General features: G+C 43.8%; 11 protein-coding genes, 2 long non-coding RNA genes and 4 other non-coding genes across 40 annotated transcripts in view; 6 read left to right on the top strand and 11 right to left on the bottom strand.

Annotated features, from left to right (window-relative positions):
• Positions 1-9959: 9959 nt before the first annotated feature.
• LOC118365582 (fas-binding factor 1 homolog) lies at positions 9960-21992 on the top strand. 9 transcript variants are annotated; one of them, XM_035747913.2, is made up of 32 exons: positions 9999-10039; positions 10502-10534; positions 11165-11189; positions 11287-11328; positions 11444-11522; positions 11654-11714; positions 11806-11856; positions 11958-12180; positions 12300-12344; positions 12502-12639; positions 12727-12871; positions 13005-13165; positions 13253-13346; positions 13541-13966; positions 14115-14177; positions 14305-14393; positions 14950-15183; positions 15345-15394; positions 15506-15553; positions 15713-15841; positions 15933-16033; positions 16129-16335; positions 16707-16814; positions 16978-17117; positions 17251-17369; positions 19971-20093; positions 20298-20483; positions 20674-20850; positions 20982-21119; positions 21310-21409; positions 21493-21626; positions 21830-21992. In XM_035747913.2, exons 2-32 carry the CDS (start codon positions 10532-10534, stop codon positions 21911-21913), a joined length of 3723 nt encoding a protein of 1240 aa, XP_035603806.1. In that variant the 5' UTR covers positions 9999-10039; positions 10502-10531; the 3' UTR covers positions 21914-21992. The 9 variants fall into 9 exon arrangements, 8 of the variants coding, with proteins under 8 accessions (XP_035603802.1, XP_035603806.1, XP_035603803.1 ...); XM_035747909.2 differs by lacking the exon at positions 10502-10534 and having other exon boundaries at positions 9960-10039; XM_035747910.2 differs by lacking the exon at positions 10502-10534 and having other exon boundaries at positions 10003-10039; positions 13008-13165.
• Positions 21780-23998, bottom strand: LOC118365583 (uncharacterized). Its single transcript, XR_004821786.2, has 7 exons — positions 23829-23998; positions 23418-23473; positions 23060-23095; positions 22834-22895; positions 22582-22610; positions 22324-22381; positions 21780-22082 (listed from the first exon to the last, which is right to left on the bottom strand). It is a non-coding gene; the product is annotated as an uncharacterized LOC118365583 (long non-coding RNA).
• Positions 22454-22526, bottom strand: LOC118365810 (small nucleolar RNA SNORD49). The gene has a single exon (XR_004821808.1). It is a non-coding gene; the product is annotated as a small nucleolar RNA SNORD49 (small nucleolar RNA).
• LOC118365809 (small nucleolar RNA R38) lies at positions 23250-23321 on the bottom strand. Its single transcript, XR_004821807.1, has one exon. It is a non-coding gene; the product is annotated as a small nucleolar RNA R38 (small nucleolar RNA).
• A 681-nt stretch (positions 23999-24679) lies between the features above and the next one.
• Positions 24680-42858, top strand: LOC118364761 (sphingosine kinase 1-like). The gene is made up of 5 exons (XM_052491306.1): positions 24680-25353; positions 35222-35371; positions 37486-37580; positions 37743-37858; positions 40156-42858. The coding sequence occupies exons 1-5, from the start codon at positions 24927-24929 to the stop codon at positions 41024-41026; spliced, it is 1659 nt and encodes a 552-aa protein (XP_052347266.1). The 5' UTR covers positions 24680-24926; the 3' UTR covers positions 41027-42858.
• Positions 42859-44524: 1666 nt separating this feature from the next.
• On the top strand, positions 44525-47158 carry LOC118364760 (serotonin N-acetyltransferase). Its single transcript, XM_035746463.1, has 4 exons — positions 44525-44635; positions 45053-45339; positions 45644-45798; positions 45983-47158. The coding sequence occupies exons 2-4, from the start codon at positions 45189-45191 to the stop codon at positions 46436-46438; spliced, it is 762 nt and encodes a 253-aa protein (XP_035602356.1). The 5' UTR covers positions 44525-44635; positions 45053-45188; the 3' UTR covers positions 46439-47158.
• A 6237-nt stretch (positions 47159-53395) lies between these two features.
• LOC118365581 (envoplakin-like) lies at positions 53396-65712 on the bottom strand. Its single transcript, XM_052491305.1, has 21 exons — positions 65533-65712; positions 63386-63485; positions 63074-63228; positions 62726-62849; positions 62289-62420; positions 62144-62185; positions 61682-61951; positions 61445-61540; positions 61240-61350; positions 60991-61137; positions 60716-60870; positions 60525-60622; positions 60201-60373; positions 59913-60091; positions 59634-59772; positions 59291-59484; positions 57966-58116; positions 57767-57850; positions 57543-57650; positions 57330-57422; positions 53396-57214 (listed from the first exon to the last, which is right to left on the bottom strand). Exons 1-21 carry the CDS (start codon positions 65574-65576, stop codon positions 53717-53719), a joined length of 6093 nt encoding a protein of 2030 aa, XP_052347265.1. The 5' UTR covers positions 65577-65712; the 3' UTR covers positions 53396-53716.
• A 5291-nt stretch (positions 65713-71003) lies between these two features.
• LOC118365579 (probable ATP-dependent RNA helicase DDX5) lies at positions 71004-76504 on the bottom strand. Of its 2 annotated transcripts, none has more exons than XM_035747907.2 (13): positions 76337-76504; positions 75369-75543; positions 75092-75188; positions 74863-74996; positions 74688-74753; positions 74464-74605; positions 74227-74387; positions 73955-74127; positions 73728-73838; positions 73584-73645; positions 73447-73506; positions 71974-72205; positions 71004-71760 (listed from the first exon to the last, which is right to left on the bottom strand). In XM_035747907.2, the coding sequence occupies exons 1-13, from the start codon at positions 76375-76377 to the stop codon at positions 71733-71735; spliced, it is 1482 nt and encodes a 493-aa protein (XP_035603800.1). In that variant the 5' UTR covers positions 76378-76504; the 3' UTR covers positions 71004-71732. The 2 variants fall into 2 exon arrangements, with proteins under 2 accessions (XP_035603800.1, XP_035603799.1); XM_035747906.2 differs by having other exon boundaries at positions 71987-72205.
• Positions 76505-81787: 5283 nt separating this feature from the next.
• LOC118365578 (E3 ubiquitin-protein ligase SMURF2) lies at positions 81788-138157 on the bottom strand. The gene is made up of 20 exons (XM_035747905.2): positions 137774-138157; positions 115465-115503; positions 113712-113820; positions 108065-108198; positions 104802-104867; positions 103901-103985; positions 103322-103405; positions 102183-102397; positions 100919-101003; positions 96054-96212; positions 95850-95903; positions 90778-90979; positions 89078-89181; positions 87456-87570; positions 86633-86811; positions 85964-86101; positions 85563-85683; positions 85199-85400; positions 84490-84565; positions 81788-84288 (listed from the first exon to the last, which is right to left on the bottom strand). The coding sequence occupies exons 1-20, from the start codon at positions 137823-137825 to the stop codon at positions 84189-84191; spliced, it is 2319 nt and encodes a 772-aa protein (XP_035603798.2). The 5' UTR covers positions 137826-138157; the 3' UTR covers positions 81788-84188.
• Positions 87579-89054, top strand: LOC127914513 (uncharacterized). 6 transcript variants are annotated; one of them, XR_008088689.1, is made up of 4 exons: positions 87579-87949; positions 87999-88194; positions 88244-88586; positions 88685-89054. It is a non-coding gene; the product is annotated as an uncharacterized LOC127914513 (long non-coding RNA). The 6 variants fall into 6 exon arrangements; XR_008088692.1 differs by having other exon boundaries at positions 88734-88774; XR_008088688.1 differs by lacking the exon at positions 88685-89054 and having other exon boundaries at positions 88244-88619.
• A 312-nt stretch (positions 138158-138469) lies between the features above and the next one.
• On the bottom strand, positions 138470-141610 carry LOC118365577 (importin subunit alpha-1-like). Its single transcript, XM_035747904.2, has 11 exons — positions 141587-141610; positions 141257-141378; positions 141002-141142; positions 140742-140830; positions 140347-140612; positions 140147-140241; positions 139674-139937; positions 139295-139528; positions 139028-139210; positions 138765-138914; positions 138470-138680 (listed from the first exon to the last, which is right to left on the bottom strand). The coding sequence occupies exons 2-11, from the start codon at positions 141320-141322 to the stop codon at positions 138591-138593; spliced, it is 1578 nt and encodes a 525-aa protein (XP_035603797.1). The 5' UTR covers positions 141323-141378; positions 141587-141610; the 3' UTR covers positions 138470-138590.
• Positions 141611-146225: 4615 nt separating this feature from the next.
• Positions 146226-172466, bottom strand: LOC118364665 (nucleosome-remodeling factor subunit BPTF-like). 9 transcript variants are annotated; one of them, XR_008088687.1, is made up of 32 exons: positions 171738-172466; positions 169174-169996; positions 167994-168214; positions 163815-163988; positions 163476-163652; positions 161618-161818; positions 161219-161367; positions 160564-160922; positions 160285-160416; positions 159838-159967; positions 159564-159699; positions 159105-159422; positions 157071-158898; positions 156736-156860; positions 156490-156618; positions 156053-156203; positions 155748-155871; positions 155197-155416; positions 154493-154663; positions 153509-153651; positions 153196-153325; positions 152668-152909; positions 152312-152564; positions 151000-152170; positions 150554-150779; positions 150077-150357; positions 149782-149970; positions 149491-149683; positions 149123-149207; positions 148674-148860; positions 148032-148138; positions 146951-147098 (listed from the first exon to the last, which is right to left on the bottom strand). XR_008088687.1 is itself a non-coding variant. In XM_052491295.1 (31 exons), the coding sequence occupies exons 1-31, from the start codon at positions 172210-172212 to the stop codon at positions 147062-147064; spliced, it is 9180 nt and encodes a 3059-aa protein (XP_052347255.1). In that variant the 5' UTR covers positions 172213-172466; the 3' UTR covers positions 146226-147061. The 9 variants fall into 9 exon arrangements, 8 of the variants coding, with proteins under 8 accessions (XP_052347255.1, XP_052347258.1, XP_052347260.1 ...); XM_052491295.1 differs by lacking the exon at positions 148032-148138 and having other exon boundaries at positions 146226-147098; XM_052491298.1 differs by lacking the exon at positions 148032-148138 and having other exon boundaries at positions 146226-147098; positions 153211-153325.
• A 2269-nt stretch (positions 172467-174735) lies between these two features.
• trnas-aga (transfer RNA serine (anticodon AGA)) lies at positions 174736-174817 on the bottom strand. Its single transcript has one exon. It is a non-coding gene; the product is annotated as a tRNA-Ser (tRNA).
• A 178-nt stretch (positions 174818-174995) lies between these two features.
• trnas-aga (transfer RNA serine (anticodon AGA)) lies at positions 174996-175077 on the top strand. Its single transcript has one exon. It is a non-coding gene; the product is annotated as a tRNA-Ser (tRNA).
• A 2268-nt stretch (positions 175078-177345) lies between these two features.
• On the bottom strand, positions 177346-217111 carry LOC118365576 (growth factor receptor-bound protein 2). The gene is made up of 6 exons (XM_035747903.2): positions 216922-217111; positions 215452-215752; positions 189446-189543; positions 180388-180510; positions 179479-179647; positions 177346-179148 (listed from the first exon to the last, which is right to left on the bottom strand). The coding sequence occupies exons 2-6, from the start codon at positions 215527-215529 to the stop codon at positions 178963-178965; spliced, it is 654 nt and encodes a 217-aa protein (XP_035603796.1). The 5' UTR covers positions 215530-215752; positions 216922-217111; the 3' UTR covers positions 177346-178962.
• A 176-nt stretch (positions 217112-217287) lies between these two features.
• On the top strand, positions 217288-221570 carry mchr1b (melanin-concentrating hormone receptor 1b). 2 transcript variants are annotated; one of them, XM_035747902.2, is made up of 3 exons: positions 217288-217936; positions 218423-218513; positions 219044-221570. In XM_035747902.2, the coding sequence occupies exons 2-3, from the start codon at positions 218435-218437 to the stop codon at positions 220072-220074; spliced, it is 1110 nt and encodes a 369-aa protein (XP_035603795.1). In that variant the 5' UTR covers positions 217288-217936; positions 218423-218434; the 3' UTR covers positions 220075-221570. The 2 variants fall into 2 exon arrangements, with proteins under 2 accessions (XP_035603795.1, XP_035603794.1); XM_035747901.2 differs by having other exon boundaries at positions 218399-218513; positions 219044-221569.
• A 23632-nt stretch (positions 221571-245202) lies between these two features.
• The window catches only part of LOC118364664 (ubiquitin carboxyl-terminal hydrolase 43-like), a 98907-nt gene continuing 91913 nt past the window's right edge, over positions 245203-252196 (bottom strand). Inside the window, exon 16 of the mRNA XM_052490277.1 lies at positions 245203-252196. This exon is cut by the window's right edge and continues 5993 nt beyond it. The gene's annotated coding sequence lies outside the window, so the exon portion shown is untranslated.

The raw sequence follows: 252196 nt of genomic DNA, 5'->3' as shown, positions 1-252196 counted from the left end.
TCAATTAGTATTTGGTAGCATTGCCATTAAATTGTTTAACTTAGGACAAATGTTTTGGATAGCCTTCCACAAACTTCCCACAATAAATTGGGTGAATTTTGGCCCATTCCCCCTGACAGAGCTGGTGAGTCAGGTTTGTAGGCCTCCTTGCTCGCACACACTTTTTCAGTTCTGGCTAACTTTAGAAGTATGCTTGGGGTCATTGTCCATTTGGAACACCCATTTGAAACCAAGCTTAAATTTCCTGACTGATTTTTTGAGATGTTGCTTCAATATATCCACATAATTTTACTTCCTCATGATGCCATCTATTTTGTGAAGTGCACCAGTCCCTCCTGCACCAAAGCACCCCCACAACATTGATGCTGCCACCCCCGTGCTTCACGGTTGGGATGGTGTTCTTCGGCTTGCAATCCTCCCCCTTTTTCCTCCAAACATAATGATGGTCATTATTGCCAAACAGTTCTATTTTTGTTTCATCAGACCAGAGGACATTTCTCCAAAAAGTACGATCTTTGTCCCCATGTGCAGTTGCAAACTGTAGTCTGGCTTTTTTATGGCGGTTTTGGAGCATTGGCTTCTTCCTTGCTGAGCGGCCTTTCAGGTTATGTCGATATAGGACTCTACTGTGGAGATACCTTTGTACGTGTTTTCTCCAGCATCTTCACAAGGTCCTTTGCTGTTGTTCTGGGATTGATTTGCACTTTTCGCACCAAAGTACGAGACAGAACGCATCTCCTTCCTGAGCGGTATGAAGGCTGTGTGGTCCCATGGTGTTATTCTTGCGTACTACTGTTTGTACAGATGAACGTGATACCTTCAGGTGTTTGGAAATTGCTCCCAAGGATGAAGCAGACTTGTGGAGGTCTAAAACAAATTCTGAGGTCTTGGCTGATTTCTTTGGATTTTCCTAGGATGTCAAGCAAAGAGGCACTGAGTTTGAAGGTAGGCATTGAAATACATCCACAGGTGCACCTCCAATTGACTCAAATTATGTCAATTAACCTATCAGAAGCGTCTAAAGCCATGACATAATTTTATGAAATTTTCCAAGCTGTTTAAAGGCACAGTAAACTTAGTGTATGTAAACTTCTGACCCACTGGAATTGTGATACAGTGAATTATAAGTGAAATAATCTGTCTGTAAAATAATCTCTGTCTGTTGGAAAAATGACTTGTGTCATGCACAAAGTAGATGTCCTAACTGACTTGCCAATACTATAGTTTGTTAACAAGAAATTTGTGGAGTGGTTGAAAAACAAGTTTTAATGACTTCAACCTAAGTGTATGTAAACTTCCAACTTCAACTGTATGTCACCAGTAGGCCTGTACCGTTAATCTCCAGTCATTTTGTTACATTAATGCATGTATTAATTACAGTAATTTGCCATTCTCATTCCCGGAATGGAAACATTGTTTGCAAAATTCACAACCTCCTACACTTGTGAGAAAAAAGTTAACGTAGGAAAGTGCCCATTTGGCAATGTCTGATTTCTGATTGTCTTAACTCACCACGTCCACCCACAAAGAAAATGAGATTCTCTGAATTTTTTTCTTCACCTCACACAGTAAGTCAACAGTCTGTTTTTTTAACATCCATCGCGAATGATTTGAAATGTTTTTGTTGAAACATCATTCCAACACCTCCAGCCTCCATAATCACCGAACCTCGGTGTGAAAGACCATAATATCATGCATGATCTGATGATACCATATACAGTGGAATCGGAAAGTATTCAGACCCTTTGACTTTTTCCACATTTTGTTACGTTGTAGCCTTATTCTAAAATAGATTAAATTGCTTTTTTCCCTCAAGCTACACACAATACCCCATAATGACAAAGCAAAAACAACACATTTACGTAAGTGTTCAGAACCTTTACTCAGTACTTTGTTGAAGCACCTTTGGCAGCAATTACAGCCTCAAGTCTTCTTGGGTATGAGGTTACAAGCTTGGCACATCTGTATTTGGGGTGTTTCTCCCATTCTTCTCTACAAATCCTCTCAAGCTCTGCCAGGTTGGATGAAGAACATCGCTGCACAGGTATTTTCAGGTCTCTCCAGAGATGTTTGACCAGGTTCAGGTCCGGGCTCTTGTTTGGCCCCTCAAGGACATTCAGAGACTTGTCCCGAAACCACTCCTGTGTTGTCTTGGCTTTGTGCTTATGGTTGCTGTCTTGTTGGAAGGTGAACATTCACCCTGAGGTCCTGAGCGCTCTGGAGCAGGTTTTCATCAAGGATCTCTCTGTACTTTGCTCTGTTCTTTCCCTCGATCTGACTAGTCCTTCTGGAAGTTTCTCCCATCTCCACAGAGGAACTCTGTTGCTCTGTCAGAGTGACCATCGGGTTCTTGATCACCTCCCTCACCAAGGCCTTGTCCCCCAATTGCTCAGTTTGGCCGGGCGGCCAGTTTTAGGAAGAGTCTTAGTGGTTTGAAACTTCTTCCATTTAAGAATAATGAAGGCCACCGTGTTCTTCGGAACCTTCAATGCGCTAGAATTGTTTTGGTGCCCTTCACCAGATCTGTGCTTTGACACAATCCTGTCTCGGACAATTCCTTCGACCACATGACTTGGTTTTTACTCTGACATGCACTGTCAACTGTGGGACCTTATATAGAAAGGTGTGTGCCTTTCTAAATCATGTCCAATCGATTGAATTTACCACAGGTGGACTCCAATCAAAGGTTGTCGAACATCTCAAGGATGATCAATGGAAACAGGATTTCGAACTTTGAGTCTCATAGCAGAGACTGGTGTCATTATGGGGTATTGTGTGTAGAATGATGAGGATTTTTTTGTATTTAATCCATTTTAGAATAAGGCTGAAATTAAACAAAAATGTGAAAAGGTCAAGGGGTCTGAATACTTCCTGAATGCCCCGAGTCATTAAAACTGCTGTATGTCCCAAGCTCACTGGCATGTAGGAAACTGTTGCAAGTTAGCTACAGCTTCGGGCCACACCGAGTTGATGTTTTGATACAATGTGGCACTTCACTAGCAAGATAGATAGAAAGGGAGGCAGACTGTCGGAATAGAGAGAATTGTGATTGAAAGAAACAGAATTTACTGCTGTTTTTATTTTTCAGCTTTAGGCCTATGTATTTTACTTAGTTGTATTTTACTTAGTTGACATGGAAGTTATAGGCCTACTGTTGCATTGGCCTTTTGGCTATCTATGCGCTACTTTCTCTAGCCGCCAATGGACCACAGTGTATCAATTTGCCCCTATTTTAACTTTTAGATTTGTATAATTTTACTTCAGATTTTATGATTAACCACGTGAGAATGATTTTGAATAAAGAAAACGTTATTATTGAAATGAAACTGTTCAACAAAAATTAGCATATAAAAATAATCATAACTGGACATGCAGATCGGTAGAAATGGTAGGATAAATGATAAGCCTCCCCAGACATGAAACTCAGGAGCTGCCTATGGTCTTTACTATAACACCCATAAAAAAATGATGAACGGGCAAGCACGTGTACACAGAGGAGGTCCCGTGAACAAACCCACCTACGGAAATCAAAGGCCCTGTCCAACGGTTTAATTCATTCATTGTTGCCAAACTGAATCATTCTCCTGATGAAGACAATGAGGGAAGTGATATTTAAAAATAAATATTTCACCTTTATTTAACTAGGCAAGTCAGTTAAGAGCACATTCTTATTTACAATGATGTCCTAGGAACAGTGGGTTAACTGCCTTGTTCAGGGGCAGAACAACAGATTTTTACCTTGTCAGCTCGGGGATTCGCTCTAGCAACCTTTCAGTTACTGGCTCAACGCTCTAACCACTAGGCTACTCGCAATAATATATATATATATATATATATATTTTTTTTTTTACCCCCTTTTTCTCCTCAATTTCATGCTATCCAATTGTTAGTAGCTACTATCTTGAGAAAAGTATCAGAGCACATGGTGAGACCCAGATGCAGACACAGGAGGCAGATGGTTGGAGTCTTAGATGTTTATTGATCTAAAAAGGGGTAGGCAAAAAAGAATGGTCGTGGACAGGCAAAAGGTCAAAACTAGTTCAGAGTCCAGGAGGTAGAGTGGCAGGCAGGCTCGAGGTCAAGGCAGAAGGCAAGCGGGTAAAGAGTCCAGAAACAGGCAAGGGTCAAAACCGGGAGGACTAGCAAAAAGAGAATAGAGAAGGCAAGCAACCGGGAAAAACACGCTGGTTGACTTGAACATATAAGACGAACTGGCACAGAGAGACAGGAAACACAGGGATAAATACACTGGGGAAAACAAGCAACACCTGGAGGGGGTGGAGACAAACACACGGACAGGTGAAACTGATCAGGGTGTGACAAAAAAGCTGCTTTTTAACATGCATAATAAAACAATTGTAAGGAAGATTATTTCACTCATATTGTAATTAATTATAGGTCATATTTCATAGAGATCTGGAAACACTGGACAGTTACTTTAAAGGTCGACTTTGGACAAAACCACAAATATAACGGCTTTAAATTGGATAGCTGATCAATGCATCATTATATCAGGTCATTTAATGCTTAAAAACAAAAACAAAACATGGATGAGATATTTGGCTACAGAAGTGCCATTTCTTACCAAATTCTACAGTTTCTGTGCAAAAACAAATCCTGTGAAATGACCTCAACACATACTGGAGGAGTTACTGGCTAGCTAAAAGTGACCAGCTTAGCTAATCAACTTTTTTTAATAAATATTTTTATTAATATCAAATCAATACATAAAGAGGGAACACAAGCATACATAGATTACAAACAATAGACAATCGAGCTAGGGGGTACAATATCACATTACAATTACACAAGGACCTTAAGGGACATGCATATACTTACAATTCTAACAGCTTTTTTGTTACTAGAGTATATAATAATAATATAATAATATATGCCATTTAGCAGACGCTTTTATCCAAAGCGACTTACAGTCATGTGTGCATACATTCTACGTATGGGTGGTCCCGGGATTCGAACCCACTACCCTGGCGTTACAAGCGCCATGCTCTACCAACTGAGCTACAGAAGGACCACTAGAGCATTTAACCGTCTTAAAATACAGTTCAATTTCTTTTTGTATGGTATGAAAATGTGGTTTTCTGTTTGTAAATTTACATTTGTGTACATGAAATTTGGCCAAAAGAATAATGAAATGAATTACGTAAAAATGATTGCGCTCATTTCTATTGTATGTAAAGAATCCAAGCAGTACATCTCTCTACAATAGTGTAAAATCTTCATAAATGTGTTCAATTATAAACCTACTGATGTCTTGCCACAGTTTTCTTACATAAATACAATGCCAAAAAAGATGCACAACTGTTTCTGGGTGGTCATTACAAAAGGAGCAATTTGAGTTGATGTTTTCCTTCCTTCTTCATATAGTGGTTGGCAGGATAATATTTATGAATAATTTTAAAGGAAACTTCCTAAATTTTGTTAACAAGTAGGTATGTGTGTGGCAACATCCAAACTTTTTTTCCAACAGATATTATCAATAAATCCATTCCAATAAGGCATGACATAAGGTACAACATCCTGCTGAAACAAGGATCGTATCGCTCTGTTGTTGAATGGACCAAAAGAGAAACAAATCTTTCCTACTGATGAGTCAACAGGGTCAACAGAAGGTAGGCTCTGAGGGTCAGGTCTTGACATGTTCCTGAATAACATAGCAACACCTGAGGGAATGGCATCTAAAACAATTGCAAAATCTTTAGGTGTTACAGGGACCTTGTAAAGTGATAAGAATTCTTTATAACTGAGTAAAAGACCCTCTCCTCTGCATTTAGCAGTTGGCTCACCAATAGGATATTATTTCAGAACCAATATTCTAAAAACAGAGAGGTATTTTTATACAATATATATCTATATATATATATATATATATATATATATATATATATATCCCGATTATTCCATATATAATATCTGTGTGGAGAAAAATTGTGTTTATAAATTAAGGACCATGACAAGAAAACCTGCCGATGAAAAGCAGAAAGTTTCACTGGAACTTTGTCAATATTATAATTGCAAAACAACATGAAGTTAAGGCCACCAAAAGTAGAGAAGACATGATGAGGAATAAAATTCCAGATAGAAGTGGGTCTTCTTAGGAATTGTTTTATCCAATTGATCTTAAAAGTATTATTTAAAGTAGTAAAATCCAAAAAATGCAGTCCACCATTCTCATAAGTGTTCATTACAACAGTTTTCCTAATGTAATGGGTACGGTTTCTCCAAAGAAAGTTGAAAAGCATCTGATCTATCTCCTTGCTTATTTTACGGTCAAGATATAAAGATAGAGCACCATATGTTAGTCTAGAGATACCTTCAGCCTTGGTTATTAGGACTCTACCTTTTAAAGATAAGTCCCTCTGTAGCCATTGATTTAGTTTCTTCTGGGGTTTTTTAATAAGAGGGTTAAAATTTAGTAAGCCTCTAGACTTCTGATCCTTTGTAATGGTTATGCCTAAATATGTAAGTTCTTCTTTTACTGGAATACCTTAATATGAAGGTGCCACACAATCTTTGACAGCTATGAGTTCACATTTATTAATGTTAAGATAGACGCTTTGGAAAAGGATTGTATCACATTGATCGATATGGGAATTTGGTTAGCGTCTTTCAGAAAAAGTGTAGTATCGTCAGCCAGCTGGCTTATAATAATTTCTTTACCAGCTATGGAAATACCTTGTACAGGACTATTATTTAAAGAATTAGCAAGAAGTTGGGTGATTAATAAAAACAGGTACGGAGAGATAGGACAACCTTGCCTAATTCCTCTCTTTAACTCAAATCTAGGTGAGGTGCCATATTTCAATTTGATAGAGCTGTTACCATTTGCATAGAGAGTCTTAATAGCCTTACAGAAAAAATCCCCAAAGCCAAGTCTCTCAAGGGAGTAGAAGAGAAACTGATGCTCTACTGTGTCAAATGCTTTATAAAAATCTAAAAATAATATGAAGCTATCCTCAGTTATTAGGTCTGAGTAGTCAAGTACGTCTAATACTAGTCTGACATTGTTAGAAATATGTCTGTTCCTCATGAAGCCAGACTGTGTTTCATCAATGATTGCATCCAGGACTTCTTTAATTCTTTTTGCAAGTAGTGAGGCTAATATCTTATAGTCATTATTAAGAAGACAAATTGGACGCCAGTTATCGATGAGCAGCACTTCTTTTTTAGGTTTAGGTATCAGTGTTATTAACCCCTGACTCATTCTAGGAGGGAGAACATTGTTTTTAATACTCTCTAAAAAGCTAATCAATTAGCTAATCAACTAGCTACGTCGGTCTCGGAGTGCATGACCAGAATGACAAGTCGATGAACCACCAAAAGCGAGACGGAAAAGCTGCTTTTAACCTACTTAATTTTTTTAAAAGTTTTAAATTATAAATGTATGTTTGAAAATTGAGAAAGGAGGAGTTTGACTGTTTTTTGTGCCCAAAGTCAACCTTTAAAGCTAATTTCCTACATTTTACCATTGCTTATGACGTGTTCATATGCTACCTGCTGGGCCCCAACTAAAAAAATAAAAACATGTAAAATAATGATTGGCAGGGAGGGGGCAAATCGACCTGTTCTGGACATTGGAGTCGCATCATTTATTTTAACCTTTATTTAATCAGGCAAGTCAGTTAAGAACACATTCTTATTTTCAATGACGGCCTAGGAACAGTGGACTGCCTGTTCAGGGGCAGAACGACAGATTTGTACCTTGTCAGCTTGCAACCTTCCGGTTACTAGTCCAATGCTCTAACCACTAGGCTACCCTGCCACCCCATGCAGTCTTAGAAATCTCTAGCCACTTTAATAATAAAACATTGGATGTAATAAATGTATCACTAGTCACTTTAAACAATGTCACTTTATATAATGTTTACATACCCTACATTACATCTCATATGTATATTACCCTACATTACATCTCATATGTATATACTGTACTCTATACCATCTACTGCATCTTGCCTATGCCGTTCGGCCATCACTCATATGTACATATTCTTATTAATTCCTTTACACTTGTGTGTATAAGGTAGTTGTGAAATTGTTAGATTACTTGTTAGATATTACTACATGGTCAGAACTAGAAGTACAAGCATTTCGCTACACTTGCATTTACATCTGCTAACCATGTGTATGTGACCAATAACTTTTGATTTGATTTAGAATGTATTAGAAATCAAAACATACAGCTTAAGGTTTGTATCACAACTAAAGTTGCATAAATAATGAAGCATATAAGAGGACCTGTTTCAAATGATCACTTTGTTAACTGTGCTCCCTCGTTTGGAAAAATATATTTTCTATTTTATTCAGCTATATTCAATTGTATTCCTCTTACTACAAAATAATGCCATGGGAATTATAAGCAAACTTTGTCTGCTAAATGAACTAGTGTGGCCTACAGCCATATTGCATAGCCAGATCAGGACCTAACATATATGGACAACTCAGAATATGCTATTCTGTTCTTCTGAAATAGGCAACATTTTCTTCATATCATCATTTTCTTTAGACCTGCCTAAAATAAATAGATTGATTGTAATGTGTAGGCTATATTAAATGGATTTGTTAAGAGTTTTTAAAAATGTAGATGTTTCAAAGGTCTGCATCAGTGGCTTATAGGCTATGCGTGGAAGCCTATGTACGCTAAATGTGTTTATGTTAATTAACGGTTAATTACCGTGAGACTGGCAGTTATTTGCATGACAATTACCGTCTGACACAATTCCATGATCTCTACTGCCCTACTTGTTAGGAGCTCAAATAGAATTGGTTTGATCCCACCTCACAAACCTAAGTGCTCTGTGTTGTTGGTGCTAGAATGGGAAGGGGACAAGATGTTTTGCATGTAACCAATAAAGTTTTCAAGATCTATAACTTTCAGCATTATATGATGCAAAATGCATCATTCCAGCTGTATTTCGAAAGTTATATATATTGAAAACGTGATTGCTGACATGCAAAACATTTTGGGACTGAATCAACAATGGACTAAAGAAACAAATACCAAAAGATAGTTTTTGGGTGGAGTTTTCATTTAATTGATCTGTTCGTGCCACTGAGATTTTGTTGGGTGTCGTTGATACAGTCCATCACCACCATTGACTGAATGATTAGCTATGTAGACCTCTAGTGGTGTGGGGGCTGTGCTTTGGCAAAGTGGGTGGGGTTATATCCTTCCTGTTTGGCCCTGTCCGGGGGTGTCCTCGGATGGGGCCACAGTGTCTGCTGACCACTCCTGTCTCAGCCTCCAGTATTTATGCTGCAGTAGTTTATGTGTCGGGGAGCTGGGGTACTTCTCCTGTCCTATTCGGTGTCCTTTGTGAATTTAAGTGTGCTCTCTCTAATTCTCTCTTTCTTTCTTTCTCTCAGAGGACCTGAGCCCTAGAACCATGCCTCAGGACTACCTGACATGATGACTCCTTGCTGTCCCCAGTCCACCTGGCCGTGCTGCTGCTCCAGTTTCAACTGTTCTGCCTTATTATTATTCGACCATGCATTTATTAACATTTGAACATCTTGGCCATGTTGTTATAATCTCCAACCGGCACAGCCAGAAGAGGACTGGCCACCCCACATAGCCTGGTTCCTCTCTAGGTTTCTTCCTAGGTTTTGGCCTTTCTAGGGAGTTTTTCCTAGCCACCGTGATTCTACACCTGCATTGCTTGCTGTTTGGGGATTTAGGCTGGGTTTCTGTACAGCACTTTGAGATATCAGCTGATGTACGAAGAGCTATATAAATACATTTTATTTGATGTAGACCAATTATTAATGTTGTTATATAATCGGTTACTTCGCTTATGTACACCAATACTAACCTGCAATTAAACAAAAAGTATTTAGCTAGATAAAAGCAATATTTGTTATTCTATATCCTGCTATTCTGTACAATAATAACTCATATCTTGAAATGTTCTAACCTGAAACGCCACCTGGTGGTGACCAAACAGAATACCAATAATTTACCAATAATTCACTGGTAGACAGGGAGTGTACGTTGAAAATGCTACAACAGAGGAACATGCGGGTAAATACACTGATAAAAGCATATGGATTGGTATTTTATTAACTTAAATTGAGGGATGGTTAGATTTACTCTAAATATTGAAGTTAATATTCAGTCATTCAACCTGGTCAATCAGAGGGAGTACGTTTTGATTTTCTAGCTAACGTTAGCTACACAGTTAACGTTAAATGCGTTCATGATGAGACAACCGCCTTTCCATGTCATTTGAATGTAGCTAGTGCTGGTGGTAACGTTACAACACCATTACAACAGCATTATTTGTCCGTTGTTTCTAAATGCTTAAAAAGGTAGCTAGTGACCAAATATACTAGCTAAGTGTGTGAAAGAATAGCTAGACAGTAGCTTCTAGTCGTCTAGCCAAAGCAAATTTGCAGACTTCTTGGGATTTCCATTCGCTGTGGTTAGTCACCTTGACGCTTTACTTTAGCTAGCTAGCTAACATTAGCTATTACATTTGCTCAGATTTAACGCTGCTGCAGTCAGAGAAACATCATGGTAAGTATCGTATACTATCTAAATCAAGTTAAGAGTAATGTATCACAAGTATACTAATACATTATTGGTCATTATGCAAGATCAACCCTCTTAAAATGTAATAGTGCTCAGTATAGGTTGTTGAGAGCTAGCTAATTCCCCACAACAAGATAGCTTCTAGTTAAAACTAACAGCTTATTCATGTGCCAGTCGCCCCCATTGACTGCAGCGAACTTTGTTTTAAAACCTCTAACCTATAGGTGGGTATAATTTATTGAACGTTCCAACAGGAAACTGTTCCAGAAACTTCGTAAATAACAAGGTTGCCAACAAACAACGCATACAAAGTTGTATAGCGACCGAATAAGATACCCGGTAGCGAGTGGGCTATGTCATTACGTTTTTCACTCACCGCGTTTATTCTTAAAAATGTCTATCCTCACTCTGGTAGCCCATGGACAAACATTAAGAATAAGCTTTGTGATGAGTTAATGCCTATTCGACAGCCAGTTAGCAAGGTGAATTTATCGTGCTACTTTGTATGCGTTGTTTGGCAATCTTTTATTTTACTAAGTTTTTGGAACAGATTCCTGTTGGAAAGTTCCACAAATTAAACACACCTCCTATCCTATGTGTTCCTAATCGATACAGGCTAAACAGAAGAAAGGACAGAAGAGTAAGTCCCTCTGTTGTTATTTACCTATTTAAATCCTGCACAATACAACTTCAATGGTGCGCACAGATTCATTCAATATGATGTTTTTGTACTACAGGTTCAATTGATGATATGTTAGGAGACCTGTTGGGAGATGATGGTATGTGATTACATCCTTACAACAGATCTATGACCATTCAAACTGACAAATAATTAGTATAATATACTGTACGTACACACTGTGTAGTGATAAAGTTTTCCTGTTATTTATACAGATTTCCCAGTGAAGGCCAAAGCTCTGGCCCGTGAAGCAGGCAGACTAGGACCTTCTCTACCATCACACAGTGGAAAACGGTGAGTTAACTGGGACTGAAAAAAATGTACTGCCAGATCAGAGAGTAGTCTTAACTCTTTCTTTCGTGACTATTTAGATAGCGGATACTGTCACAGTCTGCTTGCTAATTCTATGCGTTTTGGTTCTCCAGCTCACTATTGGGTGACGACGACTTCTTCAGCAAACTGGCTGAGGAAGCTGAAAATGATGAGGTGAGTTGGCAGGTCATACATTAAGTATGGCAGGGAGGCAGTTGACTATGTTTTCCTTCATATACATATTTTATATTCACTTCCAATCCAGGGCTCTGATGTTTCTGAGGCTGATCCCACAGCCTTACTGGAGAGCATGAAGGTAATGGTGCCTTGTTTTAATGACAAATCCTCAGGGAGTAAGCCTCAGGCTTTATGTGTGAACGTTCATAACCCAGCTGAGTCTGTTCTATCCTTACATAGGACATAGATGATATGGACGCTGATCTCTTTGGATCAAAGAAAAAGCCCAGTTCAGCCCCAGCTCAGAGTAAAGGCTCCGGCATTGGAGGACCTACGAAAAATCCTCCTAAATCAGGAAACAAGTTAAAAGGAGGAATCTCAGATGAGCCAGACATTGAGGAGAAGAAGCCAAGTTCTGCTCCTGCATCGACAGCACGTGGCTACAAGAGGTTCAGCTTCACTAGTGAGCTGACTGTCTGGGTCTTTGGCTAGTCTGGCTACACTGGGCCACCAAATTAGTATTAATACCATGCAAATATACATAATTGTACATTATTTCTCCCCATTGCTGCATTGCTTCAGATGATGATGATGATGATGTTCTTGCCCCAACAACTGACACAAAAGGTACCAAAGCTAACAGTTGGACCCATGTATAGACCAAAAAATATCCGGTCAACTGTAAAATACATTAGTGGCCCTAAGTGTAGAGTTCTTAACACCATAAAGCATATCAATATCAAAACAGAATCCCCAGCTCTGGTATCATATCTGTTGTCTACAGACTTTGATGACCCTTTGGCTGACCTGTTAGATGATCTACCCATAGAAGACAAAAATGAGCCAAAAATCACCAAAAAAGCTCCTCCAGAGAAATCAGTGCTGCCCCCAGACTCCCCTATCATAAAGAAAACTGAAACAGGTTGGTGAATGTTTGTGTTTCATACATTGTAACATACCCAAAAGAAGAGAGCCAGAATGTATCAAATTTATATATTTCTCCTGTAAGCCTCACCAGCTCCAGTTCCAAAAAAGCGGGACGAGCTTACGTTTGATGATGACGAGGATGACCTAATGAATGCATTGGGGTTTGGGGAGAGTCCCAAAGAGAGCCCTAAGAAGAATGAGACGGTGTACATACCAAAGAATGAGAGGTAGGGTCTCAAATGCCTCAGTCAACATCATAAGTTCCAACCAAGGCTATTACAAAACCTATGGACTATGATAAACAACCAAAAGTTAATTTGAAATGTAACCTCCCTGTTCCTCTGCGCTGACTGTCTCTAGCAGCAGTGAGCTCCCTCAAAGAGCACGCACCAGGCTAGATGAGATTCTGGGGCGTGGGACTTCCCCTCGCCATCTGGAGCGCCCTCCAACAGGGGAGAGGAAGGACCCTCCACAGCAGCAGGAAAAGCAGAAGCATCATCAGGAGACCCCCACTACTAAAGGTAGCTAACAGTCCATGTTTTTGTATTTCAAGTGTGATATAGTATTCTTGAATGAATGAAATGAGAGTTGATGTTTCCCTTTGTCAGACCCCTTCCTAGAAGAAGACCTGACGTTTGGTTCCTATCAACCTACACTGGTCACTACACCGGAGGGACGCCACTCACGCAGACAGTCGGTCAGGTAAGTCAGAGCTCTAGCAAAAGCCCTCATAGTTTGTTTTGGTCAAAGCCAGGATCAATGCTTAGTTGGGTCAATAACAAGTACATCATATTTAGATAGATAAGCTTCAGGAACGCAGATTATATGTCAGCTACTGGACCAGAGTGTATGACAAAGGAAAGGGCCACCATCTAAGATTAGCCACTCCTTTTCAGATTCTCCACTGAGGACAACAGTGCCTCTTCTCCTGAGAAGAAACCCAAACCCACCACGCTCACCCCTACCTTTCCCCGACCTGCTGCAGACTGGCTGGGGCTCTCGCAGGATGATGAGGAAGAGCCCCCGCCTGTACCAGAACCCTTGAAGACCCCCTCCTCTTCGTCAGTGGGAAGCAAACCCTCCTCTTCTGGCAACCACATTCCACAGCCATCGACAGAGACTCCAAACACCTCCTTCAAATACTCCAAACCAGTAGGACCCAGTGTAGAGGTCTCTGCAAGCCAAAAGCACGAAGATGATTGGCTATCAGGGGCATTGAGCAGGAAGAAGACTCAATCATCCACACGGTCAGAGGAAAAGAGGACAACCCAGGAAGACTTTCTGGGGTTTGGAGACGAGGTGGATCTGGAGTCGTTCCTCAGGTAAGGCTATAGGACTAGGTAAGGCTAGGACTAGGGTACTCTACAGTGAAGGCTGGGTCATACTTCCACAGTTCTAGAGAAACGTCTACATTAGAAGCGACTGCTTACATCTCAGTATGTTGACATTGATTGTCTGTTACTTCCTCAGCAAACGTGGTTCTTCACCAGCTTCCAGGAGGAAAGATGCATCCACCCCCAACAAGGAACCAGGGTATGATCAACCTTAATCTAAATAGCTTTGATGTATAATATCTACCACTGCAATATTGCCCCAGTGTGCTATATGAGTTCTGGTGCTTTTGGACATTGAGGTCAGGATTATGTTCCTTCTCTTCAAGAGATTCTCCTCTGCCCAGGGAGCCCTCCCACAGACAGCCCAGCCCTACTGCTCATTCTACCCCAGTGAGAGAGGACCAGTTCCAGCCTGGTATGTTACTCACTCCCATATTAGAGGACCCAGCTAACCATGTCCCTTTTCCCTCTACATTGTGCTATTCAACTTCTACCTCATGGGAAGCATCTTTTATAACAAACATTGTTTTTTCAAGCCAAGTCTCTTTCTAGTCATTTAGCTGACCCAGAGCCTAATAGAATGTATACACCTATCCCACCTGACCCTCCTGAGCAGACACAGGAAACCAATCACAAATTCACTAGTGACCCTGCTGAGCCAATAGGGACAAAGAGTCATGCCCAGCCACGACCAGCTTATTCCACTGCTGAAGAAACTGAGCCTATCAGGCAGAATTCACACACAGACCACACCCCTCACTTACCAACACCTAAGACCCGTACTGAGCTTGTCTCACATCCACAACCCACAGTCATGTCAAAGGCACACATCAGCTCTCCCCTCCCCACAGATAAAGGTCGAGCAGTCCACTCATCTCCTCCACAATCCCCCACAATAGTCATCCAACATCCACCCACCAAACCTCAGCCTTTCCCTTCCTCTCAACTAGTCTCCCCCTTTCTATCCACAGCTGTGTCTGCTAGAGTAGGCTTCTATCCTGACCAGACCGCAGACCCCTCTCCCCTGCCAACCTCTGCTACCATTAGCTTCCCCCTGCCCCAACAGTACCATCCACCAGCCCTGCAGGATCACAGGGAGCCAGGATGGCCAAGTCAAGCAGAGCTGCCCCCTAACTACCCTGCCCAGCCATGGCAGTCTATGTCTGGCCCCATGCCCCATGCTATGATGCCTGGCTTTATGCGGTGTAGGTACTCTTAGGGAAACATAGGGATAGCTTATGGACAGTAGTCATTTTGAATAACTTTCTAACTGTATTCGTATTTCTAATAGTTATGCCTCTAGTTTCTTATCAATCACTGGCATTGATGATGGGCAGATTGACACATACTGTTCTTGGTTTCCCAGTGCCACAGCAAAGCCAGATGCAGAACACTGCACCTGTTGACCAACCACAGGTATGTAGAGGCCTTTCTATTTTTTGTTTATATGCCCTAATGTCATTATGGATTATATATGTTTGGAAACCATAAGTCACTTATTTAATTGTTTAACATTCTTTTAAACAGGTGTCTCTTTCAGCCAACAGTTTGCAACAACTCTTGCTACAACAGCAGGTGAAACCAATCTCCAATCACAATTACCTTTTCATTTGATGGAAACACTTCACATTTAATTTGTTTTACTAATTTGAACACAGATACCTTAGATTTTATCAGATGTTCCCCTTTGAGAGTCTTCGGTAACTTGACTTTGGTATCCGTCTCTGACCGTAGTTGGAGTCCCAGCTGCTGGGGTTAGGGGGAGCTGTGGATGTAGCTGGGCTGCAGAGACAGAAGAGAGACACTGAGAAGCAAAATGGACATCTAGCTTTACAGGCCCGCATCATCAAACTGGAGGGACAGGTATCTATCAACTGTCTTTTTGACAGTGCTCTTCCTCTTTCTGCCACTTCCATAAACAACATTCAGCTGACTACTGCATATTCTCTTCCAGGTGAGATCTCTACAGCAGGAGCTAGACCAGAACCAGATCTTGCTGGAGAGTGTTCAGCAGAGACACAAACAGGACACTGAGCTCATGGAGAACACACACAGGTATGACAGGAGCTCGGAGAACTATAGAGGTCCTGCCACCACCACAGACTGAATCACTACCTCTTTACCCAAAAGAGTGTGTGTGCATCCACCAGGGCTCGTGTGAAGCTGCTTGACGATTCCGCGGCACAGCGAGAAGCACGGGCACGACAGGAATGCGAGGACCTAGCAGAGCGCTTAGCCACCGTCACACGTATAGCTGAACAGGAGCGTATGGAGCTGCAGGAAAAGCACCAGCGCAGACTGGCCCAAACCCAGCAGGACAGAGACCGAGAGGTGGAGCGACTCAGAGACCTACAGAGGTAGGGGGCTGCAAGATACCACATTAGAGAACAAGAGATTGTGGCCCTGCCTGTATTTTCTCCCTAAAGCTCAGCTATTTGGGGCGGCAGGTTAGCCTAGTGGTTAGAGCGTTGGACTAGTAACCGGAAGGTTGCAAGTTCAAACCCCCGAGCTGACAAGGTACAAATCTGTCGTTCTGCCCCTGAACAGGCAGTTAACCCACTGTTCCTAGGCAGTCATTGAAAATAAGAATTTGTTCTTAACTGACTTGCCTAGTTAAAAAGGTCAAATAAAAAATATATATATTTTCACAGCTTGTGGATAAAATAATGTATCTTTATATTTCCATAATGTTCCTTAATTTTTCCTTGTCACGGTTTCCTTCCTCTAGGAAGTCTATTTTGGAGATGAAGAAAGACCACGAGGATCAGGTCCAGAGACTGAAGAGATTGAAGGATGAGGAGATTGATGCAGTGACCAGTGCCACATCACAAACCAGGTCACACATGCATTTCTACTCAATACTCATTTTTAACAATACTCTGCTTAATCTCTGACCTTTGCATAAGAATTATAGAGGACATGCTACATGTAACCAAACTTGTAACTTACTACAGGTTGACATCATATAGTCTCTCTCATTCTGTGTATTGGTGTTGTAGGTCCCTGACAGTGGTGATTGAGCAGATGGAGCATTTCTCCCACAGGCTGGGGGACCTTTCATCTCGGGTGGAGAGCACCCATGAGAACACAGCCCAGGGGCTGGAGCAGGGGGCACGGCAGAGAGACGAACAGCTCCGAGGTATGATGCCACCACTCAGTTTTATGAGAAAAAAAACAAGGATTTTCATAATACAGCAGTTTCTATTTATTTTCCCTTCAGTCAGTGAGAATGTCACAATGTTATGTGAAAGTCAGCTTGTCTACTCTTTCAGTGATGCAGGACCGTCTGGGCCAGCAGCAGAGGGCCATGGCAGAGGAGAGAACAAGGCTCAAAGAAGTAATCGCCAAGATGGACACCCAGCTGGCTGAGCAGCAGAGGCAACTAGAGAAGGTCAGAAGTCACTCAGAGGTTAAGTCTTTGTTGACTGTGCTTCTATGACAGGTCGTCATTGTATTTACTTACTTGTATAAACAAAAGGTCAAATAAAACTTGCCATGTCACCCTGAGGGAAAAAAATGGGATTGTAAAGGAAAACATGTCTTGAGTGACTTAATTTTAGGTATTGTGTGTCAACACAGGGCTCCAGACTAACGTTTTCAGTTGGTGGCATCACACCCCTAAAAATGTTGGGGGCAGCTTCACAATAGAATACATTTGAGGCACCATCTTATAAAATCATTCACAATGTTTTATTATCATATATGCAGTCACTTTAACTATACATTCATGTACATACTACCTCAACTGGGCTGACCAACCAGTGCTCCCACACATTGGCTAACCGGGGTATCTGCATTGTTTCCCGCCACCCCCTATTTTATGCTACTGCTACTCTGTTCATAGTCACTTTTACCATTTCTACATGTACATACTACCTCAATCAGCCTGACTGTATGTAGTCTCGCTACTTTTATAGCCTTTCTTTACTTAACCTATTGTTTACCTAATACATTTTTTTGCACTATTGGTTAGAGCCTGTTTTATTTACAATTACATAAAGTTGATGCAAAGAGTCAATATTTGCAGTGTTGACCCTTCTTCTTCAAGACCCCTGCAATCCGCCCTGGCATGCTGTCAATTAACTTCTGGGCCACATCCTGACTGATGGCAGGCAATTCTTGCATAATCAATGCTTGGAGTTTGTCAGAATTTGTGGGGTTTTTGTTTGTTCACCCACCTCTTGTGGATTGACAAGTTCTCAATGGAATTAAGGTCTGGGGAGTTTCTTGGCCATGGACCCAAACTATCAATGTTTTGTTCCCCAAGCCACTTAATTATCACTTTTGCCTTATGGCAAGTTGTCTGATGTTAGAAAAGGCTTTGTTCATCACCAAACTGTTCCTGGATGGTTGGGAGAAGTTGCTCTCGGAGGATATGTTGGTACCATTCTTTATTCATGGCTGTGTTGTTAGGCAAAATTGTGAGTGAGCTCACTCCCTTGGCTGAGAAGCAACCCCACACATGGTCTCAGGATGCTTTACTGATAGTAGCGCTCACCTTGTCTTCTCCAGACAAGCTTTTTTCCGGATGCCACAAACAATCGGAAAGGGGATTCAGAGAAAATAACTTTACCCCAGTCCTCAAGCAGTACAATCCCTGTACCTTTTGCAGAATATCAGTCTGTCCCTGATGTTTTTCCTGGAGAGAAGTAGCTTCTTCGCTGTCCTTCTTGACACCAGGCCATCATCCAAAAGTCTTTGCTTCACTGTGTGTGCAGATGCACTCACACCTGCCTGCTGCCATTCCCGAGCAAGCTCTGTACTGGTGGTGATTTAGGTGCAATCTTACTGGCAGCAATATCCTTTCCTGTGAAGCCCTTTTTGTACAAAGCAATGAAGGCACATGTTTCGTTGCAGGTAACCATGTTTGACAGAGGAAGAACAAAGATTCCAAGCACCACCCTCCTTTTGAAGCTTCCAGTCTGTTATTCGAACTCAATCAGCATGACAGTGATCTCCAGCCTTGTCCTCATCAACACTCACACTTGTGTTAATGAGAGAAACACTTGACATGTCAGCTGGTCCTTTTGTGGCAGGGCTGAAATGCAGTGGAATTTTTTTGGGGGGGGGCTTCAGTTAATTTAAGTCAAAAAGGGACTTTGAAATTCTGTTCACTTTTCATAACATTGCAGTATATACCAACTGAGGCAGCAGACTTTAAAAATTAATATTTGGCCATGACTATACACACCTGTTGTATTCTGCACATGTGACAAATTTGATTTGAAGTATAACAGATGTTTTTCAAATATTACATTAACATGTCCAAGCAGGAATGCATGATTCAACTTATTTGTTTATATGCAACCTAATCCAGTGATTGTCATTAATTTTTGGTTCCCAATTAGTAAAAGAAAAATAGGGCTCCAGAGGTTTCAGCATATAGACACAAATGTACCTTGATCTTTGTGCGCTATTATATAGGCCTAATTCAATTACTGCTAATTCACCACCCGAGGAACTGGAAACCATTAGCTAGATCTAAATGAACACCTATTGCTAGAAGCATGCAGTCGCCTAACAGTGAATGTAACGTCAAAAATAATTTGGCAGATGTGCAATTTCACTGCCATATCAGAACAGTGCGCTTTGAGCTCAGTAATGATCGTTAAGATGTGCAAACGGAGACCCCTCCATTTTTAACATGGATAACTAGCTTGCTTCTGAAGTTATTTGGAAATGCATGAGGCTTGCTCATTACAGCATCTGGACCCATTGAAACAGGCAGGTACAGTGGCACAGCAGACACATGAGGATAATGCACTTCACTGCTGAACAAATTCATGGTTTTATCCACCCAGAAAATTGAATGTTTTGATTGAGGTAACCAGGTAGACTGTGCAGCTCGCACCAGTGCCACCAATACGACGTACTTGCACAGCCAAGTAAAAGGGTCACTTATATTCACAAATAGAGGTTTGGTCTTAATTTGCATAAGTAGTTTGCTTTTCCTTCCATTTCCCCAGAATGTTATATTACGATTGTGTTGTAGGAGCGCTGGAGAGTGAATGCAGAGCAGGCTAAGGCCGACTCATCTCAGAGAGGCCTGGACGAGGAGAGACGCTCTCTAACTCAGCACATCAGCATGGAGAGAGAGGAGCTGGAGAGGGCAAAAGTAAGACAGATACTGAGGTAGAAGTGGTTAAAGATGTCTGCCAGATCCCTGCTCAAGTGTTTCCCAACCCTGGTCCGCGAGTAGCCCCTACAGTCCACCTGATTCAACTAATCATCAAGCCCTGAATGAGGTGTCAGGTTGGGGGTACTGGAGGAACAGGGATGGGAAATACCGACTTAGACCCCTACTCCCCTCCACGTCTAGAGTGCCCTGTTGGAGGAGCAGCAGCAGGTAATGCAGCGCTGTGCAGAGGAGAGAAGGAAGCTGGCGTCTGAGTGGACCCAGTTCCACACCCAGGAGAAGCAGAGGCAGGACCGAGCAGAGCGGGAGGCCAGCCGGGCACTGGAGAGGGATGCCCACAGAGAGGGCTCCATCATCAGCATGGCGCAGGTACTGCAGACTAGGGGCTAGAATAGGACAAGAGGCTTGTATGTCTATCATTGTCGGATGCAAACTGCCAGCATTTTAACATGTTCAGGCAATGGGGTTCACCTAACCCAATCATTACATTTCACTCACTTGATCTCAAGCCAATAAGATTTGCAGAGCTTTGAAACAGGCAGTCTTCTGAAATCACCAGGAACAGGTGGACCTGAAGCTGCGTGCTGGGGAGCTAAAGCAGCATGAGGCAGCTGTAGCACGGGAGAGGGAGGCTCTGGAGAGACAGAGGGAGGAACTGGACAGGGAAAAGGAGAGGCTGAGTGGTACAGGCCTGCAGCTGAAGACACGTGCCCAGGAGGTAGAGGCCTTCAGCAAGGTCTGGATCACAACCTCATCACTATTAGCTAGCTATTGAGTTGACAGTAATGTATATAAGTCATTGGTTGTATGCGATTGAGTGGAGGTAGCACAATGCTGTGACTGGGCGCACTGCTTCGGTATTTGCAGCTGGCATCAGAAAAATATAATGAGGGAGAGAAGGCCCTACAGGAGTCCAGACAGGTGGAGACTGAGCACCAGACCAGGCTGAGGAGCATCCACTCCCAGATGGAGAGACTGAGACAGCAGGAACAGCACCTCCATCAGGTCAATAAGTAGGGGGGTATACCAGCCAATCTTCCACCAGCCCCTGCTGGTACACATCAGGAACAGCACATTATGGTTGGAAATGGTTTCATTCCAGCCAGTCCTCCTATCGCCTTTGAATTGTGTACAAATCATATCCAGACTTACAGAAATGTTAGTGCATATCAACTAACCATTTCCCCTTCTGCAGGAGAGAATGAATATGACTGAGCAGCGTAGGGAAATGGAGGCACTCAAGCACAGCCTTCCAATCACTCCTTTCCCTCAATCTATGGCCCCTATATTCACAGGTGGGCTGAGCAGTTTACAAAACAAATATTTTTTGCTGAATTAACACAGAACAGCATATTTTACAAAATGTTAAATACTGCAGACTTCAGACCAGTGTTGGCAGTACCTCAGATGGCCTCCACCAAGGCTGTTCGCCAGCCCCCACCCCTGGTCTCTAGTCCGGATTCAACAGAGCTCCAGGCCAGATTGGCCCTGCTCAGGCACACAGCAGAGAAGGTAACTAATGCATCATTACTAACCAAATCAAGTGCAAGTTACAGTCAGTTTAAAGTTGAATAGTTTGATCCAATTTCAGAGGGCCAATGCAGTTAACAGAAGTCACCTTTGAACATTACCCTAGATGTTATAGTAAAGATGGAACAAGCAGAGTAGTTTCAAAATCTTTATTGTAGATAAATGTACTTGTTTTATCTTCTTAGGATCGTGACTTTCTGCAGGACGAGCAGTTCTTCCTGGACACACTCAAGAAAGCACCTTACAATTCAGCCTTTCACACTGATTAACTGTGGGGCTTAAAGCCCTGTGACTTTCTGGTATTAAGCACACCATTAAAACTTGACATTCTCTAATGTTTGCATTGAAGTAGTTTCTTTGTGTCAGTCACTGATCATTCATTTGGTGAATTTCAGTTCTTGAGTCCTGTCCTTCGCACAAAGTCTTTGACCCCATTACCTAAAATAAATAAAACACATCTATTAAGCCAAGGAAGGGCTCCAACAGACAACTTTTACCTTATCAAACCAGAAGTACATATGGATCTCCCATCAAGCCTCAGGGGTTTCTATAAGTCAACACTGCTGTTCAGACAGGGATAACATGTTTCATCACAGGCTTGTTACCCTCTTCGCATCTGCCATTACTCATACCATTTAATTATCAGCATAAGACTAATTCAGTTCATGTAGTTAGTTACCTGATCCCAGTGGCATTACTTGCTGTATCTTCAGGGGTTCACATCCAGGTTGGCAGACCTGTAGAGAAATTGTTAATTTGGTTCAATGCTACAATTGCCAAAAGCATGGTGACATTCAGGGCTGTGAATTTCTCAGCGCAGCTTTATCCAGCGTCAGTTATCGCATCAGACGGCACTTCCTATGCAGCATTTTCATCTCTGAAACCACAGTCCCCATTAAAAAAAATACTGTAAAGTAAAACCTAGCTAAGCACTTACCAATTAACTGTCCTCTTGACCCACCGGCACTATAAATATTTGAAATATTAATACATGTTCATCAATGGTAATACTTGAATCATTATCCCACAATATGAATCTCCCATCAAGTCTCAGGGGTTTCTATAAGTCAACACTGTTGTTCAGACAGGGATAACTTGTTTCATCACAGACTTCTTATTATACCCTCCACAGATTGAAAACCATTACTTAGCAATCTGACCATCACTTAATATCCAAAGTAGTGGTTACCTGCCCTCATCGGAGTAACTCCATTGGAACATTTTCATGGAATCACACCCAGGTTGGCAGACCTGTGAAGAAATTACCATGTTTGGCTCGCATTACCACAACGGTCAAAGGCATTCTTTCACATTCAGGGCTGTGCATTTCTCAGAGCATCTTCAGTGCAAAGTAAACTAATCAATATGTTCTCTTGTGACTCAAATGGAGACAGAGGTCCTAGCTAAGTACTTACCAAGAAACTGTCCCGTCACCCTCGGAGGCCACAACACTACAAGAAAGGGTATCAAGTAGTCCATTACAGCACAACTTATTATGATCTTGGTATGAAAGATGGCTACATATAACCTTAACTACGCCACACAATACAGTTACTTAACCGACTACTGCCAAAACGTACCCATTCATATCATACGAGTCTCCTATCAAGCCTCAGGGGTTTCAGTAAGTCAACACTGTTGTTCAGACAGGGATAACTTGTTTCATCACAGGCTTGTTAATTAAGCTAGGTAGACACTTCAGACCTGTTCAAATCTGACTGTCAAATTGCCCAATTTAAAACTGGTCAAACGTAATCATGGATATTGTTTTACCTCTTGAGTGGACACAGCCCATTGGACTTCTGAAGTCCATCCACGTTCAAACGGCTCTGAAAGGTGCAGACAAAGATCAGACGGATACATAGCTAACCACATACAAGCTACAGTGGAAACAATGTTTCCGCGCTAGTAAATTAATCATAAATCTGCCGCAAATGTTGACGCAGAGCACGTTCCCACACCTCAGACGATCTGCACCACAGTGAATAAACAAAATCCCAACACTAACTAAAACCCGTTAAGTGATAAGGAAAATCAGGTGACGTATATATTACAGAAAAACCATGGTTCTGAATTTTATTTAAACAGGCCAGGCCTAGACTTTTGGTGAGAAAGCTAGCTAGCCATGTGGCTCGCAGTTAGCGAACTAGCTCCATTTGCACATGGCTAACAGTGGTTACTTACAATTTACACTCATGGTGGCTGGTCGACACTGGAGTTCGTAGTGTCTTTGAAGCATTTTGCTATGAGTTGATACAGATAGTTATCCGCCCCACCCAAAAAAAACACACCAAAAATTCAACCGGACACATATTCCCTGCACTACATACGTTCGAAAGACTGAATTTGTGCTTATGGTAGGTATTTATACATTTCAATACGTCATACCCCCCATGTGACCAATCTTGGACCAGTAGGGAGTGGGGTTTGGATTTCCCAGAGCAGACCTCAATTGGCACACATATCAGGAAGGCTACTCACTCAGCCGTTGGGTTGGGTGACTTAATGTTTTAATCAGTGGTTGCAATTTGTCTCACTGAATGCACCTATTAATACATATTTGTGATTGCATTTACATATTTTTCTTCTTTCTTTGCTCTCTGTTGCAAGCCAGTGTCCCTTGGTGCACATGTATGCACGTGTGGCACACTGGGAGGCATAAACTCCAGGACATAGCAGGCATATATCCGACTTGTGAAATAATAATGGAAATATGTATACCGGTATTCTAGACCTAAATGAACAACATGGGATATTCTGACCATATAGCCTACAAATAGACAAATGAGAGCCTTGGTTTGAAAATACCTAATTGCATTTGGTGAGGCTATAAGAGATTAATCAATCTAAAGCATTGCATCGCGTCTTTACAAATAATATTCTAACATCAATAGATCGTATTATTTGCTGCTGGTAAAATAGGGCCTTGAAGTAGCCTAGCCAATTCATTATCCACGAGGTAAATAGCAAAGCGTTAAATAGGCCTAACTGATCAACAATGTAACCAGTAGCCTGCAGCTAAATGGGTTATGGTAATATTTGCTCAAGATGCTAAATATTTATTATATTCCATGAGAAGAGGTAGATTCCTGACATGGGGCATCCTTGTCCAACTTTCATTTCTCCGCGTGTGATTCCCCTTTTAGTCACTAGGGAGAGACCTTTCAACACGGAAAACAGCTGGTTGACTCCGGGTCCAACAGCAGTCAAACAGGCAGGGGCAGGCAGCCGCAGTCATCCTCATCAACCGCACGCTGATCTGCGGATCACATCGTCCACCGGATGAATAACGACATCGCCGAACCTGACCCATCCCGGCAGCGCAATGGTGTCGTGGAAGGGCTTTATGGAGAATTCACGGACTCGCTCAACGCAAAGGTCAGATATTCTGTGAGTTTGACTGAGAGTGCTCTCACTATTCAAAAGATCTCATCGTCACCTGGACAGGATGAGGTGGTTTTCCATTTAGCTGACTGTCTTGGCTGCCTGGCTTATAAAGTGGAGGACGAAGCGGATGTTGGAGCGTTCTTTACAGCCTATTTCTACCCGTTCAAGAGGCGATGGATAAGCACAGGCATGGCCCGGCAGAAAGTAGAGCAGTGCTTTCGGGTCGCACTGGTCCAGGACCCTCTCACTAATCTTCAAGAGGCAGAGAGATGGGCGCGTGCCATCAGAGAGGCTTCTATCCGCCAGATACCCCGACGACATGGTGAGAAGCAAGGCTGCATAGTTGAAATAAAACAGTTGTTTCTTTCTGCCATAGTTATGTTTGATGAGGGCGTAGGTTCTAATTTAATTTAGCCAAACAGCATCAAACTTTAGGCTCTTTATATGGATAACCTGAAAAGTCTGTCATCATTGCCATATACTATAATGTTTCCTCGTTTATTTAGGAGGAATTGTATACTCTGCCCAGGGAAATGGGGCTTATAAATTCAGTTCAAAATGTGAGGGTAACTTTCCATCACCTTTGTCCCATACTGCACCTAAGGTCCAGTAATTCACAACCTGCTTACTCGGTTTCTATAGAATAGGATAGGCTTAAGTGCCAACTGACTGGGCAAGCTTGGAGAAGGAAATGGAATTTTGTTCATCTCTCACACCCAAGAACCAGCATTACCTGCAGTGGGAGGATGACTGCCAGTTACCCTTCTCAGGGTGAAATCATTTGCATAGATTTGCAACTGTGACATTTCTGTATAATTTGTAAGGGGTAAATAAGTCATCCCAAAAGCAACATTGCTGAACCCAAGTACTCAAGTGATTGAACTCATCGTTTTTGAACTAATGGTGCTTATGCGGGTTGTCTTGGATCAGGAAAAACCTTATTACAACACAACTGTATTCAAATGCCTGCTTTTGAAATCTTCGGTCCATGTCATAGACTTAGGTTCATGTGCAGAGACCCGACTGACCCTACTGAATCTGTTCTGAACATGAAACAGAGTGCTGCTGATGCTAATTACCCAGTTATCACTCACTTAGGATATCATTTAGTGTGGATGAAGTTGCCACAGGGAGAGCCATATGCAAAATATTATGCTGACATTCTGTCAAAATATCACACATTATTTTGAATTGAGTTTATCCAAGTTATTGCTACAAGATGAAATGTCTCACATTAATATGTGCTTCATTAAATTGCATTATTAGATTGTTTTTATTGGTTTATTCGGATCACCATTAGCTCTTGCGAAGCAGCAGCTATTCTTCCTGGGCTCCAGACAAAAACATAGAACATGACAAGGAACAAAACACTGATACGCTGATAGACAAGAACAGTCACACAAATAAGATAGGAGTGCATGTGCCAAGGGCCTAAATAGGCAGAATGTAAGGGAATTTCCATCTGAATAAAAGGGAGAGCTGTCGAGGATTTAGTCAAATCATACATCTATTCGGTTTAAGTTGCAACAAGGAGACACCCTCCCGCATAGAAACATAAAAAATGTCTAACGGTCCTTCTCTGAGAAGGCACTTATATATTAATCAGATATTCTCTAAACATCAGCCCGAGAGCCTTGTATGAAGTCAAAATAAAAGACAGTGACTTTGTCAGCTGCTACAGAATCACACAGTGTTCATAATGTCATTGTGTGCCCAGTCCTTGTTTCCTCAGTAGCTCTGGCGTCAATCACTATCGAACGATATGAGAACAATCCATAACATTCAGTGACAGGTCTAGTGACCATCAACCCCTACACAAATGAGTATCATAAATAGAGCACTGGAAATCATGTATTACAGAAAGGGAAAACATATACTGTGTACATATGCTAAGCATTGTGTTAATTATCTTAACTGAATATCAACTTTATTCATCTTAAATATTTCCCATTACACAGAGTGAAGATAATTGTCCATAAAACAGGGGTGCCCATGCTTAGGGGCACTCTCTAGACCCCTCAGTGGCATAGTTCTAGAGGAAACAGATATTTGATTTGGCAGTGACGGATTTGGAATGTTGGTTGCCAGAAATGGAGTCAGGTGTTGGTGGAATAAGGAATGAGGTCGCCCCGTGAATTGCCCTTTAGGTGTCCAAGGCAACTGAGACAAGGGTCTTTGTGTGAGTTGCACCTTAGGCCTGGAGCCAGCAGGAGTTGGAGTTTCAGAGCTTTGCCAAGAAGACAGATGGTAACCTGACCTGAGAGGTAACTGGTAGCACTCTCTCTGGCCTGTTGGACTTCAAAAGCCAGCAAAGAACATTATTAAAATGTCAATTCACACATATTAATGAAGTGTCTATCGATAACCACTGATGATAAGCCATTGGAATGCTAACAATTGATGAACTGTGGCACGACTCAGGATTCCTGCTCTAGTACAAGAAGGCTTCTCCATCTGTAGTACAGTGCCTACTGCATAATGCAATGATATCATTAATTGATACGTTTTTTTTAGCATTTAAGATTCGGGCCAGACAATAAAACAGTATTCAACAGAATATATTATGTATTTTAAATGAGTAATGGGACGCTAATAGATGCAACAAAATATGCCACATTAATTCCTTGTTCTAGAGCAGGGGTGTCAAACTCATTCCATGGAGGGCCTAGTGTCTGCAGGTTTTTGTTTTGCCTTTCAATTAAGACCTAGACAACCAGGTGAGGGGAGTGACCTTAATGTATTAAAATCAGAGGGACAGAGGGTGTAGGAAAGTCCGAGGGACCGTCTAATCCCTGTTCTAGAAGGTGTATGAAAGTCAGAGGGACCAACTAATCCCTGTTCTAGAGGGTGTATGAAAGTCAGAGGGACTGACTAATCCCTGTCCTAGAGGGTGTATGAAAGTCAGAGGGACTGACTAATCCCTGTTCTAGAGGGTGTATGAAAGTCAGAGGGACCGACTAATCCCTGTTCTAGAGGGTGTATGAAAGTCAGAGAGGGACCGACTAATCCCTGTTCTAGAGGGTGTATGAAAGTCAGAGGGACTGACTAATCCCTGTTCTAGAGGGTGTATGAAAGTCAGAGGGACTGACTAATCCCTGTTCTAGAGGGTGTATGAAAGTCAGAGGGACTGACTAATCCCTGTTCTAGAGGGTGTATGAAAGTCAGAGGGACTGACTAATCCCTGTTCTAGAGGGTGTATGAAAGTCAGAGGGACTGACTAATCCCTGTTCTAGAGGGTGTATGAAAGTCAGAGGGACCGACTAATCCCTGTTCTAGAGGGTGTATGAAAGTCAGAGGGACTGACTAATCCCTGTTCTAGAGGGTTTATGAAAGTCAGAGAGGGACCGACTAATCCCTGTTCTAGAGGGTGTATGAAAGTCAGAGGGACTGACTAATCCCTGTTCTAGAGGGTTTATGAAAGTCAGAGAGGGACCAACCAATCCCTGTTCTAGAGGGTGTATGAAAGTCAGAGGGACCGACTAATCCCTGAAGGGATATTTATGTTAATTAATTTAATTTTATCTGGTGATGCAGCTGGATAGGTTGGATTAAGAAGGCAATTGCTTTTTTTGCTGTATGGTTAATGTTTAGGGAAAGCTATCAGACACTTTCAGTGTGTAATACCACATCATTTTGTTGAAACTGTAGATGCTAAATATTCCTTTAAAAAAAAGTATATTGTGGTTCACTCACAGCTTGACTGGGTAAGAACTGCACAGTGTGTGTTTAAGTATCTGCAGTCTAGCATTCAGTTCCTGTCACAGCCAGGTCATAACCGACTGAATGAGGCGTAAATAATGAAATCCTCAAACAATGTGATGTACCTTTGCACATCAAAGGCCATGGAAGTTAATATCCTGCTATTTGCAATGCTTAGAGGTACCATGAAATGAATGTCTGCATTTTTTACTTTTGACAGTCTTGACTTTCACAAAGGTAAAACGTTTTCAGTGTGAACTTAAACAACTAAAACCAGATATGAAGTATGTAGAAAAGATAATGGACCTATATATTTTTAAATAAGATCATCTTTGATAACTAACAATCACCAAAATAAAAACTCTGGGAGAATCTAAAATTCAAAAAATTTTATGGCCCCCATTGATTTTGTTATAATGTTTGAGTCACTCAGATAGCATAAGAACATGACATAAGCCATGGCAAAATGTATAAAATTGCAGGAAATTAGCTTTAAAACTTCAAAATGTTGTCTCTCTTTGTGTGTTCCACAGAGAGGGTATGTATCTGTCACTGTGATATCGCCCTACGGCCCAATGCTCTGCTGGCGCCACAGTGTCTCTCAGTGATGGAGACAAGAGCTGAACGGTGCCCCTGCTACATCAGTGGCCTCTCACCCCAGCCAGGATGTTCCCCCGGGGCCCTCATCTCCCTCTCTGCTCCCTCAGACAGGCCTGCCTGTGACAGGCTGTCAGGGCCCCTGGCTCTACCTCTGTGGGCTGGGTGTCTAACCCCCAACCCTAATCTTGGACTCACTCAAGCTTGTTTGCAGATATGCCAGCTATGTCTGAGTCATGAGGTAGTGTTACACCTTGGGGACACCTGAGACAGCAAGCTTTCACTTAAAGCCATTTCTACCAGCATTGTCTTTTGTTTTCCTCAGTGTTCTGGCTAGTTTTCACTTATATTGATGTGTTAAAGCAATAATGTGTGGACATAATGAGATATATTATGTTCTAAATTCATGTGTTTGGTAATACTATATTTATTGCTTTTGTAGTAGATTGATTATACACAACAAAGTTGATCAGTTAATCAGTTCCGTTAATTTGATCCCAGCCTCAGTACTTTGTTAGTACTCACACTTACTCAGCCACCCCACCTCTCTGTTTACCCTTTTCCTCAGAGAAACACACACACTAGCTTGCTTGTCAGACAGCCCTTCAGCATGAGTCAGGGTCACATCTGCCCACAGGCCCTTAACCACAGCCTCACACACACACACACACACACACACACACACACACACACACACACACACACACACACACACACACACACACACACACACACACACACACACACACACACACACACACACACACACACACACACAGGACCTAAAAGGTTGTTTCCACAGAAATGACTCTGGGCAGCATGTTACAAAATATGACTTAGGGAATGGGCATCAAAGCTTTAATTATTAAATCAAAAACAAGATTGAGCTAGCTCTTCATTTAGGGTCCTCATTGTTTCTGTAACCAACTGAAACAGAAGCCCTGTACATACCTAGTTCTAACATGCGCCTTGTGTCCTGAACTTGTCAGTATTCTGATTGTGCCCACATTTTTAGACAGGTGTAGACGATGAAAAGACACATTGTGATTTGATTGTAATCAGATCTTCCTGAGGTAGTCAGGCATGGATTGTGTCTGGATATCAGTCAAGTGTAAACAGATCTCCAATGGTCAAACTATTTAAATTATCATTATACCAGCCTCAAACATCATTGACAGATACCACCATTGATTTACGCCACCAGTAATTGTCTTAAAATAAATACATTCATGTTATTTTGAAAGAATATCTGTCAAATAATTTGCTTACAGGGAGGCACCAGCTAATCTGGTCACAATGCGGACACAGTGAACGGATAAGAGACACATTTTAATACAATGTGTAGACACGACAAACCTTGATCACATAGTTATTGGATCATATTGATCAGATCACATGTTAGCGCAAGGTGTAAACAATGCTATAATGAACCCTGTATGACTGCTACTGAAACCTTTGTAACTATCAAGCTCTGATAACCAACTTCAATTCGGATAGCTTTGCTTTCGTGCTGTATCCATGTCAAGGAGTTTTTTTTCCTGTGATAAATGAAACACAGAGCTATACAGTATTTCTAGTTGCATTCCATAGGTGCACAAACGTACACTTCTTTTAATGTCAACTCAATATGTTTTCCATACCCAAGATAGACCTAATAATGATAACCCGTCTTTGAGTGATTAGATCACCTGTGAGCACACCTCTTATTGACCCAGGAACCATGGAAATGCTTCCTCGACATATACTCTAAGGCTTCTGGGAGCTGAAGCAATGGGAGGCCCTATGTTTGAAAGTAACGTTACCAAGTTAATGAGTAGGCCAACGTCTAGTTTGCGTCTTTAGTTTTAGCCCCAAGTAACCATTAATGTACTGCTACAGGAGACTGAAGTAGTCAGGAGACAGGAAACACAACAGAATAGAGGAGAGCATGATATTGCTTACATGGAATTATCTCATGTTCTGTGGTGGTAAAGGCTGTGCTGAATTCCTACTCACAAGCTGTCAGGGGAGGATGTTAAACAGCCTCTGTATTTGAGGCACAAGGACTACAGCATTGGCTTTGACCCCTGAGGAGGCAGCGATTGTTCTGTCATCCCTGAACTGTTTTATCGAAGCCTTTATTTGGCTCGTTGTATTGAGAGCATTTTATAGAGCTCATTTGACCTCACTTGAGTGGAAAAACGGACCCTAAAAATTATGTACCAAACGGCAGCATCCACCATTGTGTCTGAAAGACATGTAGTCATAGCCTTTTGTGTATAAAAGCCACATTGTGTAATGTGAAGAAAAAAATACAATGTCAACCCTTTGTATGAATGGGGAAGAGTTAGCAAGACTGTGTTTTAATACTGTCTTAATACTGCTCTTTCTGATGGTTTCACACCTCACTTTGAGATATTTTGGTACCTCTGCTGTCCCTGCACAGGAGCCAAATGAGTAGGAGGTGCCACTCCAGGTCAGCCGGCTGGGCCTAATTGGACCCCTGGGAGCAGTGAAACAACCATCGCGCTGCCCTGTAAATTCCATCCTGTAGCCTCATGCCAACAGGACTGGCACCAGTACACCCTTACCCTGCTGTGCCACTGTCCCTCCACACAAGGCCCCTCTGTCTGGTTCATGCCCAGTGCCGTCTGGCCTCCCCTGTCCCTGCCCAGAAATCCAATTACCAGCCCCATGGGACCGGTCCCAATGCCCAGCAGAACCGGACTCACACTCACTGGTGGGTAGTTGCTACCGCATGTGGCACAGGCACGGTTCAGAGGATAATGCTCAACTGCCAACCTTTATCCGGTACTGATAATGTCTGACAGGGTTCATTTGTGTCTGAAGTACTACTCATAACCACAAACAAGTGTAATCTCTGTAAAGATGACCCCAATTAGTCGATTGGTTGATTATTTGGTCGATAGGCTGTTGCTTGACCAAGATTTCTTTAGTCGAGCAGTGGCAAATATATATATTTTTAATTATGTGGACTAATCCATTTTGAGGCCGCAGGGATGGCAGACCACAGTATCACCAATAGTACATTTACCGTTAATTACCATAATTTCTCATTTGGAATGTTTGTTTAGTTATGGTAGTTTATGTTAATACATTCAATATCTTGTCATAATTACAGGTCCTGGGTGGCACAGTGGTCAAAAAGCATTGAGGCATCACATCACAAGCACTGAGGCATTACCGAGGCATCACTACAGCCCGGGGTTCGATCCCAGGCTGTGTCACAACCGGCCGTGACCGGGAACCCCATAGGACTGCTCACAATTAGCCATCCGGGGTATGGGAAGATTTGACTGGTGTGGCTTCCCTTGGCTCATCGTGCTCTAGCAACTCCTTGTGACAGGGCCAGGCGCCTGCAAGCTGACTCCGGTCATCAGTTGAACGGGGTTTCCTCTGACACATTGGTGCAGCTGACATCCGGGTTAAGTGAGCAGTGTAACAAGAAGTAGGTGGCCAGATGGGTCATGTTTCGGAGGACCTTCGTCTCTCCAGAGCCAATTGAGGAGTTGCAGAGATGAGCCAAGGGACCTAATTTGGGGAGAAAACAGGGTAAACAAAATATGCTTGTGACCATACCACCTGTTCAGGGTCGGGCCTGGTTAGTACTGGGACAGGAGTTCGCCTGGAAATACCAGGTGCTGTAAGATAAAAACTATATTATTATTACAGTCTTACCAAACATTGTTGGCAGAGTGCACAACCTACGTTTTGGTTTATTTCATTCCATTTCCGAGCTGTCAATTTATTCACTGTCTTTTTTTGAAGTGCTCCTGTCAATCTTGAATAAGTACATGCACCTGATTACACATAGAAGTAGGCCTAGGCTAACTGGCCTGCGCGCAAATGTAGACCTATAAATGTGCCCATTTGGGGATCTGATACTATTTCTGATTATCTTAACTGACCACCACTGTGGAGCTTCTCAAAGTTATTTTTCCTTCGCCTCAAACAGCAAATAAACAAAGTCTGTTTTTACATCCATTGAGAATGACAATAGTTCCTTAATTAACGTAGCCTAATTGAAAAATTCACTCCCTTTTGATAACCACTCAGCATGAAAGGGTGAAAAAATCTCAGGCTCTGATCCAGTTGTAACATCATAAAATAGGCCTGCCTGATTACTTCTTATCCCTTGAGCAAATAGCCTACAGCTGTGTCTGTTTGGGAAACTCTGAGAGATCAGGATATTTTTACATATTGGCAATGGCAATAGAAGTAATTTTTTTATTTGAATCATTTTCATTTAGATAGAATTGTGATTAACGACATGACATCGATTTTGAGACATGAGGACTTTAATATAAATTAAATTAAACTGTTCCATGAATATGTGCATATGAAAATCATAACTGGCACGCAGATCAGGAGAAATGGTATGATAACTTGGCACTCCAAATGGAAAAGGCTGCCAACCGCTGGTGTATTCTATTACTGGCAACTTCAGGAGCATAATGGCAGAATCTGCGAAGCCCAGCAGCAGCGAGAAGAGGAGGGTCGGGTCAGGAACAGGTTAGGCTTATTGATCTCTGGCTTCCTCTTCAGTAATTTGTGTGTCTTAATTTTTAATCTCAGTGCTTAAAGCATCAGACAAGCTAAGGAGCCTGCATATAGTTGATTTTATTCAAACATAGGTTGTGTCTATAAATGGAAAAATAGATGTTTATAAATTTGGAACAATCTATTGGTCGAAAGAACAGACGACTCTCGACTAAGATTTGTTTTTGTCGGGGACAGCCCTAAATCTCTCTTATGATTTACTATGGCCTCTGAGAAGACAGTGTCCCCTGTGCAGAAAGACAAGGGCATCTATAGTAACTACAGTATCAGAGGCTAGGAGTTCATCCTGAGTTAAAAACAACTGTCTCTGAAATTATCTCTCATGGCGCTCTGCAACATCTGAACAAGTTCTGCCAGCTTTTAATTATTCCGTTGGTGTCTGGTAATAATTCTAAAGATAACCACACAGATCATAACAGAGTAGCATTATTAAAGAAATTCTCTGGTACTTTTGTATACTTTTTAGCCAGTAGTTCTGAAAGTAGCACTCATGAGCCAAAAGTGGTCCCCGAAAATTGTGTTACCTCACTTATGTGCAGACATGTGCACCACGTCATTGCTTTCTCTCTCGCTCTGCTCTGTGTGCATCTTGCTAGCTTTCACTCAAATTGCGAGGGGCTGAAGCTCATTGGCTGGAACTCAAATTGCTAAGGGGCTGGCCCACCTGTGGGAAAATGTAGGGAAAATAGCGCAGCACAGAAAAACTTGCTTTCAAACTAGGGATTTGTGGCTAATTTAGGCAAAACTGCAGATTGACACATCCAGCCCAAAGCGGGAGGTTTAAAAAATACTTAGTATTCGCTAAAGTTCCGGAGCATATCTTCAACTTCAACATTAGGGGAATGACTTGAGGTGGCATATGTTTTGTTAGACTTACATTTCTGGGGGAAAATAAGTGGGTCACAAAAACAATAACGTCAAGCACCATCTGTGAGTGAATGGTGTCACTGCCCTTGGCATCACTGTTTAATGCTATTTTGTTAACACTGTTTTTCTGCCAAGGGATCTAGAGGGTAGAGACTCCTTTCATAACCTGTTTGACATGTCTGAGATTGATGTCAGAAAAACATTTTGGAAGACAATGGAGAGTCACATGATTGATGTTTCCTTGATACTAGAAAATTAAGTGGAGCAATTCTTCCCTTGACAGCTTGAGAATACCAACTCACAAACTATTCCTTCTTCCCTCTTCTGTTTATCTACATCTCTCACTCTATTGCTCTCTTTTTTTCCTATTCTCTCTCTCTCTCTCTCTCTCTCTCTCTCTCTCTCTCTCTCTCTCTCTCTCTCTCTCTCTCTCTCTCTCTCTCTCTCTCTCTCTCTCTCTCTCTCAGATGTGAAGTATTATGAGCTACGGCGGCCCTGCAGGGTCATGGTTCTGGTGAACCCACAGAGTGGGCGGGGCCAGGCTCTCCAGCTTTTCTCTGGGCAAATCGAGCCCATGCTCACAGAGGCTTCAGTCCCCTACACATTGGTCATCACTGGTCAGTCCCATACACACACTGGTCAACACTCAGTCCCTTACACACCTACCTGCTTGAACCCTATTATCTCACTGCCCTGATTGCATACACACACACACACAGTGTTTGACTCTGCACTGCCTTGTTGGATCCCCTGCTCCCAGTATTATATACTCAACTTCTTTTCACTAACAGTAGCAATGAGTTCAAAGTCACTGAACTCTGCATAACCTTTCACTGAAAAAACGTCAGGTATCTTTGAGCAAGCAGGAACAATCCAAGGAGCCAGAAAGACTTAAAAATCACTTCAGCTACACATTAACACCACCACCTATACTTCACCATCACCCAGTATAGCTGACAAGAAACTATCTCTGCCAGCATTACAAACCATCACCAAGACACCTATGAGTTGTTCAATGCCTTCTTAATCTTTGAAACAACTGAAAAAGGATAGAACAGAGAGAGAGGAGAAAGAGTGAGTTCAGTCCCAGGGGACATGGGGAAGGTTAGCATCTGCATGGTGATGAAAAAAGGCAGGCTAAATTACCGACTTCGGCGTGACGATGCTGGGAGCTGGGGCTGGGAGAATATGTGTCACCAGAGGCTCTCTCAGCTAGAGCTCAACTAGCACTGCTTCCCCTCCACTGCCTGGGTACTGTAGCTAGCCTGTCTGAGTGGATTAACCAGCGCCACCTCGCTGCCCTGCCTGGGTACTGTAGCTAGCCTGTCTGAGTGGATTAACCAGCGCCACCTCGCTGCCCTGCCTGGGTACTGTAGCTAGCCTGTCTGAGTGGATTAACCAGCGCCACCTCGCTGCCCTGCCTGGGTACTGTAGCTAGCCTGTCTGAGTGGATTAACCAGCGCCACCTCGCTGCCCTGCCTGCTTCCACTTAGGGAATGGAGCCCTGCAGAACTATCATGTCACCTACTAGTCTATGCCAGAGGACTAAGGCACTCTGAGAGGATCGTCTTTCAGCGAGGGGTGAATCTGGGGTTTTCTGTGGTGTGTGTTCATGTGCTTGTGTGCACCTACCTGCATGTGTGTGTCTCCCTCAGAAACTGAGGGAGCTCATGTGGAAAACCGTTCAATGTTCAAGTCGCTATGTATTCAGGAACTGAGAGAAAAAAACGATATATTGGGCATGCGGTATCATCCTAACACAAAAGGGACCTTGGTTCATATCACATTAATAGAGAGTAGCTACCAAGCTATAGCTCATCAGAAGAGACGATTACGTAACATTCAGAAAGTCAAGAGATGGTGAGGTAGCTCCTGCCTATGTGTGTTTGTGTGTGGCAGTGACCCTGTGAATAAGGAGAGGGCTGGGAAGTGCAGCCTCAGCCTCCAACCAGCAGTGCTGAGTCAGCCGCAGCAGCCTCCCTCTGCTTTTGCCTGATAGCACAGGACCACATCACTCGGCTCTCAGTCTTCCCATACATACCAAACAGCATGGACTTAAAGGAAACTTAGTGGGTGAGGGAGGGCTAGGGGACAGGTATATGTTATGCTAGGAGAGGAGGAGAAGATGAGGAGGAGAGGGGGGTGGATGTAGTAATGTCTTCTGGTCATTTTTCAAACCTCAACACATACGGTAACTCAAGCAGAAAAGTTATGCCCTTGTGATGACAATGCCTCAACACACCCACAGAGACACAGGCATAGACACACACAATTGCAATAACAAACAAACACAGTACTGCCTTTAGCAGAGCTGATATGTGCTGCAGAACACAAGTCTCAGCTGGCAGAACTGTACTAGACAGTGTGCTTAGGGGGGATCCAATAAGACCCCCTGTAGCGCGACTGTCTCAAGGACATCTCCAATAAAACTCCACTAAACAAACAGAGTCGGCCCCAGTCGTCACATCAACTATCACAGCAGTGGCAGATGTTTGCACTAAGGCCTGGCTGCTTTGAAGACTGTCATCAGCCAGTTGAATAGCCACTGCACGGTCTAATGATATGTATGGACTGATAGAGGGAAATTGAATCCCTTTTCTCTCCCATCCCACTGATCCCTCCCTGGGGGCTTCTGGTGAAGGGAGGCCATCTCTCGGACCTTATTCTCGCTCTCTTTCCTCCCTCCTTCTCGCTTTCTCTCTCTCATTGCGTTTCTCTCTGTCTCCCATAGAGCACCAGAACCATGCGAGGGATCTGGTGAGAGAGACTGATCTGTCACAGTGGGACGCTCTGGTCATCCTGTCAGGAGACGGGCTGCTGTTCGAGGTGCCAAAAGTATAGACACTGCATGAACACATTTCCAGCATAGCTAACTTGTCTAAAGTTTCCCTAAGACTGTTTGAATAAGCAGTGGGGTTTGTGGGGTACAACTCTCAGTTGGAGGGTCGTGGCCTGATGCTGTTTGTGTGTGTTTACCTGTCCGGTCAGGTGTTGAATGGTCTTCTGGAGAGAGAGGACTGGGAGGAGGCCATCCAGACCCCACTGGGCATCTTACCAGGGGGCTCGGGCAACGCCCTGGCAGCCTCTGTCCACCACTACACTAAGTAAGTCCACTAATGAGACATTTAAATGGATAGAGTACAGTATAATGGAAAGCAATAGGAAAACTGGCCTGGACAAAGAAGGTGATTTATCCCTTTTCTATGGATGTAATTATCTGACCGGGCAGATTAGGCACATTTCTCGAGAGACAAGGGAGAGAGATAGTGTCTGCTTCAGCTTTACACTTCATAAAGTCCAAGGAGAGTCATTATTTGACGGTTGCTGATAGCTACTTTTAATGGAGTGATGTAATGGGTTCTAGAGCAACTGGAAATTCAGTGGACTACTACTGTGGTAGTGTCTGGACCGCTTTTATTACTGCTGTTTGTGAAATATGAGCCCCCTAAATATACAACGTCAACAGAAAAACAACACCAAAATACACAGCGAGTTGTATAACATCAGATATCTATCACAGTTGAATAAAGCTTTGCAACCTATGAACAACCCTAACCCTAACACCCCTGTTCAACCCAAACCAAGCTAACCCTAGCCACAACCATTACCCTAGCCACATCCCTTACCCTAGCCACAACCCTTACCCTAGCCATAACCCTTACACTAGCCACAACCATCACCCTAGCCACAACCCTTACCCTAGCCACAACCCTTACCCTAGCCACAACCCTTACCCTAGCCACATCCCTTACCCTAGCCACAACCCTTACCCTAGCCACAACCCTTACCCTAGCCACATCCCTTACCCCAGCCACAACCCTTACCCTAGCCACATCCCTTACCCTAGCCACAACCATTACCCTAGCCACAACCATTTCCATAGCCACAACCATTACCCTAGCCACAACCCTTACCCTAGCCACAACCCTTACCCTAGCCACAACCCTTACCCTAGCCACAACCCTTACCCTAGCCACAACCATTACCCTAGCCACAACTATTACCCTAGCCACAACCATTACCCTAGCCACATCCCTTAACCTAGCCACATCCCTTAACCTAGCCACATCCCTTACCGTACCCATAACCCTTACCCTAGCCACAACCCTTACCCTAGCCACATCCCTTACCCTAGCCACAACCCTTACCCTAGCCACAACCCTTACCCTAGCCACAACCCTTACCCTAGCCACAACCATTATCCTAGCCACAACCCTTACCCGAGCCACATCCCTTACCCTAGCCACAACCCTTACCCTAGCCACAACCCTTACCCTAGCCACAACCCTTACCCTAGCCACATCCCTTACCCTAGCCACAACCCATACCCTAGCCACAACCCTTACCCTAGCCACATCCCTTACCCTAGCCACAACCCTTACCCTAGCCACAACCCTTACCCTAGCCACATCCCTTACCCTAGCCACAACCCATACCCTAGCCACAACCCTTACCCTAGCCACATCCCTTACCTTAGCCACGACCCATACCCTAGCCACAACCCTTACCCTAGCCACATCCCTTACCCTAGCCACAACCCTTACCCTAGCCACAACCCTTACCCTAGCCACAACCATTACCCTAGCCACATCCCTTACCCTAGCCACAACCCATACCCTAGCCACAACCCTTACCCTAGCCACATCCCTTACCCTAGCCACAACCCTTACCCTAGCCACAACCCGTACCCTAGCTTCATGTCCACACCCCAGTTCAACACTAACCCCGTTATCTTACAGTCAGACAGTGAAGATGGTTATGTTTAAAGTACTGTAACTGTCCGGCGTTTCCAGATCTCTATGAAATATGACCTATAATTAATTACAATATGAGTTAAATAGTGTTCCTTCCAAAAATAATGTAATTAAGAATGTTAAAAACTGCTTTTCTGTGTTGGAATGGTGTGGGCATACCCCAATAACAGAATGGTGTGGGTGTACAGTGTACCGGTCATTAAAAATATTAATGTGAGTAAACTGCTGATTGGCCAGCTCATCCTCCTCAGGAGTATGACATCATACTCTATGAGATGGCAAGCATTTTTGAAACAGTCACTTTTGAGTTTTTCTCCTAGTTGTACTTTGGCCACAAAAACGAGTATAGGACGAATCAACAACATTATTTGGGTATGAGTTAACAGAATGTGAATTTAAAAGTGAGATTTTCACTGGACAGTTACTTTAAAACAATGGGATTAGGATTTAACCGTTTTGTGGACATGAACCTAGGGTTAGGGTTATGGCAAGGGTTAGGGTTACTGCTGTAAGTACAATGTATTACCATTCTAGAGTTAGGGTTAGGGTCATTACTTTTAAGTGAAGGAGTAGCTCTGGCTCAATTGAACCACAGACTGATACCTAACTGCCTCAGTCTATTGTGAGCTGACTGCTACTCCCTGCAGGTCTCCCCCGGCCTGGGGTAAGGAGCTGCTGCTGAGCTGTGGCTTCCTGCTGTGTAAAGGCCTGGTGACTCGGCTCGACCTGGTCTCTGTCCACCTGGCCTCCAGCCAGCGCATCTTCTCCTTCCTCTCCCTGGCCTGGGGCTTCGTGGCCGACGTCGACATCGAGAGCGAGAAGTACCGCCTCGTTGGCCCCATGCGATTCCTGGTGGGTACGCTGATGCGCCTGGCCTCCCTCAAGGTATATCAAGGTAGGCTGGCATACCTGCCTGCTCCTCCCTTCACACCCCAGAACTCCTCCCTCTGCTCCTCTCTACCCTGTGGGCCCAACAGCTCCCCCAATCAGAACTCTCGCCACAACCACATCACAAACTCCAACCACAGCACAAACTCCAACCACAACACCGCCCACAACTCCTCCAACATTGCCATCACAACCATGAGGACCAAGCCTCAACCAGTCAACCAGAAGGGGCCTCCTGACTCGCTCCTAGCAGACCTGGAGCAGCCGGTGCCTGATCATTGGACAGTAGTGAATGAGGAAGACTTTGTACTGGTATTGGCCATGTTCCAGTCCCACTTGGCTGAGGACCTGTTTGCAGCCCCTGGGGCCACAGCAGACGACGGCTTCATCCACCTGTTGTATGTGCGTGCAGGCATCTCCAGGCTAGCTCTGCTCACACTCTTCATGACCATGGAGAAGGGGGGGCACCTGGCTATTGGCTGCCCACACCTTGTGTATGAGAGGGTGAAGGCCTTTCGCCTGGAGCCTCTGTCCCCCGAGGGAGCGATCACTGTGGACGGGGAGATGGTGGAGTACGGGCCAGTACAGGCCCAGGTTCATGAAGGAATCGCCAGGCTCATCTCAGGCTGAGAATCTACTCTGAGAGTTTGTCCTCCCCACAGCTCTGACTTCTTGCTCCCTTTCTTACTCTGTCTACTGTACATACAAAGTGCCAAAGACATTATATCAGCCTTTGGAAAATCCCCCCTCTTTTTTTCTACAGATACATTCAGTATCTATCTCTGTGTCCTGTTGTTTAGAGATCCCTCCCTTTCCTCTCCATGCTTCATTCAGGGTCAATGCCATGGATGTTCTTTCAGCTGGCTGGTCTCAGCTAAGAGTGTGTGTGTATGATAGTGTTTAGTGAGCGGTGTGTTTAGTAGGGAGGGGCCCATGGCTGTGGAGTACCTTGTGTACACTTATTAGTGTGACACAAGTGAAGAGAAGCACATTCTTCTGTCCCGCGAGGAAGTGGCAGGCAACCAGCTCTACGCCCGCTATCTAGCCCCGGGGTAATCATTCTGTGGAGGATGAGACACAGTTCTGACATGAAGGCCTTCCCCCCTCAGGATATACTGTTCGAGTCATGGATGTAGGTTCTCTATGGAGAAGCACAACATTGGAGAATGCAGCATTGTAAACTTCCACCAATGATATTAGGTTACTCTTCTCCCTCTCACCAGTGAAAACCTCTCCTTTACCTCTGTGTTTAATGGATGGGGTGGAAGGGGTTAGGTGCTAGTGAGGTCGTGTTAAAGCAGCATGGAGGTTCAGGAACCTGGCCAGCTGAGGTTACCTTCTTATATATCTGGCCTGTCTCCTACCCTGCTGCTGCTGCAGCTCAAACCAACATTCCTCATGGACCACCTTCTTCCTGACACACACACACAAACACACCGGCTTGACTCTCCCTTTCAGATCTGGAGCACTCAGCAAGGAGGGGGATGGTCTCGTCTGCTACATATGACCCCTTCTGGCTGTGTTAAGGTTGTACTCCCTCCTCCTTCACAAGATGTTGGAGCCATCAGCACCTTATGTGTCCTTATTTTGAAGCTTTATGGGTGAATGAAAAATACTAGCGGATAGAACTACAAGCAGTTGAAGATACAGCACCATTGTTGATTTTTATGAACGGTTTTATTGTAGATAAAATAATATAAATATTTATGTTGTTTTCTGTCCAAGCACACACTAAGAAGGGAAACATGGTTTTGCACTACGCAGCACTGCATGGGTCAGTGGGTTCTGCACATTGATTCGATCAATAAGAGTTGGAGCGACCAGGCCAGAGTGCTGCGCTCTCTACTGGGGCCTTTTTCTTGTCGGGGTGGAGATGAGGAACATTAGTGCACTGGAGCATTAGTGCACAGGAGCATTAGTGCACAGGAGCATTAGTGCACAGGAGCATTAGTGCACAGGAGCATTAGTGCACAGGAGCATTAGTGCACAGGAGCATTAGTGCACAGGAGCATTAGTGCACAGGAGCATTAGTGCACAGGAGCATTAGTGCACTGGAGCAGAGACAAGTGCAAATGTGAGCATTATCATCAGTTCTACTCGCACCAGTTCATGCCAGGTCCGGTTCACCCCAGAGATATAACAATTACTGGTTTAACTAATCCTAGAGCACACACTTGGTTTGGTTTGACTCAAAATGTCATATGGGTGGAAGGGTTTTAATGTACTGTATAATGAATCTAAAAGGATGCTTAAAATGACTCTACCTGAAGGTATGCTGACTGCAGATGTAACAATAACTTCTCCCATTCTGATTTCAATCTTCCATGTCTGTGCCTGTACCTGACTTTGATATGCCTTTAGATAAATACAAGTTTAAGTTTCATTTGTCACATGCACAACATGCTTGACTTGAAAACCCTACCCAACAGTGCAGTATTATATACCTCAGGTACGGTAGCTCATGCTAGACTGTGTATACTGAGTATATATATATATATATATATATATATATATATAAGTATAATAAATAAAAAATAAACAAGGGGGAAAAACACAAGAAAGAAGAAAGAAGAGAGGAAGCTATATACAGTGTCAGTGCCAGTACCAAATGTACAACGTACAGAGATACTGGAGTATTGAGGTAGATAGGAAAATGTAGGCAGGGATTAAGAGAAAGTGACTGGAAGCAGGATAAATCATTTATTATAATAATATTAAACATACTGTATGGTACCTTTTACATACCTATCTACCTACCTAATCCTCATTTGTCCGGCTCTGCTGGTGGTGTTGACAAGGTCATAGACCATGCACACACAAGTTTAAGCACATATCCAAATTGAGAGATTAGCTATGCAAATTCTTTCAATGTGGCCGTTCTGGGACACCTCACTGCTCTTTATGCAGTGGGAGGGGTCCCCCTAGTGGATTTACCTTAACCAGTCATTGCAGTGCAAGTGGTGGAAGTTCTGACAAAGTACTTGCACATTTGTTTCTATGGTACAACAGTAGTACTGTATAACATTTTTATGATAGCTCACTTTCATTATTTGTATGTTTGGTTGCATTGATTCACTAGCATACTGGTATCCAGGTTATGAAAACAATTACGAGCCATTTTGAATTAAACTACAATCACTTCATAATCAATTCCTAATCATATTTCCATCTGAATATCAAAAACCTGCATTTGAATCACCTCAGGTACGATAGCTCATGCTAGACTGTGTATAGTGAGTATCATCTCTCCTCAACCGAACATCCATTGCTGACCCTGGCTGACCCTAGTGACTGTTATATAATATGTACAAAAAACAACCGGTCTCAACACATCTGAGTGGAGTAATTGCAATTGTGTTGAACTACTGTTATCTTCTCTGCCCTGTACCCTTGGCTGATAGGGTGGACTGTGGAGTGACTACATCATAGTACTGTTATTAATATTCAAATACTGCTGTAGTCTTCTCATTGCATTCATGTCATTTTTTATGTCATCATTACCGTGTAGGAGAGAGATCTATATTTTTCCAGTGTTTCATTTAGTAAGAACCACAACTAAAATACATGAATCATGCTGTATCGACTGTCTGAATGGTAATAAAATTCCCAAATTCTTCAAGAGTTCTGTCTTGTTCATCATTAGCAGCCATCTTTTCCAGAGAGCATCAACAATGTTAATTGTTTTTATATAAAGTGAAAATGATAATCCATTGTTTAATATTGTCCATTAAAGGTGTTGTGTATTTGAGGGTGTATTAAAGTTCTGCTTTTAGGACCAGACTAATCTTATCTTTATGATAGCAGTGTTCCAATGTCAGTACTGCTGACAGCTTCTCTACCTCTAACCATGGATACCCATTCTAAATATCCACCTGTTGAGAGAGTAACGACTAAATAATATCATTTGTTGGCCTATACTAAGGAGACCGGTGTAGAGAACCTGGCTGGAGCAAGAGTTGACCACAATTACTCCATGCCTACTATATCTCCCAAATATACAGGAGAATATCCACTTTGCCATGTGTCAGTCAAACTCAAGGGATGACGATAGAAGCTAATACGCCGAGTTGTGGAAACAACTTCTATAATCTGTCACGTGACATAGTAATAATCACTGGCTTTATAATGAAGAGGTGGACGTCTTTCAGGGCACGCAAGAGAGAGAGGAGGGAGGAGATAAAGAGAGGGTGAGATAAGACAATAAGGCAGGGAGAGAGTGTTCGGATGAGATTGCATCAGGTAAGTAAAGCAACGTTATTTTCAGTTACAGTGCTCTTGTCGGTTACCATATAATTTCAGAGTATCTGCATATGAGTATCTGCACATGACGACAATCAAATATCGAGGAAAAAACATATTGTAAATGCATTACATTCAGTGTGTTAATTCTCTATTCTGTGTTACATTAATTCTCTAGGCAAGTAATAAACAGGTTGTCACAACACTGCCATTTGTGCGTAAAGCAGCTGACCTCAGGTCGCTTCATTTCTGGTTCTAGTTAATTGCTCTCCACTCTCCCTCGTTCCAAATTCTAATATTTCATTCATGAGCACCGACGTCGTACTATTCATATTCTAAATTGTAAAATGACTCACATCTACATGGACCACATCCTATAAATACGGATTATACTCCCTCTTGGTCATCTGTGCACAGGCTGACCCAACAAGAGGAGGAAACTGAAGATTAACCTTCGTGTAATAGCCAAGAGAGAAGACTTGTGCAAACAAACAACAATAGAAGGAACAGAAGAATATCGAAGTAATCCAACTGGAGTTATAAAAGTTGTAAAATGTCTCTAGTGGGCGCCTTGCCTTTCCTGAAACCGCGCCTATCCCCTTCTGTTTCACCTGGGCGCCAAAGAAGACACACACTGCCAGCAAGCGAGTTCCGGCCGCTCAACACTCAAGATGCCATCAGCGTGTTCGAAATCGAGAAAGAGGGTAAGTTGTCCATAGATTCAATTATAAATGTGTGTATGTATTATGTGTTATGCATTAATGGCACGAATATACAATGTATGAGCGTTATCAGGGGTACTCAAGTCACGCGTAAAACTCGTGCCAACAGCCTCTCCTTGGGCTTTACGCACGTTGACTGGGCGCGCTAGTCTGTCTCTTCCTTTCCATAACACTTTGTATTAATCCCTTGTTATAGGTTTAATGCACTGATACGGATCCGCCTTGGCACTCTTAAATACAGTGAGTCCAAGGATGACGAAAACGTGTCTCTCTTTTCCTCCGCCAGCCTTTATCTCTGTGTCAGGAGACTGCCCGCTCCACCTTGATGAGGTGCGTCATTTCCTCATGCTGTGTCCAGAGCTGTCCATGGGCTGGTTTGAGGAGGGAAGACTAGTAGCCTTCATCATTGGGTCCCAATGGGACCAGGACAGACTCAGCCTAGTAAGACACCTTCTATGATGTTATATAATTTACTATTGATTCATAGGTCATTTACTCTATATCTTACTGTGTTTTTATTAGCTCACTGATAGTTTTTCGAAATCAGGTGCTCTGTATCACATCACTGTACATATTATTGAATGAACTCTACTTGAGCTAAATTTGCATTTTTCCTTTGCTGCAGGACGCCCTAACTCTTCACAAGCCCAAAGGTTCCACAGTTCATATCCATGTGCTGGCGGTCCACCGGACCTTCCGGCAGCAGGGCAAGGGTCCTATCCTGATGTGGCGCTACCTGCAGTACCTACGCTGCCTGCCCTATGTGCGCCGTGCTGTGCTCATGTGCGAGGACTTCCTGGTTCCCTTCTACCAGAAGTCTGGCTTCAAGGTGCAGGGCCGCTGTTCCATCACGGTGGCATCACTGACCTTCACAGAGATGCAGTACCCTGTGAGGGGCCATGCCCTGATGCGGCGCAACAGTGAAGCTATTGGTTTTCCTCAGACTGCGTTATTATTGGAGAAACAGACTCAGAGGCTTGAGTCTGTGTTATTATTGGAGGAACCGATTCAGAGGAGTGAGACTGCATTGTTATTGGAGGAACAGACTCAGAGGACTGAGCCTGAGCCTGCTGATGTGTAAATCTTTTTTTACTGAGTAAGATATTAGATTCCTGCTGTACATATCAACTATGATGTAAAATAAAGTGATGTAAACATTTACATTTATACCTAAGATGGTAGTCTAAAGTGCACATCATACATGCATGACCAATGCAGGGAGTCTTTAAGCTTTATTACAATGTTTTAATTTCAGATACCTAACGTTAGTTAATATGTGAATATTTCAATGTTAACTAGCTACATGCTAATGAATGTTAGAACAAATATTGTGTGACTTCTGTCTGTGTGAGATTATATTTTTACTGCAAATGTTCCCGTTTTATTTATTGTAAGTTTTGTCTGAAGGTTTGGGTTGCAAGCCCCCTCCTCTCTGACGGTATATGGACGGACGTCACTGACTACCAGGCTTTAGCAGCTCAACCGTGCCTCTTTATCTCTATTAGTGGGCATTAGGTATACTGTAAACGTCTGTCCAAGCACACACGAGGAAGAGGATCCTTTCATTGGACTGCCAGTAGATCTAGTGACTTAACAAACCCATTTTCACACAATGACAAAAGTAGGCTACATCCACACCAATTTGGATTAATCTGTTACTGAAACTGTTTGTCTATTAATTTCCCTTTGGGTCAAATGTGCAGAGCGTTAATCAAACCATGTAATATCTTCTCTTACTCCACCAGAACCTGTCTTACCCTTGAAACCAATCATATCTTTAATAAATATTTTTTGTACTGTTTTTGTTATTTTTATTTCACCTTTATTTAACCAGGTAGGCTAGTTGAGAACAAGTTCTCATTTGCAACTGCGACCTGAATTATTAAAAAATATAATAAAGATGATAATGTATTAACTCTCTGAGCATGTTCAATTTGGATGACTTCAGTATAACAATGATAATAATATAATTTATTCATAAGAATACACAACATCATATGCATACTTTGGCTCTGTTTACACATGCAGCCAAATTTCGGATCCTTTGCCAAATTATTGGTCCAATAAGTGGGAAAAGATCCGAATTGGGCTACCTGTGTAAACGCAACCTAACATTTGTCACGATCCAGAACTAAAGATTGCGTGAACATGGCCAGCTACTGGACAGCAAAGACTACTGGACAGCAGCTTTCAATCTATAGCTAGAGGACTCCTGATATCTCCAGGCGACTTCAACCTACTTACGTCTACCTTTGGTTCATTTCTTTCCATCTCTTTCTTTCCTCTCCTTGCCTCTTCTGACCTCACCCTTTCCCGGACCCCTCCCTCTCACAAGTCAGGCAATACGCTTTACCTAATCCTTACTAGAGGCTGTTCGCCTACTAATCTCACTGCAACCCCCCTCCAGGTCTCAGATCACTATTTTGTTTCCTTTTCTGTCTCCCTCTCCTCCTCCTCCTCCCAACCGAATCAGCCCCTTCCCAGATGGTCATGTGCCGTCGCAATCTTCGCTCTCTCTCTTCCACTACGCTATCCTCATCCATCCTATCATCTCTCCCTTCTGCTAAATCCTTCTCCCTCTTGTCTCCTGATTCTGCCTCTTCAACCCTACTTTCCTCCCTTTCCCTATCTTATGACTCGTACTGTCCCCTTTCCTCCCGGCCGGCTCAGCCCTCCCCTCCGGTTCCATTGCTGAGAAAATCATTGCGAGCATACAGAGCAGGGTGAAAATCGAGGAAAGCTAAACTTACGGAGGACCTATCATCCTTTCACTCCCTCTGTATCTGCTTTGAAAGTCACTTTCATTCACTCCAAACTTCAAGCGTCTTCCTTTAATCCTAGGAAACTCTTATCCACCTTCTCCTTCCTGCTTAATCCTCCACCCCTTCTTCATCCCTCTCTGCAGACGACTTTGTCAACAACTTTGAAAACAAGGTTGATGACATCAGCTCCTCATTCACTCAGCCGAGTGAGTCTATTGATCCCACTGACACAGAACAACTACGCTACGCCTTAACCTCTTTCTCCCCTCTCTCTCCAGATAAAATCCTGAGACTAGTGAGGTCCAGCCACCCGACAAACTGCCCGATAAACCCATCCTGATCATCTCTGTGGAGACCTTCTCCCGTTCCTCACTTCCCTCATCAACTCATCCCTGAACACTGGCTGCCTCCCCTCTGACTTAAAATTGACCACAGGTGCTCCCCTCCTCAAAAAACCCTTGACCACTCTGACATCAAAAACTATAGACTGGTATCCCTTCTTTCTTTTCTTTCCAAAACAGTTGAGCGTGCTGTCTCTGACCAACTCTCTCGCTAGTTCTCTCAGAATGTCAGTCAGGCTTCAAGACAGGTCCCTCAACTGAGACTGCTCTCCTCTGTATCAGTGAGGCTCTCCTCACTGCCAAAGCTGATTCTCTCTCCTCTGTTCCCATCCTCCTCCTAGATCTGTCCACTGCCTTTAACACAGTGAACCATCAGATCCTCCTCTCCACCCTCTCAGGGCTGGGCGTCTCAGGCTCTGCACACTCTTAGATTGCATCCTACCTGACAAGCCGCTCCTACCAGGTGACATGGAGAGGATCTGTATCTGCACCACATACTCTCACTACTGGTGTCCCCCTGGGCTCGGTTCGAGGCCCTCTCCTTTTCTCTCTATACACCAAGTCACTCGGCTCCATCATATCATCACATGGTCTCTCCTATGATTGTTATGCTGATGACACTCAACTACTTTTCTCCTTCCCCCTTCTGACACACAGGTGGCAACAGGCATCTTTGCATGCCTGGCAGATATCTCTGCTTGGATGTTGGACCACCACCTCAAGCTAAACCTTGACAAGACGAAGCTGCTCTTCCTCCCAAGGAAGGCCTGCCCACTCCAAGACATCTCCATCACATTTGACAACTCTACGGTGTCCCCCTCCCATAGTGCAAAGAACCTTGGTGTGACCCTGGACAACACCCTGTTGTTCTCTGCAAACATCAAAACAGTGACTCGATCCTGCAGGTTCATGCTCTACAACATCCATAGAGTATGACCCTACCTCACACAGGAAGTGGCAAAGGTCTTAATCCATTCACTTGTCATCTCCCGTCTGGACTACTGCAACTCACTGTTGACTGGGCTCCCCGCTTGTGCCATCAAACCCCTGCAACTTATCCAGAATGCCACAGCCTGTCTGGTGTTCAACCTTCCCAAGTTCTCCCATGTCACCCTGCTCTTCGGCAGGCTCCACTGGCTTCCAGTCAAAGCTCGTATCCACTACAAGACCACGGTACTTTCCTACAGAGCAGCAAGAGGAACTGCTTCTCCCTCCCTCGGCTATGCTCAAACCCTACACCCCAACCTGAGTGCTCCATTCTTCCACCTCTGTGGTTGTCCCACCTAGCTACTTTAAGATGAATGCACTAACTGTAAGTGACAAAAATGTAAAGTGCAGGGGCTAACTTTTGACTCAAATTGAAAGTTACAGATTGTTATAGTTCCTGACTGTCAGTTTCGGTGAGGGTGAAATAGTAATAAAGCACTGACTGCCATATATTAGTGTTGTCTTTTTACATGAAGTGTATTATTACACCTTGCTTAAATTGATAATCTCTCTCAAGGTGGTATTTATTGGAGAGAAGGCAAAGCCTTCCAGAGTACATTTTTCCCAAATAAGGCATACTGTCACGGAAGGGTAAATCTGGCTCAAGGAAATAAACTCCCCTCACTCATTTATTTAGAACCAAATCTACAAAAGTAAGCTCAATTATAACATGATCCTACTTTTTATCCTAAAATGTTATCATGACAAATTCTTTAAATCCCATCTACAAAGGGGAGACCACCACCACCATACATGTCAACAAAGCCATGTAAACACTGCTATGGTGTGTTTGAACGAATTATTGCCGCAGATCACCTAATTCCATCCTTTTGTTTAGAAATGTGTGCATTTCCCCTTGCTGCTCTGGATGTAATAGTGTTGGGATATTTTCTAGCCGTTAGTGAGGAGTGCTGCTGTACGATGTGTTTGCTGAGGTCACAGCAATGAAAGAAGGTCGACTCCCCCAGCCATCAGAGTTAGAAGCGTGAGCGGCACTAAATTGAATTAAATGAAAGACAGGTGTCAGTGATGCCTATTCATCCCAACAGTGGAAACAGAGTGGTGCAAATGCTTCCTCTTGTGTGCAGTGGATACAGGATCAGTGCCAAAGACCGTGGTATGGCATTATGGCAATAATCACACAGTAATACAAAAGGGCCTGCAATTACTATCGTCATTCATTATGTTTTGTTTACAATGACTGAAAACAACTTACTGTCACACCCTGATCTGTTGCACCTGTTTTTGTGCTTGTCTTCACCCCCTCAGATGTCGCCCATCTTTCCCATTATCCCCCGTGTATTTATACCTGTGTTCTCTGTTTGTCTGTTGCCAGTTCGTCTTGTCGAGCATACCCGCGGTTTTCCCATACTCCTGTTTTTACCATTCAGTCCCTGTTTTCCTGGTTTTTACCATTCTGCCTGCCGTTCTGTACCTTGTGACACTACCCTGGATTACTGACCTCTGCTTGCCATGAGCCTGCCTGTCACAGATCCCTCCGGAACTGTGTCATTACGCACACCTGGTCCCCATTTCCCTGATTGTAATTGTATAAATGTGCCCTTTGGTTCACACCATTGGGCTGTCGATTATTGTTCCAATGTCCGTTGGTCGTGTGAGTATCTGTGCTGTGTTTTGGCTTTTGTGTCGCTTGTATTGCACATATGATTATGGGTCTCGTCCCGGTGTATATTGGTATCATTGTGTGCGTGTATGTTACGGGTCTCGTCCCGGTGTATTTATTCAAGGTACTCCTCGCTCTTTTGTTTGGGTTTCTACCCTGTGTTTTGTATATGTGTTTGTTTGGTCTTCGTCCCTGTGCCTTTACATGGCACGCTGTAATTTGAGTAAATAAAAACCCTTATTACACATTCCAGCACCTGTCTCCCGATCCCTTTATACCGACATGACAGAATAATCAACCATCAAGGGAGACAGCGGGAATAGCCCGTTCGACGACGCTGAGACTGGTCCTTCCGGTGCTTCCGCAACAGCTGCAACCGGGCCGTCCGACATCGCCACAGCTGGTCAGTCCTACAGTGCAACTTCAGGAGCCGCAACTGGTCCGTCCCTCCGACGCAGCCGCAACTTCTGCAGCTGCATCGGTTCCTGATCGACCCACACTGCGTTCCTGTGATCATCCTCGGGGCCTGTGTCGTTGCACTGCTGGTGCAGCGCGTCAGCAGTGCAACCTGGTCCCCATTCCCACTGATTGTAATTGTTTAAATGTGCCCTTTGGTTCACACCATTGGGCTGTCGATTATTGTTACAATGTCCGTTGGTCGTGTGAGTACCTGTGCTGTGTTTAGGATTTCGTGCTGCTTGTAATTGTGCAGATTACGGGTTTCGTCCCGTGTGGTATCACTGTGTGAGTGTATGTTACGGGTCTCACCCCGGTGTATTTATTCAAGGTACTCCTCGCTCTTTTGTTTGGGTTTCAACCCTGTTTTGCATATGTGTTTGTTTGGTCTTCATCCCCATGTCTCTACATGGCATGCTGTAATTTGGGTCAATAAAACCCCTATTACGCATTCCTGCGCCTGTCTCCCGATCCCTTTATACCAACGTGACACTGCCTGCCATTCTGTACATTTTGGACTCTGCTCTGGATTACTGACCTCTGCCTGACCTGTCGTTTGCCTGCCCCGCTTTTGTTACTTCAAACTGTCTGCATCTGGGTCTTCTCCTGAGTCGTGATACTTACTGTACTTTCATTGAGGTGGACGGACGATTCCATGCCACACCACCTTCCGTACTGCTAGTGAATGAGTGAGTTGTCGTCATAATGTATACCATCATTTGTGTCGTTTCAGTCATGACAGTTATTCAGACGGCATGGACAAACCAACAAAGTGGTCCCTTAGACCTTTGACTGCTGTTTAAAAGAACAGTATTACAATGATCAATGTGCCAACCAGGGCATTCAATGTGCCAACCAGGGCATTCAATGTGCCAACCAGGGCATTCAATGTGCCAACCAGGGCATTCAAGTTGCTGCTTGATGGATTTTTCTCAATTTCGGAATTTAGGGATCATCTACATCAGCATGGAACCAAGTCATTTCACCAAACGGTGCAAAATACAATGTAACATTTGGACCTAATGGACAAATTCCCCATTGTCAAATGCATTATTCTCATAGCTAGGCTGTGTTTTGTAATCACTCTGTTTTTAATCCCTATATCATTTTAACCAGTTATGGCACCAGGTCACAAATTTTACAACCTCATTTTATGACCCCACTTATAGGAGGGGGCCACTTCCTCCCCCAGGCAGGCTCATGTCCAGTAATCCCATAAAGCCCTGTATGTAACCAACTAATCTGTTTACTAGACATCCCATCAGAGGGGACTCTCACCAGTCCCCACAACACCTTTCACCTCTCACCAGGACAAGGGGAGGGACATTTACATCTGTAGATCCTTATTTACTGGCATAACGGCCCATTCCGGTTGGACACACAGCAGCACAGAAACTCTCCAGATTAAATCCACGGTTTATTGCATTGGCATGCTACCTTGTATGGTTCTGCCATTTCATGAGAATGTCAAAACACAGACATCCTCATGTTATCATGTGGTCACAGAAGTGAAATTGACAGTGGGCAGCACACTAAACACCAGGAAAGAGGGGAGCCACTGCCATTACTGAAAAGACAATACTATTCTTTGAAAGCTAATCCCTGAGCATCCTTGAAGTCATTTTCCTGCTCAATTTTTTTTATTTATTCCATTGAGTTCAATTTTTATTTGAGTTTTTTTTACTTTTTCTATTATTGTCACATTGTTTAGAGGTGAACATGCAAGCAAGAATGTCCTTGTACTGTGTACAGTACACCACAATGTGTTCCTGTCCATGTGACAAATAAACAACTTGAACTTCAACAATTACCACCATCATATAGGGGTAATCATACACAGAGACCAACTTTTGTTTTGAAAAATGTAATGAGTGCTTATTTGAAAGTTTATTGGAAGAAATGGCTCTCACAATACTGAAAAACAAATCAAAGAAAGCTTTTCACCAAACATTAATTTAAATTATGTGTACAGCAACTCTTGAGAATCATAGCATCAATAAAGAACAGGTAAATGTGTACAGTTCAACCTAGACATTTTCTGACTTCAACAATCAGAACTATAAAAATGTTCTACCTTTACCATAAAAACATCAAAAGAACATGTGTTTGTGTTGTTGTGATGTGAATTTCTATTTAGCACCTGGAGCTGTAGCATCTCTCTAGATCTGGCATGTGTGTCAGCCACATGTCTAGACTTGGCTGTAGGAACCAGGGATTCGATAGTTGGAGTATGATGGTGCATCTTTGGAGTCACCGCTGGAGGCTGCAGGGAGCAGCAAGAGCCCTGTAGTGACATCTTTTTTGCAGCGATCCATTGCCTCCTTGTACGAGATCTTCTCCTTCGTGATGGGGTCAATCAACTCTTTGGTGTGGGCAGACTTGTCTTGGAGGTTCTTGGCTACTGTGCTGTCGATTATCTTGGTGTTAAGAGCATCTTGGACACTGATGCGACCAGCTTTATGGGGGTTCACCAGCCCCCCAGTCAGGTACTGTGCTTCCATGTACCTCATGGCACTATCCTGAGGTATCCAGCCTTTCTCAGCCGCTTGCCCTACTGCGAGACGCTCCTTTGTCACAGGATCCTCCACTCCAGTGAAGGCCTTCTGAGCATTCAGTAGCAGATGCATGTGACTTTTGTCAATGAGACCCAGCTCAACTGCTTTGTGAACAGAGAACTTGTCCTTTCTGTTGAGGTCAACGATGCCACCCGTGGCTGCCTGTGCCTCCAGGAGCTTCTGGGCTGTGGTTGGGTCAATAAGGTTTCGAGTCAGGGCACTACGTACAGACATACGGCTGTTGGTGGTGGAGTCCAGCACCCCAGAGATTGGGAAGAGCTCATCACCGCTAGAAATATTCAGGTTGCTACTGCTGCCGTATCTATTGTTTGTGAGACTTGAGTAGGAAGACCTTAGTGATGATGGCATTGTGCTCAAAGAAGATGCCACAGTGGTCTTTGTCGGTGTCCTTGGTGTTGCGATTGGACCAATGTAAGGCTTTGGTCTGGAATCCCCAGCGACCAGGAGAGCAAATTCTGAGATAGGCATTTTACCCTCCTTGTAGCGGTGCAGATCGGACTGGGTCAAGCGGCCATCCTTTAGAGCATTCTTGACAGAGAACTGCTTTCCACTCTTGCGATCCTGCAGAATCGAGGTCTCCCCATCTGGACCCATTGAGGTTATCTCCTCCCAGTCACATTCTAGCTCCTGAAAGTGGATGTACTTGTTGCGGTCAATCAGGCCCTCTAAGTAGGCATCATATGGTGACATGTCTTTGCCAGTCTCGGGGTCAAGGATGCTGATTCTAGTGGAGAGGTTGGTCTCTCTGGTGTGTGTCTCAGTGTGGTCCTCTTTCTTAAGATTGTTCTGCAGCTCCATAATGTAGGTCTCCTTTTGGTGTATCCGGTCTTTTTCATCCAGGATGTCCTTCTCTAGACGTTGTACCTCAGAATCCATCTTGAAACCCCTTTGCCTGTTTATCTGGTTTCTCTCACTCATCAGTTTGGATTGCAGCTGGAACGATATGCTTAAATCATGTTTCTCAGACTCCAAAGTCCTCAGTGTTTGGAGGAGATTTTCCTTCTCTCTCATCAGGGAATCTCTATTGAGGGTGATACTTGTTTCTTCGTGAGAGGTGCTTGACTTTGTGGTCTGGAGCCGGGTCACTTTGGTATTAAGTCTCTGGATTTCATCTTCTTGATCCCGTCTGGAACTTCTTTCCTGCAACACTAGATCTCTGAGATGGTCCCTCTCAGCCTCCACATTCTGGTCCTTCTCCACCCGAATCACCTCTTTATATACAGTCTTTTCAATGGACTTTTCCTTGCGCAGGATGTCCAACTTGATCTTCAGGTTTCGGATGTCCCTTTCCAACTGACTGATGTTGGTTTCCTCCATATCCATGTCTGTGCGTAAGCCACTGGTTAGTTTCTCAAGCTTGGGGTCTCTCTCCACTTTGAGGACTTCCTCAATAATGATCTTCTCCGCAATGGGTTGAGGGGTATTTTCAAGCTCAAGGATGCGAGATTTGATCTGTCTAAGCTCTGTTTCTACTTGAATCTTTTTTTGCCGGTCGTCCATCAGTGCCAAGTTTCTCTCTTTCTCCTCAACCAGGGCTCTCAACTGTCGAACTTCCAATTCCAGTTTTCTACGGGATTTAACCTCTTCATCCAAGTTCTTGTTCAGCTTTTCATACTCCAGGAGTTGTTTAGGATCCTTCTCAAGACGCACCACTTCCTGCATCACAATCTTCTCCTCTGGTTTCTGCCTTTCCACCATGATGTACTTGTTCTGCAGGTCAAAGACAGTTTCCTCCATATTGCGTCGTTGCTGGATTTCCTCCCTCACATTTCTCCTCAGACGGTCAGCCTCCTTCTCCAGTAGGGGGTCATTTTCATATTTGACCACCTCTTTGTTTACAAGCTTTGTCTCTAACTTAGACTTTTCAACCTTCCATTCATCCCTCTCTTTGCGCAGGCGGCTCAGCAGATTCAGGGTGCTGTCATATGAGACCCGCAGAAGTGAAACCTGGTCGTTCAACCTCTTAATTTCCCTGATGACCTCTGGGCTCTTCTCCTCTTTAATCACTTCCTGGGTCACTTCCTTGTACTCTGACTTGGGTTTCTGGGAACGCAAAGTTTTAAGATCCACCATAACTGAGTCAATTTCTTTCTCCAGATCAGTGCGGTTTCGATTAGAGTCATGCAGCTCTTTCCTTAGCCTCACCAGCTCCACCTCTGTCTCAGGGTCCACCCTGTAGATCTCATTGATGATCTCCTTGACCTCAAGCTTGGGCCGTACCTTCTCCACTTCACTGTAGCGGATCTGGAGGCTGGTGAGTTCCTTCATCAAATCACTGTTTATCTTGTTCTCCTCTTCCAGGCTGGTGTGGATAGTCTTAACCTCGTCAATGAGTTTTGGGTCCTGTTCCACCCTCTTCAGCACCTTGGTAACAATCTTAGGCTGGATTGTGGGAATTATCCTCTCAAGTGTGTTTATTTGGCTCCTAGTGCGGAATATGTCATCATTGAGGGACTTGGATCTTAACCCCTCCTCTGAGATCTCGGTCTGAAAGGTCAGAACTGCTTTCAGCATCTCCGGGTCCTTCTCCAGTCTCACCACCTCCTTTTTCACTACTCTCTCTTTGATAGTCGGTCTCTTCTGTGCCAGAACTGTGATCTCAGTCTTCATGTGGACCGTCTCTGTATCTCTCACCTGGACCTCCTGCTCGAGCTTGCGCATCTCCTCTCTCAGCTTGGTGGCCTCCTTGTCAAGCTGGGGGTCCCTCTCAAACTCAGTCAACACCTTGGTCAACAGCCTAGGTTTGACATTTGTCAGCTCAGTCTCCCGGCAGATGATATTCTCATTGACAACCTTTATCTCTGTCTGGGTGCCAGAGTGTTTTATAGTCTCATCTTGGATTCTACTCTTCAGGGACACCAGGTCACCCTCTAGTTTGGGGTCACGGTAGTACTGCACAACTTCCCTCTCCTCCATTCGTTCCACACCTCTACGGCTTTTCAGTGAAATAAACCTCTTTCTGTATGTTGCTAGTTCATTCTCAGCATGGGAGCGCCTGGTGGTCTCATCCGCCAGCTCTCTCTTTAGAACGTCTGTTTCCTCCAGGTCTTTCTGCTGGCTCTGCAGCTGCCGCTCCTGTTTCACCACCACCTGGCTCACCTTCTCTTCATTCTGTTCAGAGCAGGTAACAGTGGACAATATAGTTCAACCTATACTAGAGTGGGTTTTTTAATTAGGAATTACAGAATCCACTGTGTTGATGTTTTACAAAGTAATTGTGTCATACTTGGGCAATTATGTTCTTAGCCAATCCCATCTTGTTGAGAAGCTGATCATTCTCTGCAGACACCTCTGAGTAGAGGTTCAGTAGAGCTCTTTCCTGAAACAGAAACATACAGCCTCTAGTCAAATCATGGATATTGAATCAATGCCCAAACTTGAATGCAAATTAAGTCAACTATAGGATGAGGATTGTTGCAGTCTCTCAGGTCCACAATACCTTTTTAAGCACAGCGTCAGCCATGGCGGATGTGTGACGTCTTTTGGCATCTTCATCATCCACATCTTTCAGTGTACCACGGTACTTATCAGATTTGGCCTCATACTCCTACGAGACATGGTGAATATATATTTTCTCTTTTAAGAACAACATTGACCAAAACCCTTCAACTGATATGGACATTTTTAATGGTAGCTCTGATTAGATGTATTTTTTTAACTCACATTGAGGACATTCTGCAAGTCACGGGACTGTTTCACTGCTAGGCCCACATCATCTGATTTCCTTTTTATGTCCTCCACCACTCTCTGAAAAGAAAGCAAACACACAATAAGAACAAAATAAATGTACTGCAGAAAACTGATGATGTTCATAGCATGGACAATTATTGAGATAAAATAACACAAAAATAAACTCACAAACCTTCTGAGAGTTCTGCTTGAAGTTAATTTGAGAAAGTCCATCACTTGGATTGATCGTATTATTAGGCAGGTTGGTCAAAAATACGTTCAATGATTGGACAGAGCTCTGGAAGCCTTGATTCTTATTGGTTGCCTCTTGCAGCAGAACCGTTCTATAACAATAGATTTGTAATTAAGCATCAGTATATCATAGACCACAGAAGTAACCACAGACACAAGACATATATAACTGTGACATAAAAACTCAGCATAAAAAGAAACGTCCTCTCACAGTCAACTGCGTTTATTTTATGTGTAAATATTTGTATGAACATAACAAGATTCAACAACTGAGACATAAACTGAACAAGTTCCACAGACATGTGACTAACAGAAATTGAATAATGTGTACCTGAACAAAGTGGGGGTCAAAATCAAAAGTAACAGTCAGTATCTGGTGTGGCCACCAGCTGCAATAAGTACTGCAGTGCATCTCCTCCTCATGGACTGCACCAGTTTTTCCAGTTCCTGCTGTGAGATGTTATTCCACTCTTCCACCAAGGCATCTCAGCGACTCCTCAGTGAAGAGCACTTTTTGCCAGTCCTGTCTGGTCCAACAACGGTGGGTTTGTGCCCATAGACGACATTGTTGCCGGTGATGTCTGGTGAGGACCTGCCTTACAACAGGCCTGCCTTACAACAGGCCTACAAGCCCTCAGTCCAGCCTCTATCAGCCTATTGCGGACAGTCTGAGCACTGATGGAGAGATTGTGCATTCCTGGTGTAACTCGGGCAGTTGTTGTTGCCATCCTGTACCTGTCCCTCAGGTGTGATGTTCGGATGTACCGATCCTGTGCAGGTGTTGTTACATGTGGTCTGCCACTGCGAGGATGATCAGCAGTCTATCCTGTCTTCCTGTAGTGCTGTCTTAGGCGTCGCACAGTACAGACATTGCAATTTATTGCCCTGGCCACATCTGCAGTCCTAATGCTTCCTTGCAGCATGCCTAATGCACGTTCACGCAGATGAGCAGGGAACCTGGGCATCTTTCTTTTGGTGTTTTTCAGAGTCAGTAGAAAGGCCTCTTTAGTGTCCTAAGTTTTCATAACTGTGACCTTAATTGCCTACCGTCTGTAAGCTGTTAGTGTGTTACCGACTGTTCCACAGGTGCATGTTTATTAATTGTTTATGGTTAATTGAACAAGCATGGGAAAGTGTTTAAACCCTTTACAATGAAGATCTGTGAAGTTATTTGGATTTCTATGAATTATCTTTGAAAGACAGGGTCCTGAAAAAGGGATGCTTCTTTTTTGTTGAGTTTAGCTGTGGGACAGATGGGGTTCTCACCTCTCCTGTAGCTGACTGTTGACGTTGGCATAGCGGTTCTTCAGGTGTTTGACCTCTGTCTCCTGGCGGCGTATGTCTGGGCAGTACTCATGGAAGCCCTTCTGCAGGGAGCTGCTCAGCTGCTCTGTGGACTCCAAGTCCCTGCTCAGCTTCAGCATCTCGTCCTGCTTTAACGCTACAGCCTTGCGCATGTTCTGTTTGTAGGACAAGAGAGAAACACAGGAGACTGATCAAAGAGGATGGGTCAATCAAAGCAAAACACTCACTGCAACTTGTAAGAGTCCATCATAATGACATGATGTGTGATGAACTTTAAGTAGTCTAATGACTGAAATACTGTTACCTGAAGCTTCGCGGTCCGTGTCTGGAGGACGTTGGGAACATCAGGGATGGCAGCATCTTCAGCCAGCTGCTCCTCAAAGCCAGAGACTGAGTTGTCCACCATATTTATCTGCCTCTCCAAGAACATGGAAGCTGTGGCTCTGGTCAAGATAAAGAAATTAGTGAGTGAGAATAATCTTGAGGAATTGGATGTAAATAATAAGTAAAAAAATAAGAACATATAGCTAACGCAACCTTTACATAGTTTTGATTTATTTCACATTGTAAACTAAATTCTTACTTTTTGTTGTACAGGTCACAGAGGACGTTGGTGTCGTCAAACTTGTTGTTAAGACCACTCAGGTTGAGGGACAGGGCGGAGGTGGTGGGCCCAAGGGGCTTCTGGGCTAGCATGGGATCCATATCTCTCTGGACCGCTGCCTTCTCTGCCTCCAGGTTCCTAACAGTCAGGGTGTCCCTCTGCAGGGCAAAACACACCATGGATATCACACTACAGAAACACACTGTCCATTATAATGATGCTATGTAGCAGGCTGCAGTGGTCTGAAATAAAAAACAATCCCTTCACCTCATGCTCCTTCAGCCTGTTGGCCAGGTCACGTGTGGGGTCACTGCGATCCAGAGGGGCCCTCAGCCGGCTCAGAATGTCCTTCTCACTGTGGTCCAGGTTCTTGCTGATCTTGTCCAGCTGGCTGGCCAGCACCGTGGTCTTTGGGTCCACTGGGGCATTAGCCACTGGGGCTGAGGACGAGCAGAGGGCACAGTGAGAAATAAGGGGACAGGAGAGGGCCACACTGAGTCTAGTCCCCTGTATCTACTAGGGTCCCACTGTGAGTTCAAACTAAATGATTTCTGCTAAAGTTCTTAGCAAGTGGAGTGATGTTCCACTCACCTGCTCTCACTGAGCGCACCACCTCCACACCGGGGCTCCTCAGGGAGGCCATCAGAGTAGTTCTCTTTCTCTTCAGGTTAGAAAGCTCTCTGTCCAGACTGGACACACAAACACACATTACAGTTCGCCTGGGATGGTGGTTAAGTTTTGTGTCATTGTAATAAGGAGAGTCTTTTTTTCTCCCTCTTTACCTTTCCACTTTCTCAATGGCCTCAGTGTCTGGCGGTGGGACCAGGAAGCAGGCTCCAGGCAGGGTTTTGGTCTTCCCAGTGCTGGTCTGGACCTCCCAGTTCTCATCGTCTAAGTTGGACTTTAGCATGAGCTTCTCTGCTTGAGACACTGAGTCCTAAGGGTGACAGGAGTTTCCATCATTATATTGTGCTACAGCTGTCAATTGACAGGACATTAGCTTGCCCTTTAGCTTCTCAGAACTCTCACAATGCTATTCTATGAAGCTATTTTCTACCTCTCCATTGGTCCATTCACACAGGGACACCACAGGGGTGGGTTTGGTGGGGCGGAGACGCCGCAGCTTCAGAGGGGCAATGGTGCTGCTGAACTCCCTCAGGGCTATGAGGCGCTGTTCGTTCCTCTCTATCGCTCTCTCATCACCCTGAGGATATGAGGTACAGAAGATATTAGAGAACAGATTGAAATAATGCTGTACATCATAGAAATGACTGAACTTAGATACAAAGAATAAACCAAATCTCACCTCAAGCTGTAGCAGGATCTCTGGGTTCTTGTTGTTGTTCAGTGATTTGGGGTCCAGATTAGAGTTGAGTCTCTTCATGGACTCAGACAAGGTCTCTACATCCAGCTGGTACTGTAGGTAGGAACACACATAGGAGCAATGTTACATTGAGCCATGACAACGAGCCATAAGAAACGTCATTTCCCAGGGTTAAGAGATGACGTACCTTCCTGTAGTTGTCTATGTTGTCAAGGTGTACCTCCTGGCAGATACACAGGTTTAGGAAGCTCTGCCACTCGTTCTGCAATGCGTCGCTGTGTGCCTGAGACAAACCAAGCATATTGCCCCAGGGAAGATCAGAGTAGATGATGTGGTGAGTAACACATGTGGTGAGTAACTCAATGTCCTATACTTAAGCTATTACAATGGGAAAGGTTTACATTTTGTAACCATATAAACATACCCGTATTGTGGAGCTGGCAGGGTGCTTCATTTCAACGAGACGATCCCCATCCATCTGTAGCTGCTTGGTCTCGCTCTCATGTGTTCGCAGAGTGTTGTTTTTGAACTTCTCGTACTCCATGCGCACCCCTGGGGGGTCCAGCATGCGGTCGCTCCAGTCCTTCCTGAGGATCCTCTCCTGGTACTCGCTCAGGTAGACCAGCTCCTTACTGCAGCCCTGCATGTAGTCATACAGAGAGGCCAGGTACCTGTGTCTCCACAGGGAGACCTCCTGCACCACACAGCATGGGGAGAGACAGATCAGTCACACCCGGACTATCTTATAGTCAACGATGGAGAGATAGCACAGGCACAAAGGTTCAAATACAACCACAACAGTGTAGCATTCTGAGCCCCTTTGAGTCAGATGTCAGAGCCATACTTTAATGCACACCCAGATGTATTACATAACTTCTGGACTCACCAAGAGATCTGTGTACTGTCTCTGAAAGGTAGACAACTTTGCCTGTGGACAGAAAACAAACCATGATAATCATTGTTTCAAGTTAATCCCTAGTTTTGGTGAGATTCAGAATGAAGAAAGCAGCCGAGGGCTTTGTAGTCGTTACCGGAGAGCCAGTGCTGCTGCGGTTAATTTGGGAGCCGTAGGCCTCGATTTCCTGGTGCAGGATGTTATGAGAGGCAATTTGCTTCTCCACATCAGACAGGTTGGGCCCGTACCTCTCTGCACTTATCTGCTTCTATAACACACAACACAACACACAGGTACAGTAAATCCTCTAGAGTTCAGCTGTATGTTTACCTGGACCACATGTCTTGTTAACTTTGTTTGGCTGTTTTCCCCCTGGGGATAATAAAGTTTTGTACCACTACTACTACAATCAGAAATATATGTTACTCCAAGCAACTAGGAGCTAATACCAAAGGTTTGGTTGCACCAGCAGAAAGCGGTGGTCAACCAAAGTTGTTATATAATGGCAGGACAGTACCGTCTACTGTCATACTGGTCTTGAATAGAGTGTTACCAAGGATATGGCAGGTTCACCTGTTTCTCCTCCAGCACCTGAGACCAGTCAATCCTGGGAGTGAGCTCTACCTCCTGCACTGCCTCATACAGGGCCCGGTACATGGTACAGTCCTTAGACCAACGGTCATGGAGGTTTCTCACACTGAGGACCAGATAAAAAGGAGAAATAAGAGGCATATTGAAAGAGGGAAAGAGATAACATGTGTGTGTGTGTGTGTGTGTGTGTGTGTGTGTGTGTGTGTGTGTGTGTGTGTGTGTGTGTGTGTGTGTGTGTGTGTGTGTGTGTGTGTGTGTGTGTGTGTGTGTGTGTGTGTGTGTGTGTGTGTGTGTGTGTGTGTGTGTGTGTGTGTTCTTGCTGGAACTCACTCAATCTCTATCTCTCCAGCCTGTGGGTGTGAAAGCTTCTTGGCCCGGTCCACATCCAGGAACAGATCCTTCAGCAGCCCCTCAGCCTCAGCTAGGATCTCTGTATTCTCCTTCTGGTGCAGTAAGGGCCTGTCCTTCTTGTCATTCACTGTGTCCTGGAACAGAAACGGAAAGGCACTCCGCATCATGACACATTTGTGTTGAATTGCACATTGATAAATGATCTGTTAAACGTGTTAGGTAAAGGTGTATGTATAACTGTGTAATTACATACACAGGCAGTGTGTGGGTAGGGATGGTAGGACCTCTTACCACAGCCATCAGCTCCTCAGAGCGCAGCACATTCTTCTCTACCCGGTCTGCATTGCTCTGCATGCGCGTCACCAGCACGGCCACATCATTACCTTGGCTCCTGGAAAGAGAAAATACAAACCTCCATTCACATCAGTGTAATTGACACATTGTTGAAACCAGTAGGCCTATCTAAGAAAGATCAGTAGAGCAACCTGAATGTTCAGGAACCAGACTCCATGTTTGGTAGAATAATCTAAATGAGAACCAGACTCCAGGTTTGGTAGAATAATCAAAATGAGAACCAGACTCCATGTTTGGTAGAATAATCTAAATGAGAACCAGACTCCAGGTTTGGTAGAATAATCTAAATGAGAACCAGACTCCAGGTTTGGTAGAATAATCAAAATGAGAACCAGACTCCAGGTTTGGTAGAATAATCAAAATGAGAACCAGACTCCAGGTTTGGTAGAATAATCAAAATGAGAACCAGACTCAGGCAGAACAAAAAGTATTCCTCAGCCTCCCCCATCCAACTCCACAAAGGACTGTCAATCATCTACACTAATCTAGCAATCAACACATCTTTAAGTCTGTATGTTCTTGTACTTATTGTTCTGTCATTCCTACTCGTAGTCGCTGTTATGAAAGTCAGCTATTTATTCGTACACACCCTCACATTGATGGATTATTGAGGAGTGTCCTCAGGAATTTACAGTGAATGGGTGACATAGCACATGGAATTCTACTGATGTCACCATGAATCACTTTGATCAAAGTTAATAGCTGATGAATGCAATTCCATTCCAATGGGACAATAAAACGAATAGTGATAGTGGGGGGAGAGATTTACTGTTTCAACATTGTGGTATCCAGTATCTCATACATGCCTTGTTGAAAGTTCTGAGTCATTTAGGCAACTGCTTATCTCTGTTAGTATATGTGGTAAAATGACAAAGTCCACATAGGTTTGGCAGACATATCCTGTCATACCCTGTCACATCCTAAAGAAGGTTAAAAGGAGTTAGATAATGCATAGCTACCGTACCAAAGCAAACAGCACACACACATGTCAGGGTGAGTAGGAGTGTGACAGGCAGACACTAAAGGGAAGCCTAAAAGTCACCCTGCTGGTTTTCTATAAGATAGTGAGATGCAAAGGATCCAGACTCTACACCCTGTAGCACCAAGACACACCCCAGTGTAGGAGTGATGTGGAGGGTGTTCCTGCATGTGGTGAGGGACACAGTGTTCAGTGATGTAAAGGAACTGAAACATAATCCTCAGATTATTGATTTATCAAGGCACACTTGAAAGGAACATAGCACATATTTCACAAAAACATACTATCTATTCATCTCTACGAAACTTTGTATATACACAAATCTGATAGAACCTGTTTAAGCAACAGAACACACAGTACATACCCTCTTCTCTACATAAACATAAATCCTGAGTCTTCCAGCGATGTACCGAAACACATTCCACATCTGCTGTCTGTCACTCACTTCTGTGAGATCACACTTCTTCAAACAGTGCTTTTATGTGCTCTGGGCTCTTTGTTACCGGGCCAGGCTACTTTAGTGTAACATAGTATTATCCATCAGAGCTATTGTTGCTCTGTCTACATAATTAGTCAGAGCAGCCAACTACTGAATACTGAGAGCAATGTGGAAGACCAATGCACCTTAATGTCACACCCTATTGCTAAAGGCACACATCAGTGGTTACATACAACACAGTCCAAAAACCAGTGAGAATACTCTTTTCTCAGTAAAGTAAACAAATTGTGACAGTTACTACAGAAATGATTGTCTTGTCTCATCATCAATCGGCGGCAGATAAGATATATTTTACGCTTATGTAAGGTAGCAATGAGACGATACTAAGTGCTCATAGATCAAATCTGATACTTCATCTAAATCATCTCCTGCATTTTCCTGGAAGACTGCGGACTCTCAAAAGAACACTATCATTCCAAGTCGGACATAGAAAAGACCAGTCAACAAATGCCCACATGTGCAGTGGACTAGATTCCAGGTCGCCCAACAGGGAATACAAGCAGGCTGAGATGAAATGAAAAAGAGAAAACAGATGACAGAGAAAAGAGAAGGAAAAGAGAAGGAAACATGACACATCAAAGTTCAGGCAACGGAGGGCAAACTCACTGGGCCACTTTCACCAGGTCGTACTCCTTCTTCTTGCTGAACATCCTGGGAGGCTGTGCGTTCTGTCAGTCCCAGTGAAATGTGAACTGACCTTACTCCTCACTTCCCTCTCCTCGCTGTACCTCTCTCGCTAGCCGTGTCTCCTCTCTCTAGTTAAAGAGCAGCCACCTGTCTCAGCTCCACCCCAACGAACAGGTGTGTCATCATGAAGGCACTAGACCACAGGAACAGACTTGGTAGACCTGTTCGTCTCTCCTGTTCTACATCCCACTCTCTCTCTCTCGCTCTCTCTCTCGCTCTCTCTCACTTTCTCTCCATTCCTACACACCTGCATTCCTTTCTTTTAATATATTTACTTTGTCTTACCTGGGCAAAATCAATAAAGATAGTTTTGTTATAGACATTGTTGAATAGGCACTTCTTTTCTAAATCAAGTGAGTCAGCACTAAGAGATACACATTATTAAAACAGTGTGATTCCTCATTGGTAGAATTCCAATGGAGAAACACTGGAATGTGGCAGGGCCAGTCCCCTGTTAGATTCCGGGGTGCTATTCACTCACATTTACTGACTTCAATCAAACCAATCTAAATTCATTTCCACCTTAAAACATTGGAGATTGAATTATCTAGTAATGACATTAAACCACTGATTAGTTGTCATTACCAATAATAGATTCTAGACATATTTGGGATGAAATGCCAGAACACCAAAAGGCTATAGTGTAATGCCAAACAATGCCCAAAGTTCACACGGCATAAAAACATATCCAACAAGAATCATCCTAGTTACTACTACATACACCTTTATTGAAGGTTGGGCACACCACATTCCAACTGTGCTATCCACCCAACAAGCCACCCAAGCAAACAGAGAAGGACAATAATGTTTAGAGGGTATCAGACTAAGAGGGTGTGATCTGTGGGTAGTAAAAATATCACAAAAATATCTAAGGAAAACATAATAGCTATCTGTAGTAGTGTGATTTAAATGTTGTGTTGGCCTGACACACTAGCCCACTACAGAAAGGGTGCAGTGAAACAAGTTAAAACAAGTCTATCTTACAACAACCTAAGATAATAAACAAAATGTGACAACTTTATTTTAGGAAGTCAAAACTGTGGTCGTGCTGGTTTGCATTGTATTCTGTTTGTAGCATCAGACACTACAGTACAGTAGGCTACAGTTCCCCAGGCTTCTGAGTATCAGTGATTATTAGACACTACAGTACAGTAGGCTACAGTTCCCCAGGCTTCTGAGTATCAGTGATTATTAGACACTACAGTACAGTAGGATACAGTTCCCCAGGCTTCTGAGTATCAGTGATTATTAGACACTACAGTACAGTAGGCTACAGTTCCCCAGGCTTCTGAGTATCAGTGATTATCAGACACACACCCTGATGAATTACCCCTCTTAGTATTTATATTATTTCCCTTTATTTAACTAGGCAAGACAGTTATGAACAAATTATTATGTTCAATGATGACCTAGGAACAGTGAACAACTGCCTTGTTCAGGGGCAGAACAACAGATTTTTACCTTGTCAGCTCAGGGAATCGATCTTGCAACCTTTCGGTTACAAGTCCAACACTCTAACCACTAGGCTACCTGCCACACCTAGTATAAGGAGTCAAGGTCTCAGAGAGGAATGCAGAGTACACTTACCGCTGAGGGAAGAGCTGGGGCCTCTGCTGACGGTAGAAGGACAAACATTTCTAAGTGTATGTGCATTGTACCCTCATAATCAAAAAATCTAATCAAATCCAATTGTATTCATCACATGCTTCTAAACAACAGTGAAATACTTACAGGCCCTTTTCCCAACAACGCAGAGAGAAAGAAAATATAGAAATAATAGAAAAATAATAACACGTAATAATACAAGTTATAATAAACACCATGAGTAAAGATAACTTGGCTATACCAGTACTGAGTTGATGTGCAGGAGTACGAGGTAATTAGAGGTAGACATGTGCACATAACTAAATAAAGTGACAAGGCAACAGGATAGATAATAAACAGTAGCAGCAGCATACGCAATGAGTAAAAACACGTTTGTGCAAAAAGGGTCAATGCAGACAGTCCAGGTTAACTATTTAACTAACTATTTAGCAGTCTTATGGCTTGGGTGTAGAAGCTGTTCAGGGTCCCATTGGCTCCAGACTTGGTGCATTGGTACCTCTTGCCATGTGGTAGCAGAGAGAACAGTCTATGATTTTGGTGGCTGGAGTCTTTGACCATTTGTAGGTCCTTCCTCTGACACCGCCTGGTATATAATTACACAAGCATGTGCAATTGACAGCAATTAACATCCCATCATGCTTAGGGTCATGTATAAAAAGGCCCATTTATTATTTTGGTTACCATGGGTAGAAGAGATCTCAGTGACTTTTAAAAGAAGGGTTTCAAAGATGCATAGGGTTTAAAGGGCATGAGTGTGTCTCAGTCACCCAATTTAACACCTATGGGAGATTCCTGAGCGGCACCTGGGACAGCGTTTTCCACCACCATCAACAAAACTCTAAATAAAGGAGTTTCTCATGGAAGAATGATGTCACATTCCTCCAAAAGAGTTCCAGACACTTGTAGAACTATACCAAGGCGCATTGAACCTGGCAGCTCGTGGTGACCAAACGCCCTATTTATGCTGGTTTTCTATATTTTGGCAGTTACTTGTATGCCATACACTAAATTATCACAAGTATGTGGACACCTGTTTGTCAAACATCTCATTCCAAAATCATGGGAATTAATATGGAGTTGGTTCTTCCTTTGCTGGTCTAACAGTTTCCACTCTTCTGCGAAGGCTTTCCACTAGATTTTGTAACATTGCTGCTGGGATTTGCTTCCATTCAGCCACAAGAGCATTAGTGAGGTCGGGCAATGATGTTGCGCAATTAGGCCTGGCTCGCAGTCAGAGTTCCAATTCATCCGAAAGGTGTTTGATGGGGTTGAGGTCAGGACTTTTGTGCAGGCCAGTCAAGTTCTTCCACACTGATCTCAACAAACAATTTCTGTAAGGACCTTGGTTTGTGCACGGGGGCATTGTCATGCTGAAACAGGAAAGGGCATTCCCCAAACTGTTGCCACAAAGATGGAAGCACAGAATCGACTAGAAAGTCATTGTATGCTGTAGCATTAAGATTTCTCTTCACTGGATCTAACGACCATAATTGCTCCTCCATCAAACTTCACAGTTTGCACTATGCATCGGGGCAGGTACTGTTCTCCTGGCATCTGCCAAACCCAGATTCGTCCCTTTATCATTCATTAAAAAAAATATGTAGGCCTATCTCACTTCATAATCCCTGTTAAAAAATACTCTCTCTGAGTAAAGCAGCAGTGCTGGTGATGACAAAATCACATCTTTCAAAGTTCAGGTTTTCCTAATGTGGTCATAAGGTGTGGGTTACCGGGGCTGCATATTACTGCATTGTAAAAATCCAATCTCATTTACTGACTGAACATGTAACCCCACCACACCCCTCCCCTATCCAACTACACCACAGGGCAGAACACATACCTGGTTAAATTCCACATTATGCAAGCCTGGCTGCCATTTATCTGGGAGAGGCTCAGTCAAGAACACACAAATCATTTACAGAGAGAACACATTTCAGTCAAGGTATGTAACACTGAAGAGCAGGGCTTGAACGACAAGGCTTATGGGAACATAGCAGAAAAGGGCATTCCCTTAATCATTGAAAACATAAAAAGGGTCCCCAAGAGTATGTGTTTAATAGTTATGTTGGCCCAGGCCCATGTTTTTGGGGAAATGTCTAGTGAATATCAAATCAAACGTTATTGGTCGCGTACACATATTTAGCAGATGTCATTGCGGGTGTAAATAAATGCTTATGTTCCTAGCTCCAACAGTGGAGTAATACCTGACAGTACAAAACAATACACTCAAATCCCCAGAATAAAAATAAATAATAAATATAGAAATATTCATGGCAGAATTCGGAACGTTGAATTTCTGGTCCAAATGCTGGTTCGAGACTGCCGATCTAATATCCATAAGTTATTTTCGGATGGAGGTAATAATGTAAGAAATGTTCTGAGCAAATAATGTAAGAAATAACACACAAAAATATACTGCAAAGTTGGTTAAGAGCGAGGAACAGGGCGACCATGTCCATAGGCGCCATCTCCGCTAACGTGTAATTTCAACCCTGACAAATAGCTCTAAAGAATCGCTCTCTTTGAAACACTTAATTGCACATTTACAAATTGAGACATGAGTGGATGCAGAAGAACAGAGTACCTGTGTCTGTGATTCACTGTGTCCTGTTGCTTGGGACAGGACCTCTAAACCTGCCACTGTTTATTTCTCACTACTGGATCATGAGAAAGCACCAGTCATAGAGGCGAGGCTGCAGCAAACAATGAAATATAAATATAACCAGCTTTCGTAGGCTACTAACAAAGGAAAAAGCAGGCAGTATTTACAGTTAATGCCAAACATACACTATATATACAAAAGTATGTGGACACCCCTTAAAATTAGATTAGTGGATTCAGCTATTTCAGCCACACTTGTTGCAATCTCCATAGACATACATTGGCATTAGAATGGCCTTACTGAAGAGCTCAGTTACGTTCAAGGTGGCACCATCATAGGATGCCACCTTTCCAACAAGTCAGTTTGTCAAATTGCTGCCCTGCTAGAGCTGCTCAGTTCGACTGTAAGTGCTGTTATTGTGAAGTTGAAACCTCTAGGAGCAACGGGCAGTGGTAGATCACACAAGCGCACAGAAAGCGAGGTCCATAAATGGTTTGTCGAGATGTGTGGAATACGTAAAAAAAAATTGAACTTTTATTTGACTAAGTCAGTTTATTACAAATTCTTATTTACAAAGACGGCAAACACTGGCGAGGCTGAGCTAATTGTGCACCGCCCTATGGGACTCTCAATCACGGCCGATTGTGATGCAGCCTGGACTCGAACCAGGTTGTCTTTAGTGATGCTTCTAGAACTGAGATGCAGTGCCTTATACCTCTGCCACTCGGGAGCCCTGACCTCAACCCCATTGAAGACCTTTGGGATGAATTGGAACACCGACTGGGGAGGTTGTTTAAGCATTGATTGTGTCACTCCAGTCTCCTTTAACACTTGATTTTGACAAGGTTACCATAGCACAAGCGCGGGGGTAGTATAGTGAGTTTCTACAACAGTTAACTCCTTGACATTTGCAAAAAATGAATAGCTCTGGAGGAAGTCTTTAACACCAACTACACTATTACATAGACTTGCAGTTATGCCAAGTCACAACCCCCAGTATTAAGTGCTGCTTAGCCAAGCATAGGCAGTAACTAATTTAAGCTATTGACTATGTTCATAGATTCTGCAAGACAAAAGATTACCACTCCTGAGCATTCAGCCATTTACCCGATGTTGAAGCAAAGTGGACAGGCAAGCATTTACAGAAACTCATGTAGTGGTGTAAAAGAATAAGACAAAACGATAAGTATTTTTGGTTTTTAATCGAAAGGCCATGCAGTGCCTCCCAGTTAAGATCTTAACATATCACTTTAAATGGTACAGGTGGGACAAAACAATACATTTGCAATAACTAGTACAAAATAAGACTAAACATCACTGAGGAATGTAACAAATTAAATAAGTAAAAGAAAGCAAAACTGTGCGCCATCACTATTACTGCGCTGCAGGACCCCCCCACAAGGACTTGATAGAGGCTAAAAAAAATTCCATTGAACCCTGCGTAAAAAATTAAACAGTACAATTTGGGATAGAGTAGACTAAACAAGACAAAAAAGCAATAAGTTACCATCTTTACTTTCATGTGCATGTTTACTGTGGGAATTGAGGGGGCATTGGGTAAGGCACCATGGGCTGTGGTGCTTGTTGCTGCGTGAAGGGGAACTGTTGATGGCTCATGCCATTCTGTGCACCTCCTTGGTTGGCACTAAACTGTGGGGCCTGGAAGTTCTGCGTTGGGAACGCCCCGGCCTGGCTGGTACCATAGTTTGACTGGCCGTTGCTGCCGTAGCTGCTAAAACCATTGCCGCTTTTGTCAAAGCCACTTGCCCCATAACCTCCACTCTGTGAATTTGTGCCAAAGACTTTCTTTGGTCCACTGTCAAAACCTCTATCGTTTTCCCTGTCCCTAAAGCTACTGAAGTCACGCCTGCCCCCGGAGGAGTACCTGTCCCGACGGTCATCCCTAAATCCACTACCACCTCTGCCTCCCCTTGAATGACCTGAAAGGAAAAACCAACAACAAATTAGAGTTGTCTTTCATGCCAATTTGAGTGATATGAAATGGGTACATTGGAAAACACTGTAAGGGGGGGGGGGGTAAATGGCTAACAAAAATAAATCAAGATCCCATAGCTTTGACTGTGCCAAACCCATCCACGTCAACAAAAAGGAAAAAAAATGGCTGCAGCTGAACCACAGTTCCTGTATCTCACCAATTAGATTTACCTCCTCTGTCCGCCATCTGGAGGAGTTTAGGGTTGATGGCCTGGTTGGCCTCACGGAGCACAGCAACGAGGTCGCTGGCCTGCCTCATGTTGTTGGGGGTGAAGAAGGTGTAGGCTGTGCCAGTCTTTTGGCTCCGGGCAGTTCTGCCGATGCGGTGAATATAGTCCTCAGAGTTGTTGGGGTAGTCAAAGTTGATGACAAATTTCACATCTTCAACATCTGTAGGATGTGTTGCGGTGTGGCAAAAAAAAAACCAAAGGAGCGCACAAAGATGCACACCACAACAGCCAGACCAAAAGAGCAAAGTTAGTACAACCATTCACTGGATGTAGCTGGTTTTTCCACTAGGCTGTAAAGAATAGCATTAGACAACTCCAGAAAGACTTAATCTGTGGGGATACTACAGTGGGAAGAGAGAAACGATGCACACTCAAATGCTTCCCAATACAAATAGCCCCTACCCTAATAAAAAATAAAATAATTTAAAAAAAGGGAGCAGAAGTCCTACCATAGAGTATGCATTCACTAGTCCATTCCCATTGCAGAATACTCCCCACACAATGACAAGTGACTGCCAGTAAGTCCACTATGCGCACTGTTGCCTCCTCATGTGCCAAAACAAGGACCGTATGGTGATAACGAAGGCCCTTTATTCCCACACTCATAAGAAGCTCGCTATAAAGGCCACACAGCACAGTCTTGCCAAGACCATAAACAATTGGGAAAAGCTAAAAGACTGAGCCACTTACTCATGTGACCATAACAAAAGTACCCCCAGTCTCAAAGCAAGATTTTCCCAGAACCAGTGTTCACGTGATCAAATGTCTCTCGTTGGCAGGTCTCGACATGACTTGAAACGCAGGTGAGGGAGGAGTGCGAGCTTGGATTTTTATCCCCAGCCAACCGACATGACCCACTGACACTAAACGCCAGTAGCCACATCATTACAGAGGTGAACGTGTAATTGGACCTACAACTGCTCTCAAAACAGAAGTTTAGGAAACTGCCACATTTGTCACACATGCTTTGAGATAGCTACACCTTCCAGAACTCGATGACTTGCAATGCCCAAACTGACATGCAAGACATGGAAACAGCAGAGCCTGGTGGAGCCATGAGCTTGGGTGTGAAGCAGTCCAAACCGATGCCAGAGAACAGCTGCATTTACAGGGGTGCAGCAGCTAACTCTCATTTAGGCCCCCTTTTGGGCAGCCCAGCGTGATAGTCAGCACTCAGACCCCGCCACCTCTGTATGTGACTGGGTGATGTCCCAGTCAGGACACCTCCAAGAGTCCTCCTTCCCCCTCTGGAGACCTGGGCGTGTCATGCCAAGGCCCTGCCTCAAAAGACCGCTCCTTCAGATAGGGGAGAAACTCAGAAGGCAGAAGAGTTACAGAAAGAACCACTTTCTTTCAGGAAAAAAAGTTGGTACAAGGGACCAAGGACAGAATGAAACTAACCTAGACCCCTGGAGGCGACGTCTGTGGCAATGAGAATTGGCGCCTTTCCAAACTTGAACTCTGAAAGAAGGAAAGGAAATTGATAGCTGGCCATAAGAGTTTGTGTCATACTAAATTGTTCTTGTGATAAAACTCACCATTGAGCACCCAGTCCCTCTCCTGCTGGCTCTTGTCTCCATGGATGCCCATTGCTGGCCAACTAAAAGGAGCAAGTGTCAATTGAGTCCAGTAAAACACATGATTACCCAGAGTTTAAAGAACGAAGTATTGATGTCACTTACCCATCCCGCCTCATCCGCCTAGTGATCTCATCACATCGCCTCTTGGTCTCTGTAAAGATTATGGTCTTGTTCTCCTTCTCACTCATGATCTCCTCAAGTAGGCGGAGGAGCCTGGAAGTGGAAGGCCGGGAAGCATTCAATTAGTGACTACACAACTAGCACCTGAGTCATATTATCCATCCATTAAATATACATTACAGAAATGCCACAGGTCAAACAGGACTCACTTGTCTTCCTTCTCGCCATCATTGCAAACATCCACAATCTGCAAGATGTTGTGGTTGGCACTCAGCTGCAGAGCTCCCACATTGATCTGGACGTAGTCCTTCAGGAAGTCCTCTGCCAGCTGGCGCACCTCCTTGGGCCAGGTGGCACTCCACATCAGCGTCTGTCGGTCAGGCTGGAAAGAACAAGGAAGGAGTCAGAATATACCCTTGACGGCTATACCAAGTGAGATCAGTAGACTTTGAGCACATTAATGAATCACAACAGAACTCACTCTGATTTGGTCCACAATCTTTCGGATTTGTGGTTCGAAACCCATGTCGAGCATTCGGTCAGCCTCATCCAGGACCAGGTAAGTGCATCTGCGCATGTTAGTCTTTCCCGCCTCCAGGAAGTCAATAAGTCTGCCAGGTGTGGCAATGCAAATCTCCACACCTATAACAAACAATTTTTAGCACCAAATTCCATAGATTCAAATCAGCCAAATACATAGAGCGGTTGTGGAACTTACCTCTATCCAGGTCACGGAGCTGTGGCCCTTTGGGCGCGCCCCCATAAACGCAGACAGACTTCAGGCGAGAAGCTCTGCCATACTCTGCCGCCACCTGCTGGACCTGCTGAGCCAGTTCACGGGTAGGGGCAAGCACTAAGCACTGAAAGAAAGATTGAACGCCATAAATCCATGTTGTGTGGGTGCGAGATTAGACACAAGTCAGAATATCCATGGGTACTTACAATAGGGCCATCTCCACGTTCCAGGAAAGGCTGGTGGTTAATGTGCACGATTGCAGGCAACAAGTACTGCAGAAAAAAAAGTGACACTGCATTACAGAAAAGAACACCAGTCCTTATTTAAGAGCAAATCTAAGTTGTTGGAATAGTCAAAGGCTAGGACTCTCACAACACTTACAGAGAGAGTTTTCCCAGAGCCTGTCTGTGCAATGCCAACCATGTCCTTGCCACTCAATGCCAGTGGCCAACCCTGTGCTTGGATCGGTGTTGGTTCTGACCAGCCTGCTTTGTTAATGACATCCATCACGTATGCTGTGGAAAGAGGGGGTGGTACATGAAAACTAACCCATTGACAACAAGTCCAGATCAGAAATGCATTTTTCAATTGGATGAGTCGATGTGCATACTTGGAAAACTGGCTTCATGGAACTTCATAATTGGATTAGGGCAGTCCCTCCCCTTCACAGTAACAGCTTTAGTACTTCTGTACTGTGCAACCTCTTGCTGCAATGACAAACATGTAGCGACTCAGATCAATTGGCATGGCAATGCAAAAGAAAACGACAGCAAATGGCCATTGGTGATTGGGCAGGAAAAGGAACCTATGCAAGAACACATGCCAATGACCATTGCGTAACATTTAGAGTAAATCTGCATCTGGATTTTGAACACTAGAATACATACCGGAGATCTCCGATTAACATCCGGGTGTTCTTGGTAAAAGTTCTTTTCAAATTTAGAGAGTTCGTCAAGGTTCCAATGCTTCTTGCGCAGTCTATCACCGGGATTACCAAACTTCCCCCCACCACCTCCTCCTCCTCTTCCGCCGCCTCCAAAACGAGGTGGTCCACTACCATAACTGGGGAAATGGATGGTCTAATGTTAGTCACGCCAACCAATGTAAAAGAGATGTAGGTTACATGTGGATAAACTCGCTCGAGTAAAGACCAATCAAAGAAACGTATTTTTTAAATGTAGATTTAACAGAACACTAGCAGTAAGCGTGTAACTAATCAAACATGACATTATCCCAACTTCAATACGCTGCAGAAGCTATTGCCAGCGTTAACAAACTAGAAGAAATGCGTGGCTTATTGGACTGAGTCACGTTTAAAAAAAAACACCGCAATATTTCAATATATATCCCGCACATGAACAATGAAAAAAAAAAAAACCGGCCGGCATTTTGTATTCGCATTCAATAATGCCACATGGCGTACAAATACATTTAGTCGGCTAGTTTACTGGTTATCTGACGCTTGCTGTACGATGAGGCACAATGTTAATGTTAAGATCACATTTTCATAACGTTAATAAGGTAAATTAGACATTTACAACCGCTGACTATGTGGTTCGTGATTTTAATTAGCAGGCCTCCAGCTAAGAATTTTCGGATTCAGATCAGGCCTCTTGCTAGTTTCATGACGAAACGAGGCCTTTAAAAAACGTCGGTCCCTTCTAATTCGGAATACATTTCGATAGTTTCCATTTTTAAGTTTGAAAAACGGCAGTCTAAGTAAAAAAACAAGAATAGAAATATACCTAGCTAGATAAACGAGTACAGTATCTACGGTTATCCCGTGCGTCATGTCAGCCATTTCTGGCAAGACAACGAGGTGTTAAATTTGCCTAAATTTCATTCAAACACTTACCCTCTATCTCTACCACGATCTCTGTCGGAAAATCCAGGCATCTTGTAAACAAAGTGTATAAATAAAAACGATAAATAAACTACGCCTGAATATTCGATATCAAACCCGAACTGCCGTGATGATGCTGAAATGCCGGTGAACTAAAAGGAGATTCGGCTTTTATTGCATGAGGAAGTGTCACGCTCCGTCCGAGTTAAGTATTAATCCGCGGTGAACTGACTACACCGCAGCACATTGCGTAACGTCACATTCAAAGCTATTTGGAAGGAACACGTGCATATTTTGCGTCTATGTTCCGAAAATGGTGTGAAATGGAGGACCTAATTTTGTCGCAATATGTTTATAATGTTGAAGGCGCCGTATAGATAAAGTATCTGTATCCCATATGAAAATCTATTATATAAAAAAAGGTTTTGAAACAAAAGCTATTGCAAATTAAATATCTAATACGACAGAATGCTATTGTGTACAATTTGTGGAATGTCGCTAGGTATTAGTATTATAATCAATGTATCACATTTTATCAGGTGTATCACAATAACCACGTTTCCATCTAGTTGTATACGAGTAAATTCATACCGTATTAACAGCTGTGATATAAATGCCGACGGTGTGTCCGTAAAATTATTTATGTGAGAAATTCACGCGACGATGTGGTATGACTCGGGAAACCATTCAGTTTATTGGGCTACATATGACATCAATTGTTTTGAACTTCACAGGTTGGTAAAAGTTCACGGTGATCTTGATGCTCATTTCCAATAGATATTGAGGGTCTAATTCTGGTGACATGATGATCGATGCTTGACTGTCGTTTGACAAATAAACAAATTATCGCTCTTAGGTGTATCAGAGCGACATATTTAGACATAGCTCTCTGGGTGTTTCACTTGGGATTATTTAATCAAACATGTTGGCGAAAGCATATGTACAAAAAAAAACAGTTGTGATCCGGTTGCTTTCCTTTTACCATAAGTGACGTCAAGTCAACAAAAAAAATATGGCTAGATGGCAGTCTCAAACTAGTGCAGTCGATATGCAGTAACATCTCCCCAAAATTAGAGTTCTGCTGAATACTTTAGCGTAAAATATGGTAGACCTGAAGCCACTTAATCAGGTTATGTGTTTAATGAATACAAGACTGTAAAGGGTTTTTGGAAATAGGAAAAGCTACTCTGTAATGTGAAAATGTTGATTTACAGTAAAAGGTCCCTAACCTCGGAACTTGTTAGTGTAGTTCTGGGTCAGGTGTCTATATTTTTTTCCACTAAAATGCCTTTAATAGGCTACTGCCGTTAATTACAGTGACTCGGAAAGTATTCACCAATGATGACTTTAAAACAGTTACTGAGTTTAAATGTCTGTGATAGAAAACTGAGGATGGACCAACAACATTGTAGTTACTCCACAATACTAACCTAATTGACAGAGTGAAAATATGAAATCCTGCACATAATACAAATATTCAGAAACCTGCATCTTGTTTGCAATAAGGCACTAAAGTAAAACTGCAAAAAAAAGTGGCAAAGAAATTAACTTTTTGTCCTGAATACAAGCATTATGTTTGTGGCAAATCAAACAAATCCCATTTCTATCACAGCCAGTAAACTCTGTAACTGTTTTAAAACAAGCATTGGCCTCATGGTGAAATCTCTGAGTAGTTTCCTTCCTCTCCGGCAACTGAGGGTGCATTAATACCGCATCCAAATGTATATTCAGTGTCTGCTTTCTATATTTTCACCCATCTACTAATAGGTGCCCTTATTTGTGAGGCATTGGAAATCTCCCTGGTCTTTGTGGTTTAATCTGTGCTGAAATGCACTTCTACTCTGAGGGACCTTACATATAATTGTATGTGTAGGCTCCAGAGATGGGTTAGCCATTCAAAAGCAATGTTAACTACTATTATTTGACACAGAGTGAGTCGGTGGAATGTGTTATGTGACTTGTTAAGCACATTTTTACTCCTGAACTTATTTGGGGTTGCCATAACAGATACTTATTGGCTCCAAACATTTCAAACATTTGTAAAAATGTCTACAAACAAAATTGCACTTTGACATTATGGGTAATTATGTGTAGATCAGTAACACAAAATCTAAATTGAATCCATTTTAAATTCAGTCTGTAAAACACAACAAAATGTGGAAAAAGTCAAAGGGTGTGAATACTTTCTGAAGGCACTGTACGTGATCAAGTTTAATATGCAGTACCACTGCTTGGATCTACGAAATAACATCAATGTCAAGGTTGGCTCTAGGCTACTGTCACGTTCTGACCTTAGTTCATTTATTATGTCTTTGTTTTAGTATGGTCAGGGCGTGAGTTGGGTGGGTTGTCTATGTTCCGTTTTCTATGTTGTGTTTGCGTTTGGCCTGGTATGGTTCTCAATCAGAGGCAGGTGTCGTTAGTTGTCTCTGATTGAGAATCATACTTAGGTAGCCTTTTCCCATTTGTGTTTTGTGGGTGTTTATTTTCTGTTCTGTGTTTAATTTCACCGTTCAGGACTGTTCGTTAGTTGTTTTATTGTTTTTGTTTCAGTGTTCACTATTGATATTAAAAATCAAGATGAATACTTACCACGCTGCGTTTTGGTCCTCTCCTTCATACGACGACCTTTACAGAAACACCCACCTACCAAGGACCAAGCAGCGTGGTATCAGGCAGCAGCGAGATCTGGACTATGTCACAACTTGGGATGAAATAGACAGGTGGTCAGTCGACCGAGGGAGAGTGCCGGAGTCCGCCTGGGTTTCTCTGGAACAGGGTGAGGAGGGATACCGGCGAATGGAGTTGGAACGGCGATCAAGGAAGCCCGAGAGGCAGCCCCAAAAAATTATTGGGGGGTGGCACACAGGGAGTGTGGCTAAGTCAGGTAGGAGACCTGAGCCAACTCGCCGTGCTTACCGTGGAGAGAGAGGGGCCGGGCAAGCACCGTGTTATGCCGTGAGGTGCACGGTGTCCCTGGTGCGCAGGCATAGCCCGGTGCGATACATAGCAGCGTCTCGTATCAGCCGGGCTAGAGTGGGCATCGAGCCAGGTGCCATGAAGCCGGCTCAGCGCATCTGGTCTCCAGTGCATCTCCTCGGGCCGGGGTACATGGCACCAGCCTTATGCATGGTGTCCCCGGTTCGCCAGCACCAGCACAGCCCAGTGCGGGCCATTCCACCTCACCGCACTTGCCTGGCTACGGGGAGCATTCAACCAGGTAAGGTTGGGCAAGCTCGGTGCTCGAGAGCTCCAGTGCGCCTTCACAGTCCGGTCTATCCGGTGCCACCTCCATGCACCGCCCAGAGCTGCCAGAGTCTCCCTCCTGCCCAGCGCTGCCGGAGTCTCCCTCCTGCCCAGCGCTGCCGGAGTCTCCCTCCTGCCCTGAGCTGCCGGAGTCTCCCTCCTGCCCTGAGCTGCCGGAGTCTCCCGTCTGCCCTGAGCTGCCGGAGTCTCCCGTCTGCCCTGAGCTGCCGGAGTCTGCCCTGAGCTGCAGGTGTCTCCCGTCTGCCCTGAGCTGCCGGAGTCTCCCTTCTGTCCTGAGCTGCCAGAGTCTCCCGTCTGTCCTGAGCTGCCGGAGTCTCCCGTCTGTCCTGAGCTGCCGGAGTCTCCCGCCCGTCCGGTGCTGCCGGAATCTCCCGTCCATTCGGGACTCGTGGCTTGGGTCCCCAGTCCGAGGTCGTCGGCGAGGGTCGCCGCGTTAAAGAGGCCACGGAGGCAGGTAAAGAGGCAGAGAAGGACTATGGGGGAGTGGGGTCCACGTCCCACGCCAGAGCCGCCACCGTAGACAGACACCCACCCAGACCCTCCCCTATGGGTTTAGGTTTTGCGGCCGGAGTCCGCACCTTTGGGGCGGGGGGGTAATGTCACGTTCTGACCTTAGTTCTTTTATTATGTCTTTGTTTTATAATGGTCAGGGCGTGAGTTGGGTGGGTTGTCTATGTTCCGTTTTCTATGTTGTGTTTGCGTTTGGCCTGGTATGGTTCTCAATCAGAGGCAGGTGTCGTTAGTGGTCTCTGATTGAGAATCATACTTAGGTAGCCTTTTCCCACTTGTGTTTCGTGGGTGTTTATTTTCTGTTTTATTTCACCGTTCAGGACTGTTTGTCGTTTTATTGTTTTTGTTTCAGTGTTCACTTCATATTAAAAATCAAGATGAATACTTACCACGCTGCGCTTTGGTCCTCTCCTTCATACGACAACTGTTACAGCTACCACAGAAACAATATGTTTAGGCCTTCACAGTCCATCACACTACCAAAAATTACCTTATGTATGCCCATTCCTTTGTCTCAGCAAATAGATACTGATTCTCCAAGCCCCCTCCTATCACCATCATCATCATTGATGAAAGCACTTCAGTTCACACCTTTGCTGATCAGGACATGCCAGACTCATTCTAATTCAAATAAATGCTCAAATTAAAATGGAAAGCGTTTACAGCTCCCCCTTTGTCAAGATTTAAAAGTTGGTTAAAGGATGACATAACATAATAGTGTGCTACAATACTTAATCTATGAAACACGGCCCTAAACTGACCTGTTTATTGTATCATGGTAATCGAACTAGGTATGTCTCTATCAGCTTTGCACATCTGGATTTGGGGATTTTTCTCCCATTCTTCCTTGCAGATTTTCTCAAGTTTTGTTAAGTTAGATGCAGTGAACAGCAATCTTCAAGTTTTTCCACAGATTTCCCATGGGATTCAAGTCAGGGCTTTGGCTGGCCACTGAAGGACTTTCACATTCTTGTTTGGAAGCCATTCCAGTGTTGCTTTGGCTGTATGCTTGTGGTATTTGTCCTGTCGGAATGTAACTCATTGCCCCAGTCTAAGGTCATTTAGACTCTGAAGAAGGTACTCATCAAGGATTTGCCTGTATTTTGCTCCATTCATTGTTCGCTGACCAATGACCAATATGGCAGGTTCTCCCATCTCAGCCATGGAACTCTGTAGTTCTGTTAGTGGTCATTGGGGTTCTTGGTCACCTCCCTGACCAAGGTCCTTCTTGCCTGATTGCTCAGTTTGTTCAGAGAACCAGCTCTAGGCAGAGTCTGGGTAGTTCCATATTTTCTCAATTTCCAATGATAGAGACCATTGTGCTCTTAGAAACATTTAACACTCTAGAAATTGTTTTATACCCTTCCCCAGATATATGCCTCATCACAATTCTATCTCAGAGATATAAGGACAGTTCCTTGGACTTCAGGATATAGTTTCTGCTCTGACATGCACTGTCAACTGTGGGACCTTATATAGACAGGTGTGTTTCTTTCTAAATCATGTCCAAACAATTGAATTGGCCACAGGTGGACTCCAATCAAGTTGTAGTGACGTCAATAATGATCAAAGGACATTTAATGCACAGCTCAATTTGAGCTCCTGAATACTGCGAAATTCAGCCCAAATCCTTTGAAGCCCCCAAAACCTCTCACATACACAGACAAAAGACAAGGCACAGCCACATACAAGGTGCCTCATATTATTTGACAAAGGCAAGTTTAATTAGACCTAAATTACACACAAAAATAAAATACTCTTACAAAAATGATAATGTTAAGTACATCTAATTGCATAAGTCAGCTATAAGAGATATAGTCCTGCTTGTGGATCATGCAAAAAAATTAAGCAACAAAAAGTTGCATCTAAAATTTGACTTGTTAATAAAAAGTTCCATTCTTCAGGGAGGCAGCTATGGGGTAATGCAGAGAGATTGTGTAAGAAACAGACTGCCGAGGGATCTTTTTGTGCCACTTAAAGTAAATTATTATTTTTAGATATAAAATCAATCAGTCCATGACCTATCTGGTAAATAGATAGAAGTCACCTAGTACATACGGCGACAAATAGTTCTGTATGTGTGAATTTAAAAATAAACTTAAGTTAAATTACAGGTTGCGTGATCCACATTAATAAACAATAACCTATCACAGTACAAAGCACCATCTGAGGACACGTCACTTTGCATACACCTCTATAAAAGAAAAAGATGAGCAATTAATTTTCAATGTATGCTAACTTTAAGAACAGTCCATGGTCATAGCTTGCTAGACAGGCAGCCATTAAAAAAAATATGAAAACATTCAACAATTTGTTTGAATGAGTAGAAAATAAATATGTTCTCCCCCAAACCCATACTTATAGAGCTAGGTTCAGGTGAGTAGAATTAGGGGGTTCATCTCATTCATTCAGATTTCATTTATAGCCAATATGGAGATATAGAAACCCAACTATCACATGTCAATGTCTACTGTTGGGTTACAATACATATGACAAATGTAGACTTTATAGCCACTCAACCTAATGTACTGTATAAGACATTCAACCATTACAGAGGAAAGGGTTTTGTATCTGACCACGTCAGCTCCCAAATAATACAACAACTAATATGACATCTCCTGAGAATGTGGCTTGAGGTCAGAGTGATGTTTGTTCAATCCATTGCAACTTTTTGTATGTAGTTTGCTATGCGCCCATCTCAGCCCCAGGTATAAGACTGGTTGCCAATATTTTATTTAGCACCAGAAGACCATAACTGGAAGGTAGTAGTAGTTATTTGCCGGAATGACAAGAGTAGCACATACAAAAGATGTGTGTAATCTTCATATAACAAAATGCACCAGGGTAGCAGGGACTCTTAGCCATTATTTTGTGGGGACAGAGAAGATCCCTATGAAGAAACAATCATGAAATCATGAGAAAGGCCTATGGAACTCATCATACAAACCCCACCACAAGTACCTACTGGATGATGTCACTGGAATTTAAAGGGTCAGGTTAATATCTAAATAGTTGAAAAGATTCAGTCAAAAGTATTATGGCACTCAGAGGACTGTGTGTATTAAAGACAACCCACCCTTAAGACCACCTCTCTACTTAATGTGTAGGAAAGAGGCTATGTAAAGATTTCCCCCACAGCAATCTAAGTGTACTTCTTTCAAGCTTAAATAGTAACACTTTTAATATATATATTTTTTTCTGGAATAATGGCAAAAGCTTTCTGAAATATAACAGAAATAAATTATATATATTATATATAATTTTAGTGTTTCTTTTTTCATTTTCCCATTATATAAAAATAACACCATTCAAGCTATTTATTTAAATGTCCAAACAAGCTTAGATGTCAGACGTGTGACACTGGTTTCTGGGAATGGAGCGCTGAAAACCAGTCCGCTTTCTTTGGACAGGGTCGTTGACAATGGGGCCCTGCATGTCTTTCTCCATAAGGCCAAGTTCTGAACATGTGCTCCAAAGTCCAGCCTCTGAGTGAAGATAGATGCCCCAAGAGTCCTCAGTGGTAGAAAAGGATTCAGTCACCAGGGGGTGCTAAGGAGCCTTCATGCTCCCTTCAGTCCCTGCCTCCAAACAAACCAAGCACCATTCAGTGTTGTTGGTAACCATGGGTAACAATGTACTCCATTAAACCAGTGATACCAGTCTTGTTTATGTGGCCAATGTTTTGTTTAGTTGTGGACTTCATGGTCTGCTTGGTAAGATGGTAAGTAGCTACATGGAATATTGACTATTTTTTATAATGCTAAAACTAAACTTATTTAAAAAAAGGAAGAGCCAGCCATTTTCGCAGTTCCACAAGTTAGTAAATAGTCTGAGTTATTTAGCAGCTGAAAATGCTATATTTTAAAAGAGGGGGGTGGGGGGAAACCCCTAGACAGACGAGACTGCTCGCTCAGGTCTCCTCTGTCTCCCCCCCTCGGCCTGGCCACATGTCCCTATTGTAGGCGAGAGAGTCCTTGGGCCACTGGACCACAGACGCCCCCTTCCCCTGGGTGAACTGGATGGTGGGGTCTGACAATGTCGAGTTCCTCCACTCCTTGTTCCTGCCGACCCCTGCGTCAGCAGCGTCTCACTCCACAGCAAAGCCACACGTCTCCTCGATAGCAGTGAGCAGCTTGTCGTACAGCTTGTCATAGTTCTCGTAGGGAGGAATGTCGATCCGGTTGAAGCTGAACAAACAGAGGGCAAGAGAGACTTGAGCCTGAGCCTTTGGTATTAGGACCTCTCTATGTTCATGGTTAACAGATACATGGGTGGAAACCTAAACCTAAAGCATGATGTTGATATATCAAAGTGCCCTTCCCAGCTTGACAAAGGCAAACATTGCTCCTTAAGGGCAAGCTGCAGGGTCAGAGCAGGCAGACACTCACCAGGTGTGGGCTTTGGGCAGGTTGTTGGAGCTGGCATCAATCTGGTGGATGGTGAAGAGTCGTGGGCCTGCAGCACCTGTAACATATCAACAGTTACTGTGAAGCACAACGGCAGAGCACACTTCACTCACACACAAAAGACAGTACTGTACTGGACAGCTTTCTCAGCACTCTGCGGCGCCAAGTGTGGGCACTAAGAGCACTGGGTTTGTGTATGTTGTCATTGGCCTGCGCGGACCTTGGTATTTAGACCAGCAGCAGCGATGGTCCTGTTATGTAACATGGAAGAGCAGAGTGAAGCGGCATGTCAGACAGGAAGAGCAGTGGATCACAGTGTGTTCCGCACGCCTGGGTGCTCTCTGGGCATCCTGTCTGACAGACTGGACTCACTGAACTACTGGACTCTGCTCAGCCTGCTCTGCACAGAGGGTTCAGCTCAGGCAACAACAACAACACACTGAGGCCTGCTGAGCTGCCTCGGGGTACAGTAGAGTATAATACAAACAACCCTCACCCATCTCCCTCTGGCATAAACATTTGTTACGCTGTCATAACAAATGTTATAAGCCATCATAACAATCAATATTACATGCCTATAGGGGGTGGACAAGGGCTAGCTAGCAACTCTCCCAGTGAAGCAGTCAAACACTGAGAACCTAACTACGTAGCTGCTGTACATGTCCCAGGAGGGTGAGTGCTGTGAGGGTACCTTGGAGGGCTTTGAAGCCTTGCAGGGGGACCCTGGAGGAGCCGGTGACAAACTGCAGTAACCTGGCCCGGCGCTCCTCATCGTACGACTCCACTGCCTTCCAGAACCACTTGACGATGTTGGTGTCAGGGGTGCAGTGCTTCAGCCGCGTGTTGGACTTCCAGTCGTTGATGTCGATCTTACCCAGGCCACACACTATGAGCTGAGGTGGAGAGAGGGAGAGAATGTGAAATGAAAGTCAAAGGGAAACTGTAGGGAGGAAATGGATGGGGAAAATGCTGATGTCTGGGAGAATGCAGTCATTTGTAAAGGATGGACAGTGAAGGTAAGTACTGCTAGTCTGGGGGATGTGTCTCATTCATACCTCCAGCTCTTTCTCGTCGAAGGCCTTGAGGAGGTGCTGTGAGATGACCTCGTTGAAGCCCTTCTGCAGGGCCAGGAACTGAGCCTCGATGCCTCGCAGGAAACGCCAGTTCACATACAGCCTGTAGGGAGCGTGGGAGAGGGAAAGAGAGAGTCAGAGATCGATGATTCATACTGGAACGTGAAGGCATAGCCATGATTCTGAGCCTCTTTGAGGGGTATAGCAAAGCCCTTCACATGTACTTCACTCCCTGATCCTAGGTCAGTTAACTGTGGCTGGTCACTTGCAGCTAAGCTCATTTGAAATCCAAACAGTATCTCCTCCCTGCTGGGCTTGACTGTTGACTGCTAGACCAGCTCTCTTCCTGTGTGGTGAGGAGGAGTCGGTGGGGGAGTACTCACCTGACATACTCCTTCTTGGTGTCCTGGGTGACCTGGATGATTTTGCCGTTGGGTTTGAGTTCGTGCTGGATGATCTCCCCGTAGGCATTGTGCTCCACACAGAAGGTGTGGTCCAACACGCCTGTGATGTCATTGTCCCTGAGAAGTGAGAGAGACAGACAGGGGAGTTAGAGAGAGATGGTGCTGGGGGAGGGGGACGCCAGGACAGCGGAGTCAATCACCACCTCCCGGAGACACCTGAAACCCCACCTCTTTAAGGAATACCTAGGATAGGATAAAGTAATCCTTCTCACCCCCCCCCCCCTTAAAAGATTTAGATGCACTATTGTAAAGTGGCTGTTCCACTGGATGTCATAAGGTGAATGCACCAATTTGTAAGTCGCTCTGGATAAGAGCGTCTGCTAAATGACTTAAATGTAATGTAAATGTTAATGTATGTATGGATCAAAGTTCAGTTGACGAGCTCTCATGTGTAGCTACATGATCATGAGTGGTTATTTTAGGGACTTTAAAAGTACACCAGTCAATGTTATAGTTCACATACACCAAATTAGTACCCGATTAATTAAAATGAGCCATTACAAACTATTGTCATTAAAAACCACATTAATCTCTGTGTGCGCATCTTGGTCTGTGTGAGGATGTTGTTCCCATTTCCTTCCTACTCACAGGATCCAGACCAGGCTGTTGTGGAGGTCCGGGTCCACTGACTCCATGTCGTCCAGGGTGATGGGTTTCCCCAGCAGCTGTTTGTAGAAGGGCAGGGTGAAGCCCCCGTCTATGTAGTGGCCGTGGAACACCGCCATGCCCATAATACGACCCACAAAGTGGAAGTAGGACAGGTGCTCCTGGGGAGGGGGACAGAAACACCTTTAGTCCTCTTAAACACTTCATAGTACATCCATTTAGCATGGCATTTCCCAGTCTAAGGAGAATTACCAAGATTGAGCAACTCAAGGCAGAATCCTAACTTAACGTTTCCTTAAGTCATGCATTGATGTCGATGAGAGATTTGCGCTATAGCTCAGATTTCCTCACGCATGTCTTAAGTTAGGATTGGGCCCTTGGTAAATAATAAATACCTGCTATTCTTACAGCTGGGAATTTATTGCAGTGCATAATCCAAAGGTTAGGACTCAAAAGGTGAGCAGCAGCATCCAAACTATTTGCAGTTGTAAACTATTTCCCTTATGATGGATTTAATAACCAAATGCTATAGAGGCAGTAAAGATTCTCAAATGCTATAGAGGCAGTAAAGATTCTCAACACAGCAATTAAATAGTTGCCGAATTCATCACCAGTCTCCAGGAGATCTAGCATCTAGCATGAGAACAGCTGATAGGGAAATGGAAGGCCAAACAAATAAACAGGCAGAGGAGAGACAAGAGGCAGAAATATTGTGCAAGACTAGAGCAGATGAGTGGTCCGTGTGACCTGGTCTTTCACATCACAGTGGGGCGGGCTGGTGGCGGCGTCTGGGCCTCTGACTCACCGGGTTGACGGCTGAGTCGGGGTTAATCTGCAGGGTGTAGATGTCATCGCGGGAGTACTGGAACAGGCCGTAGTACGGATTCAGCATCTCATGGGACAGCAGATACAGCCACTCCCTGCACACACAGGAGACACAGAGAGGGACAGATAAAGAGAGACAGACGATGAGAACATCCATTGTTAAATCTCTTGATCCATTAAATATTTTTTCAAGGCAGGGAACATCAATTTCAGAAAGTGAATACTCCATGGCAATTTAAAAAGCAGAAGTATAATTCTCAGATTAGGTGCTTTAAATCCATATTACCCCTTGGGGGCCAACCATGTTTCAGCAGATGGTGGCATTCAAATCAAAATCAAATCAAGTGTTATTTGTCACATACGTCCTAAACAACAGGTGTAGACTAACAGTGAAATGCTTACTGATGGGCCCTTCCCAACAACAGGTGTAGACTAACAGTGAAATGCTTACTGATGGGCCCTTCCCAACAACAGGTGTAGACTAACAGTGAAATGTTTACTTACGGGCCCTTCCCAACAACAGGTGTAGACTAACAGTGAAATGCTTACTGATGGACCCTTCCCAACAACAGGTGTAGACTAACAGTGAAATGCTTACTGATGGGCCCTTCCCAACAACAGGTGTAGACTAACAGTGAAATGCTTACTGATGGGCCCTTCCCAACAACAGGTGTAGACTAACAGTGAAATGCTTACTGATGGGCCCTTCCCAACAACAGGTGTAGCCTGACAGTGAAATGCTTACTGATGGACCCTTCCCAACAACAGGTGTAGACTAACAGTGAAATGCTTACTGATGGGCCCTTCCCAACAACAGGTGTAGACTAACAGTGAAATGCTTACTGATGGACCCTTCCCAACAACAGGTGTAGACTAACAGTGAAATGCTTACTGATGGACCCTTCCCAACAACAGGTGTAGACTAACAGTGAAATGCTTACTGATGGGCCCTTCCCAACAACAGGTGTAGACTAACAGTGAAATGCTTACTGATGGACCCTTCCCAACAACAGGTGTAGACTAACAGTGAAATGCTTACTGATGGGCCCTTCCCAACAACAGGTGTAGACTAACAGTGAAATGCTTACTGATGGGCCCTTCCCAACAACAGGTGTAGCCTGACAGTGAAATGCTTACTGATGGACCCTTCCCAACAACAGGTGTAGACTAACAGTGAAATGCTTACTTATGGGCCCTTCCCAACAACAGGTGTAGACTAACAGTGAAATGCTTACTGATGGGCCCTTCCCAACAACAGGTGTAGACTAACAGTGAAATGCTTACTGATGGGCCCTTCCCAACAACGGAGAGAGAAGAATATAGAACAAATAATAACACGAGGAATAAATACACAATGAGATAACTTGGCTATATGCTTGAGTCAAAAGAATTGGTGCAAAGAGGGTCAATGCAGATAGTCCGGGCAGCTATTTGGTTAACTAGTTAGTAGTCTAATGTCTTGGGGTAGAAGCTGTTCAAGTCCTGTTGGTTCCACACCTGGCATTTACTTCTCTAACACACAATAGAAATCTTCTTTGTTCCAAGATGATGCATATTGAGCATAACTTAGTTTTCCCCTCATGCTTTGCTGTGGATTCCTACCTGGCCACTCCTCCGTAGTCCAGCCCCTCCTCCCCTTTAAACTTCACCATCAGTCTCTTCCACAGGTCCTTCGGCCTCATCTTCATCACCTGGCGGTAAGACTCCTGTAACACATACAGAGATACACCATTGTAACGAACGGGACTGGGATGGAGGACTTTACCCCCAAACCTACTGAGTACTTCCATCAGAGACCATCTGTGGCCAGGGGGATGCATCTATCTGCACTGTAATGTCTGTGTGTGAGTGATGCTGGCTCTGGGGACTGAGCCAAAGAATAAACATTCCTGCGCTCTGTCATTTAGGACCAGCTTGGCTGGCCCCTGCCTGCCTAGCAATGATGTACGCCCTCTCCTCCCCTGCGAAAGTAACCTGAGTGTCCATTCCCCCCTTAATCAAAGCGCATTATCAGGAGGTGGGGGTGATAAGAGGACATTCCCCAACGTGACACATTCCACCAAGCTATCCCGTGAGTCTCACCCCCCCCCCCCACCACTGTCCCAGTCTCAGTGGCTCATGGGAAATGGGGTAGGAATGCAGAGCATGAGTCTGGCCAAGCCTGGCCTGTCTGCCTGTCTTAAACATGCAAACCAATGACCAAAGACCTGTGCAATTCCAAATTGCTTCAAGCTGAAGACAAAAAAAAATGAAGAAAAGAAGGAACTGTCCAGAAACAATGATGAGAAACACCCCATGTTCCTCGCCAGAGGGGGCTTCTGTAGAACATTAGACAGCAGTGTTTTAGTAACAAACTTTCCCCCTGGTACTCAGAGACTGGGATCATTACACCCCACTCTGGGTTGGTGCGTTCACCCCACATGCCGAGAGCTGCAGACACAGGCCCACAATGTCCAGCACATTCCAAGTGTCGGGGACAGTCTCATTAAAAGTGGATTGGGAGAATAACAGTAAACAGACACAACAGAAGAGTGAAACAATAACACCGCTTTCCCCCCAGAGCTGGTCCACCGTGCCCTCCAGTTACACTGAGGATGTGTCAGCGGTGACACCAGAGAAATAAGGCCTCTTATCGTCAATAGAATGTACACACTGAGACAGCTTGACAGTCCACCAGCTGACACTTGCCCACACAGTCGTATTTCTAACAGCTCGGCGTGTCCAGAAAAGCAATGAAGTTATGTCTAGCCTTAAAATCCACCCCCATCTCCCTTTCGTGTTGAGATCAGCCAACAAAAACGTCTTCCTTCAGATTAACAGACAAAGCTGTTCCAGCACATTCCATCACATATTTTACGAGGGTCATGTAGTCTGTTGCAGGTGTTGTTGCTCTGATGAGGCTCCACACCTCCCAAACTAGAAAACCTCCCCCACTGAGGAGTGCACTTCACAAAAGCCTCTCATTTCAAATACGAGGTTTGCTTTGGATATGAACATACTCTCTTCACACATCATAGATAATAGCATGGTGGATAACGCCGTGGCAGAAACATGACGAGCAACGACCTTGAGAGGGGAGGGAGGTAGAGGATGGGAAAACCATTGCCTGAGGTTTGAAAGTGAGGTAAAATATCTGGTCTAATAAACTTTTACAAGTGTAAATAAGAGTGAGGAAAATGTCCGGAGTTGATGCTTTCCTTCAGGATCGGGATAGTCAACCTCTTCAGTAATACTAATTAAAGACTCAATAATGCTGGTTGTGTTCAAGAACTGAGGGAATAACACTAATTTGACAGGCTCACCTCAAAGATCTCCTCGCGGGACACCTCTATGCGACAGTGGCCTGCCTGGGGCTGCTGCTGGGACAGCTCCTGGCGGAGGATCTTCAGCTTCTGCACCAGGTCCCTCTTGTACTTGGGCACCGTGAGGCACTCGGCCTCCTCTGGCAGATTACCTGGAGACACTAGTACCTGCTGGGCCTGCTCCTTCAGCTGGATCTGACGGCTGGGGATGGAGAAAAAGTGAAAGAGAAGAGTTGGAGAGGGAAAGATCATTGTTGAGACTTGGGGTCGTAACAACACATACAGGTACACAAAAATAAAACACCACAAAAAAAATATATAACTAGAAACCCTAAAAACTCCAAATAAAGCCAGGCAGGAATTCTGCCTCCCTCCTTTTGCTGACTGGAGAACGAGAGGTAAACACACTGAGGTCATCTGGGAAGCACATCAAGTTAAACAAGCTGCCATGTGCCCACAGACATAGGTGGAGGTGGTATTTCTGAACAAGCACACATGAGGGGGCAGAGCCAGAGGGTGGTGTGATGTGTCCGTAGGTGCCACATTGTCTGTCTGTTTACAGGACGGAGGTGAGGTGCAGCCACCTTTCCTCCACATCCCGCCATGCTCTTCATTCAAACGGCTCTGTCATAGGCTCCTCGTGGGCAACTCCATGGGCCCCTGCCGTGCTGGGTCCTGCCAGCTCACAGGTGTGTGCCATGCCACCTCCACTTCCCACCTGGCGCTGGACCCACGGTGGTCTCACAGACAGCACAGCACAGACAGAGAGAAAATAGACAGTTCTACAGGGGGGGAAAGCAAAATGGCCCTGGCCATAGAGAGATTTTTATTCTCTATTTTGGTTAGGGTGGGCATTCTAGTTTCTTTATTTCTATGTTTCCTATTTCTTTGTGTTTGGCCGGGTGTGGTCCTCAATCAGAGGCAGCTGTCTATCGTTGTCTCTGATTGAGAATCATATGTAGGCAGCTTTTTCCCCACCTGTGTTTTGTGGGTAGTTGTTTACTGTTTTGTGTCTGTACCAGACAGAACTGTTTTGTGTCTGTACCAGACAGAACTGTTTTGTGTCTGTACCAGACAGAACTGTTTTGTGTCTGTACCAGACAGAACTGTTTTGTGTCTGTACCAGACAGAACTGTTTTGTTTTGTTCCACTTTGTTATTTTGTGTCAGTGTTCAGTTTGAATAAATGATCATGAACACGTACCACGCTGCGCTTTGGTCCTCTTCTTCAGACGAGCGTTACAGCAAGAGACATCTGCAAATAGATTGAGTGTCGGTCTCATTCTGCACTGAGCAATGAGGGTGTCCATAGACCTCATGTCTTCAGCTTAAATTGTTCAGGAAGGTTCTTTATTTGTTTATTAACAGGAGTGACATTTCAATGCAAGTTCCTTCATAAGAGGATACGTGTTGCTGACTATAGGAAACCAATAAATGAACAACCAAGTTGTGTAGGGTCCCTAACAGCTAAGATGACCACCTCAGTGGGTGGCTGTAACTGTGATAACACATCAGTGTAGAGCAGTTAACCTCCAAATCAAAAGCTATGAGTATGATCTGTGGTGGTAGTGAACGAGGTTCTTCACTTCTGCCCAAATCTCTGGCATGAGAGTGAACTTCTGAACCACGGCAGTGGTGGTGGAAGGCTCTTCTGCTCAGAAACAGAAACACGCACAGACACATAGAAAGAGAGAATCAAAAGGCCCTTTATGGAGCCAGCAATGGAGGATTATTTGCATGCTGGCCTTTTGCACTTTAGTGGGGCATAGTGGGCACACTCACCCCCTGAGCAGGGTCATAAACACCAGGCTGTACAGCCAGCAACAAAGGGTTGTGTGTGTGTGTGAGTGAGAGAGAGGGGTAGAGTGTGTAAAGACATCCGCATGCTTCCCAGAAGGAAAAGTTCAGAAGATCGTATGCATATTATATGACAGCATTTTGTGACGTTTTGGACTTCGGTTAGTTTTCTTCTTCTCTTGTTCGGGCACACAACACTTTTTCTTGCTGAAGTCTACACCCCTTTGGCTGTGATTGGTAAAAACAGCTAAATGAATGACAGATTTCTTGAGTTATCTTAGATTAATTCAAACTATTTTGAGGAAGTGGATACTGGCTACGGCGTCTCAAAACTGCTTTCAAGCGAAGGTCTTTCTATTAAAGGAGTACGCCAACACACTCGTTCGGCTCGCCTAGCCGACGACGGCTAGCCGCCAGGCCGAACTGAAGCATGCTGACGCCTTATGTGTGTGAGAGAGGAGAGTAAGTGTGAGAGAGGGTAAGCAGAGAGTCTGTGACAGGAGAATCATGGAGCAACAACCCATCCTGGCTAAATGGATTTACCTAGCCCCAAAAAGTACAGGATCATATAATATTGGATAGGCCAAAACCACTGAAATCCAGTCATTTCTAACAACTCAGCAAACCTATTTCTGCCTGGGACACCTACCAAACACCTGTCATTCACTGTACTATACAAAACCAAACAACCTTTTATTAGGTATAATGTCATAAAATATGGCAAATACATAATCCTAGCTCTCAAAAAGATTTGTTTGGAGGGTCATACACTGAGCAGGAGTAATTGACAGTCATGTAGCAGCCATCCTGATCTTTATATCCACACACCATAATACACAGTGACAGCTTATTCTAAGGACTGACTGCTCTAGACTCCCACTGTCTTTGGCCTCGTCTAGCTGAGCTGAGCTGGCCACTTCCTGCGATCCCAGAGAGCAGCAGGACCCCATAGGGCACTCCAGTCCTCCTCCTCAATCTCTTTATTTCCTGCAGACTAGACTCAGAGGGAGGGAGGGAAAGGGTGGAGGTAGGAAGGGTTGCCTCCGGACAGCACCCAAACAGAGAGGAAGACTCAGACAGGGAGAGGAGAGGTACCGAGCAACAGAGCAGCACTCCCTCCAGTTTCACTCATAAATCAAACATTCCTGCCCGTCTCTCTCTCACACACACACACACACACACACACACACACACACACACACACACACACACACACACACACACACACACACACACACACACACACACACACACACACACACACACACACACACACACACACACACACACACACACACACACACACAGCCTAGTGCGCATTCTCTCTTTTTCTAACTTGTTTTAAGAGAGTAAGATGGCGTGGTGTGTTATCTGCTGAAGCTCAGACAGTAATACAGTGAACTCAGTGTAAAGCTAGAGAACACTAGACCCCTGGGAACTGATCCTCTGAGTGTTCATGCCAGAGTTCAGAGGGCAGATCTGAGGCCCAACAAGGATTTTGTTACCTATTGTCTAGTGACCAGGCTTAGAGTCAGGAGACTGCAACATCACAGGGTGAGTCTAACCAAAAACGTATTGTGGCCCGCTGAGGCAATGTCTTTAGCAAATAAAAGGGGTAATAAACTATAACCTTGAAGGACACGTATATATCAAACATTTTTGTGGGATGACAGCATGAGGGGTGAGAATTTCTGAAATCGTTTTCCTTGATAAAAGGCAGATGTCTTGATGGAAAACCACGCCGGCCTTCTGATATCTTTTCCAGAGTATTGTCGCTGGTTGGAATGTCACTCCCACCCCTCGTCTCAGCCAGAGTCCAACTTCTCTGCTCCACAGCGGTCCGTGAGGGGACAAAATCAGAGAAGGTATTCTCAGATAGGATGATCCAGTCAGACTGGGTCAGGCCCATGAGCCCTCTGCTAACCAGCAGACTGCACACTCCAAACCTCTGAGCCACCATCCAATGTGTGTTACATTAGTGCACACCTAGAGATCCTGTCGGCTGCGTTACCACAGGAAAGCCTAATTCTGATATTTTTTTAATTCATTGATCTTTTGACCAATCAGATCAGCTCTGAAAAAGCTCTGATGTCAAATATCTGATTTGATTTTTCAAACTACCAACTAGTGGGAAAAAAATCTGAATTGGGCTGCACGTGTAAATGCAGCCTTAGGTTCTCCAAGACAAAGCCAAGGGTTTCTCCCTTAAAAGCAGATCCCAGGGAAGGTATTCTGGACCCAGGGCCCATCGTACATCATTCTAATGGCCACAAACCCGCTCTTGGCTCAGCTTAAACACCTTCCATTTCAATACAATTATTCCTCTTAAACAAAGACATCAATAACCTAGAAAACTCAAATTCCCAACTTTAAAGTGAAATAATAATCGGACCAGTGCTTTTTAAAGAGAAGAAACACTGTGCACTGCTTTTCACACATCTGGACATTATTGTGCTTAAGACAAGATTCCTGCATTACAAACATACATGGCGTGCCAGCCTGGGATTTTATATGACTTTCAGAGGACCGCAGAAAAAGAAAAAGCACCAAAGTCCCAAACAAGTTCTTTGATCTGTCAGAACAGGGGAAAATAACAGCAGATCTTTTCATCGGTGCATTCCGCCTCTCCTGGCACGGAGCAGGAATGAGGTCAGACGGAGGAGGCCCACCGAAGCCGCCCATACTCTGCTCCACCTTTACACTGCACTGTGGGTAATGCTGCAGCTATCGTTACATGGGCCGTGTTTGAACAGCTGCGAGGAAAAGTTTTGAAGCGCATGTACTGACGAACACGGCACACACACACATGCACTGACGAACACTGCACACACAGGCACGCACCAACACACACACACACCAAAACACACTATCACGCACACACACAATTCATTCATTGACTCGGGCATCAAATTCATGCTCCGTTTCCTGGACGTAAGACGCTCCTCAGCCACAGACACATCAGTCTTGGTTTCCACATTGTTATCTGATGTCGAGCCAAAACAAGCTTTGTGACGGATTGTGTGCTGGATGGGTGAGGTTGTGTGTGGGAGTGTGTGAGGGAGAGTGTGTGCACAGGAGAAAGGCTGCTCTGATAGCTGAACCCCAACAGGTGTTTAACACACCTTGGCACTGGACTCCCCTGTAAAACATCCTGTGTGGGGGAGTCAATATGTCTGTGTGTGTATCTGTGTGTGTCTGTCTGTGTGCAGTCTGTTCTGCCTCTCCAGAACCAAGTGTTAGAGAAATAGAGGTCGGCCACAGAATAGAGGGCCTCACCTGATCGGACTGTTCTGAATTTCGATGCCGCTGCGGGAACCATTGGGGCTTGGGCTGCAGAACACAAAACACCACAGTTACACAGCCACACTGCCAGCCAGTCATACAGTACAGTTCTTGCTCAACTACTTCTCATTTAATCTGGACTGTTATGAGGCTCTGGACCATGTTTAATTTGTGGCGCTGGTATAACGCGATACTCACTTAAGGACTAGATGCAGGTTGGCGGAGAGGCGCGGGTCTGTGAACTGCGTGGTGCGGTTGTTGTGGTCCACAAAGTAGACCCGGCCGGTGGCTGTGTTCCTGATCTCCCAGCCAGGGGGCAGTGGGCCCAGCTCCTCACAGTTTACATTACTCAGGTCTCTGGGAAGCACAAATCCCCAACACAGTCAGAGGTGAAGGGCAGAAAATAGAAAGAATCAAAGAAAGAATGAGACGTAAGACCAATCAAAGTCAGGGAATGAAGCAGACCTCAAGGCTGACGGTAACTGGGAAACAAAGAGGCACGAGAAAAGATTCCTAAACGACATCACTTTTATTCCATTCTTCTTCTTCCCGTCTAAATTACTTATTGCTGCCATGCAATCCTTTCAGCTGGACTCCTTTAGCTGTCTGTGGAGAGCAACTAAGAAATGACAGCAGCCCCACTTCAGCGGTAGTGAGTTATCGGACTGAGGCCCAGCCAAATGACCAAGCCTCTCAGCACTGGGAGCTTGGCAGCCCAGCATCTGCTGCACACACAACCAGGGTGTGGCGTGACCAAGAGGATAGCATCAAGTGCAAGAAAAACGGCATCTATCACACGGATTTCCACAGGGGCAAGAGAACGGCATCTATCACAAGTATTTCCACGGGGACAAGAGAACGGCATCTATCACACGTATTTCCACAGGGGCAAGAGAACGGCATCTATCACACGTATTTCCACGGGGGCAAGAGAACGGCATCTATCACACGTATTTCCACGGGGGCAAGAGAACGGCATCTATCACACGTATTTCCACGGGGGCAAGAGAACGGCATCTATCACACGTATTTCCACGGGGGCAAGAGAACGGCATCTATCACACGTATTTCCACAGGGGCAAGAAAACGGCATCTATCACACATATTTCCACGGGGGCAAGAGAACGGCATCTATCACACGTATTTCCACGGGGGCAAGAGAACGGCATCTATCACACGTATTTCCACGGGGGCAAGAGAACGGCATCTATCACACGTATTTCCACGGGGGCAAGAGAACGGCATCTATCACACGTATTTCCACGGGGGCAAGAGAACGGCATCTATCACACGTATTTCCACGGGGGCAAGAGAACGGCATCTATCACACGTATTTCCACGGGGGCAAGAGAACGGCATCTATCACACGTATTTCCACAGGGGCAAGAGAACGGCATCTATCACACGTATTTCCACAGGGGCAAGAGAACGGCATCTATCACACGTATTTCCACGGGGGCAAGAGAACGGCATCTATCACACGTATTTCCACGGGGGCAAGAGAACGGCATCTATCACACGTATTTCCACGGGGGCAAGAGAACGGCATCTATCACAAGTATTTCCACGGGGCAAGAGAACGGCATCTATCACACGTATTTCCACGGGGGCAAGAGAACGGCATCTATCACACGTATTTCCACGGGGCAAGAAAACGGCATCTATCACACGTATTTCCACGGGGGCAAGAGAACGGCATCTATCACACGTATTTCCACGGGGGCAAGAGAACGGCATCTATCACACGTATTTCCACAGGGGCAAGAGAACGGCATATATCACACGTATTTCCACGGGGCAAGAGAACGGTATCTATCACACGTATTTCCACAGGGGCAAGAGAACGGCATCTATCACACGTATTTCCACAGGAGCAAGAGAACGGCATCTATCACACGTATTTCCACAGGGGCAAGAGAACGGCATATATCACACATATTTCCACGGGGGCAAGAGAACAGCATCTATCACACGTATTTCCACGGGGGCAAGAGAACAGTATCTATCACACGTATTTCCACAGGGGCAAGAGAACGGCATCTATCACACGTATTTCCACAGGGGCAAGAGAACGGCATCTATCACACGTATTTCCACAGGGGCAAGAGAACGGCATCTATCACACGTATTTCCACAGGGGCAAGAGAACGGCATCTATCACACGTATTTCCACAGGGGCAAGAGAACGGCATCTATCACACGTATTTCCACGGGGGCAAGAGAACAGCATCTATCACACGTATTTCCACAGGGGCAAGAGAACGGCATCTATCACACGTATTTCCACAGGAGCAAGAGAACGGCATCTATCACACGTATTTCCACAGGGGCAAGAGAACGGCATCTATCACACGTATTTCCACAGGGGCAAGAGAACGGCATCTATCACACGTATTTCCACGGGGGCAAGAGAACGTCATCTATCACACGTATTTCCACGGGGGCAAGAGAACGGCATCTATCACACGTATTTCCACGGGGGCAAGAGAACGGCATCTATCACACGTATTTCCACGGGGGCAAGAGAACGGCATCTATCACACGTATTTCCACAGGGGCAAGAGAACGGCATCTATCACACGTATTTCCACGGGGGCAAGAGAACGGTATCTATCACACGTATTTCCACAGGGGCAAGAGAACGGCATCTATCACACGTATTTCCACAGGAGCAAGAGAACGGCATCTATCACACGTATTTCCACAGGGGCAAGAGAACGGCATCTATCACACGTATTTCCACGGGGCAAGAGAACGGCATCTATCACACGTATTTCCACGGGGGCAAGAGAACGGCATCTATCACATGTATTTCCACGGGGGCAAGAGAACGGCATCTATCACACGTATTTCCACGGGGGCAAGAGAACGGCATCTATCACACGTATTTCCACGGGGGCAAGAGAACGGCATCTATCACACGTATTTCCACGGGGGCAAGAGAACGGCATCTATCACACGTATTTCAAGGGGCAAGAGAACGGCATCTATCACACGTATTTCCACAGGGGCAAGAGAACGGCATATATCACACGTATTTCCACGGGGGCAAGAGAACGGTATCTATCACACGTATTTCCACAGGGGCAAGAGAACGGCATCTATCACACGTATTTCCACAGGGGCAAGAGAACGGCATCTATCACACGTATTTCCACAGGGGCAAGAGAACGGCATCTATCACACGTATTTCCACAGGGGCAAGAGAACGGCATCTATCACACGTATTTCCACGGGGGCAAGAGAACGGCATCTATCACACGTATTTCCACAGGGGCAAGAGAACGGCATCTATCACACGTATTTCCACAGGGGCAAGAGAACGGCATCTATCACACGTATTTCCACAGGGGCAAGAGAACGGCATCTATCACACGTATTTCCACAGGGGCAAGAGAACGGCATCTATCACACGTATTTCCACGGGGGCAAGAGAACGGCATCTATCACATGTATTTCCACGGGGGCAAGAGAACGGCATCTATCACACGTATTTCCACGGGGGCAAGAGAACGGCATCTATCACACGTATTTCCACGGGGGCAAGAGAACGGCATCTATCACACGTATTTCCACGGGGGCAAGAGAACGGCATCTATCACACGTATTTCCACGGGGGCAAGAGAACGGCATCTATCACACGTATTTCCACGGGGGCAAGAGAACGGCATCTATCACACGTATTTCCACAGGGGCAAGAGAACGGCATCTATCACACGTATTTCCACGGGGGCAAGAGAACGGCATCTATCACACGTATTTCCACAGGGGCAAGAGAACGGCATCTATCACACGCATTTCCACAGGGCCAAGAGAACGGCATATATCACACGTATTTCCACGGGGCAAGAGAACAGCATCTATCACACGTATTTCCACAGGGGCAAGAGAACGGTATCTATCACACGTATTTCCACAGGGGCAAGAGAACGACATCTATCACACGTATTTCCACAGGAGCAAGAGAACGGCATCTATCACACGTATTTCCACGGGGGCAAGAGAACGGCATCTATCACACGTATTTCCACAGGGGCAAGAGAACGGCATCTATCACACGTATTTCCACGGGGGCAAGAGAACGGCATCTATCACACGTATTTCCACGGGGGCAAGAGAACGGCATCTATCACACGTATTTCCACAGGGGCAAGAAAACGGCATCTATCACACCTATTTCCACGGGGGCAAGAGAACGTCATCTATCACACCTATTTCCACGGGGGCAAGAGAACGGCATCTATCACACGTATTTCCACGGGGGCAAGAGAACGGCATCTATCACACGTATTTCCACGGGGGCAAGAGAACGGCAACGTCTAGGTATTTTTCAATCACTGACTTTCTTTCTATTGACTCTATTCCCAGTAGACTGACGTGTTGATGTGTGTTCTCCTCTGGGCCTGAGGTAATCCATGAAACACACATGCCTGAGTGAGTGGCGTCTCTGAGCCACATGTACAGTAGGGCTGAAGGCTGTGTGCTGAGGGTATGGAGGCAGAGGGCATGCCAGAGGTGTCTGCTGTGAATCCTCTCAGATCCCTGTGGTTTACATTTACATGCCATTTAGTGGACTCTTTTATCCAAAGCGGCTTAAAGTCATGAGTGTATACATTTTACATACGGGTGGTCCTGGGAATCGAACCCACTATCCTGCCATTGCAAGCACCATGCTCTATCAACTGACCTACAAAGGACTGTGACACCAGCCCTCTCTCATAGCCCAAAGAGAGCTAGCCACTGATTGTGGTGGGTATACCTGGGCACTGTGTGTTCAGACAGTGGTGCTGGGTATACCTGGGCACTGTGTGTTCAGACAGTGGTGCTGGGTATACCTGGGCACTGTGTGTTCAGACAGTGGTGCTGGGTATACCTGGGCACTGTGTGTTCAGACAGTGGTGCTGGGTATACCTGGGCACTGTGTGTTCAGACAGTGGTGGTGGGTATACCTGGGCACTGTGTGTTCAGACAGTGGTGGTGGGTATACCTGGGCACTGTGTGTTCAGACAGTGGTGGTGGGTATACCTGGGCACTGTGTGTTCAGACCGTGGTGGTGGGTATACCTGGGCACTCGAGGGTCGTGCCATGTGCTGACTCCTGTCTGGGTGTGGAGGAAGTAGACCTGGCCCTGCTGCGTGGTCCTCTGCTCTGTAAGGGGGGAACAATAGCATGGCTACTCATACAGGTATAAGAGGTACAGAGCAATGGTTACAGACAAGTACACACATGTGAGAGATGAGTGAGAGAGTGGGATGAGCGAGAGATGAGTGAGAGTGAGATGAGTAAGAAAGTGAGAGGTGAGTGAGAGAGATGAGTGAGATGAGTGAGAGATGAGTGTGAGAGAGTGAGAGATGAGTGAGAGATGAGTGAGAGATGTGAGTGGATGATAAGGAAAATAAAGCTGTTAGTTATACATTTGTTCCACTGTGAGGATTGTTATTGGTGCGTCAATGTGCGTATCTTGATCCGAGTGTGTGTGGAAGAGTAACAGAGATCAGACAGAAGGAGATAAAAGCAGGGATTGAGTCAGTTTGGATCCCAGTTGCGGGGCTGACAGGGGGAGAAGATGGTTGTCTGTGTGTTGGTGAGCTCATTCATCACAGATTGACAGAGATATTTCCATGAGCTTGGAAGCTCTTCTCTGGCATTCCTTAGGACCCACCGCCCTGTCTCTCTAACATGCGTGTACATAACTTCCACCCCCCCCTCCCTCTCCCCGCTGAGCACCAATGCGCCCAACGCATTCGCCAGCCACTGGGGCTGCTGACAGCGGTTCAGAGGAGCTGGACCAAAAAGAGACAGCACCCTCCTAATCTTGTAGAGCTGGGCTGGGCTACTGTGATTTACTTCTCTGGCCAGCACTCCTGAATCCTCAGCAAGACTACACAGTGTCTGAATATCAAGCAGCCGCCTATGGGCTGCATGTGAGGAAGGAGAGAGGAGGGGGAGGAGTGAACGGCTGCCGCCAGACTTTAACTGCTAGATCGATTCAATTAGTTCTTTAAAATGGGGCCTGTCAGGCTGCTTATGCTGCGCTGCAGAGTCATGGTGGCTGTGCTGTTGGGACTGAATAGGGACACAGATTAGCAGGATGATTCAGCTGAGCGTTGGGCTGAAGAGAGGAGGAGGGAGGCAGTTAACACTGAGGCATTGCAATGACGACACCGGTCTTAAAACAGAAGGAGACACGTCTCTCATACAGGATGTTCATAATACAGTCTAGTCTGGCTGTGGGAACCGAAGTGGTCGTCCTATAGTGTGATTGTGCGTATGTTGGTGTATGTCCGGTGTGTCCATATTGTGTGTTAGAATCCTCTTTCCACTAACCGTATCCCTCGGGCAGGTCTGGGGGTGTGTGGAGGTGTGTCCTGCTCATGTAGTTCCTGTGTCTCTGGGAGCGGACGCGTCTCTCCTGGGCCCGCTGGTCGCTGGACGGGACACACGGAATGGTGGGCGTGGCCCCGTTGGTGCTCAGGATGGGCGTGTTCTCATCCACGATGCAGCTGAGAGGCCGGCCCGGGCTGGAGTACTCCGACGCAGGCCTAGGAGAGACAGGGAACAGGAGGAGATCACAGTCAGACAGGGGGTTATAATATATCCTTCATGGTAGGTTTGTTCAAATCAGGCCCGTGTCTATTCATATTTCATATCTAGCTGTGCTTGTAATACGCTTAGATGCTAGGGCTAGACATTGGCTTGCTCCTGCTTTCTTAAGCATCATGAGGTCAGTGAGGCAGAGACATAGACAACAGGCACACACACACACAGAGCAGTATTGAGTGAGGGGCCTGAGGCCAGTCGAGAGCAGAGCAGAGTAACAGGAAGGGAGCTGATAAGAGCAAAGAGACAGAGACTGTGGAGCAACAATACCGTCTGGAACATAAGAGTCTTAGGGCCCCGTTCAATAGTCTGCAGTGTTTCCTAATACAAATTCAATGCTGTCTAGGTCTTGGGGACTCATGCCTCATGCCATGGGTTTGAGGCTGGGTAGTGGGTAAGACTGTGTACTCACTCAACCTGGACTCAGGGACAGACATAACATAGTAAATGTAAACTGGTCTCCCTCCATTTAGTATATGTTACGAATTACAATTCGTATGATATGTTACAAATTGCAATTTGTACAATATGTTAAGAGTTTTCAATACGTATGATATGTTAGGAATTCCACTTTGTTGTGGCTAACATTAAGCTAGGCGGCTAATGTTAGCTTGGCTGGAGTTAAGAATTAAGGTTAGGATGAACTAATATGCTAAGTAGTTACTAATTAGCAAAAATGCTAAAGATCGGGTTGCTAGACATTCGCTATATACGCCCACCACCCATCCTACCCGACCAACCTCCCTCCTTCAGTGTTTTGGCTTCAGTAACCTTATGTCATCATACCAAACATATCATACTAATTTGAGTGTCACAGATTTACATTTACTAAGTTACATCAAGACTTTGAGGCCAGGCTGACTCACCTGGTAGGCCTCTCCCACTGTGTGGTGCGTGTGATGTGGTTCAAGTACTGGATTCGGCCAGACGCAGTCCTCCGCTCCTCCCAGCTGGATGCAGTAGATACAAACACGCACACGTACAAAGCAGTGAGTGGACATTGAGGGCAACCAAGTTCAGGTAGTACCTCCTGTTTCACTCTGTTTCAAAACATTTCCCCCCTACTAAACATGACCTAGATATTCCCTACAGAGCTTCTTGCTAGCTAATAGGACACAGTCTCCCATCTGCTCACCCAATTCCTCTGGCGCACACCAACCCCAGACTAAACTCCCTAACCCCAGCCAACATCATTGGCTCAGTGCTGAGGTCAGTCGTGCTAAGCTGGTGAAGTGTCTGAACAGCAGAGCCTCTGGCTACTTAGATTGGAGTCTGGAACACCACACCACATGCTGTCTGGAACACTTTTGGTTGTGAGGCAGTGTGGTTATGATAGGCTCAGACTGGCCCTGCTGTGAGGGTATGATGTGGTGATAGTGGGTCCACTGTCCAGTACGGACAAATGTTAAATGGAGTTGTGGTGTGTTGGTGGGTATGGTACTCACCCGTCTGGCAGGTCATTGTCAAACAGACGGCTGCAGTCCACCACTGGGCCTCCTGTGCCTATCCTGTCTCTGGACTGCAGGCTCACTTTGGACACAGAGACACATTCAGATACACATAGTAGAATGACTGGGTGGTAGAATCTCACTTTGTTCATGTCCTCTCATACCAGAGACTAAAGCGGAACTATTTTAAAACTGTGAATTGATGTAATGCAATACTGTAATGATGTTATTTAGGGCTAAATGAGGAATCAATTTTTAAGAGGATCACATGGTCTAATCCTCTTGTGGGTGACAAGATGATCGTGTCTGGAAGTAGAAGTACCAGCCGTCTGCACTCTGACAGTGGCCTGACCAGTCCCGAATCCCAGTTCTGGAAAGGACCCAAGAAGTGAGTGGAGGGCACGTATCAATGCTAGACTTTATGTCTACTGTAGCTAGCTAACCCTGTCCTCTCTGCTACCACCCAGGCTGTTCAGTGCCCATGTTGGTGGGTCAGTGGTGATGTGACTGTCTGTCACCAGGCCCTGTGTTGCAGATGGAAGTGCGGGCCGTCTGAAGTCAGAGTGAGGCGCTCATCAAGCCTGGTGTCAGAGGCACGGCACGCTCAGGGGCAGCGCTCAATGCTTTACACACCAACGAATTACTGGGAAAATAAGTCACCCAGCAGGCTCAGGTTACTGGAGGGAGCCTACATGGTGTTGGGAGGGTTTCTTGTTCTCTTTCCTAGTTCTATTTCTATTCGTGGTGGTATACTGAGGTCTTATCAGCATTATAAAAACAACTGTGGTTAGCCTGAGGTTCTAATAATGGAGTGGTAACACTTCAGGTACATAACAGTGTTACGTGAATGTACATGAGTGTGTGGTCTGTGTGGCCTGCTGGTCACCGCTGTACTTACCCACAATCTGACCCCTCACTGTGTCACTGTCATTGAGGCCCAGCTTGTTCATGTCCAATCTCTGATCTGTGGAGGAGAGGGGAAGGAGGAGAGCGGGGGGAGAGAGGGGAAGGAGGAGAGCGGGGGGAGAGAGGGGAAGGAGGAGAGAGAAGAAGAGAGGAGAGAGAGGAAAGGGGGATCGATCACTGTCTGAGAGACATGTAAACTAGCATGGTGTTGGGAGGGTTTTTGTCCCCACAGACAAGTCCCTTTGCTCTGTATCGTTTACATCACCCACAGTGAATTCCTCTCCCCCCTCCCTTGGAGGCTGGGTATGGGATATGTACTGTTCCTCTCCTCCCCTCCATTGGAGGCTGGGTATGGGATATGTACTGTTCCTCTCCTCCCCTCCATTGGAGGCTGGGTATGGGATATGTACTGTTCCTCTCCTCCCCTCCATTGGAGGCTGGGTATGGGATATGTACTGTTCCTCTCCTCCCCTCCATTGGAGGCTGGGTATGGGATATGTACTGTTCCTCTCCTCCCCTCCATTGGAGGCTGGGTATGGGATATGTACTGTTCCTCTCCCCCCTCCCTTGGAGGCTGGGTATGGGATATGTACTGTTCCTCTCCTCCCCTCCCTTGGAGGCTGGGTATGGGATATGTACTGTTCCTCTCCTCCCCTCCCTTGGAGGCTGGGTATGGGATATGTACTGTTCCTCTCCTCCCCTCCCTTGGAGGCTGGGTATGGGATATGTACTGTTCCTCTCCCCCCTCCCTTGGAGGCTGGGTATGGGATATGTACTGTTCCTCTCCTCCCCTCCATTGGAGGCTGGGTATGGGATATGTACTGTTCCTCTCCTCCCCTCCATTGGAGGCTGGGTATGGGATATGTACTGTTCCTCTCCTCCCCTCCATTGGAGGCTGGGTATGGGATATGTACTGTTCCTCTCCTCCCCTCCATTGGAGGCTGGGTATGGGATATGTACTGTTCCTCTCCTCCCCTCCATTGGAGGCTGGGTATGGGATATGTACTGTTCCTCTCCTCCCCTCCATTGGAGGCTGGGTATGGGATATGTACTGTTCCTCTCCCCCCTCCATTGGAGGCTGGGTATGGGATATGTACTGTTCCTCTCCTCCCCTCCCTTGGAGGCTGGGTATGGGATATGTACTGTTCCTCTCCTCCCCTCCATTGGAGGCTGGGTATGGGATATGTACTGTTCCTCTCCTCCCCTCCATTGGAGGCTGGGTATGGGATATGTACTGTTCCTCTCCTCCCCTCCCTTGGAGGCTGGGTATGGGATATGTACTGTTCCTCTCCTCCCCTCCCTTGGAGGCTGGGTATGGGATATGTACTGTTCCTCTCCTCCCCTCCCTTGGAGGCTGGGTATGGGATATGTACTGTTCCTCTCCTCCCCTCCCTTGGAGGCTGGGTATGGGATATGTACTGTTCCTCTCCCCCTCCCTTGGAGGCTGGGTATGGGATATGTACTGTTCCTCTCCCCCCTCCCTTGGAGGCTGGGTATGGGATATGTACTGTTCCTCTCCCCCCTCCATTGGAGGCTGGGTATGGGATATGTACTGTTCCTCTCCTCCCCTCCATTGGAGGCTGGGTATGGGATATGTACTGTTCCTCTCCTCCCCTCCATTGGAGGCTGGGTATGGGATATGTACTGTTCCTCTCCCCCCTCCATTGGAGGCTGGGTATGGGATATGTACTGGAACAGATGGTCTGTGGAGTGGCCATGGACCGTAAAAAAATCACTGAGCATCGGTACCGAGCAGCCTGTAGTTCACTACAGAGGTCAAACATTTGACAAATCTCTGCACAAAGCCGGCACTATTCCACCCAGACTGAACATGGACATGAACCCCTGCCAATGTCTGGAAACTCTTTGTCTACGTTCTCAGCCCAGGCTGAAAAACAAAACAAAAAAAAGGACCAAAGAAATGTCACGTTGCCTGCAGACATGAGAAATGCCACTATCTGTTCACTGTTGTCTGAGTGTCATGCAGATCAGCTCAGGATGTGCATCTAGACTAAACAGGGACCAAAACATAGTCTGTCAAACCATTATTAGACTGGGGCAATGAGCGTGCACACACAAACCCAAAGCCCCCTAAAACGCCTGTGGACAGGACACAGTGGAACAGCTGCAAAAAGCACAAGCGAAAGAATGACAAACATACACTTGAATAAGACCACAACCGAGGGACATAACAAATCTATGCTTACATTTAAATAGCTGTACAATTATGCATGTCTGAGTAAAATGACCGGTTGTCTAGATTTGCCGACCGAGATAAACGGAGGTTAGTCACTGTGGCGCATGCATGCTGCTAGTCTATGGGACAGACGAGGGTGGAGGGCGTGAGGAGGGGGGAATGAGAGGAAATGCAGAGGCAAACTACTCACAGCTGAGACACAGCGTTTGGGTTTTTCAGGAAAACAAGTGTCAGGGGCTTCTAGAAAAAGCACTGGGATTTTGTCCTTTTTCCGTCTACAAGACCGTAGCAGGCCTATCAGCATAGTATACATACAGTGGGAGGGGGAGGCACTTTGGTAAAGCCATCACTGGGTCCCTGCCTGGCTGCCACTGCTGCATTGGGCCAAGCCTCAATCTCATTTAGCCATTCGCTTCTGACATGACACGTTCACAGTGATTGTGGGCTGATGCTGATTGTCTTTTCCTGTTCTGGCACTGGGGCGGCAGCGTAGCCTAGTGGCTAGTGGTTAGAGCGTTGGACTAGTAACCGGAAGGTAACCGGAAGGTAACCGGAAGGTTGCGAGTTCAAACCCCCGAGCTGACAAGGTGCAAATCTGTCGTTCTGCCCCTGAACAGGCAGTACCCACTGTTCCCAGGCCGTCATTGAAAATAAGAATGTGTTCTTAACTGACTTGCCTGGTTAAATAAAGATAAAAAAATAAAATAAAAAACTGCAGAATGTGACCCCTCTCACAACCTGGTCTGTGACCTGTCAGGAATAAGGTGAGAGTGTGTGCACTTGTGAGGGTACAGCTCAATGTGTCACTGTTACAGGAGAAGGGGATTACTAGCGTGTGACTCCGCTAGCCTGCGATTCCGCTAGCCTGTGACTCTACTAGCCTGTGACTCTACTAGCCTGTGACTCCGCTAGCCTGTGATTCCGCTAGCCTGTGACTCTGCAAGCCTGTGATTCCGCTAGCCTGTGACTCCGCTAGCCTGTGACTCCGTTTGTGGGACAAACAATGCGTCACTACACAGACATTGCCTCACACACTAAATCAATCAGGTAGTCCTTACAGCCGGTGTCTTTGAGGCGGTTGATGGCGTTGGATAGAAGGCGTACACAGCCCAGGAAGCCAGCCCCCTGCTTCTTATGGATCTTCTTGTGGTTCCACACGCTGATGGTGATGGAGTCAGACTTTCCAATATATCTGAGGAGAGAAGAGAGAGACCAGTCACTTCCAATGTACTGTAGATGTTACTAAAGCCCGTGTGAATGCACTGTTCCAAAAGGCCAGTCTTTGCCTGGATGTCCCCGCTGGGGAGGCACACATCCGCTCGGGGCTGCCTGTCACCGGGGGCTGCGTCCCCACAAGAACACAGTCAGGTGTCTGAGAGGGATTTTCCGCCCGGCATCTATGAATGTGCGACTCCCGACCCCGAGTGTCTGGGTACGAGAAGGACGAACACAGACAGATCCTGTCATAAATCATCCAAAGGCAGCCCTTCGACCCAAAATCACCCAGAGAGGGAGAGAGAAATGAAAGAGACAGGGAGGAGGAGAGGCTGAAAGAGGGATAGAAATAGGATAGTGTAAGTGAGGAAAAGAAGGAGAGTGAACAGTTGAACCATAACATTACTCCCTGACTGCCTCCGTTATCACTCTTAGGTACTGTGTGTCAGTCGAGGCCTGGGTATTAAACTCACACTACGTGAACCTGACGTGGCACATCTGTTCAGCCCAGTTCTCTTCCTCAGTGTAAAACTAATCATCCATATAGTTAGCAGACTGCATCCCACTATAATTACCATGCTGCTTACAGAAACTAAAGGGATGTGAAACAATGGGGCTGTGAGTAAGATGTCTGGACATTTTGAGTAGAAGCCAAATGCCTGTCTGGGGTGCTATCTGAGAGCATTAGAATGCAGGACAGATTTGTAGGGGGGAATTATTACATCCAACACAGATCTGGATATGATTATTGTATCAAATAATAAGGGCAGAAGACTAGACATTGGATTAAGCTTTTCAAGACAAGATACAGTATGTTTACATACACTATACACAAGCCAAACATACCAAACTCTCAGATAATATGATTAAGAGTAAGATAAGAGTTAAAATGATAAGAGTTTCTCCTCTTAGGCCATCTCTATGTTATGTCTCTGGTTGGTTGAGGTACAGTATATGGCATAATGCATGGCAGTTGGTGCTAGGCAGGCCAGGCTGTCATACTTCCTCAGCAGGCAGAACAGAACCAGCTGGGCCCTGGGGACACTACCGCCACCTGTTCCCCCTGTCCCTATAGCTGCAGAGATGGGACAGAGAGGCCCTGGTCCAGGCTATGGGAACACAACATTCTGCATGTGTCTTTTCATCCCAATACTTGTATCTATGAAGGTATAGGAGATTAATTAACATCTCATCATTATACACTGCTCAAAGCAATAAAGGGAAAACTAAAATAACACATCCTAGATCTGGATGAATGAAATATTCTTATTAAATAATTTTTACTTTACATAGTTGAATGTGCTGACAACAAAATCACACAAAAATTATCAATGGAAATCAAATTTATCAACCCATGGAGGTCTGGATTTGGAGTCACACTCAAAATTAAAGTGGAAAACAACACTACAGGCTGATCCAACTTTGATGTAATGTCCTTAAAACAAGTAATGAGGCTTTGTAGTGTGTGTGGCCTCCACGTGCCTGTATGACCTCCCTACAACGCCTGGGCATGCTCCTGATGAGGTGGCGGATGGTCTCCTGAGGCATCTCCTCCCAGAACTGGACTAAAGCATCCGCCAACTCCTGGACAGTCTGTGGTGCAGCGTGGCGTTGGTGGATGGAGCGAGACATGATGTCCCAGATGTGCTCAATTGGATTCAGGTCTGGGGAACGGGCGGGCCAGTCCATAGTATCAGTGAACCTGCTTTCATCTGTGAAGAGCACAGGGCGCCCGTGGCGAATTTGCCAATCTTGGTGTTCTCTGGCAAATGCCAAACGTCCTGCACGGTGTTGGGCTGTAAGCACAACCCCCACCCGTGGACGTCGGGCCCTCATACTACCACCCTCATGGAGTCTGTTTCTGACCGTTTGAGCAGACACGTGCACATTTGTGGCCTGCTGGAGGTCATTTTGCAGGGCTCTGGCAGTGCTCCTCCTGCTCCTCCTTGCACAAAGGCGGAGGTAGCGGTCCTGCTGCTGGGTTGTTGCCCTCCTCCACGTCGCCTGATGTACTGGCCTGTCTCCTGGCAGCGCCTCCATGCTCTGGACACTACGCTGACAGACACAGCAAACCTTCTTGCCACAGCTCGCATTGAAGTGACCTCCTAGATGAGCTGCACTACCTGAGCCACTTGTGTGGGTTGTAGACTCCGTCTCATGCTACCACTAGAGTGAAAGCACCGCCAGCATTCAAAAGTGACCAAAACATCAGCCAGGAAGCATAGGAACTGAGAAGTGGTCTGTGATCAACACCTGCAGAACCACTCCTTTATTGGGGGTGTCTTGCTAATTGCCTATAATATCCACCTGTTGTCTATTCCATTTGCACAACAGCATGTGAAATGTATTGTCAAACAGTGTTGCTTCCTAAGTGGACAGTTTGATTTCACAGAAGTGTGATTGACTTGGAGTTATATTATGTTATTTAAGTGTTCCCTTTATTTTTTTGAGCAGTGTATATCCGTGACGTGCACAATACGGAAGTGGTCCAACGAAGCAGATGCTAACAGGACTGTTTTGCTAGCACAGGCTGTAATATGCTACTTGATTCATCCCCCAAAATTGAGGAGGCTGCCACATCAGTTACCGGCATCATAAATAAGTACAACATCTGCCGGTTTCAGGGAGCAGGACAGTATTCCGGACGCTTAAAAGAAAATCTGCTACAACCTCCAATGTGCCATCAAACAGGAAGTTTGTCAATACAGACTAAGATTGAATCCTACTACAACGGCTCTGACGCTCGTTGGATGCGGCAGGGCTTGCAAACTATCACGGGGTACAAAGGGAAACCCAGTCACGAGCTGCCCAGTGACGTGAGCCTTTCCAGACGAGAAAAATGCCTTCTATGCTCGCTTCGAGGCAAGCAACACTGAACCATGCATACCGTTCATTGACTACAGCTCAGCGTTCAACTCCATAGTGCCCTCCAAGTTTATCACTAAGCTAAGGACTCTGGGACTGAACACCTCCCTTGCAACTAGATCCTGGACTTCCTGACGGTCCACCCCCAGGTGGTGGGTGTAGGCAACAACACAGTTGCCAAGCTGACCTTCAACACGGGGGCCCCTCAGGGGTGCGTGCTTAGTCCCCTCCTGTACTCCCTGTTCACCCGCTACTGCATGGCATGGCCGCGCACAACTCCAACACCATCATTAAGTTTGCTGACGACACGACGGTGGTTGGCCTGATCAGCAATGACGATGAGACAGCCTATAGGGAGGAGATCCACGGGGCTGTAGTGGAGTGGTGGAATTATCATGGTCCTCACACACCAACACAGTTGTGAAGGCACAACAACACCTCTTCCCACTCAGGAGGCTGAAAAGATTTGGCATGGGCCCTCAGATCCTCAAAAGGTTATACAGCTCCACCACTGCTTGGTATCCGACTGCAATCCGACTCCATCCAGGACCTGGACGCCAGGGAACTCGGCCCCAGTGATGTACTGGGCCATTCACACTACCCCCTGTAGCACATTGCGGTCGGATGCCAAGCAGTTGCCAGTCATTGGAAGGCCTTCAAAATCGTCAAAGACTCCAGTCGCCCAAGTCATAGACTCTCTGCTACTGCACGGCAAGCGGTACAGATGAACAAAGTCTGGAACCAACATGACCCTGAACAGCTTCTACCCCCAAGACAAATAGTTCACAACAGCTACCTGGACGACCTGCATTGAGCCTTTTTGCACTTACTCTTTTGACTCATCACTTACGCTGCTGTTACTGTTCATTATCTATCCTGTTGCCTAGTCACTTTATACCTATGTACATATCTACCTCAAATACTTCGTACCCCTGCACAACGACTTGGTACTGGTACCCAATGTATATAGCCAAGTTATTGTTATGCATTGTGTATTTATTATTACGTGTTTTACTTGTCTATTATTTCTCTATTTTCTTTCTCTTTGCATTGTTGGAAAGGGGCCGTAAGTAAGCATTTCACTGTTCGTCTACACCTGTTGTTGGGAAGGGCCCGTAAGTAAACATTTCACTGTTAGCCTACACCTGTTGTTGGGAAGGGCCCGTAAGTAAGCATTTCACTGTTAGTCTACACCTGTTGTTGGGAAGGGCCCGTAAGTAAGCTTTTCACTGTTAGTCTACATCTGATGTTGGGAAGGGCCCGTAAGTAAGCATTTCACTGTTAATCTACACCTGTTGTTTTCGAAGCATGTGACAAATAAAATGTTACTTGACATATTCATTAACATATTATACTTAGTATAAATGTAGTTTAAAGCGTGCTGAACAAGAAACTGATAGGTTTGTCCCTAATAGGGCTTCAGAGCCGTATTACAGTCCAGTCTGTCTGCTCCACATACTTTAACTGGGCTGGATAGGAGTCGAGGAGAGGAAGTTTGCCAGCGAGACACAGTCTGCTATCCTTGGCATACAGGCCACTTCCGCAACAATGCTGGCTGGGTTCAGAGGTCACGGACCAGTCTGTTGGTCAGACCACTGAGGAGGCCCTGACGTGTCAATGTTGCCATGAGCACATACACTTCCTCACGCTGTGCACATACAACCAATGGAAAAAGGCTTCAGTGCCAACTAAGCAAAGGCTTTTCTGGCTCTGCTGAGCGTGAGCACCAGGTGTTTCAGACACCATTTGAATATGTGTGAGTGTGCTCAGCTACCCTCAGTCAATTAGACTCCACACACTGAGGAGAGTCCATGTGCCTTAGCATGGAGTAGTAATCCTTAACCCTGACACACAGAGGGAAGGCACCTAAAGGTCTAACATAGTCATTAACAGGAAGAAACACAGGCAGGTTCCAGGTGAACAAAAAACTGGAGAGGTGTGTGCGTGCGTGCGTGCGTTTGGCTCCGTCTTGGGAGCACACAGGTCGATGTCCTCCCATCCATCACTGTATCCAGCACTCTTTCTCCTCCACAGTGGGACTGACTGACTGAGGGCTGTGTTTCCCTCCTGTCAAACGGGACATGAACAGCTAATTAAACAGCCATGGTGGGAGAGGGTCTGGTATCCTGAGCAACCAAACAAACGGAGACATGTGCTTCCTCTTTCTGTTAGCTACGCGTGACGGCTGGATAAACACTGGGAACTTTCCCAAATACTGGAAACGTTCACTCCCCCCCCCTCTATTTCCAGGTTGTTTTCACAAGACAAGCAGTCCTTGGGAAAAGCGACATGGGTGCAACAAGACATGCACATATTTCTGTCCAAAAGGTAAAAGGCTTCTGAGATTAGTTTCCCTCCCCACGGTTCTATTTAAATGTTTTTCTTTTTCACTTTAACTACCCCAGTGGAGTTGTCATAGATATAGCATAGAGGGCACTGGTGATAGTTATAGAGAGGGGCCGCAGTTCAGCAGAATGCTGGTTCATTACTAAATCAGCAGGTTAAGGTAAGATTTCTGTTAGATACACAGTTTCACATCGAGTCACAGCTGCTTCTATATGGATGGTATGTCAAGCGCAAGCTCTGCGCTATCCATTATCTGGTTTGAGTGATGAGGGGACTCACAGGTCGTAGTGCTGGTTCCACTTGGGGTCGAGGGTGTTCTTCACGGTGTCTGTGGAGTGACATTGTCCTGAGCCGTCCACCACCACTTTGGCAAAGGGATCAGGGAGGCCTGCAGGGGAACACACACACACACACACACACACACACACACACACACACACACACACACACACACACACACACACACTCTGCCTCAGCACATTGCCCTGGCCAAGGACTGGCTGTACTAGGAGAAAATGTTACAGGCATCACTCCATCATTATTTGATGATTTCATTATGCAGATGGAAGTGAGACTATCCGGTTTCTGAAAGGGGGAAAAGAGGTCATTTGAAGAAAAATACTTTTGATGAATAACATTCTATGACAGTCTAGGAATGGCTGATGTGTGAATCTGATAGTGTGACTGAACCTGAGCCGAGTGACAGATATCTAGAGATACGGGTGGACATGACATTGACACTAATAGACAGACCTGAGGGACCTGTTGGACGACATTTACCTGCAGATAGCCTGGGTGTGGTGGACACACAGGCTCACGGACACACACACACATATGCCACGCAGGCCCACACAAACAAAACAAAACTGCACTTAGAAATACATCTCTCCGTATACATAAACACACTATCCCACAGAGACAAGCCTGCCTTGCTGCCACACAAGGCATAGTTCTCTCCACCCAGGCTCTAACTGAGTGAGTGTTTACTCAGCCCCTGAGGGTTGGAATGGGAGGAATGGGCACAAGAGAAACCACCTGAGTGAGGGACCTTAAAACACTCACTCTCCATGACAGCCTGACCCAAACACACCCAAACACTCGAGCCACTATGGACACCTAGCACACACCGAAATGCTGTGCTTTTTCACTCTTAAATGGACTAGCTTTAAATGACGGTATAAACGTTTTATTGATATCCCATACTTAACTTCTACAGAATTGCCCCAATTAGGCACATTTGGGCAGACGTAATACAACATTTTGAACAGACATGCAATGGTTCATTGGATCAGTCTAAAAATGTACACAAACACTGCTGCCATCTAGTGGCCAGAATCGAAATTGAATTTAATTGTGACCTTTCTCTTGCATTTCAAAGATTATGGAAAAAAAGAGAAAGAAAATGCATGTGTTTTTCCCTTTGTATTATCTTGTACCAGATTAAATGTGTTATATTCTCCTACATTAATATCACATTTACACAAACTTCAAACTTCAAAGTGTTTCCTTTAAGAATATGCATATCCTTGCTTCAGGTCCTGAGCGACAGGTAGTTAGATTTGGGTATGTCGTTTTAGGCAAAATTTTTAAAAGGGGTCCGATCCTTAAGAGATATTTCAGACCTGTGTGACTCAATGCATGAAATGGGAACGAAACAAAGGGAATAAAATAGTAATAGTTTTATTGGCTAATATTGATAATAAGCTACATCATTGTGACGTGGTGAGCTCATCTTTCTCCCCACAAACATATCAGTAGTAACATTACAGGCTACTATCCCTTTCCTCGTTGATGGAGTAGTGTAGTGATTGGTTAAGTGTGTTAGCATGGCGTTCTGATGGTAGGGAACTCTAGCAGCTGGCAGCAGGCCCTCTTTAATCAGCTCAAACTGACCCACATTTCACATTTCTCACGGGGGATACATATCTCACACTGCAGACATCAAAGCCCTCAAGCCCCCTGACTATGAAACTATAAAGCCATTTAACATGGAGTCGAGGATCAGAAACACAGCTTTCACTGGGTTACTTACGAAAGAAATCTTTCTTCACCAGGTTTTTGGCGCAGAGGACTGAAAGAGAAGAGGAGAATGAGGTGTTATTTTTAATCGTTGCAGATAGACACATATTACACACTGACAGGCTGTTGTGATCGTGTGGTTACATCACTGCCAAGGGAGAGGTTTGTGCAGGGCTGAAGTGATACACTGCTGCTCAGGGAATTGAATCGAAAAGCGCTCCATCTTGGATATGGATAACCCTGGCTACATTACATAGGCAGCAAGAGCATTTCTTTTATAATATGTAATGTAAGACAAGTAATGTGACTTTCAGGTGATAGAGAAAACACACGCACATATATCTTTAGCCAGACTGGATTGTGCCAGACCCTATATCTCTACATTTGAGTGTGTGTACTGATCATAAGCTGACAACCAGGTGATGGATGACTCAATGACATGAGGACCTCCAATGTTCCGCTCCAGAAAATAGACCCACATCAACATGATTTATAGCTATAGTAGTTAATTAACAGCAACTCAACCAAGAAAGTAACTTGACGATAATACATATGGGCACTTGTTGGCGACATGCTGAATCATAAGGCATTCGCACATTAATTCAATTTGAACTATTAAAAGGGAGGGGCATACTCTTCCCCACAGCAGCCAGCCTGCAGCAGCAGAGTAGTAGATTGGGCAGATCCCCAGTGAGAACCATGGAGGGGCTGCTGAGGCAATGTGGCAGAGCCACTTAAACACCCTCGACCAGGCCTGGATGAACGGCCACCTGGGTGTCTGGAGCCACCGACACACACTCAGTCACTTACTCAGCCCCGGCCCAAGCCCAGTCCCTCTGGTCCGCTTCAGTACAGACACAGCCACAGGCAATAATGGCCTTTCTATTGTACTTCAATTACCTTTGTGTATTTGGTCGAAGTATTTTTTGGGCCATCCCGGTCACATCCCACTGATCAAAATCCACCCACTATGCTCACTACCAGTGCCGTTCAATACCACCCCCATAGATGCCAGCTGCGGTGCGACAGCCGTCCATAGCTGCCATGTGAGTCGATTGCAGATCTTTGAGAGATGAAATCTGTCTCATGTCTGGCAGGCCCCGAGGCCATTTGGGTGTCTTCTCTCTACAGAGATCCGCTCACATGCAGGTGTGTCCAGACTTTACTTTGCTAACACAAATAAACAAAGGCAGGCCCATAGGGGCAGACAGCAGCCTAAGCCATTGAATCTACAAACACCGCTATTCATCTGCCCCTCCCCACCCAACCACAGCTAAACACAGGGAGAACCACAGTGCTTACACTGCATGTAAAACATAACCTGACTCCTAAATCAATTTAGGTCTGAGCTGAAACAACGTATGAGGGGGAACAGAACACCATTTAAGAGTGCCATGGACTGAATTAAACACACAAATCACAGACCGCAGTGTGAAACACAAACATCTACACATGGTGTTTACTGATACATTCAGCACACACAAAGGGTTTCTAGGTTTAATGAAAATTACACCATTAAGATTGAGAGGAGGGAGACAAATAGGTCTTAACCGAATCTAAACCCTCTTGGGGGATGGGAAGGGAGAACATGCTCGACAGACGAGGAAGAATTTCTTCCAGCAAACATCCCTGGGAATGTGTTCCGTTCCAGTGAAACCCACCTCATTACTCAAACATCTGGAATGCATCTCTCTCAGTCAGTCTCACACACACACTGTATGCCAGTCACACACACCACAGGCCCCTGAAAGGTTCCACAACACCTCGCTCTGCACACCCGCTCTAGCTCCAGTGATCTAATTAATTATTTACAGGCAGAGAGGTGTGAGAGAGAGAGAATGTCAGGGTGTGAGGTGCTGTGAGCGGGTGAGGAGTTGTAAGAATCAGGTAACAGCACTCTGATATCAGTATTCAGGTCTGGCTTCTTTTACAACCAAATACGGGCAGAACGACATACGCTGGGTCCTGACAACTAGCTCCATAGTGCGTTTCTCAAAAGTAGATGATTTAATCAAGAGAAATGGACTCTCAAAGCTGGTAATTTTCTGTATTTTCACAGCTGCAGCGGAGCAAAGCTACAGGAGATGGACATGAACAGTTCAAACGTTACAGGGAGTCCCAGTGAAAAAGGGCAATGGTGAGTCTCATGTAGCCAAATGTAAACTGGCATAGAGGAAGAGGGATGCGAGAGGAGGCCGGTGACACAATAGGCCTGTCTGACTGTGGTAGTGAAATGACACATCACGGAACACCAGAACTTGCAGTAATGTCCCTCTGACCGGGACATGAAAACCAACGGGCCTTCTGTAAGCATACATTACCCCTACACCTAGCCATCAATTCAGCAGGAAAACAACACAAAACTTATACATGTAAAATATAGAACAGGCCGAATTATAGCCGAGCACAGCGGACCCAAGACAAAACCACTGAAATTACAGAGATAACCAGACAATGGCAGCAGAGAAGCCAATGCTGAGATAGACTGCAGCACATGAATGGAGCACCAGACTGCAATCATCATCCAATGTAAGCCAACCATCAGAACATGAGAGGAGTTCTCATTACTAGGGTCCTGTAAAATCTGCGATGCGGAGAACGGCAATGGACATTAAAACAGAATTTAACCATATAAATTGTTTTATTGAACTTAGTAGGGAATCAACTAAATGTATTGAAAATGAATTCATTTGAGCAAGCTTATCATACATAAGACATGAACAGAATACATCAGTGATATGTATTTCCTGCAACTTTCTGAAGAGTTAACGAGAATTCCCCATCTGTGTATGCGCAGTGAGCGCGTCTACAACTTTGTGTAGTCGTTAGCGATGATGCTAATGAAAAGTCTTCTGGTAGATGGAAAGGCTTTCCAAAAAACCTTCTCAATAAAATGTTAACTATAAAGTAACCTATGCTTAAATGGATTATTTGCATCAATCTAGTGGGTATTTATTCCATGTGTAACTCCGTGTTGTTGTTTGTGTGGAACTGCTTTGCTTTATCTTAGCCAGGTCGCAGTTGTAAATGACAACTTGTTCTCAACTGGCCTACCTGGTTAAATAAAGGTGAAAAAATAAATACATGTTTTGCTAATTCTACCATCACATACACTACAAAAATAACACTAAATAATAGCCTCTTGCTATGTGCTACACCCCAAAATCTACAGTTATAAAAAAGGTAACAGACCTCAAGTGGTCTCCTGATGTGGTTTAAGCATTGTTGTGGACTTAGAACATCCAATTGAGTTGTTTTTCTATTTAAAAAAAAATAATATTTTGAGAGTGAAAACCTGAAAAAAAACCCAGGTGAAAACAGAAACCTTGAAAAATTAAACTGAGAATACGAAATCAGCCAAAAAAATAAAACAGAACTCAGACACCATGGGCCAACTGCTTCTTTTTCAGTCAATATATAGCCTAACCACCAATATACGTGGTAGGATAGGTAGGTCAATGTTATGCAGGTATTGAGCAGATAGACTGATCACGTAGTAAACTAGAGAGTGAAGAACGGCTGTAAACTATAATGATGTACATGTGTGTAAATCTGAATGTCAAACAGCCACGCTCTTAAATTGTTCTCCGATGATGGTTGTTTAATACTTCTCATGGTGTTACATACACTACATGACCAAGAGTATGTGGACACGTGTTGAGGTCAGGGTTCTGAGCAGGCCAGTCAAGTTCTTCCACACCGATCTCGACAAACCATTTCTGTATGGACCTCGCTTTGTTCACAGGGGCATTGTCATGCTGAAACAGGAAAAGGGCATTCCCCAAACTGTTGCCACAAAGTTGGAAGCATAGAATCGTCTAGAGTTTCATGGTATGGTGTAGCGTTAATTTCCCTACACTGGTACTAAGGGGCCTAGCACGAACCATGAAAAACAGCCTCAAACCATTATTCCTCCTCCATCAAATTTTACAGTTGGCACTATGCATTGTGGCAGGTAACTTTCTCCTGGCATTCACCAAACCCAGATTCATTCGTTGGACTCCCAGATGGTGAAATGTGATTCATCACTCCAGAGAAAGCATTTCCACTGCTCCAGAGTCCAACGGCGGCAAGCTTTTCACCACTCCAGCCAGCACTTGCCATTGTGCATGGTGATCTTAGGCTTGTGAGCGGCTGCACAGCCATAGAAACCCATTTCATGAAGCTCCAGACGAACAGTTATTGTGCTGACGTTGCTTCCAGAGGCAGTTTGGAACTATGTAGTGAGTGTTGCAACTAAGGACAGACGTTGTTGCTCCTATACGTTTCCACTTCACAATAACAGCCCTTACAGTTGACCGGGGAAGCTCTAGAAGGGCAGAAATTTGATGAACTGAAAGTCACTGAGCTCTTCAGTACGGGCCATTCTACTGCCAATGTTTGTCTATGGAGATTGCATGGCTGTGTGCTTGATTTTGTACACCTGTCAGCAACGGTGTGGCTGAAACAGCAGAATCCACTCATTTGAAGAGGTGTCCACATACTTTTGGTGAGATAGTGTATTCACAAGTAGTTTCTAAATAGAAAGAACTGATAAAGGATCTGAATGAAGAGAACTGTGGGGGGACAGTCAGAGAAACATCTTGGAGAAAAAGAATGGTTGCACATCCCATCTCACCAATACAGAATATTGCATTAAACGGTCCATAAGCCACTGAAGAAACATAGCAAACACCATATTGCTGACAGAAATATGTTAGCCATATGATCCAACCTACGGAACACCCCCATTTAATCTACTTTCTATCACAATATCTTTGTTTCATGACATACAGTTAAATGATTGTCCCCATTTCCTGCCAGCACACAGAATTCTTTAAATGTATGGGTTTCTAGGAAGTCTGTCCTGATGACAGGAGCCTTCCCTAAGAAAAGGAAACCGGCCAGCTTGCACCTACAGGGCGGCATCGTAAACCTATTTTTACTGGTCACGCCAGGCGCACTTTCTCATACTCACACACTGACAAATATATAGCTCTCTCCATCCAGGCACATAAACATGGCCACACACACAGCAATTACATCGGCTAAATATGTGTATGTGACCAATTAAATTTGATTTGACACACATATACATACAGAGAATGCAACATCATGGGCACTTGCACACACAAACACAAAACGTGCTACACTCACAATCCTGGGAAAAATATGTAGAAATGTAAAAAACATTATTTTGGTTAGTTAGAATCACATAATTTATTTCCCATGTCCACTTTTAACAAAATACTGTTCTCAAGGAGTTGTGATTTATTTGCACAACCGAGTAATGTACTTGCCAAAGTGAATAAGGTTTTGATTGGGAGGGAGCTAGCTGGAGTCAAAAATGGTACAAAAAAAGTGACAATTCTAATCAATTCCACCTTATTACCCAATTTGGAAGGGTTTTGACTAGATGGGATACAGCTTTTGTCATATTTTTCATAACAGGTTAGGAGAACTTACACAGAAGGTTAAGAGAACTTACGCAGCAGGTTAGGAGTATTACCATAGCAGGTTAGGAGAATTAGGTTAAGGTTAGAAACACTTTTCTACTTTTGGCAAAAGCAGTTTCCCTTCTAGCATGAAATATCAAAAATATCAGCCCTGTCCAAAACCCACCCCTGGTGCAAAACTAATTTTCCAAACATTTCTCACCCTGTCTGCCCCTACGAAGCACTCCGGAAAAACATCACATAACCCTCTGCATCTCGGCGCATCTAAATTCCCAGTCGCCATAGCGACGGCGGTATCGAGTCAAGACTGAGAGAAGGGTCCCTCTGTGTCAGTGTTTCTCATTCTGGTCGCGCTGCCGTCAGCTCAAAGACCCAACGACTGCAGTGTGACTGACAGGGAGGAAAGACAGCACAATTGAGCTGCTCACAACGGGAGAGGAGTAGGCTAATGAGTGTTGACATTTAAAACTATGAATACAGTAATGAAGAATACCACACACAAACAAAAACACTATAATAGAAGTGGGCTCAGAGGCATTCCTAATTGTTGTATAGCAGTGGAATGAGTTGAGTGTGGATATGACAGGGTGGACAGAGTAGACTTGTAGTGTAGTTATTCTATCGTGTCAGCCTTGTACCAGGCGCGGCGCTGCAACATCAGTCAACTAAGGTATCTGTGGGGGTGACAAAGTGAGTAATAGCTGCTGTATATCACAGCTTGAATGCTAATGATAACCACGCCGCGCGCTCCTTCCCTCCATCACCAGGCTGTCCACACAGCCTTCATAGGGAACCGGGATCACATGCAACTCTGATAAATGACAAAAGCCTTTTAGGCTAACATATTCTACATTTACTCCACATTCTTATCGAAATGGCCCACAACCAAACAGCTGGAGAGGAATTTGAAGCTGCAGCTGGACATACATTCAGAAACCCACCCACACACACTTCCCTCTTACGACCCATGAAGCCTCATCTCTTAATATCCTGTTAAAGATGTGGTATCACTTAATGTCCTCCTACAAGCCCTGAGTCATTGGCACTGACAGGAACAAACAAGTGGAACATATCTAATGACTAAACTGGAACATAACCCGGCATTCCAGCATAGAAAGCAGAGGAGTTGTGTATCCTCCTTGTGTCTGACAGTCAGTCAGTGGGTTATTAGTCACATCATAGGTTTCCAAATCACAGACCAAACTAGGTAGCTTCCCCAAAGGGGGTGGGGAGGGGGGTCAGCAAACACCACAACTTCCTGGTCTTCTCGGTCAAAATCAATGAACAGATAGGTTAGAGGCAGGCAGAGACCTTTCTTCCACCTATGGACAAAGAGAAGTGGGTGAGTCGCTGGACACAAAGAGATCCAGTGTCCGGGGACTCAATGCACCCCCACCACTCACGCCACCTGGGGAGGGAGAGGTCACATGACACACTGAATGAGCAAACAATCACTAGCCAAAACAAAATGGGGGCACTTCAGCTGGATCTCACACATCTCCCGCTCTCTCTCTCTCAAACACACACTCAAATTATAACCCAGTGGGATGGAACATGGGAAATGGATGCTGTGGGGAAAAAGGAGGATTCACAGTGCTACCCTGGTGTACAGCTCTGTGGTTAACCATCACACTGGAGTGCCTGTGGAGGAGGAGGAAGTGGGGGTGTGGGAAAAGAGAACTGCCTTATAAAAACCCACCATTACCAGCCTGTCCAAAGTCAAAATCAGGTCTGGAATTTAACAAAAGAAAAAGAGGGACATGTCAAAATCAACCTCTTTCAGTGTGAAATCATAATTGTGTGACCCAAAACAATAGTGCTGCTGCTGCTGCTAACCCCTGCACCACCCTTCCCCTCCACCTGGTTCCCCTAGTCCAGTGCCCTGGCCCAATCTACCAGACAGTCTGACATCTCCCTGGAAAGCCTGCCTGCCAGCCTGTCTCTAGCCCTGTTTTGACTCCAGGACTGAGCGCTCTCATTCGCAGCATTGTTCTTCTGTAAACAAAAGGCTTCCTTTTCCCCCAACCACTCCTCCTTTCACTGTGCCTTAAAAAAAGAGAGAAGAAAGAAGGAAGGAGAGGGAGAGAGTTCGGATCAACAAGTGTTGGAGGTGGACCAGGTCCTAATCTGTAATCACCAATCCGCTTCCTCCTGCAGCCTGATCCATCTCCTGGTTTCCCCACTCTCTCGAGGGTGAATATCCCTCTGCTTCCAGCCAGCCCATTAGGCGCTGGTGGGTTCTCAAATCCGGGCCTGTCTAGGCTCTCATTCCAAGATAATGTGAGTCTTATCTGGGCTGGGGCTTCCATTGCCTCTCCACAGAGGGAACAGTGACAGGACAGCATGACACACACACACGCACACACACACACAAAAGGGTTCAAAGAGAATCGAGACAGTACAATAAGGTCCTCATGGACATTCTATAGGGTAGTTGTAGACTAGATCATTTATATGGCCTATGTGTTGTGTGTCATGGTATGTCTGCCTGGGCTGGCTGTGCTAACATGAGCGTGCCACACGCTCCAAAAAGCCCTGCTTAGTGGGACAGTTCAGAAGGTTTGCCACTGGGCAGGACTCTCCTCTCTATGTGTGCACTCAACTCTGCTCCAGACAAAAGTGGGTTGTTTTTTAAAGACCTTGCCACACCACTTAACTGTAGACCTGAATGTAGCCTAGTTGGGCAGGATGGGGGCTAGTGGGGGAGTGCAGAGTAGAATTTCATCAAACCCAACTCTTCAGAGCGCAAGTGTAGAAATGTGGTTGGGCCAATGGACTGGTAGAAAATATAAATATCCATCTAAGGCAATTTTTACATTTTAGGAAATCCACTTATGTAAATATGCTAATCTGATAAGACTTCAGCTGGGCAAATAAATGCTGATATTAAGAGTCTAGGTAGGAGCTGAGTGATCAGGGAAGAGGCTGCTAGGAAAAACTTTAAAATTAGATGTGGGGCAAAAAACACCACCAAGATCTCATCATCTCACCTGTCACTTCAGATCATAAGGAAAACAGAGAGCAGGCTTTTAAGAAAAAAGATTTTCACTAGGCTCAAAACCATAGGAGCATTCAAAGACATGATTCATCTCCCACACTCTAGAAGTGGAGAAGTCTTCTCAACACATGGTTCTACAGTGCAATCATTTCACTCGCATATGCACTTAAATATTTTGCTGTGCAAACCATAATTGTTTTATTTAGGCGCACCAGTGCGCCTAGATAAATTAAGGGTTCTAGCTTTAATATCTCAAATATTTGTCAGTGTGCTTCTAAATTTATTGGAGCTGACATCAGGTACATCTGTCACACACAGTCAATGTAAAATGACCAGGCATGTTGGAATTACAGAGGACTCAAAATGTTCCACATACAAAAAGATTTTAAAAAACATAAACGTCAACCATCAGAGATGTGCTCCAAGAAACCTCTCAGTATCATACTTAACACACCAGTGTTGAAAAGTGACGCCAGATCTGTACATGTTCTGATGAGCTCAAACTAAGAACCTGTAGTCAGGGGACATGACGTCTGGTTGGACCGTAGAGAATGTCTACCGGAGGGAAGGTGGCATTCATTGTTGCCAAACTGAACCATTCTCCTGATGGAGACAATGAGGGAAGTGATATTTAAAAATATATATTTCACCTTTATTTAACTAGGTAAGTCAGATAAGAACAAATTCTTACTTACAATGACGGCCTACCCCGGCCAAACCCAGACGACGCTGGGCTAATTGTGCGCCGCCCTATGGGACTCTCAATCACGGCCGGATGTAATACAGCCTGGATTTGAACCAGGGACTGCACTGAGATGCAGTGCCTTAGACCGCAGTGCCACTCGGGAGAGACAAGTCACACAGAGTCGGTAAAGCAACCTTTCACTGCTAAACCTGTCTGACCATGCAAACAAAAGGGCTGACAACATTCTTGGTGTGAGAACATGTCATCCATCTTACATCACCCTTTCCTCCATGAGGCCTTGTGTAATTGCATAAGGAGTCCACATCAACTATTTTGAGAACCAAAAAGAATGAACTCATCCCCATGTTTTTTGCTTTATTTTTGGTACCCCTGCGTAAGTAGGCCTACATGTGTTTTTTCCACTGTGTGATACAATGTGCCTGAGAGGAAGTCATCCAGTCGAGTAAAGTCTTCCACAGCACTGATGCTTAGTGAGGAGTCAAAACAGTGAGCACTCAGCTTCTGCCAGCTTGCACCACTGTTGGCTGGGACTGGGCAGTTTAGAGTGGCTGCATGGTTCTCTAAAGCTCTTTGGCTCCTCTGCACTTTCTGATGTAGACTCATGGAGGAGAGGCCGGGGTAGAGCTACAGAGGAGAGAGGGATATTACTAACCTGTTTAACAGACATGGAGGCCCGCCACGGCCTGGAGCAGAGAAATACTGCTGCTCCCTTCATTTTCCTCCCTGTGAGTTTGTTTCATAAAATGATTCCACAACTCTGTTTGAGAGGAGGGTTACATCATGAGCAAGCCACGATTTGGGGCATGCCAACCATCACACTGCCTCGAGTAGACTGATTCTTCTTTTCACCTGAACAGCAACGTAATACAATGAATGTGCTCCATCCCTTAACCTTGAAAGCCTATAGGTGAAGACACAAGAGGGTAACCCAGGCCCTATGTACCGCCAATGATTTGGGCATAATTACATGTTTTCAAAGTAAAAGAGACAATGTAGTCCACACACACACAACATGTAGGCTCGTCACACATGTGTATCAACATTCTTGGGAGACCCAGTCATCCTTGATTGTCAACATTATGTAGTGAACTACAAAAGTATTGGGATAGTGACGCATTCTTTGTTGTTTTGGCTCTGTACTCCAGCACTTTGGATTTGAAATGATACAATGACTGATGTGCAGACTGTCAGCATTAATTTGAGGGTATTTTCATCCATATTGGGTGAACTGTTGAGAAATGCCGTAACTTTTTGTACACAGACCCCACATTTTAGGGGACCAAAAGTATTCATGTGTATTAAAATAGTAAAAAGATAAGTATTTGGTCCCATATTCATAACACACAATGACTACATAAAGCTTGGGACTCGGATGCATTTGTCGGATGCATTTGCGGTTTGTTTTGGTTGAGGTTCAAATTATTTTGTCGCCAATAGAGATGAATGCTAAATAATGTATTGTGTCATTTTGGAGTCAGTTGTATTGAAAATAAGAATCATGTGGATGCTACCATGACAATGGATAATCCTGAACATATCATGAATAGTGATGAGTGAGAAAGTTAGAGGCACAAATATCATACCCCTAAGTCATGTTAACCTCACACCATTACAATAACTGGGGAGGTTAGTTATTTTTGGGGGGTTTGATATTTGTGCATCTAACGTTCGCACTCATCATTACTCACGATTCATTCCGGATTATCAGTAATCATTAGGGATGCACAATATATCAGTGAGCATATCGGAATCGGGCGATATTAGCTAAAAATGCCAACATCGGCCCGATGTCTAGTTTAATGCCGATGTGCAAAACCTGACGTGCATACGTATAAACTACAGCGCTACGCAGAAGAGGGTTTACATTAAATTTTACATACACAGCTGGACAAGATGGAAACTGACACAGTGACAGTGCGTACCGAGGAAGAGAGGCCACGGACAAACAGAGATGAAACTTCACTGTATGATGAAATCCCGGTTGAGAATGAAAAGACTGAAAGAATGAACAACGAAACAACAGAGCATGTGAGTGAAAGAAATAGGTTTTGATTATGTTTTTCTGGTAATGGGGACATATGTAAATGCAAAGAAAATAACTTTTTGGTCAGTGTGGTGTGTGTAACCTTTAACTAGGCAAGTCAGTTAAGAACAAATTCTTATTTACAATGACGGCCTACCCTGGCCAAACCTGGACGACGCTGGGCCAATTGTGCGCCGCCCTATGAGACTCCCAATCACGGCTGGATGTGAAACAGCCTGGATTCGAACCAGGGACTGTAGTGACGCCTCTTGCACTGAGATGCAGTGCCTTAGACCGCTGTGTCTGTGTGTGTTAACTATACTAGAATGCTTAAAGGCCGCTAAAATGTCAAATATTGGTTATCGGTATCGGGTTTTTTGGCAAGGAAAATATTGGATATCGGTATTGGCTAAAAATATCGGCGCATCCCTAGTAATCATTGTATCATCCATATTAATGTAAGTGTTTAGAAATATTCTTATTTACAATAAAAGTGACTCCAAAATGACACAATACATTATTTACCATATATTTATCGTAGGCACAAAATAATCTGAAACACAACCAAACCAAACAGCAAATGTCTCCAACAAATCTGTAGTCATAAACTTGATGTAGTCATTGTGTGCTATGAATATGGGACCAAATACTTACGTTTTTACTACTTTAATATACATAAGTGAATTAGTCCCAATACTTTCGGTCCCTTAAAATGTACAAAAAGTGCTGTAATCTCATTGTATAATTTCAAATCCAAAGTGTTGGGAGTACAGAGCCAAAACAACAAAAAATGTCACTGTCCCAATACTTCTGGAGCGTACTGTATGTGGCGCTGACAGACCTTGAGCTCCATGATTAAAAACCATGAGTGAATGGCATAATGTGCAGGTGTCTACCATAAACAGCTTTTACTGGGTGTTTTGAAGTGTGTAACACGTGTCTACGCACCATTGTGTCATGTCTGTCCCCGCTTTAGCACCATTGTGTCATGTTTGTCCGAGCTTCAGCAATTGAGGGACGTGGGCAGAGTTGTGCCATGCTGCTATAATGAGATCATTCTAAGCCTGGGCAGCTCTGATTAGTGTGCAGGGAGACGTGGTTAATAAGGAGGCACGGCCAAAACTTTGAGAACTTATTTCTTGCTCTTGCTTAGAGAAGGGCTATGGCCACTTATATGACAGCCACGTTTAAAAGCGCCTTGAACTTTTTGGGGCGTAAGATGTAGCCTAGTGCATTACACTTTAGTCACCTGTAGCCCCTCCCCTGATGAGTCAGACCAGGGCTGTAATTACACCTCCCATCTGAATGATAATGCACATTGAAACCTTGACCTCATGCTCTAGACTTGACTGGCTGGAGTGTCTGCGGCCTATGATACAGCTAAACCACAATGAATCATCAGGCCATTGTAGCGATTGATTTAATGGAGCAATCCTGGATGGGGAAGGTACTTTCATAATGATTGTCCAACTAGCAAGCCACAACTTATTAAGCAGACAGTTACACAATAACTGGGTCAATCTCGCAAACAAGGCACCGAGTTAAAAAGCCCGAAATCTGACACTGAGAGTCCCTCTTATTTCTACAAGGATAAGGTTACAGAACTCATTCTGGAGAGTCCCAATAACTCTAGGACTATGGAATGAGTTGAAGGCTGTGCAATCATGTTGAGAGTAGTCCCTGTAATAACAGCGTTAACGGGGTCCTCTCAACGAGACCGTGTATGCAGCCATTTTAAAAGAAAGATACATAGCCGTCCTTAAGACAGTCAAACAGAAGAAAATACTTGCTGAATTAAGTGAAATTCTATTTAAAAAAGGAGATGGGGCATAATGTTGTGACTTTCTAACTAGCCAACTACCGGACATGACAGTCTTCAGAAATAGACATTTTTAGACAGTCATCCTCTTTGCTCACGTGCACAAATCATTTACAGAAAGCCTTGGCATATTTGCTCAACTTTAGTGGAAATGCATTAGAAATGTGATCTGGTGTGAATATAAACATCTCATGATCTATCTCCTCAGAGGACCAAGGGCTCAACGGCAGGCTGGGCACAGACAGATGCTTTGTGTCAGCTGTGAGCGCCTTGCGGTTTTTACACTAAGCATCCCATAACACTGGTAACTTAGAGACCCCTATCTGCTCAAGGTTAGAGAGGTATGGGTTAATCACATCAATCCAGGTTTACAGCAGAGCCCAGGAACATTCTAGGTACCCCACCACCTTTTCCTGGAAACAAGTCTGGATATCTAGTGTAGAGGTCGACCAATTTAATTAGGGACGATTTCAAGTTTTCATAAAAATCGGTAATCGGCCTTTTTGGACGCCAATTATGGCCGATTAGATTGCAATCCACGAGGAGACTGCATTGCAGGCTGACCTGACCGCCTGTTACGTGAGCAAAGCATCAAAAGTACCTTGTGGCTGTAAGGAGCCATGGTAAGTTGCTAGCTAGCATTAAACTTATCTCATAAAAAAAACTATCAATCTTCACAATCACTAGTTAACTACACATGGTTTATGATATTACTAGTTTATATGATAATACTTATTTTCCACCATAATTTGCAAATAAATTCATTAAAAATCCTACAATGTGATTTTCTGGATTTTTCTCTCTCATTTTGCCTGTCATAGTTGAAGTGTACCTATGATTAAAATTACAGGCCTCTCTCATCTTTTTAAGTGGGAGAACTTGCACAATTGGTGGCTGACTAAATACTTTTTTGCCCCACTGTATATATCTTTTATTTACCTTGTCAGCACGGGGATTCGATCTGGCAACCTTTCAGTTATAAGTCCAACGCACTAGGCTGCCTGCCGACCCATGTCTTGTGTGGATTCATAGACATGTCTGAAGTCAGGCTTTTTTCTGGATCAAAAAAAGGCTTAGGTGGTGTGAGTGGCTGCGGGCATGGCAGGGTGCGCGGTCGGCTCAGCAATTTAAAAAACAAAATAATAGAGGCCCACCCATCTTGCTGGTGTAGAGAAGATTAACATTTTTAAGCCAATTTCCTGCGATTCAAAAAACAAAAATTGCAATATAGTTGAGATACATTTTTGCAGTTTTAAAGCGAATTTGCTGCAAATCTATACATTTTGCCACGGCTAATGCTGTGCTCTTTTATTGTTTTATTATTCATTGTTTTTGGAATTTTCAATTCTCCCTGACTGTTGACTTTTTATTTTGGTGATTGTTAGTTCTCAAAGATAAATTATGAAAAAAATATATAAAAATATATTAACACATTAACCGGCTCTGCCAGATTAACACATCAGGCCTTTGAAGGCGCCCATTCAACCACTCAGGAGGATTACCATTCAAGTCGGAGAAAACTTCCACTGTTCGCACAGCACCCAGACGGCGTCTTCCTTGGGAAGCTGACAGAGGGGCTTCTTCGGAGCGGTGGTGTGAAAAGCAGATATGTCAGTGTGTAAATAGGAAACTGGAGTGGAGAATGGTCAAAATGGACAACCCTGAGGCAGAGCAGGTGCGAAGAGTGTTTCCTCTGTCAGGCAGTAAGGTGGAGGGGCGCTTGTAAATAATGTCAGCCACTGCCTGGAGAGCACTAATCATCAGAGAGGGGCTGGCTGCAGATGTTCTGTCGACTGACACTCACGCTCAGCACCTGCTTATCATTAGATGCCCTCTGGTTTCACAAAGAACATCTACAGAGGCAAGACAGAGCGGAGTATAGACAGACGGGTTGGTTGACAACGTCGAAACAATGAAGTACTCACATCTAAGAGGCAAAAGGCTGTGTTATGATTCTGAATGGTCAGATGGCAGCTTCTTGCCATTGCTGTAGCTGTGGGGAATCATAGGTAGCTGTTTCAGCAAGTTGTCTTGTTTTGACTTGTGTCACTGCTATGCCAACATAGCTCAAATTCGCTAGCTAGCTAATCAACAACTGTAACGATTAGAGGTCGACCGATTAATCAGAATGGCCGATTAATTAAGGCCGATTTCAAGTTTTGTTTTCATAACAATCGGAAATCAGTATTTTTGGACACTGATTTTGCCGCTAAAACCCCACAACCTTTATTTAATCTTTATTTAACTAGGCAAGTCAGTTAAGAACATTAAGAACACATTCTTATTTTCAATGACGGCCTAGGAACGGTGGCTTAACTGCCTTGTTCAGGGGCAGAACGATAGAGTTTCACCATGTCAGCTTGGGGGATCCAATCTTGCAACCTTACAGTTAACTAGTCCAACGCAATAACGACCTGCCTCTCTCTCGTTGCACTCCACACTGCATGTTACGCGAATGCAGTAAGCCAAGGTAAGTTGCTAGCTAGCAATAACTACATCCTAAAACGTTTTACCTGGGAATATTGAAGACTTATGTTAAAAAGGGAACCACCAGCTTTCATATGTTCTCATGTTCTGAGCAAGGAACTTAAACGTTAGCTTTCTTACATAGCACATATTGCACTTTTACTTTCTTCTCCAACACTTTATTTTTGCATTATTTAAAACAAATTGAACATGTTTCATTATTTATTTGAGGCTAAATTGATTTTATTGATGTATTATATTAAGTTAAAATAAGTGTTCATTCAGTATTGTTGTAATTGTCATTATTACAAATACATAAAAATAAAATATATATATTTTTAAAAAATCGGCCGATTAATCGGTCTTTTTTGGTCCCCCAAAAATGGGTATTGGTGTTGAAAAATCATAATCGGTCAACCTCTAGTAACGATGCATTTGAGAGACACCAGTGCTTATTGGGCAAATGTATTTATGTTCTCAATAAACATTAAGATGAAATGGTTTACATGTTGTCAATAATCCTTTGTTTGTAAGCCAACCCCATCTGTGCTGCCCCAAAGTTGTGCACACATCTGTTTGTTTGGTAAACAAACCACCTGTCTATAGGAAGGGGAATGTGAGGTGGTCTGTGCATTTAGTTTCTAAATGAGACTAGGAAACTATAATCCATTAATGCGACTTGAATGGAATGTATTGAGTCAGTGAGATAAGCGCACAAACACACACACCAACCTTTGCCAGCATTAAGTTCAATAAAGAACTCTGAATTTGGGAAAACAATCCACCACTGAAGATAATTGTAAGGGTTCTCTTCCTCCTCTTCTGAGGAGGAGTAGCGAGAAGGATCGGAGGACCAATGCGCAGCGTGGTAAGTGTCCATAATGTTTTTTAATAAAGACAATAGAACACTCGAACAAAACAACAAATGATGACGTGAATATACAAAACCGAAAACAGTACCGTGTGGACCAAACACTCACACGGAAAACAAACACCCACAACCCAAAAGTGAAACCCAGGCTACCTAAGTATGATTCTCAATCAGGGACAACAATTGACAGCTGCCTCTGATTGAGAACCATACTAGGCCGAACTCAAAAACCAACATAGACTACCCACCCAACTCATACTAAAACAAAGATATAATAACAGAACTAAGGTCAGAACATGACAATAATAAAGCTCCGTCTGATGGCCCACTCTATGCTCGGCCTAGCTGGGAGCACCACTCTCCTAAGGTCCACCACCGACTGATTGCTCAAACACATCGCACTGTAGAGAGGACAGGACTCATAATCCACCCAGCAATCTGAGCAAAACATGAGGACCAACCGAAAGTCCTGCTGTGTAATAGGACTGCAATTCTTCACTTTATTATTACTATGAACCTCAAAGGGAGTTTATCTTGTCTGCTCCCCACCTGTCAGGGGTGACATTTGGACAAGTGTTAGTCTGTAAAGAGCTTCCTCTCCGATGCTGCCCACTCCGCCTCTACATCTGGCCTCGGCTCCGTTGCTGGCAGTGGTTTGGGAGTGTGACCGCAGAAGCCTTTGTCCTTGTTGAAGAGCAGCTGAACCAACAGGAAAGCCAACCCCAGTCAATTCATTTATGGAAAAATTGTAATTATCGGAGCACCCTCGGCGGGGGAAGGAAAACATTTACAAATGACGCGCAATAATTGCTATTGTTTTGTTTTCCTTTTCTTTAAGCAAAATGTGGAACTGTTCTGCAGTTCTGTAATGGAGTAGCAAAGTCAACAGTTCCCCACATGTACCTAATCATTGTGTATTTACGATGTATCCCATCTGAACACCCAGATGACCAAAATCACTTCCATACAGGCACTCTGTAAAACGGCTGAGCCACATGAACGCACCAGGCAGACTCTGCACACATTAAGAACTCTGGATCATTAAGTCCTGTGCCTCTGTAGCACCATCTGTGCCCAGCTGCAAGTTTCCCCCCACTACCTAACATGTTAACCCAATCGGTAGACTAAGGACTACAGAGAATGGATCCTTCAATCAGATTTGTACAGCGAGAGAATGTTTAGTCTCGCAACCTATTGTCAAAGGAATTGTTTGGGGCTGCTTTGATTTAAATGAGACAAGTGCATCTGTGTTCTTTCAACAGCCCATTTTATAAGATCCCAGAGAGGTAGCTAGCAACTATAATCGACTAAATAAAATGTAGACATTTCAATAGGTAAACCTGACAAAGCTGCAGCTTTGTTCAATTAATGTCCTCAATAGTAGCGGGTTCCCAGTCAAAAGAAAGATCCAAAAGCACTGACGGAGTCAGAGAGAAACCCAGCACCACACGACAGCTTTCTCTCTCACTGAGGGTGGGGGTGACACGCGCTTAGGACTGGGAGGGGAGCAGTTTACAGTCGGAAAGAACAGGACTGAGTGACTCACAGAAAGAAAGAGGGGGATGCTTTTGTGGAGAATTATAGACAATCTCATAGAGTCAGTTCTTCCCTCTTTCCTGTGCATGGCAAAACCCAGAAGAGTAATATGCATGTTAAACAAATAGAGTTGAATCAACTAACAAAGGGTCAGACAATAAAACTAAGAACAGTTAGCCCTTACATATATTTTTTTAGAACCTATTACTAAGCGTTTCATTTTACTGATGCTATGGAGATCTCTTAATCAATGTCTGTGCTGTTCAAATCTGTTGGCGTGTGAGGCGAATTCAGCTCTCGGCTACAAACAGCTGGGGATCAGAAGCCTCAGTGTTAAAATGGAGGGATCACTTCTCCCTTCCACAGCTTCTTTGTTCAAATTACTTTATGGGAGACAGATAAGTTAGCATGTGCTGTGTCCTGACAAATTTATGGCTGTTTGGAATGGATACCATTTGGTCATGAACCATGTTTGAGTAATACAATTTAGAGCTGATCAGATAAGGTGCTCCGCATTGAGACATATTTTAACACTGTAATTTATTACTTACCAGATCATGTATTGTGCCATTAACCATGTTTGTGTGACATAATTTAAGAATGATCAGCTGTAGAGCATAATGGAAACCTGTCTTGTGTATTCAAGGGGCAATTCTCACCACAAGTGTTAGTTTTAGCGGCTTGCTTGCCATATTTTTCCAGTTTAAAAGCTGGCAACCGTCTGCAACATCTGGTTCGAATAGATGGGGGTATGTCAGTAAGGAGAAGCTAAGAGGAACGCAAACAGCGACAAGACTGCTCACATGTAACAACTCATCATTCAGGGTTTAACCAATAACAAACTCATCAACAGCAATGTGTCCAAGTCAACTACATCTAACAAGCTGCTATTATCAATTCACGACTCATGTTCAGATTTTCATTACTTATACTAACTCACCTATCAGTAAGTAAACACATTAGATTTTCACAATCATGTCATCTTATCATGCCCAAATAATGATGATTTAGTTTATACAATATTTGACAGATGGAGAATGGAGAAAGATGGAGAACAAGCTATGAAAGAAAAATATTGGAGTTTTGGCGAAGGTACAGCCAACTAGAGCAAAAATAATATTGCGATATTGTCCAAACAATATATCGTCAAAAATAAAATCCCGATATGTTACAGCAAGGCCAATTAATTAGGGAGTCTCAAGTGTTCATAACAATCAGTAATCGCCATTTTTGGACGTCGATTATGGCCGATTACTTTGCACTCCATGAGAAGACTGCGTGGGTGGCAGGCTGACCACCTGTTACACGAGTGCAGCAAGGAGCGGTTGTTACTAGCTAGCATTAAACTTATCTTATATAAAAGAAACAATCAATCTTAACATAATCACTAGTTAACTACACATGGTTGATGATATTACTCGTTTATCTAGCTTGTCATGTGTTGCATATAATCAATGTGGTGCCCGTTTATTTATCATCGAATCACAGCCTACTTCGCCAAACGGGTGATGATTTAACAAGCGCATTCACGAAAAAGCACAGTCGTTGTATCAATGTGTACCTAACCATAAACATCCATGCCTTTCTTAAAATCAATACACAAGCACATTAACCTACATATTTAGTTAATATTGCCTGCTAACATGAATTTCTTTTAACTAGGGAAATTGTGTCAATTCTCATTCGTTCTTTGCAAGCAGAGTCATGGTATATGCAGCAGTTTGGGCCGCCTGACTCGTTGCGAACTGTGTGAAGACCATTTCTTCCTAACAAAGACCGGAATTAATTTGCCAGAATTTTACATAATTATGACATAACATTGAAGGTTGTGCAATTGAAGGTTGTTCGATAAAATACAGAACGGTCCCATATTTCACTGAAAGAATAAACGTTTTCGAAATGATAGTTTCCAGATTTGACCATATTAATGACCAAAGGCTCGTATTTCTGTGCGTTTATTATATAATTAAGTCTATGATTTGATATTTGATAGAGCAGTCTGAGTGGTGGTAGGCAGCAGCAGGCTGGTAAGCATTAATTCAAACAGCACTTTCCTGCGTTTCCCAGCAGCTCTTTGCTGTGCTTCAAGCATTGTGCTGTTTATGACTTCAAGCCTATCAACTCCCGAGATTAGGCTGGCAATACTAAAGTACTTATTAGAACATCCAATAGTCAAAGGTATATGAAATACAAATGGTATAGAGAGAAATAGTCCTATAATAACTACAACCTAAAACTTATTAGAAATCGGAATATTGAAGACTCCTGTTAAAAGGAACCACCAGCTTTCATATGTTCTGAAGGAACTCAAACGTTAGCTTTTTTCATGACATATATTGTACTTTCACTTTCTTCTCCAAAACTGCATTTTTGCATTATTTAAACGTTTCATTATTTATTTGAGACTACATTTTAATGTATTATATTAAGTTAAAATAGTGTTCATTCAGTATTGTTGTAATTGTCATCACCACCAACTAAATCAGTATCATTTGTTTTGGTCCTCCAATAAGCGGTATCGGCGTTGAAACATGATCAGTCGACCTCTACTATCAACCCCACCCCCACCCCCCCCAATCACAAATGGGTAGTCAGGTAAGGAGGACATACCACCACGGCACTGACTCCCTAAACAACATCCTTCTCTGCCCAGAGCGAGTCCGGCTGTGGGGGAGCATATGGTTAATGCTGTACAATTTTACATAGCCTAATTCTAAAGAGACCTTCCCTGGGGAGAAGATGGCAGAAGAAGAAAAACACTTCAGTTCAACCAACAGACATGTGGAAGACAGGCAGAAAAGCAAATATGAAAGTAGTTAAGTGAGCAAATACACATTTTGTGTAAAGTCAGGAAAAGAGGTCCATGTGATCATACTCCTTGTTTTTGACAGGGAATTCACATTCTTACTATTTCTCCAAGACACCAATGCAGTCAATCTCTAAGTGGAAAGACAGACTAATTCACAATGGGCAATTTACAAAGTTCAAGAAAAAAAGTGACAGAAAAGTGTTGCACTTGACCAATATTTAGTTCGGACAAACAAAAGACACCGAAATATGTCTTAAGTTCAGGATATTACTTTGGAAACATTTCAATGGGGCAATCTAGTTCTAACCTGGTTACCCCACCAGTAGAATTTGTGCCGAAAAGTTCACATTTGGACAAACTCACAGGTTGTCAGAACTCTCAATGTGCTTTACTTTCAATGCTTAAAGCTGTGTTTACAATGCAGCCGAACTCTGATCTTTTCGCTAATTGGTCTTTTGAGCAATAATATTTTGCCAAAAGATTGGGCAAAAGATCCGAATTGGGCTTCCTGTGTAAATGTGGCCTCTGTAGCACAGGTGATTTAAGCAACACCATTGAAAGTAATCTATTTTCCCCATCAGGCAGATCTCTCACTTCAGTCCAGAGACCCCTGCACTACACTCATTTCTATCAGGAACAGCACTAGCTTAAATATTTCATTTGGCTCTTCCTGGTAAATGGAAAGGCCTGGAATTTGACTCAGCCCTGATTCTGGAAGTACATCAAACACCACTGCTGTCATCCCCCTCTCCCAGTCAAAACAATGTCCTCTCATGTAAACGTTTCACTGTTTGTGTTGAAATAGTACAAACCAAAGAGTAACCCAGAGAGTGCGTTGAGGCCCTGTTTACATCACAGCCACAGTATTCTGGGGGGGATTGATCCCCACTTTGCAGGATGTGGACTGTCTGGGAGATATACTGCGTTTACACTGACAGCACCATTCAGCTTTTTCCACGAATCCCCCCCCAGCAATAATTGTACAAAAGATCGGAATTGGTCCGCCTGTGTAAACGCAGCCATAGTCTCCATTTAGTCGCCATCTAGATGCTTCAATTATACAGATTGTGTGGTAGCTATGGCATTGTTTTATTAGCTAGATTAATAGCAAGAAATACAGTCATGTGGGACAGTGACATTTTTGGCAATTAATGAGAATGTTGGTTTACCCACATGAACATTATATATGCATAGTTTAAAAATGAAAGAGTAACCAACCCAGTTCTTGCACAAAATTATAACGTTATTTAATTTCTTTAGCAAATACCAACTATTTCTTAACCAGCAGCAATCACAGGCGGATTACTTTTGTTTTGCCTGTGCTAACGTTATATTAGCTGGTTAGCTAACATTAGAAGCTAACATTAGAAGCCAACGTTAACAAGCTAGCCGTTAATTCAGCACGCGTTATAAATCATATTTCTGAAACGTTTCCAAGTGATCTAGCTACTGTGTCGCTTAGTTTGTTTAATGTGCCACATACATAACGTGCCCTACTCGAAATATTCAAGTGCGCCCAAACTTTTAAACTACAGCAAGCACACGTTTGTCCTACAAACTAACGTCGTTAGCTGGGCTAGCAACACACAATAAACTAGCTATAGTAGCTAGGTCGCGCTAAGTAGCCACATTTGTGGAGGGACAACACTCGTCTCTTACCTGTTAAACGCAGTTTAACTGGACCATTTCGCCGAACTCCTTGGTTAGACATCTTGCTTCCAGCTTAATATTTTAGACTAACCAGTTTCAAACCGAAGTAACAATAAATGGAGTGAAGGCATTGTTGCCCGGATGTAGACAGCAGTGCTGCCATCATGATCACACAATCGCTGTCGCGCACATACAAACTATTACTAGATCGGATGCCGCAGAGTGCATTTGATTTTGCAAGAGTATTTAGTCATCCGGGTTCTGGCTGACCAATTATTTTAGAGTAAGCAAGCGAACCGAGCTCACACTTCACATCTTCAGCGCGCTTCAGCTTCGGACGGATTAAAATTCAGTCCTCCTCCCAGCCAGACGAGAGTTGAACTGTTGAGCTCGTGCGCCCTACAGTGCAGAGCCCACTTCAGGGAGGCAAGTAAGTAAATGACCAATGACGACATGGGGATGGAAAGAAGCTGCCTGTACGACTTGGCTAAAACTTTAATGATCGGATGCCAAACAGAAAATACAGCTTTGTCATACAAGTGACATTTTGGGTTAGTTTTTTGGGGGCTCTGACAGTCCAGATACCGTAGCAAAAACAGTGTGTCTTTGCATTTAGTTCTTAAAGAAACAAGAGGGTGGAAGCTATAAAGATTTATATTGGAATTCAATGAATTGCCAATCACCCAAACCAAGAAATTACAACAGTTGACATTTAAGAAATTTATTTACAGACATTTATAAAACATATGTACATTTCAGACAATGGAAGTCCATTATTAGAGGACAAACAGTGGCAGTATACAGTAGAGATTAAAGGAAGTGGTATTTAGAAGTTGAAAGTGCTTTGCTTCTCACTGATCTGGAATGCATATCCATCAGTTGTCAATTCTGGAGCAACACATTGGTCTTCCTTTTCCTAGAAAACAGAATATTTGAGGCAAAGGAAACATACCATCTATAATAGGACAGGTTCAATTAGTCACCATTACACAATGCTCACCTCGCCAGAGAAATATTTCTCAATCAGGTTGAGGGAGGCCTTGTAGACTAGCTCATTCTCATGGGACTGCAGAGCTTCAATCTTGTCTAGCCCACCACATTCCTCAATCATCATGCACAGCCTTTCTGCTTCACCAATCTTATCTCCAGCCTGATGGACAAAACAAGTTAAGAATAAATGTCACCCGAATCTTGCAGTTACAGGGTACAAATGCCTACGCCGGTAATAAGATTAACTAATTCTTGGCGAGAAGGTCCACTTACCAGGAAAATGTTGGTGATGGCATCCAAGATGACAAGGATGGTTTTGCTATCCTTTGTTGAGAGTAGATTCAACAAAGGCTCCAGCACATTGGCATGAACAAGGTACACAACCTGTTCAACTGTGCCCCCACTGGTAAAGTTGGTTATTGCCCAAACTGCCTCTTTCTGAGTCTTGTAGTCACCCTGTATAGAAAAGCAGATGAGGAATAAGCATTATAAAAAAATAAAATTAAACAATATTTTGCTACAGAAAACAAACCTACATACCTTGCGTAGGACATCTACCATGAGAGGAACCAGGCCAGCATTGATGACATCCTGGATCTGAGAGTCTCTCCCTGCAGTGATGTTGGACAGGGTCCAGGAGGCCTCCTTCTGGATGTTACTCTTGTGGTGGCGAAGCAGGCCAGGAAACATCGAGAGGGCCCCAGCGTTCAGCACAGCCTGAGTCTGCTCATCCGTGCCAGTCACCATATTGCCAATGGCACGCAGAGAAGGAGTCTGAAGGAGACAGGTCAAAGACAGTGGGCACTTGGGTGAAAAAAAGACAGTACCATAGATGTTGAAGTATACAAATATGGTGACTACTTCATCATTGTACATGACAGCCCACCACCTCTGCACAATAACTAGACTGGGCACATACCACAACAGCGATCTCCCCAGAGCCAAGCAGCTGCACCAGGCGGGAGATCAGGCCAGTCTGCACCACCACCTCAATGCGATCATTGGGCCCGTCTGTAAGATAGGACAATGCCCAGCAGGTGTCTGCCAGCACCTCCTTATCATCATAGTGCAGCAGACGCACCAGAGTGGGCATGATCTGCTGCACGGCTGCCAGAGGGGGAGACGGGTTCTTGTTGCGACACAAGTTTGACAACGTCCAGGTGATGTTCCTCAGGTAGCCAGACTGCAGAGAAACACAAAGAAATATTTGAGGTGTTCATTAATATAGTTACAGCACCTCCCAGTGGCCAGTGAGGAAAGTAATGTGGGGCAAGGAGTTATCAAAAAACACGACTGATACTTTGTAGCATGTCATAAACAAGTCAAGTGATTGCTTATGAATGGTTGCCAAGGATCACCACATTGAGAGTACTAGGCACTAAGAATACTTACAGAGAACAAAGAGAGCTCAGGGACAGCGAGCAGACTAAGCAGGGGGGCCACAGCTCCATGCTTGATGACCTGGTCTCTGTAGACCGACCCATCACCTAACAGAATAAATCATGGATGCAAGGTTAGGGGTGGGAGATCACTTATGCAGTTTGAGGCTCTATACACTGACGAGATGCTGTAACAAAAAAGGAATGCTTTACCTGCAATGTTACCCAAAGCCCAGACAGCCTGCTCGCTGATGTGTGGGTGGGGAGACAAGACAAGCCTGATGAAGGCTGGAATGGCTCCACCCTCCACAACAGCACTGGTCTGGTCAGATGTTCCAGATGCAATGTTGGTTAGAGCCCAGGCAGCCTCAAACTGGATAGGAGGTGACTCCAAACACAGGAATGCAACTAATTTAGGAATCAGCCCAGCACTGATGATGTGGTCAATGGGAGGATGTCTCTCACGGGATAGCAACTTCCTGTAATGAGAACAATTGAAAAAGCAACTAATCATGATCATGGTAGCCAACACTTCAAAAAATATAAAATATAAACACTGCCAAAATAAACACAGGATTTCCCAGACAGTTTTACATGGATTACTTTACCTTGCAGCCTGCGTAGCGTTGAGCTGGGCATCAAGGTTGTTACTGTTCACACCAGCAATAATCTCCTCCACGGTCCACTGTCGAGTGGCCTGCATTTTAAGACAGGTTGTTGCCATTGGAACTATTTTACTAGGCAAGTCAGTTAAGAACAAATTCTTATTTTACAGCCTTCCCCGGCCAAGCCCTCCCCTAATCCGAATGACGCTGGGCCAATTGTGCGCCACTGGAATTGTATAAACAGACAGGCATAACAAACTCACTTGACAGTTTTGACTTTTCTCTTGAAGTGGGGAAGTTGCCTCGTCGACCAAACTAGTGACATTTCTTCTTTTGAAGATCTGATCGTCCTTCTTTGCCTTGCGAAGTTCGACGTTCACTTCTACTCTCCTGCGTCTAAGTTCCTGCAAAGTGATAAACAACCATCATTGACTGTGCCTAGCCAGATTCATTTAGCTAGGAAGGCATGAACACATTTGAAATGAAACATTGACAAATGTCTCATGAATGTCACTTACAGTTGCATCTTTTCCCTTATTCTTGAACTTGTCCAGACGGACACCGTTCTCGTTGCCAGCAGACATTTTTGGGCAAATTGATAAATGCTCGAAGTTTGATAAAGAAATATTTTTTTGAGTACCTAAACGAAATGCAACAATTAGCTTTATAATACGCATTTCTAGCTAGAATCCAAGAACACGTTTTTGCCTTTTATATAAAGTTATCAGTCACAAGTGACCAGGAAGAGTGGCGAGCAAACCCCATCAACAAAGTAAAGCAGTAACATATAGAAGTATATCGAATATTTGCCAAACACTACAAAATATGAGCACTTGCCAAGCACTTACCCGGTCCTTCTTCAAAAATTCTAGCTAATGCATTTGCACAGACCTTTAAATTCCTGCCACAAAGCTCCCTGATTGGTCTGTTCGATTAAAAGCATCACCCTATTGGACTGTTTTGAAAAATCACAGGGTGCTCTGGAAATGTTGTCAGTCGAGACCTATCGCGAGATTTCAGTACTCCCATGCCCTCATAATACAATGTGTCATATCAGAAACAATTTTTCCAAACAAGTTCATGTTGGAACAGTTGCTTTTGTGTTATTAAATATAACCATTCAAAATGTGTTTTCTGCTTAGGTCTGTCTGTGTGTGGAAAACAATATTTAAATCTGATGCAATTTAAGAAGTGGTTTTAAACCGTTTAGAAGATACGCTTAAAATCAGAGAACCCAGACAACTAAAATCCGTTAAAATATATGGATAAACATTACACTGACTATATTGTATCATGACCAATAATCAACATCATCCTCTGAATATAGCATTTACATGTGCTTCCGTATATGCATACAATTTAGACATGAATACCTGGAACTGGGGATAAAGGGTCACTGGACTCCCATCTGGTCATACCAGTCCTATTAATGGAAATTCAAATTATATAGATGCAGCTAGTTGATGAGATCGTAAGGTCTTACCCATAACTGCCAATTAAATCATGTACAGCGCATTTTGTTACGTTATAGCTTTATTCTAAAATTGATTAAATCTTTCTTTTTTTTTCTCATCAATCTACACACAATACCACATAACAAAGCAAAACAGGTTTTTAGACATTTTTGCATATTTATTACAAATAAAAAACAGAAATACCTTATTTACATAAGTATTCAGACCCTTTGCTGTGAGAATCGATTTTGAGCTTAGGTGTATCCTGTTTCCGTTGATCATCCTTGAGATGTTTCTACAACTTGGAGTCCACCTGTGGTAAATTCAATTGATTGGACATGATTTGGAAAAGGCACACACTTGTCTATATAAGTTCCCACAGTTGACAGTGCATGTCAGAGCAAAAAACCAAGCCATGAGGTTGAAGGAATTGTCTGTAGAGAGCTGGGGACAGAATTGCGTCGAGGCACAGATCTGGGGAAAGGTACCTAAAAATATCTGCAGCATTGAAGGTCCACAAGAACAGTGGCCTTATTCATTCTTAAATGGAATAAGTTTGGAACCACCAAGACTCTTCCTAGAGCTGGCTGCTCGGCCAAACGGAGCAATTTGGGGAGAAGGGCCTTGGTCACGGAGGTGAACAAGAACCCGATGATCACTCTGACAGGGCTCCAGAGTTTCTTTTCGGAGGGAGAACCTTCCAGAAGGAAAACTATATCTGTAGCACTCCACCAATCAGGCCTTTATGGTAGAGAGTGGCCAGACAGAAGCCACTCCTCAGTAAAGGGCACATGACAGACCGCTTGGAGTTTGCCAGATAGCACCTAAAGGACTCTGACCATGAGAAACAAGATTCTCTGGTCTGATGAAACCAAGATTGAACTCTTTCCCCTGAATGCCAAGCGTCACATCTGGAGGAAACCTGGCACCATCCCTACGGTGAAGCATGGTGGTGGCAGCATAATGCTGTGGGGATGTTTTTCAGCGGCAGGGACTGGGAGACTAGTCAGGATCGAGGGAAAGAACAGAGAGATCCTTGATTGAGTGCTCTGGAGCAGGTTCTTAGACTGAGGCAAAGGTTCACCTTCCAACTGGACGACTCTAAGCACACAGACAAGACAATGCAGGAGTGGCTCTGAATGTCCTTGAGTGGCCCAGCCAGAACTCGGACTTGAACCCAATCGAACATCTATCGAACACCCCATCTATCTTCAGAGCTCGTGCTGCTTGGTTCTCCCCAGACCTGACTTCCCTTAACCAACACAAAAACATCCTATGGCGTTCTGCATTAGCATCGAACAGCCCCCGTGATATGCAGCTGTTCAGGGAAGCTAGAAACCATTATACACAGGCAGTTAGAAAAGCCATGGCAAGCTTTTTCAAGCAGAAATTTGCTTCCTGCAACACTAACTCAAAAAAGTTCTGGGACACTGTAAAGTCCATGGAGAATAAGAACACCTCCTCCCAGCTGCCCACTGCACTGAAGATAGGAAACACTGTCACCACTGACAAATCCACCATAATTGAGAATTTCAATAAGCATTTTTCTACGGCTGGCCATGCTTTCCACCTGGCTACTCCTACCCCGGTCAACAGCACTGCACCCCCCACAGCAACTCGCCCAAGCCTTCCCCATTTCTCCTTCTCCCAAATCCGTTCATCTGATATTCTGAAAGAGCTGCAAAATCTGGACCCCTACAAATCAGCCGGGCTAGACAATCTGGACCCTTTCTTTCTAAAATTATCTGCCGAAATGGTTGCCATCCCTATTACTAGCCTGTTCAACCTCTCTTTCGTGTCGTCTGAGATTCCCAAAGATTGGAAAGCAGCTGCGGTCATCCCCCTCTTCAAAGGGGGGCACTCTTGACCCAAACTGCTACAGACCTATATCTATCCTACCATGCATTTCTAAGGTCTTCGAAAGCCAAGTCAACAAACAGATTACCGACCATTTCGAATCTCACCATACCTTCTCTGCTATGCAATCTGGTTTCAGAGCTGGTCATGGGTGCACCTCAGCCACGCTCAAGGTCCTAAACGATATCTTCACCGCCATCGATAAGAAACATTACTGTGCAGCCGTATTCATTGATCTGGCCAAGGCTTTCGACTCTGTCAATCACCACATCCTCATTGGCAGACTCGACAGCCTTGGTTTCTCAAATGATTGCCTCGCCTGGTTCACCAACTACTTCTCTGATAGAGTTCAGTGTGTCAAATCGGAGGGTCTGCTGTCCGGACCTCTGGCAGTCTCTATGGGGGTGCCACAGGGTTCAATTCTTGGACCGACTCTCTTCTCTGTATACATCAATGAGGTCGCTCTTGCTGCTGGTGAGTCTCTGATCCACCTCCACGCAGACGACACCATTCTGTATACTTCTGGCCCTTCTTTGGACACTGTGTTAACAACCCTCCAGGCAAGCTTCAAATGCCATACAACTCTCCTTCCATGGCCTTCAATTGCTCTAAAATACAAGTAAAACTAAATGCATGCTCTTCAACCGATCGCTACCTGCACCTGCCCGCCTATCCAACATCACTACTCTGGACGGCTCTGACGTGGACAACTACAAATACTTAGGTGTCTGGTTAGACTGTAAACTCTCCTTCCAGACCCATATCAAACATCTCCAATCCAAAGTTAAATCTAGAATTGGCTTCCTATTTCGCAACAAAGCATCCTTCACTCATGCTGCCAAACATACCCTTGTAAAACTGACCATCCTACCAATCCTCGACTTTGGCGATGTCATTTACAAAATAGCCTCCAATACCCTACTCAACAAATTGGATGCAGTCTATCACACTGCAATCCGTTTTGTTACCAAAGCCCCATATACTACCCACCATTGCGACCAGTACGCTCTCATTGGCTGGCCCTCGCTTCATACTCGTCGCCAAACCCACTGGCTCCATGTCATCTACAAGACCCTGCTAGGTAAAGTCCCCCCTTATCTCAGCTCGCTGGTCACCATAGCATCTCCCACCTGTAGCACACGCTCCAGCAGGTATATCTCTCTAGTCACCCCCAAAACCAATTCTTTCTTTGGCCGCCTCTCCTTCCAGTTCTCTGCTGCCAATGACTGGAACGAACTACAAAAATCTCTGAAACTGGAAACACTTATCTCCCTCACTAGCTTTAAGCACCAACTGTCAGAGCAGCTCACAGATTACTGCACCTGTACATAGCCCACCTATAATTTAGCCCAAACAACTACCTCTTTCCCTACTGTATTTAATTAATTAATTTTGCTCCTTTGCACCCCATTATTTTTATTTCTACTTTGCACATGCTTCCATTGCAAATCTACCATTCCAGTGTTTTACTTGCAATATTGTATTTACTTTGCCACCATGGCCTTTTTTTTGCCTTTTACCTCCCTTATCTCACCTCATTTGCTCACATCGTATATAGACTTGTTTGTACTGTATTGTTGACTGTGTTTGTTTTACTCCATGTGTAACTCTGTGTCGTTGTATGTGTCGAACTGCTTTGCTTTATCTTGGCCAGGTCGCAATTGTAAATGAGAACTTGTTCTCAACTTGCCAACCTGGTTAAATAAAGGTGAAATAAATAAAATAAATACATCTCTGGAGACCTGAAAATAGCTGTGCAGCGACACCACCCCATCCAACCTGACAGAGCTCGAGGATCTCCAGAAACTCCCCAAATACAGGTGTGCCAAGCTAGAAGCGTCATACCCAAGAAGAGCCAAGGTTGTAATCGCTGCCAAAAGGTGCTTCAAAAAGGACTGAGTAAAGGGTCTGAATACTTATGTAAATGGGGATTATTATTTTAATATTTTTCTTTATACATTTATTAAAATTCCTCAAAATCTGTTTTTACCTTGTCATTATGGGGTATTGTGTGTCGAGGGGAAACAACTATTTAATTCATTTTAGATTTAGGCTGTAATGTGGAAAAAGTGAAGGGGGCCTGAATACTTTGAATGTACTGTAAATGCTTTAGGGAAAAATATTTTAATATAGCTAAAGCAATTTATTTCACAAAAGCACATGCCAACACTTTCAGTAGTGGAAGAGAGCTCAGTGTTCTCCATTTATTATGTTTCATATACATCAATCTCTTCAGCTGTAATACAAAAACAAAAATTCAAAATCTGACAAGTTTTACAAAGAGGGCAGAATACCTTCAAATACATTGTGTTTTTATCCTTAGCAGTGTCATTACTGCTGGGCAATTAATACCAAATACTTTATTCCTTTCAGCATAGCTTGACTGAAACTCAAACTGTTAGTGTCCAGGAAGCCAGTCGGTCCAAACTCAAGCAAGTCCTTCCCAATGAGATGTATCTTTCACGCCACCTCTAATAAAGTGATTGAAAGGGTATAGACACACCTAAGTGTCCCTGTGCAATCTGATACACTGAGTGCAACTCAGCTCAACATTTTTCAACGTTCAAACAGGCGTCAAATGTTTTTTATTTTTTATGGGCATGGCCATGGAAGCGTAAGTTTTTCTTAATTTCTTCAACTGGCTAGAGGGGTAACAAAGAATCAAATAAAGAAGAAGGAACAAGGAAACGTGAGATCTCCAAAGAAAGTATTTTCTTCAAGGTAACCTTTTTCAGAAATGCCTTTATTCAAACCCTCTATTTTAACCCCTTGTCAAATGTCCACGTGGCAGAGGTGGGCAGGCAGCAGCTCCACCTGACAGTTGTGTGGGAGCAGCGCTGCTGGTCTTACAGGGAGAGTCTTCCTTTGGGGGCTGCGTAGTGGGGCCAGACGGAGGGAGAGGAGTGGAGGTCACAAAGCACAGGAGCCAGGTCCCAACGTGGATTAATTGTTCAGAATTTAACCCAATTCTCGCAGAGTGCATTTTTTTGTTGTTCACATATGTGGTATATACTAAGAGGTCGAAGTCTGTAGTTTGTTGTTATGAGACCTATAGAATGTGGAAAAGGGGAACAGTTGAGAACCTTTAAACATTTTTATGAATAGTTTAAACATACTGACATGAACAAAAAAACAAAACAATGATACAAAAAATGGATGCCATGGGGTCAGGAAGGAGAAAGAGCAGCCATGTTGGTCTAATTCATTGGGAATGACTTAGTCAATGAAAATGGTGTTTCTCGTCTACATCCTGAGGTACCTTCATGCAGTAAGGCATGGGGTCCAATATAGTTAAGCCGTGACATTTTATTTATTATTTTAAGTCTATATAAATTCCTCTGACCATAGGCTCTCTTTGTTTTAACCATAAAATAATCCTTCACAAAAGGATTAAAAACCATACAATATCAATCTTATTTTTTTTAAATCACTAAATTTAAAACATCCAAATAATAAATCAACCAGTAGTTAAGCTATAATTTACCTACAAAACCTGTGCACTATATTAAAATCATGCCCATTCATTACGAATGCATGATATGTAAATCAGCTGAAAGAAGGCCATGAATAAGAGAGGAACTTAATTTGATAAATATATAATAATAAAATATACAGCTTTACATGTGGTCCCAAATGTTGTTTTTATATCTCCCTCTCCAAGAATCACTAACTACTAATAAAAAATGCATTTCTGGGTGAAGCTTATTTACACATGTCTAAGTAAAAGCTTCCCTGACACTTATCTTGCTGATAATTGATGTGATTTTAAATGGTAAAATTACCAAAATAATAGAGAAAAAGCATTTCCCTTGATAACTTGATTTGTAAGTGTCAACATGGCCGCCATTTTGTGATTGTCACAGAAGGCATCTTGGGAATTTGGCTTCTATACTTGCAAATGTACTTTTAAGCATGGTTTGTTTCACTGATAGAACACTTGTGTGTGTTTGTGTGTTTATTTCTTTAAATCTTAAATAATCACACAGAATTTCCACTGTTTATGAAACAGCAAGTTCCATGATTCACTACTAGAGACCCCAGCATCCAGCTCAGACTCCAGCTATAACGTCAGACTTATGACATCACAATCTGCAAGAAAGAGAGAATGAGTGGCATAAATCAAATGCATGCGGTACAGGTGAAAGAGACACAATGCAAGGTGATGCATGACATAGAGATGGAACAAACATTAATGAAGCTCTACTGAAAACTATTGCAGGGAGGATGTCTGAGCTGAAGTCAGCCCTGTAGGCTTTGGTAAGACTCTGCATCCCACAAACCACAGCCAGGTCTGTGGGGAAGACCACAGCCAAAGTCAGGCTACTACAACACAAACGGACATGCCCAAAGAGTGCATGAGGCTAACTAGCATGACACGGATGCATGGTTTAATGAAAAAGAAAAGATTAAAAAGGGTGTTCTTGGGAAATTCTCAAAAGCAGATTCAATCAAAGTCACATGGAGTGTCATGAACATTATATGACTGACAAGCCATTACCCATGCCCTAATGTCAGATGAGACCATGGAAAGCAGAGGAGCATGACAGAGGGAGTGTTTTCTAACAGGAGACTTAATGACAGGGCCTCTGAAGAGCCTTGGGAGTCATGAGAGCTCTGAACTTACCTGCTAGCTTTGAAACCTTTGAGCTTCTGTACAAAGAATGACTCCAGAACTTCGGCACACTGAAAGAAGGGGGAGTCGTTGGGGTTGTAGTAGCGGCAGTTGTCAAAGACTTTGGTCATGTCCGCCACAAACTCAGTGAGCTTGTTGTAATACCGTTTCTGTAATTTGTCTTCCATTGTGGAGAGGTCTGGGGATGAAACAACGAGAAGGGTGACCAAAGGTAAATGTGTTGGTCAATTATTATATTTTCTAAACTATCAACATAAACACTAGCCAAGTACACATTTTGTGTCTACTTTCCAACACATTCAAGATTAATGTTTTTTCTCACAAGCATTTCGCTACAATCGCATTAATATCTGCTAACCATGTGTATGTGACCAAAAAAATTGATGTGAAATAATAGCGACAGTCAATGACATTACAGTGATTTAGAGATCTGCCCTTACCCATCGGTTCCTTTATAACGCCATAATAATCAGGAGCATCGTTGGGATCTACTGGTTCAAGGAACGGCCACGCCATTTTGTGAGCCTGTTAACAGAAAAATAGACGTTTCACTAGATTTACAACAATGAGGTATACTGAAGTATGTTGAGAATGTAGTGCCCCAGATTTACAACAGTGAGGTATACTGAAGTATGTTGAGAATGTAGTGCCCCTGACCAGAACACTGGTCCTGCAATGCAACATTGTTTCATTTAATCATTTCATTTATTCAAGACAGGGTACATGATGTGACTCCCAACTCTGGCCATATCCATATCAAATGCATTATCAGTAGAGACACTGAAGAGGAGACCACAGGCTTTCATACCTGTAAGGAGCGCAGGATTCTTCTTAAACCCTCGTAGTCCTTGTCGGTTAACGGTGTGAGGACGGTCATGGCGTCCTCCGTGGATTGACACTGCGGGCACACGTACTCGTCTATGTGGGTGGCCTCGCTCTGCAGAATGCCCACACAGCGCCCGTGGTACCAGTTCTGGCAACGGTCGCAGCCAATGTAAAACCTGGGAGAAAAGACATGAGAAGTACAGGTCAGGGATATTTGGACCTATAACATTCAGTTCACCCAAGCAACAACCTTATTATTATTGTGTTATCATACTGCGTTTCATCATATGGCGTCCGGCAGATGCAGTACAGCTCCTCCCTGGTGCCCTCCGAGTCCTGTGAGTCCTGTCCCTGCTTGCAGCCATTACAGACGTAGTCGTCCATCTTCTTGGCCTCCTTCTCCGTGATGCCCACACACGCACCGTGGAACCAGTTGGAGCACAGGTCGCACCCAATGTAGAACCTGAAACCATGTGGACTTCAGTTCAACGTCTTTGACACACATGCTACAGTTCAGTTACATGTTCAGTGTTTCAATGGGAACCCGATATGGTGCATCCGTATCTTACTTGGCCTCGTCATAGGGCGTTTTACAGACACAGTACAGCTTGACTTCCTTCTTGTGATCCTTTGAGGTAGTGGATATCATCTTCTTCTTCTTGGGCTTGGCGGAGGACGAGTCCCTTTCGTCGTCCCTCTTGCGTTTGTGGGCGGAGGAGGGCGAGGCCATGGTGGGGGAGAGGGATGAGGCTACCTGGGCTGCGGTTGCGGCAGCAGCTGCCTGAGAGGCTGCAGCTTGGGCCTTCTCCTTCTCCTTCCTCAGCCTGCTGATGTCCCTCCTCAGCTCCTCCTGAGAGAGAGAACGACATAGGGGAAAGGAAGGGGAGAGAGACAGGGGAAAGGAAGGGGAGAGTTGGTATCACAATGTAAGGAATTCCTGGGCAGTGGCCGCAATATTTCTCAACACATCCAATATCACATTTCTACACCCTACTGGAGCACTACAATACAGTGGCCTATAATACAGAGGTGGCTTTGGCACTGACCTGAACCTCCAGCTGCAGCTCCTTGTCCAGTAGAGCCCTCTTCTTCAGGATCTCAGCCTTGAGCTGCTCTTTGTGCTTGAAGAGCAGAGCCGAGAGCTTGGTGGCATTCTGCTTGCTGCGTTTCTGCTCCACAGACTCCTCCTTCTTCCTCTTCTTAGCCGCTTGCTTCTCGTCCTTGTCGATCTTGTCCAGGATGAACTTCATCACCTGGTTGCAGACGATTATTCTGCTCAGCAGGGGATAGAGGAAGGGAGGGCTTGTCAGATTCATCATGAAATCAGACAAAATATAACTAACACAAAATAGTTGGTGATTGTTGGTAGGATTAAGCATAATAAGGTTTTGGAACTGACAAATAGATAAAACATAATTCATATTGTAATGAACTGTAATTCATATTAATGTCGTTATGTAAGGGTCATGTCTGTGAATAATGACAGCCATACCTCTGGTTCTCCTCCCGCTCTGCTGGAGTCATGGTCTTCCTCTGTTTCAGATTTTCTATCACAGCATTCTGCTTCATCACCACCTGTTTCTGGATGGTGTCGCTGGGGCTGGAGGCCTGCAGGCTCTGCTCCCTTTTGGCCTCCTGCTGCTTCTTCTTCTGCTGCTGCTCTCTGAGCTGCTGGATCCTCTGCAGGTGGTCCTGCATGCTGGCTGTCTGGATGGTCACCACGTTCTGAATCTGGTGGGCCTGCACCTGGCCTCCTGCCTGCTGGATCTGAATAGGCAGCTGCAGCTTGATCTGCTGGGGCACCGCCCCACCCTGCTGGGCCTGGAGCTGGGCCGCCACGTGGGTCTGGATGGTGCCCAGCACCTGGACCTGCTGCTGCAGCCCCGGCACTGTGATCAGCTGGGGTTGGTGGTGGAGCTGCAGCTGCTGCTGGGGCCTGATCTGAGCCGTAACCTGGGGCTGGAGTTGAGCATGGGCCTGGATGGGCCTCACTGTGGCCTGGGTGACGGAGGGGGAGACCGAGAGAGTCTTCATATGGACCGGTTGTGGAGAGGTTGGGATCTGGGCTATCTGCTGGATGGGTAAGGCAGTGGGGGACTGGAGGGGGATGTGGACTTGAGCCTGAGGGGGTTGAGTCTGATATGTGGACACTGGAGGGGGGGCAGGAACGAGGGCAGGGGGCTGGACTGGAGTGATAGCCTGTTGAGGGGGCTCGACTGGAGCAATAGTCTGTTGAGGGGGCTCGACACGAGCGATAGCCTGTTGAGGGGGCTCGACACGAGCGATAGCCTGTTGAGGGGGCTGGACACGAGCGATAGCCTGTTGAGGGGGCTCGACACGAGCGATAGCCTGTTGAGGGGGCTGGACACGAGCGATAGCCTGTTGAGGGGGCTGGACACGAGCGATAGCCTGTTGAGGGGGCTGGACACAAGTGATAGCCTGTTGAGGGGGCTGGACACAAGCGATAGCCTGTTGAGGGGGCTGGACACGAGCGATAGCCTGTTGAGGGGGCTGGACACGAGCGATAGCCTGTTGAGGGGGCTGGACACGAGCGATAGCCTGTTGAGGGGGCTGGACACGAGCGATAGCCTGTTGAGGGGGCTGGACTGGTGGTGCCGGTGCTTGAGAGGTGGCGGGAGTCTGAACTGGAGGCTGAGACAGTGCTGCAACAGAGAAGAGAGAGGAGACAGCAGCACAGTATTAACACATCTACACAAACTAGAGACCAATCCAAATGAACATTCTAATTCACAACTCTGCAAAGCCTTGTGTACGATGCTTGTTGAAGTGGCCTGGCCTCATACCTGGCCCTGAGGGTGTTGTTGTGGTGGCTGTGACGGGGGTGACAGCAGCACTGGCCGTGGTGGCGGGGTTGGGGACAGGGGCTGTTGCCCCTGGGGTGAAGAGGAAGCGCTGCACCTGGCCATTGGGCATGGCAGCCTGCATGAGCTGCTGCCCAGGGCCTGGGATGACTGTCACCCCCTGGGGGATGACCTGCAGCTGGCCTGTGGTCTGTCCCTGTCCCTGGATTACTACTGTGAGACCCTGGTTCCCTCCCTGGAACACACAGTCAGACATAGAAACACACAGAGAATACATCCAACAGGAGTGTGAGAGTATGTGTGAAAGTAGGTGTAAAAGAGAGCAGATGGCTCCTCACCTGTGCCCCCTGCGTTAGCTGGGTGAGCTGGGCCAGGGTGAGTTTGACCTGGCCCTGCTGTGGTCGGCTGCCTTGGGGGGTGGATGGTGATGGGGACTGCCCGGGGGCAGGGGTGACAGGACGGGGGGCCGGGGCGGCACCCAGCATCCTCTGGCCTGCACTGGTCTGCACAGGGCTGGCACTGGAAACTGCTGTGGAGACAGGTTGGCCCCGGATGATCTGAGTCACCACCTGCTGCTGGCCTAGAGGACAGACAGTGAGGCAGACAGACACACAAGTAGCCTTAAATAGGAAAAGTGCATGTGACAGTCCCAAGACAAATCAGGTGACTTATCATGAATGAATTGACTGGAGGTCATACATAAAGTTAACATCGGAGGACTACCAATACAGTTTCCATCCGAATAAAATGAATACGTATAAACATATCAACACAAAGCAATGTCGCTGACTGTCTGTAATGTGCATGCTGAGGAGTGAGCAGAGCCATGCAGCCACGGGTTGGGAGGCGGCAGAGGAGAGACCTACTGGCTGGTAGAATACCTTGTTGCATCATCAAGGGGGTTCTGATGATGGTTTTGCCCATGGTGGTGCCCTGCTGCAGGGGCGATCGGATCACCGTCATGCCCGGACGGATCTGGGCTTCGGTGGAAATGACCTGGGCCAAAGAAACAAAACACAAATAAATGATACTGTACACATGATTATGCTAATTTCATCACATTCCAATTAAGATTATAACTCAAAGAAAAAGCAGGGAAGAGCATAAGAGAGAAAAAGACAGCAATAATATGTGAGAGAGAGAGAGAGGGATAGATCTGTTAGGATATCTGTTCTCTACCGGCTGAGTGGTGGTTGAGGTGGAGGTGTTGGGTCTGATGTTGATGGTGGCGTTGCGGTTCTGGAATGAGGAGTAGGTCCGCTGGTTGCCTGGGGTACTGGATGGAATAATGCCCAGGACATTCTGCTGGACTTGCACCATACCTGTGACGGAGAGGGACTGTGTTATTAAGTAGCGTGAACTCACTACAAGTAGATCAACAGTAGAGTGTTGAACCTCAATAATGAGATTTACAACAAGTCAAATGCCCTTGTTAAATGCTCATGGAACTAGGAATTCAGTTTGCCAAAGAAATACTAGGTCGAATCACATCTCCAAATATACTGGCAAGTCACAGCCATCAGTGGGAGAAATGTCACCTGCCCCTCTTGCAGATGACCTGGACAGACTGTATGGATCAAGCAGAACAGGTCTTTTGTGTTGAGACTGTCTGGGACGCAGTCCAACCACGATACCGTAAGGAAGCTTCCATTGGATCAATAATCTGACAGACAGGACAGCCATTACTGTGTCTGTTACTGAGCGAGAAAGACAGGGCATCCCAGGGGTCCTCCTTCCTAGAATGTTCTTGTATTAATCAGTGGCATTTTCTACGTATTAGGGCAGCCAGCACACTCAAAACCAAAAGCAACACCTCAAAGCCCCTCAAAGGTTCCAATGGGGTGAGATGGTTCATGGTTTTGCTGAGTTGGGGTAGGCCTGCTGAGTTGGGTTAAGGCCTGCTGATTTGGGGTAGGCCTGCTGAGTGGGGGTAGGCCTGCTGAGTGCGGGTAGGCCTGCTGAGTGCGGGTAGGCCTGCTGAGTGCGGGTAGGCCTGCTGAGTGCGGGTAGGCCTGCTGAGTGGGGGTAGGCCTGCTGAGTGGGGGTAGGCCTGCTGAGTGGGGGTAGGCCTGCTGAGTGGGGGTACGCCTGCTGAGTGGGGGTAGGCCTGGTCAATGCGATCATGCCGGCTAAAAACCTTACAGACGGCAAGGTCATCCATACCTCCTTGTGTGGTTGGCATGTTGACCGTAACAATCTTGCTGTTGGCCGGAATGGGTAGCTTGGCGGTGATGACCTGGCCAGCCATGGTCACCGGGCTGGCAGAGATCTGGAACGTTTGTCCAGAGGTGGTGACCATGCTTTTGGCCACGGTGGCCCGTGAGCAAATGGAGGCTGCAAGACACACCCCACCTGCAGTCACACACCGTGTGCAAGTGCAACCACAACAGCCAGGGTGTATAGCAGTGGTGTCCACTAAGGGGTGTTTTCCCCCCAGCTTCGATTCAAACAAAGCCATTGCATAATGCTTTTTGGACTGATTAACTGATTATGAGCCTGAAACTTTTTTCTAGGAGTCAAAAGTGATTCTAAATGTTTTTAGAATTCTCTTTCCCAGCCCCACACTTGACTGGGTTTCAGATACAGGAAGTGGACACCACTGGCCATTAAGGCAATTCAACATACTGTAAATATCTATCAAAATAGATCAAATGAAAAAAGAAGAATCCAAACACTAAAATTATCTGTTGTTGTTGTAACAGTTTGACATCCACGAGTGAACTTCAATGGCCACCATTAAAAAGTGAATGGGGAACAAAAATGCCTTCTGACCAAAAACATGGAAATATGAAAAATAATATTTCAACACTGCTACCAAGAATCACTATCAACTTAAAACACACCCCCACAGTCGTCACCAAACTCACCTGGACTACCCTGGCCCTGCTTGACCCAGGAAGTAAATGACTGATGGAAGTTCTTGTTCTGCTGGAATGTGACAGGTGTCCCCAGCTTGGTGGCCAGGACCAGTTTAGTCCCCGGGGTGACCTGGCTGGTCAGGGATGCCGGAGTGCCAGAGGCTGAGGTTGTAGGGGTGCTGGTGGGGGTGGAGGTGGTGGCACCAGGCTTCTGTTGCTCCAACCGTTTCTACAAAGCAAAGGTTCAGATGCTAAATCTATGCTAAACCACATAGAAACACCAAACTCATTGGAAAGAGGAGACCAGAGTAAAAGAGTGAGAGTACAGAGTGAACATGTCTCATCTGAATAATACATAACTTCCAATACACATTTGTAATTGCACATGGTTTAAAAGGACAATTATTCAGATCAAAACCAACCCAAACAGAGGCCCTTGAAATGTCCCAGCTCCCAGTGTTTAGTGTTTGTGCCCCCCAGGTTTGGGCTGAGGGGGGGTGGATTGTAGGGAGGCTAGGTGTCACCATAGTGCAAGGTGGAAACTTGTCTGATCTTCCCACCTGCTGAGCAGCCAATCTCTGGTGCTTTAGCTGAGCCTCCAATTGGGCCTTGGCCTCCTCTGCTGTCTTCAGCGTTCTACTAACCTTAGCCTGGTCTGCAGCCTGGGCCTTCTCCCTCTCTACCCTGGGACCACAAGAGGACAAGTCAGTTAGTCATACTACATCCAATGATAACAGACCTGGGCAGGGTTACAACAAGACATCTTGAGGGAAGTATAGGTTCAAAGGTCACATAATATCAAGCAGTACAGCAGCTTATTCTCTCCAGCCCCAGCAACAAGGCTAAGGACAGTCCACCTGCTCACCTTTCTGAAAAGGCTCTGATCTCCCAGATCTCCAGCTCCTCCTCGGCCACCCACGTCTCTAAGATGATGGGTCCAGTCTGCTTGGCCGGTTCAGGCTTCTTTGGCCTCAGAGCGCTGGAGCGCAGGCCTTTCCTCTGGGGAGTGGGAGTTTCTACCCAGGAGGACAGAGAAAGGATGAGGTAGAGAATGAGGTAAAGGGTAAAACGACATCTGTCAATTAATGTCATCCTTTGTATTGTGGGATAAACAACTTTCTCAAACTCCATATTTTCACTTACATTGCAAAGGATTTGCCTACTCAGGTACTTGAGAGAGAATACTAGAAGAGGTAAGGAGCAAGCTGAGCAAGGCAATCCAAAGCAAAGATTCATGAGACCACTATAGGATTGTGACAGGGTGATCCTAAGACAATTTGGGATGCAGTTTCATCCTTTTACCTTTGGGAGCTTCGGTAACGCCAATTGGGCAGATGATCTTCCTGATGCAGTATTCAGACCGGATGCCGTGCGGCCCCACATCTCGCCGCTTGATGATCTCTGTTGTGGTGATCGCCGTCTCCGAGGATTCTGGGGAAAGCAGAAAGGAAATATGTCCGTTTGAAATGGTGCCTCATCTTCAAATTAAGAGACAGGAAGGAGGAGGGCAGAAAGAGGGAGAGGAGGGTAGGATTGCTGTGCTCTCACCTGTGCGGGTGGTTCCTACAGCAGGGGAGGGCTTGACAGCCATGTCATCCCACCTCAGGCAGGCCCAGAGCAGCCGCAACATCAGACTGACCCCCGCCAGAGACTTCACAGTCTGGAGACGGTATCTGCATTGGAGACCCAAGTCAGTGAGTGTTATCAGAACAACCTTTAACCAAATAGCTATATGGACAAATGTACATGGTTCCATGTTCTCAATGGTTTTAGCCCAACTATTGTTTGTTGTCTTTCTGTGTTTTCATTTCAGTGCACGGCATATGAGGTGGTCCACTGCGTCAATGGCAGCCTAATGGCTCAGGGTCAACAACGTGACTAACCTCCACGTGATTCCAAAGGTGGGTCTGGGGGAGGGATAGGGCCAGATGTCCAGGGCTGGCTTGGCGTTGTAGTTGAAGATGGGTACCTCTCTGATGCCCCCTCTCCTCGCCAGCTTCTTCAGGTCATCATTAGGCAGTACAAAGATGCTCTTCTTGCTACTCTTGGTGACAAACTTGCGGTAAGAGGGGAGGGCCGTGCCAGAGCGGGTCTTCTTGGAGCGGGAGAACTTTAGCAGCCGGACACAGTCTCTGGTGGAGTACTCCTTACTGACCGTCATGGAGGTGACTGAAGAGCCTGAGGGGCCAGATTTGGCATCTATCAACATTGCAGTGACAACAGTCTTGGTCTCCTCGGAGACGGCGGCCCCGAGGGTCGGGGAGCTGACCCTGGTGACGGTGGTCTTGGTCATGGTGGTGAGGGTGGATACAGCACAGCTCTCTGCAGCAGGCGTCACTGCAGGCTTAGTGCTGCTGGAGACCTTGGCTATCTGCACCGTGCGAGACTCTGTTGACATGGTGGTAGTAGTGGTTGTGGTAACTTGGGTGATGGTCTTCAGCACCTCAGTACTGCTACTGCTGTGCTCTGTGGTGTTGTTACTCAAGCTGGACTCCTCTGCAGTGGGGATAGGAAATGGAGTGATCTTATTGGATGCCGTTTGCCCAATCTCCATTGGCTCAGACTTGGTGCTGTTGCTTACCGTGGGAACACCAGTGGGCGACCCTAACATTGACGACGTGACAGAGTAGTCAGGCTCGGACACCACAACCTTTCTCTCTACGTCCTCCAAGGCTAGGCTGGTGGCTAACACAGTGTTGTTGACCTTTAACCCGTCCTGAGAGAGAGTACCATTCATAATGGATTTGACAGGTTCCTTCACTGGCAGTGTTTTGATTTCACCCTCTAACATCTGGAGCATGACCTTGGTGTCCACTTTTTTGCCCAGGTCTGAGTGCATATTTGAGTCTACAGGAGTCTTGGTGTCAACAGCATCTTTCCCATTCACCTGCACTAAATGTGGTTTGCTTTCTATCTCCCTCTGTCCATTACCTTGCTCTGTCTCCTCATAACCATGCTTCCTACCGTTTTCTCCTGCTATCATCACTTCTGCTCTGGGAGGTTTGGCCACTCCTAAAGCCGGTTCTACAGATGTCAAATTGACTTTGTTGTTGACGTCTATGCTTTTCTGGGAGCCTCCATTCAGCTCTGTTTGAGATAACGCATCCCCACCATTGCCCTGAACGCTGCTCTCATGGTTGGCCAACCCTGTGGTGTTGAGGTTGGGGCCTGTGGCTCCTGCTGCCTGGGGTTTACAGGTGGAGCCTAATCTGACATCCAGATTATCTGTCTCTCCTGAGGGCTGGAATTTCACTGGCTGCTCCTGGTCAAAGTCAAGCCTTTTAACAATTGTGTCTTTAACTACTGAGGCTGCTTGTCCCTCAGCTTTCAGACTTGTGCACGGTGTCACTGCTAACTTGTCTGCTGTAGAAGCCTTGATGGTGGTGGGAGTCCCTGTGTTAACTTTCTCCTTGGAGACTGTGTGTTTGGCCAGGGCTGACTGCTGTTTGAGGCGCTCTAGCCTCTGCTTCTCCTCCAGGGTGAACTGTTTCACTCTGCGCTCCAGCAGCCCGTCGAGCTTGGACGTCTTCACCTTCTTCTTGTAGGCCGTACGGAGCTGGAATCCCTCGCTGACGTTCACCACATCCCAGTTGAAGGGGCGGACAGGTGGCTTGGCCTCAGAGTCCTCCTGCTTAGTTTCTTCTTCCTCCCCGGGCTCCTCCTTCACAGCAGGGTCAGTCAGTGATGAGGGGCATTTGCTGTCCACTATACCTAAAAGAGAGAGAACTCAATGAATAATATTAGCCAAAAAATGCTAACTCCGAGACCTGAAAGACAGCTGCTAAGTACCAGATGAATATAGAACACAGCCAATCATAGTAGGAATGGGGAAAATACCAAATGTCATCTACAAAAATGTCTTATACAGAAAAACAGCAGAAGACCCTCTTTATTGATGAAAAGTATTATCATTGTACCTTTTTCCTCACTGAGACAGGTGTCTGGAGGACTGGGGTCAACATCCATCTTGTCCTCAGTCTTCTCCACCACCTGATCATCTTTCTTCTCCTCCACCTTCTCTGTGATATTATTTTCTTCCTTCCCTTTCAGAGTCTGCCCCTCTCCTGGTAAAGTGCTCCCAGATGACTCCATGGTGGAGGTTTCCTCCTGGTCTTTTTCTTCAGTAATTGGAGTAGACTCTTCTTTTGCCTGGATTTCCGAGCTCGTTGGTGCTTTGGGCAAACATTCTCGTTTGTTCGGGCAGGATGTTGCATTTTCTTTGCCAGTTTTAGCTGCTGTAGAGAGATTAAAATGAAAACACATGAAGCACCTAATTTATACTGAGGCAAGCTAGAGCCAAATGTTCAGCTTGAGTGGCCTTTATCATCATCAGTGAGATAAGACAGAGATAATACGTGTACAGAGGAAACACTTACCTTCGAGTACTTTGCGGTAGTTGACGTTGGTGTTCCCTGGTAGCCTGGGAACAAAGCGATGGACGTGAGTCTTACTGACCCAGCTCCAGCCCCCGTACCCAGTTACTCTGTACTCCTCCCCCTTCTGCTTCCACACCTTACACACAGAGAGAATGAACCAGTTAGATAAAAGACTACACAATCGCATACAAAAGATGGGATGATTATGTTGTCAGACATAATGCAGTCATAAAAGCCCAAACAGGACTTGAGAGGAAAGTGAACCCAGATTTACCTGGTGTTTGATGGGGATGGTGTACTTCACCCAGGTGGCCTGCTGCATGGTCTCTTCATCCTCCAGTTTTTTCTCTCTCTTTTTCCCCTTCTCTTTCTCCTCCCGCTCCATGGAGGTCATGCGATGGAGCCTGAAGGGGGGAATACATCAAAACGGCAAGGTGACTCTGGCTTGTTTAGTCAGGGCTCCATTATCTTCAACAATGAACCTCCTCTCACTCATAGGAAAAGCGTCAGCTACTCTACCCACACCACTACAGACCTCTGCACTGAAGAGAGGTGAACAGAATGCTTCATAATCAGCAGAGCAATGAAGCAATATAATGAATTCAGTTTAGCATTGTGCACTAAACCGCAGAGAGCAGGATGAGTTGGGTCCATGTGCTATGACTCAAAACTCAATTCCGCAATTAATTAAGTCCTTTGATTCACAACCAATGTCTCTTACCTGGTGTGTCCAAGCGCATCTTTCCAGACAGGCAGCATGACCACTGGTTTGATGGCACACTCCATGATGGCCAGCGCCAAGGCAAACTCCCGAGCCTTACTGCACATCTGCACCGCTTTAATCCAGTTTGTCCTGGAAAATCCCAAAACCTCACTATACAGCAAAACATGATTTCACACATGACCTTATCAGTCAATAATATTCAATTTCTCCATTGTGTGAAACAGTTCTGAACCCCACTTTCCTATGCCAGAGTAAGTAGTCTGTTCTGGAGCGTACCTGTGCGAGGCCCAGTTTGGGTGCAGGAAGGGGGCGGGGACATTGGTCTCCAGCTGGATGATGGTGAGCCGCAGGGTGGAGATGGTCAGCACCTTGGATCCGTGGATGGAGCCGTTCCACTTGAAATCCCCGGCGGGGGTTAGGCTGAACTTATGGGAGAGGTGGCGGCGCTTGTCGTGGTCCTCACGATGCTGGTGCTTGTTGAGGCCCAGTGTGTTGGTGCTGAACTGGTTGTGGTAGACTCGGAACTTGCCCTCCTGGCCCAGTTTGAAGAAGTTGTTCAGGTTGCCCTTCACCGTCAATTCTTTCTTCACAGTACCCAGACGAGCCACTTCACTCTCAGAGCTGGGAGGAGATGTCTAATGGAGAGACAAGGGGATATTTCTACTGAGCTGAGTAGAGACACAGCTAAGAAGAGAGACATCGTATCCATAGGGATTTGGCAATTGGGAGATTACTGGTAGTTCAATTAATTGTGTAACATTGTGTAATAAAGAAGTGAGTCGATGTGGATTTCAGTCTAGATGATTGAAAATATAACAGGACAATCCATTTGATCCTGCTAAGGCTGCCTTCTCCTAATGTGAGAGACTAGGCTGTGGGTGAAATTCCACAGAGACGACAGAAGGTTAACAGTGTCTGGTTGGTGTCTCACCTCCTTGCTGTCCCTGGGTGTAGGGCTGCCATCTCCCTGGGTCTTTTGCTGGCTCAGCTTGCTGTCCGGGTTACGCAGACGAGTCACTATGCGATTGTTAGTCTGTCCAGACGCTGACCCCTCACCATTCCCACTCTCCTTGCCTTCACCTGCGAGCAACAGAACACATCATTAAGATCAGTGATGATTAATCAAAAGAGAGAAGTCAATCATGAATAAAGGATTCATGATTAATTGGGCCAAAAACCAGCACAGCGGAGGCAATGTTCAAAGATACAAACAGTATCTCTAATGTCACTTGGTAGTCAAAGCCCTTGACAGTTGAATGAGTCAGGGCATGCATCAGTAAAAGAGTGCCTCCAGAGGCCTGAGTGTATGGATGGTATGGCAACGGCGTACCCGTGTCGTCCTGGCTGGTGATGGAGGACTGAGAGGACCTGTCAGCGAGGTTTGGCTCTTCAGGCCTCCTGAGGACCCCAGGCGCTGAGACGTGGCTGCTGTTGCTGTTCTCGTCTCCAGGGTGTGGTGGTGGGGGAGTAGGCTGGCACTGGGCAGAGGGGTCCTCCTCTCCATGGGACTCGGAGTCTACAGGCTTATCCTCTGGGGAGGAGGAGAGGTTTGAACAGTGAAAAGCTGAGCAGCACAAACCCATTAGGCCCCCTTTGTGTGAAAACATGCATCACCAGGCACTAGCTGTCTATACTGACAAAGTATTGCAAATGATGACAGCAATGCAGAGCAAACACGGATAAACTTAAAAAGTAAAACCTGTAATCCACAACAATTGTAAAAAACAGAATGCTTTTGGCTTGATGCCTTCCCTGCCTCACCTTAATGATAATGCACAATTAGCATAACACCAGGGAAATGCTTAATCAGTGAGTCTGAGCAAGACTTTGCACTTCAGCAGTCCATGCTGACAGATAAGGCTAAAAACACAGTGCAACACAACACAAGCAGTGCAAAACGCGGCTGCAGAACCAAATTATGAAAAAGATTGTGTATCTGAGCTGTAGGTTAAAATAGCCCTGCTGTATATACTGCACTGAGGGAGCAGGTGGAAGGTTCAGACAGGGAGCCAGCCTTTTGTTTCCGCAAAAGGAACGGAGGCCAATTTCCCCAATGAATTGGGGCGAGAATAAGAGGCTGGTTGTGACAGACTTAGGGTGGTGGAGGCTGCCTGCCAGGGATGCTGCTGCCGAAACGCCATTATCTGAGAACAAGTTTTCACAGTGTGTGGACCAGACAATGCACCGCATCAGGATCCGGATAACACAATGAATGCATTGAGAAAATAGAACATGTAAGCAATGAACAAGGTGACTAGAATAACAACTGGCTACACGTACAGCCTCCTGAGCACTGTTCAGCCTTGCATGCTGAACACTACACAAGACAATGGAACACAAAATGGATGGCAAGAGCACAAGATCCCGCAAAAAGGCACAATGCATCTGTTGAAGGAAGACAATAACCAGGCAGATCTCGATCATATGAAGATGGATGAAAGACAAATTCTTGGAAAAGAAAACCACAGAAATAAAGGGATACAATAATGGGCTATTTAAACGTTACATAAGCAGATGTGAAAAGCAGAGTGCTTTAAGGAGTAAGAAAATACTTAAGACAAAATATGTTTATACCTGAAGGATAATTAACTCAGTAAGTCAGCAACACCGGTCAGTTTAATGAGTGATACTGAGGTGAGCAGTACTGTGGCAGAGTAGAGCCCCCTCTGTTACATTCATTACTCTGGACTGGGTGACTAAGTGAAGGCTGCCCAACAGAGTCCACTCACGCTGTTAGTAATCCATATATTGAATTGGTAGACAGTAGATAGAGAAAGGCATACTGTGTAAACGTGTTGCAGCCATTCAAGACACTCTCATCCTCAAAGGAATCTATAACTTAGCTTTAATGGTCCAAGAGCACTCTTTAGTAGACTTTCTACCAAACACAGCCAATAATCAAATCAACAAATGGTCACATTGAGGAGCAGCCAACCAGCATGAAGATCATCATCAAGCCAAGAAGCAGCAGCAGCAAAAAGCCTGTAGCAGTGACTCCAAAGCAACGCACCCAGTGGCAGCAATCACATCACATTAAGCACAACTACAGTATGGAGGATGCTTTCAGACTGCCAGAGCACGAGACCGATGATGATGGATGCACACATGCATAGCCACAGCAAGGTGTGACAAGGAGGAGAGGCTGGGAGGAGAGATGCAGATTGCTGGGCGCTTTCTCCATCATGTACCTGGCCTCTCCTGCTCAGGCTCCATGGAGGCCTCCCCACTTTCAGAGGCGGCAGAGCAGGACACCTCAGCAGGCTTAGGGGGTTCATGTTTAGGGAGAGTGCCGTCCTGGGTGGACGAGCCAGGCTTAGCGGGGTGGACGGTGGTGTTCTCTTCTCCAGCAGGGGGAGCTGCAGCTGCTGTGAAACATACAAGACTCACTCTGGATCTTTAACACACAACCGCCTCACCAGATCAACAAAAAGTCGTAGCTATCCTCAAAAGGCCACATGAAAGATGCATTCAGAAAAGGACTTCATAGGCAATACACAACTCACATTGGAGTTGCTCTTCTATCTTACCTTGTGAGCTTGCCTCCTCTTTATACTCTGAGTCTTGGAGCTCTCTGTGGTCTGGTAGTTGAGAGCAGTGTGTGGGGGTCTCTTCCTCTATCTTGGTGGTGTCTGTAGTGCCCTTCTCTGCCTGCTCAGCTGCTCGCCGTTCCTGCCTGCCCTGCACACGCTCCAGGATCTCATCTACACAAATAACAACACAGCTGATAAGCAAATGGCCAACACCCACACACCATGCTAGCTCTGTTTGACCGGAGACGACATTTCAACCTTGTGTAAATCAGTAGGTCCACGTGTTGTTTAAATTAGTAGGGCTACATGTTGTTAACCACATTATTATGTAAATCAGTAGGTCTACACGTTGTTTACCACATTATTATGTAAATCAGTAGGTCTACACGTTGTTTACCACATTATTATGTAAATCAGTAGGTCTACATGTTGTTAACCACATTATTATGAAAATCAGTAGGTCTACATGTTGTTAACCACATTATTATGAAAATCAGTAGGTCTACATGTTGTTAACCACATTATTATGTAAATCAGTAGGTCTACATGTTGTTTGCCACATTATTATGTAAATCAGTAGGTCTACATGTTGTTAACCACATTATTATGTAAATCAGTAGGTCTACATGTTGTTAACCACATTATTATGTAAATCAGTAGGTCTACACGTTGTTTACCACATTATTATGTAAATCAGTAGGTCTACATGTTGTTAACCACATTATTATGTAAATCAGTAGGTCTACACGTTGTTTACCACATTATTATGTAAATCAGTAGGTCTACACGTTGTTTACCACATTATTATGTAAATTAGTAGGTCTACACGTTGTTTACCACATTATTATGAAAATCAGTAGGTCTACACGTTGTTTACCACATTATTATGTAAATCAGTAGGTCTACATGTTGTTAACCACATTATTATGAAAATCAGTAGGTCTACATGTTGTTAACCACATTATTATGAAAATCAGTAGGTCTACATGTTGTTAACCACATTATTATGTAAATCAGTAGGTCTACATGTTGTTTGCCACATTATTATGTAAATCAGTAGGTCTACATGTTGTTAACCACATTATTATGTAAATCAGTAGGTCTACACGTTGTTTACCACATTATTATGTAAATCAGTAGGTCTACATGTTGTTAACCACATTATTATGTAAATTAGTAGGTCTACACGTTGTTTACCACATTATTATGTAAATCAGTAGGTCTACATGTTGTTTACCACATTATTATGTAAATTAGTAGGTCTACACGTTGTTTACCACATTATTATGTAAATTAGTAGGTCTACATGTTGTTTACCACATTATTATGTAAATCAGTAGGTCTACATGTTGTTTATCATATTATGTAAATCAGTAGGTCTACATGTTATTTACCACATTATTGTGAAAATCAGTAGGTCTACATGTTGTTAACCACATTATTATGTAAATCAGTAGGTCTACATGTTGTTTGCCACATTATTATGTAAATCAGTAGGTCTACATGTTGTTAACCACATTATTATGTAAATCAGTAGGTCTACATGTTGTTTATCATATTATGTAAATCAGTAGGTCTACATGTTATTTACCACATTATTATGAAAATCAGTAGGTCTATATGTTGTTAACCACATTATTATGTAAATCAGTAGGTCTACATGTTGTTAACCACATTATTATGTAAATCAGTAGGTCTACATGTTGTTAACCACATCATTATGTAAATCAGTAGGGCTACATGCTGTTTACCACATTATTATGTAAATTAGTAGGTCTACATGTTGTTTACCACATTATTATGTAAATCAGTAGGTCTACATGCTGTTTACCACATTATTATGTACGTCTAAGCTCAACCAGTCAGTAATGTTTTTTTTTCAGGCATTAAAACAAGGGGATGTGGGGCTCCCGAGTGGCGCAGCAGTCTTAAGGCACTGCATCGCAGTGCTGGAGACGTCACTAGAGACCCTGATTCGTTCCTGGGCCATATCACAGGCCGTAATTGGGAGTCCCAATTACGGACTGTGATTGGCCCAGCGACGTCCACAATTGGCCCAGCGTCGTCCTTGTTAGGGGAGGGTTTGGCCGGGGGTGGCTTTACTTGGCTCATCGCGCTCTAGCAACTCCTTGTGGCGCGCCAGGCGCCTGCAGGTTGACCTCGGTTGTCAGGTGAACAGTGTTTCCTCCGACACATTGGTGCGGCTGGCTTCCGGGTTAAGTCGGGCGGGTGTTAAGAAGTGCAGTTTGACGGGACATGTTTCGGAGGATGCCTGAATCGACCTTTTCCCCCCCAAGCCCGTTGAGGAGTTGCAGCGATGAGACAAGATTGAAAGGGGGGTAAAAGGGCGTAAAATACAACAACAAAAAATACAAGGGGATGTGTCAAGTAGCTAATTCCCAACCAGAAGAAGCTATGCCAGACAATAAGAAAAGGAATGGAGTTGTTTGGCTCACTAGCCCTAGCCTGTTTGTTGAAATGATGCCTTTATATTACAGGATGGCATTACCAATATAATGGAGTCAAACCATAATTGGTTTCCAATATTTCTCTCCTACACATTTTGAAACAATATAATACCAGCTGGTAAAATTGCAATTGGAAAGTAACATAGGCCTATGTATAATGCTTGTAACAGTGTCAAGATCATCCTGTCACTAGGTTAACCCCTTCCATCCTAGTTCTCATAGAAGCAGTCACTCACCTTCAGAGAACAACCACACAAACATCTCAATCTTACAGATCGCTAATACACCTTCTAGCACTACTTGAGACTGTGTGAAGAATGAGTGGAAACGGATTGTGACCGGTAATAATAACCAAGTCACAACACGTATGATCATCAGCACAGTTAAATACCAATATAGTTAGCCATTGGCAGCTAAAACCAAGAACAACTCATTAGACCCCATGTCAGTGAGTCACTCCTGATTTGCCATCTCTACTATTGTTCCCTGAAACGGGACAGTGGGTCAACGCTCCGGAGATGACATTAATGAAACTGCTGTCTGAGCACTAAAAGCAAGAGAGTGGTGGATCAATAATGTGTTCTATGACGATATGGTATAAAATCTCTCCCCATAAAATGGCAGACAGAGAGATTCCAATCTTAATTCAGGGAAATGGATCTAACAAAAAAAAAAAAGATGTGGACAGCCAGCAGAAAGCATTATGCCTGTGAAAGTATCCTGGGTCACAGGAGAAGACGAAACATGAAATCAGTCTCCATTCCCCACCTGCTAACGGTTCATAACTGAGGTTTTCATAGGGAGAGATACAGGAGTATCCACAGAGGGAGGATGAAGCAGAGGGTTTCAGAAGAGGATAAAATACCAGCAAGGCCCATTAATCACTACAGATGGTACAGGTGGAACGAGACAGGAGAGAAAAGACTCTGCATTGACTACCTTGTCTTTGGAATATCTGTCAAAGAAAGTCCTCATTGTCTAACAATTGAGGAGACTGATCCCAAAACAGTACAACTAGAACCAAGCAAGCTTACCATATAAAGCTTGGTTTGTGTAAACTATGAGATCTAGTGGTCAGGAAATGCAGAAACAAAGGAAGGCTCTACAACAAACATGGAGGAGTAGAGTAGCCACACAGAGAAACAGACACTGGTTTAAAACCAACTTTCTCCCTTCGATAGAAATAAGAAAACCGCTGTTTGCATGCTAAGTAAAAAGGCTGAGAAAGAAAGGGGAATAGCAACATATACGATGTTTGATGCTTATTTAATATCACATACACTGGACAGGTGCAGTGAAATGTGTTGTTTTACAGGGTCAGCCATAGTAGTACAGCCCACCTGGAGCAAATGAGAGTTAAGTGCCTTGCTCAAGAGCGCAGACAGATTTTTCACCTTATCATCTCGGGTATTTGAACCAACGACCTTTCGGTTACTGACCCAGCGCTCTAACCGCTAGGCTACCTGCGGCCCTCTGACAGTTCTAATACATCAACCATCCTAATCATACTTCAGCACGAGGGAGAATGTACTCTCCTCACCAGAGATGTATTGGAATGTAATCTCACAGGAGCTACACAACATGTAGCCTAGGGGTCGTCATTGACATTTCTATATCGACAATGCATAGAAGCCATGGACCAGCTAAAAATGCTTCAGTGTGACAGACAGTGATTCAGAGCGTCCAGCAGGTGGCTGTCGAGCCTTACCATTGGCTGCCGTGAGGAAGGCCTTGTTGTTGCCCGCGGCCTTGTTGGTGAGGTCCTCAGTGATGTCCATGTGAGTGTGCACCTCCTCTCTCATCTCCTCGAGGACGGCACACAGGTCGTTTTCCCAGTACTCCTTGTCTAGACACTCTATCAGCTCTCCCAGCTGGACCTTTGTGCTGTAGTACCAGATCTTCTTCTTATCATGCTCCCCGTCTTCCTCACTGGAATAACAGGAAAACAACCATTAGAGTTGTGACAAATAAGATGGAATATAATTGACAATTAGTTTGTTTATAAAAACAGGTTTAAGGACCTTAATGAATAGATCATGAGATGGCATCATTGTATGGCCTATAATGCTGCATGAAGCATTGTTAACCCGGGAGAGAAAGATATCTTAACTTTAAAAGAAAATCAACACTGAATGCAAATTGGCAATAAGCTTAAATTTCATTCGAACGCATGTTGTTTTTCAGCCCCCTTATAACTTTTTGTTTGCCTCTCGCAAGAGAGACCAATTACAAGCAATTGCGAAGATATGTTCAAATGGAGGAGGCAACATGATGAATAAGTGGATACTCCAGCAGCAGTTCAGTAAACTCTCAGGGGGGCTATGGCATCACAGCACAGGAGTTTCACCCTAACTAAGGGCACAATTAACAATCACAGCACCCTCGCTGCGCTGGCTGACCGCCACTAATGATCCCTCTGGGACACAGCTTGTCAGATAGATCCCACTCTTCAGATTGAGTCATCGTTGAAATCAGCTACATTTTTCACACGCAGTAAATATTCATCCAGGCTGCTTCTACATGAATATGGGTGATTACCAGCAACATCCAGCTTCAAGTTTGAAAAATATATGTTCCAAGTTTAAATCAACCCTCTCAGGCAATCTGTGTGTACATAGTGTTCAGCAACAAAATGTGTATTATTCTATCCAGAAGACATGACTGATGTTATACCAAGCAATTCAGCACTGGAAAAAACAACTAAGTAATTCTGAAGGCAATCAATTAACTTGTTTTCAAGAACCTCAAGGACATATATCCACTCTCTGACTACATCACAAGATACAATGTATCACTCAGGTGAGATCACTCAGTATGGTATGGAGATGGTGCATAATATTGTTGAAGTAAAAACAAGGGAAGTGGGGTGGGGGCCAGTAATTACTTACACAATTATTCTACGGTTTAGGAACCAGTATTGCCTCCGGTGGCGGTCATAGCCGATGGGCTCCTGGCGGATGTAAGGTTTGCTCTTCTGCATCTCTGTCACACAGTCTGTGACCCCGGGCACCTTGTGTGCCACGCAGATCTCACACTGCCATTCGTCCTCCGGCACCTCTACCAGAGGAGGCTTCACACACTCCAAGTGGTAGACGGCAGAGCAGGTCTCACAGCACAGCAGGTCCCCCAATCTGTGGCACACCCTGCAGTGGTCATCATACTGCACCACCCCCTCTGACATTAACTCCTCACGGGCGATGTTGGTGGTGAGGAACTGATCCACCAAGAACTGCAGCACCTTGATCTTACTGTCCAGAGGGCCATAGGGGTAGTCCTCCACCTCCTGGTAGGGCAGGACATGGTGGTACTCCTGGTCGCTCTCGCAGTAGGCACGGACCACCTCGGGCCACGTCATACCATCAATGAAGTAGAGGGTGGAGTTGACACTGTCCTTGAGGTCAGCAGGACCGAACGTGGTGTTGGAGGTGTCCTCCTCACGCAGGATGGCCTTCAGCAGGGCTGTGTGGGTCTCTGCCATCAGCGTGCACTGCTCCTGGCCTACCAGCGCAGCACAGAAGTCCTCAAAGCGGAAGGGAGAGAGTCGCAGCACCGTGCTGAAGTTGCGCAGGACCTCGTAGATGGAGGACACGTTGAGCAGTTCCTCGCTGGGCACCAGGAGGTCCTCAGAGGTTCTTGGCAGCTCCAGGGGAGGGATCTCCTTTTCCTCAAAGATGGGCGAGCGAGGGCAGTGCACCCGCGTCCTCTTCCGCCCTGCCAGACAGAGAGCAGTGAGAGTCTTTAGAGTCTTTAAATCACATAGATTAAGGCAAACTAAAACTGAAATTGCATTCCGTAAATCATACATAAAACCCAGACAAAGCAGAATGACATTGTCTCAAGGGCTTAAATCATCGATAAATGAAAATTCAAAGCAACAAGTTGAAGACAGAATTTACACAAGTGAACAAATGTTAGCCTTGGCCATGTAAAAGGAGAGTTCGCAAGTGTCTCTGAAATCTACTGCCACAGAAATATGTTTGATTCTTTATATTGGTGCCAGGTCCGCTTTAAACAAATCAAGTCTTGGACTTGGTGAAACACTACACCAACTCAAAGTTGGCAAGGGTATTAAACCTAGGAACCAAGAAAATTGAGAGGGGTTATATTATTGCAATTGAGACAGTCTAGAACAACAATTTAACACAATTGACATTCCCTTCAATGGCAAAAAATTACTTCTTAAAATGGGTCTAATCCAAACACTGTGATAATGTTTTGCAACAGCAACATAATCATTACTTTTCTGCTATTCTACAGATATGTTTTGTATCTTTCTTACATTAATTTGAAAGATACTGGCAAACATACTTTCCACAAATAATAATGAATTTTAATATAATCTAAATTGTTAGTTCTATCTATTGTGTAAGAAAATGTGCATCAAAAGTGTGTTGAAACAAAAATAACTTCTGCATTTAATTTCCAAAGTTTACAACATATTATGGATATTAAATCGTACAGATATTAATTTAACATTGAAATTAATAATTCCATTATGTATTTTGGGTAATGTAAAACATTATTGTGCTGCATCACTGAAACTTCTTCTCCTGGCATAGTTACAACTGGTGAAATTGAGGGCGCTTATTTTCAAAACAATGGGCCACATGGTACCCTGTCCTGTCATTAGCTCGAGCTGATGTGGATTACTAGCAAGCTAGCTGGGTCCTCCTGGACAAGAGCACAAGCCCATGACATTGCTAACTAGCTAGATTGAAGAACTCATCTGCTTCTCAGCTGTGAAAATATGCTGGACATGAGAGCTTATGATAAGTAAGAGTGGGTTAAAGAAAAACCCCAAGTTAATTAATAGTCTCATTAAATGTATCGACACATTTGAGAAAGTATTTAACTAGCCAACGTTAGCTAGGCATGCTAAGAAGCTATTCTCCTGCAAGGAAATGATGCATCATCAAGTGTTGTTTTATAATACGAAACATTCCAGTTATTAGTGTATGTTACCTACTCTGGAATGTTAATATAATGTTGTTGGTCATTTTAGTTGTTTTCTAAATGATAAATCTCAATGTACAGCTGTTTAGCAGTTTCAAGCATTAACTTGTTAGCCTAGCTTGCTAACGTTAGACAAGGTACGTTATAACTACCTAGCTATTGCAATAACCAAGTCAGATCCAAAACTAGCAAACACAATTATAATAACATCTTGCACAATACTGTTAGTTAAAGATGTTTCAGAATTCAAAAATGTGCAATTCGGCTCCCGTGCACTACCTACATCGCTAAATGCAAAGCTTTCAGTCCATCAACAATTTTGAACTCAAACTAGGCCTGTTTTTATACACAGTCAGTGCATTCTCCATTTTGAACAATACAGCTTCCTGCACTATAATAACTAATGCATAGGAAAATACGGCCAGACAAATTATAATTAGTTACAAAGTCATTGTTTTCCATCATTCTCTAAGCAGCTTGATCAATATTGCGGTTTTACCCGGAGTGCTGCCATGAGTGCTCTGACTCCGAAAGCTGCTTTCAGTACAGTAGCTGGCATCATCCTCCTCGAGTATTTCCTCAAGCGGGTCTGACTCCTCGTTGAGGGCCTCTTCTTCCTCGTCTGTTATCGTCTCTTCCTCTATCAACTCGTCCTCCTCAGATCTCAAACTCACAGCATCATCGTCTTCATCACTTTCATGATCATCATAAACCACAGATCTAGCGATTGACCGTCTGCCCCTAGTACCTCTGCCACCACCACCTCTGCCTCTTCCCCTACCGCGAGATGATCCCACTTTCCTTCTGCCCCTCGATGAAGAGTTATTTCCCCTCTTGGGACTCTCAAAATCAACCTCGGCACTACCTCTCCCCTTTGCCCTCAACTCCCTTCTGGGTCTCAAGCCACGCTCCGGCTCGGATGAAGGCTCCTGCATCCGCAGGGTTTTGGGCGGCCTGCCTCTTTTCCCCCTCATTATATATAAAAGCTATTATTTTCAATGTCAATTTCTGCGTTTATTTAGCCTTCACAGAACCCAGAAAAACGGGTACCGTCAGAAAGCTTGATTTGCGTAGATTCCAAAGAAGTAGTCCCGTAAAGCCCCGGTCTCGGTTTACGTGAGAAAGCTCAAAACCAATGGCTGGCGTCCCGCTTCTGATCGGTCGCAGCCGCCATTTTTCTTCCTCTCCGACTACTGAAAACAGACCGAAGGCCCAGTGCTGAAGTCACGTGGTGACTGTTCTTCCAGTACAGTAGACCCGAACAGGCAAATGGATTTGTATATACATTGAGTCATTGCACTCTGAACTGAAGTTTGCAATTATTGTCGAATTGCAAAAATTAAAAAGACCGAAATTGTGTTTTCTCAAGTAGGCTACAAAAGTGTATCATGAATATCTATAAATGGGAAAAATATATGATACCTAGCTTGTTCCTATCTTGCGTTTCATTTTTTTTAAACTAACATTTGTTGATATTTTCTACATTTTCTCAAGTTATAATGTTCAATTATTATTTAGCCAATTCAAGCATACTCCTTCCTTTTTCATACCCCTTCATGATTTTAGTCCTAGAGTCATAGAGGTGAAGTTATTTTTTTTACATGTTTTCTGCCAGGGTATGCATAGGTAAATACAAAAGGTCTGACAATACATCTGTTAATGTTTAATTTAAAAGGGGTGATGATCAATCTTATCTTCCACCACAATTACTACAATCACATCATCAGAAGAGGTATCGGTCCGTGCTATACGGGATCATTTGGACGTCGCCAAACACCATTGACGTTGTTTCGGGTTAAGTAAGGGCTATGGTTAAGGATAGAGTAATTAATCATATGTGATTAAGTTTAGGGTTTAATGTAGGAATGTCCCAAAGATACCGGATAGCACTGACCAATCAGTAGATATCATACTGTATATCACAAGATGGCTTGTTGGTGTTGCAATGTATCCAATCATAGACTTATCTCCATCATAACATGACTGTGTGATAAGCTTATAGTAGTAACCAATGATGTACAGTACCAGTCAGCAGTTTGGACACACCTACTAATTCAAGGGATTTTCTTTATTTTACTATTTTCTACATTGTAGAATATAGTGAAGACATCAAAACTATGAATGTCACCTGGAATGTATTTCAGTTAACAGGTGTGCCTCGTTAAAAGATCATTTGTGGAATTTCTTTCCTTCTTAATGCGTTTGAGTTGTGTTGTGACAAGGTAGGGGTGCTATACAGAAGACCAAGTCCAAATAAACAAAGAGAAATGACAGTCCATCATTACTTGAAGACATGAAGGTCAGTCAATGCGGAAAATGTCAAGAACTTTGAAAGTTTCTTCAAACGCAGTCGCAAAAACCATCAAGCACTATGATGAAACTGGCTCTCAGGAGGACCTCCACAGTAAAGGAAGACCCAGATTTACCTCTGCTGCAGAGGATAAGTTAATTTGAGTTACCAGCCTCAGAAATTACAGCCCAAATACATTCTTCATAGAGTTCAAGTAACAGACATATCTCAGCATCAACTGTTCAGAGGAGACTACGCGAATCAGGCCTTCATTGTCGAATTGTTGCAAAGACAGCACTACTAAAGGACACCAATAATAATAAGAAACTTGCTTGGACCAAGAAACACAAGCATTGGACATTACACCAGTGGAAATCTGTCCTTTGGTCTGATGAGTCCAAATTTTAGATTTTTGGTTCCAACCGCCGTGTCTTTGTGAGATTCAGAATATGTGAACGGATGATCTCCACATGTGTAGTTCCCACTGTGAAGCATTGAGGAGGGGGTGTGATGGTGTTGGGGTGCTTTGCTGGTGACACTGTCTGTGATTTATTTAGCATTCAAGGTACACTTAACCAGCATGTCTACCACAGAATTCTGCAGCGATACGCCGTCCCATCTGGTTTGCGCTTAGTGGGACTATCATTTGTTTTTCAACAGGGCAATGACCCAAAACACACCTCCAAGCTGTGTAATGGATATTTGTCCAATAAGGAGAGTGATGGAGTGCTGCATCAGATGACCTGGCCTCCACTATAACCCAACCTCAACCCAATTGAGATGGTTTGAGATGAGTTGGACTGCAGAGTGAAGGAAAAGCAGCCAACAAGTGCTCAGCATATGTGGGAACATCAAGATTGTTGGAAAAGCATTCCTCAAGAAGCTGGTTGAGAGAACGCCAAGAGTGTGCAAAGCTGTCATCAAGGAGGTAAAGGGTGGCTATTTTGAATAATCTCAAATAAGAAATATATTTAGATTTGTTTAACACATTTGTTGGTTATTACATGTATACATATGTGTTATTTCATAGTTTTGAAAAACCCTTGAATTAGTAGGTGTGTCCACTTTTGACTGGAAATGTATATAACAATTATATATCATAACACAATGTATATACATCATTGATCGTAACGTTACTTTATGTATGTGTTACAATGTCTCCAAAAGTGGACATTTCCTCATCGTCACGGCCAATGTTAAAAGTTTTCGTTGTCGGCAGGATTCGAACCTGCGCGGGAAGATCCCAATGGATTTCTAGTCCATCGCCTTAACCACTCGGCCACGACAACTTCATAACACTTCACTTAAAACAGTACAATCAAATAAATTACATCACGATAGAAATTATTATGCGGAAACTACATTTCATTGTAAACACTTGCAACAAGAACTTGTTACACGTTGTTATATAGATTAGACATATTTTTGAAATATCTCTTATCATATTTTTGAAATATCTCTTATCGAGTTGTCGTGGCCGAGTGGTTAAGGCGATGGACTAGAAATCCATTGGGATCTTCCCGCGCAGGTTCGAATCCTGCCGACAACGGTTAATTTTTTTGTAGGTTTTTGCTAAAAGCCATAAAGTCCAGTCTTGTAGTCTGGTCATAATTTAGTACAAAATGCAGTTCGTTCATACAGGAACAGGCAGCATGTACTAATTCATCTCGAATGATTCTCGTAAAGTACATGTAAGGACGCAAAAACTACACCCCATTATCGTAGTGATGCACTTTTACAAAATGTATTTTAACGTTATTTTTTAAAAGAAGCTTTGAAAACATTGACATATGCATACTGTTATATCTAATAAATTGAAAACGGGTAAAATATTAACATTATTATAGCGCTATGCCGTGGTCGAACCGAATGGTGGCATGAAAAAAACAAATTAATTTCAGATGATGATAGCTGCCAGGAGGTGGCGATAATGCACTACGTATACAAGAATAAACATTTCTGTCAGCAGGCAGGGATTGCAGTCACACAAGGATGATCATATTTACCAGACATTTTAAAATGCGTCTGTATTTGATGTAATGTAGTGGGTACAACAGATTAGTTTTCATATTGGCAACTATGTGTACCCATTAAAGGCATTGTAGAATAAACATGTTTTGGCATGCTTGATCTGACAGTCTGGGTTGTAGTGAGACATTTTGACAGTGTTATGGTGGTAGTGTAAAAGTACACCATTGAGATATCTCAGTCTGATAAGTAAGGGGGTGACTGGAGTACAAAGAATCCAATGCTTGCATTTCACAGACTATTTGCATGAGGTTCAGTAAGCGGGTGAACATCAGTGGTGTCTTTATTCCTATTTGAATATGATGACAGCATAAAGAATAGCAGTGGGAAGATCTGGAAAGTTTTGCCTTCGAATACTACCTTCCAATAGTGGATCATGAATTGGTGTGGCCCAGGGCGAGTGACAGGATGCCTCCCACGTGGGTGTTTAACTCACTCACTACCCTTTGACTTTTAATCCAAGAGGCGACAGCAATGTGAATCTATTGACTTGATCCTCTGAACAGGAGTTGGAAAATGTCTGGTGCCGAGGGCCCTCATGTTAAATTTAATCTCCATACTACAATTGAGGCTTGTGTAGTGTATTACTGCTGTAGTTTAACCTGAGCATCCAATCAGTCCCTCCGCCTGCCAAACCCCTACATTGAACACAGTAAAAAAGATGCTCCAGTGGTGTCAAAAACACAGGCCCAACACGTATTTCCACAAATGAAATAGGCCCCAGGAAGTATGACATGGGAAGTTCAGTGTTATTTCACTGTGTGTGTCAATGTCTCTAGATGTCTGAAGGAGAATACAAATATGTATTTCTCTGCACACTCCCACACCTCCGAATGGATAAACTGACGCGCACACACACTAAGCTAAGCGGAGAGATAAACTGTACGTTGCATCTTAGCAAACAAACAATAATTTATGTAAACACCAAGCAATAACACACAGTGAATTGCATCAACATTTATAAAAAGTAATGGGTTTCCATGTTATCAAAGCCAGCAAGTCCCTTAGTGGAAAATATGACAGACAATTGATAATTTAATTGATCCTCAAATGATGGGAGATAGAGACCCTGACACATTTTTGGAGAAGACAGGTTTTGGTAAATGCTTGTGAAGTTCCCTGGCTATCCGGGACAACGTCATCAAATATGGCTGTTATATATTCATGCTGCTCACTTAAATGTCTCTCGACTCCAGACCTGAGGACTTTAGCAGTACATGACATCATCAGACTACAATGAATTCCATGGACTGAGGATGGAGAGAACTTAATGTTCCCAGTCTGCTGTTTTGTTAAGTGTCCGTCAGTGGAAAGGCTGCCTGCATGTGACGCAACATAGTCAGAAAGTGGCCAAATTGGTTGGAAGTGTTTAAGGGCTAAAAATAACAGAACACAAAAGCAGACAGTCCAACAGAACAAGGGTAATGCAATGTGTACATTTTCAGCGGGCAGCAAACCCCTGTATGTACCAAGGACCCAAGGCTGTGCTTAAAGAGACCAAGCCATCAGCTTCCTCTTCAACTGAAGCTTGTTCATGGCACCCAAAGGACAGGAACTTGGCATTGGACACGCATGGGAGTCTGATGTGTCAATATAGGTATTTATTTGTGATTCCTGTCTGATTCATGGGAGAACACTGCTTGTCCCAGTACCTACAGGTTGTCAGATGCAAAGCCAGGTAATGGGCAACTAATTTCTATACAGATGAATTTAGCCATCAAAAGGTTTGTTGAATCACAAGATGAAAAAATAACTATGCGACTATCTATGGACCAGACCACATGGTTGCTCTTTTTGTATTTGTAGAATTGCATTTTTATTTAAAAATTAAATTAAAAAAGAGGCAAAAAAACAGTATCAATAGGGAAGAGAAGGCAAGATACACTTAAATAAGAAAAGTTCCATGTTGGAAAGGGCACAGGGAGGGAGGGAGGGAGATGTGGTGTTGATGGGACAGGTTGGATTATGTACATGGTTTCTCACTGCAGGATTGACGGGCCCCACAAAGGGGCTCAAAGCAGCAGGTCGGAGACACTGAAACACCAGAGAGAAAGGCACTATCCAGAGAGAACAAACTAAACTAAACACACACAGAAAAAAAAAACACACCAGACCAGGAATCGAATGCTTAACATAAAAAGTGCTTGACACGCCACAGACGAGAGAAAAACAACATTGGTCAAGATGATCTCTCAACTTTAAGCATAAAAGACACAATTTTCTCAAACTGTTTATCACGCCATCATGTGATTATCCAACTCACCTACTTGTTATGTGTGAGTCTAACAAGGAGGGGACTGTTAATGTATGCGCGTGTGTGATTGATGCATATTTTTCATACATCTCTCTATATAATTTTATATTGACACCATTACTAATTCAGCACTTCTCGGAAATCCCTTGCAGTTGTGTAGTTCAGTTCTCCGACCTTGCTTCCCTCATGTCAATGTCTATGGACTCAGTCAGCTACATTCACGGCCCAAGAGTAAAATGGCTGCAATAAATACATTGGCTTCAAAAGGTGGATGGCCTTTTACAGGGTTTCATAATACAACAGCTCATGCAGCAAAAATGGCTCTACTCGCTGCTCGGCATTAGCTTCCTGACACGATTGGTTTTGTTAAAAATAACAGAAAATTAGGAAATTATTTCATGTTTTAAATATCATGCCGTTTTATCTAGGAGCCCTCAAATAATTCAGGAAAAATTATACAGACAATTCAGCTTATCCCAGAGCTACTAGGTCTATTCCAGACTAACATTTTTTAACATAATTTACAAATGGAAAAAAACAATACAATTTGTGATGACTGGTAAAACACATACAAATATATATAATATATATTCTTAAAAAATGGATTCTCTCTATACTGTAGGTGATTTATTTATACAGCCCTGGGCTGATGTACAATGCCAATGATCTTGGACTTGATAACTTGCTGCAGATAACATCAGTATTTTATTTTTATTTTTTTCAATCACTTTTTAAAATATTTGTACATGTATTTTTTATTTAAAACAGCGTTAGGATTTATTGGTATTTCATTTAGGTGATTAAAACATGCAGCAAAAAAGGAAAAGAAAATGCGTGTAAAGATGTATAGGAGAGGACAGAAGCAGATGTGGGAGTCTAGGTATAGAATCATTCTCATTATCTTCACTTTTGGTGCACTATGCTTAGTTTCTCTGTGTTTTTCCTCAAGGACAGTTCAGTTCTGACTGAAGCGTTCACTATGGAGGCGAACATTCTCAGTGTTAAAAGTTGGCTTTGCTCAGCTGCCACCGACAAGGTGATGCCGTCGACAGAACTCCTCCATTTTTCATTCCTTGTTGCATTCTCCCTCTCTGTTCCTGATGTCTTCTTGATGGCTTGATATGGGGTGGTTGTTGATATTTGTGTGTTTGTTTACATGTTCCGGTTGACTGGTGTGACGTAGTTGCGGGGGAACATGCCCGTCAGCCCGTGGCATCCTCCCTTCCACCAGTTAGGGTCAGAGTTGTCCAGGACCTGGATGAAGTCTCCACGTCGGAAGCCCAGCTCGCCATCCTCCTGGGGGTCAAAGTCAAAGAGCGCCTGTACATATGTGGGATGCTGTGGGCAGGGAGAGAGAAAGAGAGCAAAACAAATCCATGAGTCCCAGACATGTTAACACAGTATTTCAAAAGGACAAAGCCTCGGTTCTTCCCTGATTGTGTTTTCTGAACCAACCGTGATTCGTTGGTGAACTGAGCCAATGCTACGACATCCAAAGGTTAGGCCGGCAGGATGAGGGATTGAGTCAGCAACTCTGGGGCCAATCGGTCTCCCTCAAAGCTATTATTTTACACTAATAACCTAGTTTTTTGTTGTGACCATTAAGTCTTCTACAAAGCCACACTGGTAAAGAGCCAGATATGAAGGTTAAGGGGGATGTGTTCTCACCTGGGGGACCTGCTCAATGTCACGCAGGAAGATCTGCTGGTTGCGGGATACAGAGGTGGAGCGGTGGTAGTCCACCAGCTCGTTGAGCGAGTTGAACTTCACCACCCACAGGAAGTACTTTCCTGCCCCATCACGCAGGACTTTGAAGTGCTGAACGTCATTTCCAAACCTGTGGAGACGGGGGACAGAGGAAGAGAACTATGGGTAGCTTGCCAGCAGCAGACAGTCAACAGACACAGAACTGCTGAAACAGGACAGAGAAAAGAGATCCCAACGGCCAAAGGAAATACATGTGGAAATGTTCTCTTAGCAACACATTAGAAAGACAGACTGTCTCTATAACAGTGTGAACAGGTCATGACCCCATGGATGGCAATGCTGCAGACAGAGATAAACCAGGCTCTTCCACAGCCATCAGGGGGATTAGTCTCTACTAAGACAAACTCCTTGTTCTGTACTCAGAGGGCAATAGACAGCTGGAGTCACATAGACAATTCAAGATAATTAAAGTGATCACTATCTAATTTACATAGACAGACACTACAGCACCATGACAGTGAGGGCTGCTGAATTGAGCCTTTTTAAGTAAAGCAGAGTGGAAACAGACATGGGGAAATCAAAGAGTTTGCGTCAGTATTATGCAAGCTGGAAAGAGAGAGCTGAAATCCTGCTGTAAAATGACTGAGTGAGCTGGAGTTAATGTTCATAGACACCAGGGGGCAGCACAGGACACCGGATAAAAAATAAAGTGCTAGTGCTGTATTTAAACACAGGAAGAGAAAGAAGAGAAACATAGCAGATGTTTGTGTCTGTTATCCAATACATTGTACGGTGCAGAGCAGTCCCTCGCCCCAACATATGTAGAGTAGGGCTTCTAAACATCTAAAGTGTATGTGTGTGTTCACTTACTTGACAGAGAGGGAGAAGTCCCCTGGCGCACTCTCACTCTCTCGGATGAGGAAGGCCCCGTCGTGCCTCTGTTTGTTCAACATCTCCTCTGCTTTGGCACGGGGGATCTTGCCAAAGAACCACCTGGAGGGAGGGACAGCACCACACACACAGGGTCAGGGGAGAGAACACAGCCGGGACAGCATGAAGCAAACAGACATCTGCTCCCTCACGAACAGGGACGCCACATGGTCATCTCCCACTGTTTACAGTCCTAAGAGATTATACAGAATTTCAGATAAAGCCTCTGCCCCAGTCAACCGATTAATACTGCAGGTAGGAGAACCAGAACCGTGGGCGTTGTGTACAGTGGGGGCACAGGGGTTGAGGAGTGGTTATTCCCTGCTGTGCTGATGAAGCAGAGCCGGTCTCACTCCCAGCAAGGTCTGTGATAGCAGCCCTGACTGGGCCAATGGCAGCTGTAGCAGCAGGAGGCAAAGAGAGAGCGAGAGAAATCGCTCTCTCCGGTTAATTATTAACCAGAGCAGCCAGAGAGATGACATCTTGGCTCCTTTGCATGAAAGTGAAAATCAATAATAAAATGACCAAGACCTAATCCTCTTTGCATTTGTGCCCTCTATCGGCTGCCCCCGCCTACAGTTCCCTGTCTGATAAAGGTGCCGGCAGAGCAATTTAAAGCAGGCACGGAAAGAGCAGCCAGTCCATTTGGAGTCAGACTGGTTGCGTCACACACACACACACACACACACACACACACACACACACACACACACACACACACACACACACACACACACACACACACACACACACACACACACACACACACACACACACACAGAGATATAAATGCCACTATGGAAAAGCAAACTAAAGCTATTTTGACTCAATTGAGCAGGCTCACAAATGTGTTATTATTTACACCACTTCTACTATAAGGACGGTCCAAAAGTTCCATATTTCATGGTCTGGTCTGTGAATACATACCAAGAGACGAAATGCAGAGGCATATTAACATCTAGCGTTGGCTGAAGCTACTGTACTGCATGTGGGTAGTTGCCATATAGCCAAAACAAAAGTGAACAAATTATTTATTCAAAAATGAAAGTAAAAAAAGATAGTTGCAAAAAAGTATATTTAAACATTTCAAAATGTTCTGTGGCCACTTTTTATTTTAAATATGTATCCAACTTAATGAAACATTTCATGCATTAGTGCCTTGAATTTGTCCTCTGTGACATAAGTAATACTAATATAACGATTTAATGATTCTCAAATAGACAAGAAAATGATTGACTAATTATCAGTTCCTTTGTTTTTAAATACTTTACTTGTGTATTATGATAATGTTACCTGCTTCAACAATTATTTTACATTTTGTTCAATAAAACCCATTGTTTATTGGTGTAACCCCATAGAACATGATGTCCCACTGATGGACAATACACAACAGGCCGTCCGATTGGGTAATTTGTGAGCCTGTTGCCTTCCTTGGATGTGGAAGCCATTTCATTAACTCCGCGCCGGAATCTAACCCTGATTCCCCGTTACCCATGATCACCATGGTATGCACAGAAAGTACCATCGGAAATTGACAGGGCACACAATCAAATTAGATGTCAGCGCCACGAATGGCACACCACCGGTCGAGATTAGAGAGTCACTAAAAGCCTTAGAGTACCCGCATGGATTTTAGGTCTGATAAATACACACATCCCCAACGGTCAGCACTCGTTGGCATGTCATCCAAGTAACGTTGGCGCGAGCAAAATAACTGATTTAAATGAGCCATTGGCAGTTTCACTGTACCGGCCGTGTGTACTAAGCCTTGCATGTCTTAATCTTTGAGAGGAATATGCTACTGGCAGGATCACTCAGGGTGACCCCCCACGTGCAGCGAGGTGCAGGGGCACAGTTATCCAGTGATGGAGGACACCCAAACGAACCAGACAACCGAACCCGTGGGAGCCCAAAACACCACTTGAGAGGTGTTCTGTTGGAGGGTTTTTGGAGTATATCGCAAAATGGAGTTTGAGAAATACAACGTGTCTCTGACACTGGTGGGTAAATATATTGGAGGCAGGGTGAACAATCTCCAAAGGAGGTGCCAACCCAAGGTGGATCACGTATGCCAATTGGACAGGAGTAATTGGTGGGATAGACAAAGACAGATCAAGGGAATGGATGGTCTAATGCAGAGAGTGATAACCAATAGTGGGAGCACCACAGCCAGTCCCCAATATCACTAAGGTCATGTTAAAGAACCAGGCTTTCCCAAGTGGCAGAGAGACACAAATGCCACCGGAGCAATGGTCACCTGCAGGGATTGAAAACCTGGCGTGGTTGCAAAAGGATACTGCACAAATAGGGTAATTTTACCATCAAAAAATAACTGAACAAAATCAAACACAACATGTAAAGTGTTGGTCCTACTGAGCTGAAATAAAATATCCCAGAAATATTCCAAATGCACAAAAAGTGTATTTCTCTCAAATGTTGTGCGCAAATTTGTTTACATCCCTGTTAGTGAGCATTTCTACTTTGCCAAGATAATCCATCCACCTGACAGGTGTGACATATCAAGAAGCCGATTAAACATTCATTACACAGGTGCACCTTGTGCTGGGGACAATAATTGGTCACTCTAAAATGTGCAGTTTAGTCACACAACACAATGCCACAGATGTCTCAAGTTAAGGGATCGTGCAATTGGCAAGCGGACTGCAGGAATGTCCAACAGAGCTGTTGCCAGAGAACGTAATCCCCCCCCAAAAGTCATTTTAGAGAATTTGTCAGTAAGGTGGGGTGTTCAGTATGAGTTTAGACATTTCTAACATACTGCTCTAATTATTCAATTTCTCTTAATTTAAAACGAAAGACCTCTCAAATGAAGGTTGATAACTTTACTTACACGTTTTAAGAAAACAAAAATATTTGATAGAATGTGTGAAAAGTCCAGACTAAGCTTTATGGCTACAGAGGGTACAGAGTTTACCCTTCAAGCCCATGGATGTTCCAAATAAGCCCACCTCTTAAATAATACATTTTTATAAGATTAATATAATCTCCCCCAAATGTATAAAAATAAACTGATCATTATTATTCATCATGAAAGTAGCACTCATAACAGGGGGATGTCGTATCCACAGATATCAATGGACTTCGTTTTTGGTTCTTGCCGACCAGTACACACCCGATTCAACTAATCATAGACTTCAATCAAGACATGATTAGTTGAATCATGTATGTTATTGCTTGGTTAGAACACAAACCTGAACCCACACTGGCCCTCTGTGGATAAGAAGCCATGCAACAAAGACCATAACACACACAACTTTCAATTAATTATCTGAAAGATGATTCACATTTGATGTACTGAAAAACACATTTCAGTACAAGATACGAATCATATATATTCCACCTCGCGCAGCAACACTGACTGCCAGCAGAGCTGTGCGCACTGAGTGAAGCGCTGAAGCCACTGCGCACAGACATAAATCGGTCTAATTTACTTGAAAGTCTACAAAGTGAGACTTTGTCCTCGTCTTGCTTGGCTATATACATTTTTTTCGACGTTAGTTTAAGTCTGCTGCTTCAACTGATAGCAAACCCTAATCAAATCACAAATCTCTCACAGACACACATGACAAGACTTGAGTAGCCCCGTTACCACGGTAACCTACCTCCCTTAACCGATTTAATCCCATTAGTCACAATAGTGACCGTAAAAAACGTTATAAGCCTCTGACAATTTTAATGAATGATGTATCAATACATTTCCATCAAATATTGAAATAATAAAGGGTCTCAATGAAATATGTGCAGTGTCACATGTTTCGTGTAAATTGTCACATGACCAGAGCTGTTTACTTCCTGGTTGCACCACGAGAAGTTGACTGTTGCATCAAAGCTCCCAAACAAAAGGATAGTAAAGTATGTTAACATTAAGATAGGACAAAGATTTTTAGTACACATCTTTAAAGGTGTCTAGTATTGATATATGCTTTTGCAATTACTTAACTTTGTTCAGTGTGGTCATAGAATGAGTAAACATGTTGACGGCAACAATAGTGACCGGTGAGATAACAGAGTGCATCTAGGTATACACATACATATTTCTTGTTCTACCTAACTTTCTACTCTGTTCTTTCTTTTAGTTTTACTTTGAGTCAAGTTCTGGATATGTAGGACTTTGGTGACCGCCCAGACAAGGCGTGCAACGCTGCAGTTATCCCTCAGTGATTGTGATAGCGATGGGTCAGATATGGACTATGAGGGGGAGACAGATCATTTGCCAGCCAGGCTGTTGAATGTATATGCTGAACCTATGCAAACAGATCATGACAGGAATAACATTATCAGTGATGATGACCTACCCTTCACCACGCAACACTCTCCTCCCTGAGACTGGGTTGGGTCATAGACCCAGTGTCGTTCTTGGTGTTGCAGAGCAATCTCAGCTGCCTCAAGGTTGCAAGTTCCTTAATGACAACCTCTTCACTTCGCTTGCACCTCTCGATGAAATGACAAAGAGGATACGGGAGTTCTGGAACGATGAGGCAAAATTGTCTGATGTCCCATTCATGCCATAGAAGGACTTCATGAAGTTACCCCGTGGAACCTCTGAGGTTCTGACCCAAGGAGACAAGTTGCTGGTCCGTTAGAAAGACAATAACATTGTCACAGTGGAAACAAACATGGAGGAGAAATACAATGAGACCTCTGTCAAGAGATGGAACAAGGAGCGATGTGCCATTTGACAAAGTCCCACAACCAAAATGCATCAACCGATACAATGAGCGCATTTGTGGTGATGAACTTCACAACCTACAGGTTTCAAGATACCTTATCTCCATCAGGACTAAGAAGTGGTGGTGGCCCATCTTTGCATAGTCTCTCAACAGTGCACTCGTAAATAGCCATTTATTTTACAGAGATGTTATGGGAGGGACCATCAACCTGGTCACCTTCTCATTGATAGTGGCACAGTCTCATATGCAAAAGTTTGGCACGAAACCACTGAGCCACGGAAGGATATCTCTACTGGCTGCTACTATTGAAGATCAGGCAAGATATGACAAAGCTTCTCACTGGCCAATCAACACGATGCACCGGTTCCATAGATGTCGTCATTGTGACGAAAGCACTACCTATGCATGTGAGAAATGCAAAGTGCCACTGCACATTGAGAGCTTCAAGATATACCACAGACAGTAGAAAAGGAGATAAGAGCGAATGAAAAAGGGCTGAAAAAAACAAAAGAAAAATAGAAAAGTCAATAAAGGGTGAGGAGAAGCAGTACAACGGACTCTAGGAAGAAAAGACAAGTCAAAGGGTGAGGAGAAGCAGTACAACGGACTCTAGGAAGAAAAGAAAAGTCAAAGGGTGAGGAGAAGCAGTACAACGGACTCTAGGAAGAAAAGAAAAGTCAAGGGGTGAGGAGAAGCAGTACAACGGACTCTAGGAAGAAAAGAAAAGTCAAAGGGTGAGGAGAAGCAGTACAACGGACTCTAGGAAGAAAAGAAAAGTCAAGGGGTGAGGAGAAGCAGTACAACTGACTCTAGGAAGAAAAGAAAAGTCAAAGGGTGAGGAGAAGCAGTACAACGGACTCTAGGAAGAAAAGACAAGTCAAAGGGTGAGGAGAAGCAGTACAACGGACTCTAGGAAGAAAAGACAAGTCAAAGGGTGAGGAGAAGCAGTACAACGGACTCTAAGAAGAAAAGACAAGTCAAAGGGTGAGGAGAAGCAGTACAACGGACTCTAGGAAGAAAAGACAAGTCAAAGGGTGAGGAGAAGCAGTACAACTCTAAGAAGAAAAGACAAGTAAAAGGGTGAGGAGAAGCTACAACATACTCTAGAAGAAAAGACAAGTCAAAGGGTGAGGAGAAGCAGTACAACGGACTCTAGGAAGAAAAGAAAAGTCAAAGGGTGAGGAGAAGCAGTACAACGGACTCTAGGAAGAAAAGAAAAGTCAAAGGGTGAGGAGAAGCAGTACAACGGACTCTAGGAAGAAAAGAAAAGTTGACGAAAAAGGGAAAAAGACAATCAAAATGACTGAAATGTTTTTGGAAAAGAGGATCAATTGATTCAAGACAGACTGTATGCCAGTAGGTCTGACTGATCATAGTTCAAAATAGTGATGCACAAACTAATCGTGCACCTGGTTCTGAAGCCTACCTCTATGATATATATGTATGTGTATAATATATATGTTTTTATTTTGTCCAGTGTAGGCCTCTACTTGAATACATGTTCTACAGGCTACCTCTATCCTAAATGTTACCTTTATGTTCAATGTGAATAATGACTGCTATAACGTGAATGTTGCACTAAAATGTCACAATGACGATGTTACAATGAATATTGCACTAAAGAACAAGTTCAAATGTTACAATATTAATGTTTCAATACATGTTGCACTAAAGCAACAATGTTACAATGTTGAAATACATTGATGTAAAATAGTCACACTAGAACATGTTTGGGCATTCTAGTGGCAATGCTGGGGACTGCCAGTGACAGAGTTTTAAATGTGTTAATAACTGGGCTGGGATAAAGAAAATGTTATGACTGCATTGGAGATGTTAATTCAGTATACATTATCCCACCGGTCACAATTGTGACCAACCATAAAAACACACCGTTTCACCTACGTTTCCAAATAAAATCATGATTGATTATTTGAAAGGGCTACTAATGACACAAGATTTTGATATTTTCATGTCTGGGAAAAATGTGGGTTTAAATGGGTTAAAGGGGCAGGTGAGCATTTTGGTTAAAAGACTCAGGTCCAAAAAATGTAATGAAATTGAGCAATATACACCACATTACTTCTAATACATTTCTTGTTATAGAAACATTACAAAGCATGGTCATCCGTTGTTTTGTGTTTTTTATATAATTATGGTGAAAAAATATTTTGCCAGGTGGCTCGTACATTTTTTTCCATCTACCTGCACCAGTGAGTGGCTGGTGGGACAAAAAGTAGGCCCTGATGCCAATGGCAGAAAAGTTAAAAAATATATATATATATATATTCTGTACTTCATCATTGCAAAAGAACCCCAGCGCAATGGTGCCCGAATGCTGGCTCGTTGTTTTATCATAGAATTGGGTCACACCATGTGGACATTGATTACATGTTGTCCCCAAAAGCAAGCAGAACTATTTGGGAATATAATGGATGGACTTGGGGACTGCTATTTCTTGAAACACACTTCTGTGTCATAAGAACAAGAGTAGGTGAAGGGAATTGTATTCATTTGTTCATTAATTAACAAACACCAGTCCCACCATTGGACAATTACCACATTTGATTCAAAATTGTAAGAAAACAAATGACACACTGCATGAAATTACTCATGATCCAAGCTAAGAAAGAAAGCTTTTAGTCATGGGATGTCACAATTTTAACCAGTTAAATGAATGTGTTTGCTACTATGGATAGAAAAGGTCTGTCACGTCAACTACCCATGTACTGTACTGTATGTACTGTACTGTACCCAAAATAAGGCAGGCTAGTTGGTGTGTGTACTTGTACTTGCTGCCACGTCACAGCTCGTCTATAGAGGGACAAAGGGCAAACTCCTGCCCCACTACTACTGGCATGGGATCAATTCAAAGCTGGGACCGAGAGACTGAAAAACAGCTTCTATCTCAAGGCCATCAGACTGTTAAACAGCCACCACTAACATTGAGTGGCTGCTGCCAACACACTGACACTGACTCAACTCCAGCCACTTTAATAATGGGAATTGATGGGAAATGATGTAAATATATCACTAGCCACTTTAAACAATGCTACCTTATATAATGTTACTTACCCTACATTATTCATCTCATATGCATACGTATATACTGTACTCTATATCATCGACTGCATCCTTATGTAATACATGTATCACTAGCCACTTTAACTATGCCACTTTGTTTACATACTCATCTCATATGTATATACTGTACTCAATACCATCTACTGTATCTTGCCTATGCTGCTCTGTACCATCACTCATTCATATATCCTTATGTACATATTCTTTATCCCCTTACACTGTGTATAAGACAGTAGTTTTGGAATTGTTAGTTAGATTACTTGTTGGTTATTACTGCATTGTCGGAACTAGAAGCACAAGCATTTCGCTACACTCGCATTAACATCTGCTAACCATGTGTATGTGACAAATAACATTTGATTTGAATTCACAACTGTCCCCTACACTAAGGCTACACTCTGGGCTTCCATTACACAGACAGACTCTGGGCTTCCATTACACAGACAGACTCTGGGCTTCCATTACACAGACAGACTGAGGGTAGGGACCAGACCCGAGATAACTTGTTTCTGCAGGCCATCTCTTCCTCATGATCACAGCCACACCTTTTACTCACAACTCACACTCTGCCCACACCAGCTGACCTGAGCTCTGCTTTCTCTCTGCTCATTAACACAAACTATGGATCAGCCATTTCTCACTATCCAAGTCCAGGCATTAATCATCAATAAATTGGCCCTGGCGCAGTTGCTAACAGCTTATACCTGCACTATATATATCTGCATTCACTGTACAGAGACAGACAAAGCCTAGGAATGGCATAGCTCCTTCGGACAGAGACAGACAGACAGACCCAGCAACCTCCATACTCCAAAATCCCACCGGATAGAATCCCGGGGACAATGACATAATGGGTCAATATTAAATGAAGTCTAAGAGGCCCTGAGCACACTAATACAGAGAGCGCTAATCTGGCACGGTGTGCACCAGAGGTAATATCCTCTAAGAATCATCACAGTGCTTCAATGAACACACAGGGAGAAGATTCCACTGCGGTGGTACTGGCTATTTCAGCACAGTACTAGGAGTTGACGGGACTGTTCTGTTCAATTCAGACAGTTGTTTCATAGTGCCAAATCAATGTGATACATTGAAGCTGTGGCCCAGCGTGACCTGGCAGTCATGATGAGTCCTGTTTGCCCATACCCCGAGTCAGCAACAATAAGCTGGAGAGGTGAGTCCTCCTGAGTCATATTAGGAGTCTGGGCCAGGTGGTTCATACTTACAGATGTGCTTTCATCTCTATGTAGTTCTTGGGGATGAAGCCGTCTTTCCCATTCAATTCTGCTTTGTACCAGTTCTGGTCACACTCTTCATTTAATACCTAGAGAAGGGAAGAGAGTTAACAATATATCACATCTAGTAAACAGAGTACTTCTCAGGTCACTGGGAAGGGGGGCTGAAACGGTTTTGTATCCACTAAAATGGGGCACAGCCATAAACGACAGTCAGACACGTTTGTCTGTTGTGAGTACACTCATTTACCAAGCAAGCCAGCCTCCATGACAACAGGCCAGCTGTGGGAGCACTCTTGTCTGAGAGACATTTTGCAGGTCTGTGGGCACTGGTGCAAAGTTTGGGTGTGTGTGTGGCTGTTGTTGTTGAAAGACATGCACCTGTACATTGGTGCAGTTAGTCATGTAAAGAGCCTCTGGCTTGAACACTCATAGTCAGATGTAAGATACTGTGGTCATCAATTCTCACCAGGGTTCTGACTCACAGTAATATATTGACACGTCCCACTCAAAACAAATATATTCCAACCTCCATCTGTCTGAACACACAAATATCAGACCTTCTGGCTTCAGTACAGCCTTTCCATTTCAGAAGCAATAGGAGTCATACTAGATCTAGTCTAGAATACACAGGTATTTCAATGTGATATGCTGACCACAGGCTTCAGTGTTGGGACACACTTCATGGCCTCTGTTAGGTGTTGAAACACCTTTAAACCATACTTGACAATGTGTGATCAAGGGAGGAACTAGGCCTACATCTTTTTGTCTGCAAAAAAAGTGTTGAGGAACTAGTGTGTGCAACATCCTTCCTGTGCACAGAGCACTGGGAGAGAGAGAGAGATAGAAAGGAAAATGAGGCACAGTGGGTGTGCCACCACTGTCACACTAGAGGGTTCTTAAAGCCTGCAAGGCTTTTTGGACGACCTGACCAAATTCACATTGAAATGTGTGTTATAGATCGGTCCTTTACATTGAAAGCAAGTCTAAGAAGCAGTAGATCTGTTCTATATGCGTTATTTCTAAGCATCCCGTGCTTAAGTTTAGTTTTTTGGATCTTTTACGTTCGGTTTTGTACACCAACTTCAAACAGCTGACAAAACAATATTTTTGGTTATGGAAAAGATACTTCACAGCAGTTTAGATGGTACAATGACAATCTACACTATACTTGCTTGTTTTGTCACAAAACCTGAAATTAGGCAAACTATCAGAATTTTAGCATCCAGGAAAAGCTGGAGTGATTTCTGCATATTGCATCTATCTTTAAACCTAACCTGAAAAACCCAAGGGGAGGTTGCATTGCGTGCAGAATCAAACTCTTTTTGATTTACATAGATGGCTGACAGGTGAGGCAGTGATGATAAACTGAGTAACTCAACTAAAGCACCCGAATCCTTCGCAGATAGTGGTCTAGTGTTTAGTGTCTGCGGGTTCACATAACTTGGTCACACAGACCACATCAGAGTGTGTGAATTGGCCTGGAGGACCTGTGAGAAGAGGGGCTACAGATAGACAACAACCTTCAGGCACTCAGCACCTCAACCACATCCAGCAACAAGATGGCTTCTTAAGCCCCCCTCAAACACAATACAGGCTCTGATCCAGAGCTATAAAATGATCTTCCAACTATCAGATAAGAGGGTTGCTCTAGGTGAGATTGATTTCTCCCTTTTCTCACACAGACATACAGTAATTTACACAGTAGGCGTGTAGTTCCCCTAGAGGGAAAGGCAGACTGGTACAGCACAGTTCAGGCTGTGCTGTACAATGAGTAGTGCAGTAGTACAGAGGGCTTCTGACCACAGAGTACTGATCTATGCTTCAACACAGCGGTTGGGAAACATCTTCATAATGCATACACAACAATGTAAATGCAGCTAGACATGTTGTATTTCTATCAGGTATTATTTGACATTGTTCACAAAAGAAAAGCTGCAGCTAGTTGTAGAGAGGAAGGACCTACTCATGTCACAACATCTAACCGTCATAACTCTTATCTAACCAGAAACTACAGATATGCTTCACCTTTCAGTGTCTTTTAATCCCGCCCCATCCTGTAAGAGTCAAGTTTTTCAGAAGAGCTTAGGCTCCTTCTACTTCGGTGTGTAGTGTTGATCTGAAGCCCACGCATGCAACCAGCCCCCCTGGTGGTAAAAAAACCCCATGGCTTAGTGGAAAGAGCCAAGCAGGAGACAACTGAAACAGGAGTCACGTAAGAGACTATGTGAAGGCATCCCAGGCCATCAGTGTCAGTGGTGAGATTGACATTAGGCCTATACACTCTTTCCACCACACCCTCCTACTTCTCAAAGCCCCGATGATCGGGTCTGGCAATTCCCCCCCCAGCTGGTCACTGGCCTCAGTGCTCTCTGACCTCTCTGCTCCAGCTAGCCTGCAGCACACCAGCTGTCACTGTGGAACCACAGCCACTACGGCACAAGAGACAACATTACAGAGGGGGGAAGGAGAGAGGAGTCCATGCCTGTGGCACTATGATAATGTGAGTGAATGTGAACAGGTTGTGAGGAGCACAGGGGTAGACAGGCACAGTGATGAAAGAGTATGCCTGTGGCAGTGTGTGTGTGTGTGTGTGTGGTCTTACAATTGGTGGAGCAATGCAGGCAGGCAGCCTCTGGGAGTGACTGATTGCACATGTGTAGACGTGGCAGACATGCGGTCTGGAACTCTGAACTCCAGGTGATCTCACTTCCTCTACATCTTATTACAGACACAAACACTACACTCCACCTTAGTCTCATCACCTACACAGTTCACGACTTATCTACCTCAAACATAACAGCTCACAGACACTCCCTCATGTTCTCGTGCAGATACAGTGGGGCAAAAAAGCAGAACATAATATTTGGTACAGAAACCTTTGTTTGCAATTACAGAGATCATACGTTTCCTATAGTTCTTGACCAGGTTTGCACACACCGCAGCAGGAATTTTGGCCCACTCCTCCATACAGACCTTCTCCAGATCCTTCAGGTTTCGGGGCTGTCACTGGGCAATACGGACTTTCAGCTCCCTCCAAAGATGTTCTATTGGGTTCAGGTCTGGAGACTGGCTAGGCCACTCCAGGACCTCGAGATGCTTCTTAAAGGAGCCACTCCTTAGTTGCCCTGGCTGTGTGTACATTTTTGTACTATGGGGGATAGTATATATTGTGCTCTATATCATCTACTGCATCTTTATGTAATACATGTATCACTAGCCACTTTAACTATGCCACTTTGTTTACATACTCATCTCATATGTATATACTGTACTCGATACCATCTACTGTATCTTGCCTATGCCGCTCTGTACCATCACTCATTCATATATCTTTATGTACATATTCTTTATCCCCTTACACTGTGTATAAGACAGTAGTTTTGGAATTGTTAGTTAGATTACTTGTTGGTTATTACTGCATTGTCGGAACTAGAAGCACAAGCATTTCGCTACACTCGCATTAACATCTGCTAACCATGTGTATGTGACAAATAACATTTGATTTGATTTGATTAGTAGATTGACAAGGCTAGTGATTTTGCTGTTCGTTACTCATCTTGTTGGCTGACGAAAAGTAAATGTGGACAGTTCTAACATCTAAATAAGCACCTCGGAATTCCATAAGGATGCGCGTTGTTGCAACCACGATGTGTCGGTCTTCACTTGTATATGCATGTATATATTTTTTTTTACAGCTCTCGGGATATAATTATTGTTTGGACCTTTAACCTTATTTACTATTATGTATTGTTTATCGTAATTTGTTTCAGTGCGATGTGCACTGCAAAGAACACCGGAAGAAGAATTATCACTGAATTATCACAGTGAATAATTGTAATATTTGTTTATGTGTCAATTAATCACATAAGGGACGGGTTGGTAAATAGCGATTTGACACGAAAATAAAATGTAATTCACTGCAGCCTACTTCGGAGCTATGACACCTGTGAGAAGGACCAGATCGTGTGTCGGGCATTTAATAATAAGAATTGAGATATCTGAGAGAGCTATGTGAGTGAGAGGTGCTTCAGAGCACGGTGATTGGCAGCCAGGAGAAGGGAATTAGAATTATATTCAGCACTTTGGCCGCAAGGCATGGATTATTTTAGGGGAATTATGGCCATACATGTCGGACGATGCCGCCGGGAAATGCAAGGCCTGTTAACACATATCTAAACACTCACTACTGATTCACGCACAGCATCATTTTAAATCTGTGGACTACCAGTGCCTTAGGGGTCCTGGTAAAAGTGTGATCTAATGGTGTGAGTGACTGAAGCTCATGATGTGTGTGTGTGATGGTGTGAAAGAGCTACATGGGCCACTTTACCCTGCCTGATGATCTAGAAGTGGTTACAAGAGTCAAGTAAAAGTGAGAGTAGGGCTGTGGCGGTCACGAAATTGTGCCAGCCGGTGATTGTCAAGCAAATAACTGTCCGTCTCACGGTAATTGACCGTTAATTAACAAACACATTTACCATCTCCTGGCTTCCACACATAGCCTACAAGCCACTGATGCAGACCTTTGAAACATCTACATGTTAACAAGTCTAATAAATCCATGTAATATAGCCTACACATTCACAATAAATCCATCATTTTTTAGACAGGTCTAAAGAAACATGATATGAAGAAAATAGACTATTTCAGAAGAACAGAATAGCATACTCTGAGTTGTCCTTATGTTAGGTCCTAATCTGGCTATGCCAAATGGCTGTGGGCTACAATAGTTCATTTAGCAAACAATATTAGCTTAGAATTCTGTGCCATTGTTTTATAGTATGAAGAATACATTTGAAAAATATCTGAATAAAATAGTAAGGATATTTTCTCCAAATTATTTGAGGGAGTGCGCACATGCAGCTATTCTGTGTTGATAGGTTAACCAAGAAATAAGTCCTCCTACATGCTTAATTTAGAGTTATGTAACTTTAGTTTGTAAAATTTTGGGCTATATATTTAGATATTTTATATATTGTAAAGCTACACGATGGGACTAATGATGAAAAAAGTAGCTAAAAAGACATGAGCTCTGCTTAGTTTTTTGTGTGCAGCCTGTACACACTTAATCAGTCTCTCATTCACAATTTGACAAGCACTTGATAATGCCTCAAATTTCACAACAGCACCCCCTTTGTGTGGCCGTAATGCACCCTAAAAAATTCCATGCCCTTTGCTGCTGTTGTGCCCTTCTCCCAGAGTGCGGCATGCTCCGAAGCATCTCTCACTCATATGGCTCTCCATCACATGATTGGGTCTTTCCTCACAGGCTACAAGTGAAGACAGACAATACTGGGGACGCAATTGCGCAGGTCCTCCGAGGAGCATATTTATATTTTTTTTTACCCCTTTTTCTCCCCATTTTCGTGGTATCCAATTGGTAGTTACAGTCTTGTCTCATCGCTGCAACTCCCATACAAACTCGGGAGAGGCGAAGGTCGAGAGCCATGCGTCCTTCGAAACACAACCCAACAAAGCCGCACTGCTTCTTGACACAATGCCTACTTAACCCGGAAGCCAGCCACACCAATGTGTCGGAGGAAACACCGTACACCTGGTGACCGTGTCAGCGTGCACTATGCTCAGCCCGCCACAGGAGTTGCAGGTGCGCGATGGGACATCCCTGCTGGTCAAACCCTCCCCTAACCCGGACGACGTTGGACCAAATTGTGCGCCGCCCCATGGGTCTCCCGGTCGCGGCCGGCTGCGTCAGAGCCTGGACTCAAACCCAGAATCTCTAGTGGCACAGCAACACTGTGATGCAGTGCCTTAGACCACTGCGCCACTCGGGAGGCCCCGAGGAACAAATGTAAGATATTGGAAGAACTGTCCACATTTACTTTTTGTAAGCCAATAAGATGAGTAGGCCTAACGAACAGCAAAAGCACTTGCCCAAACTTGAAACTCACGCACTGCGTACAGTATGTATGCCAGTTAGGCTCTCCACCCCTTGTAAAGCACATTAATGTGCTTCATTTTAAGAAGTTATTTTGCCACTTTAGCGATACAAACCTTATCAAAACATATAGGCCTATGGGCTAGGCTACATGAGGTGTGAGACTATGATTTGAAAAAGGTCGCAAAAAAAGGCATGGTTTCTTGCCTTACACTGGGCATCATTCACAAGTGATAGTATATCATTCACAAGTGATAGGCTAATATTGTCATCCATCAGACTATTCTTGATTTAATCTCATCTTTACATATACGAAATAATATATGTGTGAGATTTTTATTTATTTAGAATGGACCATTATCATGCACTTGTCTCAAAACAGGGGCATGGGAAAAATATACATGTAATCTATGCACTTTCCTGTGGTTCATTTTCATGCCAGCCTAGTAAGCTATACTCCTGTTGTAAAGACAAGCAATGTGCTTAATATAATGAAAGTTGAGAAATAAATATAGTAGGCCTAGCCTTTAGAAAGCTGAAGGGATATCCCTCTTTTTAATAGAGGCCAGCACTATGTTTTCTCACGCAATTGCATAGCCTATAGAAATGCTGCGCACCATAAGCTAATGGGCTCTAATTAAGTGTTTGATTCGATATTCGATTACATTTGCATTGATGTCAGAGTGCTGAGTACTAGGCAGAGGCAGTCAGCAAGTTTGGTAGGCTACTAATGACCATCAGCAGCATCAGCGCTTGGAGAAGTCTAATTACTGTGTCTAAACGGTCACGTGGAATTTGACTGCCTTCATGACTCGTGACCGCCGGTGTGGTCACTGCAACTGCTCTAAGTGAGAGGTGGTTTGTAGAGGCAAACAAAACACAGCCCCACCTCTGTACAACTCTGACACTTGATCAGCACCTAACAGCCGCATCCGAGTGAGTCTGAGGTCTCAAGTGGAGATATCAGAGGACAGTCAGAAGAGATTGCAGTAGTTTCATAAACATTTTAAAAATTGTGATAAATTCAGGCGCCACAGATTGAGAAGCAGATATTTTCTCTGTTCTCAGGTGAAGCTTGCATTCTAAACTTCACCTGAGAACAGAGAAAGCACAGAGAAAATGCCTGCTTCTCAACCTTGCATTCTAAACAGACCTCAAACTACTTCTCAACCCAACCAAAACCAAGTACATGACCTTGCCAAGCAAAAAAAAACTCAGTCTCCAGCCGAACACACCCTCATTGTCAACAACACCTCCACTGAACAAGTACCGCATTACAAATACCTGGGCACCTGGCTTGATAAATAACTCAACTTCAGCACCCATTTCAATAACCGCAAAATCTAATCCAGACCGTAACAAGTCCTGCTTTACCCGCTCCGAAAATGTCCGGTGTCCTCCCTCTGTTGGACTATGGTGACACTACCGCAACGCCCCCAAAACCCTGCTCTCAAAACTGAATACTCTGTTCTGCTCAGTCATCAGATTTTCCACTGGAGCCCACTACCGCACCCACCACTCTTCCCTCTATGAGCAGTTTGGCCAACCATCCCTCAAAAGCAGACAACAAATTCATAGGTTCACCATAATTTACAAAACCCTTGCTGGCAAAGCCCCCCCTCTAAACTCCTCTCCATGTCCTCCTACATCTCCCTGTCTGTTCCAACATCCTGCTCCAACTCCGAAACATTAACACTCTGCCGCTACTGACTGGAATAAAGTCCAGCAGGATTTAAAACTCGACCAATGAATCTCCATTCCCAGTTTCATTAACAGGTTAAATGAGCTAGTTATCCACCCCTGGGACTGCTTTTCAAGTAAGTGGCTACTAGTTGTGTCCCCTGTGTTTTACTGATGTGTTGTAAAGATGAATTTTGATTTTTCTGTTTCTGCGTGGAACTTTTAAGAAAGGTCTGCTTTGTCATGTGTCTGCTTTGCTGCACGGTTACTGCCCTATCTTGGTCAGGTCATTATTTTAAACGAGAATGTGTTCAATGATTTACCTGGTTAAATAAAGGTTAAAGAAAATAAATAAACTAAACAGGGCTGCTTCCTTGCTGGAATATTCCTGGGGAAAGGTCCAGAATAAATGTCAGCTCAAGGTACAGTCATAAAATTTAATTGAATTCAGGTTCCCATGAATAATTAACCAAATAAAGACAATATGCAAACTTTGTACATTCACCAGAACAAAGCAAAACCAAAATAACTTATTGTACCAATATTTTCCCATTCACAATGAAAACCCTGTGATATCGGTATTCTACCAACATACCCATGTGTGTTTAAAGGTTACATTTTACATTTACATTTATTAAAGGTTGACTTGAGACCAAGAAGAAAAGTTTTGTAGCGGCAACCAATTTGCAAACTCTCTCTTTATCACATTATGTTGTTAGCTACCAGTTGCAGAGGTTTGCTCAGCCTGCGTAAAGAAATTACACTTCTCCCTGGGGCTTGAAGAGGACTGTTTACTCAGAGTTAAAGGCTGAAAACAGTCAATCTTCTATAAGTAGTTCCATGATAACATGAAACCACAAGGCAGTTCCTTTAAACGTTAAAGCCGTAAACCTAGTTGGCTTGTTTACCTCGCTTGGCTTAGTCTGCTTGGCTTAGTCTGCTTAACCAGTTTTGTTACTGTATCTCTTAACTGACAATGGCTATGAAGGACAATTCTCTCACATCAAATTCAACTCGAGGTCTAGTGCAAACGGTCTGATGACACAAAAAAAAATATGCTGAAAGAGCTGCAGCTGATGTGAAAAGATGAAAACATTTGCTTTGTAGGCAGTTTCTTTCGGAGAAGGCAACAGCAGAACTGTGACTGTGCGTTGCTCTGTCTTCATGAGCTCCATGGCAGGCCTGCATTATGTTAATGAGATTCTGTGGGCACACTGCATTCCCTCCCTGTAAAGAGAGTTTTTTTTTATCTGACTGAGGCACAATAGATTCATGAGTTTCTATTAGCGAGGCTAAAGTCCGGGGGATAATCTCCTCCACAGCTGCCATTGAGCAGACTGGCACACACACGGCGCTCCTCAGACCCCCGCTAAAACCCTGGTGGCCAAGCCTGAGACGCATAATGATGAACTCTATACACCCCTTGGTCTGACTGACTGCCATCCCCAAAGCAGACTTCAATGACAACCCAATGCAGATGAGAGTAGCTGACATAAAACATGTAGAGCGGGTTTCTTCTGACGTTAGCATAGCTTACAGACCCGGCTGGTTACCTGGTGTAGCCTAGCATGAGAGGAGGAGGAGAGGTGACTGATAGCCACGCGTCTGTACTGTGGACGCAATCCAGAGACCATTTCTATGAATCAAGTCAGCAGATTATGCTGGAGTGTGAAATTAACCGAGGCCAGTAGATAAAGTGTGTTTCAACTATGGGCCTCCCAGGCCTGTTGTTTCTGATAATGGACTTCTGTCATGCATTTACAATTAAAACAACAGAGATAAAAACCCACATGTTCATCCATCCAGCGATTAAGCAAGGGCTGGTTCATTAACTTGTCTACTCACATTCAACCATTGTTCAGCTTTTTGAGAGACGGGAACAGAAAAACTAGGATTATCTTTATCAGTTTACCCTGTACTCAACGCACACGGACAAATGAATCGTATCAATTAGGATCATGACAGATAAAACCGCGAACAAGGCCTCTGTTCATCATCTGACAACGCTGCCTGTGTGTAGTGTATGAGCGCACGAGAGACAGTAACTGTATTCAAAATCTGTGAAAGTAACGTGACAAAGCAAATAGTTTGGCGTACATGGAATGCACCCATTGGAAGGCCTGGTATGTTGACACGTTGGCGGCTGTGCTATGAGTCCAACAGACTGGGGAAGGTCAAGAGCACACTGACCCTCCTTCCCCACAGCAAGGGAGCAGACACTCAATCTGAGGAGTGCTGATATGCACCAGAAAGAGAAGCTTACCCTGCCGCTAATGTAGCACTCCAACACTCCTGTAATTAACCCAATACTAAGGGCCATTACCACACGGGGAGCCACCCCACAGCTGCATTCCCCTAGTCAGCTCAAACTCAACTGAGGTGAATGGACCAATACATTACATCATGAAATCACTAGGGCTTTTTAAGTACCACTTCATAAACCAAGGCACCGGGGAAAGTAAAATATGAAAGGGTCTCAAACAGGACTTCTAGCGACGCATATGTAGAGAGCAGAGATGAGGTTAATCCAAATTTCAATTCTTGTCTGTTGGATTAGAATTTCTTCATGTCTAGAATTAAAAAGGACTAAATCTGGCACTGTGTACAGCCATCTGTATTGAAGGCCAGCTGTTGTATGGAGTATGGAATTAGGGCTCAGCTCTGGTCAATGCCAGCTTTACCAATTGCTCAGTGGTGGAATGGACTACCCATTATTACAATGGCGGTCGGGTCTGTCTACACGATAATCTAAAGATTGTGCAACACGCTCTCTGAAACAGATAAGCAAGAGGCATTTTGGCTTCCATCATCAGCAGTGGAGGGTTAGAGAACAATTCAGACAACCCCATTACTGGTCGAGCTTGACATGTTCTAAAACACTGCTTGGTAGCTTAGTACTGGAGATTCAGCCATAACTCCACACTACTTCTGTGTAAGGAGAAAGGGCTCCAGCAGAATGTGCCACAGTGAAGCCAGTCAGTGAGGAGAGGAGCAGTCTACTCACACCCCCTGCCCAATCCCCATCCCCTGAGGAGGTTTTCTGGGGAATGGGGATAGCCATGGATGGGAGGGACCAAAAATAAGCAGCAAGCCAAAAGAGATTGATACTGCAGGTTGATACTCACCCCTCTCTTCACATTAGAGCAGGAAGGGTGATTTGCATTAACAGGAAGGAGGAGACAGGGGCGGCAGGAGTCCTAATTACGGCTTTGACTCACTGCTACGCTACAAAGCCCTGCTCCTCTCAGGAGGAGAGGCATGATGGACCAGTTCAGAGGAATCACACTCCTTGTGATCAGCTCAAGAAAAGTCCTCCGGGTAAATAGAAAATGGGGGCATCTCTATTTTATGGCAGCAGCCAGTCCCACACGGCATGTATGAAGTCCAAATTAGCAGTAGCCTATATTCCATGTACAGTTTGTTCCCATGTAAACCATATAAGCAGAGGGAACAGAGAGGAGAACTTTGTGTGTGTGACAAAAGTAAAACAAAACAGACAACAGAATAAGAAGATTCTACAAGTCTTTATGTTGGCTAGAATCATAGTTTATCGTACATGCATAAAGAGCCATTAGATGTGGTTTATCTGCAGCATGGAGGAGGCAGAGTGTCAGATGGTGTGTGTGTGTGTGTGTGTGTGTGTGTGTGAGAGAGAGAGAGAGATGTCTAACAGGGTGTTTATGTCCAGTAGCTGTGATCAAGGAGCATTGGACCACCCTAATCCCTGCTTTAGAAGGGCGCTTTAACGAGCTTCACATGCTGCCCACAATGGATTACAGTATTAGAGTGCACTCTGCAGCCGCCTCCCTCCCCACTCTCACTAGCAAACTCACTCTCTACGTGTCTCTCTCCTCCTGAGCCCAGCTGAGACGTCGGCTAGCAGCAGCAGCATGGGTCTGGTGGTCTCCAGGCGCTCATGGTGATGAGCTCTGGGCCAGCCACTACTGGGGTAGGGGGCAGACTAATCTCATCTCTCAACTACAGCACAGTGGAGAGGAGGGGTACGGGTGAAAGGATGACATGAGATAATATATGAGAGTGAGAGAGAGTGGGAGGTTGAGGAAGAGTGACTCAGTTTGTGTCCACCCTGCAATGCAGAGGACCCTGGGGCTCCATCCAACCCACAGGTGTCTGCATGCCTCAATGCCCTTGCCCATAAACCGAGGTGCACACAGGAGGCCTGTGACATTATCTGGTTAGATATTTATCAGTGACTCACACTCATCCAGCCATCAGGCCCAGTGATGCCTGACTAAAGCAAATGGCCTGCTCTGATCCCAATTTCCCCATGAGTGCCACAAGCTGACTCTGGGCAGATAGCATTTACTGCTCTGGCGAGCGCAGAGTCAGCAGACACTGTGGATGATGGAGAGACTAGGAGACAGGTAGCAGAGACCCACTATGTTGACATGAAGAGCCCAATCTTGTCCTTTGGTTCCTGGGAAAGCGTGGGTGGGCGCCAGGGTGAATCAGTGTTAAGCAAGCGGGCCCGCTGCCGCTTGCTTTCCCAGAGAACATAGATAAGGATGCCAAACAGTCAAGACTCCATTTCAGTCCATTAACACAGTAAGGCAATATTTGCCATTTCCATCCTTCTGAGGGCAGGGTGCCGGTGGTGACATGGACAGAAAGCCTTCCACTGTGTTGCTAAGGGACACCATGTTCACTGTTCAATCACTTCCTTCTCTTAACTTCTGTCTCCTAAATATGACTCACAACCGTGACACACTTCTGCAAGTCAGCCAGGTGCAGCTTTAAAACTACACATTACTAACCGGCCGCGACCGGGAGGTCCGTGGGGCGACACACAATTGGCCCAGCGTCGTCCAGGTTAGGGAGGGCTTGGCCGGTAGGGATGTCCTTGTCTCATCGCGCACCAGCGACTCCCGTGGCGGGCCGGGCGCAGTGCGCGCTAACCACGGTTGCCAGGTGCACAGTGTTTCCTCCGACACATTGGTGCGGCTGGCTTCCAGGTTGGATGTGCGTTGTGTTAAGAAGCAGTGCAGCTTGGTTGGGTTGTGTACCGGAGGACGCATGACTTTCAACCCTCGTCTCTCCCGAGCCCGTACGGGAGTTGTAGCGATGAGACAAGATAGTAGCTACTACAACAATTGGATACCATGAAATTGGGGAGAAAAAGGGGTAAAAATTCAACAAAAAAACTCCACATTACGGGGATGGGGGGTCTGCCATGGCTTGTGTCATAGAATGTGTTCCAAGACAACTTCTAGAAAAGTTCCCCTGCTTCCTAATAAGGTCACATTAGCTCTGTTCTGACAACAGAGGGGAGGGGGAGACATAGGCTTATTTAAGTCCCACTCTCATGGGACGCCACACTTAATTAGAGAAACCCCATGACTCTCACTACACTTACAGCTACTGAAACACACAACGTGGTTGGTCCCTTAACATGGCAGGGGAACATGGAAGGTTCCTGGCTGGGAGAATGGCATAGTAGAGGCCCTCAGCTGAACCAAAAACTTCACACTGAGCACCACGGCAGCGATTTAAACATTTTCCACTCATGCGGACTTAAAAACAGACCTATAATTTAACTGTCGGGTTCTGGGAATAAAAAATAGAAAATACAATTACTGGATCTGATCTGGTTTGAGTCAACTTGTCTGCTCAGAGGATTCCTGATGTATTAATCAGGCTCTGCTCAGAACTGGACTGGAGTGAGGGGAATGATCAGCATAAGAGGGCACAGCAAGCACTCTTCTCTCCTCTGTGGTAAATCAAATGGGAGATGGGATCGATAGCTGCGCAGAGAGCTAATAAGTGATAGGGGAGATTAATCGGAGGCTTAGAAGAAGTAACTGGCTAAAAGCTTCAGAGCTCCCCCTTTGAGAGTAAAAGCTAGTGGATAGTGATGGAGAGCCCCCCCAAAAAGGGATCATAACTGAGAAAAAAGAACTGCAATTAAAAAGATAAAGGGGTTCAAAAGAGGGGTTGTGTAAACAAAATGTAATAAGGGATCATGAAGTATGATTAAATATACTCAAAAATCTAAACGCAACAAGTAAAAATGTAAATGATTTTAGAGTTAATATAAGGAAATCAATCAATTGAAATCAATTCATTAGGCACTAATCTATGCATTTCACACAACTGGGAATACAGATCTGTTGGTCAGAAGGGAAAAAAAAGTTGAGGGTATGGATCAGAAAACCATTCAGTATCTGGTCTGACATACATTTACCTCGTGTAGTGCGACATCTCCTTTGCATAGAGTTGATCAGGCTGTTGATTGAGGCCTGTGGAATGTTGTCCCACTCCTCTTCAATGGCTGTGCGAAGTTGCTTGATATCGGCGGGAACTGGAACACGAAATGGCACGACAATGGGCCTTAGGATCTCATCACAATATCTCTGTGCATTCAAATTGCCATTGATAAAATGCAATTGTGTTAGTTGTCCGTAGCTTACGCCTTCCCATACCATAACCCCACCGGCACCATGGAGCACTGTTAACAACATTGACATCAGTAAACCGCTCGCCCACACGACACCATACACGCTGTGTGCCAGAAACAGTAGAAACTGGGATTAATCCCCTAAGAGCTCACTTCTCCAGCGTGCCGGTTACGATGCCGAACTGCAGTCAGATCAAGACCCCGGTGAGGAGGAATAGGATGCAGTTGAGCTTCCCTAAGACGGCTTTCTGACAGTTTGTGCAATAATTCTTCAGTTGTGCGAACCCAGTTTCAGCTGTCCGGGAAGCTATTCTCAGACGATCCCACAGGTGAAGAAGCCGGATGTGGAGGTCCTGGGCTGGCGTGGTGACATGTGGTTGTGAGGCTGGTTGGAAGTACTGCCAAATTCTCTAAAACGACATTGGAGGCAACTTATGGTAGATAAATTAACCTTAAATTCTCTGGCAACAGCTCTGGTGGACATTCCTGCAGTCAGAACCCAAATTGCACAATCCCTCAGAACTCAGAAGCATTGTGTTGTATGACAAAACTGCACATTGTTTAAGTGGCCTTTTGTCCTCAGCACAAAGTGCACCTGTGTAATGATCCTGCTGTTTAATCAGTTTCTTGATATGCCACACCTGTCCGGTGGATGGATGATCTTGGGGAAAAGAGAAATGCTCACTAACAGGGATGTAAACAAATGTGTGAACAAAATGTGAGAGAAATACCTTCGTGCTTATGGAACATTTCAGGGATATTTTATTTGAGCTCATGAAACATGGGACGAACACTTTAAATGTTGTTTGTATTTCTGTTGTTCAGTAAAGATAATCCAGCTACTCTTTGGTGATGAGTAAGAGACCCACAGGCTGGTGTATTCTTACATGCCGTTTTGCACTTTGTAATCCATTGCAGCATTGTAGGTGTGGGGTGTCGTGATCGACTGTGCCGCGGAGACAGGAAGCTGCTGGGGGTGAAAGAGGCTCCAAACAGGAAGTGAGCTAAGCTGTGGTGAGAGCTGCACTGCACACACACGCATGTGCCAGTGCACAAGCTCAATCTGCATTCCAAGGTTCCCAGCACTCTGAGGTAGGAGGGACTGTCCCACTTTACTGTGGCACATACTCCTAAAACAGCACAATTCTGATCAGTTTGCACAGTGAAAGATTAAAAAGGTAGATATAGACTGGAGCTGGGACGATAAACCTGAAAATTATCGACACCGACCAAACCCATCACAGGCATTTTGCTGACATTGTTCATTACGATAAGTAGCCCACACTAGAGAAATGTCAAGTTTGAAATTAAATGTTTGCCAATATGGGGGGTTGTTGATGGGACAATTGATAGGTAAAACCATCAAAATAGTAGTAGTAGTACTTTAAATGATCATTCAAAAAAAGGTGCACATTAAATATTATTAACTTCAATTTATCATTATCGCATGAATTCAGGCAATTTATCATGATATAGATTTTTGTCCATATCGCTCAGCTCTAATATAGACCAATTAAGGCCATCCTTTACCATTCACAGTGCCAAATGGGAGAGTGTTAGCTTAACACCAGCCTCTAGTTCAGCAGCAGAAGAGTAGAGGGGGGGAAGAGAGAGGCAGAGAAGGGAATGAGTGTGAGTGAATGCTGCTGAAGGCTACCGGGCAAACTCTCCTCTGTGGCCTTCTCCTGGTCGTCAGTTATAGCTGCTTTATGGGAGCGAAAGTGGAGCACCGCCTGACTGGAGCTCATATCAGGGCTGCATGACAAGACATCAGGTTGTCTTGATAACCTGAGACGTGATTGGATACAACGCAATAAGAAAAGGTAACATCCATCCACTTTCCCAGTGCTTAGGTCTAAAGATAGGATGCAATATCTCTCAGAAATTGTTGTGTAAAATGGGACTGAGAAATATGTATTTTATAAACTTATTTTATATACCCCAAAAGCTTGTGTGCACCAGTTTATAAAAACTGAACTTGACGTGAGAATGTCCTTTCCTCCATGCAAACTTCAAACCATGCATAGTGGTTGAGGTATTGTATTGCAAGCAGACAAGCAAGTATTTTGTGCAAATGGGATATAGGATGACACGCTTACTTCAAAAAAACATAGCCTGATAACAAGATGCAGCCATTTGAGGCTGTGAGAAGAGAGAAAATCTAGGCTGTGTTCAAATACACATACTGTATACTACATACATAATGAGTATATACACACTAAATACTATTAGTTCATTTTAGTATACTGTAAACAAATGGTATCCTTTCAGTTGAGCCTACTAGCGCATCGCCTGTCTACCGGAAGTTGATGCTGTTGCTATGCAACCTCTTGCTAGCTTGTTAGCATAACAAATGACTAGCTAAACATTTTGTGATTTCGGGTGTGTTCGTAAATTCAATCTCAAGTGCCAGAGTGCGCTCTGGGCGTTCGTAAATCCAGAGCGTTGTCAGATTGTCCATTTGTAAATTCAGAGCGTATCGTTCTCAGAGCATTCAGAGCGCACACTGGATGCTCTGGCTGTGGAGTAGGGTTGAGCCGGGCGTTCTGACCTCACAACGGCAGTCAAGCACCAAAGCTAACTGGCTGACACGCCCATTTTCTGAAGAATCGCAAACTACATACTCAATTTAAAGTCACAAATAGTATGGTTAGTGCAGTTAGTATGAGTATTCGAACACAGCTCTAGCGTTTTATTTTTGTAATCTAAAATAATTCAACATAGGACTCATAACAGAATAAATGTCTCACCTTTTCTGGCTGTGATAGGTTCATATTCCTGAAAACAACAAACTACCATGCACATCACTCGTTCAATTGAGCATAAGTGAATAGATAAGCCATGAATTTCAAGTTCTGCTGTACGTGAACCCATAGGCATCACAGTTTATAGCCTACAGACTAATTGAACAGGTGAACAACAATTTGCCATTATAGTCTCTTTCAGAAACTGTCGTCGCAGTCCTTTTCTAAATACAGCATACATTAACATTCTGCCAACACAGTAAATAGACCGGTAGCTTATGTAAAATATTTGATTATTGCTGTACGATAGGAGCGTGACATCATAAACCTATTTAATCTCAAAGCCTATACCAAGGCAGAACATGGAAACAATTCATTGATTAACAAAATATTTAAAAATGATTTGTTTATATAGAAGTGTGGGCTGTAGCCTACATTTAAATTGATTCCAACATGCAACCAATGTTGCAAAATATGCTGACAAGCAGGACGCATGTTGTTTGAAGAAATAAAAGTCACTGCAAAATATCTGAACATTCTGCCCACACATCTACAGAAATGTGATCAAATACGCAATTGCTGCTTCTTTTACAAAACTGCCGTGACCTAATTCAAAATAGTGCCAAATTATACAGCAAATAAAGTGCGTTATTGTCACCATAAAAGGTGAATAGAGGGCATTTTCCGGGCAGAGTTTTATTGCTCGTTCACAGTCCAGGTCTGGTTTATAAGTGAAACATGAGTATGTATGGCATGCGCAGGGCCTCCCGAGTGGCTCAGTGGTCTAAGGCGCTGCATCACAATGTTGCTGTGCCACTAGAGATTCTGGGTTTGAGTCCAGGCTCTGTCGCAAACGGGAGACCATTGGCCCAGGGTCGTCCGGGTTAGGGGAGGGTTTGGCCGGCAGGGATAAACCTAAACAAACCTAAACACTACCAGGCTATTCCCCTCAGTTTTTTTTTGTTGTAATGGTGGATGATTTGAGATGGGTGAATAAATGTACAGTAAGCATAGCCTAAAACAATAAAATTACTTTAAAAATCAATAACATGTTTATTTCACATGACATACACTGACTGGACGCATCTGGCATCATGGCTCATGTAGCCTTAGCTTCCGTTGTGCTAGAAGAGCACAGCGATGAGGTATTGGCTGCCCTGCCATATGGCATGACTGACTTGAGGTGCCCATAGGAAAAACATCTAGGGCAGATAAAAAAGGAGATTTACAGCTCACTGCTTCTACAATATGGCATTGGCAGCGTTATAATGGCACTCTGGTTCTCAAATAGAGGGCTGTCTTTTGCTGTACAAATAGATCTGAAAAAGCACTGGCTGCATTCATGCTTCTCAAAGGAGAACTAACCAAGAGCATAAAGAAAAGGTTTCTATTGTCAGAGGCAGTGAGCCTAACCCAAAGGAGAATTTTTTGAAACCCCCCAAAACTAAAATGAGTTCCTTCCCCTTTTTAACGCTGATGCAAACTCACATGACACACTGTGAAACTAAGTCAATCAGCACAATGTGAGGGAAAAATTTACCAGATATTTTTCATATTAGCTACGTACATTTTAGTGTGCGCTAAGATTATTCTATTAACACTTCACTATTTAGGTTAATATGTAAAGAAACTCTACGGAAACTCAGAAATATCTAACAGCTTTAAAATGTATGTTTAATAAAAACAGGAAGGTAGGAGTACAGCTCTGTTGTGTACGCCATTTATTGATAAGCAGAAAAAAACTATGTGCAACACCACACACACACACAAAGATGTCTATATGAGGTACATGTTCTTCAATTACAGTTAGCCTAAGCCTAATATGGACAGTATAATTCAGCGCCAAGACTACCATCCTGCACCTGAGAAAACTCTAGGTAAGCTAAACAGAGCGGGAAAGAAAAGGGTAGAAAAAAGGCCTTTTTTGTAGGAACATTTCAGCCGTTGTTGCTGTCAGAATGTGATTGCCCGCTTAGTCTGTGTGTGTAACAAATAAGAGGGATACATTTGTGTGTGACTCAGGGCTTCAAATTAGAGGAGCCCTGGCTGGTCAATCAGCTGTGTGAGTCAGTGGTAGAGGCCGAGGAACAGTGCAACCTGAATGCGCAACACAATGTGAAAACAACAGGACCATACACTGCACACGTCCCCACTGTGGTCAGAATCAAAGGCAGGCCACATGAGTGGCTATGACCACTCACTCTCACAGAAAACACTGAAAAGGCTATGCGGACACTTCTGACCTGCAAACCGATATTTAATTTCAGAATTTCTTCAAATTATGTTAAGGGTTAGGGTTTGGATAATTAAGGGAAAAAATGTAAGTCATTTCAGGTCAGCAGTGTTCTTACAGTCTCTCTCAGAAAACACATGAAGGGCAACACATTGAAAGGGTAATGTAAAAGAGAACACAAACAGGCTACATATACATTCACACACAAAATGCATGCACAGACTAATTTCACCAAACTTTCCCACAGCTCAATCATGGTAAAAACACAGACTTTCTGTCAGCTCTTGTGGAAACCAGTTTAAGTCTTACTTCCCTCTTTTCGAGCAATGGAAAAAAACTCCCAAGAGCACCACGTAATTAGATAATAACGGCCTTCAGAAAACATGTAAAAATCATGACCAGCTCTACTCCAAAAAATACAAATAACACGGGCTTTAGTGAACCTTAAATATTCAACCAGACATTGCATTCTAGCGAGAGAAATCAGTAAAGCAAACTTTTAATCCAAAGTGACTGATGTCATATTCACACACAAAACCTACTGACTGAATACTGAGGGAAAGAGGTTTAAAGATATCTTGATTTCACATAGTCGATCTTTTGAATCTGGACTATAGAATGATGTATATTTCTGTAAAAAGACATTGTCATGTTTAGGAAACACAACAAAAGGCTTACACAGCAGCAGCAGCATGAGGCGATTAATGCATGTTACGTTCCAATCCCACCCCTTTCATCCCATCAATGGTGGAGCTTTAGATAACTAGTTATGTAAAGGGTCTTTTCTAAAAGCAGGCGGAAATGAGGGTGAAATAAATTGCTGTGTAGCACCAGCTAGTCGCTAAACATCTTCACAACTGTTTGGATTAAGAATCCTATTTCATCTTTAAGAAGCCTTCAGTTGATATCCTGTGATTGACATACAGTTTATCAATCACTGACATGTACAAGCATTTCTTTCATCAGCTACACCACCAGACTGTAGGCACTGACATCACAGCACAGCTTCTGGTTTGAGAGGGCCAACTCACAATCTTGTTCAGAGTACAGAGACTCTTACAGTCTAGGCTTCAGTCACCCAGAGACTAACAGTGACACACTGAGAGAGAGGTGACACAGAGACGATACATTGTGTGAAACACAAGGGCTCAACAGATGCTCCTGTGTGGTGATGGGGGGATAGAAAATAGAATACAAACACCAGATCTCTCCATGCTGGTGCACTTAAGGCGACTTTAGGGGCTTTGAATAACAAAGCCTCAACACAGGCCACCCTCTCGTGAGAGAGACCCCTTGTCTCAAAAGCAGAGATGCTTAGGCTAGGCACTAGCAGGCAGTACTGGAGAGAGATTTTGAGGAAAGCATGCCTCAGACACTGATAATCAATCTTGGATGGATTTTTGAATGCAATACCCTGCATGCAAACTAAACTGGGTTTAATAATTCAGTAGATAGAAGAAACAGATACTAAGCTTTAAAGAGGTGAAAGTTACACATTATTATGATAAATACCTTCGAATAGATTGATGATTAATTAATCACAAGACTACTCAGTCTACTCTACAGTATGTGAACCTGACCATTTGCATAAAACTGCACAGACTTGGAAACAGAACGGCTGAGCTACCTAGTTTCCTTTCCCATTTTTAAAATATCACACTGATAGCTTTGTCTGATATGATAAACTGACTGATGCTTTATCACATATCAAAATGTCCAGACTGAATGGAAGCAGCAGGCTATTTGGGGGTGTTGAGGTTAAGATTCACGCGAGGCCTATTTGTGTTCATTTCCTTTCTGTGCCGTAGAACCAGTCATACAATAAGTAGACTTTATCTGAAGTGATTGTTCTGTACACAGAAATTATCATACTGCTGTTTGAAACACAAGGCAGACAAAAAAGGCCCATCTTGAGCACTAGCCATGTAGCAGGCCATTTAAAATGTGACCAAATCTACCTTGCAACTAGTGACTCTCAGCCCTGCTAGTTTGGGAGCAGGCCAAACCTAAAAAGGACAAATCCCACACTCCTCAAATAGAAAGCGGCCAACCTCTAACGGTCACAACGAACGGCAGCTTGCCAAAAGGCAGAACACAACCCCTGGATTTCAAACGGTTGGTTTATAATCTAGGATTAATCTTTTTAAGTGTAATAATCCGGCTATGCTCACTACTCTTTGATGATTACCTTACCTCAGGGGAACAATTGGTCTGAAGAAAAACCCGTCTTAGCAAATAATGGTTGCTCCAAGCTGCCTTCAAGGTTTAGGCTTCATTTCGTGGTTTAGCCTACATGCTAAACATGCCACAATGTGAGGAGCCTGTGGTCATTATGGGGGATGGAGAAGATATGGACATGTTCTGTCCTGTCCCACAGAAGAGCAATCTGGAGGGGAGAACATTCAGACATGTATCCTGCTATCAGTAGATTGAGGAAGGGGGGGGTAAGAAATTAAGAGTTGGAGAAAGGGAGACTTGTCAAGTGAACGGACTACGGTTCCCTCCAAACCTGGTGGCGCCAGATGAGGTAGCCATCAACCAAGCACCGCCTCCCCATTTCAGATTCTGTCTCCCCTCTATTTCTCACTGCTACTGCAGAAAAACTGTCCCCGAATGTGGAGCTTGCTCGGCACTGTTCTGTTAATGACCCCTCTTTCCCAGTCAGATCACCCACTGCACTCATTCACAACAACAAAGGCAATTATGATGAAAGGGTAATAAATCCATTTGAATTCAATCACTTTCTGACAGCACACCTTTCGTTTAAACAAAACCTTCCATACATATTTGCCTGTTGTAAGAAAGTTCATTTTTGTACATGAATGCAAAAACATTCACGTGCTCAAAGTTCACCTATTTTGTATACCTGGTCATACAATGAAACAATGTCTTCAACACTAGAAAAGATAAACGGTTGAGAATGATATAATTTAAAAACAGGATTTTCTACCTATTTTATAATTTTGTGATTTTTTAAATTCACCTTTTTTCAAGTGCCTTTAACCTTAAAATGTCAATGATCTAAAAACACATATTTTTGGTAGAACGGCCATCTTTTTGGTAGAAGACTATCTTGTCTCATCGCTACAACTCCCGTACGGGCTCGGGAGAGACGAAGGTCGAAAGTCATGCGTCCCCCGAAACACAACCCAACCAAGCCACACTGCTTCTTAACACAGCGCGCAAACACTGTGCACCTGGCGACCTTGGTTAGCACCCGGCCCGCCACAGGAGTCGCAGGTGCGCGATGAGACAAGGATATCCCTAACGTCCAAACCCTCCCTAACTCGGACGACGCTAGGCCAATTGTGCGTCGCCCCACGGACCTCCCGGTCACGGCCGGCTGCAACAGAGCCTGGGCGCGAACCCAGAGTCTCTGGTGGTACTGCGATGCAGACCACTGCGCCACCCGGGAGGCCCTACACCAATCTTTTTTTAAGGTGTCCAACTGATGCATATCTGTATTCCCAGTCATGTGAAATCCATAGATTAGGGCCTAATTAATGTATTTCAATTGAGTGGTTTCCTTAGGAACTGTGTTTCCTTAGAAAATTGTTGCATTTATATTTAGTATTATTTTATTTATTTATTGTAAAATAGTTTGACAACCATGTTTATAGGGTTGGACAGGTGCAGTGAAATGTGTTGTTTTACAGGGTCAGTCAGTAGTACGGCACCCCTGGAGATTTTAAATGCTATCAAACTCAACTGCTTATCTTTTCCAGTAATGAATATATGGATGTCTCATGGTGGGGTGTGCAAAATGGCCAAACATGTATGGAAATGTTGTTTAAATAAAAAAGGGATGCTGTCAAAGTGACTGAATTCAAAAAGGGATTCACCCGTAAGTGAGAAGCACCAATCATTCTACTGAGGACCCCCTGGTGATTCGTAGAAATTGAAGCCAAAACATGTCAGCCAAAGAACAAAAGCAGCACAGAGAAAGGATTATGACATGCAAGGTTCCAGGGACAGAGCAGGAGGAGGGGCTAGCCAAATGCACTTAAAGAGATTCTCTAGGACAATGGACCCTAGACCTCCCCATGCTCTGGTAGTGCATACTCCTTTCACATTCAAACTTATGCCTCTGCAAGGTAGACAGGCTGACAATGTCCTTCTCCGTGTTGAAGATCTGATGTGATCAAGTGCTAAAAATGGATTTGGAAGGGTAAAAAGCAGACTGTCTGAATCGCCCAATCAACAAACATTTCACTCTGGGTAGCGTGCTGTCTACTTCTAGAAGTGAACTTCTTTCAGAGTAACACTAACGAGTCTGGCTGTGAAAAATTAGATCACTTTTTTCTTCTTCTGATATGCAAATGTAATAAGAACCCTCTAATAAGTAGCTCTACTTTCTATGCCCTCTCTCCCCCAGAGCCCACTGGTGAGATAAGGCCTCTTCAAAACCCCATAGTGAACCACGTACGAAGACAAAAAAAACACAGGCCAAAATGAATTAATATATTCCCAGACTAAAAAGAAAAGTTGACTGCACCTAGTCTGCATACAATCATTTTCATATTTATAAGTAGCAATATTCAAGAGGCATGAGATAATTCCTCAAGATCTTACTGACACATACGAAGGGCTGGATGAAGGGAGGCAGAATGGACAAGGCCATTTAAACATTTCTACAACAGATATAATGAGACTTGTTCTCATATGGCAGGACCTACTTATTACAAAGTTAGCACTTAGATGAGTGCTGAAATTAAACCGTACGGGGGGAGAACCTTTCAAGTACATGGTTTTTAGATACCCATGCAATCAAAATGTATTCTGTTACTTCGCTCACACCAGTATTCCACGGGTCTTTCTCTGATCTGTCGATGATGCCGAGGCCATGTGGGTGCATGGCGGTCTAGCCTGTGGCTTACGCAACTCCTACAGGAATTTTAGAGTATTGCTGTGCTGCAGGCATTGCGTTCTGCCATCAAGCTGCTCGCCCCCTCACCCTCGCTGTCTGATTAATATTTATGCAGAGCTCGGTGCTGCTGGGGGATTGGGCGAGGTGGGTGTCCGATCACAGGGGCCCAGCACCACGCTGGCATCGGAGGCTAGGTGGGACGGGAGTATATCTCTGGCTAGCCTACTCCTTGTAACCCCAGCGTTGGACCTGTCCTAAAGCTACAGAGGGTACTGCATATGGCTCAGTACATCACTGGGGCCAAGCCCCCTGCCATTCAGGCCCTAAATACTAGGCATGTCAGAGGAAGGCATAAAAAAATCCAGTCACTCCAGTCACCCAAGTCATAGAGCGTTCTCTCTGCTACCGCACGGCAAGAGGTACCGGAACGACAAGTTTAGGTCCAAAGGCTCCCTAACAGCTTCTACCCTCAAGCCATAAGACTGCTGAACAATTAATCCAATGGCCACCCAGACAATTTACATTGACACCGCCGGCACCCCTTGTATATAGCCTCAGTTATTTTATTGGGATACTTTTCATTTCATTTTTTCCCTTTAGTTTATTTAGTAAACATTTTATCAACTATTTATTGGACTGCATTGTAGGTTAATTTAAGTGCTTGTAGGTAAGCATTTCACAGTAAGGTATAACTATTTGTTGTTTGTCACACTGCTATGCTTTGTCTTGGCCAGGTTGCAATTGTAAATGAGAACTTGTTCTCAACTAGCCTACCTGGTTAAAAAAGGTGGAGAAAAAAAGGTCTACAGTTATTATCGGCACGTGACAAATAACATTAGATTTGAAATGAAGAGTATTGTGTTTCTGTGGTTATAGGGGTCTTGTGTAAGAGACCACTGTGCTTAACTAGCTTTAAACATTACTTAACTATGCTTTAAAACCCAGAAATGAGCTGGTCAAGAACATATTTTCTGAATGTGACTCATGTTGAAGAGACTGGGTGGGTTTTTAAAATAAGTGGGAGATGACTACTGATAGTGTTTCAACAGCAGTGTCTTCTCCAACTGCATGAGAGGCGGGTGGGTTCCTGTTGCCGGTCAACACACACCTCTATTATGGTGTAAGAACATGGACGGTTTGCACTGGTGTGTTATGTTCATCAAGTGTCCCAGAGAAAAAATCTGTTGACATTCATCCATGACATGAATACAAAAATAGTGCATGAGGCATTCTGATGGGGTGTACGGAGTAGTTCAAAGGATTTAAAGTGTACAGAATCTTACAAACATGTAGTTGCTAGCAAGAGAAAGGTTTAGCTCCATTTGCCACACACACACAATCGTTTGAAATGTAAATCAGATAAAACATATGATAGCTGGTGTGCTTAGGCGGTAAATTTACCCCCTCTTTACCTAAAACCCATTGACATTCAGAGGGATTATGATGATTACATTTAAATCCCAGAGCACTTGCATATAATTTTTCCTCCTAATATCTTGCAGTCCCATGATGATCAAGCTCCGAAAATGGACTGAGCTCTTTTCAGGGAGCATGAAAGTGAGGCTTTGAGTAGGATGGCTGTCTGAAGTGATACATTGGCCCCAGGTTGTGTCAGATTAGAGAAGTTGAAGGATTGGCATTTCAATACCGTGAAATAAACCCATCCGCTAATGCCTTGTGTTCCCAGTGTGGAGCCCTATCACTCTACTAGGCCTAAAGCTTGTATTGAGCGTACTGTGATGTTAGCTTATTCATTAAGGTGCAGCTTAAGATACCGATACTATACTGTGTGTGAAGAAAGGGCTGAGGAAAGAAAGTGCAAAGAGGAACAATGCAGAAGGCAACAACTCTGACAAATAAACTGTTGAGTTGCTGTTATTTACTAGACGTGGGGCGATAAGGTCTGATATTTTCCATGATAAACATTTTATTGTAGCTGGTTTGCAATAGAAAAACATGTTTGTGTAATTCAAATGTATTTTTTCTTGACAATTGAGGGGCATATGATCACAGAAAACCAATTTGATGTGCCGCTAAAAATATAAGTAGATTAACAACCTTCGATCAGGTGAATTATACAATCCTTTAAAGCAGATAACTAGCAGTTACCAAGCCTTGCAATTAAATAATTTGAAGACAAAAAAATGCACTCATCCTACCTTTAGAACTTCCCCACGTTTAAAACTTAACTCGTCGTCAGCAGTGGCTTTGAAATCATATTTGGCAATGGCCTCCATGGTACGGATTGTTGGATAACTGTGTATGACCGTGGGTTTAGGGTACTTGTGAGGGTGAATGCTGTTTTATTCCCTGTCGTTGATGTGTGGAGACCAGTAACTTCAGTATAAAAAAAATAACTGTTCAAGAATTCCGTGATCGGTTGCTTGCTCCGAGTCGCTCCTCCCGTCTATGACCCGTTCCTTTAGGGATGGATCCTCACATAAAGCTCACAGAAGGTATCTGCAAAAAAGGGAGACACGTCACAAATTAATATCTAGCATCTCTGTTTACGTCTGGGCGCTGTGTTGGTCGACCACTGTATGATGATGGGACTAAAATTGAGATGGCTGGTGCCCGGGGTGGACGGAGGATATTAATTTTAGACCATTCCATTGGTCCTAAGTGAAATCTCAACCCACCTGGAGCACCTGGCAATGCAAAACGAACTGTACCAATGTCTGAATTAAATCCACACTAGTGGCTGGCCAAGATTTGACAATTGACAGGCCATTGTTGGGTTAAGGAATGGTGGAGCGCTAAAGTCTGTAGCTACCTGTCGTAGTGCAACATTCCTCATGCGAAGTGGTTTACTAGCCCTCCAATCAGATTCGTTGTTTACTAAACATTTCTTAGCCTGCTTGTTACACACACACACACACACACAACAATCAAAACCCGCACTGGAATATACAATTTCTGCATCAATTCGATACTTTCCGCTACGTAGGTCACTACTAGTTACCCAGGCTTACTTACCAACTATGCGAAGTACGTTATATTAAGTGACTAACTAGCTAGTTGGTGAACAACATCTTTCTATGTTATTATTTGACCATTAACGTTACTGGGAGGCTTTCTGGCAACTCTCGTTATCAGTTTGTTTCTATCTGTGACACAACTTCCACTTGTAGGAAAGTCAGTTAACTAACGTTAGGTACCCACATCAGGGCCAGTGATATAGCCAATTCTACTACATGTGCGCTAAATTCACTTATGTTGGTTGTACTGTGAAACACCGTTTACAGCTGTTTTGAATTAGAGCTATGAGACAGTTCAAACGCTAGACATGTGAAAGCGGAAGCTAACGTTAGCGAGCAACTAGCCAAAACGAAAAAGCTAGCCGGCTATTTACCTAGCTACTAGTAACAGCAAACAAGTAAAAGACACCAACCTATTTAGCTAACAGTTATTTGTTTAATATCCAGGTTAAAATGTTTGTGTGCAGTTATGCATGTGAATTCGTCGTTTCTAGGAAAGACTGATTGGAAAGCAGGTAGGCCTATTAGCTAGCTACAGTACTATAGCTAACCAAAGCAAAAAACGAAGAAAATACTTTCGTATGCTAGCGGGTACTGTAGCTGGCTGGCTAGCCTTGGCTTAGGATTCAGTAGAACGAGACAAAAACTCACCCGCCAGTTAACCTGTGAAATGTAAACTGCTTGCTTGATCAAATGTCCTTACTGTTTAGAATCCACACTTTATAGTTTTGTTAGTGGAGGTAAATGTACAAAATCCGTCTGTTTTTGCTTAAACTCGAACTAGCCAGCGACGTTTATTTCCGCTTCCTTCCAGAATCTTTGGGTGCTGCTGCAGCTTCGGCTCCTGCCTCGCGCTGTGAGCAGAGTGTCTGACCAGCCCATAGGTCTCGTGTGCGAGCCACTGGACCGTCTATCGCGATACTTTCACCTAATAGCTCGCTGCATAAAGCTCTGTGATTGCTCTTTTAAAAACAAATTCAAGTACAGCGAAAATATATGTATCTCTGTCTGTCACATAACTTTGTTATGCCTGATGCAGCAATAGGCAATATAGATTAAAGTGTTGTTGTACTACTTTAAAACACATTTCTTTTACATAGCTAGTTAGATGGTGAAAACATAGCAAAGTGCGTCACCTAGTGGCAAATGGTTTCCACTACGTTCTACACACAAAATAATAATGCTTACACTCTGGTGTCAAGGGACGAAAGGCAATGAAATTAATGATTGGAATACAAATAGCTACATTTAGAAGGATTGTCAAAGTTATCCTATCCTTGTGGCACGTTTTTTGTTCTTAGTTGTTGTCAATCCAACAAACAGTGCCATCACAAACGGGCATCAATCTTGACAGTGGCACTGTGTTACTTGTGCACCTAGGCACTTACAAACTGGTATCACACATAGCCTATTATTGCTACGATGCAAAATCAGTTGTCACTACGTGTCTCTATGTACCCCTCCTCTTTTTCTCTGCCATATAGGGCAGGATGCGAAGCCACCATATGAAATGTTGGCAAGGCACATCACTGTAAACCTCACAGGCTCTCTTTCAAGAATTATTCTTGTGTGAGGGAGTGCTTTGATTAGCAACACTACTGGTGTAAAGATAGAAGAAGACCAATTGGATTTTGAGGAGAGGCTACAGAAATAGAAGCAGGAAAAGGTCAGTTTGTACAAATTCACCCCGTCTCCACTGAATTACTTTGATTGATTGATTAATTGATGTACTAGAATAATTGGAGCCTGGTTCATCACCAATAATTACAGTGCACAACATAGACAAGGGCGCCCGTGCCTTTCTTTGGGTCTAAGATGTTTACAATTCGGGTTGTAAAGAATGTTGAGTAGTTACAAATGTTTCACCTTTATATTTTTGAGACTGTGATGAGGAGAAGGAATTTCCCGAATATATTTTGATGTCATTACAACAATTCTTGCCACTATGAAATAATACATTTCACGATTCGACTGCATCTATTTGAGCACGAAGTGGGTTTTATTGACAGTAGCCAAGCAGCACAGCAATAGTATAGCCTACTGATGACAGAATATTTATTTCTATAGTCTACTCTGATGGTAATTAGGCCTACGTTATTTGCCTGTTTTCACAACATTTTTCATTCAGAGCCCATCCATTTGTTGAGCTTAGTCTAACTTCGAAATGGACCTCGAAAATGTATCGAATGAGAACTGGTCTCAGACGTCTCTCCCATCATACAACTCACCCGAAAGTCCAGCAGGTAGGTAGCCTGTGATTTTCCTGATTTCATGCTTGAATGTTATAATGTAAAATCAATGTTAATTAATTCAATGTTATCCTGGGAATTTAGTCCTATGACTTTTATTTTACATTTGAATGAAATTATTAAATGTCAACGCGTGGTTTAAATAAACAACAAGGCCCAAGATGTGGTATATGGCCAAATACTACAAACCCCCAAGGTGCCTTATTGCTATTTTAAACTGGTTACCAACATAATTAAAACAGCAAAAACACATGTTATGTTATTCCCCTAGGATACCATCTGATATACAACTGCATTCAGGGCTTGAACCACCCAGTTTATAATTAGCAATGAATATTAGCACCACATGAGTTGGCAGTTCCCATCTCTGAGGATTCGTTTGGAGTCTCTGATCTTTGTGATGTAGCAGCCAGGAGTGACAATATACTGTTAGTAAAAGTCAAGACTAACTGTATGCAAGCGAACACCTGTCTGAATGACACTGCCACATGAGACTGAATGTAATTATCTTGTCATACTTACAGAAAATGATGTGCCCTACCACAACGTCCTAATGCCCAGCATTTTCGGTGTCATCTGTTTCTTTGGGATTATTGGCAACTGCATTGTCATCTACACCATTGTGAAGAAGACCAAGTTCCGAGCCCAGCAGACAGTGCCGGACATCTTCATCTTCAGCTTGTCTTTTGTGGACCTCCTCTTCCTCCTGGGCATGCCCTTCCTCATCCACCAGCTCCTGGGCAACGGTTCCTGGTGCTTTGGTGACATCATGTGCACGGTCATAACCGCCTTGGACTCCAACAGCCAGATAGTGAGCACCTACATCCTCACCGTCATGACTCTGGACCGCTACCTGGCCACGGTCCATCCCATCCGCTTCAACCATGTGCGCACACCCTGCGTGGCGGGGGCTGCGGTGGGTCTGGTGTGGGTGCTCTCCCTGGTCTCCATCACTCCCGTGTGGATGTATGCTGGCCTTATGCCCCGAGGGGACGGCTCAGTGGGCTGTGCCCTCCTGCTGCCCAATCCAGCCACTGACACCTACTGGTTTACCCTCTACCAGTTCGTGATGGCCTTCGCCCTGCCTCTGGTCATCATCTGCGTGGTGTTCTTCAAGATCCTTCAGAACATGTCTGCCACAGTGGCCCCCCTGCCCCAGCGCAGCTTGAGAGTACGTACACGTAAGGTGACCCGTATGGCTGTGGCTATATGCCTGGCCTTCTTCATCTGCTGGGCTCCGTACTACATCCTGCAGCTGGCCCACCTGGGGGTTCAGAGGCCCAGCTTTGCCTTCCTCTATGTCTACAACATTGCCATCAGCATGGGTTACGCTAACAGCTGCGTCAACCCATACCTCTACATTTTGCTGAGTGAGACCTTTAAGAGGCAGTTCATTGTGGCCATCCGGCCGAACAATCGGGTCTTCGGGTTGAACTCTGTCATGGCTGACGGTAGTGTGAGTCTGAGACTGGCCCCAGAGTGTAATCATCAGTCTCAGTCCTCCAGAGACCTACTAGTACACAACATGCTGCCTGTCACTGTGGCTGTGCACTGAGTCAGGAGCCCTAGCCGAGCCCCATCCCTCAGCCCTAATTCCATGAATCTGGGCTCTCTCTCAGCTCAGTGGGAAGTGGTGCCCCCATCAGACAGTCATTCTCCCAATGTGTGTGACAGGGTTAACGTGCAATGTATGTAGAAATGCTGAGTGTGTACAGTATCTATTTTGTACACAGCAGTACTGTGTTTATAAGACACTTCTCCATCCTATCCTATCATGCTCTAATGTAGGAACTGTGAATACAGGGACTTTGTACTAGTATTCAGTAGGCAAATTGAACTGTAGGCTATTAGTAACAATGTGTACTTTTATAAAAGGAAGTCATCCCACAGTTATCAATAACACTATTTTGCAGTTCTGTTTCAAGTGGTAGCAATTTGTATTTCGTTTTCTTTGATGATTTGACAGATTTCCACTGCAGTTCAATGTGTTAAAACAGGTTTCTGTGTAGATATGTGATATTCTGTGATTCTGTCATCGGTCCGTCCAGTCAGTGATCTGAGAAGCAGGGAAATCACACCTTGTCGTAATGTCATCTATGTCTACACTGGAACCTGTGTGATGACTGTGATCATTGAGAAAGTTGTGACGTATTGATGTATTATTTTGGGCTGTCTTCTAACATGTTGTCCTTAGTCATTTTGTAATATTGAATATGTGCAGCCTGTCTATTACCATGTAATGTCCGTGATCACCAAGGAAACCTCTATGTTGTTATCTTTGGGAAAAGAATAATGTTCTGATGCACGATGCAGTGTTGAATGACTGCAATTGATCCAAAGGGATTTCTAGATGTCACAATAAAGAATTAAAGCATGAGACGTAAGACAAACCCAATGCAATACAGTAGCAGCAGAACTGTCTGTGCTAGAGTGCATTTTGTGTATTTGTGAAGAGCTCTTATTCTCAGAGAAGGGGAAGCACACATAAAAGAGGAAAAAGCACTCTGTCCAAACAAAGCAATATTTTACCTGATGGCTGCTGTAGAAGAGAGGCAGGTTATCTGCTGGTAATCTTGGAAAAGGGCAAAGTTATCACTGGGCTGGAATTGAACCATTTGTAGGGTAGTAATGGCTTGCTTTAGAAGGAGGAAAATGCAATATTGAACTCTACCGCTCTCAAACCCAGACACCCATACATTACTATTGTTATTACATTCCCAGGAAAATTGGATTCCCTTCCAACACTGTCCAGAAATAAAGTACCTGAATTGGTGTTCAATCAAATAAACGTAGTACTAATTTGACAATACTGTGCACTTGTATATATGTGTAAGGAGTAAAATGGAGGTAAAGCAAATCAAAATACGAAGGGAATCCAATTTTTGACCCCGCTTTACCAAATCATTAGTGGTATTAAAATGGATCCTGGTTCACGTCTCATTTATGGAACCACAACACTGCACCAGGGTACAAATACATTAATAATGCACATCAAGTATTTAATTTCACTCAGTAACTCAAAATGGCCATTACCAAAGGAAAACCCCAGATGAAAGCGATATCCTACTGCAATGTACACATGTGGTTTTGGAATTAAGAGCTGTCCTAGTATAGGCTGCAGAAATAGTGATAACAACTGGGGGTTTCTCATACAAGTTCAGCACTCTATAGAAAGGGAAAGGGAAAGGGAGAAACCTAGTCAGTTGTACAGCTGAATGCCTTAAACTGACATGTGTCTTACCGCATTTAACCCAACCCCTCTGAATCAGAGAGGTGCGGGGGGCTGCCTTAATCCACATCCACGTCTTCGGGGCCCGGGGAACAGTGGGTTAACTGCCTTGCTCAGGGGCAGAACGACAGATTTGTACCTTGTCAGCTCGGGGATTCAAACATAGTAGAACTTCCAGTGTCTGTAAATATGATATATTTACAATATTAGTGTCATGGGCCTTTCCTTTTGGCATTCTCATTATGTAATATGTAAATGATAAAGGCAGTAGTGTATGTGCGTGGGCGTGCGTGTGAAGGTAATCAGAACATGCATATGCACTATTAGGCAGGCACAGATACTAACCTGTTGACTTTTCCTGTGGTAATGGATTTGTGATGGTGTTGTTGTTGTTTTTTTTACCCCTTTTTTCGTGGTATCCAATCGGTAGTAGTTACAGTCTTGTCTCATCGCTGCAACTCCCGTACGGACTCGGGAGAGGCGAAGGTCGAGAGCCATGTGTCCTCCGAAACACAACCCAACCAAGCCGCACTGCTTCTTGACACAATGCACATCCAACCTGGAAGCCAGCCGCACCAATATGTCGGGGGAAACACCGTACACCTGGCGACCTGGTCAGCGTGCACTGCGCCTGGCCCGCCACAGGAGTCGCTAGTGCGTGATGAGACAAGGATATCCCTGCCGGCCAAAACCCCCCTAAACCCCCCTACAATTGTGCGCCGCCCCATGGGCCTCCCGGTCGCGGCTGGCTTCGACAGAGCCTGGGCTCGAACCCAGAATCTCTGGTGGCACAGCTAGCGCTGACCGGTATGATTTTATTAGTAAAGAAAGGACATAAGCCCAAAACTACACATGAAAACTTTACCATATTACAAAATGAATGTCTGAACACATTAAAGAACAGTAATAATAACAGTAGCACTAACAATAACAAAAACATTAAAATGTTCACAATCTGTCAGTCAATGGTGGTTACATTCTGTGTGTTCTCATGCACATGTTGGACATGGTGGTTGTTGCATGTGCCTGGACTTGGGTTATAGATGAGTCGCAGGCACTCCACCCACTTGCCAAAATCAAGAGACCCACGTATGCTTGGACGTCTGTCTGGTCTACCTCCTTCCAGTTGTCTTTGTAAACGCGTCTCCCCTCCAAGTTGGTCATGTTTATCACTATAGTTTTGATTGACTCTGTGAGGAACAGTTCGAAGCAGGATTTAATGTCATCAACCCTGGATATGGCGTATCTCGTTGGCCCTGGGGTCATCCTGATAACATTTTCAGTCGACCTCTCCTCTCAGGTGGGGATGAAAACTTGGACAAATTCCCATTCCTTGACCTGAATGTAAAAACAACCTCAGCAGGGCCCTCTTCCTCGTCACTGGATTGTTCCTCATCGGTTGTCTCTTGGTCTGGATCATATTCTGTGTTGTCTTCAACTTCTGACACTTCCTCCTCTAATGTATTTTCACTGTCAGTTTCCTGGCCTCTCTCCCTCGCCACCAGTGTCATGATCAATGATATGATCAAGAGCCTCACATACAGTATATCATTTGGTCCTTGTGCTGCCACATAATGGTGAGCAAGCCCTCAAAAAGCTTAATACACCATCTATTTTAATATACCAACTCTTTTTCATCATAATATAAATAATTCCAGACTAAATTGTGATACATTGATTTAAGCTCTAAATCATTGCGGATCAGTCTTTTGAACAGGATTTGATACTCTCCAATGTGTACATTTGACAACGAATGCACTGTATAATTCAGCATAGTGAAATGAATACATGCGTTTCCTTACATGATGTTGCCCCAGTGATTCCCTATCTATGATTATATACACCAAACGCAGAGTTTACAAAACATTAGGAAAACTCTTTCCATGACATAGACTGACCAGGTGAAACCAGGTGAAAGCTATGATCCCTGTCACTTGTTAAATACACTTCAATCAGTGTAGATGAAGGGGAGGAGACAGGTTAAATAATGATTTTTAAGCAATGAGACAAGATATGGATTGTGTATGTGTACCATTCAGAGGGTGAATGGGCAAGATAAAATTTTAAGTGCCTTTGAACGGGATATTGTAGTAGGTGCCAGGCGCACCTGACATACACCTTGAGTATGTCAACAAATGCAACCCTGCTGTGTTTTTCACGCCAATTTTTCCTGTGTGTATCAAGAATGGTTCACCACCCAAGGCCATCCAGCCAACTTGACACAACTGTGGGAAGCATTGAGTCAACATGGGCCAGCATCCCTGTGGAACGCTTTCAACACGTTGTAGAGTCATTCATTCATTACTGCCTCAATCAAAACACAGTAAAAAATGACACATCTGTGCTGACTGAGCAGTTACATCCCTTCACAAAACAGAAGGAATGTGCATAGTCCTCCAGGCATATAGATAACTTCTGGTTGGAGTGCTTATTAACTGATAGGCCGGACTAGTCACCTGCTTTATGGACGTTGCATGCTGTAGGTGGGTATTATTACCTGCTTTATGGACGTTGCATGCTGTAGGTGGGTATTATTACCTGCTTCATGGACGTTGCATGCTGTAGGTGGGTATTATTACCTGCTTTATGGACGTTGCATGCTGTAGGTGGGTATTATTACCTGCTTTATGGACGTTGCATGTTGTATGTGGGTATTATTACCTGCCTTATGGACGTTGCATGTTGTAGGGGGTATTATTACCTGCTTTATGGACGTTGCATGTTGTAGGTGGTATTATTACCTGCTTTATGGACGTTGCATGCTGTAGGTGGGTATTATTACCTGCTTTATGGACGTTGCATGTTGTAGGGGGTATTATTACCTGCTTTATGGACGTTGTATGCTGTAGGTGGGTATTATTACCTGCTTTATGGACGTTGCATGCTGTAGGTGGGTATTATTACCTGCTTTATGGACGTTGCATGTTGTAGGTGGGTATTATTATCTGCTTTATGGACGTTGCATGTTGTAGGTGGGTATTATTACCTGCTTTACGGGCGTTGCATGCTGTAGGTGGGTATTATTACCTGCTTTATGGACGTTGCATGCTGTAGGTGGGTATTATTACCTGCTTTACGGGCGTTGCATGCTGTAGGGGGTATTATTACCTGCTTTATGGACGTTGCATGTTGTAGGGGGTATTATTACCTGCTTCATATGGAGGTGGGTATTATTACCTGCTTTATGTTGCATGTTGTAGGGGGTATTATTACCTGCTTTATGGACGTTGCATGCTGTAGGTGGGTATTATTACCTGCTTTATGGACGTTGCATGTTGACATTATTACCTGCTTCATGGACGTTGCATGCTGTGGGTATTATTATCTGCTTTATGGACGTTGCATGCTGTAGGTGGGTATTATTACCTGCTTTATGGACCTTGCATGCTGTAGGTGGGTATTATGACTGCTTTATGGACGTTGCATGTTGTAGGGGGTATTATTACCTGCTTTATGCTGTAGGTGGTTATTATTATCTGCTTTATGGACGTTGCATGCTGTAGGTGGGTATTATTACCTGCTTTATGGACCTTGCATGCTGTAGGTGGGTATTATGACCTGCTTTATGGACGTTGCATGCTGTAGGTGGGTATTATTACCTGGGACGTTGCATGCTGTAGGTGGGTATTATTACCTGCTTTATGGACGTTGCATGTTGTAGGTGGGTATTATTACCTGCTTTATGGACGTTGCATGTTGTAGGTGGGTATTATTACCTGCTTTACGGGCGTTGCATGCTGTAGGTGGGTATTATTACCTGCTTTATGGACGTTGCATGCTGTAGGTGGGTATTATTACCTGCTTTATGGATGTTGCATGTTGTAGGGGGGTATTATTACCTGCTTTATGGACACTGCATGCTGTAGGTGGGTATTATTACCTGCTTTATGGACGTTGCATGCTGTAGGTGGGTATTATTACCTGCTTTATGGACGTTACATGCTGTAGTTGGGTATTATTACCTGCTTTATGGACGTTACATGCTGTAGGTGGGTATTATTAACTGCTTTATGGACGTTGCATGCTGTAGGTGGGTATTATTACCTGCTTTATGGACGTTGCATGCTGTAGGTGGGTATTATTACCTGCTTTATGGACGTTGCATGTTGTAGGTGGGTATTATTACCTGCTTTATGGACGTTGCATGTTGTAGGTGGGTATTATTACCTGCTTTACGGGCGTTGCATGCTGTAGGTGGGTATTATTACCTGTTTATGGACGTTGCATGCTGTAGGTTATTATTACCTGCTTTATGGATGTTGCATGTTGTAGGGGGTATTATTACCTGCTTTATGGACACTGCATGCTGTAGGTGGGTATTATTACCTGCTTTATGGACGTTGCATGCTGTAGGTGGGTATTATTACCTGCTTTATGGACGTTACATGCTGTAGGTGGGTATTATTACCTGCTTTATGGACGTTGCATGTTGTAGGTGGGTATTATTACCTGCTTTATGGACGTTGCATGTTGTAGGTGGGTATTATTACCTGCTTTATGGACGTTACATGCTGTAGGTGGGTATTATTAACTGCTTTATGGACGTTGCATGCTGTAGGTGGGTATTATTACCTGCTTTATGGACACTGCATGCTGTAGGTGGGTATTATTACCTGCTTTATGGACGTTGCATGCTGTAGGTGGGTATTATTACCTGCTTTATGGACGTTACATGCTGTAGGTGGGTATTATTACCTGCTTTATGGACGTTACATGCTGTAGGTGGGTATTATTAACTGCTTTATGGACGTTGCATGCTGTAGGTGGGTATTATTACCTGCTTTATGGACGTTGCATGTTGTAGGTGGGTATTATTACCTGCTTTATGGATGTTGCATGTTGTAGGGGGGTATTATTACCTGCTTTATGGACACTGCATGCTGTAGGTGGGTATTATTACCTGCTTTATGGACGTTGCATGCTGTAGGTGGGTATTATTACCTGCTTCATGGACGTTGCATGCTGTAGGTAGGTATTATTACCTGTTTTACGGGCGTTGCATGTTGTAACGCCCGTTAGTCCCTTTATTTAATATATATTTTTTATTTAACCTTTATTTAACTAGGCAAGTCAGTATTTACAATGACAGCCTACCCCGGTCAAACCCTAATCCGGGTCTGTAGTGATGCCTCTAGCACTGAGATGCAGTGCCTTAGACCGCTGTGTCACTTAGGGTCGAATCCCTCCTTCTGAAGAAGTCATAAGTATTTGGACAAATTCACTAATAGTGCATTAAAGTAGTCAAAAGTGGAGTATTTGGTACCATATTTCTATCATGCAATTATTACATCAAACTTGTGACTCTACAAACATTTTGGATGCATTTGCAGTTTGCTTTGGTTGTGTTTTAGGTTGTTTTGCCCAATAGGAATTGAATGGTGAATTTTCTTCTAAGTGGGTAGATGTTTCTGAACATTTATTCATGAACCTTGATAATGCAATTTAAAGGTGGCAGCGTAGCCTAGTGGTTAGAGCGTTGGACTAATAACCGGAAGGTTGCAAGTACAAACCCCCGAGCTGACAAGATACAAATCTGTCGTTCTGACCTTGAACAGGCATTTAACCCACTGTTCCTAGGCTGTCATTGAAAATAAGAATTTGTTCTTAACTGACTTGCCTAGTAAAATAAAATGCCATGATAAATATGAATCATGAATAATGATTAGTGAGAAGGTTACAGAGGCTACAACAAAACATGCTAACCTCTCACCATTACCAATAACAGGGGAGGTTAGCATTTGACCTTGTGCCTCTGTAACATTCTCAATCATAGTTTTTCACGATTCATTTGTGATTATTACATTAATGTAGAAGTGTTCAGAAACATGTTATATTATTTCTCACAATAAAAGTGACCTCCAAAAAATACACTAGCTGGTTTCAGAAAACCAGACAGCTTGAATATCTATAATGTGTGTGAGCGTGTTTATTATTTTAACCTTTATTCAACTAGGCAAGTTAGTCAAGAACAAATTCTTATTTACAATGACAGCCTAGGAACAGTGGGTTAACTGCCTTGTTCAGGTGCAGAACAACAGATTTTCACCTTATCAGCTTGGGGAATCGATCTTGCAACCATTATGTTACTGGCTCAACACTCTAACCACTAGGCCACCTGCCGTGTGTGTGTGTGTGTGTGTGTGTGTGTGTGTGTGTGTGTGTGTGTGTGTGTGTGTGTGTGTGTGTGTGTGTGTGTGTGTGTGTGTGTGTGTGTGTGTGTGTGTGTGTGTGTGTGTGTGTGTGTGTGGGTGGGGGGGGAGGGAGGGAGAAAGAGAGAGATTCCTATTAGGATTGGACACTCTCTATCATGGCTGTCTAATAGCTGCCTCACATCACACGCTACTTACTATGAATTCTCAGAAAATATTTATGCCATGCAGTGATCAATGCTTTTCATAGCCTTGTTTTCTGAGAATAACGTCTTCAGGCAGTAAGTAAAGGCAAGGCAACATGTCTTCTTCCAAATCTCTAATGCTTAATGTGCCTCATGATTTTTAATGTGCTTCCCTTATTTTATGACTAGTATCTAGGGGTGTACTTGTACATTAAAGCTAGCTGCCTCACGCTAAAGAAACAGGAGATAGGTTCCTGCTCTATGGGCCGTTCTACTTTGGGCTTGTTTTGTGAAATCGACTTAAACCTGTTGCTCTTGTGGCCATGGCCAACAGCGCAGTCTCAGACCCCACATTTTTTAGGTCCTCCTCTTGGCCACAGAGAGAAAATGTTGCTATTTAAAGCTAATTTCCTCCAATTCTACACATTTTGCCATGGGGCTAAGAGAAAATGTTACAGTTTTAAAGATAGTTCCCTGCAATTCTACACATTTTTCAATGGCTTATGACTTGTTCTTGTGCTATCTGAGTGACTCAAACATTATCACAAAATCAATGGGGACCCCATGCAATGCCATCTTTGTCATTTTAGATTCTCCCTAACTGTCTAGTTTTTATTTTGGTGAATATTAGTTCTCAAAGATGATCTTTTTTTAAACTATACATTTTGCCCTCAGAACAGCCTCAATTCTTCGGGGCATGGACTAGGTGTCGAAAGCATTCGATAGGGATGCTGGCCCATCTTGAATGCAATTTTTCCCACTGTTGTGTCAAGTTGGCTGGATGTCTTTTGGGTGGTGGACCATTCTTGATACACGCGGGAAACTGTTGAGAGTGAAAAACCCAGCATCGTTGCAGTTCTTGACACAAACCGGTACGCCTGGCACCTACTACCTGGCACTTCAATCTTTTGTATTTCCCATTCACCCTCTGAATGGCACACATACACAATCCATGTCTCAATTGTCTCAAGGCTTAAACATTTTTTTTACCTGTCCCCTCCCTTTCATCTACACTGAGTGACATCAATAAGAGATCCTAGCTTTCACCTGGATTCATCTGGTCAATCTATGTCATGGAAAGAGCAGGTGTTCTTAATGTTTTGTATACTCATTGTATAGCTCCATTATCTTTTCTACATATTTATATCTGGTTTAAGTCGTTGAAGTTTACACTGAAAATGGTTTACCCTCACAAACATTTTATAAAATAATTCAAAAGGCACTTTAATCAATAAATAATAATAATAATCAACTGAGTGCCTAGCCTATGACAGTATCAGGAGCCACTCATGGGAACTACTTTGAATATCTTGTTGTGTGTGATAATGTAGTCTTTGTGCCTGCAAGCAACAATTAAATCAAGTCAAAGGCTGCTATTGGAACTGGACAATGATGCTGAAACAATCCACATGAGCAGCACCATCTAAAATGCGCATGCACTACTTTTGTACTTCCTCCAGGACTGCGGTGCAGAAGAAATGCCATGCCGCCAGAGATGCAAGAGATTGAACTTTACTGAGTTCGCCCCATTAGTTTGCATTATATAGATCAACGTTTTTTTCTGTGATCAAATCAACATTATATCAGTCTCTTTTCAATGCAACAAACCAAAACAAATCTAACTTTGTGTCACGACTTCTGCTGAAGTTGTTGCCTCTCCTTGTTCGGGGTCTTCTAGCCATCATCGATCCATTTTTCATTTTCCATTGGTTTTGTCTTGTCTTCCCACAAACCTGTTTTCAATCCCATTCATTACCTGTTGTGTATTTAACCCTCTGTTTCCCCTCATGTCTTTGTCAGAGATTGTTTATTGTCAGTGTTGTGTTTGTTGTATAGGTGCGCAACGGGTCCTCGCACATAAACTGGAGAAATGAGAAATTGTGACTCCGAAGGCAGAAACTCGAGAAACACTTTGAAATTGATACCATTGTGTAAAATAACTGTAAATATTAACGCTCACGTATTATATATGAAGAGTTCCCTGGAATGCACACAAAAAAAAACACAAAAAACATGATTTAGGATAATAAATACAACCGGGATATCTGTTTTTGAAAAATAACCCCTCAAATATGTTGTACAGTTTAATCAGGAATCATATTTAGTTAGATCTGTAATTAAACATTACCTGCATGTTATGAAATGTATTCTCATAAATAATAAGGTGAACAGTAAGATAAATTACATTTAAACTGATGCCGTTTTCGATGCCTCGGTCGGGCAGATCCGAGTGCACAGTTTCATATATTGTTATCACATGTTCGTTGTGCAGAACTGTCAGTGTGAAAATAGCCCTGTCATTGTCAGTCACAATCAGGGTAATTACCACACCTGAAGATGTTACGCAACTGGGTAGCTTTGACGATTAAATGGGTGGGTATAAAAAGGCATGCAATTACAATGGCTGCTTTGGCACTGTTGGAAGATTTGGCGAATGGAAGAACTCCGAGTGATTTTACTGGCCAATGAAAATAAGTGGCTTATGGGCCGGATCCAATTACCAAGAGCTGTTCTCTTGGATATCTGTGCTGTAGTGGGCCCAGCTTTACAGAGAAGCACCTGCAGAAACCAAGCCGTGCCTGTCCCACTTCAATTCCTTGGCATCCTTGTCAATAGCGTCGATGGTGTCTCTTTGCGTTTACAGGACTGCATCTGTGAGGACATGGCCACTGGAGGGTTGTGACGCACGAGGTGGAATGGAGAAGGCGGGGCTGTGTCACGGATCCCCCCGATACTGATGTTCATTCTGTTCACCAGTTCTGGAGGTCTACGTCACCGGCTTTCTAGGCTTCAATGAAAGGGATTCATTATCATCGACCCCGGACGGTCTTGTCTGATTACACACACCTGGTTCCCATTTCCCCTGATTAATATGTTATATATGTTCCCTTGGTCTTTGTCGGTTATTGTTCCCATGTCCGTTGGTCCTACGATTCTTACTACTCCTCCTCGTCGTCGTCGGAGGAGGAAGACAGCCGTTACAGAAACACCCACCACCAAAGGACCAAGCAGCGTGGTAACGGGCAGCAGCAGCAATCTCAGGACTCCTGGACATGGGAGGAGATTCTGGACAGCAAGGGACCCTGGGCACAGGCTGGAGAATATCGCCGCCCCAAGGCTGAGCTGGAGGCAGCGAAAGCCGAGAAGCAGTGGTATGAGGAGGCAGCACGGCAGTGCGGCTGGAAGCCCGAGAGGCAGCCCCAAACATTTCTTGGGAGGGGGCACACGGGGAGTGTGGCGAAGTCAGGTAGGAGACCTGCGCCAACTCCCTGTGCTTACTGTGGAGAGAGAGAGACCGGGCAGGCACCGTGTTATGCCGTGAGGCGCACGGTGTCCCCGGTGCGCAGGCATAGCCCGGTGCGGTACATAGCAGCGCCTCGTATCGGCCGGGCTAGGTTGGGCATCGAGCCAGGTGCCATGAAGTCGGCTCAGCGCATCTGGTCTCCAGTGCGTCTCCTCGGGCCGGGGGTACGTGGCACCAGACCTACGCATGGTGTCCCCGGTTCGCCAGCACAGCCCAGTGCGGGCTATTCCACCTCGCCGCACTGGCCTGGCTACGGGGAGCATTCAGCCAGGTTGGGTTGGGCAGGCTCTGTGCTCGAGAGCTCCAGTGCGCCTTCACGGTCCGGTCTATCCGGTACCACCTCCATGCACCAGCCCTCCGGTGGCAGCCCTCCGCACCAGGCTGTCTCCCCGTCTCCTCCCCACAGGTGCTCCCGCCTGTCCAGCGCTGCCAGAGTCTTCCTACTGCCCAGCGCTGCCAGAGTCTCCCGTCTGTCCTGAGCTGCCAGAGTCTCCCGTCTGTTCTGAGCTGCCAGAGTCGCCTGTCTGTCCTGAGCTGCCAGAGTCGCCCGTCTGTCCTGAGCTGCCAGAGTCGCCCGTCTGTCCGGGGCTGCCAGAGTCGCCCGTCTGTCAGGAGCTGCCAGAGTCGCCCGTCAGTCAGGAGCTGCCAGAGCCATCCATCAGCCAGGAGCTGCCAGAGCCGTTCGTCAGCTGGGAGCTGCCAGAGCCGTCCGTTAGCCAGGAGCTACCAGAGCCGTCCGCCAGCCAGGAGCTGCCGGAATCGCCTGTCACTCCGGTGCTGCCGGAGTCGTCCTTCACTCCGGCGCTGCCGGAGTCTCCCGCCTGTCCAGGTGCTGCCGGAATCTCCTGTCCATTCAGGACCCATTGCTAGGGTCCCCAGTCTGAGGTCGGCGGCGAGGGTCGCCGCTCGAAAGAGGCCACGGAGGCGGTTGAGGAGACGGACAAAGACTATGGTGGAGTGGGGTCCACGTCCCGCGCCAGAGCCGCCACCGCGGACAGACACCCACCCAGACCCTCCCCTATAGGTTCAGGTTTTGCGGCCGGAGTCCGCACCTTTGGGGGAGGTACTGACCTTAGTTCCTTTGTTATGTTTTTGTTTTAGTATGGTCAGGGCGTAAGTCGGGTGGGTTTGTCTATGTTCCGTTTTCTATGTTGTGTTTTGCGTTTGGCTTGGTATGGTTCTCAATCAAAGGCAGGTGTCGTTAGTTGTCTCTGATTGAGAATCATACTTAGGTAGCCTTTTCCCACTTGTGTTTCGTGGGTGTTTATTTTCTGTGTCTGTGTCTGTGTGTTCCACACGGAACTGTTTCGGTTAGTTATTTCACGTGTCGTTTATTGTTTTGTTTCAGTGTTCGCTTGTTTTCGTAAAGATCATGAACATGTACCACCCTGCGCATTGGTCCTCCGATCCTTACTACTCCTCCTCGTCGCAGGAGGAGGAAGACAGCCGTTACACAGTGTTGACTATGTTTGATACATTTTGACCATGTGCTCCCATGGTGCATTAAAAAAAATATTTAAATGTTTGCAAAATTAACATGATTTAGATTACCTCTGGAGTGCATAATGCAAATCTTATTTGGAATACATGTGTGGTTGGTCTGATATAAATAAATGTTATTTAAAATTATGTTTTAATATTCAAGCAAAAGCATAACACTTATTGCACACTTAATATTGTAAAATGTGACAAACCTACATTACAAGGCTTATAGAGAGTTAGATAATATATTATATAATGCAGCCTGGAGCCAACTAATCCTGGCTTCTTGCTGCATGCAGGTTTGCATTGTGGCCTGTACATGACTAAGGGGCCAATGCTGAACCGAGATAAGATGGAATTCCCTTTTCATGCACTTTTTTCTCTATGCGTATACTGCCCTTGAATTTAGGCATGAGCTAATGCATGTTTCAGTCAGCTATTCTTTCAGGGTGGAGACCACAGAAATGTAGGTGTGTCAGAGGCAGTGGTGTGGAAGAGGGTATACGCAGGTATATGCCTTATACCCATATATTTTTTTTGTGGGCATTGCATTTACTCACTTCTTAATCCCCATTTATACAAGTAGTGGAGTGGGTATATGCCTTATCAATTAATAGGGCTAATGGAACAGATCAGAATGTTTTGCTTAAAATGTTGATGAACTATTATTTCTTCACATTTTAGGTGCAGCAATGTACACATGGCAAAACGCAATTAGCAGGGAAACTGTTCTAAAATGCACGCTGCTTCATGGACGTAGATGGAAATATCAGTTAGAAAGAGGGGAGATTAAAAGATGCATCAACTATCATTGGTTACTATTATGAGTAGGATAATGCCTTTGGTTGCTAGACAATGAGAGAAAGTTTAAAGAAAACCAATAGAACAGAAGAACGTATGTGAGTAAGTCTTTATATCATGCCCTGGCTATAGGCTACTTTGAAGCAAGGTAAGACATGCCTCATAATATGAAGTAAAACGTACGGATTTCAAACAATTAAGGAATAGGAAAAATATAGCAATGCTAATGATAGGCCTAACTGTACTCTGGTAGATGGAAAGACTTTCCCAAAAACCTCCTCTATTAAATGTTAACTAGCTACAAAGTAGCCCATGCCTACCTGTCATGCCTACCTGTCCAGTGGCCCTTTCTTTTGCAAACTCCTTCTAATGTTCTACAGAAACACTGCTAATCAAACAATAGTGCTAGTACTCTCAAATATTCAAATTTCTTAGATTTTTCCCAGACCTCAAAAGTGGTCTCCTGATGTGGTTTAAGCATTGTTATTGTTATTTTTTTTCTTCTGTAAACAAAACGTGTGACTTTGAGAATGAAAACCTGAAACATTGGGGGAAATCTAACATTTCTGACTCCGTTTATCTGTTTCAATAGTAGGCCTACTATTAGCCTGCTGCACAGTACAGCTTGGAATGGCCTGACTGTGAAATACAATTTGGAATTTATAATTTCAGGTCATTCAGAGCATATGTCACTGTTTAAAATATAATTAGGTGCTTTTCCCTCGCCAGGCAGGCCGTTTAGAAAAATGTTTTGAAAAATGCAAAATAGACTATACCCACTTCTCCAGGGACCACTACACCACTGAGCAGAGGGGCAGAGGTGTGTCTACAGATACACCATTTAGAGAGAAATAGTAATGCTGTCTTTTTGTAGGCACTAACTTCGCCATAGTTGGTTGTACAGCCTATGGAGAAATTGAATGGCATTTTTGTATAAACCCTGAAAAAAGGCTCTGTGGTAAACACAAGCTTAGAAGATATTTGTTTTATGAGGCAACCTTCATGATCTAATATTACTTTTTGTGAATTTATAAGCATTTATGTAATAATAAAAACATATAAAGCATATAAAGGATTCAGAATTCATAAAGGTCATGCTAACTGACTGATATTATATCAGAACAAAACGTATAAAATCTCCTAAACCTGTGTTAACCTCAGACCTTATTTTCGGCGTTAATCCCAAAACCCCATTCTTTCCCCATATGAATGGCTGAAAGATTCCGGGTTTTAAGACAACAAGCTGGCGAGCTCTATCTGACATTGAACTTATATATTTTTTAGAGGGTAGATCAGCTTTAATATTGCAGTTTGATTATGGCTTCTATCAATTTAACTATCTGCATAATTTCCAATTCCCAATCTATTTTGGGGTAAATATACAGTGCATTCGGAAAGTATTCAGACCCCCTTAACAATTTCCAGATTTTGTTACGTTACAGGCTTATTTAAAAAAAATCCCCCTCATCAATCTACACACAATACCCCATAATAACAAAGCGAAAACAGGTTTTTAGAATTTTTTTGCATAAAAAGTATACCTAAATAACACCTACGTAAATATTCAGATACTTTATTCAGTACTTTGTTGAAGCACATTTGGCAGCGATTACAGCCTCGAGTCTTCTTGGGTATGACGCTACAAGCTTGGCAAACCTGTATTTGGGGAGTTTCTCCCATTCCTCACAAGCTCTGTCAGGTTGGTTGGGGAGTGTCGCTGGACAGCTATTTTCAGGTCTCTCCAGAGATGTTTGATCAAGTCCGAGCTCTAGCTTGGCCACTCAAGGATATTCAGAGACATGTCCTGAAGCCACTTGTCATGACTGTCCTGGTGTGATCCAAATGGGTAGATCATGATTTGCAATGAATAAACTTCCACCAGACCCCCTCTCACCCGCAGAGGGGAGGAGGAAACTGGTGTGGGGGTTTTGACACCTCCACACCCTGTCGTAAATTAAAGTAGAAGAAGACTCTCCCTCCCTCTTCAAATGCCCATAGGAATGTGTCTTTGTTTCACAGACAGTCTTCACACCAAAACTCTAACACATTCAGAAGTGAATACTGGAACAATATTTCCAACATATGAATGTGGGGAATGGTTAGTGGGGAGCTATAGAAAAATAAAGCCATATTGGTTTTTATTTTGTGATGTCATTAAAAATGGTATGGATGAAATACTGTAACTTGGAAATTATATCCCCTTTATCTGTCAAGTTGACATCCAATACGTTGTGCATATAATATGAAAAATTATGAAAGTATTTTTGCTAAGATATAAATGCTATTTTAATTAGATATAAGAGATAACTTGCAATCGTATATCCTTGCACAGTAAATAGCCATGCACCGAGTGAGGTCAGAGAGCGTGTCAGACTGATGGAATGTCCCCTCTGGCCAGAGTGCATAAAAGGATTGTGTAAAAAGCCATATTGTGTCAGTCCGCTAGGGACCTTTGTCTCATGTAGTAAGTGTGTATGTTTTTTTCTGTGCTATTATTTAGTTAGCTAGTTTTTGGATAAACGTGTAAATAGTTAAACCAATTTGTGTATTAAGGAATAATTTTTGCAGATGCATGAGGTTACGATTGTTCAGAATGATGACTTGATAAGAGGTAATGATTAATAAGATGACTGTTTATTGCCCCAGTCTGAGGTCCTGAGCGCTCTGGAGTAGGTTTTCATCAAGGATCTCGCTGTACTTTGCTCTGTTTTTCTTTCCCTCGATCCTGACAAGTCTCCCAGGATGCACCTGAGCTCAATTTTGAGTCTCATAGCAAAGGGTCTGAATACCTACAGTGGGGAGAACAAGTATTTGATACACAGCCGATTTTGTAGGTTTTCTCACCGTTCTTGTGATCATTTACAAAGCATGTAGAGGTCTGTATTTTTTTTTATCATAGGTACACTTCAACTATGAGAGACGGAATCCAGAATATCACATTGTATGATTTTTAAGTAATTAATATGCATTTTATTGCGTGACATAAGTATTTGATTACCTACCATACCTTAAGGGAAGAATTCGGCAGTACCTGTATGGTTAGTGAGAAAGTCCATATTGCAAATGTACGGTCCCTTACTAGACGTCCGAAATCGTTTGTAAAATTCGCGGACGGCGTCGGGCCGAGCGGCAGGGCCGGACCTACCAGGAAGTCATCAAATGAACGTTGTCGGACATTCGGTTTCCGTTTTACAAAAATAATAAGATTTATGTCATTTTTCCCATGTCCCGGAAATTCCCACAAGAGGGCATAAGCAATCATATGGCTATTGCTACAAAACATCACGATTCACGACGGGGCCTTATCTCGAAAACTGAAAATATTTAGAAGCCGAAACTCGGTGAGCGTAGGGGCGGCATAATGGGCAGTTGGCCCCGAACAAGATGGCGTCTAGGCCTCAACGGTTTTTGAGTTATGGCCATTTATCTGGGATTAAAGGTCCAAAATGAAAATAGAGAAATTATTTTTCCACTTCACGTCAAAGTCAAGGAGCCTCCGGTGTCAATAAAAAAGAACCAGCCATTTATCTATCGTCATTTAAGAGAAATCGTACAACGACACCTTGGTGATGTTCACGGATAGGTGTTTTTTTTCAACGGTTACAGATCCAGTTGCAGGTTGTTCTTACGAATCTTTTAAAGTGTGCTGCGGAGCTCTGCGAGATTTCTGTGATTTTCTATGATTTTCTGAAATAACACACACTCACTAAACCCTCCGTAAATAACTCAGTTCTTAACGTAAAGACTTAAAACTCAGGATTCTGTAAAGGCATACCCCAATCATGATATGAGTTTATTTATAGCTTCCTGTGCCAACCGGAAGTGCCTTTAATGGTGTCACAGTGGCAGTTTCCATGGGTTAAAAAGGTCAGATCTTTTCAAAACTTCATATGTGTGACTAGGTAACCCTCATGAACTGTAAATCAGTCATTTCTCCCAGCAGATGTCAAAGAAAAGCTCTCACACGCACACACAGCAAGGATGGAGTGAAAAAGTGTGGTTCTTAAAGACACAGAGAGCAGGCAATGGCATAAACATAATGTCTAGGCCGTGCCGAGTTCAACGAGATATCCCGCTTGACCGTAGCTCGCTCGGTCTGAGCGCAGCGACCATTAGAAAAGTAGGCCCAAAATGAAGCCTGCCCCACAACGTCATTTGCTTTTGGGTGACAGTGAGAGAACCGTTAGGGTGAGAAGCACAATTCGACCTCAGGTATGTTCCTAAGGTCCTTCCGATCCGTGCAAGCCTAACGTTGACAGTGTGGCATTAACCCTTAATAGTTAAAAGATGGTGTTTACTTCAAAAAGTTTGCATTGATTTCTCTCCCCATAGGAATACATTGCCTTTACCCCTAAATTCAACCTGAAGTCTATATGGGTTATGAATGCCGTATGAACCTGTCTTTGGTAACAGTCCATCAGGCCAGTATGAGGTCTACCTGTGTTGATTCTAAGCTTCCTGGACCAACCGGAAGTGGTTAAAATCACCCTAAAAGTGTTTTTCCATTACCTGCCTGCAGTTTGATAGACATAGTGCATTCAACCCTGTGTAAATCAGTCAATTCTTAACGTAAGGACTTAAAACTCAGGATTCTGTAAAAGCATAGCCCAGTGAGGATATGTGTTGACTTATAGCTTCCTGTGACAACCGGAAGTGCCTTAATTGGTGTCTCAGGGGCTGTTTCGAGGGGTTAAAAAGTCAGATCTGTCCAAAACTTCATATGTGTGATTAGGCAACCCCCATGAACTGTAAATCAGTCATTTTTCCCATAAAATTTCAAAGGAAAACTAAATCACACAGACACACAACTTGGAAGGAGGGACGTATTGGGGGTTGTAGAGACAGACAGTGCCTACAATAGTTAGCTTTGTTCGAGCTAAAAAGAACCGTCAGACCTAGAGTTCCGAAACTTTAGAAACCTGTTCTAGACCTCGGGTCGATAGTGCGTGGTGAGTTAGGTGGCTCTAGAAGGTTCTCGGACCGAGAAATAGCCTCGTACATTTGCAATGACTTCAATTCATTTTGACCATTACGAAAATGGCGACATTTAGAAAAGTCTCAGAGACACAAGACTAGGTGCATTGAAACCGGCTCGGGCCATAGAGACGGACCCCAACGTTTCGGTCCGATAGCTCATTCAAGGACCCCATAGCAAGGCATGGAAAAAGTGGATTTTCAGCACCAATTAGGGTTTTACTCGGGCACCGAAGGACCTATTGAGCCGAAACTCGGGATTCGGGGTCGCCTCACATAGGCCTTCACATAATGTCTGACCTGGACCCGCAGCTAGAACGTAACTATGTGTTTTACGTTTTTATTATGTTTTAAACTAATGGCGCTGTGAATTATGGGCCTGCTCTGACATATGTGATAGTTGGCTTCTAAATGAGTTGGAAAAAGTGGGTTTGGTGTCAATTGGTATCAGTTTGGTGTCAGAATGACATCTAATTGACTGGTGGACACTGACTTGCTAGTTGACTTTTGTACATTAGCAATATGTTTAAACGGAGAGGGACCATCACCAAAAGTGACATTCTGAAATCAACCCTAACGAGCCATGGAGATGAACCAGAATCACTGCCCAGCTATCCCGAGTTCATCGGGCCAGTCAATTTCACATTCCTGCAGGATTTTTATAGCATGACAAATTCGTGATGGTACCTGCCCATTGAACCATATTGCAAATGCACAGTGACTTTGCAAAAGTAAGAAAACATAAACAAATGGACATGATGAAATCAACACAACGAGTGATGGAAATGTACAACTATCACTGCTCAGCCATCCTGTGTTCATCAGACCAGTCAATTTTGCATTTTTGAGCATGTCAAATTTCATATGGTAAATGCACATTGAAACATATTGCAAATGCGCGTGCACTTGCAATATGATTCTATAGTGAAAAAACATCAACTAATGGACATGATGAAATCAACACAACGAGTGATGGAAATGTACAACTATCACTGCTCGGCCATCCTGTGTCCATCAGACCAGTCAATTTTGCATTTTTGAGCATGTCAAATTTCATATGGTAAATGCACATTGAAACATATTGCAAATGCGCGCGCACTTGCAATATGATTCTATAGTGTAAAAACATCACCTAATGGACATGATGAAATCAACACAACGAGTGATGGAAATGTACAACTATCACTGCCCGGCCATCCTGTGTTCCCATAGCGAGCATTAATATCAGAATGACCGGTAAATGCATTTACAACCATATTTTTATTTTGGGTTACCAGTTGCACAACAATGCACGTGCATTTGCAATATGATTCTATAGTGAAAAACATCACCTAATGGACATGATGAAATCAACACAACGAGTGATGGAAATGTACAACTATCACTGCTCGGCCATCCTGTGTCCATCAGACCAGTCAATTTTGCATTTTTGAGCATGTCAAATTTCATATGGTAAATGCACATTGAAACATATTGCAAATGCGCGCGCACTTGCAATATGATTCTATAGTGTAAAAACATCACCTAATGGACATGATGAAATCAACACAACGAGTGATGGAAATGTACAACTATCACTGCCCGGCCATCCTGTGTTCCCATAGCGAGCATTAATATCAGAATGACCGGTAAATGCATTTACAACCATATTTTTATTTTTGGGTTACCAGTTGCACAACAATGCACGTGCATTTGCAATATGATTCTATAGTGAAAAACATCACCTAATGGACATGATGAAATCAACACAACGAGTGATGGAAATGTACAACTATCACTGCTCGGCCATCCTGTGTCCATCAGACCAGTCAATTTTGCATTTTTGAGCATGTCAAATTTCATATGGTAAATGCACATTGAAACATATTGCAAATGCGCGCGCACTTGCAATATGATTCTATAGTGAAAAAACATCACCTAATGGACATGATGAAATCAACACAACGAGTGATGGAAATGTACAACTATCACTGCTCGGCCATCCTGTGTCCATCAGACCAGTCAATTTTGCATTTTTGAGCATGTCAAATTTCATATGGTAAATGCACATTGAAACATATTGCAAATGCGCGCGCACTTGCAATATGATTCTATAGTGTAAAAACATCACCTAATGGACATGATGAAATCAACACAACGAGTGATGGAAATGTACAACTATCACTGCCCGGCCATCCTGTGTTCCCATAGCGAGCATTAATATCAGAATGACCGGTAAATGCATTTACAACCATATTTTTATTTTTGGGTTACCAGTTGCACAACAATGCACGTGCATTTGCAATATGATTCTATAGTGAAAAAACATCACCTAATGGACATGATGAAATCAACACAACGAGTGATGGAAAGGTACAACTATCACTGCCAGGCCATCCTGTGTTCATCAGGCCAGTCAATTTCACATTCCTGCAGGATTTTTATAGCATGACAAATTCGTGATGGTACCTGCCCATTGAACCATATTGCAAATGCACAGTGACTTTGCAAAAGTGAGAAAACATAAACAAATGGACATGATGAAATCAACACAACGAGTGATGGAAAGGTACAACTCTCACTGCTCGGCCATCCTGTGTTCATCAGACCAGTCAATTTTGCATTTTTGAGCAAGGTCAAATTTCATATGGTAAATGCACATTGAAACATATTGCAAATGCACGTGCACTTACAATATGATTCTATAGTGAAACAACATCACCTAACGGAGATGATGAAATCAACACAACGAGTGATGGAAAGGAACAACTATCACTGCCCGGCCATCCCGAGTTCATCAGGCCAGTCAATTTTGCATTTCTGCAGGATTTTTGAGCATGTCAAATTTCTTACGTCATTTGGCCCACAAAAAAAATCCTTATGCACAATTTAAAAAAATATATAAAAAAATATGATAATAAAATTGGACAAAAGTATATTCATACAGTTCTTACACATGTGTAATTGACAAAAAAATTGAAAGAATTTCAAAAAACGGTCCAGAAAGCACTTTTTAAGGGTGTGTGAAGTTTTTACAAAATTTTGACATTTTTGACTTTTGACTTTGACTTCCTATGAAATCATATTGGAATTGGACAAAACATATTCCTTATGCGCATGTAAAAAAAAAAAAAAAAAAAATTATGATAATAAAATTGGACAAAAGTATATTCATACAGTTCTTACACATGTGTAATTGACAAAAAATCGAAAGAATTTCGAAAAACGGTCCAGAAAGCACTTTTTTATGGGTGTGTGAAGTTTTTTACAAAATTTTGACATTTTTGACTTTTGACTTTTGACTTCCTATGAAATCATATTGGAATTGGACAAAACATATTCCTTATGCGCATATAAATTTTTAAAAAAAAATTATGATAATAAAATTGGACAAAAGTATATTCATACAGTTCTTACACATGTGTAATTGACAAAAAAAATCGAAAGAATTTCGAAAAACGGTCCAGAAAGCACTTTTTTAAGGGGTGATAAGTTTTTGAAAAAATTTTCATTTTTTCAAAATTTTACTTTTGGACATTAACTTGGGTTACATATCCAATATGAAAAACCCCGGTGGAGCGCATTTGCCCCCTGTTGAATTTTTAAAGTGTTACAACTGGCAATTGCCATATGGCATTTGCAATACACTTTGGATGAATCAACGCCGAATTGGGTGGTATTGGCCAATGTGTATATGGTTTGTCCGATGCCAATGACTTGCCATTCATTTTTGTCCAATACAGGGGGGTATTCCCTTACAACCAGTAAGAATTCCGGCTCTCACAGACCTGTTAGTTTTTCTTTAAGAATCCCTCCTGTTCTCCACTCATTACCTGTATTAACTGCACCTGTTTGAACTCGTTACCTGTATAAAAGACACCTGTCCACAGCGGCGTAGTGTGATTTAACAAAAGCGCATTCGCGATAAAAACACAATCGTTGCACGAATGTGCCTAACCATAAACTAATTCCTTTCCTCAAATCAATACAAAAAAACCTGCATATTTAGTTAAAAGAAATTAACTTGGGAAATTGTGTCACTTCTCTTGTGTTCATTGAACGCAGTGTCAGGTTATATGCAACAGTTTGGGCAGCCTGGCTCGTTGCAAACTAATTTGCCAGAATTGTACATAATTATGACATAACATTGAAGGTTGTGCAATGTAACAGCAATATTTAGACTTATGGATGCCACCTGTTAGATAAAACATGGAACGGTTCCGTATTTCACTTAAAGAATAAACGTTTTGTTTTCGAAATTATAGTTTCTGGATTTGACCATTTTAATGACCAAAGGCTCGTATTTCTGTGTTTATTATATTATAATTAAGTCTATGATTTGATATTTGATAGAGCAGTCTGACTGAGCGGTGGTAGGCAGTAGCAGGCTTGTAAGCATTCATTCAAACTTTACTGCGTTTGCCAGCAGCTGTTAGCAATGCTTGATTCACAGCGCTGTTTATGACATCAAGCCTATCAACTGCTGAGATTAGGCTGGCAATACTAAAGTGCATCCAATAGTCAAAGGTATATGAAATACAAATGGTATAGAGAGAAATAGTCAACACATCAAAATTCCTATAATAACTACAACCTAAAACTTCTTAACTGGGAATATTGAAGAACTGGGAATATTGAACCACCAGCTTTCATATGTTCTGAGCAAGGAACTTAAAACTTCTTAGGGCTAGGCGTCCCGTCAGCGGGACACCTGTCGAAAACTTCCGGAGAAATTGGAGGGTGCGCAATTCAAGTAAATAATCATACAAATTATGGATATTAAACATTTAGGTACATACAAGTGTCTTATATAGGTTAAACACTTAAATTATTGTTAATCTAACTGCATTGTACGATTTACAATAGGCTTTACAGCGAAAGCATGCCATGCGATTGTTTGGGCACGGCGCCCCACATCAAAATATTTTTCAACCAGCACAGGCTTCGTAAAATCACAAATAGCAATTAAATATTCATTTACTTTTGAAAATCTTCCTCTGATTTGCAATCCCAAGGGTCCCAACTACAACATGCATGGTCATTTTGTTAGATAAGATCCTCCTTCATATCCCGTAAAGTCTGTTTAGTTGGCACCACCGATTTGAGTAATCCACTCGCTCAACATGCAGAGAAAGAAATCCAAAAAGCTACCGCTAAACTTTGTTAAAACAAGTCAAAATCCTCAGGTACCCTAAGAACTCCCTGTACCAAAACTAAAAAGTTGTCCTCGTTTGGGAAGAAACAAGCCTGAAACCTTGAACAAAGACTGTTGACATCTAGTGGAAGCCATAGGAATTGCAATCTGGGAGCTGGAATTGCATAGGAACCATAGCTTTCCATTGAAAGAGCATGGGCTCTCCAACAAATAAAATTCCGGTTGATTTTTCTTTGGATTTTCTCCTACCATATTAATTGTGTTATAGTCTCATACATTATTTTAACATTTCTACAAACTTCAAAGTGTTTTTCTATCCAATGGTACTAATTATATGCATATCCTGGCTTCTGGGCCTGAGTAACAGGCAGTTTACTTTGGGCACGTCAGTCAGACAGGAAGTGGAGAAAAATAGACCTGTTAGACCTTTTTTACATGGCACATTTTGCACTTTTACTTTCTTCTCCAACACTGTGTTTTTGCATTATTTAAACTGATTGAGCATGTTTCATTAATTATTTGAGACTAAATAGATTTTTATTTATGTATTATATTGAGTTAAAATAAAAGTGTTCATTGTTCATTCAGTAGTGTTGTAATTGTCATTATTACCTCTTCAAGGAATACCTAGGATAGGGTAAGTAATCCGTCTCACCCCCCCTAAAAAGATTTAGATGCACTATTGTAAAGTGGCTGTTCCACTGGATGTCATAAGGTGTATGCACCAATTTGTAAGTCGCTCTGGATAAGAGCGTCTGCTAAATGACTTAAATGTAAATGTAATTACAAATATATATATATCGATTATTTGAGGACCAAAAAAAGCTGGTTTCAGCCTCAAATAATAGGTATCGGTGTTGAAAAATCATAATCATAACCTCTAATTTAAATCACTTTCTTTCATTGATCCCTAATATTCTGAACCCTTCTCTCCACATATTTTGGTGAGTCTGTAGAGAAAACTCAAATTAAAAGGTACACCCAATTTAAAGGGATGGCTTTAGATAAATGTACTGAAAACCCTATTGAATGAATACTCCACAAGGAATTCTGTAAGCCACGCCTGTAAAGCCTATTACACACCTGCATAAGGTAAGTCTGAATACCAACTACTGAGAAGTGAGTAGGAAAGGTGTGTGTAGGAAAGGCATACATTTCCCTAAGAGCACAGCTCACATGGCAAGAGAACTATTTGGAATGTGCTCTCTCAATATCAACAATTTTACATACAATTTCTTTCTCCACAATAGATCAACTTTTGTTAATCAGTTGTTCTCTACACCTTGGTTTTGTAAGTTAAGCTGGTATGATGTGATATGGAAAAGAGCAGAACCTGAGGCAGTTTAAAGTCCAAGTTAGACAGATACAATGACACATGCAATTGAATATCTCTTGGTGTGTATTATGATATAATAAAGAGAGTAGTAGTGAGAAAAGCTGTTTAATTTGCAATTTAATTTGCAATTCAAATCAATTCCAGTATGGTAGTAAGCAGATATTAGAGGCAGATACAATATATATGTTAAGTCCACTTGTGCTTTATCCTGACGTTGCTCTCTAATCAGAAGCATACATTATCTGATTTGATCATCTGGAGCCTTCATTTACATAATTACAAATCAGGTATAAAATGTAGACTTTTACAAAAGTTGCATATAAAATATACTCAACCAATGCCTTCCCAAGGAAAGCATCCTTTATTTAGGGTCACTTCCAAAACAAGTGCTCATTTTGGTAAACGAAGTTAAATAAGGTTGCAGAAACCAAATTGATGAGAACAAGCGAATAAAAAATAAAGTCATAACATTTGAGCTAGTGTCATCAGCCTATGTTGATGGTGTAGTGTCATCAGCCTATGTTGATGGTGTAGTGTCATCAGACAATGTTGATGGTGTAGTGTCATCAGATAATGTTGATGGTGAAGTGTCATCAGACAATGTTGATGGTGTAGTGTCATCAGACAATGTTGATGGTGTAGTGTCATCAGACAATGTTGATGGTGTAGTGTCATCAGACAATGTTGATGGTGTAGTGTCATCAGACAATGTTGATGGTGTAGTGTCATCAGACAATGTTGATGGTGAAGTGTCATCAGACAATGTTGATGGTGTAGTGTCATCAGACAATGTTGATGGTGTAGTGTCATCAGCCTATGTTGATGGTGTAGTGTCATCAGACAATGTTGATGGTGTAGTGTCATCAGCCTATGTTGATGGTGTAGTGTCATCAGACAATGTTGATGGTGTAGTGTCATCAGCCTATGTTGATGGTGTAGTGTCATCAGACAATGTTGATGGTGTAGTGTCATCAGCCTATGTTGATGGTGTAGTGTCATCAGACAATGTTGATGGTGTAGTGTCATCAGACAATGTTGATGGTGTAGTGTCATCAGACAATGTTGATGGTGTAGTGTCATCAGACAATGTTGATGGTGTAGTGTCATCAGACAATGTTGATGGTGTAGTGTCATCAGACAATGTTGATGGTGTAGTGTCATCAGCCTATGTTGATGGTGTAGTGTCATCAGACAATGTTGATGGTGTAGTGTCATCAGACAATGTTGATGGTGTAGTGTCATCAGACAATGTTGATGGTGTAGTGTCATCAGCCTATGTTGATGGTGTAGTGTCATCAGACAATGTTGATGGTGTAGTGTCATCAGACAATGTTGATGGTGTAGTGTCATCAGACAATGTTGATGGTGTAGTGTCATCAGACAATGTTGATGGTGTAGTGTCATCAGCCTATGTTGATGGTGTAGTGTCATCAGACAATGTTGATGGTGTAGTGTCATCAGACAATGTTGATGGTGAAGTGTCATCAGACAATGTTGATGGTGTAGTGTCATCAGACAATGTTGATGGTGTAGTATCATCAGACAATGTTGATGGTGTAGTGTCATCAGACAATGTTGATGGTGTAGTGTCTTCAGACAATGTTGATGGTGTAGTGTCATCAGACAATGTTGATGGTGTAGTGTCATCAGACAATGTTGATGGTGTAGTGTCATCAACCAATTTGTCAAGATGGTTGATGGTGTAGTGTCATCAACCAATTTGTCATGATGGTTGATGGTGTCGTGTCATCAACCAATTTGTCATGATGGTTGATGGTGTAGTGTCATCAACAATTTTACATACAATTTGTCATGATGGTTGATGGTGTCGTCATCAACCAATTTGTCATCAACCAATTTGTCATGATGGTTGACAGTGTAGTGTCATCAACCAATTTGTCATGATGTGTCATCAACCAATTTGTCATGATGGTTGACGGTGTAGTGTCATCAACCAATTTGTCATGATGGTTGACGGTGTAGTGTCATCAACCAATTTGTCATGATGTGTCATCAACCAATTTGTCATGATGGTTGACGGTGTAGTGTCTTCAACCAATTTGTCATGATGGTTGACGGTGTATTGTCATCAACCAATTTGTCATGATGGTTGATGGTGTCGTGTCATCAACCAATTTGTCATGATGGTTGATGGTGTAGTGTCATCAACAATTTTACATACAATTTGTCATGATGGTTGATGGTGTCGTCATCAACCAATTTGTCATCAACCAATTTGTCATGATGGTTGACGGTGTAGTGTCATCAACCAATTTGTCATGATGTGTCATCAACCAATTTGTCATGATGGTTGACGGTGTAGTGTCATCAACCAATTTGTCATGATGTGTCATCAACCAATTTGTCATGATGGTTGACGGTGTAGTGTCATCAACCAATTTGTCATGATGGTTGACGGTGTAGTGTCATCAACCAATTTGTCATGATGTGTCATCAACCAATTTGTCATGATGGTTGACGGTGTAGTGTCATCAACCAATTTGTCATGATGGTTGACGGTGTAGTGTCATCAACCAATTTGTCATGATGTGTCATCAACCAATTTGTCATGATGGTTGACGGTGTAGTGTCATCAACCAATTTGTCATGATGGTTGACGGTGTAATGTCATCAACCAATTTGTCATGATGGTTGATGGTGTAATGTCATCAACCAATTTGTCATGATGGTTGATGGTGTAGTGTCATCAACCAATTTGTCATATTGGTTGATGGTGTAGTGTCATCAACCAATTAGTCATGATGGTTGATGGTGTAGTGTCATCAACCAATTAGTCATGATGGTTGATGGTGTAGTGTCATCAACCAATTAGTCATGATGGTTGATGGTTTAGTGTCATCAACCAATTAGTCATGATGGTTGATGGTGTACTGTCATCAACCAATTTGTCATGATGGTTGATGGTGTCGTGTCATCAACCAATTTGTCATGATGGTTGATGGTGTCGTGTCATCAACCAATTTGTCAAGATGGTTGATGGTGTAGTGTCATCAACCAATTTGTCATGATGGTTGATGGTGTAATGTCAACAACCAATTAGTCATGATGGTTGATGGTGTCGTGTCATCAACCAATTTGTCAAGATGGTTGATGGTGTCGTGTCATCAACCAATTTGTCAAGATGGTTGATGGTGTAGTGTCATCAACCAATTTGTCATGATGGTTGATGGTGTCGTGTCATCAACCAATTTGTCATGATGGTTGATGGTGTCGTGTCATCAACCAATTTGTCATGATGGTTGATGGTGTAGTGTCATCAACCAATTTGTCAAGATGGTTGATGGTGTCGTGTCATCAACCAATTTGTCATGATGGTTGATGGTGTAGTGTCATCAACCAATTTGTCAAGATGGTTGATGGTGTCGTGTCATCAACCAATTTGTCATGATGGTTGATGGTGTCGTGTCATCAACCAATTTGTCATGATGGTTGATGGTGTAGTGTCATCAACCAATTTGTCATGATGGTTGATGGTGTAGTGTCATCAACCAATTAGTCATGATGGTTGATGGTGTAGTGTCATCAACCAATTAGTCATGATGGTTGATGGTGTAGTGTCATCAACCAATTAGTCATGATGGTTGATGGTGTAGTGTCATCAACCAATTAGTCATGATGGTTGATGGTGTAGTGTCATCAACCGATTTGTCATGATGGTTGATGGTGTAGTGTCATCAACCAATTTGTCAAGATGGTTGATGGTGTCGTGTCATCAACCAATTTGTCATGATGGTTGATGGTGTAGTGTCATCAACCAATTTGTCATGATGGTTGATGGTGTAGTGTCATCAACCAATGTGTCATGATGGTTGATGGTGTAGTGTCATCAACCAATTTGTCAAGATGGTTGATGGTGTCGTGTCATCAACCAATTTGTCATGATGGTTGATGGTGTAGTGTCATCAACCAATTTGTCATGATGGTTGATGGTTTAGTGTCATCAACCAATTAGTCATGATGGTTGATGGTGTAGTGTCATCAACCAATTTGTCATGATGGTTGATGGTGTAGTGTCATCAACCAATTTGTCATGATGGTTGATGGTTTAGTGTCATCAACCAATTAGTCATGATGGTTGATGGTGTAGTGTCATCAACCAATTTGTCATGATGGTTGATGGTTTAGTGTCATCAACCAATTAGTCATGATGGTTGATGGTGTACTGTCATCAACCAATTTGTCATGATGGTTGATGGTGTACTGTCAACAACCAATTAGTCATGATGGTTGATGGTGTCGTGTCATCAACCAATTTGTCAAGATGGTTGATGGTGTCGTGTCATCAACCAATTTGTCAAGATGGTTGATGGTGTCGTGTCATCAACCAATTTGTCATGATGGTTGATGGTGTAGTGTCATCAACCAATTTGTCATGATGGTTGATGGTGTAGTGTCATCAACCAATTTGTCATGATGGTTGATGGTGTAGTGTCATCAACCAATTTGTCATGATGGTTGATGGTGTAGTGTCATCAACCAATTTGTCATGATGGTTGATGGTGTCGTGTCATCAACCAATTTGTCATGATGGTTGATGGTGTCGTGTCATCAACCAATTTGTCATGATGGTTGATGGTGTAGTGTCATCAACCAATTTGTCATGATGGTTGATGGTGTACTGTCATCAACCAATTTGTCATGATGGTTGATGGTGTAGTGTCATCAACCAATTTGTCATGATGGTTGATGGTGTAGTGTCATCAACCAATTTGTCATGATGGTTGATGGTGTCGTGTCATCAACCAATTTGTCATGATGGTTGATGGTGTCGTGTCATCAACCAATTTGTCATGATGGTTGATGGTGTCGTGTCATCAACCAATTTGTCATGATGGTTGATGGTGTAGTGTCATCAACCAATTTGTCATGATGGTTGATGGTGTAGTGTCATCAACCAATTTGTCATGATGGTTGATGGTGTCGTGTCATCAACCAATTTGTCAAGATGATTGATGGTGTAGTGGCATCAACCAATTTGTCATGATGGTTGATGGTGTCGTGTCATCAACAAATTTGTCATGATGTGTCATCAACCAATTTGTCATGATGGTTGACGGTGTCGTGTCATCAACCAATTTGTCATGATGGTTGATGGTGTCGTGTCATCAACCAATATGTCATGATGGTTGATGGTGTCGTCATCAACCAATTTGTCATGATGGTTGACGGTGTAGTGTCATCAACCAATTAGTCATGATGGTTGATGGTGTAGTGTCATCAACCAATTTGTCACGATGGTTGATGGTGTAATGTCATCAACCAATTTGTCATGATGGTTGATGGTGTAGTGTCATCAACCAATTTGTCATGATGGATGATGGTGTCGTGTCATCAACCAATTTGTCACGATGGTTGATGGTGTCGTGTCATCAACCAATTTGTCAAGATGGTTGATGGTGTCGTGTCATCAACCAATTTGTCACAATGGTTGATGGTGTCGTGTCATCAACCAATTTGTCACGATGGTTGATGGTGTCGTGTCATCAACCAATTTGTCACGATGGTTGATGGTGTCGTGTCATCAACCAATTTGTCACGATGGTTGATGGTGTCGTGTCATCAACCAATTTGTCAAGATGGTTGATGGTGTCGTGTCATCAACCAATATGTCACGATGGTTGATGGTGTCGTGTCATCAACCAATTTGTCATGATGGTTGATGGTGTAGTGTCATCAACCAATTTGTCACGATGGTTGATGGTGTAATGTCATCAACCAATTTGTCATGATGGTTGATGGTGTAGTGTCATCAACCAATTTGTCATGATGGATGATGGTGTCGTGTCATCAACCAATTTGTCACGATGGTTGATGGTGTCGTGCCATCAACCAATTTGTCAAGATGGTTGATGGTGTCGTGTCATCAACCAATTTGTCACGATGGTTGATGGTGTCGTGTCATCAACCAATTTGTCACGATGGTTGATGGTGTCGTGTCATCAACCAATTTGTCACGATGGTTGATGGTGTCGTGTCATCAACCAATTTGTCACGATGGTTGATGGTGTCGTGTCATCAACCAATTTGTCACGATGGTTGATGGTGTAGTGTCATCAACCAATTTGTCATGATGGATGATGGTGTCGTGTCATCAACCAATTTGTCACGATGGTTGATGGTGTCGTGTCATCAACCAATTTGTCAAGATGGTTGATGGTGTAGTGTCATCAACCAATTTGTCAAGATGGTTGATGGTGTCGTGTCATCAACCAATTTGTCATGATGGTTGATGGTGTAATGTCATCAACCAATTTGTCATGATGGTTGATGGTGTCGTGTCATCAACCAATTTGTCATGATGGTTGATGGTGTCGTGTCATCAACCAATTTGTCATGATGGTTGATGGTGTAGTGTCATCAACCAATTTGTCAAGATGGTTGATGGTGTCGTGTCATCAACCAATTTGTCATGATGGTTGATGGTGTAATGTCATCAACCAATTTGTCATGATGGTTGATGGTGTCGTGTCATCAACCAATTTGTCATGATGGTTGATGGTGTCGTGTCATCAACCAATTTGTCATGATGGTTGATGGTGTCGTGTCATCAACCAATTAGTCATGATGGTTGATGGTGTCGTGTCATCAACCAATTTGTCATGATGGTTGATGGTGTCGTGTCATCAACCAATTTGTCATGATGGTTGATGGTGTAGTGTCATCAACCAATTTGTCATGATGGTTGATGGTGTAATGTCATCAACCAATTTGTCAAGATGGTTGATGGTGTAGTGTCATCAACCAATTTGTCAAGATGGTTGATGGTGTCGTGTCATCAACCAATTTGTCATGATGGTTGATGGTGTACTGTCATCAACCAATTTGTCAAGATGGTTGATGGTGTAGTGTCATCAACCAATTAGTCATGATGGTTGATGGTGTAGTGTCATCAACCAATTAGTCATGATGGTTGATGGTGTAGTGTCATCAACCAATTTGTCATGATGGTTGATGGTGTAGTGTCATCAACCAATTAGTCTTGATGGTGTAGTGTCATCAACCAATTTGTCATGATGGTTGATGGTGTAGTGTCATCAACCAATTAGTCATGATGGTTGATGG

Source organism: Oncorhynchus keta, chromosome 32 (assembly GCF_023373465.1).
Source record: "Oncorhynchus keta strain PuntledgeMale-10-30-2019 chromosome 32, Oket_V2, whole genome shotgun sequence".
Lineage (NCBI taxonomy): Eukaryota > Metazoa > Chordata > Actinopteri > Salmoniformes > Salmonidae > Oncorhynchus > Oncorhynchus keta.
Note: the sequence above shows the minus strand (reverse complement) of the source record. Positions and strands in the feature narration are given on the sequence as shown.

Excerpts from the sequence above, each read along its gene's own strand:
- LOC118365579 (XM_035747906.2), bottom strand. The coding sequence starts at position 76,377 with ATGCCTGGATTTTCCGACAGAGATCGTGGTAGAGATAGAGG. Across the intron at positions 75,544-76,336 it reads GATCGTGGTAGAGATAGAGG|TTATGGTAGTGGACCACCTC; the intron begins GTAAGTGTTTGA and ends CCATTTCCCCAG. Across the intron at positions 73,507-73,583 it reads GAGGGACTGGGTGCTCAATG|AGTTCAAGTTTGGAAAGGCG; the intron begins GTGAGTTTTATC and ends TCCTTCTTTCAG.
- LOC118365577 (XM_035747904.2), bottom strand. The coding sequence starts at position 141,322 with ATGTCTGCTGGCAACGAGAACGGTGTCCGTCTGGACAAGTTCAAGAAT. Across the intron at positions 140,242-140,346 it reads GGCTTTGGGTAACATTGCAG|GTGATGGGTCGGTCTACAGA; the intron begins GTAAAGCATTCC and ends TTATTCTGTTAG. Across the intron at positions 138,915-139,027 it reads CCATCACCAACATTTTCCTG|GCTGGAGATAAGATTGGTGA; the intron begins GTAAGTGGACCT and ends TTTGTCCATCAG.
- mchr1b (XM_035747902.2), top strand. The coding sequence starts at position 218,435 with ATGGACCTCGAAAATGTATCGAATGAGAACTGGTCTCAGACGTCTCTC. Across the intron at positions 218,514-219,043 it reads CTCACCCGAAAGTCCAGCAG|AAAATGATGTGCCCTACCAC; the intron begins GTAGGTAGCCTG and ends TCATACTTACAG.
- LOC118364760 (XM_035746463.1), top strand. The coding sequence starts at position 45,189 with ATGTCTCTAGTGGGCGCCTTGCCTTTCCTGAAACCGCGCCTATCCCCT. Across the intron at positions 45,340-45,643 it reads GTTCGAAATCGAGAAAGAGG|CCTTTATCTCTGTGTCAGGA; the intron begins GTAAGTTGTCCA and ends TTCCTCCGCCAG. Across the intron at positions 45,799-45,982 it reads ACCAGGACAGACTCAGCCTA|GACGCCCTAACTCTTCACAA; the intron begins GTAAGACACCTT and ends CCTTTGCTGCAG.
- LOC118365582 (XM_035747909.2), top strand. The coding sequence starts at position 10,016 with ATGCTACAACAGAGGAACATGCGG. Across the intron at positions 11,523-11,653 it reads CCATCACACAGTGGAAAACG|CTCACTATTGGGTGACGACG; the intron begins GTGAGTTAACTG and ends TTGGTTCTCCAG. Across the intron at positions 13,347-13,540 it reads TCACGCAGACAGTCGGTCAG|ATTCTCCACTGAGGACAACA; the intron begins GTAAGTCAGAGC and ends ACTCCTTTTCAG.
- LOC118364761 (XM_052491306.1), top strand. The coding sequence starts at position 24,927 with ATGAATAACGACATCGCCGAACCTGACCCATCCCGGCAGCGCAATGGT. Across the intron at positions 25,354-35,221 it reads CCAGATACCCCGACGACATG|ATGTGAAGTATTATGAGCTA; the intron begins GTGAGAAGCAAG and ends TCTCTCTCTCAG. Across the intron at positions 37,581-37,742 it reads GAGACGGGCTGCTGTTCGAG|GTGTTGAATGGTCTTCTGGA; the intron begins GTGCCAAAAGTA and ends CTGTCCGGTCAG.
- LOC118365581 (XM_052491305.1), bottom strand. The coding sequence starts at position 65,576 with ATGTTCAGCAAGAAGAAGGAGTACGACCTGGTGAAAGTGGCCCA. Across the intron at positions 60,871-60,990 it reads GTGAATGGACCAATGGAGAG|GACTCAGTGTCTCAAGCAGA; the intron begins GTAGAAAATAGC and ends TGTCACCCTTAG. Across the intron at positions 59,773-59,912 it reads TGTGACCTGTACAACAAAAA|AGCCACAGCTTCCATGTTCT; the intron begins GTAAGAATTTAG and ends TATCTTGACCAG.
- LOC118365576 (XM_035747903.2), bottom strand. The coding sequence starts at position 215,529 with ATGGAGGCCATTGCCAAATATGATTTCAAAGCCACTGCTGACGACGAG. Across the intron at positions 189,544-215,451 it reads AACGTGGGGAAGTTCTAAAG|GTATTAAATGAAGAGTGTGA; the intron begins GTAGGATGAGTG and ends TCCCTTCTCTAG. Across the intron at positions 179,149-179,478 it reads ACATTGAGCAGGTCCCCCAG|CATCCCACATATGTACAGGC; the intron begins GTGAGAACACAT and ends CCCTGCCCACAG.
- LOC118365578 (XM_035747905.2), bottom strand. The coding sequence starts at position 137,825 with ATGTCTAACCAAGGAGTTCGGCGAAATGGTCCAGTTAAACTGCGTTTA. Across the intron at positions 90,980-95,849 it reads ATTCAGAACAGTCCGATCAG|CCGTCAGATCCAGCTGAAGG; the intron begins GTGAGGCCCTCT and ends CTCCATCCCCAG. Across the intron at positions 87,571-89,077 it reads GACTACGGAGGAGTGGCCAG|GGAGTGGCTGTATCTGCTGT; the intron begins GTAGGAATCCAC and ends CTGTGTGTGCAG.
- LOC118364665 (XM_052491295.1), bottom strand. The coding sequence starts at position 172,212 with ATGAGGGGGAAAAGAGGCAGGCCGCCCAAAACCCTGCGGATGCAGGAG. Across the intron at positions 159,700-159,837 it reads CCATCCCCATCAAACACCAG|GTGTGGAAGCAGAAGGGGGA; the intron begins GTAAATCTGGGT and ends TCTGTGTGTAAG. Across the intron at positions 156,204-156,489 it reads CGTTACCGAAGCTCCCAAAG|AAACTCCCACTCCCCAGAGG; the intron begins GTAAAAGGATGA and ends CCTCCTGGGTAG.